Here is a 288,358-nt window from a genome sequence, read left to right on the forward strand (position 1 = left end):
TGTTTCGATTGTACCTTGTAAATCTCTTCAAAGCATTTTCTCCCGGGAGTGGGAGTCGAACCCGCACTCCTACGATAGTTGAGATGGTTACAAACGCATTCAGCTACGTCATGCCTTAGTTGTTGTAAAGTTTTTCCCAATTGCCTTTTTCGCATATATTATCTTCCACACATCCCACACTTCGTATGTAGTTATGTGTTGAGGTTATGCATATTTGTAAGGCGGTTTCATAGAAACTTTTTATTATCGCTATTTTTGTTCTATTTATAGAACTACAACGAATTAACCAAATGTCGTCTCTTTATAAGGATTAATCGGGGATTGTCCGTATTGCTTAAACATTTATTTCAAGCAATTTTTAATTTTATAATTTATTTAATAATTTGGGAAAAATATATGCGAAAGAAGGCAATTGGGAAAAACTTTACAACAACTAAGGCATGACGTAGCTTGAAATAAATTTTCATACATTTAAAGCAATTCGGGCAATCCCCGATTAATCCATATAGACAAGCAAGATTTTGTTAACTCTTGTTTTGTATTAAATTGTTACCTAAATGTAGATTGATCCGCAATTTGTTTCAAAGTTCTATCATAAACGATTCAACCGATTACTGTGTATATCTCCTGAACCAAGCCAAATCTCATAACTTTTCTTATTGCATTATGTAGGTTAGGCTGGGACGATTTGTATGAACGATTTTTCGACCAAAATTCTTCTAAATCTGCATAAAAGACATTTTTTTCAAAAAACTGCATTTACCAATTTTGCGTTTGCCAATTGACACGAAAAAAAAATACATAAAGACTGATTTGGAGCCTTGAGAATGAAAAAAAATGCATAAAAAATCGAAAAAACGATGAAATTTTGCAGTCTCGAAAATTATTTGTTTGGTTATGCGTAGTGGAACTTTTTTTCCTGAGCCCAAATCTTATCGAAAAATCGGTGGCGCGATATCGGTTAATAAATCGATTGAGGCACAATTTGGTCATGGTTCAACCGTTATTGGTTCGAGAGATATACACAAGTGCACAATTGTTATCGAAAAACCGATTGATCCACTTAGCGCTTTCGTCTTAAACGATAGAACCTTGAATAAAATTGAGTCTTGATTTAAAAGTAGGGAGCTATATAATGCAACAAGAACAGTTTTGAAATTCTGCTTGATTCAAGAGATATACACAATTGTCTGTTTAGTCTTAAGTTGTTGTTGATAAACCGGATATTTCTCGTAACGCCTGAACCGCGAATTATGGAACCTTGAACCAAATTGTACCTTAATCTACTAACATGTAACTATGTAAGGCAAAAAAAAGTTAAGTAAGTCTTCCTTGGTTCAAAAGAAAAGGCAATGTAGGTGTTGAGTCGTTTCTGTACCAATAAACTCCATTTTGGCCTTAAAGGGTTAAAGTTGGAACTTTATATCAAATTGTGGACTAATCTAGAGCTGGGTACCATATATTGCAAAAACAAAAACTTTGTCATATGTCTTAGTTCAAGAGATATACACAGATTTACAGTAGTCATATGCGTCATTTTCGCATGGAACTTCTGCCTAAAACTATGCAATTTTCGTTTGAGTTAGAGGAAGCAACAAAATTTGACACACACCCCCACACGTACTAGTGAAAATTGTCTGTTTTTATAGTTCTGCGAGCCTGGTAATTTATCAATGTGATCATTGTAGAAAAACGAAAAACGCGAATGAAAAAATAAGCCGCCAGGGATGATGATAACTTTTCTGTTCTGTGTGGAATAATTTTGGCAAATAGAGATAGTTATTCTGATACCGCTGTGGAATAGTTGGTAAAGATGCTTAGCAGAGATTCCGAGTTCAGAAGGGAGGGTCACTTTCCATAAAGGATTTAAAAAAAGCACAGAGTTGTGGAAAAGTACACATTTTCATAGTACCTCTCTTGCTGGGATCGAGCCCCTAAGGCCACCTACAGTATTTAAGGCAAAGAATGATGGTATATTGCTGGGGCTGCGGATATGAGCTCACTTGTGTGCTCAAGGTCAAAGATTACAATAAACCATTGCGTTTACTGAGGAGTGTAAGTTACGGTCTACCTATCTCTGGTAGTTGCAATTCTTAAGCTCAAGTATTACTTTTGTGGTACTTAACGCTTTTGTTGCGTTGTCATAAGATAAAAATGAAACGCCTTGCCTGTTTTTCACATTGAAGTGGCTAAAGCGTTCATGTTAAGTAGTGGCTACCAATCCCAGCACAAAACAAGTAAGGAAGGTTAAGTTCGGGTGTAACCGAACATTACATACTCAGTTGAGAGCTATGGTGACAACATAAGGGAAAAAAACCATGTAGGAAAATGAACCGAGGGAAACCCTGGAATGTGTATCAAATGAAAGGCATTAAAGAGTATTTTATGAGGGAGTGGGCAATAGTTCTATAGGTGGACGCCATTTAGGGATATAGCCATAAATGTGGATCAGGGTTGACTCTAGAATGCGTTTGTACGATATGGGTATCAAATGAAAGGTGTTAATGAGTATTTTAAAAGGGAGTAATCCTTAGTTCCATAGGTGGACGCCGTTTCCAGATATCGCCACAAAGGTGGACCAGGGGTGACCCTAGAATTTGTTTGTACAATATGGGTATCAAAAGAAAGGTGTTAATGAGTATTTTAAAAGGGAGTAATCCTTAGTTCCATAGGTGGACGCCGTTTCGAGATATCGCCATAAAGGTGGACAAGGAGTGACCCTAGAATTTGTTTGTACAATATGGGCATCAAATGAAAGGTGTTAATGAGTATTTTAAAAGGGAGTGGGCCTTAGTTCTATAGGTGGATGCCGTTTCGAAATATCGCCATAAAGGTGGACGAGGGGTGACTCTAGAATGTGTTTGTACGATATGGGTATCAAACGAAAGGTGTTAATGGGTATTTTAAAAGGGAGTAATCTTTAGTTCCATAGGTGGACGCCGTTTCGAGATATCGCCATAAAGGTGGCCCAGGAGTGACCCTAGAATTTGTTTGTACAATATGGGTATCAAACGAAAGGGGTTAATGAGTATTTTAAAAGGGAGTAATCCGTAGTTCCATAGGTGGACGCCGTTTCCAGATATCGCCATAAAGGTGGCCCAGGAGTGACCCTAGAATTTGTTTGTACAATATGGGTATCAAACGAAAGGTGTTAATGAGTATTTTAAAAGGGAGTAATCCGTAGTTCCATAGGTGGACGCCGTTTCCAGATATCGCCACAAAGGTGGACCACAGGTGACCCTAGAATTTGTTTGTACAATATGGGTATCAAACGAAAGGTGTTAATGAGTATTTTAAAAGGGAGTAATCCTTAGTTCCATAGGTGGACGCCGTTTCTAGATATCGCCATAAAGGTGGCCCAGGAGTGACCCTAGAATTTGTTTGTACAATATGGGTATCAAACGAAAGGGGTTAATGAGTATTTTAAAAGGGAGTAATCCGTAGTTCCATAGGTGGACGCCGTTTCCAGATATCGCCACAAAGGTGGACCAGGGGTGACTCTAGAATTTGTTTGTACAATATGGGTATCAAACGAAAGGTGTTAATGAGTATTTTAAAAGGGAGTTATCCTTAGTTCCATAGGTGCACGCCGTTTCGAAATAACGCCATAAAGGTGGACCAGGGGTGACCCTAGAATTTGTTTGTACAATATGGGTATCAAACGAAAGGGGTTAATGAGTATTTTAAAAGGGAGTAAGCCTTAGTTCCATAGGTGGACGCCGTTTCGAGATATCGCCATAAAGGTGGAGCAGGGGTGACCCTAGAATTTGTTTCTACAATACGGGTATCAAAAGAAAGGTGTTAATTAGTATTTTAAAAGGGAGTAATCCTTAGTTCCATAGGTGGACGCCGTTTCGAGATATCGCCATAAAGGTGGGCCAGGGTGACTCTAGAATGTGGTTGTATGATACGGGTATCAAACGAAAGGTGTTAATGAGTATTTTAAAAGGGAGTAATCCTTAGTGCCATAGGTGGACGCCGTTTCGAGATATCGCCATAAAGGTGGACCAGGGGTAACCCTAGAATTTGTTTGTACAATATGGGTATCAAAAGAAAGGTGTTAATGAGTATTTTAAAAGGGAGTAATCCTTAGTTCCATAGGTGGACGCCGTTTCGAGATATCGCCATAAAGGTGGAGCAGGGGTGACCCTAGAATTTGTTTGTACAATATGGGTATCAAAAGAAAGGTGTTAATGAGTATTTTAAAAGGGAGTAATCCTTAGTTCCATAGGTGGACGCCGTTTCGAGATATCGCCATAAAGGTGGAGCAGGGGTGACCCTAGAATTTGTTTGTACAATATGGGTATCAAAAGAAAGGTGTTAATGAGTATTTTAAAAGGGAGTAATCCTTAGTTCCATAGGTGGACGCCGTTTCGAGATATCGCCATAAAGGTGGGCCAGGGTGACTCTAGAATGTGGTTGTATGATATGGGTATCAAACGAAAGGTGTTAATGAGTATTTTAAAAGGGAGTAATACTTAGTGCCATAGGTGGACGCCTTTTCGAGGTATCGCAATAAAGGTGGACCAGGGGTGACTCTAGACTTTGTTTGTACGATATGGGTATCAAATGAAAGGTGTTAATGAGTATTTTTAAAAGGGAGTGGGCCTTCGTTCTATAGGTGTTCGCCTTTTCGAGATATCGCCATAAAGGTGAACCAGGGGTGACTTTAGAATATGTTTGTACGATATGGGTATTAAATGAAAGGTGTTAATGAGTATTTTAAAAGGGCGTTGGGTCTTAGTTCTATAGGTGGACGCCTTTTCGAGATATCGCCATAAAGTTGGACAAGGGGTGACTCTAGAATGAGTTTGTACGATATGGGTATCAAATTAAAGGTATTAATGAGTATTTTTAAAAGGGAGTGGGCCTTCGTTCTATAGGTGTTCGCCTTTTCGAGATATCGCCATAAAGGTGAACCAGGGGTGACTTTAGAATATGTTTGTACGATATGGGTATTAAATGAAAGGTGTTAATGAGTATTTTAAAAGGGCGTTGGGTCTTAGTTCTATAGGTGGACGCCTTTTCGGGATATCGCCATAAAGGTGGACCAGGGGTGACTCTAGAATGAGTTTGTACGATATGGGTATTAAATGAAAGGTGTTAATGAGTATTTTAAAAGGGAGTGGACCTTAGTTCTATAGGTGGACGCCATTTCGAAATATCGCCATAAAGGTGGACCAGGGGTGACTCTAGAATGAGTTTGTACGATATGGGTATCAAATTAAAGGTATTAATGAGAGTTTTAAAAGGGAGTGGTGTGAAGGCGTTTTCCAGATATCGACCAAAATGTGGACCAGGGTGACCCAGAACATCATCTGTTGGATACCGCTAATTTATTTATATATGTAATACCTGCCAAGATTTTAAGGGTTTTTTATTTCGCCCTGCAGAACTTTTTCATTTTCTTCTACTTAATATGGTAGGTGTCACAACCATTTTATAAAGTTTTTTTCTAAATTTATATTTCGCGTCAATAAAAAAATCCAATTACCTTACCATGTTTCATCCCTTTTTTCGTATTTGGTATAGAATTATGGCATTTTTTCATTTTTCGTAATTTTTGATATCGAAAAAGTGGGCGTGGTCATAGTCGGATTTCGTTCATTTTTCATACCAAGATAAAGTGAGTTCAAGTAAGCACGTGAACAAAGTTCATTAAAGATATGTCGATTTTTGCTCAAGTTATCGTGTTAACGGCCATGCGGAAGGACGGAAGGACAGACGGACGACTGTGTATAAAAACTGGGCGTGGCATCAACCGATTTCGCCCATTTTCACAGAAAACAGTTAACGTCATAAAATCTATGCCCCTACCAAATTTCAAAAGGATTGGTTAATTTTTGTTCGACTTATGGCGTTAAAAGTATCCTAGACAAATTAAATGAAAAAGGGCGGAGCCACGCCCATTTTGAAATTTTCTTTTACTTTTGTATTTTGTTGCACCATATCATTACTGGAGTTGAATGTTGACATAATTTACTTATATACTGTAAAGATATTAAATTTTTTGTTAAAATTTTACTTTTAAAAAATTTTTTTTTTAAAGTGGGCGTGGTCCTTCTCCGATTTTGCTAAATTTTATGAAGCATACATATAATAATAGGGGTAACGTTCCTACCAAATTTCATCATGATATCTTCAACGACTGCCAAATTACAGCTTGCAAAACTTTTAAATTACCTTCTTTTAAAAGTGGGCGGTGCCACGCCCATTGTCCAAAATTTTACTAATTTTCTATTCTGCGTCATAAGTTCAACTTATCTACCAAGTGTCGTCGCTTTAGCTGTCTTTTGTAATGAATTATCGCACTTTTTCGGTTTTTCGAAATTTTCGATATCGAAAAAGTGGGCGTGGTTATAGTCCGATATCGTTCATTTTAAATAGCTATCTGAGATAAGTGCTCAGGAACCTACATGCCAAATTTCATCAAGATACCTCAAAATTTACTCAAGTTATCGTGTTAACGGACGGACGGACGGACGGACATGGCTCAATCAAATTTTTTTCGATCCTGATTATTTTTATATATGGAAGTCTATATCTATCTCGATTCCTTTATATATGTACAACCAACCGTTATCCAATCAAACTTAATATACTATGTGAGCTCTGCTCAACTGAGTATAAAAATTGGTTTCGGAACGACTTCCAAATTTATCAAACGAGCTGCTGGCCTCCAAATTGACCAGAGCTTGCAGTTGTACCGATGTGTAGAAGCTGCATACATCAGTGAGAATTTAAAGCGAGTCACTCTGAAATACGCATACATACTGCAGCTTCGTCTCCGTACGTCTGGGAACACTAGCAGGAAGGTCGGAAGAGTAAAGATAACTTGCGGTCACACAACACGCCAGATTGCGCTACTTACCGTCACTAAATAATTCAAATCTCTAGCGGACTCAGACCGCCCAAACTTAAGTCAATTATGTGAAGATTGAAGACTCGGAGGAGATTTAGACCGATCCACACTTGTCCATTTCCCACTTTAGCTTTTATGCCGACGAGTAACGGCATAATTCTAAGTTTTTCTTTGCCGAAATCTACTCAAAGTGCTTGCAGATGAAGTTTTCAGACTGGTTACATGCCTTTACACTGGGATCAGGAACCTGATGTTCGATCCATGACACTTACTTACCTGACTTTTGAGGGCAAGAAACCTTATAGGGTACCACGTCGTAAAAGCAGATATTTTGCTCGATGGTCAGGCTTAGCCCACCGCTGGTGACACCGCAATTTTAATTGATAGATCCGGGATGTGACGGAAGGCAGGCAGCAGAATTATTTGGAAGGGTATTGTGGAATTGATAAAGCAAGATTATAATATATAATAATTATTATAAAAATTGAACCTAGAATCACCACTACGCAACTTTACGAACTATAAATACATATTTAGTTCTAAAACCCACAGATCAAAAAATGCCGTCGTCGCCGCGGACAAATTTTTCCGTTCGCGTTTTTCGTTTTTCTACATTGATGAATTAGCCGGCTCGCAGAACTATAAAAACAGACAATTTTCACTACTACGTGTGTGTGTCAAATTTTGTTGCTTTCTCTAATTTAAAACAAACTTTGCATACTTTTAGGCAGATGTTATATGTTCCAAATTACCCACGTAACTACTGTAAATTTGTATATATCTCTCCCAAGCCAAATGACAAAGTTTTTGTTTTTGCAATATATAGGTACGTACCTCTAGACTAATCCATAATTGGTTATCAAGTTTCATCATTAACATTGCAGGGGAAAATGTGAATTTATCAGTACACAAATGACACAGCGCCTACATTGCTTTATATCTTCTGAACCAAGCAAGACCTACTAAACTTTTTTGTTGCTTTATATAGCTACCTATTCGTAGGTTCAAATACAATTTGATTAGAGGTGCCATCGTTATTGGTTCAAACGCTACGAGAGGTATCCGGTTCATGTACAACTTCTGACGCCTCAATCGATTGTTGTGTATATCTCTAGAATCACGTAAAATTTAAAAAAGTGTTTTATGGCATTACATAGCTACCTACTTTTAGATTATGACTCGATTCTATTTTAGGTTCTGTCGTTGACAATAAAGGCGCCAAGTGGATTAATTGGTTTTTCGATTATTACTGTTCCTTTCGTGTATATGTATCTCTTGAACCAAGCCAAATGACAAAGCTTTTGTTTTTCAAAAATATAGTCGTAGATTAATCCACAATTTCGTATATAATTCCGTCATTAATCCTTCAGTCCAAAATCGAAACTTATCGGTACACAACTGGTCCAACACCTATATCTCTTAAACCAAGCAAGATTTTCTAAACTTGTTTCTGCATTCTATAGCCCCCAACAAATAGATTAAGACACAATTTGTCTCAGCATTCTATTCTTTCTTCAATTAAATATTTTCAAATCAGTTAAATCAAACAGATAATATATTTTTAATGTTTCCTTTTTTCCTTATCGCTTTTTTCCGCGATTTATTCAATTTTCTTATATAATAACAAATGAAATTTTAATATCGCCACATTCGTATAAACGCCACGTAATTGTCATTAAAACTAACGTATTCACATAAAAAAATAGTCTTAGCAGCAAAGGGTTGCCATTGCCATTTGTTTTGTCATTATGAATTTCATTACGAATTTTACGAAAATGCTCCGAGACATTTTGCATGCAGAGCGTGATGAGAATTTGTCGTGCGCGTTGTATGTAAATCCAACACAGCAGTGTACGCATGTTCATCAAGTCAATGATCGATTAATGGATCCCAAAACATTTTCGATATTTTTGTATCATCTTCGGTTAAGAAAAATTTACGTCCCAAATGTAGAAATTCCTTTAAGGACAATTGGCCATCGCCATTTTTGTCTATCACAGCAAATGATATTGCAGCGCCTTCATTCGAAAAACCCAAGCAAAGGAAGAACAATTTATATTGTTCGAGATCCAAATGGCCTGTGTGATCTCAGTCAACGTCCTGCAAGAAAAGGAAAAATTGACATTTGTTATAGATTTGCAAACTAACCTCAAAATTATTGCATCAAAACTCACCTTAAATAAATATGGCAAAAAACGTCCCATACGCTTTCGCAACTTTTTATCATTTAAACGATGATGTAACTCGGTAAGAACTGCTCAACAGTTATTAAATTATATGGCGCTGTTTCGCCAAATTGCTCTTCCCACGTTTGACGTATCACCTGTTCGAATTCGGCCGATTTCTCAGGTGTAAGATGACACAAGTCCGTAAAACGTTTGGCAATCAGATTGAAATCATTGAACGATATAACACCATCACGATTGACGTCGACTATACGATGGAGTATACGCATCTTGCGACGCCAGAACTCGGAATCGCCCTGGAAGGAGAAGAAAAGAAAAAATTTAATAAGTGTCTTAGTTCGATAGGTTTGACTTAATAAATACTTAATATGTATATCCTTAGACAGCCGACGTGACAGACAGGCTTCTTTTACTAATTTAAGCTTTGTTTTGACTGATTTTGCTTTGTTGATTTTCCGACAGGGTGGATGAATGATGTATATTGGAATGATTTTCCGCCATCCCTCGTTCTCCGAGTACGAAAATCGACACTGATGATGGCACAACGACGAAACCGTTTTGTCTTGAAACCAAATTTGACAAGAGATGCCGGAAAATCGTTCCAATATACATAATTTAAACTTTGTTTTAGACCGGTAAAACTACCTAATACACCGGATTGAAAGAGCTGTTAAGTGCAATACATACACGCTTCTCTAACCTACGGAGCATGACCAAGAAGGTTCGTTGTAGTCAAAAAGAGCCAATTCCGGACCACGCCTAGATCTAGCGTCCGGAAAGGGTCTGCCTACATGTAGGGTTTTTCACCTACTTCTAGCATCACTGCTGCAGTGTTCATGTTCGAGAATGCCTCGGAAGCACACTTGCCTCATCGATATAAATATTCAGCTAATCAAAGAGGAGCCACTTAACAAAATTTCAAGAAGATCACACCATTAGTTATTCTTATTTAAAAATGATCGGCCCCAGGTGCACTTACCGGAAAGGTAAGAAATGAAACGGACGAAGTTGTTAACATATAGCATCTCAAGCTCAAGCTGGTTTGAGCATACACACAAAGTGTCATCAATATCGCATCGGTCGTTTAGGAGGAATTCAGTCACAAACACACATACAAAGGAAATATATTGTGGCGAATGCTGACATCACTAGGCTGTTAGTAATTAATCACGCAACAACAAAAACATGAAGCAGCCACTCTTATATACATGTCCACATTAAAGCTAGCAACACTTATGTAGAAGGCGACGAAGATATATCACACACACACACACATGTTGTCATCAGCCGAATTAGTTACCCAAACATACACACGCATATGGCTATAAACTAAAAATATGCACGTATATAGCTGGTAACCAAGCATGAGCTACAAGAGTTCTAGAATGTGAAACGTTTAGACCTTTGGAAAAATATGCGGACGAGGCAACAGAGTATAAAAGCAGCGCAAGCTGAGTAATAAGGGATCCGTTTTGATTTAAACACGCTATCAGTTGCGAAGCGAAGTATAATTGTACTGCTCCCAACGTAGTCTAATAAAGACCATTTTGCAATACAGAATATTGGAGTGATTTATTCAACAGTTTAGCAATTCGAACATTAACAGAAGCCATAAATATCAGAAATCCGTAGAAATCGTTACAATATATATTAAGATGGTAAATTTGCCAGGGTTTTAAAGTACTTATTCTGCAATTTTCTTTTGTTCTCATGAACTATTCAAACATGTGGGAACAAGTCAAGACTTTAAGATTAACGTTTTGTATAGTTATTTTTATTTTTATTTATTGCACATCACCAAAAATTGAATGGTAACCATAAATAAGTATTTATTAATAGATAATACAAAAATGAATATTGTAATTAGGATTGCTGATTGGAATATCACCCTATCTCAGTTGACATTTCGATTACGCCCTATGAGCATAAATTCAATATGCTTTGACGTGAGGTGGTGAAGATGGGGTGATATTCCAGTTAGCAGTCGATTTATAATATCACATTTAACAACTCATAACATGTTGTATAAATTGTGGAACTTCTTCATTAGTTATATCTGTATATACACCTGGAATATCATAAGTTCCACAACCGATCCCAAATGTTACTACGGCACAAAGTTCTTCTCCCACAACGCCTGGTGCTCCAGAATCACCATAACATGTATCACTTTCACCATGTCCAGCACAAAGCATTGTTTTTGTTAAAGTTGTTTTTGTCATCTTATACATATTCGCACAATGTGGCGTCACTACTATAGGCAGTCAATAGTTCGGAGTTCAGCTATATTATTGCACCCCATCCACTAACTCGCATTGGTGTGTCTGGTGTTGATTCAGTACCGCAAATTGGAATTATGTCTACTTGAGGACTCTTGTTGAAGGGTTCACACACTTTAGTAGCACCTATATCCATATTACGTGTTTTAGTTTCATATTGAGGTGGAATAAATGTCTCTATCCCTTTTCGACTTTGTCCAGTTTCGCGTACTCTATTGGTTACACCAGCTTTAACCATGAATAATGTTGCTGGTCTGCCTTCCAGGCAATGTGCAGTTGTTATTACCTTTTCCATACTAACTAAATAAAACAGTGCAACCGTTGTGAACCTTAACTCATGAACGGCTTTAAAAATTAATTAAAATATTTAATAAAATTAATTGTATACCACATCACTGCACGTCTGCTTAATTTTGTCAAAACTCTAACCAACATATGCATATGGAATTTTAATTGCTATACAATCAATGAATGCTCACTACAAGCACTTTTATATTAAATAAATAAGCTCTTGTATAAACATAATTATGCTCAAATCGTTTTAAATGGCCAATTAACGCAACAAATGCAAATATTAAATCATTGAAAAAAAAAAAAAACAAAATAAAATAATATTAACACCATGCAATTCTCATCGTAACTTCCCGCAATTCGAAAATTCGCGCATATTCTCACGATTGACCCAACAATAAGCCGCAAGCGAACCACTCAGCTGCTCAATCGGCGCATGTAAGCTTGACGCCGCCCATATCCTACATATATTCATGCATATGTAGTAATTTGAAACGGTTTTATTTAGGTTGACTTGACAGGCTGCACGGCCGGCCGGCCAGCGCGTATTTGGTAATTAAAATTTTAGTAACTTCCCGATAAGCTACAAGCTTGAAACTTGGAATATAGTTCAGAACCCGATGACAATGCAATAATAAGGAAAAAAATCGCCGCTAGGTGGCGCATGGATCGAGATATTCACAAAAATCGTATTTGTGGTCCGATTTGGCTCATATTTGGAAATAATATTTGGCATACAGAAATAGGAACCGCTTTAGTAAAAATAATATAAATAAATAAAAAATTTTAAGATCGCGGGTTAACAAAAATTATTAAAATTTTTTAAGTTAAACGGTTTTATTGAAAACAATACTTACATTAAGTAGTAATAATACTAAAAGATAGAAAATAATTAGGTAGGTCCTAGGTACTAGTCAGCATACTCCTCACCAATCTAGGGCGTTGACCATACAATTAAGTAAAAGCGTTGGGAGCGTGAAATTTCTAAAAATGTGAGGCGTATCGTAACCTGATTAAGGTTCAGTTGGTCTTACTTATGACTATCAATAGAAATTTCAAGCGCCCAACGCTTTTATTTAATTGTCTGATCAACGCCCTAGATTGATGAGGAGTGTGATGACTAGTACCTAGGACCTACCTAATTATTTTCTATCTTTTAGTATTATTACTACTTAATGTAAGTATTGTTTTCAATAAAACCGTTTGACTTAAACATTTTTTTTTTAATTATTTTATATCCAAATAAGTTTTTGATACCTATGCGAACGATATTTAAATGATATTTTCTCATAAAATATTTGAATTGGCATGCAATGGGTAACCAAATGCAATAATAAATAAATGTCGAACTGTGAGAGGGTTATGTCGCGAGTGTTGGGTACCATTATCAGTCAATCCATGTATATCAGTGCAGTCACACTTATTAAACATTAAAATATAAAAAAAACGTGCTACAAAAATTCACATCAAAGCATAAAAAGTAATCTCCGTTGGCTCCATTGAGCGATGTTAGAGAGTAAGCCGCAAATGCTCAGTAGCAAAATAGCGATTTGCCTCAGTTGAGATTGAGGTCAACCAAGTGCAATTTGCAAACAAACGTCATGCCACGGTACAAACAATTCATAATCAAAACAAGTAAGAAAGGCTAAGTTCGGGTGTAACCGAACATTACATACTCAGCTGAGAGCTTTGGAGACAAAATAAGGGAAAATCACCATTTAGCAAAATGAACCTAGGGTAACCCTAGAATGTGTTTGTATGACATGTGTATCAAATGAAAGGTGTTAATGATTATTTAAAACGTAGTGGGCCTTAGTTCTATAGGTGCACGCGTTTTCGAGATATCGCAATAAGGGTGGGCCAGGGGTGACTCTAGAATGTGTTTGTACGATATGGGTATCAAATTAAAAGTATTAATGAGGGTTTTAAAAGGGAGTAGCCCTTAGTTGTATATGTGAAGGTGTTTTCGAGATATCGACCAAAATGTGGACCAGGGTGACCCAGAACATCTTCTGTCGGGTACCGCTAATTTATTTATATATGTCATACCTCAAACAGTATTCCTGCCATGAGTCCAAGAGCTTTTGATTTCGCCCTGCAGAACTTTTTCATTTTCTTCTACTTAATATGGTAGATGTCACACCCATTTTACAAAGTTTTTTCTAAAGTTATATTTTGCGTCGATAAACCAATCCAGTTACCATGTTTCATCTCTTTTTTCATATTTGGTGTAGAATTATGGCATTTTTTTTTTTCATTTTTCGTAATTTTCGATATCGGAAAAGTGGGCGTGGTCATAGTCGGATTTCGGCCATATTTTATACCAAGATAAAGTGACTTCAGATAAGTACGTGAACTAAGTTTAGTTAAGATATATCGTTTTTTGCGCAAGTTATCTTGTTAACGGCCGACCCCGATTTCGCCCATTTTCACAGAAAACAGTTATCGTCATAGAATCTATGTCCCTACCAAATTTCACAAGGATTGGTAAATTTTTGTTCGACTTATGGCATTAAAAGTATTCTAGACGAATTAAATGAAAAAGGGCGGCGTTACGCTCATTTGGAAATTTTCTTTTATCTTTGTATTTTGTTGCACCATATCATTACTGGAGTCGAATGTGGACATAATTTACTTATATACTGTAAAGATATTAAATTTTTTGGTAACATTTGACTTAAAAAATTTTTTTTATAAAAGTGGGCGTGTTCGTCATCCGATTTTGCTAATTTTTATTAAGCATACATATAGTGATAGAAGTAAACTTCCTGCCAAATTTCATCATGATATCTTCAACGACTGCCAAATTACTGCTTGCAAAACTTTTAAATTACCTTCTTTTAAAAGTGGGCGGTGCCACGTCCATTGTCCAAAATTTTTCCAATTTTCTATTTTGCGTCATAAGGTCAACGCACGTACCAAGTTTCATCGCTTTATCCCTCTTTGGTAATGAATTATCGCACTTTTTCGGTTTTTCGAAATTTTCGATATCGAAAAAGTGGGCGTGGTTGTAGTCCGATTTCGTTCATTTTAAATAGCGATCTGATATGAGCGCCCAGGAACCTACATACCAAATTTCATCAAGATACCTCAAAATTTACTCAAGTTATCGTGTTTACAGACGGACGGACATGGCTAAATGAATTTCTTTTTTCACCCAGATCATTTTGATATATAGAAGTCTATATCTATTTCGATTAGTTTATGCCGTTACGGATTACCGTTATGCGAACAAAGTTAATATACTCTGTGAGCTCTGCTCAGCTGGGTATAAAAATTTAAACATCAAAATGCGGACATCAATAGTCAATGCAGCATTTTAAAATCATCGTGCATGTGATTGGGGTGGTCGGATAAAAGGATGAAAAGTTGACGAAATCATGGTTGCTTTGACTTGTTTGCTGGTTGAATGGTTGGACGACCACATTTCGCTTGTTGAATTGAAAAAAAAATAAAATAGTGAGTGAGTTAAAACATAAATTAAAAATAAATCACAATGGAAAACATAACATGGATCACACTAATTTGGCACGCGCCAAAACTCAATAGCCTGGCGGCAAATACATCATTTTGATTTGAATACGAATTCAATTTTCCAGTGCAATGTAAAGTTCCAAGAATGGGTGATAGGCAGTATTTAGAGAGAGTAGGTGCAAGTATGCTTTGACGGTGGTGCTGAATAAATATTGACTTGATGCAGCTAGATATTATTTTTTATGAAGAAAATTGTAATATTGGAAAGCAAGAAAACGAGTAAGTGAAGTAGCTGACATATCGCATGAGTAAAGCTAAAGTTGACACAAAAAGGTGGGCAGTTACTTATGTAAGTTTAAAGTATACTTTTTCTCTGTCAATCATAATCTATCATCAATGTTGCACTACCTAAGCTGTGGGTCAATTTAGGTATGCGAGCTCATAGAGAAACATTACTAAAACACAAAAGTAAAAAAAAAAAAAAAACTACCATACGATTTAAAAAGAAAGAGCAAGCAAGGACGTAAATTTAAAAAGAAGAGAAAAAGTGTTGAGAAAAAAATAAAAGCAAATAAAAAGAAAAAATTCCAGTACAGCAAAGACGAAAGGAAATCACTCGCTTGAATAATTGAAAATCGCTTTACAACGACGAGATAGGAATTACTCAGCACTGCCGGATAGCTCAATGTCCAAAGAAGCAAACACTTGTCTGCAGAATACCACTCAAATCCAAAGGAAGCAATAAATGATCGCAGTTAAAGAGTCATACAATAGCAATCTGGTCATCACATCCTATATATAATGCTACCACGACGAGATATAGTAAGGGTAAGCATTTAGCAATACAATAGTGGCTGCGCAAACTTTCGCAGAAGAGTATGAAGTGGCCACCGTGGTGTGATGGTAGCGTGCTCCGCCTATCACACCGTATGCCCTGGGTTCAACTCCCGGGCAAAGCAACATCAAAATTTTAGAAATAAGATTTTTCAATTAGAAGAACATTTTTCTAAGCGGGGTCGCCCCTCGGCAGTGTCTGGCAAGCGCTCCGATTGTATTTCTGCCATGAAAAGCTCTCAGTGAAAACTCATCTGCCTTGCAGATGCCGTTCGGGGTCGGCATAAAACATGTAGGTCCCGTCCGGCCAATTTGTAAGGAAAAATCAAGAGGAGCACGACGCAAATTGGAAGAGAAGCTCGGCCTTAGATCTCTTCGGAGGTTATCGCGCCTTACATTTATTTTTATTTTTTATGAAGCGGAAATCAACACATGAATGACAAATGGCAGCATTCTAGCTTATTTTTTTTACTCAACGAAATAGCTGTGGCAACGCTTTTTTGTCAAATGCCTGAAAAAAAATTTGCTATTTGGCATTGGTACGGAATTCAATTGAAAAGCATCATTCAAGCGAAAAGTATTGAATGACGATGATGTCGTCACATACATGCATGCAAGTTAGGATCGACCACAGCAGCATGGAAGCGATGTTGGTTTGTAAAAGTGGCGGACGAGCAGTTAGAAAAGCTTGCGAATAGGAAGGAGTATGTTTTTCCAGACCGCAGGCGTTATTGAAGTTAGTTTTTTGTAATTTTTGCTTGTTTGTTTAGTGCTCATTTTTTTGCAGTAAAGCCAAGTGTTGAACTGTGTGTTGACAGTGGTGTTTGATTAGCTGTATGATTTTTTATGTGCTTTAGTGAGAAGTGAGTGTTTATAGAACGGATTTTTTGCTTTTACATTTGTGCTTGCTTTTTTGTAACAGTTCATTACAATAGTTGCTGCTTTGGTGGTATTACAAAAAAGTGGCTAGTGACAGGTGATAGCAAATATCAACTGACTGTTTAGGTAAACAAGAAAGCAAAGAACTAGAAAATTGACAAGTAGATTAAGTTAATAAACTTGAAGTCTTTGAATGCGATTTATAGAGGAACTTGTAGATATGTAAGTGCCAGATGTAAGCTAAAAAAAATTCATAAGTGGAATATGAGTGATGGTATCTTTTAAAAACATTAAGCTACAGTAAGAAGTGGTTTATAAGCTGATGATTGGAATATAAAAAAATCAGAAGTGGAATATGAGTGGCAAAACAATAGCTCGATAAGCTGATATTTTGCAGACAGTTAAATTGTGAAACTAGAAATTGGAAGATGTGTTGTTTAAGGATATAGCAATGAAAAATTATAGAATTGTGGTAGAACTTTAAAAAGCGTCAACCAAATTCAATATTCTTCTTTTCCAAAAAAGTATATCCCGTAAATTTAACAATTTTATATTGTTTTCATCAATGGTCAGTCATAAACGAGATAAACATGCTTGACTGATCAGCTATTTCAGAGCAGGGTATTTACAATTGAAAATATTTTTAATATGCACACATGTGAGAAAAAAATTTATATTTTTTCAACAAGTCAAATGGAACCCACGGCAATATCCGTTTCCGCAAAAATTAAAAAAGAAATTACATTTCAATTGTCTTTTGTCTGAGACTAGCAAGGATTAAACGTCTGACATACACATTATTCAATGTCCGAAGAATAACTGTTTGGGCGAGCGTACATATGTTTGCATGATATTTGTAACATAAAATATTTGATTTGATTATTTTAAAGGTGAAAGCGTAAATGTTCTTTGAGTGGCGCTTTTCATTTTTCATTCAAAAATATGGATCCATTGATGATGAAGAGTATAAATATAAAATCAACTTTGGCTTGTTGGCAAAAAAAACAAAATTGAAATCTGAATATATCAAAGTAATAAAAACCATCTAGTTTTTTCATGCTTGCCTTCAGCTAGGAATTGCTTATTGAAATTGAAGCGCTTTTTAAAGCGACGCGAGTTACATTTTTTAATTGCTTTGTTGAGTTTTTGAAGCATTGAAACCATGTCTTTATTGATTTGCAATGCAAATATTAAGAAAAAATGCTCTGCATATCAATTGCTTTAAGCAAGCATTAAAATGTAGATTTTAAAGGTAATTATTGACAATTTCAACAAGATTATGGAAATACTAAGAGCTCATTAGACTATTGTTTCAACATATGCATTTTGAAATGTTTATAAATATGATTTGTACATTAATTGCAAAATGTCTACTTAAAATGCCAATCTTAAGCGCCTAATTGTATGCAATATTTAATATTATACAACCATCAAATCATATATGCATATATTTATCAGCTGGATGAATTATGAAGCCCACTTGATTTTAACACTTCACGAAACGGCACCCGCAATCATACGCTTAAGTAGCTCTTACGCTGAACCGATGTTATATATTGCTTGAACTCGATTTAACATTTGAATGACTTGCGGTTACTGGCTTGCTACTACCACCAATTCTATTTCTTCTAGCAAAGGTGTCAGTCTGTTAAGTCTGCGCATCTATTTTCTCGCTGAAATGCAATCAAACGAAGCGTGCATATGTCAAGTTGTCAGCAGCAACTGGTATCGTGTAAGCACCCGCGCCGTTTGTATGTAATTTTAATATGTATAAATTTTTGAAGAGCTATCGAATAACAAATCAAGAAATAAATCTTTTTTTTTTTTTTATTGCAATTCGTCTTTGTAGTATATCTTTTCATTATCCTTACAACACTTCCCTTTGGTGTTGCATTTATTGCGTGGCTTACATGCCAACCTAATAAAACCGCACTGCGTTTTTTAAGCGCAAGCAAATAACCGGCGTTTTTTGCCCTAACCCAACTAAGCATGCGTTGCGACAATGTAAAACATGTGTGCAAACGTCAAATCTAAATGTCCGGCAGAACAAAAATTGGAAATCGAGTTAGGTTTTCACGCAGCAAATTCAAATTGGGTTGCTCTCATACAAGTTGTATGTGCATGAGACATTTTTGACAGAAAATGACTTGCGTGCGTTTTTATTAGGTTGGCATGTTACTAATAGCAAATGCAACATTGCATTGAATAGCGATTTGACAGTTGAAATTAAGTTTGTGGTTTTATATGAAGAAAAATGCACATTGATAAGTACTGTAGCACATTAATAACTTTTGGAAATTAATTGCAAATTTAATTTTCAAATTCATTTCATTCCTACATCACTAGCAATAGGAGTGCTCAAACTGATTGCTTGGTGCTGGTGACTTAATGCAAAATTTCAAAATTCTTATTATAAAAGCATCTTGAATGTGAATATTTTTTTTTTTTCAGACTACTCTCACTAGCACTTATCGATAACACATTATTTTAGTATTCATTATACCAAATTTCAATATAAAACTTTTAACAATTTTTGAGTTAGGACTTGGTATTAGTGTAGTGCAATATTACAGTGGTGTTACCCTAAGTGGGTTCATTTAAAAAACTGGGTTAAAAGACCACTCTATTGTGGTCATTCTTTACATATTGTATATACCATTTTCTTACGATATTCATTATGAAAGGTACATAAATGCCTTATCTTGTTTGGTTGATTTTCCGACAGGGTGGATAAATGATTTATATTGGAACGATTTTCCGTCATCCCTTGCCAAATTTGGTTTTGAGACAAACCGGTTTCGGCGTTGTACCATCATCAGTGTCGATTTTCGTTCTGATCTGTTGTTGTCGTTTGTCCTGTATTTATAGTTCGTAGGTATATGAGCAGGTATTGTCAAATTGATGCTTGTGTATATTTATACATAAATGCTTGAGTCATACCCTGCTGCCGGGGAATTAGTGCAATTAAGCACAGGTGTGAGCTTGAAGCGCCCTTAAAAATTGGGCGTGAGCACGACCAAATTGCCAACGTTTGCTATTTGTAAATTTGGCATGTTATTTGCAATATTTCTACGATGTTTTATTAAAATAGCTTCAGTAGATTTCGAGTTATAACGTGGTGCTACATATGTAGTGCAATGTATTTAAAAGATACTTTAGAAGATATCTAATTAAATTATAGTCATGATTTGCGCGCAGTTGCCACGGTACAGTATTTGTACAAGATTATATTTAAATAACTTGCATACATTTTGAGTTATGACTCGGTGCAAAAAGTTATGAGCAATATTTTAAAGAAGCGCTTTAAAAAGTGTGAACACAATACAGAGGGATTGGATAACTCAGGCTCCCCGTGGATTGTGTCGATATCGAGAATGAAAGAACGAAAGCGAGTTTTAGTAATATAATCGTTATAAATTTTATTAAAATTCAATTCATGTAAATGATATTAAATGCGTTATAGAAAATGAAATTTTATTATAAGTTATAGTTGGATATATATATAGGCTTACCCGGTGGTGTGGCTGCTGCTGATCCTCTGAAGGTTGACAGAAAAGTAAAAGTTAAGTTCTTCGCAAAAGACATAAAACCCTCGAGCCGCAGTCGACACAGCTAACCGCTTTGAGGGGAAATTACCTTTGCTCAAAGCGCACACAATAGGAGGAAATCCGTAAGGTATATATGCACGTATATGGATGTACATACATCGCCTTGCATTCAGGCAGATGCCTTAGCAGAGGAATGCTGGCACAAAAAAATATAAATAGTTACCGATATGTCCATCCATATACTCACATATGTGACAATAGGTTTGAGCGTGTGTTATTATGCTAAACCTAAGAACTGTACCGTACGTTCATTGCTCTAAGCAGGCATGGATATGTTCGTGCATGTTATTGGTAGGCATTTGAAAACATAACAAAACAATGGTATATTAGTTGTTCTGCTGACTACCAACCTGCTTGTGCGTTGCCGATGCGAAAAACGAACGCCTCAGTGAGGCCTTAGTATTTTTGCCTAAACGGTTTATATGAGTCTTACATCGGACTTAGAAGTTGGGTACGTTTTATAAGTTAAGGCATTAGCCTTACCAGAATAATGCACATTAGCTGTGCTTTTCTTGCGGGACTGATTTCTTTGTGGGCGCCATGGGGCTAGCGTTGGCTGACTGGCGATATGCCCAAAGGAGTGTAGGATTAGGGAGGGTCATCCGCGAAGACATGATAAAGGAATTTAGCTTGGTGGCCTAAACATGCCGGCCCCCTTGCGAAAGCAACGGCTATGCCACAAGACCTAGCCGGGATGACTTAATTCCTAACAGATGTGTGCTTAGGTGGAGATTTCACCCAACGTGTCGACTCGTCTTCGTTCGCATCCTTGGTTCTTGCGCTGGAATGAAAGAGTAAGCAAAATTACGAAAACAAGACATGGTTGATATTTCAGTTTGTTTGGCACATTCTTTTATTTTGGTTTTTTATGTACAAGTTACTAATTCATTGAAAATTCATAAATTCATTCTTCAAGGCGCTTGCCTATTTTGTGTTTGCGTATGCGTTTGCTTTTATATGCATATGCGTTCGATTCTTTGCTTTCAAAGTATAAAGTTTGCTGGTTGCTCTTTATGCGGGGCACGATCCTAACAAGAGCCACCCAAAGATGCTACTTTGAGCCAAAAAGGGGCCCATCGTTGTGGGTTGCGCTCCTGTTAGCAACACTTCAGCGTATGCGTCGGCTCCGAGGATCAGTCGAACAGGCGCGGAGGTGTGAAAATTGGGGTCCGCAAGTCTCATGACCGTGAACGTGCTGGCGATCGACGGATCGACGTTCGCGGTTGGATATATCACCGCGAAGTTTTGCTTGATAACGGCGTGCACTGTCAACCGCTTATTTACTCCTTGCGAACCTCGTATACGAAGGAGGCACCCTCGGAGAGTACCAGGGGCGTCGTCCCCGAAGTGTAGTTCTCTCGCTAGGTCGTGCGCGATGATGGAAGTTGGGGCGCAGGCGTCGACCAGCGCTCGGACCATGTGAAGTCGTCCTTGTGCCTCTATTTATACCAACGCAGTTGGAGAGATTGAAACGAACGGCCTCAGGGCGACCGTTTCTCGAATGATGAATGCCCATTTCTGAAGGATGTCGGTAGCTGCGAGGCTCGAGAGGCCGTTCTGGCTACCGTGCGGACAGGAATCATTTGGCGATGTGACGATTTCTTGTCGTTCGGCTTGCGTCGAAGTTGGTTGGATGGGCAGAAAGTCCGTGATTCCGCTCCATGCCGTTGTTGTTGTCGAGGTGGTGGACGGAAAGTCCAAGATTCCGTTCCAAATTGGCGTCGTTCTCTCGTAGGGCGGCGGGAGGATCGCGAATCCGCTCCCCGCTGGCTTTGCTCTCTTATGGGTGGACGGAAAGACCGATATTCCGTTCCACGTTGATGTTGCTTTCGTATGGGTGGGCGGAAAGTCCGAGATTCCGCTCCACGTTGATGTTGTTGTTGTTGTTGTTGTAGCAATGGGCGGAAAGACCGCGATTCCGCGCCACGGCGCTTCTCATGCACAAGAAGAGGTCGGAAAGTTCTGGCTTCCGTGTCCCTCGGGGGGGCCGGGCGCAAAGTCCGATATTCCGCTCCGACTTCTACAATCTCCCCTTCCTCCAGGTCGTCGGTTTCAATGCCAGATGCATCTAGGGTCAGCCAGTTTTCATCTTCTTCCTCGCTCTCCACTTGCACACGCCACGGTCGTGTGTCGATTTCTGGCTGGTCTTCTCCGTCGATGTGTAGGGTTGTGTGGTGTTTTCCCTGACACCTATGGCACCAGCCTTGGCTGGTACATGCGCCGGCGCTGTGCGATATTGACAAGCAGTTGCTGCAAAGCCGTTCGACGAGTACCTCCCTTAGCCTCTCTTCGGAAGTTTTCGCCCTATAGCTTGGGCATAGACGAAGGGGGTGATTGCCTTCGCATAGGTGGCATGGTGCGGGATATCGTTGTGCCATGCTCTCTCCCTTTTCACGCAATGCCGTAAAGCGAGTCATGTTGAATCTGGAAAGAAAGTTTCGCTAGATAAACCAATGCATGACCGTCGATATTTGATGATGGGTTGGGTGGCGAGCCAGTCAGAGACTGACAGGAATCGTGAGAGGTACGGGGAATTATTGGGCAGTTGGTGGTTAATTTTGCATAATAAATGATGCGACCTAGCATGCGGGCCATCAGGATATTGCTTTACGTTCTCATTGGCTATGGTCCCTGATTTCTTGTGTGCCTTCAACGATCGGGTTCGTGCAAGCTGAATGCGCCTATACGACGCGACATGTAGCGACGGGACTGTCCCGCACGTATTCTTAGAGAACCAGATCTAGCGACCGTCAGACGACGCGACACAACCACGTTGACCAACTAAGCAGAGTGCGCACCATACGACGCGACGTGTAGCAACACAATTTTCCGTGCAGTGTCGCGCCGCATAGAGTGCACACGCCCCTATTAGGCAAAAATGCCGCGAGTGCTCTGGGGCCCTATTCGTCCATTGTAGGTTTCAATAAATTGTATAAACTTTGAGTTATGATTCAGTAAAGCGAAACTATGAACCAAAAGAACTCACTGATAAGACTTCGTGAGTTTTCTTGGCAGCCAGTGTACACTATTGTGACATTCAAAAGTCATACGCTCTGTGACAGAATGACCTTTTTGTTTTCATGGCGTTTGATGAGTATTTTCTCACTGATATAAGACCTTTACTCTCAGCGAAACAATGTGCACAACAATTTACAGAATCTCATGAAAATTTAAAGTGTAAATTATGTGGGCAGATGAGTCTTCAATGACTGAACATTCTTCAGTTTTTCTCAGTTAGGGAATTGACCCCTGTAGTACGTACCGCAAAGTGTCGTGCCGCTGAGTGTCGCGCCGCTTAATGTCGCATGCACCTTTATTTCTTACTGGTGGTGAGCAAAACGACAGTATCGAAAAATCGATAACTCACGATACGGTGTTGAAACCGGAAGTCCGTCTCTATACCACATTTCATTTGGACTGAACCGTACTCTGGTGATTTGACACGAAAATACCGAACAATCTAGAATTTAACAGAAAATAAAGTCAGAAAAGTGTCGACACGAGAGTGAAACCGATTTGATTAAAAAAAAAGCGGTGCCGAAAGAATTGTGTCATTGCTGGGTCAATTACCCACAGAAAATAGCGTTGCTAAATCTAAACAGGAGCAGTTGTTCGCAATATCGGAGATTCAGGCGCAGGTGGCGGCCATTATAAGTTTGCATTTTAACGGGCCCATTGGACGTCGTCATCACTGACCCACTTGCTCATTGTCAATCTTCAACATCAAAGCAGGTGATCGTATACACTGAGGTACGTCTCTAATATGTTCATGCAAGGAATGCATGTATAGCGAATAGTATTCATATTAAAGTCACGTGTGTTCACAAGATATCTTGGAATGTTTACAAAAATGAATTGCACAGAACAGTAAAAATTCTCTACACTGAATGTGCCGAGGAATTGAAAATGCCAACTGAGGGTCTTTTCTTCTTATTGCCTTAATGGCTATCACTTGGGCTTCAATGACACGTCCGAAGATTTTGAACTTGAAATTGACCAGGGAGTGGATTTACGTTTAAAGAAGAAATAATATAAATATCATCTTAATTTTTAAATAAACAATTTGTAAGCCAGCCAGTGCGTCATAGTTGTCAATTTCTTTGTATTCAATCCCTACAAAAACTTAGTCACAGAACCTTACCACGCCCATGCAAATGTGACTATGAATATAGCCTATGACCGTAAAATGACTAGTAAAATGACGTGGAATGACGAGAGCGTTTTGCAGGGATGTTAATGTTCATGTTGCTCAGACTAAAGAGTATTTTTGGTTGCAAGTATTTTGTATAACGTTTAGTTTCATAATTTGTCGTTAGTTTCATAATAGTCGCGTTAACTAAAATGTTTGACAGCAGTGCAGCAACTCAAATACAGTACTATATTGAATATTAATGTGTAGATTTGCCAAAACCTTAACCTTCATAGCAGCGCGCTGTGTCACGCCAATCCTTCCCATTTCCTTTACTCTTACTTATGATTTTATCTTCATTATCAGTGACGTTCTTAGCTGTTACTAGATTCCCATTGAAATGCTGCAGCAGTGCCCGTTGAATAATTATGGTCAGCTTGACATAACAGCTGGCATGTCCCAAACGTGTGCCATTGTAAGCGTTGGTGTTGGTGGCCTATAATACCGTCATTGGTATGTGCGCATTGCAAGTGTACATGCATATTCCAGTGTTCTCGTGGGTTGTTGGCAAAGACGTTGGCTGCTGGACCGGTATGTGTGTACTGGCTAATACTAGAGTGAAACAATCGAAACGATTCGTAACCAAAGGCCTACAATGGTAACCTTATAACCATTTCAGGAAAAGGGTGTTCATAAATAGCTTTCCTACGTTTTTCATTCAAGATACTGTGTTTATTTCAATTGCTAATTTCCATGATATATGTATGTACCTACCTACAGGTATATATATTCAAACATAACCCTGCCAAAAATCGTGCGATTAATCCCAAAAGAGATTGGTCTCCGACTGACCTCCTTTGTCTACATTTGGACATAATTGACCCCCCTATAGTCCCTTACAGGTACAGTTGGGATTAATTAGTTTGATATCCTTTTTAAGAAATATTAAAACCAAAAAAAAAAAAATGAATGAATAAAAAGATTACAAGTGAAATAAAAGATGACAGGTGATTGAATCGAATTATTTATGAAAAATGCGGAGTCCCATAACCTGCAGTACTAGGGCTTAACGACTACACCGTAGTTGGGTTTAAATTTTGGGAGAATATTTTTTATTCCATTTAGAAAAGCCGTTCCCCGCGCTCAAAAAATTTTGTGGCTTGGCAACCCCTTCGATTGTGTTTCTGTCATGAAAAAAGCATCCGGGCCCTATTTGAGTGCTTATAGAACCGAAAGAGGACTAGTCTTCTTATAATCGCATATGGCTACAGGGAGGATTGGTTCTACCGATCCTTCTCGGATATAACTGGGTACGATTAGTCCTGAAAGCAATGGGTTTTTGGATAATGGAGAGAGCGGTTTGACGCAGTCATACTCCTCCATGTCTATACGCTTTTGAAGATGACTTGAAACTCGAAAACATGTTAACCAATAGTTTTTTTTTTTCTTTTCGTGTTTTTGTAAGTAGTTTCTATTTGCTTTCAGACTTCAATCAGTTATAAAACTTGCCGCTTTCTCAGAGACGTTAAAACTTCCTCAGCCTTGCAACAAACAATAAAAAAAATAATACATTGGTGAGTGCCTGAGGCCAAAAGAATATCTTGAAACTATTTGTAATTTACGTCCTTAATGTCCTGGGAAAGTTGATGCACCCATCATTTGGTTTTTTTTTTTTTTTGATTGTTAGGTTAAGGCAGCCTAATGATGCCAATTGATATGGATTAGTAAATATATGGTTACGACTATGTCGCCATGATATGTCAACTTTGCCAGGTGGTTTACTAATATTTTGTGCTCTGTTTAGATTGATATAGATCTAATAGTTAGTGGTTATATACGGTACGGAGCTACTGAATTGAATGGAAAGTGATCCCGACAGATCTTAGGATCACGGCGTCGCTGTAGCCCTTGCCGGTTACCGTTTTTATTGGTATCTGGATCACGTTCATGGGAAGGCAGCTTGTGTCATTCAGTGCCTTCAGGATTCACAACAGGTGGCCAACGGTTGTGGTTTCTGTCGCCGTAGTCACTAGTTTAGAGTATAGTTATTAGAATAGTATCTAGATTAGTGTAAAAGTAGTGACTGTGTTTTGTAGTATAGCAGTACATTAATTAGTAAAGTAGTTACTTTTCCTGTGTATATCGTTGATATTTCAATAATTACTTGACCACATTCTGATGTGGCCAACAGTCCCTGAAACCAATAAATGAATTCTTGTTTTTTGTTGCCGTAAGCTACCGCACTCGTACAACCCTGCAAAAATCGTTGGATCATGTGGTCCACTGGAGTACTTACCATTATACTCCACTGTAATGCAGCAATGGACCAACTCATGTTTCTACACGAACATATTGTAAGCCGATCATTGCTCGCTTTTAACGATTGTAATCACTACACGATGTTTATTGGACTGTGGGTACTCCATGGATTACTCTGATGTAATGCGGAGCTGGAGTATATGGTCCAGTCCTAGGACATCGCAATGTTAATTGAACCATATTTTTTGTATGAATTGTGGTTAATTTTGGAGCACTCGGTTGGTCCATAGCGAGTACTCCATACATGCATGCATGGAGTACTCGCGATTTTTGCAGGGAAGGTGCTGATAGTTCAGTTAAATGTAAAATATGATGTGATTTGTCCCTTATGCAATCGTTATAGCTCGTTTTTTGAAAAAATAATCCTTCATTGTTGCAAAGGCAACGATAACAAATCTGACCTGTCAAGCAAGATGTGCTGTTGTTTGGGTTTCGGAACCTTAAAATGTGTGTAGTTTTGTCCCGGTAGGATGCGTTGTTGATTCGTTTGTCTTGTGACTGTTCTGTTTGTTAGCCTCGTGGTCCATTAAGGAGTCGATGCGTTGATTGGTGAAAGGGAGTAGATGGGTATCTAGATAACCCTTGCGCTTTAACTCACTCGGGTTTCTTTTCCCTTTCCAGGGTCATGTCACGCGTGGATTTTTCCTTACTATTGGCTAAACTCCCGGGGGACTAGACAGAAAGCCAGTTTCCCGTGTCATTCAGGCAGTTTATGGAACTCACCTTTTGGCAGCGGGTAGTGCGGGCTTCCGTCACCGTATTTTCGGGATCGGTCCGGATAGTATGGGAGAGGCGAGCGTAGGGGACGTAGCCTCGTTTTCCCGCTCGCCCCTGGAATAAGATATGACCTTCCTTTTTATTCTTTTTTGTTAAACTAAGTTATATAATAAAGTACTTGGTGAAATAATCGTAAAATGTCATTCATTCTCATGTAATAAGATGGAATGCTCGTTTTCGGTTGAGGTTTGTTCAATTTATCAAATTGTTGAGCCCGACGATTCGGACTTCTTTTTTATTTCTATTTTAGTGAGCAGTGGACTGTATGAGGTTTTTTTTTTTTTGGTGGGATGTGTTGCGTGTTAAATGTTAAATTAGGAGGAGGTTGTCGGAGCCTCCTCCTGAGTGGAGGGGAGCAGAACGAGTTTCACCAGGGGTCTCGTCACTTGCCCTCGAGATGTCCGGACGTCGACCACGCGGATGCGATTGTCGGAACCGAGGTGAACATTGGTGACTCTGCCCATTCTCCACTCATTTGGTGGGAGGATGTCTTCTTTGATGACCACCAAGTCCCCGACCTTCATGTTGGTTTTCGGGAACTTCCATTTGTTTATTTTTTGCAGCTCCATTAGATACTCGCTTTTCCATCGCTTGCAAAATAAGTGGTGTAGGGCCTTTAGCCTCTGCCAGCGGTTGATGACTGAAGACGGGCTCTCACTGGCATCTGGTTCGGGAGGGGCGAGTAGATGTCCTCCTGTCAGAAAATGGCCAGGAGTAAGGGTCTCTAGATCGGTTGGATTGTTGAGGAAGGAGTGAGAGGTCGTGAATTGAGGCAAGACTCGATTCGGCACAACAAAGTGTCGAATTCCTCAAAGGTATATTTACAATGAGACGCTATCTTGTTGAAATGCCTTTTAAAGCTTTTCACTCCCGCTTCCCACAATCCGCCCATGTGGGGGGCGGCGGCGGGGATGAAGTGCCACGCGATTTCCTGATGGGAGTAGTAGGCTAGGGTTTTGTCGCGGACCTGAGTCAAAAACGCTTTGAATTCGGTTCTTAGCGACCTCGCTGCCCCAACAAAATTGGTTCCATTTTCGGAATAAACGTTTTTCGGACAACTTCGTCGTGAAATGAACTGGCGAAAGCTGCCAGAAACGACTGAGTGCTCAGATCTGTTGTAGCTTCCAAATGTATGGCCTTGGTCGAGAAGCATACAAATAAACAGACATACCCTTTGAATACCCTACAGCCTCGTCCCTGAAAATTCTTTATTTCGAATGGTCCAGCAAAGTCGATGCCAGTGTTCGTGAACGCTCGGGAGTAGGTAGTCCGCTCTTTTGGCAGGATCCCCATCAGCTGCTATTGCGAACGTTTGCGGTATATCGTGCATACTTTGCAATTATGGATTACTGACTTAATCATGTTTTTTACACGGGGAATCCAATACTGCGTTCGGATCAAACGTAACATAAGTTGGTTCTCTCCGTGTAAGGATTCCTTGTGAACAGCCTGTACGATTAATCGACAGTCGGCAGCTGTATGGCAAGATTATCGAGTGACACTCGTTATAAGACATATCGCGAGAAGCTCCTAGACGTCCGGCTGTCCTTATAAGGCTATCTGAATCTAGAAATGGGGCTAGTGGTAGTAGTTCACTCTTCGAACGTATCGACTTATCCGCAACGAGGGCCGCGTATTCTGCCTGGAAATGGCTGCGTTGGACATTGATTATAACCTGAGACATGGTTGACTTAATTTCCTTTGGCGAGATGGTAAGGGATTCTTCATGGAAGGATGCCTTTTTGCTAGGATGGGTTCGATGGTAGAAATGCCTGACATATGATAATACCTTTATCGCTCTACGTAACTCGGAAAATCTCTCTAAAATGACTTCGCCGCTGCGGCTGGTTTTTACTAGGTGTGCCTTTACCGGTTTTTCTTCTATGACGGTGTGGTAGTCCAATTCCTGAGTGGGCCATTCGATGACGTTTTGTTGTAACCAAGACGGTCCTTCCCACCACAGGGAATTGCTGATCAGTTCTTCCGCTGGCAGTCCTCTGCTTGCCAAGTCTGACGGATTGGAGGCTGAGTCCACATGCCGCCAGCCATTGGTTCCTACTCGGTCAACTATTTTTGTTATGCGGTGAGCAACCAAGGTGGACCATGAGCATGGCGGTTTTCGTATCCACGCTAAAACATTAGTTGAGTCTGTCCATAAAAAGTTTGCATGCTGGCCTAAGTTGAGGTTATTATTTACTGCCTCCATTGTTTCTGCCAGTAATACGGCGCCACATAGTTCCAATCTTGGCAGCGATATGGTTTTGACAGGCGCTACTCTTGACTTGGCTAAAAGCAAGTTTATAAAAAATTTATTATTTATTTCTATCCGAAGATAAATACAAGCTGGGTATGCTTTTTCAGAAGCATCGCAGAACCCATGAATTTCTACCTTGGCCGTTGGTGAAAAGTGCACCCAGCGAGGTATGCGAATCTGTTCAATGTGTCGGTAGCTTTCCGTAAAGTTTTGCCAACGCACCATGGAGCTTGAGGATACATCTTCATCCCACCCGGTTCCTTCTAGCCATATGCCCTGCATTAAAATTTTTGCGATTACAACAAATGGGGCTAACCAACCTAAAGGGTCGAATAATTTTGCGATAGCTGACAGTATCGACCGCTTTGTATATATTTCCTGATTTTCGATAGGCTTAGTAGTGAAGTAGAAGTTGTCTGAGTGGGCGTTCCAATGAATACCTAAAGCCTTGACCATGCTTGCATCTTCGAAGGTCAAAAAGTCTTCATTCAGAAGATGGGTTCGGGGTATCCCTTCTAAGAGCTTATCGCAGTTGGCCGTCCATTTTCGTAGAGCAAATCCCGCGGATTCCATGGCTGTGGTTATTTCTTCCCTCGCCCTGATCGTTGCCTCTATAGTGTGTTCCCCTGTCAGTACGTCATCCACATACATTGCCCTCCGTAGGATGTCGGCTGCAACCGGAAAGTTACCTTCCACATCATCGGCTAGCTGAAGTAATGTTCTGATCGCGAGGTAGGGGGCACAGTTCACTCCGAATGTGACTGTCTTCAATTCATAGAGTTGGGTAGGGTGCGAAGGATCCGTGCGAAATATTATTCGCTGATATTTTGTATCGTCGGGATTTAGTAGAATTTGGCGATACATTTTCTCAATATCACTATTAAAGACATATCTAAAGAATCGCCATCGTAAAACTAAAATGGTCAGGTCGCTTTGTAGGACCGGACCGGGGTAGAGAACGTCGTTGAGACTGATCCCATTAGTGGTGCGTGAAGATGCATTGAAAACCACTCTTACCTTTGTGGTGGTACTGTCCTCCTTTTTGACGGCATGATGTGGGAGAAAGTACATATTGCATTCTTCTCCGTGAATGCGGTCGGTGATACGCGACATATGTTCTAGGGTCTCATATTCGGCTAATACTCTATTATATTCTTTTTGTAGAGGTGGATCTTTTGATAACCTAGTTTCCATTCTAAAAAATTGTGAGCAAGCAATTTTGAGCGATGGACTCAACTGTACGTCGTTTGGGAAACTCTGCCTAAATGGAAGTGACACCATATATTTTCCCTTTTCGGTTCGTTTCGTCGTTCTCCTGTACAGCTCTTCGCAATAAGCGTCATCTTCACTGTATGGCCTCTTATTAGGGACATTTTCTAATTCCCAAAATGAACGTAGAGTTTTGTCTAGTGTTACGTTGCTAACAAATGATACACACTTTTCCGAGGGGGGTGCTATTTCAGTTTGGCCGGTCAGTATCCAGCCGAATACTGTTTCCTGGGCGATTAGAGTTCCTAATACGTTCTTCTTGATGCCCCCTAGCATCACCTGCGCGTAGATGTCGCCGCCTAATATCAGGTCGACCGGTTCGTTAATAAAGAAGCGTTTGTCTGCTAATATTAGGTTAGGGAAAGCTTGCATAGTGGTTGGATTCACCTGACAGGTTGGAACGTCCCCTGTCAATTGTGGTAAAACCAACGCAGTTGTACTAATTTGTACTAAAGGATCAACTGGTGATCGCAGTTGGAGAAGGCACGCTTCCTTCACTTGCGCAGACACCTGATTAGTGATGCCCGACACTTGGGCAGACATATTTTTAGGCGGCAAGTTAATACGGCGCTTAAGCCTTTCCGTTATAAACGTACATTCGGACCCAGAATCTATCAAGGCGCGCGCTGAAAAATTGGTATCATTGTAATAGATGTTAACGCGTGCTGTACCTAGTAAGACCCCTTTGTTGGTATTTGAGAAGCATGATGTTACGTTGTTGACGCTATTTACATGCTTGTTTGCAACATCACGTTTCTGCTGTGCCTGGGCCGAAGTGGTTGGGGGGTTGTTATGGAGGTACGACGTTGTTGCCCTACCCGCTGGTTTTGGTACAACTGCCTGGATATGGAGGAGCGTATGGTGTCGTAGGTGGTAAGTGCTGCAATTGTACGAGCTCGTGCACTTAGACACAGTATGTCTCGGGGATAGGCAGTTGACGCAACTATTATTATTTTTAATAAAATTAAGTGTTGAAGGGATAGACTTAGCAAATTTACCTTCACTTTTTTGGTGTGTGTGGTTGTTGATACGGCGGTAGCGTTTTGATGGTGGCGATATGGCGGCGGTGTAGTTGTCTGCGGTGGCGGTGGCGGCGGCAATATGCCCTTTGTGCCAATTCTGTAGCGCTTTCTGCGTAGCGGCGGTGACCTAATGTGGTCCTTGTTTCCTGTCCTTACTTGGACAGTAAATGTGACACGCTAAGTGTGATCAAAACCGCTGCAAATTAATATCACTGCCGAACGTGGAAACTATGTATTTCGACCCGAAACCGTGAACTTTCGAATTAATTAAAAAGACACTTGTAAATTCAAGAAAAACTATTTCTTGCAATTAAAGGGGTTTTATTCAATTTTTTCACGTCACACCGAGATGTTAAAAGAGTTTCGAATAAGTAAAAATAAAAAGAAATGTCAAAACAATAATATAAATGTATGTATGTACGTACATAGTCACATCTGTCAACCCATTGTTGGGGTTGCCAGAGAGGTGAAATACGCTCGCGTGTTAGCGTAAAATACAAACATTTCAAATTCTTAAATTTAATAAATATGTACGTAATATATGATATTACGTATTTGTACGTGCAAATAATTCAGAATGCATACTTATACGTAAAAGGTACATATGTAAAAAACTTCAATATAAAATTCAGCTAAATTCATTTAAATTCATGTTTAGGTTTTCTTAAGCCTAAGTTCTATTAAATAGAAGGGTTGGCTGTTGGCGACTACGACAGTCGCTCAAACATCGTCCCCGCCCTAGGCGCGTTCAGCGGCTAGAGCCTCTTGCAGCTCTTGAAGAGTCCGTAGCGCATCTCGTACGAGGAGGTCAGACACCTTTCCCCTGAAAGTGGCAGTTTGCAGCCCTTGAGCGGTGCACCGAACGGTGCGTCGAGCGGCAGTAGATGCTGGCGGTTGTGCTTCGGTAGCGGGACGAGACCGAGAGATAGCTGGGCGAGAACGGGGTCGCACCGTGGGGACCGAGGGTACCTGAGGTGGTACTACTTGGCGACCAGGCCGGGGTGCCTGGGTATGACGTGGGATGCTCGGGGTTGCATCCCGTCGATGTAGCAGAGAGTGATGTCGTAAGCCGCAAGTTCGGCAGCGATCATGTGAGCTGCATTCATCTGTGGCGTGCGATAGCGCTAAGCAATTTAGGCAGAATTTATGCGCCCTCGCGAGAATCCATCGTTGTGGCGGCTTCAGTTGCTTGAAGACTCTGCAATTGCGAAGAGCGTGGGTTTGCATACATACGCGGCATCGTCGGTAGTCGATTTGCAGCGGCGGGCTGCGCGCGACCACTGCTGACCGCAAGGAGTTTCGGGGTGCCCGTTGCTGCTCGCGATTCATGACAATCTGAAAGTATAGTTGTAAATGCCTTTTAGGTGAGAGAAATGTTAAGGCAGGGAGTTTCAGTTGGCATTATGTTGCGAAATACGACTATTGGAGACGGTGATGTGGTAAGAGTGGTCAGAGGTGGTTTGAGAGTAGCTACGAATTCTCGGGGGTTGCCCGAGAGGGTGGGCTTCCAATCTGAGGGAGGAAACAGAGCTTGACAAGTGGTCGTGTGAGGGTGCCGGTTTGAGTACGAACGTCAACAACACGTATATGGCCGTCAGGACCTGGATGTATTTTTTCAATACGTCCAAGGCGCCATTCAGTCGGGGGAAGTGAGTCGTCGTGAATGCAGACACACTCACCGACCTTGGGTTCGGGTTGTGGATTTTTCCACTTCTGCCTTTTTTGGTGATCCTTTAGGTAGTCTTCCTTCCACCTTTTGCTGAACTGATGATGTAAACTTTTTACCCTGTCCCATCGGTTTATAAGAGATAAATCCGCGTGATCCACTTCAGGGATAGCGAGGAGGGGGCTACCTCGGAGAAAGTGGCCGGGGGTCAGCGCGGTAAACTCTGTGGGATCTTGGGATAAAGGTGAGATAGGACGAGAGTTTAATACGGCTTCAATTCTTACCAAGAGGGTGGTAAATTCTTCAAATGTGAACTTGTGGGCTCCTGCAGTCCTCTTGAAGTGCAGTTTAAAACTCTTCACTGCAGACTCCCACAAGCCGCCCATGTGGGGAGCTCGGAGCGGAATGAATTTCCAATTAATGCCCTGGGGAGAGTATTTTGCGATTACTTCTTGAGAGGCAGTTTTCATGAAGTCAACGAACTCTTTTTCCGTCGCTCTTTTAGCTCCAATAAACGTTTTGCCGTTGTCACTCATCATTGTGGCAGGATATCCACGACGTCCGACGAAGCGAGCGAATGCTGCGAGAAAGGCATTTGTTGTTAGGTCCGAGCACAGCTCAAGGTGGACAGCTTTTGTCACGAAACAGACAAAAACGGCCACGTAGCCTTTCAGTAAGGTGTGAGACCTTAGCAAGGAGGCTTTTATTTGAAAAGGCCCCGCAAAGTCGACACCGGTAGTGGTGAAAGGCGGAGCATATGTGCATCGTTCCGGGGGCAAAGCCGCCATGATTTGCGATCGCATTTGCTGCTTGTGAAGGGTAAAAGTTTTGCACTGATGTATGCATCTCTTTATGAGGGGTTTAAGTCGTGGAATATAGAGATCCTGTCTGAGGCATTGCTGCATGAGACGTATTTCGGCATGGAGAAGAAGTTCATGGAGGTACTGTATATAGAGGACAGCGAATCTTGATTTTTCTGGGATAATAACGGGACGTTTTTCATTGTAAGTCAACGTCGAATGAACTAGTCTACCATGAACCCTGAGGAGCCCGTTTTCATCGAGGTATGGGTTGAGGGTTAGTAGAGAGCTTCTTTGATCAATGGGTTTTGCATTTTCCAAGCATGCTCTTTCGCGAGGAAAATATCGGGTTTGTGTTAACGTCACAAGTTTATTTTTCGCTTTGCGGAGATCTTCATGAGACAGAGAGGGAGTGTAAGCGGGTTTAATGCCTCGAATTCGGTCCTTGAGATTATTAATGAACCTGAAGGCATATGCCATGACCCTGAGGGCGCGAGGAAAAGAGGAAAATCGATCCAATACATCGGGGTCATCTTCAGCTGAGTAGAGTGCTTCGACTCGGCGCATTTCAGGCGGGTTGATGCTGCCACGCAGGGCCATTCCACAACAGCGAAGAATTTGCCAAGTCCATGGGTTTGCATCCTCTAGTGCCCATGTCTGCTGGATTGTCGCGACTGCCTACATGCTTTGCTTCCAGGAGGCGCTTCCGACGAGATCCATAATTTCAGCTGTTCGATTGGATACGAAAGTTTTCCAAGCGTGGGGAGGCTTTTCGAGCCATGCTAACACAATTTCCGAGTCAGACCACATGTAAAGATTTGTAAGAGAGAGCTCGAGATGGGATTGTACGACGGCGATTAGTCGGGCAAGGAGTAGAGCTGCACATAGTTCTAGTCTTGGAAGACTGGTAGTGCGAAGAGGGGCAACCTTGCCTTTAGCGACCAGAAGGTGGGACGATGTGGTGGCACCGTGGGTTGTTCGCAGATATATAGTGGCGCAATATGCCTTTTCTGACGCATCGCCGAAACCATGCAGTTTAACCTGCTGGTTCGGCATGTAGTCAACCCATCGAGGTATCTTTATATCTGAGATGTTGGGTAAATTTTTTGCGAACTGCGTCCATTTTAATGTTCGTCCCAGCCAGTTCCATCTATCCATAGCTCTTGGAGTAAAATCTTGGCCTGAATCATAATCGGCGTAAGCCACCCTGCGGGGTCAAAAAGTTTTGCGACCGAGGAGAGAATTTGTCGTTTTGTATTAGCGGACGAGAGGGGTATTGAGTCCACTGTATACGAAAACGTGTCGGTCAGAGCGTTCCACTGTATGCCGAGAGGTGTTGCTTGCTTTCTCGAATTCCAAAAGATTGGTATCTAGCAAGTCCTCTTCTTTGATGTTTTTTATTATACTGGGGTGATTGGCCGTTATTTTCCGTAATGGAAATCCTGCTGACGCTAACACTTGGATGACTTGGGAGGGAGATGTTTCAGCAGAGAGAATTTCATGGCTGCCAGAGAGAATGTCATCTACATATGTTTCTTTCGTCAAAACAGGGACGGCTTTGGGGAAAGTTTCCTTTACATCTTTGGCCAGTTGGTGAAGAGTACGTATGGCGAGGTAGGGGGCACAGTTCACACCAAATGTGACTGTTTTCAGATGATAGTCTTTTATGGGGTCGCTCGGAGATGAGCGAAAGACGATCCTCTGATAGTCTCTGTCGTCTTCATGCATTATGATTTGACGATACATTTTTTCTACGTCTCCGTTAAAAACAAATTGGTAGGTACGCCACTTGAGAATCAGAAGCATCAGATCGGGCTGGAGAGTAGGGCCGGTATAAAGAACGTCGTTGAGCGCATGTCCAGATGCCGACTTCTTTGAGGCGTTAAACACGACCCGCACCTTTGATGTCTTTTTCTCGGGTTTGACAACTGCGTGATGAGGAAGATAAAATTAGAGGCATTTTCCTCCGTCAAATTTTTCATAGGAGCCGGTTTCCTCCATATGATCGAGGGTGAGGTATTCTTCTAGAACACTATCATATTGAGTCTTTAAATCCCCTTTCTTCTGCAGACTTCTCTCCATTCCAAGAAACTGGCTTAGAGCTGAAGACCGAGAGTGGGATAATGAGATTGACTCTGGGAAGCTGGGTTTAAACGGCAGCCTTACGATATAACGACCGTTATCATCGCGTGAGGTTGTGGCTGCATAGAAATTTTCGCAAAACTCGTCTTCTGGGATTATTTGGGGTTTGGTGGGAACTTCCTCCAATTCCCAGAATTTACGCAATAAAGAGTTAAGATCTTCGTTGGACACTTCTGACACTTGCATGCAGAAAGCGTTTACCAACACAGGAGCTCTACCGCTCAGAATCCATCCAAAAATGGTTTTCTGCGCTAGAAGATGGGGGGAAAGTTTCTCAACGCCATTTTGGATGATCTGCGGTATTACATCACTGCCTAGGACGAGATCTATTTGCGAGGGGGAGTGAGAGTTCGAGTCTGCGAGGTTGAGGTGTGCCCATTTTGCTTGAAGCTCGCTAGTGAGCTTAAGCGAGGGGAGCATTTTAGTTAGCCGGGGTAATACTATTGCCTCTGCACTTATTCTGGTTTTGAAATCAGGGGATACCAAAGTCAGAGAGCACAATTTGTGTGAGGTCTGAACTACCTTGCCGCCCATCCCTGATATTTCAAATCTAGAGGGTTTGAATGGGAGTTTGAGTCTATCTTGGGCTCTGGTAGAGATAAAGGTTCGTTCAGATCCCTGATCCACAAGAGCTCGTAGTTTAAAAATTTCTCCTTTATGCTCTACGGGAACGATAGCCGTGGGTAAAATTATTTCACAATCGTTTTCGGAATAAAACGATTGCACTTGGCTTTTCTGTGAGCATGAAGGGCTTTCATCCAGAGCATTGGCTTGATCGGGAGTATTACCGGGTGAGACTGTGGAATTCGTGGTCGTGGCTTGTGAGGCTGTCCTTTGCAATCGTGAGGGTTGTCTTTTCGGCACTTGAGATGAGTCTTCGTGAAGAACTGAGTTGTGCCGACTACGACAGTCGCTCAAACATAAGTCTGTCGAGGGGTGTTTGATTCTTGAACCTCGGACAGTTTTGAAGCCTGTGCTCATTTGATGTGTACATCTTGCACGAACCCTTGGACACACTCGTTTGGAATGCGCCAAGCTTGCGGTGCGAAGTATCGGTAGTTTGTTTACCAGGTTGTTGTTTCGGGGCTGTGGTGCTTTTGCTACCTGTAATGCCCGAGACCGTTTCCAATGTCTGAAACCTATGGGACAAGAATTTGTCCATGTCCTCCCATTTGGAGACTTCTGTCTTATTCTCGACTGTTTGTTCCCAGAGCGCCAAGGTGCTTTCTGGTAACTTAGTCGAGCAGAGATATGTGATGATCGCATCCCAGTCGGAGATGTCGATTTTATGGGTTTTCAGAGACGCGATACAATTGTTTATTTCGCGTTGCAGCTTTTTGATCGAGGTGCCACACTCACTTTCAATTTTTTCTAAGCTAAATAAAATCTTCAATTGTGTGTTTATCAGAATGCGTTTATTTTCGTACCTATCTGTTAAATTTTTCCACGCCGTTGCGAAACCATCGTTAGTTAACTGGCATTTTTGCACGATTTCTTTTGCTTCACCCTGAGTTTTCTGATTAAGGTAGTACAATCTCTCAACATTTGAAAGGCTCTTGTTTTGAATGTATATGGCCGTGAACATATTACGGAATGTTGGCCATGAGAGATAGTCTCCCTTAAAAACTTCTGTGTCGCAAGGAGGTAAACGGATATTTCGTTCGCGCTCGGGTCGTTCCTCTCCATCAGTTTCTTTCTTATTTAATGTTGCCTGAAGCTCGGCCATATTGGACATACAGCGGAGGAAAATTGCATAAGCTGCTTTATGCTTTATTTTTACTGCCGCAATATTTTTTGCCTCCAATGTGTCTGAGTTTAAAAGGTTTTCGCACGATACCTTCGCCTTTTTTCCATATGGCTTTTAACTCTTCCTGTTGGATTGGAAGGGTGTGTTTTGTGTGGTTAGCCTCAGGCATGTCATTGCAGTCCGACTCGAATTCGATGACGGCATCAGCCAGCCTGATATATGACTCCATAATTTCGGTTGAATAAAGGACACGATTCTAATCAAGAAGAGGGATCTTACTTTTTTGTTTGTTTTTAAAAGCAAAAAAATGTGCCTTTCGGGGCTTGCTATGACGGTGTGGTATCGTTTGGCAATTAGTCTCGCCACCCAACTTCCACTAATATTCGTTTTCGTTTTTATGAGTGCTCTGATACGATGGGCTGGGAATTCGTTCCCGAATAAGCAGACAGGGGGAGGATGACGGAATTTAATTCCTTCACTTTGAGCAGTATCCGGAACCCCTTACCACTGGTGGGGGGAAGTACCGGACTGAATCAAAGTTTCGTCGACGCAGAGGTATAGAGCACTAGGGAGTCGATTCACTAACCTGACCAATAACTAATACCCCTTACCGCTGGTGGGGGGAAGTACTAGAGTTGCTCCAAGTTATTTGCGAATTGAACGGAGTGGAAGACGAAGTGTCTTGCGCAGGATCTGATACCCCTTACCGCTGGTGGGGGGAAGCAACACACCAACGCAAGGTTTTGCCTTTATTGGCCGAAACTAAAGAATGTTTTGCGCAAGTTCTGGCACCCCTTACCACTGGTGGGGGGAAGTGCTAGAAATTTACGCAAGAAAGACAAAAAAAAACACTACCGCGGGTTTTATTCCTGGCTCTGGGCCGTATTTTCGCTTATACACCGTTTATATAGCCTAAGTGCCACTGAAATATTACCACGTACCTTGTAATTATTTCGTTGCTGGAGGACTATTTGACTTGTATTAACGTGCCTTGTATTCCCCTGCAAAAATCGCGAGTACTCCATGCATGCATGTATGGAGTACTCGCAATGAACCAACTGAGTACTCCAAAATTAACCACAATTCATACAAAAAATATGGTCCAATTAACATTGCGATGTCCTAGGACTGGACCATATACTCCAGCTTCGCATTACATCAGAGTAATACATGGAGTACCCACAGTCCAATAAGCATCGTGTAGTGATTACAATCGTTAAAAGCGAGCAATGATCGGCTTACAATATGTTCGTGTAGAAACATGAGTTGGTCCATTGCTGCATTACAGTGGAGTACAATGGTAAGTACTCCAGTGGACCACATGATCCAACAATTTTTGCAGGGTCGCTTTTCCAATATCTTATGTTCGTATCCTCTGAACGCTTTTAATATATTTGTCGCTATTAACCAATTTGATGGATGGTGGATTTTGGTGCCGATCTCTATAGTTCCCGGTGAGTAAGGACCATGAAAACAATACAGAGGGATTGGATAACTCAGGCTCCCCTTGGATTGTGTCGATATCGAGAATGAAAGAACGAAAGCGAGTTTTAGTAATATAATCGTTATAAATTTTATTAAAATTCAATTCACGTAAATGATATTAAATGCGTTATAGAAAATGAAATTTTATTATAAGTTATAGTTGGATATATATATATAGGCTTACCCGGTGGTGTGGCTGCTGCTGATCCGCTGAAGGTTGACAGAAAAGTAAAAGTTAAGTTCTTCGCAAAAGACATAAAACCCTCGAGCCGCAGTCGACACAGCTAACCGTTTTGAGGGGAAATTACCTTTGCTCAAAGCGCACACAATAGGAGGAAATCCGTAAGGTATATATGCACGTATATGGATGTACATACATCGCCTTGCATTCAGGCAGATGCCTTAGCAGAGGAATGCTGGCACAAAAAAATATAAATAGTTACCGATATGTCCATCCATATACTCACATATGTGACAATAGGTTTGAGCGTGTGTTATTATGCTAAACCTAAGAACTGTACCGTACGTTCATTGCTCTAAGCAGGCATGGATATGTTCGTGCATGTTATTGGTAGGCATTTGAAAACATAACAAAACAATGGTATATTAGTTGTTCTGCTGACTACCAACCTGCTTGTGCGTTGCCGATGCGAAAAACGAACGCCTCAGTGAGGCCTTAGTATTACATTAGCTGTGCTTTTCTTGCGGGACTGATTTCTTTGTGGGTGCATGGGGCTAGCGTTGGCTGACTGGCGATATGCCCAAAGGAGTGTAGGATTAGGGAGGGTCATCCGCGAAGACATGATAAAGGAATTTAGCTTGGTGGCCTAAACAAAGTGGGTGTGGTCATCAACCGATTGCGCACTTTTTCCATATATTAATACCTTGGACTGCTGGCAATATTTATGTCAAACCGCATTACTATAGCTAGAATAATTTTTGTGTAATGACATGATGCAGCAGATTATGCAAATACAATGGCGCTCTACAGTGCTTTAAGAAGTTGCACTTCAAAACAAAAAAGCTAAAATATTTAAACAAATTTGGTGTATTTTTATCTAGTTTCTTACTTATTTTAGATTTTCGCTCAAAAACAACAAATCTACAAATGGCTTTAGCAGCAACAACAAAAACGCCCAAAATGTTCTACACAAACTTTTTCACACTTTGACATTTACATGCCGCAACTTGCCGCATGCAACACCCTTAATAGCTTTTCAATTAAAATTAGCAAAAAATTTGCGCCCCTAAGAGGCCACTATATATACATATATCTTCATTAAAAGAAATTGTGGTTTTTTGTTTTATCAAATATTTTTTTTTTTTTTTTTTTTTGCATTGCACACATGGAAATCACTTTGGCAAAACCTCATTACAGCGCAAATAAAAAGTTATTGGCGCAAAGTTTTTTGGCTTAACAGCATGCATACAAGCAAACAATTATCATAGAGACAATCGCACAAACCAAATCAGCCGCCAGCAGCGAAAACTTTGTCTTCGATATTTTCAATGATTTGTTCAGCTCATCCCTTTCCTTCCTCCACCACGACCCAGCACCCTCATAAACTGCACTCCTTTTGTTTGTTACTAATTTTTTGCGCATTCCTTTCTTGCTGCCGTGTGTTGCCAGTCAGAAAAAAAGTCACAAAACAAACGTGCACACAATCAAATAAAAAAATAAGAAAAACAAAATCACAAAAATATTTTATTTGAGCTAATTAGTTTGTAATTAAGTTCATTGTTGCGTGGTGAGGGGTATGTAGCGGTATTTAGTGCAGGTTGTAGTAAGGTGAGTAAGTGGCGCAAACAACAAGAGTGACACACGCACACATACACATACAAATGAGCATAAAAACATGTAATGACAGCGACAATGGCAATTAAAATATGTTGCGAAGCCTTCTAAGTGCGAGAGAGAGAGATAGAGGTAGCAGCTGAAAAGGGCACATGCTAGTTAGCGTATATATTACGTTTACGTGTTATTGCGACCAGAAGGTATGGCTGCCACTTTACATCAATAAATGATACTTTTTGTTTGGGTATGAGCAGTTGGTTACTATTTATACAGAACATTCATTTGAAGTTTTGATGTCTGGTTAAAACGGGTAAACCCTGTAAACTTCGAGCTTCTGAGCTCGCATGAGTTGGCCTGTGTTTATGCCCTTAATCACATTAGTTCCGAACTAGCGCAAAACTATCTCACTAAGTGACGGTACCACTAAGAGACGGTACACTTTTAACATTGTATTGTCCTAGAAAATGGCAATTGCTCGCCTTTGCAGAAATTTAGTTAAATTCATGTAGCTCAAATTCAGTAAGCGCTGTTGGTACAAGTGTGGCTACCAACAGTACCGCTTCACATCCGACTAGCACCAACCTGTAGTGCTGACCTGGTGCTTTGCGTGACTGTCTGCCATTTTCGTTGCAGGGATTCTTGACAAGAAAAGATTATTTTCAAAGGCGAATATCGATTCTATCAATTGCCAGACGCTTTATTTGATAAGTTTTAACATCAGTTTCAATTTTGCACTAGAATCAAAATTCACTAAAATAAATAAAATTGAAAAATATGGTTTCTTTTTAAGTTTTGGTCCTTTTTACAACAACTTTTAGGACCAAGAAATAATTTTGTATGGCAACCGTGCATATGTAAAAAAATTACTCATACCACGCGTTTGCTCTAACAAAAATTTAGTTTAGTTTGAACAGATCAACAGATCAAAAATATGAATAAAATCAAAAAATTTAAGGAATTTATAAAAAAATTTGCGCGTGTATAGGTGTGACTATTTTGAAAATCAATTATGTCGATGCATTTTTTGTAAACTATTTTACATGCTCTCTATTCCCTCGATCAGTACTAGTTTGCTGGCCTTACTAACCGAAGGTCCCTGACTTAAGTGAGACTAAAGAGGAGTTAGCCCTCGGCAGTGGTTTGGCATAACCTCCGGGTGTATTGCTGCCATGAAAAGCTTCTCGCTCTGTTTTGTGTTATGTTATCTTATGCTATGTTGTGTTAAGATAAGCTAATTTCGTTATTTAATATTGTAACGAATTTACTTGCAATTCCCCTTATTTGCAAATTTCTGCTAACGTTCGTATCGCTAAACTGTTGAATAAATAACTCCAATATTGAATAATGGAAAAATGGCCTTTATTAAAATACTTCACAATAACACTTATACTTTGCAACTAGCTTGCTTAATAACCACACTGACTGATAGCTTAAATGAAACTGATTTTTCGCCTCTACTATTGTCGCCTTTTTATACTGTCTGATTTCCTCGTTGCATATTTCTAGGCTTTTTTAATTCCAGAACTTACTAGTTAGGTTAGGTTAAAGTGGCTGCCTCTGCTGTCCGAGCGGAGACTCACGTAGGCCGTTGTGGCCCGTTGTGCTACCACGCGGGGCCCCTATTTTCTGTTACCCTACTTTCGAAGAAGAAGAAATTTTAAGACCCCAGTGAGGCTAAACCAGCGCGTTTGCCTAATAAAACGCAAGATGTCGTTTGGGTTTATAGATTCAAGCTCCGCAAGGCACCCAAAAGAGTGTATGTGGAGGCATTGGTACCTAGTTTTTGACAGTGCGGGACAGTGGCACAGAGAGTGCTCAACGCTTTCTATCTCCTCCTCGTCCCTACAGCTGCGGCAGAAGTAGTTTGTCTGCAGGCCCATATAGGCACAGTGAGTGCCCATGAGACAGTGACCTGTAAGAAGGCCCACTAGTGGGCTTATAGAGATACGGTTTAACAATATCACCGATTGCGATCTCTTTTCATCCAGCTTAGGCCAGATTTGCTTGGATATACTACATGTAGGTTCCTTGGCCCATCTGGCGTTTGCCTGATCCGTGAAAAGAGATCGCAGGTAGTATTTGCAAGTGTTTAGAGGAGGGCTAGCCCAACCAGCGGAGTTAATTGTTTGCAGGTTGGTGCCTTCCCTACCTAGCTCATCCATGGCGCAGTTTCCTGAGATGTCACAGTGGCAAGGAGCCCATATTACGCTTAGGTTGCAATTTTCAGCTAGCTTGTTGAGGGTTTCTCTGCACTTCAATGCCACTAGTGCGAGGTGTTACTGCATTGCAGGGATTTTATGGCAGCATGGCTGTCAGAGAAAATTGAAATAGAATTGGGCAGGTTAGCAAGATAGAGGGCTGCTTCCCAGGTAGCTATGAGTTCAGCCTGAAAAACACTGCAGTGATCGGGTAAGCGAAAGCTCTCGCTTAGGTTGAGCTTCTCCGAGAATATTCCGCTGCCGACTCTGTTGTTTAGTTTAGAGCCATCTGTAAAAACGGAGATTTCGTGTGATCCTGGCTCCACACCGTTTGCGCACTCGTTCCTCTCTGGGATTCTTGTGGAAAATTTGTTGTCCCAGCAAGGGGATGATGTTGTATGGTCCAATTTCAAGAAGGTTTCGGGGACTTTCTTCAGGATCCGGGTGTGACCAAACCTGCAGTCCCTCCATGGTTCGATAGCGTTGAGCCTTGCCGCGTTGCAGGAAGCACAGTATCTACCATATAGATCAGTTGGGAGAAGGAATAATATGGTTTCAAGAGCTTTGGTGGGAGTGGAGGGAAGAGCACCGCTGGTGAGCATTGCCGCCATCCTCTGCACTCTCGTTACTTTGCTCTTGTTAGATTCGATATCGAGTGCCGTCCACCATACGGTGACGGCGTAGAAGAGTATGGGTCTCACCACTGCCGTATAGATCCAATGGACTATGCGTGGCTGGAGACCCCACCTTTTTCCGATTGCCGACTTACAAGCGTAGGGAGCTATTGTGGCTGGTGGCGTTTGCCGGTAACTGTCAAGGCTATGTCGTCGGCATATGCAATGGCTTGGCATCCGGTGGGCTGTAGTATAGATAACAGAGCGTTCAGCGTCAGGTTCCATAGTAGAGGAGAAAGAACGCCCCCCTGGGGGGGTTCCTCTGTTGGTATACCTTATTAATGATGAGCTGCCCAGCTCAGAGATAATGATTCTCTTGTTTAGAAGGAGCTCGACGAATTCCACAAGAGGCTCTTCCACCCCTAGTGAACGTAGAGATTTTGTGACCGCTGCTGGGAGAACGTTGTTGAAGGCTTCTTCTATGTCGAGAAAGATACCCAGCGTAAATTCTTTAAAGGCAAGACCCTTCTCTATCTTAGTAGTGGTAGCATGTAGAGCTGTCTCTACGGATTTGCCTTAGAGTAGGCGTGTTGGTTGTTGGATATTATTGCCTTATTTACCGATCGTCTAATATAGGCGTCCAGCAATCGTTCTAGGACTTTTAGGAGGAAGGAGGTCAGACTTATTGGTCTGAAATCCTTTGGACTGTTACTCGATATCCTGCCTCCGTTGGGTATGAATACCACCTTTGCCTTGGTCCATTCCGTGGGGATATAGACCAGGTTGAGGCAAGCCTTGTAGATTCTAGCTAGCAGCGGGCTTATAAGATCGCTTGCAGCTTGCAATTCAGCGGGCAATATTCCATCCGTTCCCGGAGATTTGAAGGGTTTAAAGGACTTGATTGCCCATATAACTCCTATTTTGCTTACAATGTGGTCCAGGGGTCGAAACGGCCCTGGGTAGATTGCGTGTTTAAGAGGTATGGTTGAGATCTGCAGCCTGGAAAGTGAGTGCTGATCAGGGTTTCCAGAATTTCCGTACTAGAAGTGGCCCATTCTCCGCTCGTTGTGCGAATGCAACTTGGAGGTATGGGGTTTTTGGAGAGGATCTTTCGTAGGTGATTGGCCTGTAAGACTTCTTCGATGTCATTGGTGAAGTTCTTCCAGGATTCCCTTTTGGCCTTCTGGATTAACTTCTTAAAAGATTTTAAGGCTTCCTTATAATGGGACCAGATTCCAGTGCGCTTAGCCTCGTTAAAGAGTTTTCTGCTGTTTTTCCTCTGCTCGGAGATTTCTTGGTTCCACCAATAGGGTTTCTTTTTACCTCTTACCTTAATCTCCGGGCAGGCTACTGTGAAGGCAGCGTTACAAGAGATGGTGATACGATCTACTGCTTCTTCTATTTTTGACGATGAGTCTAGCTCACCGGGAGAAGCAAATGTTGTCTCTGAAGGAGGCACTTCATCAGTTGTTAGCGGTAGGCTCAGCCTACCGTGAGAAGCGTTCTTTAGGAGATTAGAGGATAGGAATTTTTTATAAAGGTTCCAGTCCGTACGTCTCCTATTCCTGTAAGCCACCCTAGGCGGTGTACGCAAGAGCAGAGTGAAAAAGATATACATATGATCAGGGTAGGAGTTTTCGTTGGAAACTCTCCAATTTTTGACAAGGTCAGAGAATGCCCCAGAAACTAGAGTAACATCTAGAACCTCCTTCCTGTTTGAGGTGATGAAAGTTGGTTTGTCTCCAGAGTTGAACTTACTAGTTAGTTATACATTTCTCAGCTACAACTACAGATGTATATTTTTTATAGCTTCTCTCATACCTCATGCGCTTGCATGTGTCAGCGACACTTCCACAATTACAATTGCATACTTTCGGGAGCATCTCATATAAGATATATGCTTGTGTTTGTGCACTGTTTCTCCCTGCGTGTACGTACATATGTGTAGACATAATTTATTGATTCGTTTGTGTAGATACATAATGATTGATTTATGGATGTGCATGCAAGTCACTGTTATGTTATACTACTTATGTTATGTTGTGTTATATTGTTATGTTATCTGTTTGTAATGTTATGTTAAGTGATGTTATTGCTATGCTATGTGTAAATTATGTTATGTTCTTATTTTAATGGTTGTTATAGTATAATATGGTATGCTATGTTGTTATTTTATGTGAAGTTATTGTTATGTTAAGTTATGCTATGTTATGTTATGTTACATTATGTAATGTAATGTTATGTTATATTATGTGATGCTGCTGTGTTAGGATAAGTATCACACGTTACTTTTGTGTTACCACATTTTATTATGTTAAGACCATTTATGTCATGTTGTGCTATTTTGAAGTGGATAATTTATTTAATCTTGCTTTCTTAAAATTTTATGCTGATATTTTGTTTTTCTTATTTTAGTAATAAATACAACAACAGAATTTTTAAAATTTATTATCTTCATTCAAAATTGCGAAGGACGATTTGACAAAAAAATTAAATATAATATAAATTATTTTCACGAAAATCTAAAATTAAATTAAATAAATTATAAATCTTTTAAAAATCGTCAATAAATCAATAAGCTCTATGAGTCAGTATACGCAAAAATTCTACAAAAACTTCAAAAGCCAACCGCACAGTTAAAATATGCATACATTGAAATATATATTTATGTATCACATAAGGGTGGTCCTTAAAAAGAAGAGCGATTTCTTTGCCCCAATCCTTCCCAAGGTAGTAAGATATATGTATGTAATATAAACGTTAAATACCATTTCAAGACGGTTAAAGACGTTCTTACCAACCGGCACTTTATCTTACACAGCTGGGAATTATATATCTGTCAAATGAGCCAGTTAGCGTTAACCCAAGATGGTGAAAACTGTCATAAGACGCGTCATTCAGGGTAGAAAAAATATAGAAAATAGTTCATTACATATTTAAGGACTCCCCTAATGCGACATATATACAAAAGTACATAAAAAATACTTTGTCACGAAAACATCAAATTAATTTATGTATATAGTGTTGATATCATTGCCGCAAAAGCCCCCAACATATTAAATAACAACAAAATGATATTGTTTAAAAGCAAAAACAACAACAACATTTATATAGAACACATTCAATTTTTTATCGAGTATTTCCAACACCTTGTCATCATTTTGTCACTAAAATGCAAAATTAATTTTTATTTTGACTCAATGATTCTTTACACATGTTGATTTCTCTACCTATGTGTGTACGGATGTATGTATGTTTGTGTGCCTGTGTAGCAAGCATGACACAAGAAGAACCAAATAAAAAAGTTGAACGACAAAAAAGTACAATTGACAAGCGCAAGATTTTATGTCTGCTGACGCCCACATATCGCATTGGCCGCAGCTTAATGTGGAATTTTAATGGCTACAGTTTGGAAAATATTTAAACAAAATTTACGAAGAGCGAAATGGAAATTATAGATGTAGAAGGGCATGTGATACTATTAACAGTGGAATAAATAATTCTTTCAAAAACTAAAGTTAAAAAACGAAATCGTCTGAATAGCATGCGGAATAGTAAGAAAAAAATAAAATACTCGAAAACAAGGAAATATCAAGACTTTTTGGTCACAATACCCATGCGGCGAATCATAAAAATGTTTTAAAAGTCATTCCCGCAATATTTACTTTGAGGTTTGCAACATTATAGTCAATTCGATATGAATTTCATGAGAGCGAAATCACGGCGAATTGGAATGTTGTTTTTAAAAACTTTCAGCATGCGTTTTTCTTCATTATTTTAGCAACATTATTAATTTGAAAGACATTTTGCTCGTACTCAATACATTGAAAATGGCGGCGAATTCAAAATTTGAGAAAAATCTTATTATAAATCATTGAAATGTGCTGAAAACACGTAAAAGCGTATGCTCTTACAACAAAATTTGTTTTACATGCTATGAACATTTTTAACTTTTTATTATAGCTGAAACTGAGAAGTAACATTATTTTTTATTTAAATAATATTCATTTCTATAGCAAACAGGCTTAGACAGCGAATAAGTTTTATCTTGTGCAATGTTTGGAAACCGTTTTATAAAGTTTTTCATAATAATTTTGTCAGTTTCTGTAAATGTTTAAAAATCTTTTATTAATTTCCGCTTATTTTTGTTGTTCAAAACGCTATACATATGTTTTATTTTACTTTTAAAATTTCGGTAAAGATTTGCTAAAAATAAATTAAAATTTTTTTATTTCACTATAGATTTTACATAAAACGGAATTAAAAATTTTCATACATAAGCCTAAAATTTGTTCAAGATAAAGAAATAGAAAGTTGTGGTTGTATTTATTTGGAGTTTTAGTCGAGATTTCGGTAAAATGTTTTCCAATATTCATATGCGGTGAGTGCAGCTAAATAATGTATAAAATTGAAGATATAACTGAGCTGCTAAATACTTAGAAATATTTTTGTATGTTTTTCAATAAAACTTCTTTGCGGCGAATTCACGTTTGATTGAAATAATTGTTAAAATTAAAGATATACCTGTCCTTTTAAGTGCTTAGAAATATTTTTGGATGCTTTACCATAATACTTGTTTAAGGCGAATACACGTTTGATTAAAAATGTTTTGAAAACCAGTTCATTTGTATAATTTGCGATATATCAAGTTGTTTGACTTCAGATAAAAAAAAAGTTATTTTTTTGAGTTTTCATTTAAATATTTTACAGTATTAATATGCAGCATTCGAAAACATCAAAATCATTTCTAAACTTTGCGGTATTTTGAGCTTCAATAATAAGCTTTAATAAAATAATTTAAAAAAATGTTTAAGTTAAACGGTTTTATTGAAAACAATACTTACATGAAGTAATAATAATACGAAAAGCTAGAAAATAATTAGGTAGGTCGTAGGTACTAGTCATCACACTCCTTATCAATCTAGGGCGTTGATCAGACAATTATATAAAAGCTTTGGGCGCGTGATATTTCTAAAAATGTGAGGCGTAGCATAACTTGATTAAGGTTCAGTTGGTCTTACTTATGACTATCAATAGAAATATGACGCTTCCAACGCTTTTATTCTGATCAACGCCCTAGATTGATAAGGAGTGTGATGACTAGTACCTACGACCTACCTAATTAGTTTCCAGCTTTTCGAATTATTATTACTTCATGTAAGTATTGTTTTCAATAAAACCGTTTAACTTAAAATTTTTTTTTAAATTATTTTATTTTCAAGTTTTTGTCTTTATTTATTTGCCTATTATTTCTCATTCCATTTAGTTCATTTAGTGACTCAATATTACAAGGACTCTTTCCTGACAATTTGCTACAACCTAAGTCCTCAATACATAATCCTTCCAAAGACTTTACTCCACTCTGCGCCACGTATGGTTGTCCCTTCTCCAACTCCAAAATATTTTGATGTCACTTCTACCGGGCTGTATGCAATATTTGTTCCAAATATGAGCCAAATCGGGCATCATAGGTCGCTTTCTATTCATGTATGTATTATGTAAAAATTTCTTTATTTATTATGGCTTTCCTAAGCCTAACTTAAATCTATTTTACATGTTTATAGTTGTCTTCTGGACTATGCAATCTAGAATAGTTACATCTATGTCCTACCTTGGAGTACTATGGATGGGAGACTTCCAGATCATGCGAACAAAGTGTTGTGCTAGTGTAGTATGTAGGCATTTTACGCATGTTAGTAAAGCGCGAAGGCAACATCGGCGATGCACTGAGTTAATGGAGTGATGCGTTTCAATATGTGCTTCGGCAACCTTTTTTGTATGCGTACAAGAGCTTGGAAGTCTTGGCGCTACAAAGCAGAATAGTTTCGCTGCACTTCTATCGATGCTATGGAAGCCCGCCTGTCCAGCACTAAATTGGTAGTGTTCTGCAATAATTGTACAATTTTTATTTAAATTTATTGGAATGACATGATTTAATATCATTCATATCATTCATAATACAGATTACATTTGTCTGCTTCAGTTTATGTGTTCCAAATATGGACCAAATCAAATAGGATTTTTGTGAATATCTCGATCCATGCGCCACCTAGCGGCGATTTTTTTCATAGGTCGATTTCTATTCATGTATGTATTCCAAATATGGACCAAATCGGACCACAAATACGAATATCTCGATCCTTGCGCCACCTAGCGGCATTTTTTTTTTATTATTGCATTGTCATCGGGTTCTGAACTATATTCCAAGTTTCAAGCTTGTAGCTTATCGGGAAGTTACTTAAATTTCAATTATAAAATTCGTTCACAACGGCCGTGCATGCGGCCATGCGGCCGTGCGGCCTGCCTGTCAAGTCAAGCTAAATAACCCCGTTTAAAAACGGATTTCTTAAGTTATCATTTTCTTAAATGTTTTGTTTATCATGAAAAATATTGTTGTCAGTTCTTGTCATTGTCATTTGCTAGATATATTGTACGCGGCGAATTTGTAATTATTTATTCCTATGAAAGTGTGTGTCGCTGGTAGTAAGTTTATGGTTTTCCCATATATATAAGTTGCTGTGTACGGCGAGTTCGTTTATGTTCATTTCAAGTTTATGATTTTATCTAGTTGTAGAATAAATCCGTGTACCCCAATTACGTATTCTTTTCAATTAGTCTGATCATATATCTATATTTATTCAGCCTGTATTAGTTTTAACAATAGGAAAAATGCATCGGCTCACACAGGCACATATAAAGCATTTGAGCATACCGGTAACATCAACGCAACTTAGTATTTTACCGCTACTTTATGTCATTGTTGTCACGCACGCATATTTAATTTGCTTTAATTTCTGTTGTAAGTATGTAATACATATTCTTCTGCATTCTTTTACACTTGTTGTTGTTGCTTTTATACTGAATGTGTCATACGTGTAGTATACATTGCCATCGCCGACAACAATATTCGATTTTTCATTTTAATGCAGTGTAAAACTAAAATCGGACCACGAAAATATCTCCTTAAAAGCATGCGTGCGTGCGTGTGTGTGTAAGTAGATGCGTTCGCTCTTGCGGATTTTAGTAGCGGTGTATTTTAGTAACATACTGACACATGCTAAACTGCTAATTTCTATATTAGCCATCTTTGTTTACGGTGCTGTTGTTGTTTTACGCAGTTCTAGATGAAAGAGAACCAAAGTAGCATATTAAGAAATAACTGATTAAAAAGTTGCGTACCACGTGCATTTTAAAATGCCCTTCGCCGCCCACATATACAAAATTTGTCACCGTCAAGTCATTTGAAGATGGATTTTCTCTGTGCACTAACCGATGACTATGCGTGCATCTCGCTTTTGATAAACATACTTGCCGAATCATTGTGTCTGTGGAGGACGGGTCAGCATTGTCTGTCACTAATGCGATCGTTAATTAATATGTCGTCGAGTCTCATTTATGTTGTTGTGTGTGCTCTTTTTCTCCTCTGCTAGTCTTTGGATTTGCGCTTATTTATTAGTGTTGATATTTAAGCAAAGCGCTTTGATTTTTTTATAACACAGCTTTTTTTAAATAATGTAATTCTTTCTTAATGCTGCAATTTTACTTTGCGGCGAATTAATCTATGCTACTTTATAGGCTAATTTAAGTCATTAGTGTAGTAAGTTATGTGAGATGAGACGACTTGAATCATTTTCAGTGAGAATAATGTATGCGGCGAATTGCGACAGTTGAACAAAAAGGCAAACGTAGATATGCTGAAAGTTGTTAAACAAATTACTCCATCGCAAAATGAACAAAAACTACAAGTCATACATTATAACTGCAATATTCTTTCATTCCCAAACTATTTGTGTAATATTTTTACGCGGTGAACTAAAATTTATGTCAATTGCGATGCAAAATTCTTTCCGAAATTACTTCCGCCTGTTTTGTTGTGATGAATGTAATACCACTCCCGGAAGAAAAGGCTTTGAAGAGATTAACAAGGTATAATCGAAAAAGCTGTCGCCTTGTCCGTCCTAATGTCACGTTGTTTAAATTTTTTCCAAAATATTAAATAAATTATAAATTGAAAATTGCTTCAAATAAATGTTTTCGTAAGTTTAAAAGCAATGAGTGCAATCCCTGCTTAATTCATATGAATCTAAAATATTTGCTGCATTTTCGAGCAGTTAAGGAGGAGAGTTTAAAGCGATAAATTAGTATAAATTTTTAATTTGGCCTATTCTGCTTATTCTGATGTTTCAGTAAAGTGTTGAAATTAAAATAGTTTGATTTTGTTCTTCTTTGCATTCAATATATACATATGCACAACTATACCCACGTCTGCTAAGAATGAACTATAACGAAACATTTGCGTACAATTTTAAATATTTTTTCTTACGGCGAATTCGAAAGAAGTATGAAAATAAATTTATATCAATTACTTCAAACTAAAAAGAATTCGCGCTTCTTTGAAATGAGCTCGCAAATAGATTTAAGAATACGGCGAATTTAGTTTGTAATGCTGAAACTTTGGGGAATGGATTTATTGTCAACATTTTGGATGTAAGAATGATTTTGAGCAAATTTAACCACATTTTTTGTCACGGCGAAATCGTGAGGCATACGGAAATAGGTACATACACAAAGTTAGCAACAATTATGCATATTTCTGTTATTAACACTTCGGGTTAATTTTTTTATGCGGCGAAATCAGTTTCTTTATATATCCACGCGGAATAATCTTTTTCTGAAATGTCGCTGTCTAATCTCTACCTCCATATGGATATTTACCTATTTCACGGCATGCCCTGATTGCAAAAAAACAAAAAAAACCAAGAACAAAATCATTAACAAAAATTTACTATGGTCCTCTTAAACGATACTAAGTACTTTCGACACTAATTGTAAGCAACACTTGCCAAATGAGTGAAGTGAAGCGAATATACAAAAGTAAACACATGTTGCAATTATCCTTTATAGACATAGACGCACAGACAACAAGACAATAGGATTGATTTTCATCCGTGATGAAACGGCATGGCTGAGGTAAGCGGCTGATGATGATTGGCTAACCTTTTTCACTTTGGCAGCGAACGTCCGAAAGAATACTTTTACATACAACTTAAGGCAAGTGTCAATATTATTAACAAATGTTGGTATTACAACAATGGAAGACAAAAGACAAACTTGATATAAAAAAGAAAAATAGGAAACAAAAGCGGCACTGGGGGAAGCTGAAGGTGTTCTCTTTAAAACGAAATTGTACAAAAACTGCGAGGTAGTGAAGAAATAGGTTTTTGGGTGGAAAAAGTAAACAAAAATCAGACAAATTCGCCTGCATTGTGAATCTTGGAGAGCAAATAATGGCATGGCAATACTTCCACATTTATAAAAGGCGTCGACTGTTTGGTGGACTAGTGGCAGTATATGAAAGAAGTACAAATCAAATAGGCGTAAAAAGGGGTTCATTACGCACACTTTAAGAGGGAGTTGAGGGGGGAATGGAAAGTGAAAGTATGCATTGCCAAAAAAAAAAGCAAAACAAAAAACAAAAAAAAAAAAAAACCGAAGAATGAACAGAATCAAGTGAAAGGACAACGTAAATAGCTCGGTTGACCAAAAGTGGTCAGTTTACGGGCGAAAGAGGAAGGAAGTACAACTTTTTCCTTTTTCCCCACTTCTCAACCAGACATACTTCCCAACCAGTCGGCATGGGCACCCTTAATCGCACACACTCGACCGCCATAGCAAAAGTCATTGCATACTTGCAGGCGCTACAGTTGAGGTAGTGGCGGCATCGTTGGCGGCTTAAATCAAAAAGAGTGTATGTGTGTGCCGACAAAGGCCAACACGACAAACGTTCCATTTTGGTATCGGACACTTGAAGTAAGCGGGTGTGTGTGTGTGCTAACGAAATTTTTCTGACCTTTTTTTTAATATTTGTTTTTTTCGTTTTTGTTTAAGGATGCAGCGCCAGCAACCCTCATATTTCGCACAGACGACTATGGAATGTGGCGAGTTAGTGGACTTGAACTTTGACAAAAATGCACGTTCCAGAAAGTGAAGTGTACGAAAAAACAAGCACATCTATTAATGATTGCCTCTATATTTGCGTATATAGCGTACATGAGAGTTTAAGAGTTAAGTGACCAACTTGCGAGACTTTTGTCCACCCATTTGGTTAAGTTGAAGCTTATAATTTGCTGTAGATTAACAGCACCAACAGCTGTGTGGGGCAGCCGATCTCTCACTCATCGCTACAATTTTAAATTTGTTGCGCACAAGATGAAAGCAAAAACTCTAATAATTTGTTAATGTTTTGTCACCAGCATAACGAGAGAGTAAGAGAATTTCGGCATGAAAATTGGAACTTCACTGTCCGATGGCAGGCATTAAATAGCACATGTGAACACTGCTGTCCATTGCATACATTTAGGCAGTATTTTGGGGGTATTAACTAAGTAAGAAAAATGTTAAAAATGATTTGCGACACAAAAGGGTTTAATTACTTAAAAGCCTAGAAAAATATGTGGAGGTGGTGAAATATGCAAGAGGGTAAGAGTGAGGAGGTACATATTTATCCATATATAGGGCTGTCAGACAAATCTGTTAATTAAGTTAACACATGCGCCCAAATGTATGCAATATTTGTAGTAGGAGCGAAGAGCGCACAGTAAAACGAAAAGACTTGAAGGCTTTAATAAGTATTGGGATTTAAATGCAGTAATTAAAGCGTTTACAGTTTTAGCCATATCTCTAATATCGCAATTGAGGAATACTGTGCTTTGCTTATACAAAAATTCTTTATGGCGAAATGGCTTACACATTTTTTTTAAACTTCCTTCTCAAATTTTTTGCTTTATTATAAGCGTCAACTCGTTTTGCCTTAATTTGTTACATAAAAGTTTTGCGGCGAATTCAAAGTTAAGTATAATTATGATTGCTTAACATTATATTGGCAGTTTGTATAATAATAATTACTTAGTTTTACTTTACGGCGAATTCATACAAATATCTAGATATGTCGTTTGCTTGCATAAAAATCTCCATAGCTTAAAATTGCTACACTGAAAGTTGTTTTATGCAAGTTCTCTGCACGAGAAATTGGTAAAAAAAATTCCAAACAGTGCTATCGAAGATAAATATCATCTAAAGTACAATGTAAGTCCTATTCTGTGTAATGAAAGTAAAAAATGTTGCGGCGAATTCAATTTGTGTCAAAGATATTTTAATATCAATTTAAGGACTGAATTATTAGCAACAACAGATCCAAAAGTTCAAGTATGAAAACTGTTTTGATATCACAACTTTGAGTTTTTAGAATTTACATTTCTTTTCGTATCGAAATGTTTATTATTAAGAAAAACAATTTATCGCGAATTCATTTTGCTTTGATTACGCCTCTTTTGCTCCTATATAAACAGTATGACATTGATTCAAGTACTTTAAAGTCTAATTTTTATAAAAAATTACCAAATCTTTATCGCGGCGAACTCAACTAATGGTTTACCCTCCCAAAAAAAGTTGTCGGAAGTGCTTAAATAGTGAAGCAACTTTTAAACAAATATTCCGAGAATTTTTTTTGCTGCGAATTAATTTTATGAGCAATATTAAATAAAAAAAAGTAATATAAACGCTAAAAAAGTGTTAGAATAGGTTTTAGAAATACTTGTGAGGCAGAAAATTATATTTAGCTAGTTGGCAGCCATTAAATATTACAATGTCCTATAAGTTATTAGAAGTTAAAGCCTGAAAAATTCATTCATGCTTTAAAATAATGCAAATTTTTAATTTGTATTTCATAAAAAGTAGCAAATTATTTCCACACCAAAGAAATCAATCATCAGCGAATTATGCTAACTTTTAACTAAGCCTCCGTCACTCATGCCTTTCGAACCGCCTCTACCTCACAACCTTTCAACTTGAACGCTTCGCAGCAGTCTAATTATTCAACTCTTTCGTTCTTACTTATATTCGTATATATTTTTTATGTTTACCCTTTGAACAACAACAATTGCAGCCTTTGAAGTTATTGTTTTTCACTGTTAGGAGAGCGTGACTTTTTCGTTGCTGTAATTGTTGTTGCGAAATGTCGTCAACATTTTAGCGTCAAATGTTTTAAGCGTCAATGATTTTTTAATTGTAATTGTTAGAAATTATAACGTTGAAAAAAAAAAGGGATAAAATAACGCAGAATACCGATGTAGTATAATTTTAGGCAGGTAAGCGCAATTTCATGCTTGGTCAACGATGATAAATAGGTGGGGAGGTATGGTAGGGAGTACGCACAGGAGTAGCGTGTAGAAAGAGAGAAAACATAAAGGCGCGGTGGTGAAGTTCGCTGCAGTATTAGTGTGCGAATTAAGTTGACGTGTTCTTTGCTTTAAAAATAAAACTGGCGACAACTGCGCCATCTGTAGTCATCTCGCAGCATCTGAGTTTCTCTATCCAGCATTTATTTTAATCAATTTTCCCGCTCTATTGAGCTACACCCATTCACTTCTGCATTTCAATTCTTTACTGCCATTTGTTATGCGCATTGCCTTCATTTGCGGCATACTTTAAGGCTTTGTTTGATTTTTTTTTCTATTTCATTTCCAATTTCGATTGCATTTGTTTGTTTAAGTGCGCATAAGCAATGACTTTTTTAATTTTTTGCTTGCCATTGAATTTTACAATACATCAAAGTTAACAACCGCCTATACAATATTGACAAAGTTCAAAGTATATAGCCGTTGCATATTTTTAGGTGCGAAAATTATTCTAATTAATTGGAGCGTGCCAAATGTTGAGTAATACACCTCATAGATTTGCAAAAGTAATTAACATGTTTTGTAAAAGCTACTTCTTAATGCTTAAATGCTTTTGAAAATTTAAGTGGATATTATTACTGATATGGATGAGCTTGCATTTGAAATGCTAATTGCGCCTATGTATATGCAATAATTTTTGTTTGTAAAGAGAAATGAATTTTTTAAATTTTCAAAATGTAGATAAATGAAACTCAAGTCCTGAAACTAGCTCTTGGATGTAATTTTTGCATAAATTCAATACTTTTTGACGTTAGATAGGGCATTTATAAAAAAAATAAACTAAAATATGGCGTTTTCAGCAAAATTTTAGGATGGGTTTTTTGAAACAAGTTCTGGCAAGGCGCTTTTTGAAAAATATTCCGAGATAGGGCGTTTTCGAATTGGCACACGCGACGGGTTAATATTCCACCCAGCCTAAAATATTTTAAATTACCTCCAAGCTTCTCATTCTTTTCCAAAAAAATTCTATACTTCGACTTACGACTTCACGTTAAAGTCTTAAATTAACTAACAATCAGTCGAATGCAACCCTTTTTTCCAAATCTTTAAATACTTCCTCCATTTTTTAACCTTTATTTCGTGCGTCGTTCACTGCCAAGCACCTATAAATCTGCCAAACTGTCAACTGTCAAACTATTAACAAATTTAAATTATTTTTCTATAAATGCGTGCTAGAGTATATTTCAATACAAATGCCGTTATATAGCAACAAATACCAATAGTATAACAATAAATAGTCGTAACAATTGACGACATTTCGAAGAGCGCTTAAACAATAGTTCGTACTTGGTAGGCATTCTAACGAAAATGTAGGAAGGAAGTTAAAGAAAGTTGAGGTTAAATTGTTGGCAGTAGACGTTGATGTTTGGCGGCTACTGAAAAATTGCACATTTCCGCTTAAAATGAAATGTGAGCAAGTAAATACGTAACGCAGTAGGTTGACTATGAAAGTCATTAAGAAAGTGGAGAAGGAGTTGTTTGTGTGGCAGATGCAGAGCGAAAGCGAAATCGAGTGATATGGCGAAACCGCAAAACAAAACACTTTGAGGAAAATGTCAACTTTTAAAGGGAATGTTAGTATGAAATATAAATGGCAGCAGTGTAATTGAGAGTGTGAGGAAAATGTGTGGTAAGCGTTTGAGTATATTGGAGAGATAAACTATTTTGAGAACTAAATATTACTACAAACTACTATATCACAGTTGCAACAATTTTTATAAAAAAAAATATCTTCCTTACTGCGGTTTTTTTCATAATTTTTTATATATACCATCTAATGGTACTTTTTCTATTTAACTTTAGCTCTATAATAACCTTCTACTACTATTCTTGTATTATAAAATTTGTTAAAAACATTATTTTATTACTTTACCGCTGTTTTATAAAAGCTAACTGTTTTTTTCTACTGCTAGTTTTTCTATCATCATTTTTTTAAACTTATTAACAGTTTTTCTATTTATCCGACTTACTGTTTTACTACCTTTTTCATCGCCTGTTTTAACGTACTCTTTTTACTACATTTTTTTTTTTAAACATTATTTTCTACTTTACCGCTGTTTTCCTACAGCTTACTGTCTTATAAACAGTTTTTCCATTTATTAGACTAACTGTTTTACTACCTTTTTATTGCCTTTTTTAACTTACTTTTTTTACTACCTTCTTTTAATACTCTGAAACAGACTTTCTTCTATATCTTTCTCACTAATTTAAATATAAATTTTTACTTTGTTTTCTATTTTTGTTATACTTCTCTAAAATTTTTTGAATTTTCTCTACTACCTTTTACACAAGAATTACTACTACGTTTCTGACTGACTTAATTATAGTTTATTTTAATTTCTCTACAACTTTTCTCAAAATTTTGAAACTTTTGTACTATACTATCTATTGGGCTGTAATTTACTTTAAACTTCGCTCTCTTTACCATTTTACTTATTTTAAAGATTTATTTTTGTTTTTTTTTTGTTACTTTTTTCACTTTTCTCATGTGCATATATTAATTTGAAATTCACTTATTTCCTACTCTACTTCTTTTCTTTACTACTTTAACATAGACCTTTCTGAACAACTTAATTATAGTTTTTCTAGGGGTTTCTTTATTTTATGCTAATTTTTTGAACTTTAATATACTTTTCTAATATCTTATCTACTGCTTTTATTTACTTTTAACCCCGCTCTCCTTGTAATATATTTGACTTATTTATTGAGAGGTTAGTTCTAATATCTTTCTCTGTAATTTAGTTTCAGCCTTAGCAAGATTTTCTCACTTTTTACTACTTTCCCAAAATGTTCAATACTTTTCTACTACATTTTTAATACCTTTCTACTACTTTCCTTTACTTTTTCACCTTTATCATATGCATATATTTATGTGCCTCTTTAAAAATCCTTTTTTACCTCTAGTGATCTCCGCTTTCACTCGTTTTTACTACTTTTCTCATATTTTTGAAAACATTTTTTCTACCTTTTCTACTACATTTAGCACCTTTCTACTACTATGTCTTATTTTTGAAACTTTTTCATATATGTTTTTTTGTCCTTCAAAAAATGTTTGTTTCTTAGGGTTCTTTAAGCTATACCTCGATGTTGTCCTACGGCTCTATTGAAACACAACACTTTACCACTTTCTGACATTCCAACCTTTTCTTTTGACAACTTCTTTGTGTGCAACATAATGTTGACAACTACTCATATTTTAAAACAGTTTGCTTACTCATGAATTATTTTCGTTTCTTCTTAAAATTGTATGCTTAGAGTAGCTAAAACTGGCAAAATATGCATGAACAACAAGCAAAAGTACAAAATTAACGATGAAGTGGCGCTGCTAAATAAAAAATTCCAACAAAAAAATTTTTAATATTTCTATGCATTTTTGAATTTGATTTTTTTTGAACGACTCAATATAGATGACGGACTATAACGTCATTAATATGAGTAATTAAATCAAGAAGGAAAAAAATTCTGCCACTTTTAGGCGTCATAATATTTTAGGAGTGAAAAAATTTTTTCAGAAGGGGTAATTAATAAGATTTTTGGCCAAATTGAAAGCAACTTTTAGAAATAAAAGCAAACATTTTTCACGCATAATTTTAATTAAAAAAAAATCTCAAATGAGTACTTTTCTCGTGCTTACCTGTTTGAATACTTATTTATCTGTACGCGTATTTGCATGACTACAAGCATGTCAACATTGGCTCTACGCCAATTATTGAGGTCAGCGTGCGAAAAATATTCCTTCTTTTACGAAAATGACAGCTTATATTCCTTTGTGGCTACATACAAACATACCTATAATGCAGTTAGGCAGTAAACACGCATACATATATAAGATAAGTGTATTTGTATGTAATTACTTCTAGTTGTTGTTTGCTTGTATGCTTTTTTGCCTTTGGTACGCTTTGACAGAAAAGATCAGCGACAAGGTGTTAAGTGTTGGTAATTAATTTAATTTGTTGACGGAGTAGCAATGGACAGAATGGGTACAAATATCAAAGAGAGTATAAAGTAAATAAATGGGTGTAGTTTCAACTTAAAAATTATGCACGTTTGTATGTATTTATTAGATCATGTTGGTATAGAAATATCAATACCCCAAAAAAATGAAATGAAATGTGAAAAGATGAGAAAGTAACAGAAATCATGTTCCAATAATTGCTGTAAATAATTAGCAAAATATGTATAATTTTTAAAGTAGTTTTGTAAAAGCATATCCTCTGCCAGAAAAGCCGTTAAAATGAAAATGGTGCTAAAAATATTTACTACCTTTTAAATTTCCTACTACTTTTTTAAATTAACTACTACTTTTTTAATTTCGCAACTTATCTTCACTTTTAATTATTTTCATCTACGCGGCTACGGCTATATACCTAGCATATTTTCTTCAATCTAAAATATCCTACTTTCTTACTAATGCTGTTTTCATACTATTTCAGATACTTTTATTTTAATATTTTGCTACACATGCGCTGTGTTAATTTTATCTTGTTAAAATGAAAATGATATGCATGCATATTTTCACTACTTTAAGTATACTACTTTTTTCATATACTTTATATGGCATTCTGTCAACCTTTTGCATTCTCGTTTTAATCATTTTCTTTTACAAACATACAATTTCTTTTAGTACTTTTTTTCAATTTCCTACTACCTTTTTTAATTTCTTATTGTTTTACATATTCGCTTATCCTCGTTTTCAATATGTTTCTCTTCTACGAAGTATATTTTTTTCACCTAAAAAGGTCCTACCTTCTTATTAATGCTGTTTTCCTACTATTTCGCATTTGGAGGTGGGTTTCTACACTCTTTGGGAACAGCTACTTTTTAATTACATCTAGCTGATATAACTTAGGTGAGCAGTGGCATGGATTTCTATTTTTATAAGCTTTCATACCTCTAGTTCGATTGGAGCTATTCCAATGATATTTCATTTATGGGCCATGTAAACCTAGACTCAATACTTATATTAGGAGAAAATGACAGTGATACTCCCCCTGGAACTGTTTTGTTAAATCGGCATAACTTTGTGTAATTCAGACGTCCAAGTATCCCACCTTTTGCATTTATAATTTAAGGAACCTTTCTCGAGGCTATTTCAAAATAGTTTAGAACTATTTCAATACTGTTTTGAGATTGTTATCCAAATTTTCTCAGGACTGTTCCGGAGCAGTGCCCTGCTTGTTTTCGTAATAATATCGGTTAGAACATTTCATGACTATTTCGTGATTATCTGCGTATAGTTCGAGACTATTTCGGACCTTTTCGGGAATATTTTCGAAGCTGCTTCGAGGCTCTTCGGAAATCATATCGGAATAATTGTTACGCGGTATTTTCGAACTTTCACCGGATCATTTCGAGATCGGTTTAGGAATTTTTTTAAAACCATTTAGAGATCATTTCATCAAAATGTATTTCAGGGAAGTTTTGAGCCGCACCGTCTTAAATGTTGAAGTACAGTCTTCTTTATATGGATCATTGCGGGTTTATCTCTGGATTATTTTGAGATTGTGCCTTATAATTTCGAGATATTTTCGAAGCTGTTTCAAAGAAAAATTTTTCGGAGCTATTTTCAGGATCATATCGGGGTGTATCGCAAGAATTTTATGTTGCATTTTCTTGGGGGTAGAGGCTGGTAGTTAATAAGTTAAAAAAATGTTAAAACTTGTATATTTAAAAAAAAAATATAATTACATGAAGTTTCAATGCTCACCGAACCTCTGTATCTTACTTTCTTGGTCTAACTTCATTACTTATCCTTCAACTTTAACATATGCGCTTTGAAGTAAGCAAACCTTATGGCAAGCAAAACTTGTTATCAATTTTCGTGCACCAGCGGTGTAAGAAAAAATTTCAGTCAAATATAAAAATAATTACTGAATCTTAATTAGTTGCTTTTAAGATATTTATTTTGTATTTGCATGCGAATTTTGCAAATGCAGTAATTAGCAGACGGAAACTTCTCAAATTTGTTTCATGTGAAATGGTAATTAAAAAATTTTGAAACGTACGAAAAAAGTTAAAAGGACGAATAAAACAAAGCGATATAAAATAAACATAAAATAAAATAAAAATTAAAAAAAAAATTATCATAACTAAATTTCGTTAATTTGCTGTCTACGTCATAGCATGACAAGCAATTTGGCCAATAAAATTTAAACAAATGAATGATTATATATAAAATCAAAGATAATTAAAAATTTCACATTTTTAATTTTTGTAGTCTGGCAGTAAGCCAATGAACAACCAATCAATGCAAGCAAACTAAAAGTGGAGCGTTTGAGAGTGTGCATGTAAAGTAGGAAAAGGGACGATAGGCGCGGTATGATGTGGTTAGGAAAAAAAATGTAAGCAATTGCGGCAGTTGCATGCAAATTAGCAAACACAAAAATATAAAAAAAAGGAACGAAAAATTTTTAACAACAAATTTGTTGATATGCGCGCGAAAATTTGGAATACCACTCATGCAAAAATATAAGAAAAAAAAAACATATTAAATAATAAACAAAAAATTTAAATGACGTTTACACTTTGTAAATATTTATCCCAATGTTTTTTATTTTTTATTTTTGTTAGACATTCGGAGGTGGTTCCCAAATATTTATATGCCCCACACGCTATTGTGCTCAATTTATTTACTGCTTATATACACCGAAAGAAATGAAGCTAGGAAAAGCAAGAATACAGTTTTGTTGTGCTTAAATTAATGGACATTTAATAAAATTGAACGTGTTATGGTTAATTTAACCAAGATTTTTCTATCAATAAAACAAATGTTTTTAGCTATTTCAACAGAACAAAAACTATTGGTTTCAAGTTAATAATATTCTGTAAAAATGAAAGCTTCTCAAACAATCTAACTGGCTTTTCTGTTAAAAGTACTGATTTCATTGATAATTTCAACAGCGCACAACTGTCAATATTACGCAAAAGCTTCGGTTTATTTTAAAGAGACACTTACGCTCACGACGCCCACTACTTCGTTGTTATGGCTTATTGTGTCACAGAAATATCTCTCATATTAACAGTCACTATTACTCCAATGTTGCCGGTAATCTGTTACTTTAAACATTTTTATTGGTATTATGGCGAATATTAGCAGTTTCGACACGTCAATATGTTGCTAGCAATACATGCTGGACAACAACAAAAGCAAGGTAAACAGATGAAATAGAAAACAGTCACACATATACATAGAAAACAACAGAGAATCTGAGATGCAGAGATGTACAGCGATATTACTCAGACATATACATTGAAGGCAACATTCTATATGAGATACAGGAACGAGCAGGATACAGGAACGAACTTTATATATGAGATACAAAAACGAGCAGTATATAAGCAACAATTCGAGAACGAAATAGGCGAACGAGAACTTGAGAGTATAAAATCAGAGCAAGATAAGGAGTAGTTAATCAGTTTTATTTTAACACGCTATAAGTGAAATACGCGAATACATTGAATTGTGAAGATCTACTACCATAGTAGTGCTATTAATAAAGTGCTTTTTGTATACATAACATTTGCGTTTATTCTTTCGCCAGTTCATAAGCTCGAACGAAGATTTCTTAAAATTTACTCGTAGTTCGGTTGATTTTATCAGCTTTTTTGTTTCAGTGTATTTAATTCATTGCGGTACGCATTGTGCTCATTAGAAAATCTATTTTCTATATAAATTACATATGTATTTACACACATATGCATGTGTGTGTAAAACCATAAATTTTTTTGTAATTATTTATGTCGAAAAATTTTGAATAGCAATAAATGCATCGCAACGGTCCACAAATACCAAATTGAAGGCGTCGCTTAGCTTTTTAGGATTGATTGTCGTTGTATAGATTGTGCGCACAAGCGCTTAAATTGCAGTACACATACATATGTTTAAATATTTTTGTTGTTTCAAATTATTTAGTTATGTAGTATGTGAAATTTTGTGCTGAATTCTATAAACTTTATTGCACAATATATTTATTTTGCACAATTTTTTTTGAGATGTTTTTTTCTATGCATTACTAATTTCGTGTTATGTTCGATTTGGATGTCACTTTGGCATAGTTTTCCTTAAGCTTGTATGTCTGTATGTTTGGATTTATGTAAGCTGACATTTGTAAGTTGTTGGCCTTCAGTGTGTGTGCATTATTTGATTTTCCGTTTGATTGCATTAGCAGCTAAATTGATTTAGTTGAATTTCTGGTAACATATCGATGTCGCTTTTTATTTTTGTATGAAAAATGTGTGAGATGCGCTTTTTTTTGTAATTTTTAAGAGATGTGCAATAAAAAAATTTTTTGCGGGAATTGTATATTGTTTTGAGTGTAGAGTTAAAAAACAAATTTTTGAAAATAAAATTTTTTCAGCCATATAAAATTAAAAAAAAAAAATAAATAATAAATAATTATATAAATAAATTTTTTAAAATTTTATTATTTTGTAATTTGTCTCTATGTATTGCCTTTTTTTGCATTCCTTTTTATATAAAGTCTCGTACATAACCATATATGTACTATATGTTTTAAATTTAAAATTGTGGGGAATGTATTTAGGTTCATTCAACAGAACTTGATCAATGACATTAGATTTTATAGCACTGCGTTTATTAGCAACTCTTCAGCTGTTCCAATTTTAACAATATTTACCACGAATCCAGCGCCACCTACCGGGGAAATTTTCTCGCGCCCCTTTTCCAAAACATGAGCTTACTTAATTCGAACGTATATACGAATTATTTGAACCCGTGAGTAATTTGCCGTTTTTTTTAACTCATACTGCATTTCCATCGCGCTCTGAATTATTTAGGGAATGTATACGAATGGTTTTCAATGATCTTTTCAAGGCAATTTCTGGACATTTTGTTTTGTATCTTTTTCGTGCAGTTTTGAAGAAGTTTCTTGTTTGCATTCGGAATAATAATGCAATCAGTTAGAGAGTATTTAGTGATCATTTCGGGATTATCGCTGAGCACTTTCGAGTTTGGTTTCGATATTATATCGGGACTACCACTGACCATTTTGGGACGTTTTTTGGCGCTATTTCTGCTTAACCGCTATTCACGATTACTTTAAAAAAGGGGATTCCACAGCACAATTATGCTCTCATTGCGTAGACGAAAGGGCAATCACTTAAAATTTTTGTAGACCTATGGTTTAAGAGCTCAATAAGGGGTTCTTTGGGGTGTTTTATTTTTACTTGTTTATCCCTATGAACTCAACTGCAGCTTTTTGAACTAAAACTAAAAAAGTACACCTGAATATCCTGCTTTGATCTTTTTCTAAATTTTTTACCACATATCATTCTTATGACAGGGTTTTGTTAAATTCAATTTTTAACACAGTAAGAAGATTAAAATGTTCTAAACCATAACGCAATAGCATTTGACAAACCCTCACCTGGTGCAGGTTATCACCAGAGCCGCACACATATGTTGCTAGCAAAAAAAAGTTTCAGAGTTTTGCTGCGCAACGTAACGCACAAATACCTGCGTGCGGTTGCAGCTGTCAGGGGCACATTATAAACATCGCCTCCCAGATGATTAAACGCTTTACTAACTGTCACAATGTGTTGCGCTGTCAAACTTTATGCTAAAGGGATAATAGTATGTAAATAAAAAACCATTTTGTACTCACCGTTCTTGAGCAGCATCACAGCGCTATCATCACAGCCCCAGGCATGCATTTTGCGATAACTGTCACGTCCTTTCTCGGTCAACTTATCCCATGGCTTCGGTTTGGACAGCAACTCCGATACGTTGCCCTGTGACAAGCCCAGTATATATTTGGCAAACAGCCGCTGACCAATATTATGCACTGATAACAGTTCACGTATACGCCGAGAGATGTCCAACGGTTGACTGGCATACTTATCCATGTTGTAGCGCAACATTTCCTGCAACTTGGCTTCCATTGGATCACTCTTCGGTATGAGCGATTCGCCGAGACGACCAGCCATGGAAGCACCTGGTGGCAGTTGCAAATCATTACCAAAGCGGAAATGACCGCGTTCCTGAAATTGGAATGGTAGGGCATATAAATAGCCAGGTCGCAAGGGTGGATGCGGTTGTGCGGACATTGCGCCAGCGGCAGCCATAGCAGCAGCGCTTGGCGTATTTACGTTCGGTGTGCCACACAATATATTGTTGTTGTCCCCGAGCAACATAGATTTGCTGTTGGCACTAGAGGAGGTAGAGGAGGGTCCATGCTTTTGTGCTACTGCATTCGCAGATTGCTGTTGCTGGTGATGTAGGTGGTGCTGGTGCATGTGATGGGACATAAGTGCTGGGTGCTTGTGGTTGATGATGCTGCTGCTGTGATGTCAGCAAACGTTGCTGCAGCTGATTGGCAAATATGTTATTGGAGTTTAATCCTTTCGCGGCGTTAGCATTATTACCACCTGTGGGCATTTTAAAACCACGCCAATACGAGTTCACTAACTCTTCGCCGAGCAGCGTACCAAAGGTGTCAACATTTTCGTCGAAACCTGCAATGCTGGTGGCAGGTGCGGTTGAATCAGTTACATGTTGCTGCAATGCTGCTAATTCGGAATTGACTAACGCTTCATAATTATCGTAATCACTCTCCTCCACATCCACATCGATTGAGTGCGGTAAAGCATTTGAAATCTCAGTTTGCTGCGCTGTCTGTGCGCTATTCATCATTGGTTCCTCGTTTTCTTGCAGTTCATGGCGGATTCAAGCTTGTTTCTTTGCTGCTCATCAGCATTATTTTCCTCACCATGAAGGATTTCTATTTTTAGTATTTTCGGAAATATTTGTTCATTTGTTACTATTGTTGTTGCATCTGACGTTTTACCAGTATCATCCACTTTAGTTTTCTCGTGCTCCTTGCTGTTGCTGACTGCAGCATCGTCGTCATCAATATTGTCATCGCTTTCTTGCTGTTGGCTGGCAGCCACTGTTGTTCCTGTGGAGCACAGAGCAAATAGACACAGCAAACAATAATGATTTTGTTGTAACAACAATTCTTCAAAATTCATATTCATAGGTTGTTAATGAACTATGGGATTTATCGGTTGGTTTTATGTAGGAATGGAGGGAGATGATTTTTTTTTTCCAATGAATATTGGTTACCAATTAATGGGAAAATATGATTTAATAAAAAAAGTAACAAAATATTTTTCTTAACTGCACTTTACAAAATGTGCAGTTTTTTGAAATTTAAACGCAATTTTCTTTATTATTTATTTAAATATTATTAACAAAATATGATTCAATGTTCGATTCTAGCTCAAGGCCAGAACAATAAACAAAATACAATTTTTTTAAATTTAGAAATATTAAAAAAATAACAATAATTATCATTAGAAAAAAATTATTGTTCTGGCCTTGAGCTCGAATCGAACCTTGAATCATTTATCAATAGGCCGATAAAAACAAAAACAATAATTAACAAAATATTTAAACAAAATTTTTGTATTTTCAACCAAACACTTTTTAATAATTTTTAATAAAAATTTAAATTAATGAAATTAATTTGGGAGCATTTTCTTTTAATAATTTACATCTATTTTGTTCAAATTGAACTATTTGTTTGAACCTTAAATTTGCACTCTCCAATGTAATTTGAAGTGTTCCAGAAATTTCATCTTTTTTACAAAAACCTTTTTTTTGGAAAAATAAAATAAAATTTTGGTTTCGAAATTTAAAATGTTCATGAGACACCCTTCTGCTGCTAGAAACAGTTTGAATTTGAAAGGGTTTCTATAATAATTTTCAGCGGAAAAAATTAGAGCTTTTGGAAGTGATTGATTTGATTTTCTTTCGATTTATTTTTTTGTTAATATTTAAAAAAAAAAATTGAATTTATAAATAACTAGAGTATATGACACACTTTGTTCTGCGCTGAAATTAATTTGCCTACAGTTCAAAAGTTAGACTCACTCTCCTTCTTTACTCTCTATCCCATTCTCTTGCAATTTATCTTATTCTTGTCCGTGCCTTATTCCACTTATCTTCCTCTCCACTCCTTCCCCCCTTCCGATTCCTACGCCCACTCCCTCTGCTACTTCCACTCCTAGTCCCACTTCCCGTACCACTCCCACTCCCTGTACCTCTCTCAACTCAATTTCCTAATATATGGACCAGCCGATTTTAATACCTTTGTCTTTAGAAACAACTACGAAGCTATATAAATCAAACGCAGGCACAATTTTTAAAATCGCATTCATCTTTACATTTAATATATAGATTTAGATAATTGAAATATTCTCTTGCCCGATAACATTCCCAACTTCGATGTATCTACCATCTCAGTAAATACAAACATTTGTCATATTGTAGCTGCTGCAAACAAAAAATGTTGTCTTTTCTTTCCTTTCCTTCTTCTCTCCATGTTTTAACCCAATTTCTCTTCCGTACCTTCCCCCTTTTCACTTTTTCGATTGTTCTCTTTTATACTTTTTTCCTCTCGCTCGACCTCTCTTTCACTTTCTCGACTTTTACTTTCTTTCCTCTTCCTCAACATCCCTCTATTTTCTTCATCACCTTCTCATATTTTGGTTCCTCTCTTTTATGTCATTCCCTCACACTCTGTGCATTTTGAACCCCATTTTATACTTCGCTTTCTATTGCCTTCTCGAAACCCTCTACTAAATTTCAAGAAAATCACACCCTAAATAGGATTTTTTCTAACCGATCGCCCACTGATCTAACCGGATAGAGATAGGCAAAGAAGTACCCCTATACCGAGTTTGAACTAATTCGCACCATCAATAAGATTTTTTGTAAGAGGTCGGTCCCTGGTCCACTTCCCGGGAAAGAAAATACTGTGCTAGTCTAGGAAAATCAAGGAAATCGCAAGATACATTATTTTTCTTAGAATAGGTCTGCGCCTGGTTAAATTCTAGGAACGAAAAGTTTCTCAAATAATTAGCTAGTCAGGGAGTACCCCTTTACCGAATTTCAAGGAAATCGCAACACAAAAAAATTTTTTTAGAGTAGGACGACGCCTTGTTCACTTTCCGGAAAGATAAGAAAGAAAATTGACAAAACTGTAAATCAAAAGCATTCTCAATTCCCCTTGAACACACACACAAAATATTATCACCTATCGGTTAGGAGGAATTCACAACACACGTGCAGAAGTAAATAATCTCGTGGTAACTTTTGAACTAAAGTAAATTTTTTGAGAATATATAAAAAAAAAAAATAAGCAAAACAATTAAAAACAAAAACTTTCTGCTTGTTTTATTTTTTTAAATTTTTGTAAATTTAGAACTTTTAAACAATTTTTAATTTTTCTTCTAGCGAACATTTTTATTAAAAATATCTAATTTTTAAAATTAATAAATATTAAATCAATGTTTTTGCAAGCTTAGGTAACCAATATTCAAAAATCTAAAAAATTTTAAGTTTTTTCATAATTTTTAATTTTTTTGCCATTGATAACCGCCAACAACCAAGCAATATCTAGCCACCAAAAATAGTTTTTGCAAGCAATTACAAATTTTGTTTTAAATTTTTGTATAATTAATACCAAAAATTTTGCCGATCTTTCAAATTTGAATATGATGTTCTATGTTTTGCTGCAGCAACATGTTTTCCAGATACATTTATGGGTAAAGCTTGATTTGCTGGCAAATATACATATACATATGTATATTTTTCTGCAATTTTTGTCTAGCTTTTCCTTTTTTTGTTTTATAGAACACATATGTATGTATGCAAATATTTATTTGAAACAACCATGCACCAACAATCAGCAATTTATTTATTTTAGTTTTATGATCTATTTGTATTGTATGTAAGTAGTTTGTAAAACTTCTATATTTTTTGTGGATGTCGAAAAGTAAGCAATAAACATGTTTATGCGTACGTTTTATTAAACAGTGAAAAAGAAAAAGAAGTAGAGCAAAGAAATAGGAGAAGATAATCGTATATGTATTTGTTTTTTTTTTTTTGTAATAATAATTGCTGTTGTTATTGTTTTTGATTTGCTGTTTTTTTAAATTTATTTGCCAATAATTGTTTCAGTTTTTATTGTTGTTATATATGTACATATATTGCGGTCGGTCGTTGCCAGCGCCATGCCAAGTCAATGAGGGTATATCATATGGCTCTTTTGTTGTTGACGCAAAGCACACAGCGACGTATCATAAAAAACTTGGCGCCACTTTTAAGTTCTTTTTAATAATGCCGCTCGCAAATCGGTGTTATGCATGCTTTAACTGTTGTAAATCGGTTCTTTAGCAGCAGCGAACGCAAATTGGTCTCGTTAAGGGTTTCTTGTAAATTTTTTTTATTTTTTTTGCAAGCGCCAGTCACCAGCACAAACGAATGCACGCAACACCTTTTGCACCAAATACATTTGCTGTACTTTTTTTGTTTTTTTTACAACTCTACTAACAAGCAAATAACAGTAAAGACCTTGTTTATATTTATTTAATATTGCCTACATATATATCTATGTATGTATGTATGTTATCCGTTGTTGTATTTGGTGACACTCAATTAATTTGTTGATTTATTAATATTGAAAACTCATAAACGTGAAGTTTTGTTGTCACATGTTTTTTTTTTTTTTTGTACATATTGGGTATTTAGCTGGAGTGCAACATTTTTAATTGGGGTGAGGTTGAACAGTGTGTTACTTTTGGGATAAAAAAACTGTTAGAAGCGTAAGCTGACATAACATACAACAAACCAAAATTTGTCGCTAGAAATAGCAACAAAACATTACATGACTTAACATAGCATAAAATAACATAACGTAACATAGTAAAGCGTGACCAAATAATATTAAATAACGTAATGCAAAAAAGTATATCAATTTAGTATAACGCAACGAACATTAATAAACATATTATAACAAAAAATAACATACATAAACACAACATTAAACAAATGCTCTTACATGGCTTATAATAATACAGCATAATATAAAGTAAATAACACATAATAACGCATATTAAAGCAAAACCGCAACATAACTAAAAACAACATAAAATAAGTTAACGTAACAATAAATATATATATATATATATATATGGGGTATTCCATCCCATTTCGACCAATTTTGAACCCGACCCCTTTAGAATTGGCTGAAAGTTTTTCTTCTTTTTCTAGCTTACGAAAGACGTTTTTAAGAAGTTTTCCAAATTTTTTCATCCATCTCAAAAAAAGTTATGAATTTTAAAAAAAACACCGTTTTTATTTTCAAAATGCTATAACTTTTTCAAAAAGTAACCGTCTGGGATCTTTTTGTTTTAAATTAGTTTTTAAATGTACATTTCGGAAAAAATCAAAAAAATTTTTAAAGTTTTTTTTTTTGTAATTTTTCAGTTTTTCGAGATTTTTCGAATTTCGCCCCTTTTTTCTCATAAAAAACTTTTCAATCAATTCTGCAATCATCCCCACTAATCCCGGAGTGGGCCGAGAATTTTTTATTTTTTATTTAATTGAAAAAAAAACTTTAAAATTCTTTTTGTATTTTTTCCGAAAAGTACATTAGAAACATATTTAAAAAAAAAAAATGATCCCAAACGGTCAATTTTTGAAAAAGTTATAGCATTTTGAAAAAACCACCGTTTTCCAACTCAAAATAAGTTTAAATATTTTGAATTCAGTGAAAATAGTGTTGAAATTAATTCAATTAGTTTTGAAAAATTAATTTATTTAATTTAATCAGTAAGTGGTTAATCAATTTTCTGGATTTAATCAACTAATTAATACTAATTTAATCAATTTTAAATGAAAAGTCGAAAAATTTGGGTAAGTCAAAGTAAAATGAATTTAATACAAACATTTAAAAAATATTTTAAGTTAATCAATTTTAATTGAACAACGACAATCAAGAATTATGGTTTTAATCACACTAAATTGAAATTAAGTAAATTAAATTTAAGAAATCCAGGAAGAAGCGGTTATTTTTGATAAAAGACTAAACTTAATTAAAAAACAAAAAAACAAACGAAATTATCTTCAGACAAATTAAAATTAACCTAATTCAAGTAAATTTAAGAAACTTAATTAATTTAATTTAATAAATTTTAATTGAAGAGCCAAATAAAATTAAGCTCAGATAAACCAAATTAACATAGACTCAACTTAATTGAATTAAATATAAGAACACCAATGAATATAATTAAGTAAATTTTAGTTGCAAGTTCAAATGAAACTAAGTTCAGCTGAACTAAATCTATCTTAATCAAATTAATTAAAGATATCCAATAAAGCTCAGTTCGTTTAGGTAAACGATTGAACACAATGTTGTAAATAAATCAAACTAAAATTTCACTTAACCAAATTAAATAATTTTACTTAAATAAAAAATAAATAAATGTAAGGCGCGATAACCTCCGAAGAGGTCTAAGGCCGAGCTTCTCTTTCGATTTGCGTCGTGCTCCACTTGATTTTCCCTACAAATTGGCCGGACGGGACCTACATGTTTTAAGCCGACTCCGAACGGCATCGGCAAGGTAGATGAGTTTTCACTGAGAGCTTTTCATGGCAGAAATACACCCGGAGCGCTTTCCAAACACTGCCGAGGGGTGACCCCGCTTAGAAACATTTTCTTCTAATTGAAAAACCTTATTTCTAAAATTTTGATGTTGCTTTGCCCGGGGTGTGAACCCAGGGCATACGGTGTGGTAGGCGGAGCACGCTACCATCACACCACGATGGCCACCGATAATTTTACTTAATCACTTTAAATTGAATAATCAAAAGAGATTAAGTCCAGTTAAATAAAATATAAGAGACTTCATTAATTTATGTATATTGGAACGATTTTCCGTCATCCCTTGTCAAATTCGGTTTCGGCGCTGTGCCATCATCAGTAGTGATTTGCGTTCGACAATGACAGTGATGACGGCACAACGCCGAAACCGGGTTGTCTCGAAACCAAAATTGACAAGGGATGACGGAAAATCGTTCCAATATACATCATTTATCCACCCTGTCGGAAAATCAATAAAGCAAAATAAGTTCATTAATTTAATTTAATCAATTTTAAATTTTCGAAGAATAGGGAGTTATATGTTAAAAAAGTTTACTTAGCCGATATTTGTATATTTATTATTATTAAATATCAAGAGTCACAGTTAGTCATACAGTCAATATATGGCAGCACCAGAACAACGCGAAGTAGGTGGGTATGACGTATGTGAGTATAATTATATAGAATTATTTAAAGCACAAATATTAACATCACCATAAATAATTATTTGTATTTTTTTTAAGAGGTAAATGTGCAACAGATATCACAGCGATAAACAAGTGTAATTGAAGAAGAACAAGAGTAGCAGAAAAGGTTCTTACCCTTAGCGGATGCATTTTTGAGTGCTTCAGCGACCGCCAACCCTTTGTGGCCTTCCAATAAAAATTCCTGGAATTTATTCGGATCGTTGGCACAAACAGCGGCAGCAGCCATAGCCGATTGCTGACTAATCACATCCAAATCGAGTGGGCTGCTAATGAAGGTGCAAGTTAGAAGAAGAAGAAGAAAAAACAAAAGAGAGAATAAGTTGAATGATAAATGTAAAAGATATTTATTGTTAAAAAAAAATTTTTTTGTTTTGCAGAAGAAAAGAACTTATATGTACAAAAAACAAAAACTCAAGGAGCACTATTTTTATACTCAGTTGAGCAGAGCTCACAGAGTATATTAAGTTTGATTGGATAACGGTTGGTTGTACATATATAAAGGAATCGAGATAGATATAGACTTCCATATATCAAAATAATCAGGATCGAAAAAAAATTTGATTGAGCCATGTCCGTCCGTCCGCCCGTCCGTTAACACGATAACTTGAGTAAATTTTGAGGTATGTATGTTCCTGAGCACTCATCTCAGATCGCTATTTAAAATGAACGATATCGGACTATAAATTTTGGACAATGGGCGTGGCACCGCCCACTTTTAAAAGAAGGTAATTTAAAATTTTTCCATGCTGTAATTTGGAGTCGTTGAAGATATCATGATGAAATTTTGCAGGAACGTTACTCTTATTACTATATGTACGCTTAATAAAAATTAGCAAAATCGGAGAAGGACCACGCCCACTTTTAAAAAAAAATTTTTTTTAAAGTAAAATTTTAACAAAAAATTTAATATCTTTACAGTATATAAGTAAATTATGTCAAGATTCAACTCCAGTAATGATATGGTGCATCAAAATACAAAAATAAAAGAAAATTTAAAAATGGGCGTGGCTCCGCCCTTTTTCATTTAATTTGTCTAGGATACTTTTAACGCCATAAGTCGAACAAAAATTAACCAATCCTTTTGAAATTTCGTAGGCGCATAGATTTTATGGCGTTAACTGTTTTCTATGAAAATGGGCGAAATCGGTTGATGTCACGCCCAGTTTTTATACACAGTCGTCCGTCTGTCCTTCCGCATGGCCGTTAACACGATAACTTGAGCAAAAATCGATATATCTTTACTAAACTCAGTTCACGTACTTATCTGAACTCACTTTATCTTGGTATGAAAAATGAACGAAATCCGACTATGACCACGCCCACTTTTTCGATATCGAAAATTACGAAAAATGAAAAAAATGCCATAATTCTATACCAAATACGAAAAACGGGATGAAATATGGTAAGGTAATTGGATTGTTTTATTGACGCGAAATATAACTTTAGAAAAAACTTTACAAAATGGTTGTGACACCTACCATATTAAGTAGAAGAAAATGAAAAAGTTCTGCAGGGCGAAATAAAAAACCCTTAAAATCTTGGCAGGTATTACATATATAAATAAATTACCGGTATCCAACAGATGATGTTCTGGGTCACCCTGGTCCACATTTTGGTCGATATCTGGAAAACGCCTTCACATATACAACTACCACCACTCCCTTTTAAAACTCTCATTAATACCTTTAATTTGATACCCATATCATTCTAGAGTCACCCCTGGTCCACCTTTATGGCGATATTTCGAAAAGGCGAACACTTATAGAACGAAGGCCCACTCCCTTTTAAAAGTACTCATTAACACCTTTCATTTGATACCCATATCGTACAAACAAAGTCTAGAGTCACCCCTGGTCCAGAAAGGCCCACTCCCTCTTAAAATACTCATTAACTCTTTCGTTTGATACCCATATTGCACAAACGGATTCTAGAGTCACCCCTGGCCCACCTTTATGGCGATATCTCGAAACGGCGTCCACCTATGGAACTAAGGATTACTCCCTTATAAAATACTCATTAACACCTTTCATTTGATACCCATATCGTACAAACGCATTCTAGAGTCACACCTGGTCCATCTTTATGGCGATATCTCGAAAAGGCGTCCACCTATAGAACTAAGGCCCACTCCCTCTTAAAATACTCATTAACTCCTTTCGTTTGATACCCATTTTGCACAAACGAATTCTAGAGTCATCCCTGGTCCACCTTTATGGCGATATCTCGAAAAGGGGTCCACGTATAGAACTAAGCCCCACGCCATTTTAAAATAATCATTAACAGCATTCATTTGATACCCATATCATACAAACAAATTCTAAAGTCACCCCTGGTCCACCTTTATGGCGATATCTCGAAAAGGCGAACACCTATAAAACGAAGGCCCACTCCCTTTTAAAAATACTCATTAACACCTTTCATTTGATACCCATATCGTACAAACAAAGTCTAGAGTCACCCCTGGTCCAGAAAGGCCCACTCCCTCTTAAAATACTCATTAACACCTTTCGTTTGATGCCCATATTGTGCAAACAAATTCTAGGGTCACCCCTGGTCCACCTTTATGGCGATATCTCGAAACGGCGTCCACCTATGGAAATAAGGATTACTCCCTTTTAAAATGCTCATTAACACCTTTCATTTGATACCCATATCGTACAAATGCATTCTAGAGTCACCCCTGGTCCATCTTTACGGCGATATCTCGAAAAGGCGTCCATCTATAGAACTTAGGTCCACGCCCTTTTAAAATACTCATTAATACCTTTCATTTGATACACATATCGTACAAACGCATTCTAGAGTCAACCCTGATCCACCTTTATGGCTATATCCCTAAATGGCGTCCACCTATAGAACTATGGCCCACTCCCTCATAAAATACTCTTTAATGCCTTTCATTTGATACACATGTCATACAAACACATTCCAGGGTTTCCCTCGGTTCATTTTCCTACATGGTGATTTTCCTTATTTTGTCACCATAGCTCTCAACTGAGTATGTAATGTTCGGTTACACCCGATCTTAACCTTCCTTACTTGTTTATCATTAAAATTTTTCCAAAAATTATGCAGTGAAATAAAATATTATACAAATTGAGTTTCAATACTTACTTTGTTTCCGTTTTGATTTTATTCTCATCAACTATTATTGTTGTTGCTTCATTTGTTGCTGCTAATGCGGTTGTGCTATTACTGCGACTATTTATTACTATAATAGCTGCTGATGCGCTTGTCTCTGCTACTTTTGTTAGCTGCCCACATTCACGATCAGCTTCCAATTCAGCATCAGCTATAATCTCAGCCTTATCATCTTCAATGCACTCAGTTGCTATTGTTTTTGTTAAATCAATTTTAGCAGCGGTTACATCATCGGCGTTGGCAGCAACTTCGCTATCAGCAACATCAACGTTTCCCTGCTCATCAGCATCATCATCATTTTTGTTATTCGTGCTGCTTCTTGAATTGCGCTGGTTGCGTCTACTGTTACAGCTGCAGCGAATGCTGCGCTTGTATGTTGTTTATCGAGCCGCGCTTCTAAACGCATGATATGCTGACGTTTCACTTCTAAGTTATCCTCAAGTCGTTGTATTTGCGTTATGTATTTGTGTTTTTCGAGTGTGCGCAGGCGTTTTACCTCTTCTATGAGTGCTTTAATCTGTAAAGAATTGAAAGTGGGTGTGAGTTGAGTGCGGGCTTTAGTGGAATTCTAAGTAGTAACTTTTTTTTTTCAAATAAGTATTAAAATACGTAAAAAATACTTCGTTTTATTCTAGATTACATATGGTGGTATTTTGTTTATTATAATAACTACATACATATGTATTTATATCTCTATGTGAACAAAGTCTTGACTAACTCCTGTGGTAGTGGAGGTATCTCATAACTTCAATTACATAACATTCAGTTCTTAGTATATCAAAACCAGCGAGTTATACAGAACTCTCTGCTACTTTAGAATTACACATGGATGAGTTTATTTGAAGTTATGCGTTATGAAGAATAAAAGCCCAAAGATAATGACCTATCATGCGAATGGACGAAGCCGCTCCGTCCAAAAGTGTAATTCAGTCGAAACCGCAGTTTGGAAGCAGAGGAAGGGGCGACCTCCACTGAGTTGAGAGAGGCAAATGGAGGAAGACTTGACCTCCATTTGTTTCCGAAATTGGAGGCAGCTAACCCGAAATCAGCATAGCTGGCGCGACTTTTTACAAAACGGCCAAAACCACTTAAGTGGTTAAGCGGCAATTAATATTGGTGAATTTGAGCACATTATTAGACACAATGAGAAAGGCTCACGGAGTGGACATAAACTAAGTACGAAGACGGATACTTACATACAAAATATGAAACCATTTATCGTTGACCATCTGCACAGTTACAGTAGCGGTTACAACTACAATAGCACGCTGCGTTTATTACTAGTTTATCTTTCGTTCGATCAAGGCCATGGTTATCGTTACGGTTACGTCTATGGTTGCGGCAACTCTTACTCTTGTGTTATACCAGTTATCAGTATAATGTTGAGAGTTGGGTAACAGTTGGGGTTATGACCTCGATAATATTTACGATTATGTTTACGGCTATGGTTATTGTTGTGGTTCAGGTTAATGTTATGGTTATGGTTATGATTATGGTTATGGTTTTGACTGTGATTATGATTTTAATTATGGTTTCGATTATGATTATGGTTATGGATGCGGTTATGGTTATGGTTATATTTATGGTTATGTTTATGATTATGGTAATGGTTATTATTATGCTTAAGTGAAGGTTATCGTTATGGTTATGGTTATGAGTATGGGTATGGTCAAGGTTACGGTTATGGTTATGGATATGGTTATGGTTATGAGTATGGGTATGGTCAAGGTTACGGTTATGGTTATGGCCATGGCTTTGTCTATGAATATTCTTATAAGTGCAATTAAAACCAATACTCCAATACTTGATTTTTCTCAGGATTAGGTATTGTAAAATATTTAAAAAAAATGCAAAGACAAAGTCGATTCTTATATATTTCCGTCCTTTGCCGCATTGAAAATTACTTCCCATTTTAAAATAAAAATACACACATACATATCTATATATGTATATTAACCAGGGTCGATTTGTATGGACGAAAGTTAACCGATATTGCGCCATCGATTTTTCGATAGGATTTGGGCTCAGGAAAAAAAGTTTCACTACGCATACCAAAAAAAAAACAGTTTTCAGCCTGCGAAATTTTTTTTTTTTGTGTTTTTTTTTTGGTTTTTGATTTTTAAGGTGTTTTTTCATGACCTACTAAAAAAATTTTCATATGTATACCCTGTCCGACCAAAAATGTCCGCCAAAACGTTATAGATAACAGTTGTCATGAAGAAAACCTTAAAAATCTAAAAAAAAAAAAATTCGCAGGCTCGAAAATTATTTTTTTGGGTATGCGTGGTGGAACTTTTTTCCTGAGCCCAAATCCTATCGAAAAATCGATGGCGCGATATCGGTTAATAAATCGTCCCAGTCTAATGTATATACAGCATATAAACAAATAGATACGTGCACATTGAACCAACTTAACGAACCGCCAATAATTTAAGCATAAAAGGTGCACTCACCGCTAAAACGCAAACCAGTCAACTATGCTCACCGTCTGCACCTTAACGTCGTCAACTGACAACCGCAATCTTTGTTCGATGTCTTTTTATGCAATTTTCACAAAAGTTTTTCATAACAACAACAAACTAACACAAACATCTTACCAAGCATATGTGTAAGCACATCATTAAATAAAAATTTTCGGTGTTTTTTGTGTTGAAGGAAATATGATAATTGGCAAATTTGACAAGGGAATTTTTCTTAAGCTTATTATTACAATAATGGCAGCAAAAACAAAATTTACCACCACCAAACCAAACCGCGTAGCACACAAGACGCAAACAGTTTATGGAAATTTTCTTACATATGTATATGAATTTCGCTGTGCTGAAAATTTTCGAAAAATAAAACAACAAAATTCACTAACTTATAAACACATATGCGGTAGCAAGCATATACACATACATACATACATACAGTTGCTGCACATTCATCTAATATCATATCGAAAAATTTTAAAATAACGTCAAAGACAAGACAAAGTTTACTACAAGAAATGTTTCTATAGGTATACATATATGTGTGTGTGTGCGCGTGTTTTGTATGTACCTATGCATATTTGTAAGTTTTTTATGACTTGCGGTAATGTGGCTACAAATATTTGTTGTTATTACTGCTTTTATTATGCATCTGCTTGCTCTTGATTTTGATTGTTGTCATTGTTGTTGTTTTTTTGTTTGGGGCGTGCATGATTTTTTAATGACAAGCACAATCGCATACCAAGGCAGACACACACACACACACACATAATCACAAGAATACACCTTGATAAACAAATGCAATCATACATACATATTTACACACAACGGTATATGATTGTTTTTGTATATTTTGTCATTATATGCTTGAAATTAATTTTATTTTGCTTTGAGGCGGTTTTTAATTGATGAACAAAAATTTGCGGTTCTGGTGTATTGTTGTTGTTGGTGCGCTTGTAACGTTTGTTGCTAAAAGCTAAGAGTAGTTGTTTTTGCAATTTTTAAGGAAATTTTGAAAGGTTCCCAACGGCTTTAAGATTGATGAAAGGAAAGCAGGTGGTATGCTGAATTTCGTGAGGGTAGTCCAAAATCGGTTGCCGTCGTATATCAGGGTTGTCTCATAAGAGCTTTGTTCGCTTATAATTTCGCACAACTTGTAATGGATCAAAAATGACTTGTGTATATTGTTGCAAGGGAAAGTTGAAAAATATGTATAATCACCTTGCATCAAACGTCGTTTATATGAATATATGAACTGCGACTCAAATGGTTGCCTGTTTTTTCGGACAAGTGGGCACTGTGGCACCTCTGCTAGTAAGACTTCGCAAAACAAATAATTCCAGAAGAACCATTATTCATCAACATTATGCGAGCTCTCTCAACCATGAAAAAAAAACAACTGAAAACATCGAATTATTGAGCCAGCGGCCCACAGATCAAATCAATAGATTCAGTTTAATTCCCAAATATCAATTAAAAATTTGTGTATTCCCGCAGAAGGTTTTGATGCTTTCAAAACCAATGTTTCTCAGGTACAACAATCGGTGTCGAATAAGGGCTTCTATAATTGGTTTTAGCTACTGAAATAGCGCCACATCGAACCAACTTATTTCAAGACTCCGGGGGAGCGCCTTCGCCGCCACTTTATTTTGTTAGATGTTTGTATGTAGATCTCGCAGTGTCATAGAGTTCTTTGTACCTATAGTTTTTTGGCGCTAATTCAGGTTCATGTCACTTTCACCTTTTCACCTTTTTTGCTGTAAGCATACAATAAACATTCATACGACTCGCAGCAAGTGGAGATTTGTGAAGTAGTTTCCAACCCGCTGTTCGGGTTTTGATATGGCAACAGTTCCAGCGTCTCCTCCGAATTCTACTTCTTCTTCTAGCCATAAGTATGCTAACCCGAAGTTTTAGGCCGTCTTTTAGAAGCTGATGTTTTTTTTTTTGGATATTGATGCGGTATGTTTTGGAAAAAAAAGCGCCATTAAGTTACTAGCCCGACGTTCGCGGAAACTAATTGACATGACCACATTGTAACTTCTTGGCCATCCTTCCGTGAGGGACTTCTGATCGCCGGAATTTCAACTGCTAAATAAACACGACTCGCCACAGAGCAGTGAGTTGGGCAATTGTGTTGGAGAAGCTATAAGAATCGGTCCCTATGCATTGAAAGGATCGCGTTACACAACCCCTTGAATCAGCCAATTCCCACTTCACCACACATTAGACTGGGTTGGTCCCCATACAAAAAAAAAAAGTTGCTAATGTCCGCCCCTAAATTTAAAGACTATGTTGAGAGGTTTTCGGAAAACATTTTTTTTTTCGTTGTGGCTTGGTTATTTGACATCTGATTTTTAAAATTGATATGTCATTATTTTGACCTTGAGAAGCTGCACATTTCCGTTTAATGTCCTTTTAAGCTATGAAGTCGTTTTCACATGATTAGGTCAGCTAACAAAGTTGTACCCCCCCTCCCCCTCCCCCTAAAGTATATTTTTTCCTAACCAAACGAAAGTACTTAAAAATTCAAGAAAATGTTGCTTTGAAACCATATTACTAAAATAATAAACAAAGAAGTTATAGCACTTTCAATATTTATTGCAACTGTTATTTTACCTGATTCTTATTATACTTAGACCTGAAACTCATGATATTTTTGGAGGAAAAATTATTATTAGGGTATGCATTGAAAAGTTAAAAAAGATATGCCACATATCATGAATAGGGGAAGTCAAAGTAAATAAGTGAGTCAAACCTGTTGTTTCGTATTTATAATGATAACACTATGCGACAAAATCAACTTTTTTTCTGGGTATTGGACAAAACCCACTTTTTTGTAGAGATTGAGGCTTAAGTAAACAAATTAATATCTCCGATTTTCCCTTTTCGGCTGTATTTCGAAGGATCAAAAAAAATAAAAAAATAAAAATTAACAACTTTTTTTCGACCCAGTCAACCACACATGGTAGCCATACCTTGGGCTTTGGATAAGTGGATGATAAGTGCGCTATCCACCCCTTAAAATGTGCGGTGTCTTTCTTTTGAGTGCTAAGAATAACTCAATTGTACCATTCCGAAAGCTATAGTTATTTTTTCATCATGCATCATTGTACTAATTAGTTTCCCCTATACAGAGGTACGCCAATCGGTGAGCATCTACTCGTCGGTGTTTTTACAATCTATTAGCGCTAAAATCAAGGACTCCTGCAACAGTTCGTCCATTTTCTCAGAAACATGAGGAGTCACAGCGTTAGATTCTTTTATAATATCGGAGTACGCTGGAATCTTCTCGTAACCTCTCTTTAGCCTACCACCTGCTTCGTCTATTTTTTATATACCACCTTTTCCCCTCCTCTTTCTGCATTGCGCTCTTGTGGCATTGCCTTTAGATGACCGCTATCTCTTCTTCCTAATTGGGACCTTTTCCTCCCTAATGCGTTTGCAAAATCAAGGACTCCTCATTAAACTGACCTCAACTTGCTTCCACTGTCTCATGGGTCCATGCCAAGCGCTCGCTCAATTCTGTCGGTCGATTGGGTCGAACACTGCACGCAACCTCTTCACAATGCAGTCTCCTTCACGTCGCACCATTAGATGCGTGTCCACGCTGAAAGACCCCCTTTTACCGAGCTAACTGGCTGCACTTACATCGTCTTCTTTTTCCCCGGCTTGCGAAGCCTCTTACTTTTGTCGTCATTCTTACTTTCTTTACTATTTTTTCATCCTGGTGGTACGTCCGACTACCTGACCGTCTCAGGGGTGTTATGTTAAATGATCGGACAAATAACTCACAGCCTTTCTTTGACAAGGCCACCGTTCCTTCCCGAGGCGGACCAGTATCGGCAAGGCATAAAAAGAGTATTTTTCCCCCAGCGGGTTAGGGGGCATAGAATATACCCGCGGTAGGTATGTCTGTCGTAAGAGGCGACTAAAATACCAAATTGATTCAAGGGGTTGTGTAGCGCAACCCTCTCAAGGGGTTGCCAGCGCAATATATACATAGCTTCTCCAACCCAATTGTCGAGTTCACCTACCCGTGGCGAATCCTGTTTAATTAACAGCCGAGGCTCTGGCGGCCCCGAACTCCTGATGGATCTAGGGGGTGGGTGGGCGTCATGGTCTAGAATGTTTCATGTGGTCATACCAAATCGTTCCCGAGATGGTCGGTCTAGTACCTTTGTGGTGCTTGTTGCCGGAACGTACCGTATCTGCATTCGGCAAACGACCATCAATCAATCGATAACACTCCCCAAGGCCTTCGGGGATTGTCCTTATTGCTACAACAACAACAACAACAATAATAATTTTCAACCAAATTTTGAGTTAGGTAATTTTTGAACTTTCAGCACTACTTTAACAGGACGTTCCTTACTTATCCAACACAAACATCCTTTCACATTTTCTTAGCTACCAATAAATGTATTGAAGCAATAATGACAATCAACTATTACAACAACAATAGCAACATACAACAAAAAGAACTATAATATGGCGAAAAGGCTTGTTAACGTAACCTCACAAACACAAGCACAGGCTGCATACAAACATACAAAAATACATGCAATATACCTAAACTCACTGCCCTGTCAAAATTTTATAGACTCATAAATTTCATATCGAATTACACCGCAAGTCGTTATTGTTTGTTCGAGCAATTTTTGTAGCACACAAACACATTTTCCCTATTTCTTATAAGAATGCCTTACATACTTGATTGTTGTTGTTGCATTCCTTTCTCACTCCCATCTAATCTTCTACCAACTGCAATATAATAACATTGTTGTTATTTACAACAATCGACTGCCGAAGTTTTATGAATATGCATGCAGCCTAACCCCTATAAGTATGCTAAGAAAATTTTTGTGCGATAACGCAACACACACACAAACATACAAATATGGTTAACAAATAAAATATATGTACGCTCCGTAGGTGGTGAAATTTCTACCTTTCACTTTAGCATATAAAAATCACGGTACAACAGAAGATGATTTGTGTGTTTAGTGTGTGGGTGAAAGTGCATGTGAGTGTGTGTGTGCATTTTGATTTCATATGAACTCAATGTCGTGATTGTATTTTATTTTATGTTTATGCGCGCGTATGTATGTATGTTCTATAACTTTTTATATATGTTTCCTAGTATGAATGTGCGCTTGTTAGCTATCAATGCTGCACCCACAACAATTTCGCCGAAAATATAAAATCATAAATTCGCTATATAAATAAATATGTGTGTATGCATGTATGCAGCGGTATTAACTTGTCGATGTTGCTTTTGTGTGCCTTTTGTGAAATGTGAGGATGTCTAATCAATTAATTTATTATGCCTGGCGGTTGCTTTTCTCTTATTTGCTCTTACTTTCATATAAATATATTTATGTATATACCGTGGCATTGTATTTGTAGCACGCATTGTCTTTCGTATTTGTTGTTTTAAGTAGCCCGCGTATTTAGTTCTTGTTTGCGGGAGTGTGTGCGTGTGTTTGATTGTTTTTCGAAATATAATATTTTTCAATTAAAACTTTTTTGGCCCATTATAAATGCGTACGCATCCCCTTTACTTAATATATCCTTTTTTATTGTATTTATTAACCATATCAGTGGAATTGATGTATGGAATTTATTGTTGATTGTATAACGATTGTATTTGACGGTTATGGGTAAAGCTTAATGAATTTATTTAAATTTGACCCTTTGGAGAAATATATTCACGAAATTAGAGAAAAAATTTGAATTTTATTAAATTCCTAAAAAGTTTTCACAACAAAAAAAAAAAACACATGCTTGCTGGATAGGAGCGGCTTCGGCCGATAGATTAATAAAGAAAAAACCAAAAGTTTTCACTTTTTCCTCTATGCATTTTGGCGCTTTCGCGTCATCATCAGGAAGGTCTACATTTATTTTAAAAACAGAAACATGAAAACACAAAATGAAATGTGAGAATACAGCACAATCAATAGACATAAGAATTAACATTTAGAACTTTACTCACATTAATTTGATAATTTTTTTAACTACAAAAACATCACATATTAACATTAAACATATTGTGTTTTATATTGTTATATGTTTCATCACAGCTGTGTAAGCGCTATTTGTGTTGTCAACGTCTTCTTTAAAACTCATTACGTTTGTGAGTTGCTGTTGAATCCGGAGACTTTCCAGTGTCATCCGTCTTTTTCCTCTTCTCTCAACATCCAAAATCCTAGCGTTCGCAAAATCAGCTGTGTGTTCGTTTTCGATCAGGTGTTGAAAAAGCGCTGTTGTTGTTTTGTTGTTTTTCACGTCCATTTGATGTTCGTATAGTCTCGATAATAATGTCCTTTTTGTTGTGCCTATGTAACACTTATTGCAGCTATTGTTGTTGTTGCCTTTGCATTGGATTTCGTAGACTACGTTGCTTTGCTGTTCCTTGTCTTCCCTGTCTTTTGTTTTTGTAGAGATTCTCCTTAGTGTATTGTGCGGTTTATGGGCAAAATTTATGTCGTCATTTTTCATTATTTTTCTTAAATGCCTGCAAATAAATAATGAACTCGAAAACACCATATCTACGATTTCAAAAGTACACCAATATTTAAAAAATGGAATCGAAAGCCTTCTATATCAACATTGAATTATAAAAAATACTTTTAGCTATGCAAATTTGACCCTTTTGTGTACTTAAAAGTACACCAACGTCTCATCAACGGTGCTGGTGTCGTACAAAAATATTACCAAGCGTTCTTGGATTTATTAAATAATATAAAAAGGTGTAGATATTGTTATACATTTATAAACATTTTGCAAATTTTTGGTTTATAAATTACACTAATGTTTCACCAATGGTATAGATAGCCCTTTATATCAACATTAAATGACTGAAAGTGCTTTTAGTTATACAAATTTAATCCGTCTGTGTGCTTGAAAGTACACCAAAGCTTCACCAACGGTGCCGAAATCGTTTTAAAATATAACAAAGGGAGATAGAGCTCACAGAATATTAAAAGATATAGTAAAATTGTAGAAATTGATTAACAGATAACAGTTTATCCCTTTTGTGAGCGTATCAAAGTACACCAACGGTTCACCAATGGTATAGAAAACCTTTTATATCAACACTAAATGGGTGAAAATACTTTGATACAGTTTATACACTTCAAAGAACACCAACGTTTCACCAATTATGTTGAAAACATTTGAAAATACCACGAAGTGATTTTTAGCTTATAAAATATTATAAAGATATATTGCATAGTTGTTGAAAGATGGCATGGCTTGGGTATAAGCACATAATCAAGTACTTAAAAGTACACCAACGTGTCACCAATGTCGTAAAAACTATCTACATCCGCTTTTAGCTAGAAAGTAGACACAAAGCGACGCTCATTACCACTTAAAAATCAATTGGCGGGCCGCTTGTATGCTACGCGTCCCTGATATGGTCGCCAAGACTGGAAGAAAATACAGGCCTGCCAAAACACTGCTTTCAGAACCGCTACGGGCTGTCTTCTTATGTCCCCAGAACACCACCTTAACAATGAGGCAAGAGTTCTCCCCATTACGGAGAGAAATGAAATGCCCAGAAATCTGGGCATCCCAACAGACATCTGATTGAGGGAGGGGGCCACACCTTCTAGGGGCTTAAGAAGAAATCTCCGCAAGCATTATGAGCAAATACCGGCACCTAAGAACACATCTGTATGATGACAAAAACACAGTTAGGTACTCAGTGATACACCAACGTTTCACCAACGCTTCAGAAAATAAAATAATGTAAACAAAATAGTACAGGTATTATGAGGTGCAGTAAAAAATGATGAAAATTCGATTTAAAAACCTCAAAGATTTCACCAATGTTTCAACAACGTTTCAACAAAGCTCTAAAAAGTAAAATAATGTAATAAATTTATGCGTTTAAATTTCGTAAATTCTCACTTAACACACCCTAACTTGCACACCCTAAATGCCCCACCGCTGCTTATCCTTTATTAATAAAATTGCTTAATTTGGTTTGTAAACTTCTTAAGTCAAATTAATGTACGCGCTAGAACAAACTCAGCGTTGTCTACCAACATATGGCGCTCTAATTTCGTTGTTTTCCAATGCTGTCAAAATCCATTCCTTTCATTTGTTTTTTATTATACCTTTCATGAACATGAAATGGTATACTGACTTTGGTCTTTGTAACGTTGAGAAATATAGAAGATAGGCTCACCATTAAGTATACCGGATTGATCGGGGCGACGAACTGAGTTGATATAGCCATGTCCGTCTGTCCGTCTGTCTGTTTGAACGCAAACTAGTCCCTCAAATTTTGAGATATCTCAATGAAATTTGGCAAAAGGATGTATTTTTGTATTATATTAAACATTTGTCGGATCCGGTAGGATCGGACCACTACAACATATATCGCCCATACAACCGAGCTTTCAGATAAGACGATTTTGGTCATCCCTACCGCAATTTAAAAAGTATAAACTTGAAACTCGGTGATATATATTCTAATATTTCATAGAAGATTTCATGAAAAAATCATTTCGATCGGAGCTATATATATAATATATATACCATACAACCGATCGTTCAGATAAGGGGGTTTTTTGCCATTTTTTTATATTTAACTTAAAATCGTTTAGGTATGTATGTACATCTGTTCACTAGATATTTCTTATCTTATACAATGCATTATTTGGAGATTACGAATGGGATAAGATTATTGACCAGCCCCATTCATGAAAGGTATGAAGTTTTCGGCACAGCCGAAGACAGTCCCGTCCTTACTTGTTATACTCAGTTGAGCAGAGCTCACAGAGTATATTAAGTTTGATTGGATAACGGTTGGTTGTACATATATAAAGGAATCGAGATAGATATAGACTTCCATATATCAAAATAATCAGGATCGAAAAAAAATTTGATTGAGCCATGTCCGTCCGTCCGTCCGTCCGCCCGTTAACACGATAACTTGAGTAAATTTTGAGGTATCTTGATGAAATTTGGTATGTAGGTTCGCACTCATCTCAGATCGCTATTTAAAATGAACGATATCGGACTATAACCACGCCCACTTTTTCGATATCGAAAATTTCGAAAAACCGAAAAAGTGCGATAATTCATTACAAAAGACAGCTAAAGCGACGAAACTCGGTAGGTGAGTTGAACTTATAACGCAGAATAGAAAATTAGTAAAATTTTGAACAATGGGCGTGGCACCGCCCACTTTTAAAAGAATTTAATTTAAAATTTTGCAAGCTGTAATTTGGCAATCGTTGAAGATATCATGATGAAATTTGGCAGACACGTTACTCCTATTACTATATGTACGCTTAATAAAAATTAGCAAAATCGGAGAAGGACCACGCCCACTTTAAAAAAAAAAAAATTTTTAAAGTAAAATTTTAACAAAAAATTTAATATCTTTACAGTATATAAGTAAATTATGTCAACATTCAACTCCAGTAATGATATGGTGCAACAAAATACAAAAATAACAGAAAATTTCAAAATGGGCGTGGCTCCGCCCTTTTTCATTTAATTTGTCTAGGATACTTTTAACGCCATAAGTCGAACAAAAATTAACCAATCCGTTTGAAATTTGGTAGGGGCATAGATTTTATGACGTTAACTGTTTTCTGTGAAAATGGGCGAAATCGGTTAATGCCACGCCCAGTTTTTATACACAGTCGTCCGTCTGTCCTTCCGCATGGCCTTTAACACGATAACTTGAGCAAAAATCGACATATTTTTACTGAACTTAGTTCGCATGCTTACTTGAACTCACTTTATCTTGGTATGAAAAATGAACGAAATCCGACCACGCCCACTTTTTCGATATCGAAAATTACGAAAAATGAAAAAATGCCATAATTCTCTACCAAATACGAAAGAAAGGATGAAACATGGTAAGGTAATTGGATTGTTTTATTGACGCGAAATATAACTTTAGAAAAAACTTTATAAAATGGTTGTGACACCTATCATATTAAGTAGAAGAAAATGAAAAAGTTCTGCAGGGCGAAATAAAAAACCCTTAAAATCTGGGCAGGTATTACATATATAAATAAAGTAGCGGTATCCAACATATGATGTTCTGGGTCACCCTGGCCCACATTTTGGTCGATATCTGGAAAACGCCTTCACACCACTCCCTTTTAAAACTCTCACTAATACCTTTAATTTGATACCCATATCGTACAAACTCATTCTAGAGTCACCCCTGGTCCTCTTTTATGGCGATATCTCGAAAACGCGAACACCTATAGAACGAAGGCCCACTCCCTTTTAAAAATACTCATTAACACCTTTCATTTGATACCCATATCTTACAAACAATGTCTAGAGTCACCCCTGGTCCACCTTTATTACGATACCTCGAAAAGGCGTCCACCTATAGAACTAAGGGCCAATTCCTTTTAAGATACTCATTAACTCCTTTTGTTTGATACCCATATCGTACAAACAAAGTCTAGGGTCACCCCTGGTCCACCTTTATGGCGATATCTCGAAAATGCGACCACCTATACAACAACCACCACTCCCTTTTAAAACCCACATTAATACTTTTAATTTGAAACCCATATCGTACAAACAAAGTCTAGAGTCACCCCTGGTCCACCTTTATTGCGATACCTCGAAAAGGCGTCCACCTATAGAACTAAGGGCCACTCCCTTTTAAGATACTCATTAACTCCTTTTGTTTGATACCCATATTGTACAAACAAATTCTAGGGTCACCCCTGGTCCACCTTTATGGCGATATCTCGAAACGGCGTTCACCTATGGAACTAAGGATTACTCTCTTTTAAATACTTATTAACACCTTTCGTTTGATACCCATATCGTACAAACGCATTCTAGAGTCACCCCTGGTCCACCTTTATGGCGATATCTCGAAAAGGTGACCACCCATACAACAACCACCACTCCCTTTTAAAACCCTCATTAATACCTTTAATTTGATACCCATATCGTACAAACACATTCTAGAGTCACCCCTGGTCCACCTTTATGGCGATATTTCGAAACGGCATCCACCTATAGAACTAAGGCCCACTCCCTTTTAAAATACTCATTAACACCATTCGTTTGATGCCCATATTGTACAAACAAATTCTAGAGTCACCCCTGGTCCACCTTTGTGGCGATATCTCAAAACGGTGTCCACCTATGGAACTAAGGATTACTCCCTTTTAAAATACTCATTAACACCTTTCATTTGATACCCATATTGTACAAACAAATTCTAGGGTCACCCCTGGTCCACCTTTATGGCGATATCTCGAAACGGCGTTCACCTATGGAACTAAGGATTACTCTCTTTTAAATACTTATTAACACCTTTCATTTGATACCCATATCGTACAAACGAATTCTAGAGTCACCCCTGGCCCACCTTTATGGCGATATCTCGAAAAGGCGACCACCCATACAACAACCACCACTCCCTTTTAAAACCCTCATTAATACCTTTAATTTGATACCCATATCGTACAAACACATTCTAGAGTCACCCCTGGTCCACCTTTATGGCGATATTTCGAAACGGCATCCACCTATAGAACTAAGGCCCACTCCCTTTTAAAATACTCATTAACACCATTCGTTTGATGCCCATATTGTACAAACAAATTCTAGGGTCACCCCTGGTCCACCTTTGTGGCGATATCTCAAAACGGCGTCCACCTATGGAACTAAGGATTACTCCCTTTTAAAATACTCATTGACACCTTTCATTTGATACCCATATCGTAGAAACGCATTCTAGAGTCAACCCTGATCCACCTTTATGGCTATATCCCTAAATGGCGTCCACCTATAGAACTATGGCCCACTCCCTCATAAAATACTCTTTAATGCCTTTCATTTGATACGCATTCCAGGGTTTCTCTCGTTTCATTTTCCTACATGGTTATTTTCCCTTGTGTTGTCACCATAGCTCTCAACTGAGTATGTAATGTTCGGTTACACCCGAACTTAACCTTCCTTACTTGTTTTTATTTATTTTTTGTTTTTGTAACTTTTAATTCTACACGCATGTCATATTACAAACAATTTTCTGATGGCTTGTAAAACTTTAAATTCTTAAGTCTTGCCAGTCAGTGTGTGTATGTGTGTATGCGTGTATGTATGACCGAGGCGTAGGTGTTTGAAGCTGTAAAGGATTTCTCAGCGCCGATGACACAAATTATCTTTACACACACACACACGCACACACGCATAAGACATATATATAATACAAATGAGTCTCAAATAAGAGCAAATATATTGGTTTTGTATTTAAGTAGTATGCATGTATAGGTTGAGTCTGTCTGTTTGCGATTTTTATTCAATTAATTAAAGCCTTTTCACAATGCCAAGGCACAACTCTCTCAAAGGCCTGGATGTTTGCGTAGTCCTTTTTTACTGTTTACAATTTTTATTTCTCAGTCTTATTGGTAGATTTATGTGCCTGCAGCTTCTTCAAATCGAACCCTTTACCTATGGCATACACTTTGACAAACTGTCAAAATCGTGACAGCCAAAGCTACTTTAGATTACTGACTCCTGGTGGGAGTAGGGGTAGCAGCTTCGAACAGCGACTGTTTTGTCTTTCTAAAGGTACTGCAGTTATGCGCTCATTACACATACAAACAAATATGACAGTTGATATATATATATATACTTTCTACTTTCCATTCTCTCTTCCCTTCTTCACACAATTTTCCTCTCACCTATGCTAATGAGTTCATTTGGCGGTTGCATGTCGCTTGGCTATGTATTGATCGTATGGAATGTGTATTAGTATGCGGGTTTGTGTGTTCGAAGTTGCTTACATCGCCTTGAAGTATGCTACATATATATACTTTCTCTGTAGCAAAAAAGACGTTTTTATAGCATGTTACCGCCTCCTTAACCCTCTAACTGCCAGCGTACCCCATTTGTTACCTCGATTTTTCAAAATTTTTAAACAAATCATGTCGTTGTTGTCTACTCAAATACTTGAGACTTTGACGCTGCCGCCTACTGCCGTTACGCACACAACTTTTTAACCCTTTTTTTTACATACAAACTAAGTACAGTTAACAGATAAAATTTTATCGCATAAATATGTTGTGTTTTCGTTCATTAGGGAGTGGTATGAGCGTATTTGTCGCGGGAATTTTGATAAATTGCGTGCCCTTACATACGAGTTTGAAACTTTTTGATATTTACTTCCTTCTACACATACAAAGATACATTATAAGTCTGTCAACTTGATTGCTGTTGTGCGTGAATTTTCATATTTTATTTTACATTAATTATTTTATTTTATCATTTATTGCTATATTTATAACTTTCATATTTCTAAAACTTACATGGCAATCACGTTTGAAAGTGGCGGAGTGAGAAGGGAGTGATGGAGTTTTTTTTTTTATTATTTTCAAATTTTTTTGTGCATGAGCCTCAATAGTTAAATAATCAAGTATTGGTTCAGACAAAAATTATTCTAGACACACGAAAACTTATACCAAAATAGATTTTTGCGGAAAAGTCAACACATGCATTAGAAGAAGTTTTAGAAATAGTAAGGACACGCATTTTTAAACTTTATACATATTTTCAAAGATCGTTTAACTTTTTTTTCCAAAAAAAAAATTACTTTGAATTTCAATTTGATTTTAAAACCGCGTGAAACTTTTTTCAATGGTTATTATCGAAATTTCGATGTAATTTTGAGATGAATTATTTGAGATGAATATTTTACAAATTTTGTGCATACGACCCTTGATGTTGGAAAAAACTGCATGCAAGCCTGAACGTATGCAACACTAGTTTTTTATTTTTATTAATATTAATCGATATTTCAAATGAAAACTGTTTGATAATTAGGTCGAATAATACCAACAAAAATGTATGTCATGCTTTTGCTTTCCCAACCTGCACAAATCCGATTATATGTAACAAACTAAATAGCAAAAAAAGGCACCATCTTGCCGCAATGGCTTTAACATGCTTATCATATGTATAAATAAGTTTAGCCTTGCTTACTAGGTAAGCCTTCGTAATTCGTGCCATTCATTGACGTAAAACATTTGTTGTTTATTATGAGTTTTTAATGTCAACGAATAACATTTTATAGCGTTGGTAACATTTTGATTGTTTATTGGTAATAATAGCATTGACGCTAATAAATGCGACTAAATGACATTTACACGTATTTATTTAATAGGCAAGAATGTAGAAATATATGTACATGCAAAACTTATATACAGCCCCAAGTAGAGAATGCTGTAGTTGGTCAGCAAAGTAATAGATTTTTAACAGACTTTTTTACAGCTAGTTTGTAGTTGGTTACAAAATGATGTGTATATAAACCAAAACAGAGCATATAATGAGAAAGTAAAAGAAAAGAGCTAAGAGCACGAGAGAGAAGTTCATGTGGACTTCACATAGACTTTATGAGTCCATAATGTAGAGTAGCAGAGTGAGTTAAAGAAAAGAAAAAGGAAAAGAAGATGGATGATGATGGTAGTGTTAGTGACTGAAGGAATACGCAAGTGGAAACGAAGTTGTAGTTGTTAGCTAGGACTTGAAACAGGAACAGACATGGCTATGTTAACGGTTGTGGTTAATTACGGGTTCGTAACTTTAATACTGATGGTTACTGTCACGGCTACTGTCTGGACTAAGGTTCATGTGACGTATTCTCTGACAGTCACGGTTACTCTGTCAAATCCTGTTACCAGTGTTTGAACAACTGTCAGCATAGCAGCAAACGAAAATCGAAGAATGCACTGATAGGGTAACCAAGTTTCTATGGACCAAACGCAATGATTGTGAAAACTTAAGGACAGGTTGAAATAGAGCAGCCTTCCTCTATGCTCAGCAACGTTTACATGTAGTCTGGTAAGGCATTCTAGAGATGAGTCATGAAATTGATTTTCTCATCATTGATATTCCGATTACGAATCTGCACGAATTTACTCTAGACATTGCAAGGGTGATCATGGCCCCTTCGGCACTTATTCCTCACCACTGGGCTTGACAAAAGTCATAATAAATGGTAGGAAGGTACAGGGTATATAGGAGTCAATGGCATTTTTTCTACGATATCCTATTGGAACTCTGGGTTATTAAGCATATGGAGCTTTTCGAATATTTAAACCTAACGAAATTTCTTATGTTGGATGAGATTTACACATTGCATTTTTAATATTTATCATTAGTTTGAAGTCATCTTCAATTGGTTAGTTGACGAGTTATGCCACCAAAACGGCACTTCAGGGCTACTGGTAGTTAATTGCGACTCGCCAAACCTACGAAACAATGGTATCTACATTAGGGTCAGTCGATTTGTATGGACGAAAGTTAACCGATATCGCGCCATCGATGATTCGATAGGATTTGGGCTCAGGAAAAAAAGTTCCACTACGCATATCCAAAAAAATAATTTTCGAGCCTGAGAAATTAAACTTTTTTTATTTTTTTCGACTTTGATTTTAAGGGTTTTTTTCATGATGTATACAAAATTTTACAATCAAATGAAAATTTTTTAGTAGGTCATGAAAAAGTCCTTAAAAATCAAAGCCGAAAAAAGTAAGAAAAAAAAAATTAAATTTCGCAGGCTCGAAAATTATTTTTTTAGGTATGCGTAGTGGAACTTTTTTTTTCCTGAGCCCAAATCCTATCGAAAAATCGATGGCGCGATATCGGTTAATAAATCGACCCAGGCTAATCTACATACTCATCGAAGCTTAAAATATGGCGTACCTGAAATCACCCGATGCTCAAGCTGCGAGAGTGAGAAAGAAGAGGAGTAGCTTTGTCCCTTCCTTTGTCGAGAAGTGAGATTTCGCTGCTATTCAAATGGTACGGTTTTACCCAGGCATTGGCACACTTCAAAAATCAATAATAAATGGATACGCTGGCTAAGCCATGATGTGTAAATGGTCGAATATGCTCCGGTTCAGAACATAGTATGCAAGCAAAGGAAGGGAAGGTAGTTAATGATCCTAAATGCCGTGCAATCTACTATTTGGGACAGCTGTCAAATACCGAAGTGGCTATCGCAACTTTTTAGACAGTTCAAATAGTCGTGGCCCAAATTAATAAGTAGGTAGGACATACCAAGATGGACGGAAAGTATGGCGTGCATGTGCATTTAAATACCTCCGAGTGCAATCATGGAAATTCTCTTGGACGCCCCGACCGCAAATCCTAAGCTAGTCTTATAACTCGCGCACGTTGTTGAAATTTTGGCCAATATCGCATTGCTCATAGTGATGGTTACGCTTGCAGCTATGCTTAAGGGCCGTTTAAACTTGACGTATCCATATCTATATAAAACAGCTGATCCAGCCAACATCAATGTAATTGGTCAATGGTGCCATACCATAATGCCAACCAATTGGTTTTTGGTTTTTCGCCATATCCATAACCTAAAAATATTTGAGTTGGAGAATTTATTAACTTTTTGTAGATTTTATTTATTGGTTTGGATACGTTTTGACTAAGAGACTTATTTTTTGTAGTATATATTTGCAATTTTTTCCGTTTTCTTCATTTTTATGAAAATTTTCGGATTTTAAGGTTAAGGCACCAATAACTGATGCCAATTGATATGGATAAGTAAACTATGGTTATAACTATGGCATTACGACTATGTCAACTTTGCCAGACCCTTTACGGTTATAGGTACGGTGACTTTTGTGGTTACAGTTATGGTAATGGCTACGGTTTCAGCTAAGCTTAAGTTGACTTTTAGAGTTAAGGGTATTGTTAGGGTTATGTGAAGGTGTTATGGTGGTTATGGAGACACTTTCGGTTACGGTTACGATTAGGGTTATGGTGAAAGTTTCGGTTATTGTTATGGCTACGGTTACAACTAAGCTTGTGGTGATTTTTAGAGTTAAGGGTATTGTTCAGTTTAGGTGAAGGTTTCGATCATGGTTACGGAGACATTTTCGGTTACGGGTACGATTAGGGTTAGGGTTGAGGTTTCGGTTATGGTTACGGCTACGCTACGTTATGGAATTGGGTACTATTGTTCATAAATACATCGAAATTTACGAGTACTTGGTACTCGAGCTTTTAAAGTAATTAGTTTATAGCTAGTTGTAAAGAAACTAGTTGTAAAGAAGCTATTTAGCTACAAGCATTTATAGTATAAATCTAATACATGTGTAAGTAAATTAATACAAAACGTTTATTTTAGTATGTGATTTTTGGCATACATTAGCATTTGGAGACGTCAATACAATGAAATATTTTTACAAAAACAAAATACAAACACTCCACACCACTCCTTCCACACAATCGCTTTTATGCATATTTGCAATCCATTCACTTTAATAAATATTTATTTTTCTAGTTCGCTTGCTAGTTAAGTACTATGTACATATGTATGTGCACATACATATGTAAACAGTTGCTGCACATGCGTGATTATTGGTTTTTTTCAGTGTGGCGACGTCTAACTAACGCGAAAATCGCATACGCGCATATATTAATACTTGGTACTTTAGCGACTACTAACTGCTGTTGTTGTTGTTGTTGTTGTGTTTATTGATATTTTGCTATTTTTGCCAAAGTTTACTGTTGCATGCATGCAAAAAGGCAACAACAACACACATGAATGGCTTATTATACTCAGGTGAGCAGAGCTCACAGAGTATACTAACTTTGTTCGCATAACGGTAATCCGTAACAGCATAAACTAATCGAGATAGATATAGACTTCTATATATCAAAATGATCTGGGCGAAAAAGAAATTTATTTAGCCATGTCCGTCTGTCCGTCCGTCCGTAAACACGATAACTTGAGTAAATTTTGAGGTATATTCATGAAATTTGGTATGTAGGTTCCTGGGAACTCATCTCAGATCGCTATTTAAAATTAGCGAAATCGGACTTTAACCACGCTCACTTTTTCGATATCGAAAATTTCGAAAAACCGAAAAAGTGCGATAATTCATTACCAAAGACGGATAAAGCGATGAAGCTTGGTAGGCGGGTTGGCCATATGACGTATAATAGAAAATTAGTAAAATTTTGAACAATGGGCGTGGCACCGCCCACTTTTGAAAGAAGGTAATTTGAAAGTTTTGCAAGCCGTAATTTGGGAGCAGTTGAAGGTATCATGATGAAATTTGGCAAGAGCGTTATCCTATTCCTATATGTGTGCTAAATAAAAATTGGCAAAATCAGATGATGAACACGCCCACTTTTTAAAAAAAATCAAATTTTTTAAGTCAAATTATAACAAAAGATTGAATATCTTTACAGTATATAAGTAAATTATGTCAACATTCAACTCCAGTAATTATATGGTGCAACAAAATACAAAAAAAAAGAAAATTTCAAAATGGGCGTGGCTCCGCCTTTTTTCATTTAATTTGTCTACGATACTTTTAATGCCATAAGTCGAACAAAAATTTACCAATACTTGTGAAATTTGGCAGGGGCTTAGATTCTAGGAAGATAACTGTTTTCTGTGAAAAAGGGCGAAATCGGTTGAAGCCACACCCAGTTTTTATACACAGTCGACAGTCTGTCCTTCCGCTCGGCCGTTAACACGATAACTGGAGCAAAAATCGATATATCTTCACTAAACTCAGTTCACGTACTTATCTGAAATCACTTTGTATTGATGTTAAAAATCGCCGAAATCCCACTATGACCACGCCCACTTTTTGGATATCGAAAATTACGAAAATTTTAAAAAATTCCATAATTCTATACCAAATACGAAAAAAGGGATGAAACATGGTAACTGGATCGGTTTATTGCCGTAAAATATAACTTTAGAAAAAACTTTGCAAAATGGGTGTGACATCTGCCATATTAAGCAGAAGAAAATGAAAAAGTTCTGCAGGGCGAAGTCAAAAGCCCTTGGAATCTTGGCAGGAATACTGTTCATGGTATTATATATATAAATAAATTAGCGGTACCCGACAGATGGTGTTCGGGGGTCTCACTGTTCCACATTTTGGTCAATATCTCGAAAACGCCTTCACATATACAACAACCACCACTCCCTTTTAAAATATTCATTAACACTTTTCATTTGATACCCATATCATACAAACAAATTCTAGAGTCACCCCTGGTCCACCTTTATGGCGATATCTCGAAAAGGCATCCGCCTATAGAACTAAGGCCCACTCCCATTTAAAATGCTCATTAGCGCCTTTCATTTGATTCCCATTTCGAACAAGCACATTCTAGAGTCACCTCTGGTTCACCTTTATGGCAATATCTCGAAAAGGCATCCACCTATAGAACTGAGGCCCACTGTCATTTAAAATACTCATTAACACCTTTCGTTTGATACCCATATCGTACAAACACATTCTAAAGTCACCCCTGGTCCATCTTTATGGCGATATCTCGAAAAGACGTCCACCTATAGACCTAAGGTCCACTCCCTTTTAAAATACTCATTAACGCCTTCCATTTGATACCCATGTCATACAAACACATTCCAGGGTTCGTTTTCCTACATGGTGATTTTCCCTTTTTTTGTCTCCAAAGCTCTCAGCTGAGTATGTAGTGTTCGGTTACACCCGAACTTAGCCTTCCTTACTTGTTTTTACGCTGGTTGTGGTCTGTTATTTACTTTGTTTTAATAGATTTGGCATTTGTCTATAAATGCTATGTTTATAGAATTTGTTGTTGTTTTCAACTTTGTTGTTGTGATTGTATCGAAAGTTGGTAGTAACTTTAGCAGTGCTGATTTATTTATTTATTTTGTAAATAAGCATATTTGACATGCAACAAAATTACAGTTTTTAGACCTTGTCAACAGCATTGGTGTAACGTCGGTATACACAGAAGTCATTTGTGAATATAAAAAAAAAAGAAAATTAGTACTTGGTAAAAGCTGCAAAGCCAACGTATCACCAATATTTTTACGACATTAGATTAAGCAAAAATGATAAATCTATGAGTGTTGTTTTCAAATTCACTGCCATTAAAAGATTTTTTTTCTTCAAAAGCTGAAACAAATTTTGAAAAATATGAATCTTCATTACACCAACGTTTCACCAACGAAGCTCACTCCATTGTTTCTTATATATACAATTTGTGCACGTTTTCATCCAACAATGTTTCACCAACGTTTTACAAACCTCAATTGAATTGCAAAATATTTGGAAATATTTTTATGAATTGACTTTCATTCAACATTTGTATTGGCAAAACATTATTTTATTGCCAAAAATGATTTCCGGTACATCAAAGTTACACCAATGATGAGTCAACTGCTTTGAAATTGTTATAATTTCCTAAAATTTTCATTATCTACCGCTACATTAACGCGTCTTTAAAATATTTGCTTATTTTTCATACACCAATGCTTCGCCGACATTTGTTTTTATATATTGTACAAACATGTTAAAATTTCAATGTTACTTGTCACAGTATATTAGATATCTAACTTTATATTAACTTTTATTTTACTTAAAATCCATTTTGTGCGTATAAAAGCAGCATATTTGGCTACACCAACGTAACACCAACATTATTCTCGTGAAAAATTTTGCTTTTTTTAAGCAAACCGCGCTTATTAAACTTATTGAAATAGTTGAAATTAGCGCAGTTTTATGTATGTACAAATTTATTCACCAATGTACCAAAAAATAAAAGTCCCTTTAAATTGACACTGGTAACATTTTTTTACACACCTACACCTTGCAACTGCTGTGAAGAGCTGAATTTAATAAACCAACGTTTCACCAATGGTGTGCTTACTCAAAAGATCAGTTTCAAATGCATATTGTTTGCAATTGTTAATTTTACCGCAATCTAAAACTTCCTTCAAGTGCAAAATTTTTGTTCTCAAAATACACCAACGTTCCACCAACGATGCTCCAAGCTACAGTATCTAACTAGCACACAATCTTATTTCACATTACTTAAAATTTTTAGTTATTGATATTAGAAAAAAAATTTTAGTTTTAAAACGCCTTTGAAAATCGGAAAGTTATATTATAAAGTACACCAACGTCTAATAAATAATGTCTACTACACGAAAAATCAGTAGAAATTTATTTTAATTACAATTCAAAAAAAATTTCAGCTTTCTGATTCTCAAGTGCACCAGTGCTAAATAAAATTTTGTATTTCAAATTACACCAACACTTCGCTTTTGGTGTCGCAAAAACATTAAACCAGCCTAAAAATTCTCAAGTCACTATTCTTATATTAATTATATTATTATAGTTATTTGTAATGGTTTTATCAATGAATGTACACATATGTTTATTTTCCAAGTACACCAACGTTTTAAAAACGACGTCTTAAGATGAAAGTTCAATACATTTCAGCTCTGCTAGCGCTCGTTACTAATTTCCAACCTGTTCAGCTTTAAATTTGGAATTTTCAAGTACACCAATGGTACATCAACGTTTCACCAACGGTGCCACAACTTCCGCCAATCACTCAAAATTGAAACAAGCTTAAATCCTTGTTTTTCTAACTCTTTAAAATTGCCTTTTAAAAGTGTACAGCACGCGTTTCAAATTCATCAAAAAACGCCAATAAATCTTCTAAATACAACATCTTCATTGTCTCCACCAATTCATTGCAGCATCGATTTATTTGCACCCCCAAAAGTATGCTATGTATGTATAAGTAATACTCAATACATTTCGAACGTGCATTAATTAATGAAATGATTCAAAGTAAAATTTATTCTTTTATTGAGCTACTGCGAAGACAATACTACAATAAGCCAAGTGTTGTGGCACATTTTCATATACAATGAGATATTGCTGCCAATGCCATCTCTCTCTTTCTCTCTCTCTACTTCCATGTGAAGTCATCCTCGCGCATCACTCATTCCACTATAAGCCAATTTTAAGCGCTACTACCACCCTTTATGGTGGTTGTGCCCGCATAACTCAATCCATTTGTCTTCACTTCATTACGCGCTGCAAGGACTACGACGACGACGACTGCCAACCACCCATGTAGCGACCCACACATGTCGGCTGTCGCCGCTTTAGCCGCAAATTTCCTTTTTCCATTTTATCAACAGTCAAAGCAACGCGCTAAGCATCCCAAAAAATAGTACTCACTTCACTTTACTCTCATTTAACTCTTCTTTTCCATTTCGTATTTTTCTGCATTGCAAGTCTTCATTCATTTTTGCTTTAGTTACTCAAGAGATATACATACGATTCAGCCACAAGAGGCCCCCATCTCATTCTCTCTGCTACCAATCCATTAGAAATCAAAATAATACAAAATTAACAAGTAAGGAAGGCTAAGTTCGGGTGTAACCGAACATTACATACTCAGTTGAGAGCTATGGAGACAAAATAAGGAAAATCACCATGTAGGAAAATGAACCTAGGGTAACCCTGGAATGTGGTTGTATGACATGTGTATCAAATGGAAGGTATTAAAGAGTATTTTAAGAGAGAGTAGGCCATAGTTCTATGGATGGACGCCATTTAGGGATATCCCCATAAAGGTGGACCAGGGGTGACTCTAGAATATGTTTGTACGATATGGGTATCAAATGAAAGCTGTTAATGAGTATTTTGAAAAGGAGTGATCCTTAGTTCCCTAGGTGGACGCCGTTTCGAGATATCGCGATAAAGGTGGACCAGGGGTGTCTCTAGTTGTACGATATGGGAATCAAATGAAAGGTGTTACTGAGCGTTTTAAGAGGGAGTGGGCATTAGGTCTATAGGTGGACGCCTTTTCGAAATGTCGCCATTAGGGTGGGCCAGGGGTGACTCTAGAATGTGTTTGTACGATATGGGTATCAAACGAAAGGTGTTACTGAGCATTTTAAGAGGGAGTGGGCATTAGGTCCATAGGTGGACGCCTTTTCGAGATATCGCCATTAGGGTGGGCCAGGGTGACTCTGGAATGTGTTTGTACGATATGGGTATCAAATGAAAGGTGGTAATGAGTATTTTAAAAGGGAGTGGGCATTAGGTCTATAGGTGGACCCCTTTTCGAGATATCGCCATTAGGGTGGGCCAGGGGTGACTCTAGAATGTTTGTACGATATGGGTATCAAAAGAAAGGTGTTACTGAGCATTTTAAGAGGGAGTGGGCATTAGGTCTATAGGTGGACGCCTTTTCGAAAAGTCGCCATTAGGGTGGGCCAGGGGTGACTCTAGAATGTGTTTGTACGATATGGGTATCAAACGAAAGGTGTTACTGAGCATTTTAAGATGGAGTGGGCACTAGGTCTATAGGTGGACGCCTTTTCGAGATATCGCCATTAGGGTGGGCCAGGGGTGACTCTAGAATGTTTGTACGATATGGGTATCAAACGAAGGGTGTTACTGAGCATTTTAAGAGAAAGTGGGCATTAGGTCTATAGGTGGGCGCCTTTTCGAGATATCGCCATTAGGGTGGGCCAGGGTGACTCTAGAATGTGTTTGTACGATATGGGTATCAAATGAAAGGTGGTAATGAGTATTTTAAAAGGGAGTAATCCTCAGTTCTATAGGTGGACGCCTTTTCGAGATATCGCCATTAGGGTGGGTCAGGGGTGACTCTAGAATGTTTGTACGATATGGGTATCAAAAGAAAGGTGTTACTGAGCATTTTAAGAGGGAGTGGACAATAGGTCTATAGGTGGAAGCCTTTTCGAGATATGGCCATTAGGGTGGGCCAGGGGTGACTCTAGAATGTTTTTACGATATGGGTATCAAACGAAAGGTGTTACTGAGTATTTTAAGAGGGAGTGGGCATTAGGTCTATAGGTGCACGCCTTTTCGAGATATCGCCATTAGGGTGGGCCAGGGTTGACTCTAGAATGTGATATCAAATTAAAGATATTAATGAGGGTTTTAAAAAGCGAGTGGCCCTTAGATGTATATGTGAAGGCGTTCTCGCGATATCGACCAAATGTGGATCAGGTGATCCAGAAAATCATCTGTCGGGTACTGCTAATTTATTTATATATTCAATAACACTAACAGTATTTCTGCTAAGGTTCCAAGGGCTGTTGATTTCGCCTTGTAGAACTTTTTCATTTTCTTCTACTTAATATGGTAGGTGTCACACCCATTTTACAAAGTTTTTTCCAAAGTTATATTTTGCGTCAATAAACCAATCCAGTTACCATGTTTCATCCCTTTTTTCGTATTTGGTATAGAATTATGGCATTTTTTTAATTTTTCGTAATTTTCGATATCGATAAAGTGGGCGTGGTTATGGTCGGATTTCGGCCATTTTTTATACCAAGATAAAGTGAGTTTAGATAAGTACGTGGGCTAAGTTTAGTAAAGATATATCGGTTTTTGCTCAAGTTATTGTGTTAACGGCCGAGCGGAAGGACAGACGGTGGACGGTGTATAAAAACTGGGCGTGGCTTCCACCGATTTCGCCCATTTTCACAGAGAATAGTTAGCGTCATAGAGTCTATGCTCCTACCAAATTTCAAAAGGATTGGTAAATTTTTGTTCGACTTATGGCATTAAAAGTATTCTAGACACACTAAATGAAAATGGGCGGAGCCTCGCCCATTTTGAAATTTTCTTTTATTTTTGTATTTTGTTGCATCATATCATTACTGGAGTTGAATTTTGACTTAATATACTTATATACAGTAAAGATATTAAATTTTTTGTTAAAATTTGGATTTAAAAAAAATTTTTTTTAAAAAGTGGGCGTGTTCTTCATCCAATTTTGCTAATTTTTATTTAGCACATATATAGTAATAGTAGTAACGTTCCTGCCAAATTTCATCATGATATCTTCAACGACTGCCAAATTACAGCTTGCAAAACTTTTAAATTACCTTCTTGTAAAAGTGGGCGGTGCCACGCCCATTGTCCAAAATCTTACTAATTTTCTATTCTGCGTCATAACGTCAACCCATCTACCAAGTTTCATCGCTCTAACCGCCTTTGGCAATGAATTATCGCATTTTTTCGGTTTTTCAAAATTTTCGATATCGAAAAAGTGGGCGTGGTTATAGTCCGATATCGTTCATTTTAAATAGCGATCTGAGATGAGTGCTCAGGAACCTACATACCAAATTTCATCAAGATACCTCAAAATTTACTCAAGTTATCGTGTTAACGGACGGACGGACGGACGGACGGACGGACGGACGGACATGGCTCAATAAAATTTTTTTTGGATCCTGATTATTTTGATATATGGAAGTCTATATCTATCTCGATTCCTTTATATATGTACAACCAACCGTTATCCAATCAAACTTAATATACTCTGTGAGCTCAGCTCAACTGAGCATAAAAAGGGTTTGTCGAATTTCGTATTGTGAATTTTTGCTCATCGATTTTGCTTTGCTAAGTTCTTCTTCTCGAATCATGGGTTGTACGAAGAGCATTGTATTGCTTTTTGATTTCGAAATTACCAATTTAGTAAGCATTCAAATTTATTAAATACAGTGGTGTTGTCAGAATTCAGTCAAGGGAGGTTTGAGGAAATATGTGGGTAAAAAATTGTCAATCGAAAGTGAAACCAAGTAATCACCGATCTTTATCGAAAGCACTTTACGGCAGGGAGTAGAAGTGCCCTTTAAGGTGGGTCAATAGCCCCACTTGTCCTCCTCTGTACACGCCCATTCACAAGTGCTTTCAACCTGAATTGATCAACTGTCGTCTGAGAATAAAGAAGATATATATGTATGTAGCATTCATTGTTGTTCACTCATCGAACTTTACATTATACAACAATTGTTGCTAATATGACAAAATTATATAAAATGTTGATTTTCACTGACTAAGTATTGTGTTTGTTGGTATTTTTGTACGTCAAAGAACACAAAAGGAGTTGTTTTGGCAATGCGAAAATCCATTGATTGTTACTCGCTAATAATATTTGTACTTTATCTTTTTGTTGTTGTTATTGTTAGTCATATTTAACTTGTTGTCAATTTATAATTTCTTTAGCTAGTTGTTTTTGTTATTGCCAACAGTTGGATTAAAAGTTTTGTTAAGGGTGGTTGATATTCGATTTTTGGCCAATGTTGCTATTGTCAATACGAAGACATAACAGAGGGCGAAATCGCCAACTTGTGGTAGAGCTTGAGTGATGAGTAGAAGTCTTTACTGCTGCATCTGAAGCCTTTGCACACGCAAAGGGTTGACTTTGATTTGTAAACGAAATTAAGGCAAACAATTGGACTATTTAGTTAGCATTCAGCAGCAAACAGTCAAACTTTGTCCACAGCTATTGATTTTTGAATTTAAAAAGTTTTTTATTCCTCCCATTGTTGATTATGCGATTGTTGAGATTATGCGTTGCATGTGTTGTAAGTCGTTGGATAGCGCTGTTTTACGTGTAACAGCGCTTAAATTGTTTAACATTGCCAAATAAGAGCTAGTAATTTCTTAGATCGTTTTTGACGCATTTTAAGTACTCCAATATTTCATCAACGTTGTGTACACAAATTGTCGAAGAAACATCAATGTTACAGTTTTGTTGTCTGAGGTTGGTAAAAATGCTATACGCAAAATTTTTTGGTGTAAATACCGTTTTTAATACACCAATGCTTCACCAACACCTACAGAAATTGCCTGGAACCCAATATTTTTCCCTGCACTAAGCTTTTTACTCTACAACACGCTAAAAACTAGGTTTAAATTAAGTTTCAAGTACACCAATGTTTCACCAACGTTCTGCTAGAATGTTTTTTTTTTTTTTTTTCAAATAAATATTTCATCATCCAGGGTTAAAGGTACACCAATGTTTCAGTTATGTTGTCTAAAGTTGATGAAAATTCGGTATGCGTAATTTTTTCATACTAAATACTCTTTATAATTCACCAACGTTTCACCAGCAGTTGCAGAAATTGGCTTAAATCCAATAAATTTTCCTCTTAACATTAATTTTTATATGCAAAGTGAAAACGGGCATTAAATCGAGTTTTAAATACACCAATGTTTCACCAAAGTTGTGTAGGAATGTTTTTTTAAAATCGATTGAAGTTGTAAAAGTGACTTAATTTCCAACCTGTCTGAAGTTTCTCAAAATACAATGCGTAAAATCTTTAACTTTAAACACCATCTGTTTTGCACTAACGCTTGCAGAAATAGCTTTAAATTAAATAATTTGCCTTGTGCAAAGCTTGTTCTTTATATTCATGTTAAACTCTGGAATTTAAGTATTTGCCACAGTTTGAAGTACACAAACGTTTCAACAACGCTTCGCCAACACTGAAAAATAGTGCCTATGTCTCCGTAATCAACAACTTTTTTGGATTAAGCGAGAAATATGACGTTTAATTCAGTTTAAACTACACCAATGTTTCACCAACACTTGAAAATAGTACTCCGAATCTACAATTTAATGAGTTTTTAACAAATTTGTTAGTATGAGCAAGAATTTTGGTGTTGACTACAGTTTAAAGTACACCAACGTTTCACCAACGCTAGAAAATAGTGTTTCAGTGTTTCTATGTTTCCCAAATGTAAGCAACTTTATTTTATTAAACGAGAATCATCGCTTTAACGACATCAAAGTTTCAGCAATGTTTCATAACGCGGTTTGCAAAAGCTAAGGATTTAAAATTTGTATTTGTTCTACGAAATTCTGTCATATTTACCAAGAATAATTGAGTACTTGACAATGTGAAGTTTCATACACGCTCTCTAAAATGTATTATAAGCTTTACCTTACAAAAAAAAAACAATAGAATAACTAAATGAAATATGATTTTCCTGGCACTCATATATGCAAGAAATTGCCAATATTTGCCTGCTTGTCTTATATCAACTTGCACCAAACATCACTAACATCCGCTTCAATTTATTCCTTATCAATCTAACTACATATAAAAGAAACTCTGTTTGTTTTATTAGTACACACTATCATATAAACTCGCTACATTCATCTATCACCTTTCCACGGAACGTTTTCTGTCTGATAGTATTTCACATTTTTGTAATATTAAAACAATAAATCAACTTGGATTGAATTTACAACCCTTTTTAATAGACGCTGAGCGCAGAGGGGATTATTTTATTAACGAACATCGACACTCAAGACGATTCGTTGATATGTATGTTTGTATATATATACCTACATACATAGATGTGAAGCTGCCAAAAATATTATAACTCGAACTTGTTGCACACATACATACAAATCGAAAGCTCAAAAGGATAAACATTCATAAAATAATTCCAGTAACAACAACATCAAGAGAAACTACAGCTGCCACTGCTTCTCAATATAATATCGCATATGAATATGTAGTGGAGTTGTAGCAGCCTTTCAGGCGCTAAGCTGAATACTTTTATTACAAATATACAAATGTAAGTTTATGTGATTTTCGGTGTGGTGTCGAATATTTGCCAAAAATTAGAAAAGTGTTTTGTTAGAAATTTTCATATTCAACAGCACTTTGTATTTGTCAATTTAAAACAGCTCGCTATAAGGACAGCATTTTCCAGCATGCTTATGTATGGATGTGTGGATATGTGTGTATATGTGGTACTACAAATGTACCTTTATAATTATATTTCATCAAACAAAGTTTGACTTTGTGTAGTTTCAACTTTAACTGATTGGCTGGCTAGTGTCGCTGTATGTTCGTATGAAAGATATGTGTTGTTTTCTTTTCAAGGCATTATAGTTGCTTCATAAACGAAGTCTGTGCAGTTATGCATAGTTTGTGAACTATTCGTTTATTTTTTTAAAGCTAAGTACAGCTTCTTTTGCTTTCCCTGGCTACAAGCTGAGTCCATCGTTTTGATGTTGCATACTTTAAGGCGTATTTGGATTTAAGCAGGTTAAGACTGTATAAAAAGCAAGGGATTTAACTATTTTGCATAGGAGGCAGTTGCCACGGCTAGATTTGATAGTTTGATGATATTTTATATCAATGAATAAGTTGTATTTGATATGCCGCGTACTTTTGTGCTGTTCAAATAATCAGCTGATTTCAGCAAAAATTTGTGCAAAATTCTTCAAAGTTAAAATTAATACAGTATACACAAACGATTTGGGTTTTATCAAACAAAATTTACTTTGCTTTTCGCTCAATACTCAGATGTCATATGAGCAACACATTTCGAATTAACTTGCATAATTTTAGGCATATAAAATACGGTATTTCGGTCTGAATTTTCATATTTCAAATTAGTCCCTTTTCCACACCCAATGAATTTAATGTATATTTAATTTATATTAGTGATTAAAGACGAATACAAAATTTCTAATTTCATTGCCTACTTTTAGGCATTGGAAGTGAACTTATTAAAAGTTGTTGCATACTTCCACTGCCAGTCATATTCTACTTATCACTCTAACTAATCACACATTTATTTGCTATATCATTTTCGAAAAGCTTCCATTTTCATTGCCTACTTTGGGGCGTTTATACACACACTTTACGCTTGCATTAAGTGTGTACGCATCCACAATCGACATTTCGTAATCAATGATAACAAAATAAATAACAAATGAGTGCACAGAGCAATTGAGAAGCGGGGGACGTTGGCAATAACTGAGAAAGAGTTAATGACAATTGCTTTGGATTTTGTATGAAGGATGACGGCATAGAAGTTGTATATGCATAAGAATAGACCTTCATTAAAATTTATGTAATAATTATCAATTCTATAGACAATTAAACGCACACATGTTTAGAAACCAGTGTGTGTGTGATAGCGTGTATTAGTTAAACAAAGCACTCCTGGCGGCATAAACAAAAATTTATCTCTAACTTCAGGCCACATATTCCTGCGCCATTCAAAATATCTTTTTTTATGTGCATGTTGCCATCAATAACTGAGTGCTTGTGTAGTACATTACAACAAAATACTTTTACACATATTTTAATTAAACAGCAGCTTCTACATAAGGCTTCTCAACATGCTTTACTTCGCATAAATTTTTGCTCTGCTAAATCATGTTACGGTCACGCGCACCCAAGGCAATTGTATTAGGAAAAAAGAACACCCATAATGCATTACACAGTATGAGTTTGTGCATATGTATGTGTTAGTAGCAAGGACAACAAATAACAAAGGGCGACAACATGCACACATATACATTTACACAATCTTTATATGCTACATTTTCTTGCATATGTAAATATATGTTGCCTGCTTTTAGGCTTAATCACTAAAAATCATACATGCGTGTACACAAACAAAAATCAATGGCATTGTGACGACGACTTTTGTCTTCGAAAAAACCCTTTTTTTGTTAGAGCATTGCTTGTTTGTTGTTGTTTGGGCGCAGTATAGCCGCACATTAACTCATCAACATGCCACCAACAAGTATGCAACCGTCTTTTTGTCAGCCAGTCAGTCAACCAGTCAGCAGATATATTTTAAAATTTTTGTGCTCCAATGAATTTTAATTCCTTTGACGTTTGCTCGTTGTACGCTGTTTTATTTGATTTTTTAGTATTCAAGTAAATATGAACGACACATGTGGCTGCTACTGCTGACGCCTAAAGCGCCGCTAGGAATTTTCACGCAAAAGCTTGGCAGTAAGTTAGGCGCCTTTGTTTTTTCTTGTTGTGCATTAATATTGTAGAATTTTAAATAGCGCTCTTTGCTTCTTGTGTGCGCTTTTACTTGCTTACTTGAATGACTTCCTGCGCCTTAAGATATGCAATGCTTATCTACATTATGCGGCTTTGGTTTAGCGTCTTAGGCAATCATCAATTGTTGCAACAGCACAGTGTTTAAGTGGTTGGCTGCTGTGCTTCTTCTCAGACTCACATACAGCTATTCATTCTACGCTATAGGAAGCTGTTACTTTGCGCTGGTGGTTGCTTGTGACTTGTGAGTCCTTGCACGATTACTTTTACAATCTATATGTGTTCTTCGCTGTTGTTTGGTGAGTTCGACTGGCTGCTTGACAATTTTGTTAATTACTAATCGTTTGCGTTTCAAGTTGCCCGCATGAGCGCATATCCTTTTTCAATCAAATGCACACAAACTCATAAACATGCGTGCAAGTGTATATTTTTTTTTTCTCGGACGTTGTGGCAGCACACTGCCCTCAAGTATATGTACATATGTATGTGTGTATGGGTGTGTGAATTTTTGAAGGGTATATCACATATTATTTGTATTTGCATAGACATAAATTTGCGTTTTGCGTTGGCTCATATCGGTCTGTCCAGCCACATTATAGAGGTTCTGCGACTCATTTATAAAGATACATCAAGTCAGGTATGGTTTGATGGAGTGCTTTCTGAGCCGTTTACTGTCAATCAAGGTGTTCGACAAGGTTGCTTGCTGAGTCCAACTCTTTTCTCGATATATATAAATGACCAAAGTGACAGTCTCACCGGCGGCGTACAGGTTGCGGACACAACAGTAAAAGCTCTTATGTACGCCAACGATATCGTGCTTTTAGCCGAATCGGCACAAGTTTTACAGAAAATGATAAATGAGGTTTACGAGTACAGTATGCAGTGGGGCTTGAGAGCTAACCTCGCCAAATCTAAAATAATAGTTTTCAGGGAATGTAACAGGTCTCCTACTTTTCAATGGAATTATGGGAGCGAAATCATTGAAATTGTTAATGAGTACAAGTACTTGGGAGTTCTATTGAACTACAAATTATCGTACATAAAGCACCTTGAGGAGAAACTGGCAGAGGTTAAGACAGCTATAAATGCTACGTGGTTAAAATACATAAATAACCCTCGCATTTGTATCTCAAAAAAAATGAAAATGTTTGACGCCGCATGTAGGTCCATCATGTTTTACGGCGCGCAAATAAGGGGTGTTGATAACTTTGAATGCGTAGAGCAACTTCTGCGATTCTTTGCAAAAAAGTTAATCTTTCTGCCATCTAACACACCAATTTATATGATACACCTAGAATCAGGTTTATGCTCCCTATTCATACATACTTTGCGTACACACATGCTTTATATTTCACGCTGTTTAAGTATGACTCCAAACAGACTCCCCCGCGTTGTAGCAGAGGAATCAGTAAGGCAAAGTTCCTACTGGGTCAAAAAGTGGAAAAATATATACAAAAGTGTTAACATGATTTCCCAGTCAGACTTCTCCCACGCATCGCTCAAGCTTAGTATTCCAATAGTACTAGAAACATTGATTCAAAAAGAGTTTGATAACTACACCGAAAGTGCACGCCAGTCTAGGTCACATGACCTCTACTCCGGCTTGATTCCTACGGACTCCACCTATTTAGTGATACGTATTCTGCGTATGTCATAAGTCTGATCTTCCGAGCAAGGAGTGGCTTGCTAAATCTTAATGCTAGAACTTTCAAAAACGTTGCTTCCGTAAACTGCTCTATTTGCAATCTAAATGCTGTTGAAGACACATACCATTTCATTGGTATATGTCCCTTATATTGTAACAAATTTACTTGCAAATCCTCTTATTTGCCCTTTTGCTAAGTTCGTATCACTAAACTGTTGAATAAATAACTCTAATATTGAATAATGGAAAAATGGCCTTTATTAAAGTACTTCACAATAACACTTATACTTTGAAACTAGCTGGCTTAATAACCAAACTGATAGCTTAAATAAAACTGACTTTCAAAATAATACTGCTATTGCTCGCTAGATAGCGTCTTAATCGAAACTGCCCATAGCGCCTCTACCGCTGATGCTTTTATACTCTGTGATTTCCTCGTGGCATCTTCTAGGCGCTTCCAGAATTTTACTTAGTTAGTTGTAAATTTCTCAGCTACAACTACAGATGTATAATTTCTCATTTGAATAATACTTGCACAAATTATTGCCCTCTCTTGTGACATCTCAAATAAGATATATGCATGTGTTTGTGCATTGCTTCTCCGCTGCTCGTATACGTACATATGTGTAGACGCAATTATTGATTCGTTTATGTAGATACATAATGATTGAATTATTGATGTGAATTCACGTCACTGCTTAGCATCGGCCTAGAGATGGCAGCACCCCTTAGTTTTGCTAATATTCGTAACAATATAAATATATTCGGTATAATTGTTTTGGTGAGAAAATTTTAGATCTGCAGATGGTGATAAATATCCTTAAAGGTTGTAACTATCATTCGCTTTACGTTTATATAAATAACTGTCTTAAATATAGAAGTCTTATTACGAACGAATTTTCCTAAATGTTTGTTTAGATATAAGTGATATTAAGACGCACAACATTTATTGTTATTGTCGAAAAATTTTTTATTTATTTTATATCTAGTTCAGGTTAATTTTGCTTTTACTTTTGTAATTCCATTTTTAAAAGAAAATAAATAAACTAATACTACTAATACTACTTAAATTTGCGTTTTACATATACTCTTTTTGGAAAATTTCATACTCATACTCATTTGCGTATCAAAAAATTGGACGCAGAAAAAGCTAAAAACCAAAAATAAATGCAAAAAAAGTTATAATAAATAAATGTATCGCTCATCCTACCTCTCCAACCCACAGCAACTTTGTATGCTTCCTAAAGGATGTTTACAACAACAACAAAGGAAAGGGTTATCGCTGTCGTGGCAATAAATGAATTGCAGGTCGAGTCTGAGGCAAATCGAAGTATGTCGCAACGTTTGTTTCATATTAAAAAATTGGTTTGGTTACTCATACGCCGTGTAGCACCCGAAAAGCGCTAAAGCATAGGTAGATAGGTAGAGGTAAGCAATTGAATGTTTGTTACTGTTTCTTTTTGATTTCTAAAATTTTTATACATCTTTGATAGCGTGAAATTCATATACAAAATTTCTGTATATCTTTTACCAACATACAATTAGATATATGTGGATATATATTTCTTTGTACATATATCACATGCGTATCAAAAATGTGGTCAGCATGCAAAATTGTTACCCATAAACGCACACAAAAAAATCTCACACAGCACCTTCTCTTTTTCACCCAACCATTCATTGTCGCATTATATCAGTTGTAATGTCAGTCCGAGAGAAGAAAAAAGGGTTCGATTCATAATATATTTTATACAATAAAAAAGTAGCTACATAAGTATCGTTGTTTCCGCTTTATCTGTTTTTATACTCAGTTGAGCAGAGCTCACAGAGTATATTAACTTTGATTGAATAACGGTTAGTTGTACAGGTATAAAGGAATCGAGATAGATATAGACTTCCATATATCAAAATCATCAGTATCGAAAAAAAATTTGATTGAGCCATGTCTGTCCGTCCGTCCGTCTACCCGTTAACACGATAACTTGAGTAAATGTTGAGGTATCTTGATGAAATTTGGTATGTAGGTACCTGGGCACTCATCTCAGATCGCTATTTAAAATAAACGATATCGGGCTATAACCACGCCCACTTTTTCGATATCGAAAATTTCGAAAAACAGAAAAAGTGCGGTAATTCATTACCAGAGACCGATAAAGCGATGAAACTTGGTAGGTGAGTTGAACTTATGACGCAGAATACAAAATTAGTAAAATTTTGGACAATGGGCATGGCACAGCCCACTTTTAAAAGAAGGTAATTTAAAAGTTTTGCAAGCTGTAATTTGGCAGTCGTTGAGGATATCATGATGAAATTTGGCAGGAACGTTACTCCTATTACTGTATGTATGCTTATTCAAAATTAGCAAAATCGGAGAACGACCACTTAAAAAAAACACGTTTTTAAGTCAAATTTTAACAAAAAATTTAATATCTTTACAGTATATAAGTAAATTATGTCAACATTTAACTCCAGTATTGATATGGTGCAATAAAATACAAAAAAAAAAGAAAATTTCAAAATGGGCGTGCCTCCGCCCTTTTTCATTTAATTTGTCTAGGTTAGTTTTAATGCCATAAGTTGAACAAAAATTTACCAATTCTTGTGAAATTCAGTAGGGGCTTAGATTCTAGGACGATAACTGTTTTCTGTGAAAAAGGGCGAAATCGGTTGAAGCCACGCCCAGTTTTAATACACAGTCGACCTTCTGTCCATCCGCTCGGCCGTTAACACGATAACTTGAGCAAAAATTGATATATCTTTACTAAACTCAGTTCACGTACTTATCTGAACTCACTTTATATTGGTGTAAAAAATGGAAATCCGACTATGACCACGCCCAATTTTTCGATATCGAAAGTTACGAAAAATGAAAAAATGCCATAATTCCATACCAAATCCGAAAAAGGGATTAAACATGGTAATTGGATAGGTTTATTGACGCAAAATATAACTTTAGAAAAAAAATTTGTAAAATGGGTGTGAAACCTACCATATTAAGGAGAAGAAAATGAAAAAGTTCTGCAGGGCGAAATCAAAAGCCCTTGGAATCTTGGCAGGAATACTGTTCGTTGTATTACATATATAAATAAATTGGCGGTACCCGACAGATCATGTTCTGGGTCACCCTGGTCCACATTTTGGTCAATATTTCGAAATCGCCTTCACATATACAACTACCACCACTCCCTTTTAAAATAATTATTAACACCTTTCATTTGATACCCATATCGCACAAACAAATTCTAGAGTCGCCCCTGGTCCACTTTTATGGCGATATCTCGAAAAGGCGTCCGCCTATAGAACTAAGGCCCACTCCCTTTTAAAATACTCATTAACACCTTTCATTTGATACCCATATCGTAAAAACAAATTCTAGAGTCGCCCCTGGTCCACCTTTATGGCGATATCTCGAAAAGGCGTCCACCTATAGAACTAAGGCCCACGCCCTTTTAAAATACTCATTAGCACCTTTCATTTGATACCCATATCGTACAAACAAATTCTAGAGTCGCCCCTGGTCCACCTTTATGGCGATATCTCGAAAAGCGTCCACCTATAAAACTAAGGCCCACACCCTTTTAAAATACACATTAACACCTTTCATTTGATACCCATATCGCACAAACAAATTCTAGAGTCACCCCTGGTCCACCTTTCTGGCGATATCTCGAAAAGGCGTCCACCTATAGAACTAAGGCCCACTCCCTTTAAAATACTCATTAACGCGTTTCGTTTGATACATATATAGTCAAACAAATTCTAGAGTCACTCCTGGTCCACCTTTACGGCGATATCCCTAAATGGCGTCCACCCATAGAAATGTGACCCACTCCCTCTTAAAATACTCTTTAATACCTTCCATTTGATACAATGTCATACAAACATATTCCAGGGTTACCCTAGGTTCATTTTCCTACATGGTGATTTTCCCTTATTTTGTCTCCATAGCTCTCATCTGAGTATGTAATGTTCGGTTGTACCCGATCTTAGCCTTCCTTACTTGTTTTTTTTTTTTATTAATAATTTTATTTTTGTTTATTACTTGAGTCACTCTGATGTGGTTACCTTGTCTATTTTGGGTATAAATAGCGAATGTATGAGTTAAGAAGGTGTAGCCACAATCTTGGCATGGGTTGCATCCTTTTTCCATAAAAGATAAAAGCAAAATTGCAAATAAATCAATGATTTGCGCTTTTGTGACTGTAAAATTTCAAAAAGTAGCCAGTCGCAAAATTAATATTTAAAAAAAATATTTTGTATTTAATTTTTTTTTTTTGTATTATAAATATTTTTATATTCAATGCGCACGTTTGTAATTATTGCTTACACTCGAGGTCACCATAGACATTTGAGTGGTGAGCACGATGTTTGAAAAAAAAAGGTAACTTGACTAATGAAAGTGCCATCCTTGTTTTTTTTGGTAAAGAGCAAACGCTGCATCAAAGGATTGGTGCGTTATGAAAGGTGGATTTGAACGATTTCACATATAGAAAAAAAGTTGTGTATGTGCTACTATGAACAAAGAGTTTTAAATGCTTTGGTAAAAATTTAAGTTGATGATCGCTGACAGTTCCATTTTCCTTAAACTTTGCTAAAAAGAAAAACAGTAACAGCGTCAAAAACTTATCTCAAATTAAAAAACGAAAGAAAATATCTACAGACAAAAAAAAAGTAACTCAAAGTTGAAAAAGGTATCTCAAATCAAAAAAAAAAAAAAAAAAAAAATTACTTAAAGATGAAAAAGTATCTTAAGTTTTCAATGTATTCAAATTTAAAGTTTCAGAGATGAAAACTGTATCTCAAAGATGAAAAGCTATCAGAAAGATAAAAAAAGTATCTCAAATGAAAAAAAAATAACTTATAGACCAAAAAGTATTTCAAGTTTTCAACGTATTCAATTTTAAAGATTCAGGGTTCACCCCAGCAGTACCCAATAGATAAAAAGTATCTCAAACATACAGATTATCTAAAAGATAAAAAAGCATCTCAAATCAGAGAAAATAACGTTAAGATGAAAAAGCGTATTCAACTTTCAAAATATTCGAATTTATTGTTTGAGGGTTAGAAACAGTATCTCAAAGATAAAAAAGTATCTCAACTCATAAAAAAAAATGTTTAGATAAAAAAATATCTCAAATTTTCTAAGTATTCGAATTTAAAATTTCAGGTATGAAAACTGTATATCAGATATAGGAAATGTATATAAAAACCAAAAATTATCTCGAAAATAAACATGTATCTCAAAGATGAAAAAATCAACCCAAAGAAAGAAAGTATCTCGAAAAGAATAAAGGTGGAAAAGCGCCCAAAATTAAAAAGTATTAAAATTTAAAGTTTCAGGGATCAGACTGGTATTTCACAGATAAAAGTATCTCATATCAAAAAAATAAAAAACAATAATAGTAATTTGATGTAATTCCTGAAACTTTAGATTTTAATACTTTTTAATTTTGGGTGATTTTTCATCTTGTTTTCATCTTTGAGATACATGATTACCTTTCAGATAATTTTGTATCTTTTAGATGCTTTTAATATTTGATATACTGATGAAAAAGCATTTCAAATTGTCAAAGTATTCAAATTTAAAATTACAAGGATGAAAACAGTATATCAAATATTAAAAGTATCTCAAAGATAAAAAATTATCTGAAAGATAAACATGTTTTTCAAAGGTGAAAAATTCAACCAAATGAAGAGAAAGTATATCAAAAATATCTGAAAGATAGAAAAGTTCCATAAATATAAAAAAACATCTACAAGATAAAAAGAAGTATGATGAGGATGTATCCTTAAGATTAACTAGTATATAATAAAGCTATCCGTAGGGTGAAAAAGTAACAGAAGAAAGTATGTACAATATAATATAGAGATGCCATATGTGCTTGGCGGTGCAGTGGGAGTGAGAGTCTGGAAGTGAGAGTTGTAGTAGAAGCGAGGGTTGAAGTGGGAGTGGGATTAAGAGTGCGATTGAAAACGGGAATAGGAGTGTGAGTTGTAATAGGAGTTGGAGAGGGAATGGCAGTGACAGCGGGAGTGAGAATTGGAGCGGGAGTGGGAGCGAGAGTTGGAGTACGTGTGGGAGTAAGAGTTGAAGTAGAAGTGGGAGTGGGGGGGAAGATAAATGTACTAAGGAATATACAAGAATTAGAAGAAAAATGGAACAAAGTAGGCGAGAGCAGTATAGAGAGAGAGAGAGAGAGAAGGGGAAGCGAGGTTCATTACTCAATGTATGCAAACCAATTTTCTACAAAAGACAAAGAGGTAAATTCAACATTTTTTATTTATTTAAATGTATTCTTACTTTGAATTGAAAAATAAATGAACAATAAATATTAAAAAAACGCACTCCCAAGAATCTACGAGATTTTTGAAGTCCTTTAAAAAAACAGAAGTACTCTATGTGATACTCAATGCATTCGACTTTTGCCCGCATCAAGTGCACCCTTGAGAAAAATGTATACAGAATAGGAAAAGCAAATACAAAAAAATACAAATACAAATACTGATACAATTTGCAATAGTAACAAATGATGGTAAGAACAACAATAGCAATAAATAATAAAAAATTTATAGAAATAATGTATACACAATGTACAAATACCCCAGATGACAATTGGCTATTAGAAAAGGAAATATATACTGAAGTAGGATTGTAAAAGCTTAATATGTTTGTATGTATGTGTGTGAATGCCAGGTGGAATTCCTACAAGTTAGGTATGTGTATAGGCAAAGAGACACAACAAGATTGACAAGCTGACTTTTTTGTACCGCATATCGCCCTTTTTTTTATTATTTATGCGAATTTGAGTAGAAAGGGAGCATACTCTTCTGTATTTGATAAGAGTTGAGGAATAAAAGGAGCATATTTGCTTATTATTTTATTATTTTACAGCAAATAATTCCGCAGAGATATTGCACAAGTATATAAGTTCGAAGTTTATGCTCACAGCTCGATATAGTATGTTGCAGCCCATATATGTATGTATGTGACTAACGCTTGTGGGACAACGGTAGATGGCGGGAGCGGTTGAAACAGGAAGGCGAGTAAGCCAGCAACTTTAGTCGCATTTGCATTCCAAAGGTAACACAGCGCGCAGGCAATGAATGTCTGAATGTCCTTTCATTATCTTGCGAGCAGCGCCTGACGACAACGACAACTGACTTGACATGACATTTTCGATATGGGCAAGGGAATGTATAAGAAAAAAATAAACAAACAAATATATGTCAGCTTTCAGCTCTGAAAAGAATGAACCGTATGAATGTTTAAATTGTTGCATGAAAAGAATGATAGCGCGCTTATTAGTGATGCGGGTGTGTGTGTTTGTAATATAGAGATAAAGTACGCGAAAAAAAGAGTGTGTGGAGTGAGTGAAGTAATCGAGTAGCTACAAGACGTACATTTTGTTTTAGATAAAAAATGCACTTTTATGTGTAGGAGGGAGAGGGAAGCTGTAAAAAATTGAAAGCGAATATGTGGAATGTTTGTTTTGGAAATATTTTGCAGAAAAATGAAAATCGACAAATACAATGCATAGTTTGTTTTAAAAATATTGGTTTGTTTCTGTCTAAGAGCTTGGAATGTAATATAATACGTAATGGTTCAAATGAGTATTTATACTTTTGGATTGTTTGAACTGTTGCTCGTTTCCGGATCGAATATATCTTAAATATAAAAATGAATTGCTGTGCGTTAGTCTCGCTAACTCGCAAAAACGGCTTGACCGATTTCGAATTTTTTTTTTCGTTTCATTCGTTATGGTTCAAGCATGGTTTAAAGAAGAAAAAAAATGTTTGGAAAATTGGTCGCACCCCAAGGCAATATAAATTTCATATTGCCAAAAATCCGAGTTTGTTTTGCTAAAACTATTGATATTTGAGGAGCAAGCCGTGTTACCAGAATTGGTTTGACTTCCAAACGGAAAAACCCTTATGAGGCACCAGTACCTATGTTATAGAATAACTCCCTTCTCTTCTCTTCTCTTGGTCAATACTAGAAGTTTTCTGTACTTTGTTTTAAATGCTTTCTCGTGATCGCGCAACTCTGCCACCCGAAAGGTGCTCAGCCGTTTCTTTCTGCAGCTCGCACTTCTCACATCTGCTGTTACTGGCGAGGTCTTACTTATAAGCATGTATCGCTAGAAGGCCAGGAGTGCAGTTAGTATGCCCATCGTAAGCCTTAAATCTTCTCTCTTTAGAGACCTGAGCAATTTTGTGTCTAACGTCGTACGATTTATACATGATCTTAGAAATTTTGTAGCCCCGCACTTCTCTGGATCATATGCAACACCTGTCCCCTTTTGATCTCCCGCAAATGGACTGGGACCTATACCATTGATTCATCGAGTGCTGCACCCCCTTTGCCAACTTATCGGGTTTTTCGTTTCCTTCGGTGCCTTTATGAACGGTAACTCAGTATAGATATATGGTCTGCCTTGAACGAAGTCTTCCCAACGCTTCTTTGCATTGCAGGACACTTCTTGATGATGAAGCTGTGAATGTAATACATCCTCATTATTAAGTTGAAGGATGTAGTGCTTGAATTTATTATTTGCCTACATTTTCGCATAAAAAACTACCAAGTCAATCGCATTATTTACTCATTCAATCTACTTCAATAGCTTACAATATTTCTCCCTTCCCTTCTACGCAGTTCAACTAGCATTATTAGAAATATAAATATTTTTAATAATTTTCCAACCCCATATCTCAAAGTTCCTTATCCCTCTTCTGCTCGCATTTCAACCAACGCAAAAACTTAGTTGTAGTCAAAGTTGTTTGAGATAATATGAAAATTGTATCCCACCACAAATGTCTGCATATTTTATTCTATATATTTATATATCTTTGCATATGTACTTAGTTATGCGTATGTATGTGTATGTATGTGTGTGTGTGTTTGCGAGTATTGGATTTAATTTAGGCATTTTATGAATCACTTTTTGATTGCAATGCACAACAACTCTTTACGTAAAAAGAGGAATGCACGCACACATATAAACCTGCTTACACACAAGCCCATACATACATTTAAATAAAATATATTCTACTTATAAGTATATATATAAATTGTATTTGTTGCTTATATATCATTATATTGTTTTTTTTTATGCTCATTAGTTTTTGTTGTTGTCGATTTGTTGCTTCTTGTTGGCTGTTCATTTTTGGTTTGTTTCAGTTTTTTTGGCTTGTTTGCACAAAAATTTTGCATTAGTCATTTTATAAATCAAAAAGTAAGCAGACAGTTCGACAGTTTTTGCGTATGATCCACAAGGACTAATTGGTGTAGGAGGGCGGGTAAATATTTTGAATGACTTATGTCTGTATGTAGTTGTGTACTTGAAGGACATTCGTTGTGGAAGTGGGGCATGTCAGTCACCTTTATTTGTACTAGTCTGAGTGTATGTGTGTAAATCAGAAAGCTAAACCGCATTTAAATAGTTTAAGGTTGAAGGTTTTATATGTAGTGGAAAATTGAATATTGAATGTCGTAGTTAATGTGAACTTTTCATGATAATAAACTTGAAAAAATGAATATGTATCATCATGATGAAAATGCGCAAATTTTTATGCTAAACTACGTTATATAATATTTACTATGTTATCATCAAAAAAAAAAAAAGTAAATCTCTCGAACAATAGAGGTGTATAGCTCTCGTTGGTGAAAATCATTGATGTACTGAAAAATCAATGCTTAGAGCAGTTAAAAATAATTGATAACGCTTATGAAGTTGAAAGTTTTATATACAAAAGTTAAACTCCTTCGTTGGTGATAATCGTTGGTGTACTCAAAATCAATAAAATCGCGTTAAACACGTTTGAGGTAATTAATAGCGCTAACAAAGATACGATTTTTATACATAAACGTTAAAATCCTTCGTTGGTGAAAAACATTGGTGTACCCGAAAATGCTCAAAATCAATTTTGCTAGCTCGAAAATAGGTAAATAACAAAAATTAAATGCATTTACATATGTTCAGGCCTTCGGAAATTGCTTTTGTTGTGATATTGACTTTTGAAACTTGATATGCCATACGTAAAATATTGGCATTGCTAAATTTTTATAAATTAGATTTTGAGCGAAAAAAGATGATATACTAAAACCGAGTATTAAACGTCTGCTGAAGTATTTGAAATCCTGTTCTGTGCATAAATTTTTTGAACAATGGTGCAATTTAAAAAACTAAAATTCTCTCAAACCCTAAATTTAGCGTATAGTAGCTCAAAACAAATAATATTTGTATGTACTAAAACCAACATTGGTGTAATTTAAACGGTTTATAATTAGCACTAGGCTATACAAGCTCGCTTAAGATATTTGAAGTAAAAGAAATTAGGCGATTCTGTGATATTTTAAACACCATTAGTGAAACGTTGGTGTAAGGCAAAATGTGTAAGGCAAAATATTACCACAAACCAATTGACCGTGCTTTAGAAACTGAATATAAAACAATTGTGGTTATAAGTGTAGTTAAAGACACCATTGGTGAAACCTAGGTGTATTTAAAAAAATTATAATTTATAAGAAATTATTAAAAAGGCCTTAAAACTTTAACTGATACAATTTTGTTTTTAAAATCTAGTATGAAACCTTTGGTGAAGCGTTGGTGTAGTTAAAGTAATTGAATTCTACTTAAAAGCCTATTCAAATGCATGAGTGGCTTAATATCAGATTTTTGCAATGTTTGAAGTGAAGAAATTTGGATTATTTTGGACCTAAACGTTGGTGTATTTAAAAACATTTAAATTTTACAGAAAATTTCGTAATTCTACTTTTTGAAATGTATTGAGACACACCATAGGTGAAATATTAGTATAACTATGTTGGTATTGTAGCGTTTTATGTACGCCTGACTTCACTTTATTCATCTACTTCACTACCTCAATTACAGCGCGTTTTTAATCCTTTTTTTCATTCAACTTACCCCAACCATAATAAAAAACAACAGCGAAGTGCGAGGAGGCAAATAAATAAAAATCATATAACCATAAGATAGAATAAAAATGACAGCCATACATGCATATGTGTAACATTTTGTGTTTTAAGGAAGAGGACATTCAAATGGCAATGGCCAAAATATTTTCAACAATCATAATCAAAAAACGTTAAAATCATAGTCTAGACAATAATTTATGAGTGAAGGATATCGCATATGAGTTAAGGATGTGCTTTGTTGATGATGAGCCAAGCAAATACTAAGAACGATACAAGAGTTTGGGAGGTTGAATGTTCACCAAGCTTTGTTACACTCAAAGCTGTGATGATGATTGTGTTGTTGTGTTATTCCTTTTTTTGGTTGTGATTGTCATTTTTTTTTGGTTTGATCAACGCTGAGAGGTGAAAATTTATTAAGGTATGAGCCTTTAAAATAAATATGAATATTACGCTATCATACCAGTTATAACACCAACACATACACGCTCATACACACACTTACACAGACATATTTCTGCAAACGAGCGCCTCGAAAAGCTACTCAGCGGTTTACAACGCTGCCAAGAGCAAGGTCTTTTTATAGCAAAAGTCATTTCGATAAAAAAAAAACAAAAAACAGCAAATAACGTACAGTTCAAAATAGAAACCACTTGTCGAAATGCCACTACATACAATGTTCGCAAAGTTACACCATCCCATACACACACACGTCACTCATATGCACGCTCATATTTGGCTACTCAGCTACAAACTTACATTCTTAACCGTGTGCGTCCTTTTTTTGGTCGTTGACTGTTTTTTTTTTTCGTTGCAACACGTCTTGTCGTAGATATGTTTATTTGCAAACTTCAATCCGTTCTTTTGGGATTAGGCAAGCCAAATGTAGAGTAATTAGTATGTCTGTCTTCGTGTTGGTTAAAGTAACAGAAAAAACAGACACAATACGACAGTCAGTCACAGAAATCGTATTTATTGCTGCAACATTTTTAAATAAGCCCTTGCTTTCTCGCTCTTCTTTAACTACCATATAAGCAGTCACTTATACTTTTCTCGAATTTCAATATTAAAAATATGAATACTCGTTCCTTTCAAGCGTTTTGATATTATGGTGTGAACTAAAAGGGTCTCTCAAAAGGCACTATCGCTGGTAAACTATCTTAAAAGAAGAAAATGTGTTTAAAGAGGAGCTCCATAGAGACAACGATCTAGGCTCTACCGTGAGCGCTGAGTTGGTTTGAACAAAAGCCCAACTGAATGGTTTTTCAAGTATGCCTTCACTTTTGCCTCCTGCTCGTTCGACAGTTAAAGGAATTGAGTTCTTTTCGCGAAAGGATAATGCAATTGTTTTTGAAATATACTTTAACTTCGCTTAGCGCTTTAATAGTCAAATTGAATAATTGTTTAAACATACCTTCTATTTCGGCCCCTGCTCGGGCGCCAGTGAAGGGGTTTGAGTTCTTGTCGCGAAAGCCCTGAGCAATTATTTTTCAAATATCATTTTTTTTCTGGCAGAGTTTTCGAAACCCAACCGAATGATTTCTCAAATATGCCTTCACCTTTGGTTTCTGCTCGGGCGCCAATAAAGGAGGTTATTGTTTTAAAAGTCCAACTGAATTATTTCTCAAAAATTGGCCTTCCCGTCTGTTTCCTCCTCAGGCGCCAGCTAGATGACAGCGGCAAGCATTAAATTTTGAATGTCCTAACTACTCTGGCTGCGTCTGGCTAGTACTTATGTCCTAGTCCTTATGGCTCACCCCGTATAATTTGGCATGAATAAATATTTCCTCAATATATTTTAGGTCATTCTCAGCAAATCTCATACTCCACAAATCATATCACAACTTTTATAGTCGTTGTTTCTGCCATCGGAAGCCAGTTTAGATCTACTTGCTTGCTATTATCCTTCAGTTGGCCCCTTTTTTCTAATGGATATTCTTGTTTCCTCTTTTTGATGATACCAATGTACGGTGTTGATTATTCTTTTGTGTTGTTGTATATGAGGCTCATTGACTTTTCTCGTTAGATGTGGCTTGAGCAACAAAGATATTGCAAAGTGTATGCATACTCGTACTTACCCTCATATGAGTGGTATTTTGAAGCAAATACAAAAATATATATTTGGTTGATTTTCACAAAATATAATCAAATTGAATAGGAATAATAAATAATAAAAACAATGATTGGCAAAATATTTTAAAGAGCCAAAAAAAAAAAGAAGTTGGATATAAAATGATGTAAAAACTGAGGAAAGTGTATTGAAGAAGCATTTGTTTGAAAGGATTTCGGAAGAGAGAGAGAATTAAAGTATGTTTTGATGTGTTGAAAGTAGAGTTGCATTTTTGGGGTTTTAGGGAAATACATATGTATTAATGCTGGCATAAAGAAATCGTAGGGCGCTGAATAGACGTGGGCGTATATGGTCAATATTCTATATGTATGCGCGCCTTAAAGTATGTCATAAGTTGGAATCCAAACAACATTTAAGTTGGCTCCTAAAGATATGCATTTAATTTGAGCTTCAATTTCGATATTTTTTCTTATAATTTATTAACTAACTAAAACTTCCAAACCTACATTACTCTCACAAAAATATTTCCTTATTGTGCCTCAAAATTTATTATACTTCAAGATTCCTTATATATTCGTAGGCTTACAGGTTTAGCGGACAACTAATTATGAGTGCCTGAAAATATGCATAATTCTAAATAGTGCTATAGAGTGGTGGCCGCCGTGGTGTTCATTTCGTCATTAGATCGACGCTTGATAACACAATGAACGAGCTGACCCTGAGGTGCACCTTTGCTATGTTGAAAGACAGTAGCATCACTGGTTCTAACTTTCACTCTGTTGATTACGATAAATTCGTAATGAGCAAAGCACGCCTAAAGGTATACAAAGGCTTGTAGTTGCTTATGCTGAACGACGTAATCTTGTGAGTTCTTGGGGAAGTTATTTTCTTCCAATCGGTTCAATCTCAAGTACATTACAATAAATGGATAAAGGCCTGTCAAAGAAAAGTTCGTAAATATCCAGCAGTACGAGGCACATCAAAGCCACTACATTTCATATTAAAATTTCCATATGCGGCCTAAAGGTATGCAACGATCATATGTTATTGCATTATTAACTTGAATCTGCAGGCTGAGATCCTTAAAATTTGATTAGCTAGAAAATTATAGCACAAAACAATTTCGCCTGTATTCTTTATTGAAATATCGAAGTTAGGGAAAAATAAATGCAGCATTGCATACTTCACGGCGCGGTATTAACTTCCCTTTGCTTACTACAATTTTACGACTCTTACTTCTTTCTAAACAGTCATAAGTGGTTTTTCTTGCTTACGAACTAATCATACTTGGACCAATGCACACTTGCTAAGGTAAAAAAAGAAGATGTAAAATCACGTATAAATCATATTTTGCCAAATGTCAGCAATAAGTAGAGCTGAGTTGCTTCATGTGCAGTACCAAGTAAATATAAGATTTTGACAGTCAATGATTTTTGTCTCACGGCTAACAATATCAAATATGCTTTGTAGCTTACTCTACCTCAAAAAGCACAAAAACACACCAATCAAAATATGAAAGGAGTTTTCAAAACACACTCTTATAATCCCCGCCCGACTACGCGCTCTTCTAACTTTAGCGCGTCCATCTTTAATGGCAAATTATGAGTTATAGTCACGCTGGCTACATATAAATTTTTGTTGTTTCCATCTCAAGTTTTTCTGCCCCTTTTTTGTGCTCCTCATTTTGCTTTATGGGCATGTTTTTTGGTTATTTATTTCTTAGGTTTTTTCTTATTTTTTTGCTCTTCTTGCTTTCATGCCTAATGAAGTGGCACAACTAAGAGTTCGTTGTAAGTGGCATTAAGGCAAATTTATGACAAAACTAAAAAAACTATAAAATAACTATTATGTTTGATGTGCGTTCCAAAAGGGTAGCATATGTTGTATTTGAAAAGAAACGTGTGGAAACGTGAGTATATATTTGTCTTGAATTATAGAATGTGTCATATAATTAAGCAGTTTATTTAAAGGCTATAAAGTAAAATTAGGAATTTAAAACGCTCTGCCACGCAGCCAGTAGATAGAGAGATGAAGATAGTGCAGTGAATAAAACCTAAAAGTTTGCGGGCTAGGTTATGTTATGCGGATGCACGAAGACGCGCCGGCCAAGAAAGTATTTCTATCGAAAACAGAGTAAGTATGAGACTTCCACTGAGTTAGGAATGGCTGGTGGAAGAATACTTGACGTCACTTGATGCTCCCAATCGGCGTCAGTTATGGCAAAGCAGGCAGCATAGCTTGCGCGACTTCTTACAAAACGGCCAACATCGATTGGGCGGTTAAGCGCCAACTAATGATGATGATGATAGAGGAGAGATACTTATCAAGTCGAGAAGTAAATTAGGAAAGCTCTGCAAGCATATGTTTTTTATTACCGAATATGTAACTAAGGACAGACGTGCCTAAGATTAAGCAGATTTGTTCTATTTATGTCGCACATATATAGTGTTGCATACTTTTAGGCTTTAATAGAATTGTATTCCGGTATAAAAAGTGGCCACTTTGCTCAAAAACTGTGATTAATTTCTCCATCCGACTGTACAGATCTTTATCTTAATTTCAATATACATATATACTTTGTCTCAATATACTTACAATTTATTGATCTTTTAAATTAAATATTATTGCAATTTTTAACATACCTGCAAAGAAAAAAGAAAAAATTCTGGTCAGTTTTATTGAAATATATTTTAAGGAAACTTTTCAACAATTTGCTAATAAATTTAGCCTTACCATCACATGTCTTTAAATTAGGCTTGGTCAGTGATAGCAGACGTAGTAAGTACGGGTTGGAGGAGGAAACGATCGAGCACTTTCTGTGCTCGTGCCCTGCGCTTGCCAGGCTAAGACTCCAGCTATTAGGAGTGATGCAGCTGTCAGATCTAGAAGCAGCAAGTGGCTTAAGTCCTAGGAAGCTTCTAGTATTTGCCAAGAGGACGGAGTTAGGTCCCGGTTTTTGAGAGGGGTTTTCAGTTTGGTCGTTAAAACAAACTTCTTGTAACACTAAAGACTCATTAAGTCTATGTGAGGTCTTCATGGACCGGCCAGTTCAACCTAACCTAGCCTTATCGTGATGAATTTTGGTACAGAATTTAAGTTTTATAAGTAACCCTTAAAAGTTGAGTGAAAGAACGTTTCATCTTATTAAGGAGTTCAGTTCTTTTAAATTATTTCGAAAAACACAGAATTTTTCTAAAATTGCTCAACTTAGTGAGTAACTCTTTTTTCGAAAATATTATAAATCAATAGCAGTTAATGGGAAATATATCGTGCATTATAGCATTAAATTATTTATTTATGTTGCAGAAGGCTTTCCAAAAATACTCAAGTCAATGAGCTTTCAAGAAATTATGCTTAAAACTTCCTAAAAGCTGTACAAATATATACGGTCATGCCTGAATATTTAAAAATATTCATTCAAAAAGAGAATACGCAACGTTTTATGTTCTTTGACGAAGTTTCTGAAACTACGCGCTTTATTGAGTGAGTTTTTTTTAATTATGAGGTTTCAAATAAAGTAAAAAAAAAATGTAGAAACGTGTTTTATAGCACGAAAAGTATCAGTTTTGTGCAAAGCTTTAAAAAATACGCGATTGATTGAGTGAGTTTTCAAAGAAATTTTTGTGAGTGAGTTCTTTTTTTTTTTAATTATGAAAATTCAATGGAAAATAGCGCATAATATGCATTATTGCATAAAAAGTATCAACTATTTTGTGCAAAAGCACTCAATTCATTGAGTGAGTTTCCAAAGATTTTTTTAAATTGCTAAAATTTGCAAAAAAAGTGTTATGGTCACGCATAGAAATTCTCAAATTGTTTTTTCAAAAAGCGAGTACGCAGTATTTTATGTTGTTTACAGAATTTATTAAAACCACTCATTTTATTAAATGACTAAATTTTTTGAGTGAGTTTCCAAAGCGCTTTTTATTTAGAAATTGCTAAAAGTTGGCAAAAACGTTTACGGCCACGTATAAAAACTTTCAAATTTTCCATTTAAATCAGTGTTTTGTGTTTATGAAAGTTTTTAAAATCACTCTTTTTATTGAGTGATTTTTTTATTATTCACGAAAATGTGCTACTGCAGCGAAATAATTTTTAATTAAGGTTTGGAACAAGTAAAAAAATCGAGTTCGACGGTAAACTGGAAAATTTAAGTTGCTTTCGACTTTTCTAACAAAGAAATATCAAAATATGTCAATATCTAATCTAAAAAAAAAGTAAACAAAAAATTTTGAAGCATTCAAACTTTGTTATACGAATACAAATTTTTTGAATATTTGACCAGCTGATTCTTGCTTTTTTTGATTAAACAAAAATGTTTTGAGCTAATCAAACCCAGTTCCTAGAAATTCTCTTATCAATAACACGAATGTACCAATCAATGCTAATATTGACTATAGTCGATACCAGCCTTTATTTAACCATACATACATACATACAAATGTATATATGTATGTTTTATGTGCCACTGCTTCTTTTATATGGAAATAATATAACTAACAATTTGCATGTTCAAAAGCATTTCATTACATTTCGTTCTGTTGTCTTGTTTTTCAAATCAAATGAACATAAATGCAATTTTTAACAATTCTGTACTAAACTCATATAAATAACTACAACAACAAATATAACATTCTTAGTGAAAAAAAACCATAAGAATTAAAGTTGCGATTGCAAATCATAAAAATAATCGAAATAAATTAATACAAAAACAAGAAAAGCAATAAAGCACGACAATTCGAACGCATAAACTTATTCATATTTATTATAAAAAGCCACACACATGCAAGCACATATATGTTGGCAGCATGTGTTTGTTTCTACCTATATGAATGATGTATGGTTCCGCGTGAACAGGTAGCCTGATTTTAGTTTTTTGTTTTTGTATCGCACACGCAAGCATATCAAGGGGGGAGCTTAGAAACTTGTAAATTAGTATGAGTGAAAGAGTAGGCAATCGTTTAGTTTTTTTAGAATGTTTACTGTGACTCCTGTCTATCAGCGACTCATGCCAAACAACACTTAATATTATATTTAATAATAAAGCAAAAAAAAAACATGCGATGCCGATTCATGAACATAACTAAATGCGACTACCTGCATATATATGCGAAGCAATAACGCTGCCCATTAACATATACAATATATGGATCGGCAACTTCACACAATTTTGTTTACAGCAAATGTCACACATCATGTAGAAATCAATAAAATTAAGCAAAATGAAGCGTTTAGTTTGTAAAGCAATAAGCGAATGTATACAAAGTTGAGGAAAGGTAGGAAGTCGAAGATAATTGAATTACGGCGTGAATTCTAACAACCCTGAGCCATCAAACAAACAAATTTTGCAAAAATTAGCAAACACAAATCATGTAAAAAAAATTAACTAAAACTCTGATGATAGGAAGATAATAATTAAAAAATATCAAAGCGTCCTACGAACGCAAACTAATTTGCGATACCCGCAAGCGGCTACTTTGAAACACTATGGCGAATATTAGCGATCTCAACAAATCACCATACCGCTAGTAAATGATAAAACAATGAGACTACAAACAGCTACCTAAAAATGTATACTGTAGCAAAGAGAGCAGATGACATTACTCATACGTATACATAGCAAGAAAGAGCGCATATGGCATTAGAATCTAATCGGCGCGTCATAGCTCAATTGAGCCAGACTTGCTTCACACATACTCTTACTCTCCATCGTTTCGTCGTTAGCGAGATAGTAAGCAATAAACCCTGCGCACGGCTGTCGCACACATATCAAGATTCTCTGTAAGAAATATTATGATAGGAAAAGCAACTGTTAAGACAGCCTTTCCGTCAAGAACTCATGGTTTAAACATGTTTAGGGTAGATTTTTAACTCCTTTGATTTATTATAGGTAATCAATATGAATTTTTTTTCATTAGTTTTACAAAAGTTTTAGCGACTCACTTTTTTCTGAGCCAAAAAAAAATTAACTTCTGCTCTGCAAAAAAAAAACTGTAAAATGTTTATAGAAAATTAACAAAATAGTAAAAAAAATTAACATGGATACATATTTATGTTTTTTTTTTTGTAAGTTAGACACATATTTTTTAAACATTCAGGGCTTCTCTGCTTGCCGCCATATGAATTTTTATTATATACTAGAAGACCTGGCAGACGTTGTCCTGCCCTAAATTTGGCCTATCTGCATACATTTTAATAAGCTTTTTCCATCTGACTCTAATAAAATAATATTGCGACTATAAACCTATCCTATCTCTCAAGTTAGACCAAACTACACACGGGGTGCAAAAAAAAATTCAAAATCGGTTCAGTAGTTTAGGAGTCCATCGCGGCCAAAAATTTGGTGACACGTGTTTTTTATATATTAAGGTTTATATTTTTGCGCTATTTGCTTGCAAAGCTGCTTTGTCAAACCAAGTTTCTTGTGCATTTACATGTAAAAAATATCGGTTGCCCTTCAAAGCAACTACAACTTAATGAGTTAATGGACTTGGGCATAACTCAAACTATTTCTGAATCAAAAATCAAATTTTCCTAAAAGTTTGAAAAAAACTGTCTTATATAAATTCACTTTGCTATTTTAACTTTAATTTCTTGTTAGGATGCTCATGCTCTAGCTCTCACTAATACACTTACATTTAAATAAATAAAACAGCGAAGATGAGATACAGAGAGTTGAAAGAAGTAAATAAGCATCGAATCGACTATTCGTGAAAAGTCTAGACCAGGCATCGGCAAAATCAAAATGCAGATATGTTAGTGAGAGCGCGATAATCGCGCACATCATTTGATGCATCGGTTTGCGTAGTTCATTCGCTTATTAGCAAGCAATCATTTCTTATTATATTTTTAATGCACACAATGGCAAGACAAAGATTTATACAATAAAATACATTGTATGTGCGCAAAAGGGTTGGTCAACATTAAATATTTTTCGCTTGTGCGCATTGAAAAAACTAACAAACGCTCTTTGCGACGAACACGATCGATGTTACTGCGCCAAATGCTCAGCGACAACTAAACTAAAGAGAATAAGAATACGTGTGAATTGAGTATGCAGAATTGTGCCATTATTTGCCGATGTCTGGTCTAGACCATGGCGCAACGATACAAGGTGGCAGCATGGGACAGCTGATTATACACTTTTTATACTCAGTTGAGCAGAGCTCACAGAGTATATTAAGTTTGATTGGATAACGGTTGGTTGTACATATATAAAGGAATCGAGATAGATATAGACTTCCATATATCAAAATAATCAGGATCCAAAAAAAATTTTATTGAGCCATGTCCGTCCGTCCGTCCGTCCGTCCCTTAACACGATAACTTGAGTAAATTTTGAGGTATCTTGATGAAATTTGGTATGTAGGTTCCTGAGCGCTCATCTCAGATCGCTATTTAAAATGAACGATATCGGACTATAACCACGCCCACTTTTTCGATATCGAAAATTTTAAAAACCGAAAAAATGCGATAATTCATTGCCAAAGGCGGTTAAAGCGATGAAACTTGGTAGATGGGTTGACGTTATGACGCAGAATATAAAATTAGTAAGATTTTGGACAATGGGCGTGGCACCGCCCACTTTTACAAGAAGGTAATTTAAAAGTTTTGCAAGCTGTAATTTGGCAGTCGTTGAAGATATCATTATGAAATTTGGCAGGAACGTTACTACTATTACTATATATGTGCTAAATAAAAATTAGCAAAATTGGATAAAGAACACGCCCACTTTTTAAAAAAAATTTTTTTTTAATCCAAATTTTAACAAAAAATTTAATATCTTTACTGTATATAAGTAAATTAAGTCAAAATTTAACTCCAGTAATGATATGATGCAACAAAATACAAAAATAAAAGAAAATTTCAAAATGGGCGTGGCTCCGCCCATTTTCATTTAGTGTGTCTAGAATACTTTTAATGCCATAAGTCGAACAAAAATTTACCAATCCTTTTGAAATTTGGTAGGAGCATAGATTCTATGACGCTAACTGTTCTCTGTGAAAATGGGTGAAATCGGTGGAAGCCACGCCCAGTTTTTATACACCGTCCACCGTCTGTCCTTCCGCTCGGCCGTTAACACAATAACTTGAGCAAAAACCGATATATCTTTACTAAACTTAGCCCACGTACTTATCTGAACTCACTTTATCTTGGTATAAAAAATGGCCGAAATCCGACCATAACCACGCCCACTTTATCGATATCGAAAATTACGAAAAATTAAAAAAATGCCATAATTCTATACCAAATACGAAAAAAGGGATGAAACATGGTAACTGGATTGGTTTATTGACGCAAAATATAACTTTGGAAAAAACTTTGTAAAATGGGTGTGACACCTACCATATTAAGTAGAAGAAAATGAAAAAGTTCTACAAGGCGAAATCAACAGCCCTTGGAACCTTAGCAGAAATACTGTTAGTGTTATTGAATATATAAATAAATTAGCAGTACCCGACAGATGATTTTCTGGATCACCTGATCCACATTTGGTCGATATCGCGAGAACGCCTTCACATATACATCTAAGGGCCACTCGCTTTTAAAACCCTCATTAATATCTTTAATTTGATATCCATATCGTACAAACACATTCTAGAGTCAACCCTGGCCCACCCTAATGGCGATATCTCGAAAAGGCGTGCACCTATAGACCTAATGCCCACTCCCTCTTAAAATGCTCAGTAACACCTTTCGTTTGATACCCATATCGTAAAAACATTCTAGAGTCACCCCTGGCCCACCCTAATGGCCATATCTCGAAAAGGCGTCCACCTATAGACCTAATGTCCACTCCCTCTTAAAATGCTCAGTAACACCTTTCTTTTGATACCCATATCGTACAAACATTCTAGAGTCACCCCTGACCCACCCTAATGGCGATATCTCGAAAAGGCGTCCACCTATAGAACTGAGGATTACTCCCTTTTAAAATACTCATTACCACCTTTCATTTGATACCCATATCGTACAAACACATTCTAGAGTCACCCTGGCCCACCCTAATGGCGATATCTCGAAAAGGCGCCCACCTATAGACCTAATGCCCACTTTCTCTTATAATGCTCAGTAACACCTTTCGTTTGATACCCATATCGTACAAACATTCTAGAGTCACCCCTGGCCCACCCTAATGGCGATATCTCGAAAAGGCGTCCACCTATAGACCTAGTGCCCACTCCATCTTAAAATGCTCAGTAACACCTTTCGTTTGATACCCATATCGTACAAACACATTCTAGAGTCACCCCTGGCCCACCCTAATGGCGACTTTTCGAAAAGGCGTCCACCTATAGACCTAATGCCCACTCCCTCTTAAAACGCTCAGTAACACCTTTCTTTTGATACCCATATCGTACAAACATTCTAGAGTCACCCCTGGCCCACCCTAATGGCGATATCTCTAAAAGGGGTCCACCTATAGACCTAATGCCCACTCCCTTTTAAAATACTCATTACCACCTTTCATTTGATACCCATATCGTACAAACACATTCCAGAGTCACCCTGGCCCACCCTAATGGCGATATCTCGAAAAGGCGTCCACCTATGGACCTAATGCCCACTCCCTCTTAAAATGCTCAGTAACACCTTTCGTTTGATACCCATATCGTACAAACACATTCTAGAGTCACCCCTGGCCCACCCTAATGGCGACATTTCGAAAAGGCGTCCACCTATAGACCTAATGCCCACTCCCTCTTAAAACGCTCAGTAACACCTTTCATTTGATTCCCATATCGTACAACTAGAGACACCCCTGGTCCACCTTTATCGCGATATCTCGAAACGGCGTCCACCTAGGGAACTAAGGATCACTCCTTTTCAAAATACTCATTAACAGCTTTCATTTGATACCCATATCGTACAAACATATTCTAGAGTCACCCCTGGTCCACCTTTATGGGGATTTCTCGAAAAGGCGTTCACCTATAGAACTAAAGCCCATTCCCTTTTAAAATACTCATTATCACCTTTCATTTGATACCCATATCGTATAAACACATTCTAGAGTCAGCCCTGGTCCACCTTTATGGCGATATCCCTAAATGGCGTCCATCCATAGAACTATGGCCTACTCTCTCTTAAAATACTCTTTAATACCTTCCATTTGATACACATGTCATACAACCACATTCCAGGGTTACCCTAGGTTCATTTTCCTACATGGTGATTTTCCTTATTTTGTCTCCATAGCTCTCAACTGAGTATGTAATGTTCGGTTACACCCGAACTTAGCCTTCCTTACTTGTTTTTATTTGATTTGATACACCAACTTCCAGTGCAGTACGATTTTGACATTTGTCCATCGAATTTACAAAAACAAAGTATATGAAATTTTTATTTATGTTTGTAGGTATGTCACCATGCTGCCACCTTGTATCGTTCCGCCATGGTCTAGGCGAACGAGGCAACTGAGTGTATATAAAAGCGGCACAGTGATGGCCATCCAGTTTGATTTTAGCATGTTGTGAGTGAAGTACGCGATTAATTCAATTGTGAATTTCTACTACTATGATAGTAGTGCTGTACATAAAGAAAATTTTGATATACTGAATATTTGAGTTTTTTATTCAACAGTTCGATTATTTTCGGGGCTATTTCAGCTTTATTATAAAATAATTGTTTTCAAAATCATTTCGGGGTTGTCTTCGTAATAATTTTGGAGTAATTTCGAAAATTTTCTTGAACATTTCCTATTGGTTTTCGGGACTATTTTGCAAACATTTCGATTTCATTTCGGCATTTTTTCGAGGATAGAGTCGGGACTCTTAGGGTTCACTTTATCTACGAAACATTTCTAAACTGCTTTCGTGACTATTTCATCTTCACATTCGAATAACTTCAGGATAGTTTTCAAAAAAGTTCTTTTGGATATATCTTCATATGCTTTCGGCGCGGTTTCAAGATAATTTTTGAATAATTTCGCTTTTATTTTGTGCTTAGCTTCGGGACTCTTTCGGGATCATTTCCAATTTTTATCTAGATTAAGATCATTTTTGAACAGATTTGGATTGCTTTAGTATGATTTCGTGATAGTTTGGATATTATTTTGAGATTATTTTTAGGAATTTTTAGGTGATCATTTCGGGATTGCCCTAGCGACTATTTCAATACTTCGTGATTTTATCGCTATCAATCCTTCTTCGAATAAGTTTCGCAATAGCTTTCGAGAACATTTGGCAATTGTTTTCATTATTATTTTGCGACTATTTCGGTATAATTATTTGCTCGACTGCCGTTTTCGGTTTAAGCAACAGCTTCACAACTACCCAACATTGTATTATTGTTTATATCGGAAATGTGTTAAGGTAGGCTAAAGTGCCGAAAATATAAACTCAAAGGAAACTGAGCTGAACCCAAAGCGGTAAACGCATACAGAGGTTGAGTTTGAAACTTCTACCGAAATCAATTGCCAGCAGTCAGCAACAGTTTAGCTAACTTGCAACTTACAGTACAGTGTTTCCTTGTTTGTAAACCCTAGGTAAAAAGTATTTTTGGAAAATCGTCTAATTTCATTTCTGACTGGCGACTAAAAAAAACAACACACTTTTCAGCGTGTGCCAAAGCCCAACATGAATCGTATTTCAGAGGAAAGCTATTTAGATCTAAGTATGTGTGTAGATAAATGTATCTACATTATTGCTTGTATAGTTTTGTGTCTATTGCCGTCATCCAGGGAGTTTTACAGCTCCGGCTCACGCTCAATTCTCACGGTTCATTGAGAGACTGGAGAAGCAGATGTCGTGATATTTTCGCACACGTGAAATGTGATGGGCAGATGTCGCCGCTGTTTTTCATTTAACCCATACGGCAAAAGGCTAAGCAGCGACATCTATTTTTGAAAAAGTAGATTTATCAAAGGCAGCGTTGCCAAACTAAAGATAAGAAACTAACAAATTATCTGGCTCACAAATTGAATCAGACTTATATCTGGATTTATTTGGCTCAAATCGTTGTTGTTGCATTTACATGCAAAATTATTTATCTGGCTCAGGACCTTTGCCACCGGAAGATGGCTTATGTGTGTTTGTAATTGCAAGTTGTTACTCCGTTAAAGATAATTGCAAAAGAACTAATTGGATTGTCGTTTATTGCCACACAAGCGAAGCAAGAAATTAACGAATGCTTGAGGGCGCAACCGAAAGAAATTGGACTTTATCGATTTTGGATAGAAGATTAAATTGGGTAAAGTAACAACTGGACAGTTGGTTGGGAAAAGTGGGACAGTGGGATACAAACTGAATAAGGAGAGAGCAAGCGGATGTGCGAGTGCAAATGTTGCAAGTAAGATGGCACGGCAAAGAGAGAAATTAGTGAAGCAAATTCTGAGTGGAAGTTTGAGTTAGAATTTAGCATTGAGTTTGAGAAATAATTAGATTGGTAGAAGTAAAAAAAAAATTACTAAAAACATTAGCGAAAAGCTTAGTTAATTTTTCGACACTATATTGTTATGAAGAGGTGAGAAAAAGTGTGAGTTAAAAGTTTCGGTTTATGACAGAAGTTTGAGTGAAGTTATTGTTGTGGAATTGAATGAGAAAGTAGGAAAGATATAAGGCGCAATTATGTGACGAAGAAGGTGAGTGAGGGTGCAGTGGAGGGTGTTATGAGCAAAGGCTACAAGTACATTCACAAGTGCTACCATTTTAGCATCATAACACTCACAACTAGTCCCTGACTCAAAATATTTCACACATTTTATTGTAATGGTCCGTTGGAAGGACCAGGTGGAAAACGATTTAACCTCCCTTGGTGTGACCAATTGGCGCCGGTTGGCGGAGCGAAGGAGCGACTGGCGCGACTTGTTGGACGGCCATTACCGTTTAGAAGGTTAAGCGCCAATTAAGTAAGTAAGTAAGCAAGGGAGTGATTTAGTCAAAGAAATGTAAGTAAATGTAAGATAAAATTTCTTGCTAGTTAATGCAGGTAAAAATAAAATGATTGGAAAATAATTTAGGTCTGAGAACTAGTTCGTAGAAGAAGGTCTTAACTAAAATTTTGAGCGAAATAGAAAGTCGGAAAATCTGAAAAATATCTGAGAAAGGTGTTTAAAAAACTTTTAAATTTTGACTAGAAGAAACATATTAGGAAAAATGTTAAAAAAAGAAAAATTTAACTAAATTGAGAAAAGAAGATGCAACTTTGAGTTTGAGTGATATAATGAGTGGGAATTCAGAAATAAGTGAGGATAAAACGAAAATTTAACTAGAAGTTTGAGAAAACTGAATATGAGAACTAAAATGAAAAATGCGAACAAAATTTTTGAAAAAATATAAAAAAGAATTTGTTGTGTAAACTTACAACTAGAAGTTTGAGTGCAACAGTGAGTGTTTCTACAAATAAGGCTGTTGTAATTGAAAATGTGAGGATGGGTATGAGTAAAATGTACAAGAAAAGATATGAGAAAGGCGAACGATAAAAGAAGAAGAAGAATTTCCTTTGTTAAAATATAACTAAAAGTTCGAGTGTAATAATGAGTAGAAATTGAATAGTGAGTAAATACTCGAGCATATGAGACAGAATTTAAGAAAACATCGACTGAGAGTACAAGAGTATAAAAAACAATGCTAATTTAAGGAAACCTTGAGTGAACCGTTGAGTGCACATTTGAGTGACAGTTATAAAGTGGAGTTATTGCAAATGTGAGCAGAATTTATAGGTGAATGAAGTTTGATAAATGATGCACAAAAGGAATTGACAAAGTGAGAGTGAATATTAGCAAGTTTGCGAACAGTTTAGCGAAGGATAAATTTTGAGTAAAATGCAACTAAACTAAAAATTTGAGTGATGAAAGTTGAGAATATAAATTGAGTAAAAAAGTAATAATTCTAAGAGAAAGCGAGAGAAACCTAAGAAACTGAAAAAATCAATACATCCATGCTATAATTCACATTTAATCAATGTCACCCCAATTAGTTGTTTATATACACTTAAGTAACGCTAATGAATTACTCATTTAAACTTTAGTACACTCACCAAATTTAACTATAAAAATTTAAAGCTACTTAAAAATCTTAGTAACAAATTAACCGCAAGTGAAAGAAGAAATCATTACATGACACCAAGTAGGGGGAATAGTTCAAGGAGAGAAGCAAAAGGAGCTAAGAAGTCATAAAAATCAACAGCAGCAGATTATGTTAATTGCTACGCAGCAATTATTGTTCAACGGCGACGGTGGTGGGGGAAAGTAGCATCAGTGACGGCAAAGGAAGTTTGTCGCAAACAAGTGCGGAATTGCAACAGGAGGGCAGCTAAATCAGATGCTAATGCTTGAGCAGCTGCTAGACTATTGCTGGATTGTCAATTTATACTCACATCACAATTGCGTCATTTCGTAATTAATTAATTGGTTCGGTTTTCAACATGACATTTCATGGTGAGCTTAGGCGTATCCATTTTTGACACTCGACTGGACAGCCGACAGCCTTGCCTCTATTTGTTATTTGTCTGCAAATTGAACATTATAGCCAACTAATAAAGGCCGCTATGCGTGTATATGGGTAAAGCGACTATGTAAGTTAATAGAAATTTTGTATGCCTCAAAAAAATATATATATTTCGTCATTTTATTGCATTCAAATGGCTAACGCTTCGTTGCGCGTCTTTAGCCAGAAATATTCTTTTAATTCATTTTTTTCCTGCTCAACTACCTCAAATCTCCTTCCCTTCTACTATTTCCTGTACTCTTTGCTTCAAACTCAACGGCGTCTCAGGATTTCCGCGTCATTTTCTTTATTTTCATCATTTTCCTAATCAATTTCGTTGTAATGGGTCAAATAGGGAGGGGGTTAGCGGCGGTTATATCGCATTTTTACGTTATCCTTTTTAATTACGGTCTATTAAACTGGTTGCGGTTGATGACTTACAGATTAAATGCAGTATAGCCAGCCACAAACCTACCTACAGATATCCGTCTCCAGCGCTTAGCTCTATCTCTCTCGTAGCAAACAACAATGTTGCTAGGACACTTACTTTCTTGTAATATAGATTGTTGCATAGAGTTATGTACTATTCTTTGTTTTTGTTGTAGCAGTTGTTGTTATTTACTATTTCAGATTTTATTACTCTTTTACTATGATGGGGGATTAGTACAAATTTTTCGATGATTTAATTAGACTTTGCTTCGATTTTTGTATGAATTTTTTTTAGCAGTTTTACTGAGAAAATGGTGATAAAATGAATAGATTTTGATGAAGCGCAGAAAAGATTACAGCGTTGAAGGAGCGAATTTAAAATTTTTTAATAATCTAAAATTGGTAATTATTTTAAGGAAAGCTGTAAGAGATAGAAAAATAATATGATGAAGAAATGCAAAGAGATTTCAATTATCTCAATTTATTATCCCAAAAGTTCCTGTAACTTAAGGTCTTTACAGTTTAGGGCAAGTAAAATATCTCCGAATCAGACAAGTTCTAAGTAGTCATGCTAAAAACGAATGCAAATACTGTCCTTTCAAAACAAAATTTGAAATGGTTGGTTTCTTGCTGTGCTGCACGGTCAGCGAGAGAGGACCCAAGTAGCGCTCTTGCGACTCATTTTGTTAGCTCAATAAACCTGTTGTCATTTATGACACCTCTCTTAGATCGAACAGCACGACAACTCCTAGATTTCGATACCTGTTATATACCAGGGCTGGATATTCGCAGAGGAAAAGGATGACCGTTTTCTTACACCCTACTTGGTTGCAGCTCCTGCACATTTACTTGAAGGGGATTCCCATTATTTGTGCATGTGGGCCAAATGGCGAGTATCCTTTACTTTTGGTTCTCATCCTAAATATATCATTCCTCGACAATTTTATTAAATGCTCTGCTTTTTTATTTTTTTGGTTGTAGTCCGGCCAAATTCTTTTAGTGCTCCTACATAAGTCCATAGACTACAAATTTTCAATAGCGATTTTCTATTAACAGATATGACTCACTTTTTGTTCATGTAAGCAGCCGATGCACCGCTTTACCTCAGTGATGTCTAATGATGCAACGGCATTTGCGAGTTCAATAGCTTTTTCATGTCCGTTTATATTCCTGTGACCTGATACCCATGTGGTGGTAATTGTTGCTGAGTTTGCTGCGTTGCGCAGCACCCTCTTACAGTTATCGGTAGCCTTGGAAGCCGCATGTAGGGAATCTAACGCCATGAGTGCTGCTTGATTGTCTGAGAATATTCATACCTCTCGAACGTTTGCAAAGTACTTCAACAGGAAGCAACAGCCCTTCTCTCTTCCTAGTAGCTCAGTTTAAAAAAAATACTAGCTGAGTTTTGAAGGCGCATTGAGAATGCTGTTCGGGGAAGACCCCTTCACCAATACTGCGGTCAATTTTGGACCCGTCAGTGAATAGAGAGGTGACACCCTACTTTAATACAATGTCGGCTGACCAATCTTTTCTCTAGGGTATCCTCACCTTGACAAGCAAACTTCAACGTAGGCGAAAGATAATCTGTTGTCGAATCTACATCGGGTAGTTTACCTACGATACCGCTATGGCCATACTGATTTTCGTTCCAGCATCTAGTCTCCCTTAGTCTGATGGTAGTAGCTGTAGTGGGCGTATATGTAGTTTTAGTGTCAGCTGTTTAAAGATAACATTTTTCGTCTGCTGGACACGACCTATGTGCTCCTTTGTCATGGTTGAAGTCACTTAAACAAATAGCTTCGTACGATAGGATGGGCTTTATGACTACTGTATAAAGCCAAATCGTGGTCTTAGGCACAGTTTCTGCTAACTATTCTCTTACACGGTTGGTAAGCGATGTACGCCTTCTCTACTCTTTTTCAATATTGAATTTCCAGTTTAGCTTGTTGTCGATTGTTTCGATTACTTAGCTCTGGTTGAGAGCGAAATCTCTCTGTGCCATTCAGTGAAGGCAGGCGAAATTGAAGTACTTTTGTTTTGTTGCGCAACATTTCTGTCTTGCTGGAATTAACATTAAGGCCCTCGATGTCGTTCAGCTATGTAGCTTGCAAAGCGCACCCTGTAGAACTTCGTTAACGTTGTCGTAATGTGATATTATCTATTGAAAACTAGACTCCTCTCGATCCTTTATCCTACTCAAAGAAATATTTTGTAATATTTCTTAAGCTCATTCATCGCATTTGTTTTTGTCAGAGAAAGTGCAGCATTATGCGTCATGCCCACCTATGCAATACATTTGCGGCCTTACGCATCATGAACTTCTATGCCAATACATTTTAATAATAGCATAATCATATTACAATATCATAAGACATAAATTACCTTGACCCCACGCAGCGGTTAGCTAACATCAATGGAATGCCGAATATGAATCCCTTGTCAGTTCACACATAACAAATTATGCTTATCGGCAATGTTAGTTTGTCACCAAAATATTTACATACAACCAATAATATGAATTAACCAAATATTCACATTTCACATGAATATCGATCTGCTGACTTTGCATACAAATCTACATGTAAGCATAGTAATACAAATATACATATTTTTAGTTGTTAGTATTAGGATATTTATAAATGTGTAGGTTAAGTAATTAGCTATAAAAGAGAAAGAATTTCTGTAATAAAGGGAATCTTGATCAGACTACCAAAGTCTATACATTCTTCTTATTTTAACGTTTCATGGCGATCCTTCCAGCTTGATCTTTATAAGCATAAAAATTTGCTGAACAAGCAAATATTGCTAAGACGATCTCAACAGAGATCCTGCCAAGTTTTTTGTTTGAAAAAAAAAAACGGAAAAAGTATCACTTTTAACGCGCGTTGTAACATTGTAGTGTTGTAACGTTTTTACACCTAACGCGTACAGCAAGTAGAACTAGGATACAGCATTGCTCTCACCAATTCAGCAACTTCAAAAAGGATGAATCAGGATACAGACAATGATTTAATTGAGGACAAGAAACAAATGTAGACATTGTAGGACAGGCAAATAACATTGAAAACCAAACTTAAGCAGCAGCAGTGGTCAAGGATGAGCGAAGCATAATCAAGTGGAATATTACCAAGGATGAATAAAGCATAATCAAGTGGAATATTACCAAGGAATGGCAAAACTAGCAAACCATGGATGATCAGGCAACAGAAAAACAACATTATGACGGACAGCACTTAATATAAATATATATAAAACAAAATTTAGAAACAAATTGGGCGGCCTTTACTTTTTTTTTAAATATGGTAGGATAAACAATTTTTTTTTTCAAAAGTTTGATGTCAGCTTTGAAAATGACACAAACTAAACCGAAAATAAGAAAAAAGAAGCATAAAATCTAATTTTAGACAACACTCTGTAAAAACGTCAAAAATATTAAATTTAAAAATAATTTTTTTTGTAAATGCCCTATTGAAAAAAAAAAATTTAAAAAACAAAAAGGATATTAACGCTATCGACGAAAATGGCATAAAAATTAAAAATATTTTGTAAATCAAAGAAAAAATAAATTATATTAAAATGCCCAAATTTTTTTATTTTAAAACAAATTTTTCCGTTAAGAAAAAAAAATTTTTTCTTAGACTTTAATAATGTCAACTAAACAAACAAGTAAAATTAAAAATTGGTTTTTAAGAAAAAAAATTTTTCATAAATGAAAAAATTCTATAGTAACACAAAAACTACAATTTTAGAAATAAATTGTTAAAATAGCTATTAATTAAACAAGGTAAATTTATTAAAAATCAATGAAGGTCAAGAGTAAAATGGAATGAATAGGATAAAAGAATAAAATCGAAAAATTTTATTAAAAATTAAATTTAGTTCATTACTCATAGAAGCAAGAAGATAATTATATTTCAAAATGTCTTGGTGGACAAAAATAGCCCAAGGCATTATGACAGACATAGCTGGCTACGAAGTAGGTAAAGGAAACTCTGAAACACCAGAGAATAGAATTGTAAAATATGAACCACCAGCTGAACCAGAAACAAAACGTGCTCCAAACATTCCAGATGTTTGGCTAGCAGTTTTAATCTTCATTATCGTGCTACTGACCATTGCCATAGCCACGATACTTAAAAACTATATAAAAATCAAATATAGGTAGTTGAAAAATGCTAAGCACGCATTTAATATTCAAAGTACCCTAAACCCCTTTAAAAACAAACCCAAAGCCGAGGAAGAGTAACAAATAAGTATAATAAGAACTCTTAAAATTTCCCAATCAACATTACGGGCAGACTCATTAACCCTGCCAAAATTTAATAGCAAATCAAAATTTTTTGCATAATTCTTTTGTATGCTCCTGACAAAGATAGTCACGAAGCAATAGAAAATTCTAGGACAGTGGAAATAGGCAAAAACTAAGAACAAGAAAATTTTAAAACCAGCCCATAACACCAAAAAAAAAAAATAAGGAATGAAGAAAAGTCACAGAGAAAACGTATAAAAATATAAGTGAAGCGCTATATAAATTTGCAGCAAGAAGACATGTCGCGTTCCTAAAAAGGTAGCGTAAGAAATACAAGCAACCTGATTGTATATAATAAAATTGACTTAGGACAATTACTTATCAGGCTATACACACGATGTACAAATGCCGCCAATAGAGGACTTGGTATTTATAAGGAAAACGCAGTTGTCCTGAGGGACAAATTGGTGGAAAATTATTGATTATTTACTGGAGTAGGCAAATGTAAAATAATAATTGATAGTTCTCTAAGATCAGTAGATGCATTAACCAAAGAGGTTTTGCATGTGACAAATCCCGGTATAAAAATAAAAATTAATTCTTCATAAAAGTCATGACGATTCTGTCTTGGTGGCCGCCGCAGAAATCGCATGACAAATAAGATCAAAATTATATTGCTGGAAAATATGAAAAGATCATTTAAAGACCCTCCGTTGGAGGACCAGGTCGAAAACGATTTAAACTCCCTTGGTGTGACCAATTGGCGCCGGTTATATATTGTTTAAACGTTTAAACGGTTAAGCGCGAATTAAGTAAGCAAGTAAGGTTACGCTTACACAGCCACCGATAAACCGAAAAATTGCAATCAGCTGATGAAATAGGCAGGGCTGGTGTTAAAATTGCAACCGATTATCAGACGGCAGCTTTTTTTCTTACATTTTACTTGTTTGAAAAAATATGCTTGCGTTAATGCTTTTATGTGCTTATCCCATTAGGGGCGCCTGTTTTGTACACACTTAATTAATTTTCCCGTCCATCGCACAAATAATTAATTTTTCACAGGAAATGCACGAAATTTAATGAACAGAATCGGGCGATAAAATTGAACACTCGCGAATTTATCGGCAGTGAAAAACGACAACGGCCGACAACAATTCGGTGATCGGTTGAAATGTACCCACGCTCATCTAGATACATGTGTTTATTTTTATCGGACGATTACAATCGGCATAGGACGATCAAAATCGGTGGCTGTGTAATGCGGCAGTTACCCACCGACGTGTGCCGTACGTACGGACGTTTGTCGTACGAAGCACGTTTGACCGAACTCTCAAGCCCGTAGGAATCAATTTGTACGTCTGTGTACATCTACATAACATATTTGTGTGTGTATTGTTTACAACAAAGAACTGTTGCCATTGGCCAGTTTGCATGCATGCTTATGGAAGCATCAACTTCTTCCAATTTAATTTTTGATATTGTAAAAGCCGGAATACATATTAAATAAGTATAAATAGATTACATATTTATAATCAGCACTTTTACATAATTATTTCGAATTATTTTCACAATTTTTCAAATTTTAATTAGGTCTTTTTTCATAAAATTGCAAACGGTCAAAAATTAGCGCACAAAAGTTTACTAGGCAACTCTGTCTAGTGAGAGAGCGATCAGCTGACACGTTCTTACGGAAAAAATCAAAATTGTTTTGATTTCTACGTTCCGGGCTACGTACGTACGGGCGTTGCACGTCGGTCAGTTTTCGTTTATATTGCACACTCATAAGATAGGTCGTGTCAGCTGACACGTTTTTGGTTCGTACGTTCGTGAGTAACTGCCGCATAAGCGTATTCTAACTCCCTAGCTCCGTACATTTGTACCAGGCTAGTTTGAAAACAAGTGTGTGATATTTGTTGAATATACATAAATGCACAAGCTGCAAACAAAAAATTTAATGACTTGCGAGAAGACTATATTTTCACTCGAAAAAACTCAGTTGTTTTTCTAATGATATAAAAATAAAATTTATTTTATGGAAATATTTAATTATAAAATGGAGCAATAAACAGCGTGTCTTGCGGTAAATGATATAATATTTGCCAAGAAAGAATTGGTGCATTGGCAAGGTCACTGTTGAAGCAGCATTAACAGCAAAAAGAATTTCGGCTGAGCACCCAAATGGAGAATAACTCTAGCCAGCAAGTGCTACTTTGCACTGAGTAGGCAATTAAAAAGCAAATTTCTCTCTCGGCGAACAAAAATCACGCTCTACAAGTCGCTCATCATGTCACTCATCATTTGTGCTGATGTATGGCTCGGAATCATAGACGGTGTCGAGAGAAGATGAGATGGCTGTTGGAGTGCTTGAAAGAGGCGGCGAGTATCGAAAGAGGTATAATGATGAGCTGTATGAGCTTTACGCAGATATGACGACAGTGCAGCGAATAAAAACACAAAGGCTTTGCTGGCTAGATCATGTTATGCGAATGGACGAAGACGCTACGGCCAAAAAAGTAGGAAGGAAGCAGAGAAAGGGGGAGACCGCCACTGAGTTGGAAGTGACAGGTGGAGGAAGACTTGACCTCCCTTGGTGCTCCCATTTGGCATCAGTTATCGCCAGAAAGGCAAAACGTGTTAGGAAACGGCCAAAATCGCTTAGGCGTTTGGCGCCAATTAATGATGATAAAGAACACAATTTTCAGAGATATGACGTTTTTATTATATAGAAACATAAAATGTTGAGCACCAAATGTTTATATACAAAAAACGTATTAAGATATCTTTTTGACATACGATAATACTCTTAATTGTACCAGCTACTTGAATTTTTAGCAACATTTTGCTTTAATGATAGTGAGGAAGCCACACAATACCAAAATCGGCTTGCCTTTAAGCCAAATTTGACAAGGGATGTAGAAAAATCGTTGTAATATACATCAATTATCGGAGAATCGAGAAAACAAAATGATTCGTAAAATGTTTATAAAGGTAAACTCGTTGGCAACATACCAAATTTAAAATGTGAAATACTTAACAAAATAAAACATAACATAATATTTAGCAATATAAAATGTTTAGCAACAATTATTTTTGGAACATAAGATGTATAGCAACACAAAATGTTTATCATCATAAAATGTTTTGAAACATAAAATGATTAGCAACATAAAATGTTTAGAAACATGTTGCCCACCAAAAAAATTTTGGAAATATGTGCCACATTCTTCGAATTTGCAACATATACGCATTTGCACAGATTTTATTTTAAGCAAACGCATTTTTAGTTGCAAATTAATCACAGAACATTTAAAAATATACTAAAACATATACTAAATAATGAACATATGTTACATATTTTTATGTATGCGACACTTTCGTTTGCTCTATAACAAGTGCTACATTGCTATTTTTGTTGTTAGTTGTATTTTTATTGATTGTTGCTCTATTTAGCTGCCAAAGATTTGTAAGAAAAACGATATATTTTTTTTTTTATTCAAGATTCCTCATTAATTCAAACATGACAAATAACACGATTTAAAACAAAAAAAAAAAAATATAGAAAACAAAAAATAACTTATGCTTTACTATATGCTTTGCTGCAACTTTATTAGATTAAATTAAACTATAAACAAAACATAAGCCACAGTAATGTAAACAAATAGAATTTGAGATATGTAAAATATATATACGCAGGTATGCGCTCCAGAAAAATCGTATAATAGATAAATTTAATTTCGATATTTTAGTAAAAAGAAAAAATATTATGCTGTATAATCTTTGTTTGCATTGATATATGAAGTGTAGTAGATATGTGTTAGCGCATACAAAGTTGGTGAAAACATGATGGAACTATTTAACAAAATCATAAACATAAATGTTGAGAAGCAAAAATATGACAATAAATAAATAACTTAATTATGTTGGTGCTGAATAAATTATGAAAATTTAGGTGATATATAGGATGTATAGATGATATTATTAGAACTGGACGGAATTTGTTTAGTTGAGAGACAAATCGAGGAAATTCACTGGAGATTGGGTCTAAATTGAGGTCCGGGTAAATTATAATAATGGATTCGTACTTTGCGCCACGAAATTTATGGCAATACAAGAGTGGCGTTGCCTATCTGATAGTTCTTATCAAATGTTCCGACTAGCAGTTTCTATAATAGCATTATCAAAAAGTAATAGCATGCATAAATTAACAAAAATATGACAATTTTATACAAAATGAAGCTAGACACTGAGTGTTACTCGGAGGATTGGAAGCTAGGCTTTTCCTACTGCCAAGTAAAGCTTATGTCCACAGCAGAATCAGCAAGTCACTGCTTATAATAACAAATTCTGTACATACATATTTTAAGGCTTATACCCAAGACTGATAATTGTGTGAAATTGAATGTTACTATTTTTTTAACACTTATTTACAAATTTTATAATGTTGTGGCGAATGTTAGCATCACTAGGTTGTTAGTGAATAAATGCACAATATAACAATAAAGCAAGCAGCCACACTTGTGTACATGAACACATCAAAGTAGGCAATTTATACACTTACATACAAGGCGACGAAGAATGTTCCACTCACATAACCAGCAGCTTAAAGCAAAGAGATTGTCTCACATACACATAGGTAGTCATTAGCTAAGAGCAGAAGTTGTTACTCACACATATACACGCTTATAGCTAAATCTCCAAGTATGCGATACAATTATTCTATGTTCGTGAAAAGTATAGACCTTAGGAGAAATATGCGAACGAGGCAACAGAGATTATAAAAGCAGCGCAAGCTGAGGAATAACTAATCAGTTTGATTTAAAAACGCTATTAGTTTTGAAGTATAATTGTGAAGTAATACTCCCGAGGTAGTCTAAATAAAGACCATTTTGCAATACTGAATATTGGAGTTATTTATTCGTCAGTTCAGCTATTCAAACGTTAGTAGAAGGTGCATAATTATAAGGAATACCCCAACATTCGTTACAATATATTTACATTTAATTTAAAGTAAACATCCGTTCGTTATAAAAGTATTTAGACCGTATGAAAAACAGTTTGCTCCTGTTTCATTTAGTTACGATTTTTCGATCGCGGGTTCGAATCGAGCTCAAGGCCTAACAATAATTTTTTATCATTATTATTGTTATGATAAATTTTTTCTTAATTGAAAAAATTTTTTAAATTAGAATAGGAGAAAGAAAAAATTTTTCTAGACAACTGCCAAAGCTCGTTGTATAGATCCATTTCGGGAACTGCTAAATTCCTTCATCGGCAACGTTTAGGCGCCGCTGCTATAACCATTCAGCCATCACAGCGGTTTTTTGTTTGTCTTCATTTATCCTACTTCTATTCTGGTTCGTGCCAATTGATATTCACAACACTGCGACATCTGTTGCAGAATGACTGTGAAAATTGGACTTGTTTGTTGGCAATGCTGCCATAGTGTCATATTTTATTGACACTTTTCCCGTGCTCTGGGATGTATTAACAATTTTTGTTGTTATATCGGCCTACTGATTTTAAGATCGCGGGTTCGAATCGAGCTCAAGGCCTAACAATAATTTTTTATCATTATTATTGTTATGATAAATTTTTTCTTAATTGAAAAAATTTTTAAATTAGAATAGAAGAAAGAAAAAATTTAGACAACTGCCAAAGCTCGTTGTATAGATCCATTTCGGGAACTGCTAAATTCCTTCATCGGCAACGTTTAGGCGCCGCTGCTATAACCATTCAGCCATCACAGCGGTTTTTGTTTGTCTTCATTTATCCTACTTCTATTCTGGTTCGTGCCAATTGATATTCACAACACTGCGACATCTGTTGCAGAATGACTGTGAAAATTGGACTTGTTTGTTGGCAATGCTGCCATAGTGTCATATTTTATTGACACTTTTCCCCGTGCTCTGGGATGTATTAACAATTTTTGTTGTTATATCGGCCTACTGATTTTAAGATCGCGGGTTCGAATCGAGCTCAAGGCCTAACAATAATTTTTTATCATTATTATTGTTATGATAAATTTTTTCTTAATTGAAAAAATTTTTAAATTAGAATAGAAGAAAGAAAAAATTTAGACAACTGCCAAAGCTCGTTGTATAGATCCATTTCGGGAACTGCTAAATTCCTTCATCGGCAACGTTTAGGCGCCGCTGCTATAACCATTCAGCCATCACAGCGGTTTTTTGTTTGTCTTCATTTATCCTACTTCTATTCTGGTTCGTGCCAATTGATATTCACAACACTGCGACATCTGTTGCAGAATGACTGTGAAAATTGGACTTGTTTGTTGGCAATGCTGCCATAGTGTCATATTTTATTGACACTTTTCCCCGTGCTCTGGGATGTATTAACAATTTTTGTTGTTATATCGGCCTACTGATTTTAAGATCGCGGGTTCGAATCGAGCTCAAGGCCTAACAATAATTTTTTATCATTATTATTGTTATGATAAATTTTTTCTTAATTGAAAAAATTTTTAAATTAGAATAGAAGAAAGAAAAAATTTTTTTAGACAACTGCCAAAGCTCGTTGTATAGATCCATTCGGGAACTGCTAAATTCCTTCATCGGCAACGTTTAGGCGCCGCTGCTATAACCATTCAGCCATCACAGCGGTTTTTTGTTTGTCTTCATTTATCCTACTTCTATTCTGGTTCGTGCCAATTGATATTCACAACACTGCGACATCTGTTGCAGAATGACTGTGAAAATTGGACTTGTTTGTTGGCAATGCTGCCATAGTGTCATATTTTATTGACACTTTTCCCCGTGCTCTGGGATGTATTAACAATTTTTGTTGTTATATCGGCCTACTGATTTTAAGATCGCGGGTTCGAATCGAGCTCAAGGCCTAACAATAATTTTTTATCATTATTATTGTTATGATAAATTTTTTCTTAATTGAAAAAATTTTTAAATTAGAATAGAAGAAAGAAAAAATTTAGACAACTGCCAAAGCTCGTTGTATAGATCCATTTCGGGAACTGCTAAATTCCTTCATCGGCAACGTTTAGGCGCCGCTGCTATAACCATTCAGCCATCACAGCGGTTTTTTGTTTGTCTTCATTTATCCTACTTCTATTCTGGTTCGTGCCAATTGATATTCACAACACTGCGACATCTGTTGCAGAATGACTGTGAAAATTGGACTTGTTTGTTGGCAATGCTGCCATAGTGTCCATTTTGCCGATGAAGGAATTTAGCAGTTCCCGAAATGGATCTATACAACGAGCTTTGGCAGTTGTCTAAATTTTTTCTTTCTTCTATTCTAATTTAAAAATTTTTTCAATTAAGAAAAAATTTATCATAACAATAATAATGATAAAAAATTATTGTTAGGCCTTGAGCTCGATTCAAACCCGCGATCTTAAAATCAGTAGGCCGATATAACAACAAAAATTGTTAATACATCCCAGAGCACGGGGAAAAGTGTCAATAAAATATGACACTATGGCAGCATTGCCAACAAACAAGTCCAATTTTCACAGTCATTCTGCAACAGATGTCGCAGTGTTGTGAATATCAATTGGCACGAACCAGAATAGAAGTAGGATAAATGAAGACAAACAAAAAACCGCTGTGATGGCTGAATGGTTATAGCAGCGGCGCCTAAACGTTGCCGATGAAGGAATTTAGCAGTTCCCGAAATGGATCTATACAACGAGCTTTGGCAATTGTCTAAATTTTTTCTTTCTTCTATTCTAATTTAAAAATTTTTTCAATTAAGAAAAAATGTATCATAACAATAATAATGATAAAAAATTATTGTTAGGCCTTGAGCTCGATTCGAACCCGCGATCTTAAAATCAGTAGGCCGATATAACAACAAAAATTGTTAATACATCCCAGAGCACGGGGAAAAGTGTCAATAAAATATGACACTATGGCAGCATTGCCAACAAACAAGTCCAATTTTCACAGTCATTCTGCAACAGATGTCGCAGTGTTGTGAATATCAATTGGCACGAACCAGAATAGAAGTAGGATAAATGAAGACAAACAAAAAACCGCTGTGATGGCTGAATGGTTATAGCAGCGGCGCCTAAACGTTGCCGATGAAGGAATTTAGCAGTTCCCGAAATGGATCTATACAACGAGCTTTGGCAGTTGTCTAAATTTTTTCTTTCTTCTATTCTAATTTAAAAATTTTTTCAATTAAGAAAAAATTTATCATAACAATAATAATGATAAAAAATTATTGTTAGGCCTTGAGCTCGATTCGAACCCGCGATCTTAAAATCAGTAGGCCGATATAACAACAAAAATTGTTAATACATCCCAGAGCACGGGGAAAAGTGTCAATAAAATATGACACTATGGCAGCATTGTCAACAAACAAGTCCAATTTTCACAGTCATTCTGCAACAGATGTCGCAGTGTTGTGAATATCAATTGGCACGAACCACAATAGAAGTAGGATAAATGAAGACAAACAAAAAACCGCTGTGATGGTTGAATGGTTATAGCAGCGGCGCCTAAACGTTGCCGATGAAGGAATTTAGCAGTTCCCGAAATGGATCTATACAACGAGCTTTGGCAGTTGTCTAAATTTTTTCTTTCTTCTATTCTAATTTAAAAATTTTTTCAATTAAGAAAAAATTTATCATAACAATAATAATGATAAAAAATTATTGTTAGGCCTTGAGCTCGATTCGAACCCGCGATCTTAAAATCAGTAGGCCGATATAACAACAAAAATTGTTACGATTTTTCGTCAGAATTCTTTCAGATTTATTGTGCATGCCTCCGTATATCTGTACCCGCATGATTTCTAATGGAAAGAAGTAGTGGGTCAAATATTCGAATATTTGTTGAAAAAACAAAAATCGACAAGCAGCAAATAAACAATCTAAATTGTTTCAGAAAGAACTTTATTTTAACTGTTTTGCATTATCGGGTTCAAGCAGTTGCTATACGCAATACAATACAGTTATTGGGAATCCGATTTGCGTCGTGCTCCGTTTAATTCTTCCTAAACATTTCCGGGACGGCACCTACTTGTTTTTATGCCGACTCCGAACGGCAGATGAATTTTCACAGAAAGAAGAAGTGCGAGATGAACAAGAACGAGAAGATAATAAAAGATGAAGCAGAAAATGTTAAGAACAATAATAGGAGACGAAGTAGGAAAAGCAAATTGGGATAGGGAAAGAGATAGGGATAAACGTAAATGGAAAGGTAAAGGTTAAAATAAAACTAAAGGTAAAGTTAAAGGCAGAAGTAAAGGTCAAGGTGAAAGTAAATGCAAAGGAGGAAGAAGTCGAAAAAGAAGGTTTAAAAGAAGAACGATAAAATGAAGGAGAATGAAGATAAAGATAAAAGGAACAAGAAGAAGAAAATATGAAAATGAAAAATATACAAAATTTCAGTTTCACGTTTAATGCGAATCATATTTCATTCAACAAAAGTATTGGCACAAGAGCTTTTTGCAGTTTTCATTCAATTTTGCTTAAGCTAATAAATTTTCGCATTACAAATTTATGTACAAGATCTTACGCGAAATTCGCTAAAAATCGAAATCGAAACACGAATCTTAGTAGAACTTTGAAAATTTTAATAGGAGTTTGTAAAATTTTTTGGAGTATGCAGTGTGGTAGATCCTTGAATTCTAATATCACAAAGTGTCATTCTTAAGCACTTAAAAAATATCTGATTTTTGGCAATTGTTTTTTTTTTTGTCAGCTGAATTGTCTAAAAGTTTGCATGGAAGAAAACGCTCAACTCAGCTGTCAAAAAAAATTGCTTAAATTCTAGAATTTTTTTTTTTTTTTATGTTAATATTAACGTTTTATAAGACTAAAATTAAGTGATCTACAAACCTGCATACTCAGAAAATTTCTAAAAAATTTTAGCGAAAATTTGGATATGTTCACAGAAGATACGTGTTTTTTATACGAATTTTCGCGTAAGATCTTGAACTTAGATTCATACTAAATATTTTAAGAAAAAAAGAGCGAAAATTATTTGCTTTAGCCGAACTAGGTGAAAGCGGCAAATATGTGCTTTTATTAATGCTTCTTTACGTGGGTGTATATATACGAGGTGTGTTCAGAAAATACCGGGATTTTTTTTTAATTTCAGGGATTTGGAGTATCCAATTGTCAAAAAAAAATTGTATAAAGTTGATACGCATGTCCCTGAATTCATTGTTTACTTTTTCAGTGACAGCAGCTAAGGTTAGAGGTGCTTTTATGAGGTCGGCGATTTTCCTTTATAAGGAAATAAAAAATAAAGTGTAACAAATTGATGTATATTGGAACGATTCTCTATCATCCAAATCAAATTTGGTTTCGAGACAAACCGGTTTCGGCGTTGTGCCATCATCCGTGTCGATTTTCGTTTTGATCTGCTGTTGGCGTTTGTCCTGTATTTATAGTTCGTAGGTACATGAACAGGTATTGTCAAAATTGATGCTTGTGTATATTAGGTATGTGTATGTGCTGTTTTTTTTTTTTTTTGTTTTACGAGGAGGAAGCATCGAAAGCCTCATAGTCAGTGTGGGACTTTAACCGCACTAAACCTCCTACCGTCTGAGTACCATTTACCCCCCGGTACTACCGTCAAGTATTCCGTCGGGAGGTAGGTTGAGCACTAAGCTCTACGTCTGTCGGGGTCACGTTGCTGTACTTAGATAGTGCCGCGGTATGGTTAACGCTGGGACTGACACGCCCTGCTTACTACCTGAATGTGCTTGACGCATACCACTTCTACGAATATTTGCAAGCCTACCTTAAACACTGTGCATATAGTGCTTGTGGCATGCTTGTGCGTTCGACTACTTGTATTGAAGGGTTTTTTTTTTTTTTTTTTTATATATGTGTAAATAAATTATATGGACCGAGCACGGAGCCTTGAGGAACACCGCCTGTGACGTGAAGCTTTTCTACTCCAGCAGCCGTTTCATATTCCAGCACTCTACCTTCAAAGTAGCTGCGTATGATCCTACGCAGGTAAAGGGATATGCCTATCTGCTCCAGCGTGTCTAGAATTTTTGCCCAATTGGCAGTGTTGAAGGCATTTTTTACATCTAAAGTAACGATGAGGCAATATTCCTTAGAGCCTTCGAGCCATCGGGTGCCACTTATGGCTTCTTGGGCCACTTCCTTCGCCATGTTCACAGCTTGGATGGTGGATCTTCCTTTCCTAAACCCAAACTGGTTATCGGAAATACCACCCACATCTTCAATTTCTTTTTCGAGTCGATTATAGAGGACTCGCTCAAGAACCTTACCGGCGGAGTCGAGCAGGCAAATGGGCCTGTAGCTAGATGGTTCCGCCGTATTTTTACCAAACTTTGGCAGCAGGACCAGCTTTTGTCGTTTCCATATTGTAGGAAATGTCCCCTCAGCCAAGCATGCATTAAATAGTTCCGCAAATGTTGGCGTGTTATAAGTGAGAGCTAGTTTGAGTGCTCTGTTTGGTACCCCGTCTGGGCCAGGAGACTTGCGGTCTTGCAGTCTATTCACCGCTTGAAGGACCTCGACGACGGTAACCTCGTCAAATGAGTATAGTACGGCGCCTGATGTGGGAGACACTAGCTCCCTTTGCGTGGGAAATAAGGTATCTACCACGTTTCTGAGAAAAGAGGGGCATGTTGGCATCGCCTCTCCTTTGTGTTTCAATTTCTTAAAAACCAATTTATAAGCTGTGCCCCAAGGGTCATTCTCGACGTCATCGCAAAGCTTGAGAAAGCATTCGCGCTTACTATCTTTTATTGCTCTCTTAAGTGCGAGTCGCGCTCTTTTGTAGGTAGCTCTGCACTCTAGAAATTCCGGTCTCCCTCTGGCTCGTTGATAGCGCCTCCTAGCCTGAATACACTCTCTCCTTAGGGAGTGTATGCGGTCGTTCCACCAAAATGTGGAACAATGTTGTTTGCGCTTGGTCTTTCTAGCCATTGACGCATCGCATGCTGCTCTAATATCCGCCATTAATTTATTCGCCATGTCGTTAGCACTGCCTCTATATTCGACTGTTGTCAACATTAGCTTGAATATGTCGGGGTCGAAAGTATTGATATTCCAACCTCTGTTTTTTAGGGGTGGCTGTATAGTGGGCCCTCCCCCCTCGAGGTTGATGTCCACCACAATCGCTGAGTGATCGCTTTGGGTATAGCAATCACTGATTTTCTACTCAGCCAACCTGTAGAGATTGGCGCTGACAAACGTTATGTCGATTACGGAGCCGAAACCATTTCTTAAGAAGGTGTTTTGCCCACCCACGTTAAGGAGCGCTACATCAAGGCATGCAAATGCTTCGAACAGAGCCCTCCCTTTGGGAGATGTTCTCTGTGAGCCCCACTCTATAGCCCATGCATTAAAGTCTCCCGCGATGACGAAACGCTCCCGCAACGTGGCATCCATGGCTATTTTCCCGACGATTTCTTCGAACGCGTCCAGCGGCGTACTAGGTGGTATATAGCAACTGTAAACGTAAATGCCATCAATCTTACCGCATACGAATCCTCGTTCCTTAAGTATTAATTCCGCATATAAGGGATTATGTCTGCAGGACCAAATAGCAGTCTTTCTCAATTCGTCTTGTATCCAATTCGCAGTCTTCGCTCTGTAGGGCTCACTAAGAAGTGCTAAGTCAATCTTCAACTCCAAAACTGTTTGTGCCAGAAGGTCCTGGGCTGCTTCACAATGGTTACGATTAAGGTGCAATAATCTCATAAAGGTCTTTGTTTCTGGACCGCTTCTTTATACACTGGGCACTTATAGCCACCAGTGTCATGGTCTGTGCAGCTGAACCCTCTTCTAGCGCACAACAAGCACTTAAGCGCGTTAGTGCATGATTTCGCCTCGCGCCCTTGGCCCCCGCACTTAAAGCAAACGCCTTTGAGATTGGATTCGGTGCCGCAGTTTCTTGCTATGTGTCCGAACTCGAGACAGTTAAAGCATCGTTTCGGCGGAACTTTTGCTCGGACTCGGCATATGACCCATCCGATTCGGACTTTACCACTTCTCGTAAGTTCCCGAACTAACTCGGTGGGTAAAGACATAGTCGCAGTCTGCGTACCGCCGTACGCTTTGCGCAAGGATCGCACACAAGACGGCTTAGCATTGAAACATGCAAGCTGTGTGTTCAGCGCCTGGCAGACCTCTTCAACCGTCGTTACTTCGTCTATATCGCGTATTTCGCACAGAGACTCCTCCTTGAGGGACTTGACATCGGCTTTCCCTGAGAGAGCTTGTCCTACAGCTGCTTCAAGTTTTGCAGTGTCATTGTCCGACTGCCTACTGAGTTGCAAGAGGAGTTCTCCTTTAGCAGTCTTGCGGATCTTACGAACCATTGTGTTCATTTCTCTCAGTGACTCTTCATTTTTAACTGCTTTAAGGATATCCGCGTATGAGCAATCACCTGAGCTTTTGATCAGGATTGCGTCGGGGCGGGCTGGTCTCTGCTTCGGGCGCTTTTGCTTTTTAACCGTCGCCCAAGCTCCTCCCTTTTCTGCTTCTTTCACTAACTCTGTTACTTCCTTCGTTGGTGCGTTCACGATTTCTGAGGTCTTTTGCGCGTTCTTCTTCTTCTTTGGTCGCACCTGCGGCGATGGCGTACCCCCGGATGCGCACTCACGGCCACGTTTTGTAGACTTCTGTTGCACGCTTTGTGCCAGAGATGGGGTAGTCTGTGACTGCTTCACTTCCCAGCAAGAATTACTCGTCTTCTTGAGCGCATCCGTGGCTTGCTCGTAGGAGATCGCAATAGCCTTGACCAAATCCCGAAGGTTTTGGTTAATGGTGCGTTTTCCACTTCCTACAAACTCCTTCATCTCCTTAATGAGCTTTCCGAGGCACTGGAAAGCATTTTCGTCGTCTGATCCGCCCTCCGCCACTGGCTCTGATTCGCTCAGTCTCTGCGAAGAAGCACTAATAGGTGGAGCGGAACGCGGAGGCGACTGCGCAAGTCTTGACCTCCTGGCGAATGGGTTCATACTGCTGTCTTCGTTTATTTCAACAGGGACAATTGGTGGTGTTCTCATATTGCCCTTCTTCTTATTCTTTTCAGTTATATTATTATTATGTTATATTTGTACTTATTTTCCATTATATTTATGATTTTAATTTATTTAGTTATATTTTTGGTTATTTGTTTCTTTATTTATTTACTTATTATTATTATTATTTTTTTTTTTTTTTTTTTTTTTTACCGAATTTTAGTTGATTTGACTTTATTTTATTTTATTTTATTAATTTACTTTAATTTTTAGGTAATATTAGGTGTTTATCATATTATGGTATGTTATATATGCCTCATTTACCCTATAGCTAGAGGCTTTGTTTAATTTAAAAGAGCTTATTTGAAAAGCTCACTTGTGGTGAGAAGCTTCGCGAAGTCAAAAGCTTGCATCGATTTTGATGCAAGCTTCTACGCATATATCTTCGTCTCGCTTGTGGGGTGAAGGATTGGATACAAAGAGAAGAGAAGGCTCGCTAAACCCACCACACACAGCTGATTATGTGGGTCACAGTTTCGCGCTCTTTTCTTTGTGTTATATAGGAAAATATAAGATTTTTAAAATGTAAATCGATTCGCTTACCAGCGCAGGTTTGGTCTTTTACCGGGCTGTATACAAAGATACAGCCTATACCAACTTACGTTGCACCGATGGAATTTTTTTCCTCGCGTGTTTACCACTTTTATTTGGGCTTTTTTGCCGAGCAAAATTTTCGCGTTCACTTCACTTCACTTCTTGCTAGCCTGTGCTGTATGCGCTGTATGTGCTGTGTGCTCATCCACAACCGATGGTGGGATTTACTGATCGATTTGTGTGGCTGACCGAGGCAGGTAAAAGTCCTTGATTTTAGTCGTTTGACCTTCTTTGTGGGTTTGTTGTTTTGGAGCGTTAAATATTTTGTCTTTATTTGTTGTTGTGTGTTTGTGTGTTCTGTCACCTGTGTGATTACTTTGTTTCTTGCAAACAAGTTTTAAAGGATCGAATATTGTGTCAGAAATTGTGTTTATCTGTTCGTTTATTATTCTACCATAGAATGTTTTCTGTTTGTAGATTTCCATGTTTTCGAGTACGTTGAGACGTCGGCCTTTTGCTTGTATGTGAAGTACCCTAACTGTTTTATTGATGTTTGCTGGGGACCATTCATTTTCGACCATGTAATTCGCGAAGTTAGACCCTGGTATAATGTTTGGATTCCGTATTTTTTTGTTGTAATCTCTAATTTGCTCGGTTCAGAGAGCAAGCTTACCTGCGGATGCCAACATAGTTACATAGGACAAACAGGACGGCAAATAAGAATCGTTCCAAATCCCTGAAATTAAAAAAAAATCCCGCTATTTTCTGAACACACCTCGTATATATGTATACACTCACGTAAAGAAGCATTAATAAAAGCACATATTTGCCGCTTTCACCTAGTTCGGCTAAAGCAAATAATTTTCGCTCTTTTTTTTTTAAAATATTTAGAAAATTAGTATAAATCTAAGTTCAAGATCTTACGCGAAAATTCGTATACAAAACACGTATCTTCAGTGAACATATCCAAATTTTCGCTAGAAATTTTTAGAAATTTTCTGAGTATGCAGGTTTGTAGATCACTTAATTTTAGTCTTATAAAATGTTAATCTGAACCTCAAAAAAAAAAAAAAATGTCTAGAATTTTAGCAATTTCTTTTGTCAGCTGAGTTGAGCGTTTTCTTCCATGCAAACTTTTAGACAATTCAGCTGACAAAAAAAAAAAAAACAATTGCCAAAAATCAGATATTTTTTAAGTGCTTAAGAATGACACTTTGTGATATTAGAATTCAAGGATCTACCGCACTGCATACTCCAAAAAATTTTACAAACTCTTAGTAAAGTTTTCAAAGTTCTACTAAGATTCGTGTTTCGAATTCGATTTTTAGCGAATTTCGCGTAAGATCTTGTACATAAATTTGTAATGCGAAAATTTATTAGCTTAAGCAAAATTGAATGAAAACTGCAAAAAGCTCTTGTGCCAATACTTTTGTTGAATGAAATATGATTCGCATTAAACGTAAAACTGAAATTTTGTATATTTTTCATTTTCATATTTTCTTCTTCTTGTTCCCTTTATCTTTATCTTCATTCTCCTTCATTTTATCGTTCTTCATTTAAACCTTCTTTTTCGACTTCTTCCTCCTTTGCGTTTACTTTCACCTTGACCTTTACTTCTGCCTTTAACTTTACCTTTAGTTTTATTTTAACCTTTACCTTTCCATTTACGTTTATCCTTATCTCTTTCCCTATCCCAATTTGCTTTTCCTACTTCGTCTCCTATTATTGTTCTTAACATTTTTTGCTTCATCTTTTATTATCTTCTCGTTCTTGTTCATCTCGCACTTCTTCTTTCTGTGAAAATTCATCTGCCGTTCGGAGTCGGCATAAAAACAAGTAGGTGCCGTCCCGGAAATGTTTAGGAAGAATTAAACGGAGCACGACGCAAATCGGATTCCCAATAACTGTATTGTATTGCGTAAGGCAACTGCTTGAACCCGATAATGCAAAACAGTTAAAATAAAGTTCTTTCTGAAACAATTTAGATTGTTTATTTGCTGCTTGTCGATTTTTGTTTTTTCAACAAATATTCGAATATTTGACCCACTACTTTCTTCGTTGAGAAATCATGCGGGTACAGATATACGGAGGCAAGCACAATAAATCTGAAAGAATTCTGACGGAAAATCGTAACTAAATGAAACAGGAGCGAACTATTTTTCATACGGTCTAAATACTTTTATAACGAACGGATGTTTACTTTAAATTAAATGTAAATATATTGTAACGAATGTTAGGGAATTCCTGATAATTATGCACCTTATACTAACGTTTGAATAGCTGAACTGACGAATAAATACCTCCAATATTCAGTATTGCAAAATGGTCTTTATTTAGACTACCTCGGGAGTATTACTTCACAATTATACTTCACAACTAATAGCGTGTTTAAATCAAACTGATTAGTTATCCCTCAACTTGCGCTGCTTTTATACTCTCTGTTGCCTCGTTCGCATATTTCTCCTAAGGTCTATACTTTTCACGAACATAGAATAATTGTTCAGAGAGCAAGCTTACCTGCGGATGCCAATATGTTGGCATCCGCAGGTAAGCTTGTATACGCCGTGGCTGCTAAACGGATACTCTGAGTTAGTGTTAGTTCTTAGTTTCCGCCCCAGATTGTTCGATATTTTGAACGCTGTATTAATGCTGTATTTTTTAAATAAGTTTTCCAATTTATATGTTGCTTTTCCAGTATATGTCATAGTCGTCCAGGTGTTATTATTTTCCTTTTCATTATTTCTTTTTGGTTCACCATGCTTCCATCTGAGCTTATCTACTAGTGCTTTTTTATATCCGTTGTTTGCAGCAATGTTATATATGACTTGAAGCTCTCTCTTATATGCCTCTTGTGTAAGAGGTGTTCTTTCAAGCCTATGTACCAAAGGCCTTAATGCTGCATTTTTATGCTGTTGGGTGTGATTTGAGGTATTATGTATTATTGTGTCGGTGGCCGTTGACTTTCTATATATGTCATAGTTGAATCTTTTGGCAACTTTATCAATATTTATCGTGAAGTCTAGATAGTTGATTCCTCCGTCTTTTTCGGTTTACATTGTAAATTTTATATTTACCTGCTGCTTGTTGAGGTGCTCCAGTACAAGCTCTTCGTTATTAGTAGTTAAAACGCATATTATGTCAACCACGTATCTAGCATAAAATGACACGCCTAATACTAGGTACAAACACACGCCATATTGGCAATTTATACCATTTGGGCAATTTATTACGCAATTTATCATATAATAAATTGTAATAACAAATTGCCAATTTAAAAAAAATTTTGTAATAAATTGTTTCAAACTGTAAATACAACCTTGTAAAGTGTGTTTATTGAGTAGATTTAAACGTCAGCTGCGCATGGCTCAACTATATGGTTGGCTCATATCATCAGCTGATATTATTTTTTTCATTTCACTGGAGTAGGAATTGTCAACAGAGGATGGCAAACTCAAAATGAAACCAAAACATTGAACACATTATCTTACAACACACAAAAATTTTAAAGTTTTATGTTTTCATTCCATTCCATTCACCTAATTCCAACACGCATATTTTGACATTCTGAACACAGGTATGTTGTTGCTGTAGAGATGAGCCAACCGGCCATCAAATTACTATTGTGTAAGCTAAATTGAGTTGTATGAACACCACTCAATTTGAATTGATATTGCCTCAATTTATTTTTCTGTTTGAACATAGCATAATTTAGACTTCAGCTCCTGTATGTACTTTTCTTCCAGATTTTGCATGAACACTTCCACAAGAATGGCTGATGTGGGGCTTCCCATTCCAAGACCGTTTGTTTGTGTATACATATATTTTATTGTTGAGTTGAAATTAGTTCTGACGTAAAGTGGTTCTTAGCTTTGTTTTTTGTATTATGAACTATATGTCCAAAGACTCCAATAGTGGTATTGATGGGTATAAATCGTTTATGTCAAAAGATACCAATTTGCTGTACTTTGTTAGCTCTACGGTCTCAAGTTTCTCTATTAGTTCTATTGTGTTACCTATTTCATATTCGTTCCTTAGCTCCAGAGTATCTTTCAATATTTTTTTTAAATATTTGGACATTTTATAACATGGTGCCGATTTAAAATTAATGATGGGCCTCATTCGCGTGTCCGGCTTGTGGATTTTTGGCAGCGCAATCAGTGGAGGAGCCGAAGGGTTCATTTGTACCAATCTATGTGCCATGTTAGAATCTACTATATTTGTTGCATTTTTTATAGCAACTTTGATTTGTTTTTGGTATTCATCCGTTGGATCCTCTCTTATTCTCCGACATTTCCGACGGCTTCTGGACCACAATAATGCACCTGCTCACACTTCATTGCTTGTTCGTGAATTTTTGGGCAAAAACAATACTGCAACGATGCCCCAGCCTCCATATTCGCCAGACATGGCTCCGTGTGACTTTTTTTATTTCCAAAAATAAAGAGGACCTTGATGGGCCGTCGTTTTACAAGCATAGATGAAATGAAAAGCGCATCGCTGAAAGAGCTGAAGGCTATCCCAAAGATCGAGTTTGAGAAGTGTTTCGAGGATTGGAAGAAGCGCTGGCGCAAGTGCATAATATCTAATGGGGACTATTTTGAAGGCGACAACATTAATATAGATGAATAAATATATCACTTATTCAAAAAACGAAAATACCCGTTATTTTCTGAACACACCTTTTGTAAAATTAAGATATTAAAAAAAAAATATGTCAACATCAATTTTGTAGCAATCATATTTCTAATAATTCAATATTTCATAACGTGAAATACATGAAATCATATAAAGTTGCAGAAATACACACACATCTGTATATGCATGCATGCGCGCTTTATATCGAATTTATAGTTAAATGCACTTACGCAGTCTCATACGCTGCTGCCTTCTAATTGATTTAAGAAAATTATGCATGCTTCATAGCAAATGTTGTTAGTCATTTGCATATGTAGCTACAACAGATTCTATTGCATATCAGATATATTATAACTTTATACATATATGTATGAGAAAAACCGATTTGTATGCATATAGATACACTTGTGTGTAGTTGCAACTTCAGCAAAATGTTATTGCTTTATTGCTTTGCTCGCTGTGTGTTGTTGCTCAGCGCGTCTGTAGGCAATTAATCAAAGATTTTCGCAATATGCATTGTATTATAGACAGACATACATGTATATAAATTAATTATTTATCTGTTTTTGTATACGTTTTTTGGCTTACATGCCAGTAATGAAAGCGCAAAATCGCATGAGATCAATAAATATTTTGCGCGCAACTGTGCAATCGCTACTTTGGCACTCTACAGCATATTTGGTATAAAGCTGCTTGCAAATATATATTTATTAACGCTTTTAAACATATAAATTTTCAACTATGACCGCGTTTGCTGTCATATCACGCCAGCGTTGTTTTCTTAAAATACTGTGCAGCATCCCAACATCAGCAAGTAGCCACCACAAGCGCGCGAGCTTTTCTGCTTTAAATGAAGTAGCATCAACATATGCATGTATGTATATATAAGTATGTATGCTTGCATGTTTTGTCAATTAAATTCGGATATATTCAATTAAGTGCTGTCAAAATCGTAATGAAACGGCAACCACATGAATAAAATATAAAAGGTTAAATATGATTGAATCGAATTATTTAAGAAAAATGCGGAGCTCTATACCAAACCTAAATTACTAGGACTTAACGACTACGCCGGAGTTAGGGTCTTTTTTGGAGAATATTTTTTATTCCTTTTTGAAAAGCGGGCAACAATTCACATTAAATAGATTTTGTGGCTTGGCAAACCCTTCGATTGTGTTGCTACCAGGAAAAATGCGACTGGTCTCTATTTGAGTCCATATTGAACCGAAAATGCACTAGTCTTCCCATGTGATTACTAAAGGGATTGGTCCTATCGATCCGTTTCGGGTATAAATGGATACAATTAGTCTCTCCATAGAACATACTCAAACAAAAGGGAACAGTTTAACTCATACAAAGAGATCAAAACTGGCAATGGTCGCATACTCCTTTGCGACTCATCCCGGATTCACCCTAGACTAATCGCATTTTTTGTAGGGTATTTATAGAATATCCGGTGCTGCGCTCAAACGAAATACAGGCAAACTTCGATTTGTTTTTCGAAGCTCTACAAAGCTCTCGAGTGCACCATTGTTCTACTCTCTTTTACACTATACATTTTTCTTACAGGGTATGAGCTTAAATTTGAATCTTGCTTATATGTACAAGATAAATACGCATAGTTTTATGAGACTACGCATGTTACATACAAAAATTGTTACTGCGTTTGTTCTTGTTAACTTCAAAATGCATACAAAACGCATTATTTGTTTTAATGGACATTTTATTTATTTGTTTTTGCTACTAAATATGAAGTCAGTCATATTGAGTTCAACCATTTAGTTTCGGTCAATCATTGAATATACGAGAGGTCAGTGGCAGCAATAAATGTAGCAGTAACAACAACAATGAGAACAGCAACAGCAATAACAACAACAAAAACAGCATTATTTACATCAACAAAAACAACACTAATACAACTCTAGCAGTAGAAGAATCATCACTTTCACTTCGACTTTGTTGCCTATGGCTCCTTTGCTTTCCTGCAAATTTTTGAAGTTCAATTAATTTTGCTGTTCCCAGCGTTCTGTAATGCCATATCAATAAGCAAAGCTATGTTTGTATGAATATGTAGTACTTATGTATGTATGTTTACATGCAAGTGCATAAGCATTTATTTCCATAGCACAGCCTTCACCCGGAAATAATGTCTCTATCAATTTAAAATAATTAGAATTTTTTTGAACTCATGCTGCTGAAAACATTAAAAACTTCTACAACAACAAATATTCATATTGTTGCGAATATTAGCAACACTAAGGGGTACTGTCATCTCTAAGCTGATGATAAGCAGTCACTGTATGCACATCAATAATTCAATCATTATGTCTACACATATGTACGTACACGCAGCGGAGAAGCAACGCACAAACACATGCAGATATCTTATCTGAGATATGCAATTATAATTGTGGAAGTTTCGCTCACAAATACACGCGCATGTGAGAGAAGCTATAAAAATTGTGCATCTGTAGTTATAGCTCAGAAACTTATATCAGATAACCAACTAGTAGATTCTAGAACAGAACCGCCTAGAAATGTCAACGAGAAAACCAAACACTATAAAAGGCAGCAACAGTAGAGGCGCGAGAATCAGTTGTATTTAAGACACTATCTAGCGAGCAATAGCAGTATTATCAGTTTCATTTAAGCAAGCTATTGGTTGTGAAGTATCAGTGTTATTGTGAAGTACTTTAATAAAGGCCATTTTGCATTATTAAATATTGGAGTTATTTATTCAACAGTTTAGCGATACGAACGTTAGCAGAAGGTTGCAAATAAGAGGATATGCAGTAAATTCGTTACAATATCATAGTTTTAGTAATGATTCATACAGCAGATTTGTCACATTGAAGTGTTCAATTAAAGTGAAGTTGAAATGTCTTGATAAATAAGAAATAAAAAAATTAAAACATGCCCAAAATTAGTCATCAAAAACGTTTGAAAGAGCCAAATAGATTTAAATGATTATTATATTAGTTATTATATTTAAACAATTTTTTTTCTTTTGTAACTAAATCTTTTTAAACATGAAATTTTTTTTTATTAGAATTTTTTTGGCCGAATCTTAAAAATATCGCGCTTTTTAAGTAGAGGAAAAAACTTAATTTTTTTTAAATTAAAAAACTTTTTTCATAAATTTAAAAACTTTAAAAATATTAAAAATTCAAACTTTTTTTGCCAGTATATTATTTTGTATTATAAATTTAAAATTATATTGACTTAAAAAAATATATTATAGTTAAGTTATAGAACTTTAATATTTTCAAAATACAAAAAAAAACTGAAATATTCGAAATGTTTGAATAATGATAAATTAAAAAAAAATATTTTTCTTAAAATTACATATTTTTATTTTTTTTATAAAATTTTGAGTCTTTTAGTTTTGTATGCAAAAAATATATTTTTTTAAACGGCAATTGTTTTGATTATCTACCTATATGATACAATTTAAAATTATATTGACTTCAAAACATTAAAAAAAATTATAGTTAAGTTATACAACTATAATGTTTTCAAAATATAACAATTTTAAAGTAATAATAAAAAGTATGTGCTTTTTCATGATTTTTGATTTATTGGAGTTTTTTCTGAAGGTTCGATGCGAAATATTTTTCGGAAAACTTGAACATTCGAAATGTTTCAATAGTGAAAAATTTTAAAAAATTTCTTTTAAAATTAAATATATATTTTTTTTTGTAAAATTTTGAGTTTTTTAGTTTTGTATGCAAAAAATGCAAAAAAAAAGTTTAATAATCGAAAACAAACTTTTTCTTAAAGCGAATTTTCCAAATCCTTGCTCTTTAAAAATATAAAAAAAACGATATTTTTTTTTTTTCAAATTTCAGACTTAAACGTTCATGTAAAATTTGGAAATGTGTTTTTTTGGAATTCAAATTTTTTCGCAAATTACAAATTTCAAGCTATACACGTTTAAGATTTCTATTTTTATATATATAATAATTTTAAATAAATAAAATTTTATTATGCGAAAATAAACTGTTTCTTAAGAATATTTCAAAGAGAAGTTCAAAATGTTTACTCTTTTGATCGTTCACCAAATAACAAATATGCAAAATATTTTTTAATTTCGGTTTGAATTTGGGAATCATTTTTTTGGTAAGAAAAATATTTTATTTCGAAATTTGAATTTTTTTGATTAATAACAAACTATTTATTTGTTTTAATTCGCTTGGAGCTCATTAATTAGCATTCTTGATTTTTATTTGTTTCGATATAAACAAAGTTTTTTTCTCAAATTTCTTTTCATTTTCAATCTTTTCAAAATTAAAAAAATTTAACATTTTCTTCTCAACTAAAAAAATAAAGCTTAAATCATTGGAAAAAAATAATAATGCTTTTCCATACAAATAGTACGAAATCACTAGAAAACAGAGCTGGTACTTGATTCCCATATTTGTTACTGCTTCTAATTTTGTTCCTCGACAAAATGAAAATGCAGTCTGAAAAAACACGTGTTGTTTATATTTTCACTTTTTTTTTCAAATTTTGTACCCTTCGCTTACCAACCTTAGTGCTTTGCAAATAATTTGACATTTCCGCTTAGAGCAGCACATCAAAACCACATACCAACTGCAGTTTTAAAGAACCAAATAGATAGTTTGTGAATTTCAATCTATGCTCGTATGTATGTACATATTAATGCATGTATGCATAGCAATAAGCACAAATAGTTTATATCAATTATTGAACTATAACAAAAAAATCAACGTAACTAAACAACCACTGACAATGGTCAACAAACCGCAGATGTATGTCTAATGTGTGTGTGTGTATTAGCAATAGAAAATAATGTTTGACTAGAACTAGAAAAGAAAATCACCAGAAAAGTAGTGAGGGGGAATAAAAGTGCAGCACTTCATTAAAGGCAGGCAGCTAACAGTGAATAGGCAATGCAATGAGAAAAGTCAATAGTTGTGTGCCACAGGAAGGCCACTCACTCTGAGAGACAGGGGGTCATCCATCCTCTTATGTCTGTTATAATGTTTGTAAGTTTATGCGTGTGAGTAAAATATGCGGTTAATCAACATAATCATCACTGTCAATAATACAAATGGCAAAAGAGGTTGGAGAGCGCTACTTTCATATAAGAAACAGAAATTATTATTAATAATAATAATAAAACAGCAACAACAAAAAGGAAAATAGGAAAGGAATAAATAATGTGCATATGTATGTATGTGTGTTATGATAAAGGTAAAGTTGTATAACAAGCGCGAAACCAACAGAGCTCCACAATAACATTCAGTCAAGTAAAAAATTCTCATAATCACAGTTATCATAAGAGAAACACAAAAAAGGAGTGATTACGAAGTAATCGTGAGTTCGATGTGTAAACATGCAGGTGCACGTCTAGAAAACTAATGTTTTTAAATTGACTAAAGCTCTCACAGGGAATGAAGTTTACCATAAACAAAGAATTTCGTTAAAAACCGATATATAAAAGTTATCCTTTTATTATCGACATATTATAAATTGTGAATCATTATCGTTGAGTTAATAGTTTTTTATTAGCTTATTATCGCCCAGACATCGGCTTCTTATTGGTTTCATAACGGATTGTTATCTACGGCATACAGGAGTGAAGTTTTATCGGTATTTGTTTATGAAGTTTTATCGTTATCAGTTTCAAACAGACCGACAAGTCATTGTTAATAAATCGATAGCACACCGAAAACAATTTGGTGGCACTGCGATAAGAATTCGAAAATTTTCGATTAAAAATTTTTAAAGTTTTTGATAAAAGATCGGTAACTTGTCGACTACAAATTGGTAACATTCCTTTAACAAATCAATAACTTTTCGATAACAAATCGTAATTTTGTTAATAAATCGACAAAATTTTGGTAATAAATCGATGTCTTTTCGATAACACACCAACAACCGTTTTAAGAAGAAATTTATAACTTTTCGATTACAAATGGATAAAAAAATGATAACACGCCGATAACAGATCAATAAGATTTCGATAAGAATCGATACACGCCGACAACAAATTGGTAATACATCATTGAAAGATCAAGAACTTTTCGATAACTTTTGGATCAAAATCGACAAATTTTTGATAACATATCGATGGCTTTTCGAAGATGCCCGGTAACTTTTCGATAATAAAACGATAAAATGTTGATAACAAATCGATAACTTTTTTGTTTGTATAACATGGGCGATTACTTTTTCATAGCATATTGATAACCGATAAAATTTTGATAAAAAATCGATAATTTTTTTGAAAACATCTGGATATGTTGTATGGCGATTACTTTTTGATAATATATCGATAACCTATTTATAAATAATCGATAATTTTTTTGATGATACATCGATAACTCAAAGACAATGTTTGTGAAAACAAATCGATAACTTTTTAATAATGCGTCGATAACACATTCTGAACAAACATCTCCCTTCATTTCCTTGCATTGTTCTCACATTATGCTATAGTGTTGTGACTACACTTACGCTGACTTACACTGCTCCCCCATACAACAAAGCAATCCCACAAACTACGCCTGCACTTACATTCTACATCTATTTCCCATATAACATACCATCTCCAAAGACTACCATTTTACTTTATATCTAACGCTTACATTCAGGATTCCCCGATACCATGAAAAAAATGTTAACACTTCAAAAATTTCTGACAAGGTGTAAGAAAATCTCAGGGTGAAATCTTTGCTGATGAAACCAAATGGAGCTCTTATCTTGGAGCTTTGCTCATATACTCTAGCTGTAAAAGAAAAAATGCGGGTGCGCAGCTTTCCATCTCACTATACATATACGTATGTATGTATGTATATAGGTCTGGCATACGGCGAGGGATCGTATATGTCTATTAATCTAATAAATAATAATGACAATGACAATGCGATTGCCATACTGTTGTTGTTATTATATTTTTTTTCTCATACGCCAAGCTTCACTGACCACTTCATAATCAGGAATGAGTTGCTTACATGCAAGCAAAAAACAAAATAGTACTCATGTGAATGGGAGGATGTTGGAATGTATCTACATACATATACATGCAAGCATTTTTTTAGTTTTTTGTAATTTTCTTTTTTTCTAGCTGTCAACGATTGACTCTGCACTCCATCAAACACTCATCAACAAATTGCGTTCAAACGATTGACAATTCATTGTTGGACATGGAAATACTAATGAAAATAGCATATACATGTGTTTTTATGTGTGAGCATTGAAGTATTCTTTTGATATGTTGTTTTTGTAAATGTCCATGGTTTCTATTTTTTGCAAAAAAATTGTGTATTGTTAATCTACTGATTCTTTGTTTGCTTGATTAAATAATGTATAAGTTTGTCTTTTTTGCTTGTATGACGAACGAATTGCTTTGGTACTTGAGCTTAATTGTTTTAGGTAATTTGGAGCAATTTTTAGTATTTAGTATTTTTGTAGTTTTTAAAAAAGCTTCAGAAATCAAACACAAAATCATGCAAATTTGAAAGCCTTCTCATAGGTTTTTCGGAAGCAAGGCTTCAAACTCGAAAAATATAGTCATTAAAGTCATTCCTATCAAGAGCTTTTTGAAAGCTCTTTGAACTGAACAAATTTGACATTTCGATCTTTTTTATTATAAAACTTACGAACATATATCCATATATATGAGTTTTTCAAATTTTATTCTTAACTGACCGCTCAAGTAAAAATCTGACTTCAGTTTAAAAACTAGGCTCTTCAATTGAAGCTTTTAAAAGTATATGTACCGTATGTCTCCTAAATTAGAAGCAAAGCAACGCTTGAATCTCATCTGTAAAGTATTAATAGCAAATTTTAAAAATAGAGCCCATGAAGCTACTTGTCTTAAGTTTTTGAAAGCTCCTTCAACTGATCTTACGCGCCAGCGCGCCATCACTGTACTGAACCTGTTTCTAATGTAAAGCTTACTCAAAACTTTCTCACACGCGATTCATTAATAACAATTTCTAAAAATAGAGTTCATATAGCTAATTATCATGACCGTTTTAAAAGCTCCTTCAATCGATCTTATGCACTAGTGACCCATTACAGAATTATATTAAAATGAAACACTTTCTGATTCAAAGCTTAATCAAAAGCGTTCTCATAACCGATTAATTAATAACAATTTCTAACAAGTAAAGGTGTCTAAGTTCGGGTCTAGCCGAACATTATATACTCAGCGTGAGCTTCAGTTGTACATTTCATTTCAGATAAATTACTTTTCTACATAACAAGTGGCACCGCCCGTTTAAAAAAAATGTTTCACCATTTCCTCTTACAATAAAACTTGATAATTGAATATCATTGATTCAAAACTATTTTTTGCTAAGTTATAGCTTATTATTCTAGTCTACGATCCTTTTAAACTTGTTTTATATCTAAGTTGCCGTGGTCTTTAACCGATCCCGTCCATTTTTAACAGAAATATTTTCTGCTATAAGGAAAATATGTGTACACAATTTAATTACATGTTAATTTTTCTTCGAGTTATGGCTCCCGAAACATAGAAAATTGCTTAGTCATAAAAGGGGCGGTGCCACACCCATTTTCAAAAATTTTAATGTTTTCCAATTTAATGTTATAATTCAATTTAGAAAGTAAAATTCTATTGACACAAAGCTCTTTTTCGCTAAGATATAGCTTTTTATTTTCGTCTACGACCCTTTCAAAAATCTTTTTTATGAAAGTGGGCGTGGTCTTTAACCGATCTCGTCCATTTTTCCTAGAAATATTTCCTGCTATAGGGAAAATTTGTGTACCCAATTTTATTACGATCCGTTAGTGTTTCTTCGAGTTATGGCTCCCGAAACATGGAAAATTGCTTAGTCATAAAAAGGGCGGTGCCACGGCCTCTTTTAAATTGGAGGTTTTTCCTATTTATTGTTATAAATCCACTTGGAAAATGAAATACCATTGATATAAGGCTATTTTTTGCAAAGATATAGCTTATTTTATTCGTCCACGACCCTTCTAAAAATGTTTTATATAAAAGTGGGTGTGGTCTTTAACCGATTTCGTAAATTTTTCTCAAATCATTTCTTATAGTAAGGGCAACCTCTCTGCCGAATTTTGTTACGATAGGTTTAACGAGATTTGATTTATGATTAATAATATTGGTAAAATTGATTTTATCATAAGTGGGCGGTGCCACGCCCATTTTGAAAAATTGTAATCAACAGTCTCAATATCAGTCCACATGTCAAATTTCAACATTCTAGGTGTATTATTTACTAAATTATCAGGTTTTTTGTGTTTTCCAAAATTTTATATATATAAAAAGTGGGCGTGGTTATCATCCGATTTCGCTCATTTTCAACACCAACCTATAATGGGTCCGGATAAGCTAGTGTACCAAATTTGGTGAACATATCTCAATATTTACTCAAGTTGTCGTGCTAACGGACGGACGGACAGACATGGCTCAATCTAATTTTTTTTCGATACTGATGATTTTGATATATGGAAGTCTATATCTATCTCTATATCTATCTCGATTCGTGCAAAGCACGCTGAGTATAAAAATAGAGTTCATACAGCCAATTATCATGAGCTGTTTGAAAGCTCACTCAATTGAACTTATGCGCCAGTGAGCCATCACAGAACTCTAAAGCTTTATACGATTGTTTGAAACTATTACTGCTTCTAAAAAGCTTTTTCGTTTTTAAAAGCTGTGTGAAAGCTCCCAAAACTAACCATGAAAAATGCATAACAATAGTGCCAATAAAAAAAGTACAAACCAAAAAATATATATAAAAGCTTTTCAAAATTTGATATAAACTTTGAAAGCTTTAACCTTGAAACTTAAAAGAAAAGTCGTTGCTTATCAAATATGTCAAAGAGTATTAAAAAAATCAGTACTAAAAGCAAAAGGAAAAAGATTAAATTTTCTAAATGCTTTTAAGTGAAGCTTTTGGCGCTGGTACGGATATCTTTCGAAGCTTTTAACAATTTATTCATTTCATATCTAGAAAAAAATTTCAGGCCTTTAAAATTGAAGCTTCTGACGCTCATACGGATAGCTTTCAAAGTTTTTAGGCAATAATTTATTTCATATCTTTAAAAAAAATTCCGGACCTTTAAAACAAAGCTCGGGCAGATTTTCTAAAGAGCTGTAAGAGCTTTTAAAAGCTAATCATGTTTATACGGCTTAGAGCATAAAACTTTATTTATATACATACATATGCAGGCAGCTAAAAATGAATCAATCATGCATTAATCGTATTAACCGCCTACACACCGCCCAACCAAAGTGAAAAAAATTTAATTTATAACAAATTGCACCCAATATCACATTGAACCAATGGCATAAACACACTTGTCATCGAATGTAAATTATGTATAAAATTGATGCATACACCCACACCAAGACAATCTGTATACAGTATCAGACATTTAACATAGCAATAACAAAATACATTAAACTTAAAATTGGAAGAATAAAAAACATAAAGTAAATACAAATATATTTCTAAGTTTTGCTAATTGAAATGTTAAATTTCCGTTCAAGCTTATAATTGACTTGGCATATATACAAGTAAATATGTAAGTATGTATGCAGAGAAATTAGTGGCGGGTGGGTGCTTGTATGGGAGGTTGACAGCAGAGCGCGTGAAAAAGTGAAAAATTGACAAATTGACAAATATAGACAAGCAGGGCTAAAGGCACTCTAATAAGAACGCATATGTGTATATGTGTGTACAAGTGTTTGTGTCCCATATTGCAACACTAACAAATTGATTAAGACATTTTCACGCCTTGCCGAAAATCACCAAGCAAGCAAAATATATACCAGTGCACAATCACCAGCACCAGCAAGGGCATACAAGCATTTGAGTAGAAGAAGAAGTCAACTTGAAATTTGTTCCTTAAAAGATTTGCTAACGACACGCTATCTATAAAACGAGTCAAGTAATATGAGTTTGTAAGCGTGTTGTGGCAGATAAGTGAGCTGGTGCATACATGTGTGAGTGAGTGTGAGTATCGGCAGTCAACACTTTTGTATGCTTTCCACAAGCCACACTTGCTTTTCCAATTGCTTAGGAATTTAAATGTTAGAGTAGCTTCATTGCTTCTCGTGCTTCTTCTTCTACAGCTTCTAATCTTCTCAAGCAATATGTTTATCTGTGTATGTACATATGTATATATTTTGTTTTCGTAACACAAATGTTCTATATATGTTCACATGATTCACTGGATATCAGCTTTGACTGTTGTTAGCTGCTGCTGGTACACTGATTTTCTTTACTTTTGCACACACACACACATAAATGCATGCATACACCCACAATAACAAATCTTCACAAGATATCATGTGTATATGATTTTAAGTTCCCACCAACCCCTTTTAGAGGTCACCCATTTCTTGCAAACATATGTATGTAACAGCACCTTCACTTTTGATTATTTAGCACAACTGGCAGCACTTCATCTTCATCAATTGGTTTTCTTAGCAGCAGCGTCAGCAGTCGACTGTAGTACTCAGCTGTATTACTATCTGTAGCAATTTTAGTTGTTTGATATATTACATTTGTAAATGTTCAACCCAACTTTGTACAGTGGCGTTTGCACAAATGGCACCAAAAATCTAATTCGAAAATTATTTTATCATCACTTATTAATTTTGATTTACTCTCATTTACAGACAAGTTCGAGGAATATCAAGAAATTAGTCAACTTTGACAAAAATTTTCTCAGAATTGTGAGAGCTTTTCTGAGAACGCAGTAAAATAGCCCATCTTATTGTCTAATAACAAAGTTTAAGTTTGTAATTATGGTTTATGCTAGGTTAGGTAAGGAGGTTAGGTTAGGTTGAATTGAGGTTAGGTGAGGAGGGCGTGCGTGGTAGTTTCCTACACTTCCACTCGGAAGCATTTTTTATACATGGTGAGTTTCCTCAGTGAGTGCCGGGTGGTGGCACATCTACCCAATTAGATTACTTCCTAGTGGTCCTCAACAAACCACTTGCTTTCTTTGATGAGCTAGAGTAGGAGCGAAAGATCCACCTTCCCAACATCTGGTAGACTGTCGAAAAACCGTACGCCCAGAAATCTGAGTCGTTTTATTTGCAGTCCTGGATATCGGCATAGAAAGTGATAGAATATACCCCTCTCCCCAGCGGGCTAGGGGGCTTATAATATACCGGGGTAGGTATGCCCGTCGTAAGAGGCGACTAAAATACCAAATTGATTCAAGGGGTTGTGTAGCGCAATAAATAGCTTCTCCAACCCAATTGCCAACCTCACCTACCCGTGGCGAATCCTGTTACATTAACAGCCGAGGATCTGGCGACCCCGAACTTCTGATGGATCTAGGGGGTGGGAGGGCGGTATGGCCTAGAAGGTTGCATGTTGTCATATCACGGGCTAGTACCTTTATGGTGCTTGTTACCGGAACGTACCGGATCAGCATCCGGCAAAGGACCATCATAGATAATACTCCCCAAGGCCGGAGAGTGTACTTATCGCAACAACAACAACAACAATCGACCCCTCTCCCTCAATTCCTGAGAGCTTCTGCAGATGGCGCCTGTTGATAAGCACCACCGTCGGAGCATTATTGCCATAGCGCAATGATTCAATTACTAGTACAGAGGTGCACAACGGTTAACAGAGCTTCGTGAGAAATGTCAGCACAAATTGTGCTTATGCGATGTTTATTTCTTGAGATGTAGGTGAAGGCCGAATTTATTGCCGACGCTCTATGAAGCTTCTCTGATTCAATCATGATGAGTTCAATACATGATGATGGCATCGCATCAGCTGAATGCATGCTCTTGCGATATACCTGGCAAAATATTGTACAGCAAGATCTCAGTAAAACAAATCAATGCTAACTTTCTTTTTGTTTTAAAGCCCCGACACATAAGTAGATTTTCATATAGATGCGTTCTCTTCAATCTTATACATTATCAGTAGATCGCACGTATTTTTATGGAGAACGGTAGATTGGGCGACACTGGCGCCATCTGACATGGAAAAGTAGCCAACTCGCAAATTTTGTTACAAGCAAAGCATAAGAAGAAGAATTTGACATTTGCTTTGGCTAAGGGTGTTGGCACACTTTGCAAGTGAAATTATTTTTCCCACTCGTTGGTAACTTATAACATTTTTCGTAAGTGAAAACCTCACAATATGACAAATGAATACGAAACAAAATATGTTAGGAAGTATTTTTGGGAGAATGGGTATACTAGTGCTTCGCGAAATTTTGTATGTGAATAAATAAATAAATAATAATACTAATCTACATAGTAGTTTCTTATCACAAAACGGATTTTTACTAATTTTTAATTTTTATTGCTTTTTAACGTTCCAGGGGAGCAGGGAACATTTTTTTTTTAAATATATATAATATTAACGTAAAAAAGCAAGAAAAATTAAAAATTAGTAAAAATCCGTTGTGTGATAAGAAACTACTATGTAGATTAATAGTATATACTTCATTACAGTCAATACAAATCAAACCCCCCCCCCCCCCCTGGAATCGCGCATGTTTACGATGACGTTTGAAATAAGGAAATAATCAATTTAAAAAATCAAAATTTGCCAATTACGATTAGTTGCATGTGTTGAGGTATGTGTAAGCGGCACAAATTTATTAACAACGACAACAAACTAACAAAACAAATACACACATGCATAAATTTGTTTTATGGCAATGTAAGCAATGATATAAATCAATATAAACAAGTAAAGTCTAAGTTCGGGTGTAACCGAACATTATATACCCAGCGTGAGCTTCAGTTACACATTTCATTTCAGATAAATTACTTTTCTACGTAACACGTGGCACCGCCCGTTTAAAAAAATTTCTCCCCATTTCCTCTTACAACAAAACTTGATAAGTGAAATATCATTGATTCAAAACAATTTTTTTCTAAGTTATAGCTTACTATTCTAGTCTACGACCCTTTTAAACTTGTTTTATATCTAAGTTGCCGTGGTCTTTAACCGATCCCGTCCATTTTTACTAGAAATATTTTCTGCTATAAGGAAAATATGTGTACACAATTTCATTACGATATGTTAATTTTTCTTCGAGTTATGGCCCCCGAACCACAGAAAAGGGGCAGTGCCACACCCATTTTCAAAATTTTTGTCTTTTCCAATTTAATGTTATAATTCAATTTAAAAACTACAATTCTATTGATACAAAGCTCTTTTTCGCTAAGATATAGTTTACTATTTTCGTCCACGACCCTTTTAAAAATCTTTTATATAAAAGTGGGCGTGGTCCTTCACCGATTTCGTTAATTTTTCTTCAAAGCATTCCTTTTAGTAAAGGCAACTTCTCTGCCGAATTTACGTTACGATAAATTTTACGATTTTTAAAATAATATTTGTAAAATTGATTTTATCACAAGGGGAGGTGCCACGCCCATTAAAAAATTGTTTATCAAATATTTATAAAGAGTCTACATATCAGCCCACATGTCTAATTTCAACATTCTAGGTGTATAATTTACTAAATAATAAGGTTTTTTCTGTTTTCCAAAATGTTATATATATATATAAAAAGTGGGCGTGATTATCATCCGATTTCGCTCATTTTCAATACCAATCTATTCTGGGTCCAGATAAGCTCGTGTACCAAATTTGGTGATAATATCTCAATATTTACTCTAGTTATCGTGTTAACGGACAGACGGACGGACGGTTATGGCTCAATCAAATTTTTTTCGATGCTGATGATTTTGATATATGGAAGTCTATATCTATCTCGATTCCTTTATATATGTACAACCAACCGTTATCCAATCAAAGTTAATATACTCTGTGTGCAAAGCACGCTGAGTATAAAACAAGGAAGGAATGAGTATTTTAAAAGGGCGTGAGCTTAGTTCTATAGGTGGACGCCTTTTCCAGATATGGCCATAAAGGTGGACAGGGGTGACTCTAGAAAGCGTTTGTACGATATGAGTATCAAAGGAAAGGTGTTAATGAGTATTTTAAAAGGGCGCGGGCTTAGTTCTATAGGTGAACGCCTTTTCGGAATATCGTTATAAAAGTGGACCAGGGTTGACTCTAGAATGCGTTTGTACGATATGGGTGTCAAACAAAAGGTGTTAACGAGTATTTTAAAAGGGGGTGGGCCTTAGTTTTATGGGTAGACGCCTTTTCGAGATATCGCCATAAAGGTGGACCAGGGGTGACACTAGGCTTTGTTTGTACGATATGGGTATCAAAGGAAAGGTGTTAATGAGTATTTTAAAAGGGCGTGGGCTTAGTTCTATAGGTGGACGCCTTTTCGATATATCGCCATAAAGGTGGACCAGGGGTGACTCTAGAATATGTTTGTACGATATGGGTATCAAATGAAAGGTGCTTATGAGTATTTTAAAAGGACGTGGGCTTAGTTCAATAGGTGATCGCCTTTTCGAGATATCGCCATAAAGTTGGACCAGGGGTGACTCTATAATATGTTTGGGTATCAAATTAAAGGTATAAATGGGGATTTTAAAAGGGAGTGGTGGTAGTTGTATGTGTGAAGGCGTTTTTGAGATATCGACCAAAATGTGGACCAGGGTGACCCAGAACATCATCTGTCGGGTTCCGCTAATTTATTTATATATGTAGTACCACGAACAGTATTCCTGCCAAGATTCCAAGGGCTTTTTATTTCGCCCTACAGAACTTTTTCATTTTCTTCTACTTAATATGGTAGGTGTCACACCTGTTTTACAAAGTTTTTTTCTAAAGTTATATTTTGCGTCAATAAAAAAATCCAATTACCATGTTTCATCCCTTTTTTCGTATTTGATATAGAATTATGGCATTTTTTAATTTTCTTAATTTTTTATATCGAAAAAGTGGGCGTGGTCATAATCGGAATTCGGCCATTTTTTATACCAATACAAAGCGAGTTCAGATAAGTACGTGAACTGAGTTTAGTAAAGATATATCTATTTTTGCTCAAGTTATCGTGTTAACGGTCGAGCGGAAGGACAGACGGTCGACTGTGTATAAAAACTGGGCGTGGCTTCAACCGATTTCGCCCTTTTTCACGGAAAACAGTTATCTTCCTATAACCTAAGCCCCTACCAAATTTCACAAGGATTGGTAAATTTTTGTTCGACTTATGGCATTAAAAGTATCATAGACAAATTAAATGAAAAAGGGCGGAGCCACCCCCATTTTGAAATTTTCTTTTATTTTTGTATTTTGTTGCACCATATCATTACTGGAGTACATTAAAAATATTAAATTTCTTGTTAAAATTTGACTTAAAAAAATTTTGTTTTAAGTGGGCGTGGTCGTTCTCCGATTTTGCTAATTTTTATTAAAAATATATACAGTAATAGGAGTAACGTTCCTGCCAAATTTCATCATGATATCTTCAACGACTCCAAATTACAGCTTGCAAAACTTTTAAACTACCTTATTTTAAAAGTGGGCGGTGCCACGCCCATTGTACAAAATTTTACTAATTTTCTATTCTGCGTTATCAGTTCAACTCACCTACCAAGTTTCATCGCTTTATCTGTCTTTGGTAATAAATTATCGCATATTTTCGGTTTTTCGAAATTTTCGATATCGAAAAAGTGGGCGTGGTTATAGTCCGATATCGTTCATTTTAAATAGCAATCTGAAATGAGTGCCCAGAAACCCACATACCGTATTTCATCAGGATACCTAAAAATTTGCTCAAGTTATAGTGTTAACGGACGGACGGACGGACATAGTTTTATAAAATCGCGTTTTTTCCATAGTTTATCTGTTGTGAGACCAACACTTTGCTGGCGAGAGAATCCGCTTGTAAATTCTTACGTTTTCATTTTGGGCAGTATCGTTGCTCCCGTGTGTGACAATACCTATTCTGATACATAAGAGGTCAGTGGCAAAGCTCTGTGCGCGCTAACAATTGAACTGCTACATAACTTGTTGTGCATATTTGTTTGATAATTTCCGAACATTTGTATGCCCCCTTAACTTGGTGCCTTTACTTAAATAAACGTGTGAATCAAATTGTATTAAGCGCATTGTGTTTGGTCTACTAAATTGATTGGCCCAGAGTTCCTTTTGTACGGGTATATATTGCTAGGTATTACAGCAACCACAGTGTTAAGTAATAAAGCAACCAACCTTACATCGAGATAGGCGGTAAATAACAGGAGCAGGTGAAAACGACACGGATCGAGCATTACACCATCACCGCAAGAGATCGAAGCAGAAGCTTGTGTTGCCGGCAGCGCCACAAGAACACCGCCATAATCATTACATCTTCACCATCCACACCACATCATCGTCATCTCCGCATTCGTAGCAGAAGTATCAGGTGAGTGGTGTACTATTCATATCCGATTAGCTAATGGTCCTTCGTCGCCATTGACGGAACCAGCGTTTTTCAATAATATAAAAAACACGTACATACATTACGTATATCCCCCGACTAAAATTTGGTGGCTCCCGCCAAATCCAAATTTCTCCCGCCAGAATTATAATTTCCCGCCAAAAATACATCTATATATATATACATACAGTATCACCCCCATATACACCTGTACGTAAAAGCGGTGCATTAAAAAATTTCGAGGCAAATCCCACACACACTTGCACAAAGTTAGCTCATTGCCCTTTAATACTTGAGTCCCTTGCGGTATAAATTAAATACATATCTCCACATTTACATTGGTGACGATACCCAGCAAAAAATTCGGCCACTTTCACATAGTCTGAAATACTCAGCAGCAAATTCTGCAGGTCATCCCAACTGGTCTCAGACTACTCCCAATTACTCTAACTGGTCCTAACCTACCCACTCTTGACCGATAGGAAAGCTTCTGCCTTTGGTATTCCCTCATAAATAAACACCAGGCAGTCCCAAAAAATTCCCAAAATAGCTAAAGTAAAACTAAGCAAGTCCCTCTTCAGAATGGCTACCGTGGTCGAAAATAAATTTATATCCGAAACGGATCTCTTTTCGGATTACTGCGCTCGGTTCGGCACAACCGAGATCCAAGATAACACCGAGGCATCCCTAAAGATAAAAGACAAAAATATTGATGTGTTCTGGGAAAGGCTACAGAGCGCATATGACGCTGTCGTGGAATCTGATGACAACGATCTTCCCGTCGACTTTAAGGCCTCAGCCTTCAATAAATACCGCGACTGCCTTATAGCATATGAAGACACAAAGGCAAGAATAGGCGATCAGCTCCAGCTAAGGTTACTAAGCAATCCCGTCCCCGCTACAACTACCACTCCCCAAGAAAATTCCGGGATGCACCTCAAAGTACCCGCCTGTGACACCGAAGTATTTTACGGGAGTTATGATCAATGGCCGTCCTTCCGTGACATGTTCACGGCGGTCTATATCAACCACCCCAAACTCTCGAGCGCCCAAAAACTGTACCACCTCAGGTACAAAACCCAAGGGAAAGCCGGCCAGATAGTAAAGCAATTTCCACTGAGTGATGACAACTTTGCTCTGGCTTGGGAAGCTCTTAAATCCCGTTATGAAAATAAAAGAGTCCTGGTCGACAATCAAATAAAAGTCCTCATGAACCTCAAGGCCATTCCGACTGAAAACAGCGAAGACATTCAGCGACTGCAATCTTCCGTTAATAACTGTCTCCAGATATTAGCAACCCAACAAGTCTCGACAGACAGTTGGGACCCCATATTAATATATCTGGTAACCTCAAAACTGCCGGAAAATACAGTTGCGCTTTGGGAGCAATCTTTAAGCTCCAGAAGAGACCTACCGAACTGGTCCCAAATGGATCAGTTTTTGACTACTCGCTACGAGATAGTGGAAAGGGTGGATCAATGGCGACCAGCCAAAACCCGATATAACCCACCCTCCACTAATTTCTCAAAGCCTCCCACAAGTCAAAACAATCCCCAGTTCAGGCAGGCTCAAACCCCTAACCAAAGCCGCAACCCCCCGCAGAACAACAACTACTCTCAAACTCGCACAAATGCTCATGTGGCCGAGCATCAAAAAGTATACGCCTGCAGAAAGTGCAAGCAGAACTCCCACAAGCTACAAAGCTGCTTGCATTATAAAAAGCTGGCAATCCCCGAAAGGAAAAAATTCGTGAGAGAAAGCAATCTCTGCGAAAACTGCCTGTCACAAACCCACCTCGTAAAAGATTGCACAAGCACAGGAACGTGTCTATACTGCCAAGGTCGCCACAACTCCACCCTCCACGATACCGGAATATCACACCAAACCAATGGCCCTCGAAGAACGGCAGCCCAAGTAGCAACTACTCAGGACGTTACCAACCCAGATCCCAACGAGGAACTTCCCACCACCTCAAACGCTGCCCGCATTCAATCTTTGTATGCGGAAAATGATAGCAAGATCATTCTCCCCACAGCGATAGTGTCCATAGAACACCGAGGGGACTGCTTCAGGCTCAGAGCCTTAGTGGATCAAGGGTCAGAGCGTAGCTTCATCTCGTCGAAAGCTCAAACCAAGCTAGGCCTCCCATATACCCACTCCTATTTGAAATATCGGGAATGGGAGGCGGAGTAGTACAAACCTCCAACAAGCTATGCTCACTGACCCTAGTCTCAAATGACCACAAGGTAAAAATAAAGGCCCAGGCAATCGTGCTACCTCGGCTCACTAGGCAACTCCCAACACTCACGCTAAATAACGACCAAATGCGTAAATGGTCCCATCTCAAGCTAGCAGACCAGAACACTCAGAACCCCTCCCAAATTGATCTGGTACTAGGCAGTGATCTTATCCCACAAATAATGCTAAATGGCATAGAAAAGATCTCGCCCACACTGCTAGCACAAAACACGATATTTGGCTGGATAATAAGTGGCCAAACCACCGAAAAGGTCGGATCACACTCCTCTCAAGCGTGGGAAGTGACGAATGTCCAGCTGAATGAACAGCTAAGGCAATTCTGGGAAATCGAAGAAATACCCAGAGTGCGAGTGGAAACCCCAGAAGATAAAATGTGCGAAGACTTTTATCAAAGCACAACCACTCGCATGGATGACGGTCGATATATGGTTCGGCTCCCCTTTAAACCAACATTCCTGAAGGATATCGACCTAGGTCAATCCCGTACTGCAGCCCTACGACAGTTCCACGGCATGGAACGTTCCCTCTCAAAAAAGGGCGATCTCAAGCAGCAATACGACCAGGTACTCGAAGAATATCTGTCCCTAGGCCACATGGAAGAATGCAGTCCCAATGAAATAAAATCCCTGGGTAAATACTGCTCATTCTATCTCCCTCACCATGCAGTCGTAAGGCCAGACAAAAAGACAACAAAAGTCAGAGTTGTGTTCAACGCCTCCAAAAAGTCGGGTTCCGGTCACTCCCTCAACGATGTTTTATGTACTGGACCAACCCTCCAACCCGATCTCCGACTTATGTTGCTGAAATGGCGAACATATAAATATGTGTTTAATGGCGATGTCGAGAAAATGTACCGCCAAATTCTCTTGCACCCCGATGACCGAGACTACCAACGGATAATATTCCGAAACCCCCAACACAGTCCAATAAAGGACTACAAGTTAAAAACGGTCACCTTCGGGGTTAACTGCGCGCCTTTCCTGGCTATTCGCACTCTACACGAGCTAGCGAAAGACATAGCCGATTCCCATCCACGCGCAGCCCCAATACTAAAATCCGAGACGTATGTTGACGATATTTTATCTGGCAGTCATGATCTTCAATCAGCCGAGCAATCCCTAACAGAGACTATAGACGCTCTCAATTCAGCCGGCTTTCCCCTAAAAAAGATCACGGCAAACCATCCCAACATCCTCCAAAAAATATCGAAAACTGATCTGCTGGAAACAAATTTTCCCGAGTTCGAAAAGACTAGCACCGCCAAGACCCTGGGCATCCAGTGGAACGCCCTAACGGATACATTCTCGTATACCGTCGACTCAATTCCGGCATCCACTGCAGCCACGAAGCGGCAAATCCTCTCCTCTATTGCGAAACTTTTCGATCCCGCAGGGTGGCTGACGCCCATAATGATCCAAGCGAAGATGCTCATGCAAGAATTGTGGTTAGATGGGACCGAATGGGACGAGAAGGTTAAACCCATCCGTCTAGCCAAATGGGCGCAGTTCTCTCAAAACCTTCCCTCTATCTCAGCCATCCAGATACCCCGATAGATGAATTTTACGCCCGATCAATACGTTGAGCTCCACGGATTCTGCGACGCCTCAGAAAAGGCTTATTGCGCAACCCTGTACCTAAGAAGTACCGTCGGTACTCAGGTCCACTCTCACCTTATAGTGTGCAAAGGCAAAGTGGCTCCTCTCAAAACTATTAGTCTGCCACGCCTGGAGCTATGCGGAGCGCTCTTATTAGCAAAATTAGTCGCAGTAGTCCAACCCCATCTCGGCCTAAGTCAACAAAAATTAATCATGTGGTCCGACTCGGAAATCGTGCTAGCCTGGCTGGAAAAGCCACCCCACTCGTGGAAAACTTACGTCTCTAACCGAACAGCGCAGATCATAGACCTCGTTGGAAACGTCCCTTGGCGACATGTGCGAAGCAAAGACAACCCCGCGGATCTTGGAACCAGAGGATGCAGCCCCGACGATCTCTCTAACTCGTCGCTATGGTGGAATGGTCCAGAGTGGCTTTCCCGACCCCCCGAGGACTGGCCAACACCAACGGCCAGAAATATTGTACCCCCCGAACTTCGCCGAGTCGAATCACTGCATGCAGCGGAAGAGTCAGAAGACTTCTTGGAACGGTTCTCCTCCTATCCCCGCGCCCTACGCGTAACAGCGTACGTGTTAAAATTTGTAACTCGGCTTAGAAATGCTGTAGGAGGCAATCGTACCCCTAACGATCCCGCCCTCTCTTACGCCGACGTCATGCGCGCGAAAATCCGTCTGCTGAGCTTGACTCAGTCGAAATTCTTCGCTTCCGAAAGAGCCTCCCTCGAAAATGCAAAACCAATCGGAAAGCGAAGTCCCCTACTGGCACTTGACCCCTTCCTGGATACAAACGGGATTCTCCGGGCCAACGGAAGATTACTAAACGCCGACATGACCTACAATGAGTGTCATCCTATCATTCTCCCCGAAAAGGCTAGATTTACTACCCTTTATATAAGGTTTCTACACTAGAGCTTCCTCCATGCGGACCTCCGCCTCCTGCAACAAGCTATGAGGCAGGAATTCTATACCCCCCGACTCAAACCTCAGCTGAAAAAATGTATATTCCAATGTAAAGTCTGCACCATTCATAAGCGACAAACGCAATCCCAAATAATGGCAGCTTTACCCCCCCAACGATGCACTTTCGCGCCCCCCTTCACTACTACTGGCGTAGACTTCGCCGGCCCGTTTCACATCAAAGCTTCGATGCTCCGATCTCCAACCCTCGTAAAAGGTTATGTGGCCGTTTTCGTTTGCTTCACTACCAAGGCGATCCACCTGGAATTGTGTTCGGATCTCACGAGTAAGGCTTTTCTCGCTGCCTTCGCCCGGTTTGTAGGGCGTCGAGGTTACCCGAAGCAAATGATGAGCGACAACGGCACAACATTCATTGGTGCTAAGCGAGCTACCGAAGTAGAGTTCGTCACCTTCCTCAACGAAGTCTCGACAGATATTGTCCAAAAGTATGCGCCACAAGGCATCGATTGGAAATTTATACCCCCCGGCGCACCCCACATGGGCGGATTATGGGAATCCGCCGTCAAAAGCTTTAAAACCCATTTTAAAAAGATTGCCGGAACACACAGCTTCACCTTTGAAGAATTCTCGACTCTATTAATTCGTATCGAGGCCGTTCTCAATTCTCGCCCTATCTCCCCGCTTTCCCAGGACCCAGCGGATCTCACCGCCCTCACACCTGGCCACTTTCTCCGAGGCGCACCCCTCCTGGCCATCCCCGAGCCGAACTATGAACACCTCTCTATGATCAACCGGTGGGACCGGTTGAAAGTTTTACATCACCAATTCAGCAAACGCTGGAAGAATGACTATCTCATGGAGTTACAAAAGCGTTATCGATGGCAAACCGCTCAACCTCCCCCTAAAATCGGCGATCTAGTCGTCATTAAGGAAGACAACCTACCCCCCACCGAATGGCGCCTAGGACGCGTGGAAGACACCCATATAGGAAGAGACGGCCATATCCGAGTAGTCGACGTACGCACGCAAAATGGGGTGCTCACCAGGCCTATCACAAAATTGTGTTTCCTGCCACCAGCGGAATTCGACTCAGAACCCCACGGTTCCCTACCATCTCCCCAACCAACTACAGTCCACTAAGCTTAACTATCGATACCATCTTAGAACAAACTGAATCATACCGTAGCTCTCACAGGCAGTCCCTACCTTGATGTTCTCCTCAATATACAACACACATTCATATACTCCTTTTTTCAACAGATGAATCGTCAACGTGCCCCGGTTCCTACACCGCGTCGCTCCTTGGCGTCCCAAGTGACAGTGCCAGCGACTCCATCACGAATTGACGACGCCGTGTCCGATTATCGACGCTGCCGTCTGTGTATGCGAAATCATGCGTTATCGACGTGCCCATTGTTTACGGCCATGCCACCACAACAACGTGCCGTGATTGCCAGGGCGCATAAATATTGCACTAATTGCTTGGCCTTGTCACACCACACACGTGTGTGTACCTCCCGCGAGCGCTGTCACGTATGTGGGCTCCCTCACCACACACTCTTACACCGCGACACCGTGAGTCGCCAACCCCCGCATGCAGCATCACAGCCGGTGCGCCACCGTCGTCAGTCACGCCGCCGTGAACCACCAAATCGCAGCACTGCTGAAACATACCAGTACACAACGGCAGCAGGAGTGTCCGGCACCGCATCCAGTTCACGGCGCATCCCGCGCCCATCGACCGTATCAAATCGCACCATCCGATGCACCGCCACCGGCTTGCGCACCGCCACCTATAAAGGCAAAATCGGGAAGCTCCTCATCGAGGAAGCCCAACGAGCTCTCCGAGAGCTAAGACACACGTTAGGCGCTTAGTACGCCTAGGCGGGCCAGGATGTTTACGCGGCGTAGGCTACCACTCGCCCCATCTCCCCCTTGTACATACGTATATCGATGAATTTATATATATTCCGTATCTTGTACTGTATTTTATTATGGCATTGTATTATAGTGAATTACCCGCATAATCCATGAATTGTATTTACCCTTTAAATTCCCTATTGGGAACACTAATGGACGTGTGGCAGCCTCCACCGCGAAAATCCACCAAATTTAATTCGCCGCAAATGCAGGATGGCGATATGGCATGATCGGCAACCTGTCAAAAAACCACCACCTTTGTATCATTGTAAAAATAGGAATTGTCATTGTTATAAACACAAACCTAAAGTTCGTATCTTGTGATTTCGGCTTTTATAGTTTTATAAAATCGCGTTTTTTCCATAGTTTATCTGTTGTGAGACCAACACTTTGCTGGCGAGAGAATCCGCTTGTAAATTCTTACGTTTTCATTTTGGGCAGTATCGTTGCTCCCGTGTGTGACAATACCTATTCTGATACATAAGAGGTCAGTGGCAAAGCTCTGTGCGCGCTAACAATTGAACTGCTACATAACTTGTTGTGCATATTTGTTTGATAATTTCCGAACATTTGTATGCCCCCTTAACTTGGTGCCTTTACTTAAATAAACGTGTGAATCAAATTGTATTAAGCGCATTGTGTTTGGTCTACTAAATTGATTGGCCCAGAGTTCCTTTTGTACGGTTATATATTGCTAGGCATTACAGCAACCACAGTGTTAAGTAATAAAGCAACCAACCTTACATCGAGATAGGCGGTAAATAACAGGAGCAGGTGAAAACGACACGGATCGAGCATAACACCATCACCGCACGAGATCGAAGCAGAAGCTTGTGTTGCCGGCAGCGCCACAAGAACACCGCCATAATCATTACATCTTCACCATCCACACCACATCATCGTCATCTCCGAATTCGTAGCAGAAGTATCAGGTGAGTGGTGTACTATTCATATCCGATTAGCTAATATTGATGATTTTGATATATGGAAGTCTATATCTATCTCGATTCCTTTATACCTGTACAACCACCCCTTATCCAATCAGAATTATTATACTCTGTGAGCTCTGCTCAACTGAGTATAAAAAACGCTACAGCGGAGAGACGAACAAGGGAGCGCACGCAATCGGAAGCAATCATTGGTATAACTAGAATTTTTTTGTAGAAATTATAAATGAAAAACAGTTGAAAATTGAACGAAAAATGTATCGAACCGAAACACTGGTGGTAATGAGCCTTCTTGATCACATACGATCACTTGTGTTAATAGGTAGTAGACAAAAAACCAAGAGAAGCATTGTAGACCTAATAAAAACCAACAAAAATTACTTGCAAATAATAACACGTCAGCAACAGGCCAATAATCATTAGTTTCAGTAGCAACGATCACTAACACCATCGGTTGGTATGAAGCTCAAATTCAAATTATTGTATTTAATAATAAAATGACAGCTAATTTATGTTGGTATGTAACATAAGTATGAGATGCCTAAGATTGAGCTGAATCAGTCTTATATAGATGCTCCTCTATTTCAGTGGAAAAAAAATGTTTCTGAGCCACTCGTGCGCTTGAAGTGATCAGCCATAAAAAGTTGTTGGCTTACATTTTTTTTTCAAGAAGACTCTTGACTCTTTTCAAGCTTGTAATACAAGCCTATATCATCAGTATATTAGACGCCACTAAACCGGTGATTTCATGTTTACTAAAATTCGACAGCTACAGATGTACGAACAGCGTGTTACACGAACAAGTTTTTTCTTAGGGTGCTGCGATCGATCAGTAGCAGCTCAAATATGAGTTGGTGGTTAAGGTTGATGCGTACGTTATTCAGGTCAAATTATTGATTTGTTGTAACGATATTTTTAAGCGCCAACGTTCTTGTATGCTGATCACACTTTGACGTTTTTTCATAGAAGTTCTTAATATTTATTGCTTTATATGGCACGCTTCTGCTTATTATTTTCTGTTGTTGTATCTTTCAAACTACATCTATTGGCGCCCACTACTTTAAATATTAATAATATTATTTTACTCTACACTCTTCGTTTCCTCTTTGACTATTAATTGAGTGCGCGCGTATATGACAGTTAATTAAAAATTATGACAATGATCGAGATGAAAATTGTTTCGTTGAAATAATGAAGATACGAACTGACAATTCGATAAACCAACAAATGACCGTTATCTTTACATATAAACGATTTTATGTTGTTGTAATTCAATTAAATTCAATTCGTTTCAAACAAATTTCATGAAGAGCGATATTTCGATGATCAGTCATGCAATGTTTGACACTTGATCGTAGCAGTAAATTTGGTTGCATAGAGGCCAATGCCTAGTACCAGATATGTATATTAAAAACAAAAATAGATATAATTATATTTGAATGGTATTTAAATTAATGCCTGCTTGTAGATATAATACATATCTGCTGTATGTATTCATGTGATCAAGTAGTGATCACCTATATGATCATATCATGCTTGAAGGCTGTTTTAAGTATAGATGAATTGAGTGTGAAATTTAATCGTGTCAATGATATATTTTGGTAATCATTAATAAGCTATGTTGTTGTATATTTTTTTTAATTTTTGTATCCTTTGGCATGTGCAGGATGGAGGCTTAATTAAAAAAAAATTTCCGAAAATCGATTACTAAAATTGCAAACAATATTTTGATGGTTCCAGTGCAGATTTATGAATAAGAAAGTTGAACTGAGTGACACACGAGCGTTAATTGAATGCTAAAATAAGTGTCGAAGCAGCGCAACTGTATCTTGGAAAGAGGCGAAGAAAGTTAATCATATTTTTATTGTTACTATTGTCATCTTCATGTATTATATTTTTATTTCGATACGGCACTATGCCGCTAGCAAAAAAATTAAGTAAGTAGAGAACAAATAGCTACCCACACATGAACACAGCTGCTAAGAGCATAGACGACATTACACGCACATTTACACGGCAGCGAAGAGCGCAGACGAGATTTCTTACATTCCTCATACATATATGTGGAAGACAACATCGATCATGAGGTGTGGCAGGCGAGAGAAGTAAATAAGCAAACTAATCGAGAAGGCTGTTTGCGGCAAGTCTGCATTCCATAGCACAATCGTGATCTCATTGCGTATGCGACGGGGCAATCGCGGTACAGTCCAAGTTATGGTTAGTCGGTTTGGTTTTAAAACGGTGTACGTGAAGTACCATAGCGGTAGAAAAAACGTTGAAGAGAATTACAAAGTATAATCGAAATAACTGCGGCCTAGTCCGTCACATTGTTTTAATTTTCCCAAATTATTAACTACATAAATTGAAAATTGATAAATTCTGAGAGAGTCGATAATAATAATAGGTATTGCCAAACTCGTAATTTGAAGACAAACCGTTTTCACAGTAGTGCTATCTTCAGTGTAAACTTTCGTTATCCACAATAAAGCTCAAACACAAGAAGGTACAGATGGAACTTCAGAAAGTATAACCTTTACCCCTCCCAATTCGTCTAGAAAATTCATTACATTTTTTTATTTCTTTATTTCATATTTTTCTCCATTATTATTCGTTCTGGCCGATGCAAGAAAAAACATCTTTTTCCGGACGAATAGTGACTTATAAAATGTGATGCCCAATACTTTTCCTTAAATTTTAAATCCTAAGCTTTTACCGCTTATCTTTCTTTCAACTATTCCCCGAAATCCTGGAAAGTAATCAACCCAATGAGCTGCTCATTGATATTGCTACCGCAGTGTGCAAGTTACACGAAAGGGAAACCACAGAAAAAGATAAAGAAAAATACAGAAAGTAAGTGCAAATTTATCAGCTCAAATACCTCGTAAAATTACGCTTACAACAAAAGGCAACACATTAGGCATAGAAATAAAAATGAAAAAAAAAAAAAACAAAGAGTAAGAGACTTAGTGCGAGCGAAAACAGATGGAGAGATGAAATAAAAGAGCAGAGTCAACTGGGGCTTTATCAGAGGATTATACATATGTACATACAGTAGCGTACAGAAAACTAGCAGTGAAAATGTTTTTAATATTTCGACTATGAGATTCCTTTATTTTTTATTTTCGATATTTTAAGTAAAAACCTTGTTACTGAAACTATGCAATCCAAACTCAAAAACGTTGAATACTCGACAAAATCGCAAACTTTTTATTTGGAGTTTCCTGAATTTTTTCGAATATGCAGTTTTCTAAGCCCAATCAATTTTAGGCTAACAAAGTACACGTAATGTGTTTTGCATCGGTTTTTTATAATTGGTTTGCAGAATTTCCGTAATGAAAAGTGTAATTTTTTTATTTTTTATTTTATTATTTTTTTTTTTTTAATTTGAGATTGTTTTGTACTTATAGAATTTTTTTTTAATATGGAAGAAAAGAAAAAACAAATATTAAACTGATGAACTGCAACTGATTTTTTGTTGTACTAAGTACGCATCTGGTTTTTAGGAACAGTAACCACTCTACAGGAAGAAATTATCCATTGCTAAAAAAATTTCGCTAATAGTTGACTATTTTAGGGAATTCCGGAAAGTATCTCACATCTACACCACTTCTCTCTAAATGAGAAAGCTTTAAATGAAATTTCTAAAGCATCAATTTTAATTGAGGACAGTCAATTGTAAGTAAGAATAGTCACTTTTAAATGAGAAAGCATCAAATGAAAATGCGAAACGTCAATTATAATTGCGAACAGTCAGTTGTAAATGATATTAGTCACTTGTAAATGAAAAACTGTCTTATGAAAATGAGAATAGCGATTTGTAAATGCCAAATCGTTTTATGGAAATGAGAACAGTCATATGTAAATGAGAAAGCATGACGCGTTGTAGCACACCAAAACTAAGTCGTTTTATGTAATGTAGAATTAACCACCCATGTCATACAATTGTTCTTGTTTTTTTAAGAAAATAAACAGTTAATAGTGCACGCTACTTTACTGGTAACCCACTTATAGTTAGCTTAGTTTCCTACTGGGCATAAATAAGACTTCTTGTTTTCTGTCTAACATTTGTTTTTTAATAATACAATATTTGTCATTTTCTAAAAATTTTGTAATTTGTTTGACTCACTCATTAAATTGTATAGTGTTGTGGTTTTTAGGATGTTTTCAACATACCTGCAATGAAAAAATAAAAATAATTTATAGTAAAGTACCAACTAAACGAAATGCAAATTAATCAGAATTTCTTTTATGCCCATCCACCATTTTTTTACGCTCCACCACTGATTCACTGCTCATTTCATTGTTACCAATCGAATGCAAAATACTCTAAAATTCATGAAATTGAACAGCGACTAATGCATACAAAAACAAGTAAAGGTGGGCGTGGTCTTTAATCGATCTCGTTCATTTTTTCTAGAAATATTTCCTGCTATAGGGAAAATCTGTGTACCCAATTTTATTGCGATCCGTTAATTTTTCTTCGAGTTACGTCTCCCGAAACATAGAAAATTTCTTAGTCATAAAAGGGGCTGTGCCACGCCCATTTTTTTAAATGTGAAGTTTTTCCTATTTATTGTTATAAATCCACTTGGGAAATGAAATACCATTGATATAAAGCTCTCTTTTGAAAAGATACAGCTTATTTTATTCGTCCACGACCCTTTTAAAAATCTTTTATATAAAAGTGGGCGTGGTCCTTAACCGATTTTGTAAATTTTTCTTCAAAGCATTCCTTGTAGTAAAGGCAACCTCTCTGCCGAATTTTGTTACGATAGGTTTAACAATTTTTGATTTATGATTTATTAATAATATTTGTAAAATTGATTTTATCACAAGTGGGCGATGCCACGCCCATTTAAAAATTTTTATTCAAATTTTTATCAAGAGTCCCAATATCAGATCACACGTCAAATTTCAACATTATAGGTGTATTATTTACTAAATAATCAGGTTTTTTGTGTTTTCCAAAATGTTATATATATAAAAAGTGGGCGTGGTTATCATCCGATTTCGCTCATTTTCATTACCCATCGATTCTGGGTCAAGATAAGCTCGTGTTCCAAATTTGTTGAAAATATCTCAATATTTACTCAAGTTATCGTGTTAACGGGCAGACGGACGGACGGACCGACATGGCTCAATCAAATTTTTTTTCGATACTGATGATTTTGATATATGGAATTCTATATCTATCTCGATTCCTTTATCCCTGTACAACCAACCGTTATCCAATCAAAGTTAATATACTCTGTGCAAAGCACCCTGAGTATAAAAAAAAAAACATAAATAATGTAGACAATAATTTCAAAGCATAAATATTGCACGTTGAAAAAATATGAAGCGAAAAAAATATGTAAAAAATGTCCCATTTCAAACCCCACCAAAATGCATAAATATCAATGAAATACGGCAATGAATGAACATTTTCATTGTTATAATTTAGTCGAATTCATTTTTCCAATGGAACAATTTGTCAGTTAGCGAATGGGAATGTTTGGGATTGGGATTGAGTTTCGTATAATAAATAAACGAATATTGGAGTACTTGTAGGTACTTAGCTAAATGAGGCTGAAAGTGGTGAGAAAAATAGTAAAAAAAAATATATATAAGGGTGCATAGTGTATTTGTTGACAGTAAACTGGGAGCTGGCATCTACAAACTGCAAGAAACCGTAATTAATGGGATACTACCCCACTAGTTTCCAGGCAGAAATCTATGTAACAGAAGTTTGTGGTGGAGATTGGAGAAGGGGCTTTTCTTCGAGGGGTATCCTCATTATGTCAGACAGACAGCCTTAAGTACTGTGCAGTCTTACACAAATCCCTCTAGGCTAGCGGATGAATGCATTAGTGTCCTAAATGAACTGGAAGCCAAAAACAAGGTTACGTTGTGATTAGCTCCTGGATATGACGAATATTAAGGTAATAAACAGGCAGAAAACATATTCAAGCAGATCTATTGTGCTTGACATTTTAGCTTATTACTGCACGTGGAGGCTTTTAGTGTCCATATCACGAAGTGATTAACAGTTACGCCATCTAGATGAAAGAGTTACTGCTTTACCAATGCCACGCATTCGCAGAGAATGTGTACCAACGTTTCATCCTCGAGCTCACAAAAGCGACAAATTTGTGTATCGAATAGATTCAACTTCCCGAGCTGATATCGTAGCCTACAGTGCTCCGTATAGTACTAAGGGAGTATTAGTAGGTTCTCTACTTAGATTAATAAGTTTAACTGATACTATCGTTGCTTGCGGTATATACAACATGGCCTGTTTTTTTGTCTGTATTTCTTGCTTTCTCAATTACTTATGGTTTCCGTAGTGTGTGCCTTTTTGAGTTCAAAGAAGGGCTGAAGGCCATAGCAGCCATCTTGGCTAGGAAGTCTGCCTGTGTATTACCTTCATGTCCGTGTTACCCAGGAACCCATCCTAACTTCAAAAGTACAATGGACAAGCCGTCAGGCTCGACAAGCCCTTGGTTTTGCTGTTGATACCTTGCCATAATAAGATGAAAGAATATTGATTATATTACCTGCAATTCCGGTCTTGGCCTCATCATCTTCTATCCCCCTTGTTTATGTGCTCCCCATTCAAGACAGTGGATACGTGCCTTCCCGTAATATATGTAGCTTCTGGACATCAATTGTGCCGGACTTCAAAAGTTTATTTGTTTTGGGCAATTGTCCTTTTGTTCAGTAGACTAAGTCACGTATTTTTTACTCTATATTCTCACTCTTGCTGTGCCTTATTCTGACATTAGTTGAGTGAAACTGGATTTATTTTAATTTAATTTATTCAAAAAAATGTTGGTTTAATATTATTTTTCAATTTGTTTATTTCAATTCAATTAACCCCTAAAGTGTCAAACCCCTATTTGCTTTCCTTATTTTCTTTACAAGAATATCCCCTTACAAGCTGGATTGGCATTCTGCTCCTCCATTAACGATACAGAAAGAGATAGAAATCAAATAGGAAGATTGAGGAAACGATTTGGCTATTAACAACTGATGCAAGCAACCGAAAATTTCCAGCCGATTCGAACCATCAATTGGAGCACATATACATACATAAGTGTGTGCGCGTATGTGTGCGCTTACCACTCGTATCATATTCATTACGAATATAATTGTAAAAATAGCATTTAATGGATTTTCAAATGCATTCAAAAGCACCCATATGTGGTAAATCTGCTGCGGTGGGTGGGTGGCGCAACTCTACACCTACAAACTTGTAAAGGCACACGAACGGACTGCTTCAACAGCTCGCATTTGAATTTAGAGTTGATATGAGAGTAGCTGGTAGAGGATATGATGATATGCTAAATGATTTTTTAAAGCATACATATGTGTGTGTATTTACCTGTAATATGTTTTTTTTGTTTTTACATTAACTGCCGTTATTAAGGTGTAAGCAGTTGAGGGAGAGCGTGATGAGGTGGCGAGAAAGCGTTTGTATGCTGGCCTTCGTAGTTCAGATTTGCAGTGCTTTATTTTTATGTTTATTGAATGTCTGGTGTGAAAGAAATCGCACTCAAACATAAGCGTTATTGCTTAGATGAAAATGCAAACGCAAACTTAACTGGCCAACTGTCTGTTGCTTGAATGTGAACATAATACACTTTGGCTTGGTGTGGGTTTGAGAGTAAGTAAAAAAACAATCTATAAGTGTTAAGCATAAAAAGTAAAATTAAGAGTCCCTTCCCATACTGCATTGATAGAGAGAAAAAGTACACGAAGTGCAAGATATTGAGCCATTCATATCATCTACACTACCATCTACAGGTGCTCTTCCCTCTCTCCCGAAGTCTCTAAACTAAATACACACATATGCTTAAGTACCTCTATCATTGCGTCCCTTTCACATATTTTACAATACAAAGCCTTGCATCGTTCTATTTGGTCCTGCAATAAGCAATCATTCAATGAAACTCTACTATTATGTGCTTATGTATCTACAAATATAGGCTTTGTGTACTACGGAGTGTGCATGTGTTTGCATTTTTAAGAAAATTTTATGCATTATAAAAATGAAAATTTTCAAATGCTATTTACTACAAGGATTAGCAACACAATGGTGTCTTTGATATTTGCAGCCTAAAAATTCCGTATAGCTTATTTCGAAATTTCGAGCTTTAAGCTTCTAGTAATCTCGATTTCGTGAGGAGTTATTAGCATAACGACACATATTATATTTTTACCTGAGAAGTAAACTTAGAAATTCATCAAACTGATTTCGAGCTTTGCAGCTTTTATGCTTTTCGATTTCCTGACGAATTAGTTACGCCCGGGAAACGACTTTGAAATGAAATTTTATGATTTAATATCCTCTGATTTCGTGACGAAATATTTGCACCCGGAAAACAACTTTAAAGGGAAATCGAACCGCTTGCGGGCTTTGAAGCTTTAAAGCACCAGAATGCCAATGAAATATTTTCTTAATATCAAGTTTACAAGTATACTCTATAAACTTATCTTAGACAATTTCGCTTTTTTCAATTAGAAGACAATTTTTCTAACGGGGTCGCCACTCGGCAGTGTTTGGCGAGCACTCCGGGTGTACTTCTGCCATGAAAAGCTCAGTGAAAACTCATCTGCCTTGCAGATGACGTTCGGATTCGGCATAAAACAAGTAGGTCCCGTCACGCCAATTTTTAAGAAAAATCAAAAGGAGCACGACGCAAATTGGAAGAGAAGCTCGACCTAAAACCTCTTCGGAGGTTATCGTGCTTTATATTTATTTATTTTAAGGTTAGTTAAGCTTCTACTTAAGTAGATTAAGATGTAAGAAAAATCTACAACGTTAATGCATTAAGAAGAGCTAATGAAGATTAAGGTACAAACAGGAGGTACAGGAAGCAATTTAAAAATGAGGTTAGAAGATTTTGGGATGCCCGGGTAAGAAAGATGAGTAAAGTGAATGGGAAGGATAATATTAAACAAAGATAATCAGCGAGTGGGGCATAACAAATGAAACAAGGTGTTAAAGAACGGATAGATAGAAAAGAAGGGTAGAGAAGTAGGGAAGGATGAAATGGCAGAAAGAGAAGAATAAAAAGATGAATATACGAAGAAGTAAACGAAAATCATGAGAAAAGGAAATAAAAATGAGAGGTAAACAGGAATAGGTCAAACGAGTAGAATCATGAGAAGAAAAAGCGTGACAAAATAAATATAAAAACACGACTGGAAAATATGGAAGAAATGAAAGGAAAATAGACTTGGATAGTAAAATAAAAATTAAGAAAGAAATTGTAAGAGAAGAGAAATCACGATAAGACAATCGTGATGATAAAGAGGATAACGATAGAAAGTTAAAAGTTGACTTTTAAACATAATATAAAGAAAAAGAAAAAGAATATGAATCCAGAAGAACATATAGATCATAAAGAAACTACAAAATTGGATTAAGAAAATAAGAGAAGCAACTGAAATAACGTTATGTAAACGAGATAGATGGCGATAAATATGAAAAGGAAAGGGAAAAAGTTATAAAAATAAAAAAGGAGGAAACCGATTTAAAACAGAGATGCTCTCAAAAGCTTCGTAGAGCGTGGGAAACGCTTCATGTCGTATGAGCAAATCAACGGAAATTCAACAGAGCAAGCAATGAATCAGTGTCTGCTTTTACTTCAAGCAGTAAACATCTCATGCGTTAAACCTATGCCAAATATGTTTCATAATTCTCCTTATACACACATACTTCTACAAAAAGCTCTCGAAGATCTGCTGACCTTGTGCACCACTGGTCTAAACGATAACATGATAAACAAAGCGTGAAAGAAACACAACAACAGCAAAATAAAACTAGCGACTAACTAAAAAAAGACAAATATAGAAGCACAGCAACAAATGAGACAATGACAAAAACAAAAGGATAATAAAGACTGATTTTTATATTCTTCCAATATTTAAGAACAGCTTTTAAAAAAATCGACAAGCTGTTAAAATAAAATATAAATTTTTCCACTTCGCTTATGCGCTTATCAGACACAAATAATCAAAACAACAACATCACATATATCAAAAGCCAATTGCAAACGTACTACATCACATTAAAAAAAATATTAAAAAAAAATTTTTTATTTCTAAATCATTCAAAATTATCAAAATTCAACAGAAATTTTTTGTTTTAATTTAAATAGAAGTTAACAAATGTTTATCGAATTAACAATTATGTACGCTTAATTCGTATAACTAAGGCATACAAATGTATGTACACATGTACATACATACGTATGTAGTTATTCAAATGAAAATATAGAAACAAAAGTCACTAAGTAAAGACTACAAAAAAAAAACAAAACTATCACAAACAAAAATATTCAAGCCACATTAAATAAATTTGTGGTTGATAAAACGCAAAAAAAAATTGTTTTGAAAATGCTAAATAAATATGTATATATTTTTTCACATTATAACAATTTATACGAATTTTGTATTTATGCTCTGTATTTCAGTATTTATCTGATTTTAATATGCTTGACTAAATTCGTGTTAACACTTCAAAACACATTAGGGTAAAGTGAAAGGTTCAGCAAATTGTTATATCGCACTGACTGATGAGCGGAACTTTGTTGTGGTTATGTTAACAGTGCTTCACCCCATTGAATAGGTGCGTCCACTCATAAATTATCATCAAAGTCTTCTAGCGGGAGTTCAAGGAAACTTGCAGTTTCAACAGAGTTGAACCAAAGGGATACCACTGTTTGAGGCTTAGGTTCCATTTTACAATTAAAAAGGTGGTTGGTATCATGTGTGGACAAATCGCATGGAGGACATACATCACATATGTCGGAGTTAAGTCTGGACAAGTAAGAGTTTAAACTGTTACAGTATTCAGAACGTCATCTGCTCCTTACACATGTTAGACAGAGTGGCCGTGAATTTGATCGGTGATAATAACAGGTCGCGCGTGGTTAAGAAACCATAAAGACTGGGGAGATAGCTATTTATTTTAAATACTTATGCGTCTTTTGAAGGGACAGGTTTCTGTTGCCATTATCGAGCAGTCGTCGGCACAGGAAATGATAGTAACCTAATTTGGTGGAGAAGGCAGCTTTGATATATCAATATTAAACATAAGCGGGGATAGGACATCACCCTGTGGCACCCCTTATCAAAAAACTCCTAGGTTTTGAACCAACGCTTTTCCATCATTTAAATAAGTTGCGGTACACCTTTTTAGACAAGGAGGAAGGGATGAACCTTCAATGTCTTGGAGTAATGCGCCGTGGCTCAGTGTGTCAAAAGCTTTTGACAGCTCCAGTGCTACGAGCATCGTCCTATGAAAGGATTTTTGCTGCTTTGGTTCTTAATTTAATTAGTGCTAGGCATTTGGCGAAATATTCGCAGTGAAATGAGGGCGCACGACGGTTTCCAACGTCTTCGCTACTGTTGATAAACTCACCTTCGTTAGGTGGGTTTCCAGGCTTAAGTGATGCAATTATTCTTGTTATTTTCCATTGTTCAGGAATGACAAAGGCCTTCAACAACAAGTTGAAAACTTGCGGCAGGTAGCTTACACCTTCATCAACAAGGATTTTCAGCATTTATTATCTATATATATTTGAGTGAAATAAGACCCTATATTGACTGTTGTTTCTTTTATAAATTTTTTTTTTTTTTTTTAATATATCGAACAATCGTAATACTTCCGATATTAAAGCCCACTCCAGTGTTATTAACAGATGAACTAGGCATTATAAGTACCTCCCTAATGTACATCAATATATATATCAAAGCATACAACACAAAATAATTGCGGTACCACAAATGATGACCGCAATAATGTTAAATGCTTGTTTTGCTTAATTTTTCTATATTGATCAAAGCAAAATGGGGGAATGCAAAAATTTAATCTAAAAAACAACCAATAAACAAAAAAAAGCTATAAATTGAAATAAAGCAGTTGGCATGATTGGTAAACTCTATTTCGCATTTATGGATATTTAAAACAACAAAACTTGAGAAATACAGAGAACTGAAAAAATATTTTCTATAAGCAGTAGCAACCCTGTAACAAAATTAAAGCTGTAGGGTCTAACTGAAAGTAGTTCAATCGGTTCGAAATCTTCACCAGCTCCCAAACGGCTCCCCAGTTTACGGTTTGTGAGGTGAAGGTTTAGTTACGATTGAACTAGTTTCACTTAGAGAGACTAGACTCCTTGAAGATGATGCGAGGCATCGAAACGCATAGGAAGAAAAATGAAAATTAAAATATTTCCTTGTTATTACTGGTCTTAAAGCTCCAAATCAGTATACAAAAACTGACATTCTGACCCATCTTTATCACATATATGTATCTATCGTTAACTGAATCCTGAGCTACGACGTTCTTCAAAAGTATGATAAGGTAAGTTCAGTATGTGGAATTGTGCCTGTGCTGACAAATACAGAAATATCAGCGACAAAGGAACTGAAATTCAGAAGTGATATAGAACTTAAAAACAGTTCTAAACAAAGTCACTGGATCAGTTGAAATTTTTACAGTCTATAACATCGTATGTGAAAAAAAGAAGAAGAAGAAAATTTAGTATGGGTTTCATAGGCGTTAAGAGTGCATCAGAACTAGAGATTTTCCCTACTGGGTACATTCATAAGTACGTTCATATTAATGTTATTCAATTTGCTGTTGATTTATTGTACAATTTTTAGATCACTCATTTTTGATTTGATTTTTTTTTATTGTTGTTCCTTTATATCTGAAGCCGAAAAAACAGTTTGTACCGGAAATCAAATTGAATATGTACCGGATGTCATTCATATATGTCCGCACTAAACACTGAAATTATGCTTGATTGTTAACTGGTACTACTTTTAAGTAGTTCAATTTATTTTTCCACTCAAACAGTGATTTTAATGGGGTATTGAATTGAGTGTTGTTGTTGTTGAAAAAAATATTGAAGAGAAAAAAACCTAAAGTTAACTTTTCTTGGGTATTTTCTTGTTGGTGTAGTTTTTTATATTGTTTTTGGTTTCAATTTCTTAAAAGCTCTGCTAAATGTATCTTCATGTAAAGCTTAGTATCATCAAGAATTCCAAACCTGGCGCATAACAAACTAAGAGTAATTTCGATAACCGATCTTTTCTCATCAAAAGAGCTGTTGACTTACCGGTGATTCAAAAACACGGTTTTGAGATCGCGTTACTGTGGAAAACGGAGCTGTATACGAGCTCTTAGTACGAAATATGTTCAGAGGTTATGTCTTCATAGGTATCCACATTAAAAATCGATCGGAATGTTTGCAGCGCAACCCACAACTTGTTTTGGTGGTTAATGACCACTTGGATGGAATGGAATTTCGAAGGCCGATGATCTGCAGGTTTTTCGGAACACCGGGTAATAAAACGATTGAGAATTATGTATGCGATTGCCTACCAATCACTCGCTATATGAAATTGACTGTAGTAGTATCTATCGTGGCTGTGTACAAATTTGTGTTGGTGTTGGTAATATTCGGCCTTTTGCTAAATCATCATGCTGCTTTGACTGACTCTTTGAAAGCATTCATCTTCTTTGCCACTCCTATGTTTGTTTACTGGTGTGGGTATCTAAATCTGCTTCCGGGCCAATGGTGTATTAAACTTGGTAGCGCTTTTCTTAAGGAGTAAGATTTGAACCTTATTTCCTGCATTTATATCGTGTGGATGCGGGAAGTTTCAACCGTTTTAACTGCTAATACTTAAACTCTTATTGTTGTTTTCATCGATGTACTCGAAGGTATTTTGTTGTTGTTTTCTTTTAAATTGCTACTTTTGTAAGGGAAATTTTTGTAGAAAAGTGACGGCAGCATTTCCATATACATCGAAGGTTCTAAGCTAAACAGCAGATTTGGAGTTGGAGTCTATTCAAGGCACCTAGACCTCCAACTCTCCTTCAGAGTACCCGATCAGTGTAGTGTCTTGTTGGCAGAATTTAAGATAGAGACATACAATATCGACAACTAAATCTTTATTCAGCGACAGCCAGGCTGCTTTCATATCCCTAACTTTTACTCGCTGCTGTAGTGCCATAGTAAATTGCATTAAAATAAATGGTAGATGGCAACCCTCTTTAGAAATGTGCAAGATGCAACCATACATCAGATGCACTTGGCATCACTAAAATTGTTAGAGTCGAGCAACTCGGAGAGTTTCTGATTGGCTGAAACTGCCGTTGCTCGACGCCATGATTTATTTCGACGCCATAATTAATTTCGTTGCTAAGTAACTTAAGGAAAATATGCCAAGCCGCAGAGTTGCGTTAGCGGCAGTTTTTAGTTTGAAGTGAACCGGCAAATTGACTACACGAGTTAGTCTTACAAATAAAAAAACAAAAAAAAATCTAAGTGACTTAACAGGAAGAAAGAAGAAAGTGTAACGAATTGTAAGTTGAATAAAAACTATATTGTAAAAATTAAATAAACCTCTCATTATTAAAACTAAACGGAAAGAAAGGAAACTTTTAAATAAAATAAAACTAGTGGCAGTGTGTGTGCGGAACGTTCCCGCAGGAGCCCAAATATAGATCCTTTATACTGCGTTCTGAATCAACACTAAACGCCAATCTATTCAACAGATGGCCCAACAGAACCGTGTCCACTTCACATGGGTTCCGGGCGCAGGTACATCGCTAAAAACTGCATTGCAAACGCAGGGTACAACAGGCAGATGCTTCCAGACCAAGAACGCTTAGGTATGCTCCTTGCCACATGCAAGCCAAAGCTCAAGAGCACATCCACAGTCAAGCCGACGAAATTTGGCTATAAACCTGGGGTGTCGGACACCGAAGGAAACCTAGTCAAAATGGGATCCTAAAAGATTGCGTCACGAACCGGTGCTTTTCCTCATCTGCAATTAAGTGGCGCAGGGCTGCGCTTTCTGGGTGCTTCCCTTCCGGATTATCTGCACCAGGTCGTGGAGCGTGACACTAAGGATTTGATGGTCTTTATCAGGTTCTCAAAATGGTTCGAAGAGGAAAGGTAAATTGTGTATTTTCATGGTATCACAACGGGACTAATGTCACTAGCCTAGGTGTGTTCACGGTCAGCCACTGTTACCTAACCTAACCTTAGAAGAGTTTTGGCTGCGTAACGATAATATTGATTTCAATTTCAGTATTTAATGTATCCAAAAAACTCCTTCAGTCAGCCAAATACGGCTCGCAAGCACCGAAAACAAATGTCTTGGTTCATTTTTAACAATATTTTTGTATAATAAACACTAATGCCTCCTCCAACTTTCCCAATTGGCATACACATAACTAAACATGCCGCTTAGAAAAATCAGTGCAACACTCAAAGGAGCGCAGCTCATAAATCATTTAAAGTGTCAGCGGATACAGAATACTTTACAACAACCAAATACTTTGGTATAAAAACAAACAACATTAAACAAACAGACTAAGTAGAACGCCCCATTCTACTTCTAAACCAACACAAGTCCGAAGACATTGCGGAATACTGCAGGAGGAATTATTACTCTTATTAGGCCGCGATGAACTGTCTCTTGTGCTTGAACCTTCGGCCAATTACTGTATATGGGGATTTTAATGTATTTAAGTACCTCTTCAGGATTTTTTTTCCATATCACGGGAGGATTAGAAGTCACGCCACCTAGACGGGAGAATCTGTGCTTTGCTAGAGCGATTAAAAGCGAGAGATTTGTATATCGCTTAGATTTAACTTACTTAGATGATGGGCGACAATGTCCCGTATAGCACCCAGTGAGAAATCGCAGGTCCTCTCTGCTTAATGAGTGTGGCTTTCGTTCTTGGGAGTATAACCAATTTGTTCTGTCTCTGCCCTGGGCATTCAATCCAGTGTTTTATGAGTTTCTTTGTTTCCCTGTTGCTTATGATTTCCCTAATGTGCGCCTTTGTGAGTCCACAGAAGGGCTCTTCCTGTTCATTATCTTCATAACCCTGATGCGCCCAGGAACTCATCTCAACGAAATCTCGATTTTGACACCCAGATCCTTCAGGACTGCAATGCATTCATCCACTAGCTTGGAAGTTATTGTGAGAGAACGCAAGGCACGTATGGCTGCCTGACTGCCTGTTATAATGTGGATACTTCAAGAGGATCAGCCTCGTCGTGTACATTCTCTACCGCAAACTTCTATTACTTGGATTTCTGCTTGAAAAAAGCCGAGTAGAATGGAGGGCCGTTGCCATACATCGTAGTGCCACGGATGAACGATAAGGAAAATATTAAAAAAAAGAATTGTGCGTGTAACAGGAGGAACGTTTTTTTCGGATAGACCTGATAAATGTGCTGCTTTCGTAAACTAAGAAACGTAATTGTGACCATGTGAAATTTGGTTACTAAAAATATCGAACCCCGTGGAATACAATATTTGGGTTTAAGAACTAAAAATTTAATGTCTGGGGCAACGGACCTCGGTCTCAAAAAATTAAATTTCGAAAAAGGCCTAATCGGGATTGGAGTTTAATCTCGTATCCATCCCAAATGCAATCGCCTTAGCGCGTGTGTTTGTATTTTTGTTGTAGCTCCAGCACAATTATATTGCAAAAATGTTGATGTTGTTGTGCATATTTCCATGAAAATGCTTTGGAGCAAAAACAGCGTGAAAAAATAATTTTTAGTGTGGCGCACATTAAAAGCGCGGTTGACAACAACAATACCAAAAGACAACGAACACATTGGCACTAAAACAACATAGCAGTAAAACGTTAAATAATAAACAACAGTTGGAGAAAGAAGGCAGATTTTAAAGATTGTACGCAAAATAGTACAACAAAAAGGCGCATTGAGGATGAGTTGTTGGTGTTAAGATTGTGGCGTCTGTATGCGCCAACACACATTTATTAGCTGCCGGCAGGATCGACTCTGGCTGAGGCATTGAAGCTCGGCGCAAAGGCATGCGGGTGTTTGGGTATGATTTTCAATATTTCCCCCTTTTTTTGGTTTCCTTGTTGCTGTGCTGCAATATGCGAATTGTTGTCGCAAATTTTATGAACATGTGTAACAAATAAATTTCTGACTAAACAAATAAACAAACTTATATCGCATTTGTATGTATGTTTATCTGTTTGTACATATGGCAAACTGTCTTATAATGTCTGTCGCAAAATGTGACAAATATCGTATCGAATGCACTAAAATTCAGCGCCAAATGATTTGCAACGTATACATATATAAACTTTGCGAACATTGACAGTGGTGAGCATAAAAGTTAACACACTTGTTTTACAGAATACAAATTTTATTAATAAATTTCACTGCGTTTTAGTACTGGTTTATATTTAATACGTAGTTCAAATTGCAGTTTCAGTAAAGCAGTTTTAGAACTTGTAATAAAACGGAGTACTAAACTTTTAGTACTAAGTTATTAGTACTGAGTTTTGTTCTAAATCTTGGAAGTTAAAATCTAAAGAAGATATATATAAATTAATATTTTTAATTTGTACTAAATTTTAGCACAATGCATCCTTGCAAAAGTTTCAAAACAAAACAAAAACATTAAAAAAGAAAATTATTGGTACTAATTTCATATACATATGTTAGTTATTTCCGGATCCTAACTTGCAGTTGGATTTCAGTACATACTATCTTTCCATTTTGTACGTTTGAATTTTTTGTACTTGCTCTGCTATAAAAGCGGCTTATCTCAAGCGTCTAAGTAGGTCTAAGTACTATTTGCATTTTATAAGATATCATCATATGGTGGTGTAGTACAATATTTGAGAGCATAAATTATTTCATTATGTTGTTTTATGGTTGCCGTATTGTTGTTTTTTTTTTGTACTTTGTATAAAAGCGTATTTCTTTGCAGAGCATGTTTAGATTTTAACTGCAAGTTTTAGCACTTTTTATGAAACTCAACACTAATGCTTAGTTTTAGAACTAATTAGTTCGTTCTCTGCTAACTTTTTAGCACATACTTGAATATACTTAAATTTAGGATAATGACTTTAGTACTTTAATTGAAGTACACTTTACTTATAAACGCCTTCATTCTTGAGATTTTTTTGGGGCGCACGTTTCCAAAGTTGGCAAGCAAACTTTATATTTCTGTACTAATTTTTTAGCACAATATATTTGCTTATGGTTTGAGTACTTCGCTAAGTTTAAACTTTTTGTATAGTTTTTTTTTTGTACTAAATTATGAGGACGGCGTCATTTTATAACATAGGACCTGGTTTTTGATAAGGGTTTTCATTTAACAAACTTCTGATAAAACTATCGACTCATTCAGTCAAGGTGATGTCCTCACGGACCGACCAGTTCAACCTTGTACTAAATTAGTACCCTTTTACTTTGTACTATGCTCTACGATATTTTGTTACTGTATTTCAAACATTTTGTACTAAATATTTTGTGCTATTTTTCGTACCAAATATTTAACATTGCTTTTATTACTAAATATTTAGCACTACTTTTAGGAATACTTTTTGCACTAAATATTTAGTACTTTTCCTGGCAGAATATATTTGGTACTAATTTTTGCTATAAATATTTGGTAATTAATGAAATTTTAACTAGAGCTTAAGTTAAATAGCTGAAATTTGCTACTAGTATTTAGCACTAAATTCATTTTCAAAACTACATTAAATCATTACTATAGTACCACTCTTTTCTACCCTTACTGTAGATATGCATATAAAATACTCGTTAAACTAAACGCCAAACAATTTCAAAAGCTTGTGAGCTTACTAAATTTAACATTTTTTTAAAAGGCCAGCATGGAGTGCGGCGAGGCGGTATGTCACAATGCGGGGAGGGGGGTAAATAAGTGGTCGCAAGCAAAGCAATAGCAGACACATGCTCACACACTTATCTGCAATGTTCAATAGCTATCTAAAACCAAAGCAAATGAGCGACAGACTAATGTTCAAATCGTTATCTTCTGCTTTTAATAGCTCAACGTTTTCTTCTACTTCATCATCATCATCTACAACACCATCAACTAAGACCGCATATGTTGCAGACTTGTTATTGCCCACATGCGACAATATTGTCTGATCACTCGTATGCATGGCAAAACGCAACTAATAGATTATTAGAAATTTGTTATAAAAAGACGTTGCAAATGCATTTAAGTTGTGGCGGCTGTGTTCGATTTTGCGTTGATGCCACTAAATTGGTGTGGCTAAAAAAAAAATTTAAAATAGGAAATTTTTTTTATACGGCGGCAAGCAGACAGGTCTACTTTATTTGCGGCACCAAATGTATAGCAAATGCCAATCCTACAGAACGTCTGCTGCGGCTCATAAAGTCAACTACATACCACCAAATGTGCTATGCAGTCGCCCTAATGATTTCGCACTTATTTTTGGCAAATCATTTTTCAATTTGTTCACAACTTTTTTTTTTCAACAATACTTTACGATTTTGTTGTCTACAATTTAATATTTTTTTCGAAATCTGAAAAATTGCAGACAAAATTAACACAAATTAACATAAAGTTGTAAGTTATTAATAATGATATTTTTTCCTACACTTTTTTTTTTGCTTTTTCTTAAGCTCTGAAAAATTACTTTGCTTTAGGCATATCATAGTTTAATAGAAAATTATTGCTTGTATGCGGTGAAAAATTTGTCGGTTAAAAATATTTGCGTTTTGGTGCATTTATTTATTTTTCGAAGCATCACGAAGTATGCGAGCTTTCGCTGTGAAATGAGGTGTATAGTTGAATTTGTTAAGGCGCAGCAAATTTTTGAGTCGGAGAAAAAATGTGTTTATTGTATATTCGCAGGTTAGCGTTATATGGAATGAGCGGTTGATTTTATACTAAAGTTTTTAAAAGAAAATTTTTGTACTAAATTTAATACAACGTTTTGAGTACTAAATGTCTTTTTAACAATTTCGAGTACTTAATGTATTTAGAAAATTTTATAAATAAAACTTTTAAAGTGAAAAAAGTGAAAATTTCTTCAGTTACCTTTTTAATGAGCTACCATATTAAATAGTTTGTGTACTAAATTTTTAATATTTTTTTAAAAAGCTTTGTTTTTGCACTCAATTTTCAATGGGTTTTTAAAAAGCTAAGTCTTTTTACTAAATTTTTAATATTATTTTAAAAAGCAAAATTTTTCTACTAAATTTTTAAAGTATTTTTTGTAAGTAAATTATTTTATTGCGTTTATTTTATTACCTTTCTAGTACTAAATTTTTTGTGCATAACTGTTGAGTTTAAATAAAAGTTTTAGAATGAAAATTTTTAAGAATTTGTTAAATTAGTTTTTTAATGTATTAAAATACTTAGTAGTTTTGTACTAAACTTTAAAAAATTATTTTTTAAAGCAAAGTTTTTAAAAGCAAATATTTTGTATTAAATTTTAGTACAACACTTTTAGTACTAAATTTCGTGTAGACAATTTTGAGTACTAAATTTATTTAAAAGTTTTATAAGGAAAAATTTCAGAGTGAAAATTTTTCTACAAAAATTTTTAGTAACTTCTGAACTAAATTTTTAATATCTTTTTTAAAGCAAAGCTATTGCCCTAAATTGCTTATAATATTTTTTTAAAAGTGAAATTTTTTAAGAAAATTCTTGATACTAAATCGAAGTAAAAATTTCGATAACTAAATTGCTTAAACTCAATTTCGAGTATAAAATTTATTTACAAAATTTTATAAATAAAAATTTTAGAGTGAAAGTTTTTCTGCAAAACTTCTTCAATTAGTTTTTTAATAAACTAAAATGCTTAACTTTGTTTTTAATAATATTTCCCTTTCAATTCAATATGTTTTAGTAAAAAATTTTCATGCATTTTTATAAAAATGTCCATTACATGCGTTACTATTCAAAATTTAGGCATTTAAATATAAGAATTTTTAATGTGAATTTTTGTACTGAATTTCTGGTGTAGCATTTTCGTACTAAAAGCTTTAAGTACAACTACGCTTATTATGTAATGAATTCCAAATACTAAAGAGACATAGCATGCGCAAGGTCTTCCAAGCGAATGTGCTGGACTCAATGAAGGACTCGTTGAGGGGCGCGAGGTGACACATTCTCCTGGAACCAATTGCTACTATTTAAGTATTTCTAGTCGCTAGCTACTTCCTGCAATTCTGGCAGAGTTTATAACTGCTCATAGTTATAAACTTATTTTGAGCTAGAACTGGTGGATCCTGAGCCCCTGCAAATCTTGTTGAATGGGATCCCTACTCTCTCAGCGTGCGGGTCGTGTGTCCATTGTGCCGTGATTAAAACAATAATCCTAAGAATGTCTTTCTTTAACCTGTTTAGCAGGTCCTCTGTTCTCCTACGATCGTAATTCGGCCACGTTTAAAATAAAAATAAATAATAAATAAATGTAAGGCGCGACAAACTCCGAACAGATTTTAGGCCGAGCTTCTCTTCCAATTTGCGTCGTGCTCCTTTTTAATTTTTCTTCCTACAAATTGGCGGGACGGGACCTACTTGTTTTATGCCGACTCCGAGCGGCATCTGCGAGGCATATGAGTTTTCACTGAGAGCTTTTCATGGCAGAAATACACTCGGTGTGCTTGCCAAACACTGCCAAGGGGCGACCCCGCTTAGAAAAAATTTCTTCTAATTGAAAAACCTGATTTGTAAAATTTTTGATGTTGCTTTGCTCGGGGTGTGAACCCAGGGCATTCGGTGTCGTAGGCGAAGCACGCTACCATCACACCACGGTGGCCGCCGGCCACGTTTGCCTGGTTTAATCTGGGGGTTAATCACCATGAGCGTTGTTTGCTGTTTGGCTATCTAATGGCGTTTTCATAAGTTTTTATTTGCCGGCTTGAGGTCTGATTATTTGGAAAATAAAACACAGATGTTTTAAATTTTTACCAATATATTTCGGTTATGCACGATAACCGTCCTCAGGGTGAAATTTTTGACAAATACGACAAATACCCTTTCTACATGGAGTTGTTAACATCTGTGTTTTATTTTCCAAATAATCAGACCTCAAGCCGGCAAATAAAAACTTATGAAATAAAAAGGTCGCCAAACTAATATTTAATGGCGTTTTCTTTTCTGAAAATAATGTCGCCGGTTGATTCTCCTGTTCTCTCTCGTGAGTTCTTTCAACAAAATATTTTCAACTAAGTAAGAATATGGCTGTCATTACCTACAAAAAGAGCCGCTTTGCATATCTCAAGGTGGCTTGGCTCAAAATTTAGAATCTAAGAGGGCAGTACGAGGGAAACATTTTATTCAGAAAAGGAAACGCCAATGGTAGTTTTATTTATGGGATTCAATGAAGCAATAATTTTAGTTCGAGTTTGATCTATCAAATTTTTAGAACTCGCATAAAACACGCCTTATATTCAATGCTGTGCACATTTTTATGTTTAAAATATGTTTAGTTTAATACACATAATTATAAATAATAATAATATGAGTTCCCTTCTTTTTTTGGAGTGTAAGCAATTATTTAGTTGGCGGTGGTAGTTGAATTCTTTTTTTACTCCCTTTAACCCTTAATTTTTCATTATTGTTTACTGTCAATGCAGCTGCTGCTTCTTCCCATAAGATTGTTTTTGTTTCTGTACTTTAACGTCATTAATGAAAAAAAAAAAACATTTGTAATTAACACGATGCCTAAGCAATAAAAAAGATGAACTTTAACCTCCCCCTCACATGCAACAACAAAAGCCAGATATCTTTACTGCAGTACCTTGAACTGGCTTGCCTTAACTTTTTCTTTGAGTTTTTGTATCTGTACTGCAAAAATGTTCCCTTTAGCTGTTTTTTTTTTTTCACTATTACTCCCCTCCGCGTTCAGCAGTGGAAATATATGCATTTCTTTTCCAGGCCAAGTGACAAAAGCGCACTCGAGCTATTAAAAAAATTTAATTTTCTTGTGGATACTGTATGAACATATGGAAGCTCATAGCTCATAGTAAGCATCCATTATTGTCAAGTTTAGTTTTGCGATAAAAATTAATAGAAACGGGAGTAAAGAGAAACATTTACCATATTTACTGGCTGGAGTCGCAAAGCAGTATGCAACCAATACCAGCTTTGATCTCTTTGTATGAGTTGAACTGTTCCCTTTTGTTTGAGCATGTTCTATGAAGAGACTAATTGTACCCTTTTATACCTGAACGATACGACCAATCCCCTTTGTATCAATATGGGTTATGTACATTTTAAGCGCAATATTAAAACTTTCAACATTTCAAGAGATATGGTACCAGTGGTTAGGTTCGGTATAGGGCTCCGCATTTTTCTTAAATAATTCGAAGCAATCGCCTATAATTTTTTGTATTGAACTCATTTCGTTACGTTTTTATGTTTCTAAAAATGGGCTACATAGACTTCAACCTGACTAATCCCAACTGTATCAAAATGCGCCTAGAGGTGATCAATTATGCCACAATGTAGACAAAAGAGAACAATCGTCACCGCTCCCTTTAGTGATTAGTCGCACTATTTTTTGCAGGGTAGCTCTTCACTCACTCACATCCTGTGGGTTGGTCTGCCTCTTTAGTAATCTCTCAAGATCAATGGCATACTTGACATTTCAAACAAATCAGAAGGTTACAAATGCCAACAATGGTACGACGGCGCTGATGTGTGGATCATGTGGGTTAGGGAACATATGTATGCATACATCTACATATATATAAATGAAATATCAAAGGTAGACTCAAAATTGGTGGAAAACGAGCTGGTTGTATTATAAACTTGATAATATTAAATTGAATTTATGAATATCGGTGTTGGAGTTTTGGAATGAGTGGAGAATCGAGGACTTACGATGAACAATGGTAGGTATGGAGAGCGGTGAAACACTTGAAACTGTATCTCGTAGAATCCATTAACTAATATCTTGGTTGAATTGGGAAGCGCTAACCCCATTTTTAACAATAGCACATACGAAACACCGCGGCGACCGTGGTGTGATGGTAGCGTGCTCCGCCTACCACACCGTAAGCCCTGGGTTCACACCCCGGACAAAGCAACAACAAAATTTTAGAAATAAGGTTTTTCAATTAGAAAAAAATTTTTTCTAAGCGGGGTCGCCCCTCGGCAGTGTTTGGCAAGCGGTCCGGTTGTATTTCTGCCATGAAAAGCTCTCAGTGAAAATTCATCTGCCTTGCAGATGCCGCTCGGAGTCGGCATAAAACATGTAGGTCCCGTCCGGTCAATTTGTAGGGAAAATCAAGAGGAGCACGACGCAAATTGGAAGAGAAGCTCGGCCTTAAATCTCTTCGGAGGTTATCGCGCCTTACATTTATTTTTTTTTTACATACGAAACACCGAAGTGAAACTTTGTTTGAAAGACCTTGACACGTAAAGCACATCGTCGGCTTAGTGGAAAATCGCTCGCGCTTGTATACCGTTCTGAAGACGTTCTATCTCAACATAAATTTAGTTCTTTTTGGCATTTATACATAGATTACTTGTAAACCTATGCTGAGGTCAGATGTTTTCGCGAAAACAAAACATATAGATACGCCGACAAAAGGCGATCTACTGCTCAGCCGAAGATATGTTGCTCGTAAAGAAACTATTTCCAGAAAGTCGTAGTCTATCCTCACATTCGAGGCTTCCATCATACCATGGTCTATAATAAAGTTCCATCAGTCAAATTGTAAATATAGCTTAACTATCATAGCACAGTTACAATGCTTGTTTCCTCATATTTTTCTGCGTTCCCAGGAACGTTTCAGCTTGCCATTCACAGATAGTCGACTTGTGACAAGTAATATTTCTGGCTTTCATTTAAACTCAACAAAAGTCTTAAGTCTCTCTAAGGGGCTTTTGGTTCCTAATTAATTATGTATAATCTAGTGTTTCTTAAGGTCGCTGTTATAGACTGTCCCAAGAACTATAAGAAAGATTTACTTTGTAGTCTTCAAAGTTAGATGTCGGACGATTCAAATTATGCAAACTCTACGCAGAGTTTAAAGGCAGATTTTCTGTACAAAAATGAGTAGGATATCCACTGCTTTAACCACCAAAGGGGTGCTCATTAGTACCACCGTCATCAGCATTTTTAAAGTTCAGCTTACGAAGTTACTCTCTTTAGTATTGATAGGATCACATTGATATCTGACAAAACTGGTGCTTCAAATCAAACGTGTAAAATACGAAAATTGACGGGACGGCATGCTCTCTTCAATGACATGCCACTAATTTCAATTGAACTAGAAACATTTTCAAAAAACTCAAAGTCGTAAGCCTCTCAAATCAAACAATACCCACTAAAGTTGCATAAAGCGTTAAAAACAATAAACACTTGCCCTTAGTCAATGTGCCTGCACAACCCAAGTGGAGGCAATAATATTATGTAAAATCATCTTGACTTACGCAAACAAACTGTAATTGATATGCTATCAATGCAAACACTGGAGCACAAAAAAAAACTGTGAAGTCCTTTAGTCACACCTTAAAAGCGCACTTAACCCCCCAGCTGCCAGCTGTACGCGCGTAAAGGAAAGTCAACTGAAAACAAGGAAAAATAAAAAAAATACAAAAATGGGGAAAAACTGTGCAAATGAAAACATCTTTCAGCGCATTATTTGCATACACACACAACCAAACACCCACATATAGAGACGCACGTCTTGGGAACGCCTGCCTTTTGACGTTCATTGAAATGTTAAGCGTTAAGTAAAACCGCATAGCTCAAGAAGCGCTGCTGCAAAGTGTGAGGGATAAATATGAACAAACTGTTACGCACAATTGGAAAACGATTTTTTTTTCATAGTAAAATGTTGAGCCGCAACTTTTATTGAGCTGCTATGTACAAGCGTATATTGAAAGTGTCTGTTTGAAAAAAAAAATGGTGGTTTGTTTGTGCGCGCACGACCTTTTTGGTGTTTTCCTAATTTTGTGTTGCGCTATTTGGTTTTTCATTTTATTTCTTTATATATTTTTGTTTACTTTTGACTTGTACAAGCGCTTAATTTTTCCGCACAACAAAACAAAAAAAAATGCAGAAAAAAGTCAAAAGGTATTTACTTGCGTGGTTTTCTCACAAGGAAATAGTAGCCATGCCTTCTGGGTTTTCTTGTACCCGAGCGCTTTCATCTTTGTCGGCACCGTTTTCTTGCTACAACATTCCGCTATTATTACTGCTTGTTTACCAAATGAAAAGTGTTTACCGTTATAGTTGGGTAGCTTTGAAGAAGAAGAAAAAAAGCGGTAACATAGGAAAAAGTAGCTAGGCACGTTTTCAAAAAGGTCATATATTTATGATACTGACAACACAATTTTTACGCCTTCAATTGTTTAAAAGTTTGGCAATTTGGTATATTATTTGTTTGCTTGTCAATGCCTTTAGGACGGTGGAAGAGGTCAAGGGTTTCTTCACTTTTTTTTTTGTGCAGTATTTTTTATTTGACTTGTTTTCGTTGAAAAATGGCATTTCAACCGCGGGCTCAAAGGGTTAAGATGACTGTATAATACCTTGTAAATTGTTTAACTTTGATTGAATTAGAGATTTTATGAGATATTTAGAATGTAAAAAAAATTTAAGGTTTTCGAAAAGGCTATTTAATTTCAATTGATTTAGCAATGTCAAAATGTTATGGGTTAAATTTAAACGAAGAAAATTGAGGTCGTACATTTTCACGTTTGCTAAGAGCGTCGTTAATTGTGCAACTCTCAAGCTAGTTAAACTTAAGATATCCATCAAGGGAGAAATGGGAGGGGAGGGGGAGGGGGGAGCCTAGACAGTGGTAGGGGAATTGCAATCTATATAAGCGGCTGTAAAATGGAAAAGGAAACTGGAGCTGGAATGTACTCAAAGCATCTGCTGGTAAATCAATTGTACTCACTCCTTGATTCGTGCAGTGGCTACGCTTTAGAGGTCAATACCATAGAGGAATTCACTAAGGGCTCTCGCAATAGACAAAAATGTGTCCGAGTGGAAGTGTGGAAAAGTCCCACACATGTTGTTTTTGTTGTAGCGATAAGGACACTCCTCGAAGGTCTTGGGGAGTGTTATCGATGTTTATGGTCCTTTTCCGGATGCATCGGGTACGTTCCGGTAACAAGCACCATAAAGGTACCAGCCCGGCCATCTTGGGAACGATTTGGTATGACCACATGAAACCTTCTAGGCCTTCCCGCCCTCCCACCTCCTAGATCCATCAGGAGTTCGGGGCGCCAGAGCCTCGGCTGTTAATGAAACATGATTCGCCGCGGGTAGGTGAGGTTGACAATTGGGTTGGAGAAGCTATATATTGCGCTGGCAACTCCTTGAGAGAGTTGCGCTACACAACCCCTTGAATTAATTTGGTATTTTAGTCGCCTCTTACGACAGGCATACCTACCGCGGGTATATTCTAGGCCCCCTAACCCTCTGGGGGTCCCACACACGCCCTCTTAACCTAAAATATAATGAGTTCAGTAATACATACGTTTTTGAAATATGTATCACTTGTTGACTTCTTTGCTCTAACCATTTTCAGTATCCAGTAATATACTGATTTCATACAGTCGTCAAATAATACTCGGCTGTTTTTAAAGGTGTTAGTTGTAAAAAAACTACAAAAGATTACATGTACTGAGATATCTTTAAGCTTTTTGACTGCGTATGGAATATTTCCAAGTAGCATAGGATTTCTTTCTAAACAAAAAAATGAGCTGCCGAGCTTCAACGTAATATTTACAATTAGCTTTCTGTTACGGGCTTCGATTTGAGGATAAGATCTAGAAATATATTCATGTTGAGAACTCTAGATAGATACTGACTGACCCAAGTAGAAAATACTATTTACGGAACTTCCTAAACATTAGGTCAAAGATTTTGGTAGCTAGAGTTACCCATTGTCTATGTGATCCGTGTTGACACTATTATGCGAAAATACCGTTTTTCTTTGTTTGAGTGATTCTTATAGGAAATTTAACGCTCTTTCCAAATGGAACAAATTGCATTTAAAGTACAAGTGAAAAGCTAAGTTAAGTACAAGTGAAAATCTTAAAATGCGTTTTTCTCGAAACTTGTTTTCGCACAATAGGGTCGCTTGATGATTCCAGGTCACATATATACATAAATCTTGATAAGATAATTTTCCGTATTCAGATTACAGACTGTCTAAGTAAGATTTAGTGTTGAATGTTGAAAATGTCCCAGAAGAAAACGCAAGATAATTTTTTCTCTCCTAGTAACTTCTGTTCAATTTGCTTCACAAACTTCAGAGCATACTTTTTGCACACATATCAATATTTCGATAATGATTTCTAGATAATCTTATAAGTAACATTAGTAAGTGATATATCGTTGTAAAGCTGCTTATTTGCAGTATTTTTAAAACCCAAGCAGTTACTAGTACGACAAACTGTTCGCAAATTACACCACATAATATAAGAAAGTACACCATTTGGTTGCACACATACAAATTTTTTTTTTTATTTCAACAAGTTCACTTACCTCTTTATCTTTGGCAGCTAATAGTTCAGCATGATTTTTTCCTACCGCATTTTGTTTTATTGTTGCACTTGCACTAAATTACCAATTGTAGCATCGATTTTCCCACTCTCACCACTTTCACCGCCATCAATTTCCATACGCTTGACTTCCGTTGCCTTCAATGACATCGCATTTCCATTGGTGTCGTCATTATTATCAACTTCATCATAATTATCAATGCAATCATCAGCAATTTTGGTTACACTCTCAACATTACCTTCTGTTTTGGCGTTTGTTGCTCTGTTTGATTTTCTTGCACAATTACTTTTGTTTATATTACAACTAGTTTTTTTATTCCTATCGCTTTTATTGCTATCGCTAGTATTATCATCGTCATCATCATTATCAGTTCTTTGACCACACACACATTCGCATCATTTGCATTATCCTGAGCATTTACACGCTGCTCATGCGAGTCTTCCTGATTTGCCTCATTAGCGCTGCGTTTGCGCGCATTCGCATTTTCATCAGCAGCTACGTCATCGCCATCGTCCTCCTCTTCCTCCTCTTCCTCCTCCTGTCCTTCAGCATTACGCTTGCCCAACTTCATTTCGGCTGTTAGGCTGGTCATCAATTTGCTAGCATCTACAGTTGTCGCACCACCTCCCTCTTCATCCATTTCGTCGTCATCCGCTGTGTGCTGTGGTGTGGCATGCAGTGGCGAATTTAATGGCGATTGTTGCTGTTGTACTGCAGCTGCTGCTGCAGCAGCGGCGGCAGAAGCCGCAGCTTCCATCGTCATTTTGTTGTGCGTGATTGAAGAAGAGCTATGGATTGATGCAACCGTTGACACCGTTTAGTGCGGCGCTCAACGGTGAAACGCTGCTATTGCCACAGCAGCAGCAATGCTGCAGCCGTCCGCTGACAGGGGCGGTGATGGGGAGGGTGTATTCGTGGTGGTGGCCGCTAGCAAATTGCCACCGTTCTGGTGTAATGTTATTGCTGCAGCGACGCTGTTTAACAATTTTGTGTTGTTGTTATTATTTAGCACGCTATTCGGGCTGTTGAAGCCAGCAGCGGTGGCAACGCTGTTAAATGTGACGCTGGTGGGTGAAAGCAGTTTGCTGCTTGGTGGGAATGTGGTGGTGGTGGTGGGTATGTTACTATCTATTGTAGCTGTGGATATGAAGCTGTTGGCGGCGAGCGCAGCAGCAGCTACGGCGTTCAAGTTTTGAAAGTCGGCTGGTGTGTCGCTATTGGCAGCGCTGGCCGTTAATGTGTTTGTGGTGGTGTCGGTGTTGCTGGTTAATTGAACCTTTAGAGGATTCTCGTCTTTATCATCCAAATTAGGGCGCTGCAAATAAAATTAAGAAAAGGAAAAATGTTTATAGGTGAAAAGGTCTTTAAATCTGTGTTTTTTAAAATACTAAAAAAAGGTTCCATTTCTTGCTCTCTATATCGAATATTGCTATGACAAAGTTAGATTATAGGTTACAGAGAAAAGGTCGACAAAGAAACAAGTTTTATGATTAAAATATCTGGTAGCAGGGGTCAACAGCGTTGAAAAACAACATCACCGGCATTCACCTCGTCAAAATATTTCGACGAAACAGTTCTACATCTTCACAGTAATAGTTTGGAGTGTTTCTCCTAATTTCACTCTTGTTTGAAACTGCTTTGAAGCGAAGATCTTATAACAAACTCTAGACATAATTTTTTAGTGGTCGAGCAATGTCACTCAGCTCGAAACAGGGAAAAATATAGATGTAAAAAATACTACAAAAATATCCAACTTGCTTGCTCTTTGTAATGGATAATGCAATAACTAAGTTAGATTAGAGGTGAAAGAGAAAATATCGACGTAGGAATAAATTGTCTGTTTACAGTATTGGGTGGCAAAGGTCAGCAGCGTTTGAAAACATATTTAACAGCATTCACTGGGACTAACAGCCTCGTTCTCTATAACGAAACTAACGTTCGTGTCGCCTTACGAACAAATCATTCGTATATTTGCATTATGTTAAACGATGACAGCATATTATTTGATAATTGCTTTCCTCTTCTTGGTAGGCATCACATGAGGAACTTAAAGGCCGAAGGAAATTGGTAGAAGATAACTATTTCTTGAAGAAATCGCTAGGAAATGACTCGTTTGTCTGGACCTATCCGTTCGCATTGCAGTAGGATATCCTAAATCTTTCGCAGAAATCGATTTCACAACTTCGCTGTTGTAACTTTTGGGAGTTTACTTTCATTTTTAAATTTTTTCCTATCAGAATTTTTTTCTTGGTTAAAACTGTTTTACAAAATTCCTTGCACCATCCGAACTTTATTTTTGGTTAAAACTATTTTGAAGAACCATTGCATATCTTCAAAACATATTCTTTAAACAAAACCACAATGCACTGAAATTTTCTACACTATTTGCGCTTACTAATATTTGAAAAAAACATACAATTTCCATTAGAAACAACAGAGAAAAAGCCAACAAACTTATTGATTTTTGCTACAAAATTGGCAGTAAATACTGCCAACAGCGTCTCAACTTCACCCCAACAATTAGTTTTGCATTTGTTTTCTAAATGTTTTTATTACTTTTTGATTCTAATGCATTTTACCCATTTTATTTGGGTGCTGATACAATCGAAAGCTTATTGCTTCCGGTAAACAAACGTCAGCTAAGTTTAACTTACACCAAAAGTTAGCCAAAAATACCCAAAAAAATAACAAGAAACATACAAAAAAGTAGTAAGACTAAAACAGCAAATAAATCTTGCTTAGCTCATAGTAAGTATTATTTACAAATGAGTATGCCAATAACAACACTTTACAGACAAGTCTCAACTTTTGGGCTAATTCACCAAGCATTTAAGCAGCATTGTTAAGAGCGTTTAAGGGTTGCATCAGCAGCAGCAGTGCTGCCCATACCACAATGCGAGTGGAGGCACAAATAGTTTTCCGTAGTTTTTGGTTTTTCGGCAATTTGGCCAGGCACATTAATGGGTATGACGCTATTTTATATTTAAAAGCTTATCGATACAAACGATAAACTATAAATTTTTGTAGTCGCACAAAGTGTGGAAGGAGAAATCTTTGTGGGCTGGCTTTCTTACGGGCGTGATATAGCACAGTTTGGTAGTAAGCTCTCCTGCCCCATTGCTTGGCTGCTGGCTTTCCTTTTTTTCAAGAGCAAAAGTTGTAACGTATTAATTTGGCCAAATATAGCCCGTAATGACTCTAAAAGTAAAATTAATGAGGGTCGCCTATGTTGGGTGTAACATTTTGTTGAGGTAGAGTTGTGTAAGGGTTCTGGTCGCTATAAGGGGTAATAACTTGAAAGTATTGAAATAAATTGACGTTAAAGGCGCAAATATGCAGTGTAAAAGCAGTTTATTTGGTAGAAATATTTAGTATGTCTGCAAAGGGGTAAGACGCTTAACAGTTTAAGTATAAAGTATTGTTTTGCGGCTAGGCAAATTGAGCGCAAATAGCAATAAAATAATTGGTGAGAGATTGGGAAGACTTTGCTAAATTCAAATTCTAAAACTAGGCAACACATATGCTATGAAATTTATATGTCTAATTTCGGTTACTTTTCCTATCGTCCAACTCTCTCAGATTTATGTCGTTTTCAATATTGAAAAAATTTTATTTCTACTATTTTGTTGTTGTTAATGGCATTTTGTTTCACTATTTTAGTGACTAACGGAAGTGGCCAAACAACAAAAGTCATTACGAATTGTTTGTTTTTAGCACAATAAATATGTAATGACGGGGAGGTAGGTGGATATAAGCAGTGTGGTAGCAAAAGGACGTCAGTTTTTACCTAATCGTACTATTGGATACAACAATGCAGCGTATTTAGCTCTTGTTTATCCCTTTTTATTGTGTTAGACTGTCTGACTGGTGGTTTTTGCAAAATTTTTGTTTGTACGAAGTTATTTGTAATTTTGGCGCAATTTGTCGAAATAGTTTTGGAAACATTTTTTTTTTTTTAATTTTTTTTCGACCCCAAACGGTCAAAATGTTAGAATATTTTATGAGGGTTAATTGTAGTGCTGGGTTTTGCGAGATAATTGAAGGCAAAGTTTTATTTGGAAAGGAAAAGGGATGGCATTTGATGATATAAAAACTAAATAGTAAATTTAAAAATAAAAAAATAAAAATATAGAAAATTTGTTTCTTCCACAGAATGGTGAAATTTGTTAATACAATCCGACTTTTGGGCAAGCTTTACTGAATGCTCAAAAAAGAGCTTAAAGATTTATGCGAAAAGGCAGCGGAAATTGGAAGTCGTGAATGCTTTGTGAAAGCTTTTTTCAAGCTTATCAAAATAGAAACAAGCTTTGAAAAGCGTTGAATGTTTTGTGAAAGTTTTTTATAAGCTTATTAGTATAATACCAAGATTTTTGTGTTGCGTTGTTCGAAAAAATAGCGAAAATTTAAAACTTTGAATGTTTTGTGAAAGCTTTTTACAAACTTATGGAAATAGGGTAGGATATCTTTTTAGAAATTGAGAAAAAAGCTCACGTTATTTGCTTATAAGAGTCGAAAAAGCTATTTCCTGACTAGAGCTCTCTTCAATCTTTTTACATAGTTTAAGCTTAACACCTTTTTGTAAAAAACAAGCAGGAATCGCTTTCATTTATGCAACACTTTATACATGCCTGAATTTGAAGAGATAAAAACAAAGAAGTAAAGCTATAAATAAGCAAACGAAAGTGTAGAAATTTTTTTCTTCCAAAAAAAAGGTGAATTTTGCTAACACAATCTGACTATTGCGAAAGCTTTAGTCCATGCGTGAAAAATTGCTTTAAGCTGTGTGTGAAAAGAGTAAGGAAATTGAAAGCTTCGAATGTTTTGTGAAAGCTATGTATAAGCCTATTTAAATTGGGCCTATGTTTTTTTGTGTTTTGTCTGAAAAGAGAGCAAAAATTGAAAGGTTTGAATGTTTTTGAATGTTTTTTTTTACAAACTTATTGGAATTGGACCAAGATCTTTTTAGAAAATTATTGCAAAATGAAGCTATCAGAAAGGTTTTTTTACACAAATGAGAAAGAAGCTCAATTATTTACTTATAAGAGTCTAAAAAAGCTATATGTTGACTGTAGCCCGCTTCAAACTGTTTATTCAAGCTTGAACTTTACAAAATCTCGATGCAACACTTTCGATAGATTTTGCATATGTCTGAATTTTTTGAAATAAAAACCAAGAAGAATAATCAAACAAAAATGAATAATATCTTTTTCTTCCTAATGTTACTTTTGCGAAAGCTTTAGTGCGTGTCTAAAAATGAGCTTAAAGCTTTGTGCGAAGAGAAAACGAAAATTGAGAGCTTTGCATTTATTGCGAAAGTTTTTCACAAGCTTATTGAAATGGGAAGACGATTTTTTTTAGAAAAGTAAATACAAGAAATTAGTTCTAAAATTGAGCAAAAACCTCATGCTGACTTCAGCTCCCTCCATACTGTTAAACCAAGCTTGAGCTTAACACATTTTTGTTACGAAACGAAAAAGCAGTAATAGCTTTCATCGATACAACATTTGCGTTAGCTTTGTACATGCCTGAAGACGAACTTGAATATTTCAATAAGTTCGAAAGCTATCCGCATTGTTCAAATAGTCGTATAGATTTTAAAAAAGTAAAGAATTGATCAGTGGTCACACAGGGGTTTGGTACAGTTTTAGTGGAGATGGGCACACAGGCTATACAGTTTTTCTTGAAGAAACAAGGATAATTTTGCAAAGAGAACGAACATTTTTGCAAGCGAAAGTTTTTGCTATAAAAAAAACTAAATGTAATGCGCGATAATCTCCGAAGAGATTTAAAGCCGAGCTTCTCTTCCAATTGGCGTCGTGCTCCTTTTTAATTTTTCCTACAAATTGGCGGGACAGGACCTACTTATTTTGTGCCGACCCCGAACGGCATCTGCAAGGCAAATGAGTTTTCACTGAGAGCTTTCCATCGCAGAAATACACTCGGAGCGCTTGCCAAACAATTCCGAGGGGCGACCCCGCTTAGAAAAATTTTCCTCTAATTGAAAAAACTTGTTTCTAAAATTTTGATGTTGCTTTGCACGGGGCGTGAACCCAGGATCCAGGATGAGTTTTCACTGAGAGCTTTCCATCGCAGAAATACAATCGGAGCGCTTGCCAAACAATTCCGAGGGGCGACCCCGCTTAGAAAAATTTTCCTCTAATTGAAAAACTTGTTTCTAAAATTTTGATGTTGCTTTGCACGGGGCGTGAACCCAGGATCCTCGGTGTGCTAGGCGGAGCACGCTACCATCACACCACGATGGCCGGTGGTTGCTAAAGCTATTGCATATTCAATTTGATCGTCAAGCAAATTCCAGTAATACTATGGAAGCATTCAGCTTATGGTCTTAATTGACCGTCCAATTCAACCTAACCTAACCTTAGTTTAATTTAAGCAAGTGACACAGTTGCCAAGATTACTTAATTTTAAACGCCTTCTGCTTTTCATTTTAAAAATTTCTACAACCAATGAGTTCTTTTTTAATGCTTTTTAATGGATATTCATTTTTTTTTTCAAAATTCTTTCCCAACTAACCCAACTCAAGCAACCCGCATCATTTATTTCGTGGTCGAATTTGTAATCTGCTGATTAAACATTATCGACTTTGAGCAATGACAACGAGACAGCAATAGCGACAGACAAACAGAAAAAAGCCAACAACAAAAGCAAAAACGACGTGTACAACAAAGTACTCAAGTCAAAGCGTTGGCACAAGTTGTAGCGTGTGGGAAAGGATTTTAATAGCACATTTCTTTGCTATCCTGTCGCAGCATCGCTATGAGAATGTCCTGCAGGCTATTTTCCACAGAAACGTGATGAACAAACAGAAGAAAACCACGTTGTCTTTGAAAACGCAAAACGGAGATGAGGAACGAAAGTCTGGTTTGTGGGTGATATGTAAAGTTGGGTATGCAAGAAATAGCTGAAGGGATCTAAAAGGAATATAGACTGTTGCATATCACGGATATGGCATGCGAAAAATTATGGAGAGTGATGATGAAATGAAGTACTGGAATAGTTTTCAGTAAACGAAAATATGTAGTGCAAGTAGATGTGCTGCATATATCCACATACTATGTATGAGAAACTAGTTCAGAGTTGAGGTGGAAGGGATTGCTGAAAAGCATGAGTACTTGTATAAGCTAAGGATTATAATAGTTTGGATACGAGCAGCAGAATATTGTGAAGGCTGAGACTAAGATGAGAACCCGCATGATTGCTAAAGATTTTAATATGTTAAGTTTCCAATATGTTTTCCTATCGAAAAACATGTACGAGCATCAGCATCCTGCACTTGTTTCAGGCTGAGAGTACCCTTAAGCAAAAATACGTCGCGGTATATTGCCAAATAGTGAGCAGTTGTCGTTCTATAGAATTTTGGTATTAAAAATCCATTTGTAAGTATGACAACAATCACAGCCAAAACGAAGGAAGCCGTTAACGGCTAAAGAGATTGTGCAAACGAAAGTGTGTAGGCAAAAATAACAACGACATTTGGCTGTGAAACCGATGTTGCTGCTGCTGCATTGCAGTTGCTGTGGCAGCAATATATAGTCACTGTCAACTATTGATGTTGATGACTGACGAAACGTTGACGATGGCTACGACAGTTAGACAGGATATGGAATGATTTTATGTGTTTGGTTATAATGCCACCTAACTACGCTCTGCGCGTTTGTTTGCTGATGATTTTGATAATGCCTTGTCTTTGCATTTCAGTGCCTGCCTCTTGAATTTTGTCAACAAATAACGGATTTGATGCTTTTAAGTTGCTAGCTTGTTGCTGCGGTTGCAGGACATGCAGGAGTAAGTACGTGTGTGCGTGGCTGTTGTAGGGGGTATTTTTATACTCAGTTGAGCAGAGCTCACAGAGTATATTAAGTTTGATTGGATAACGGTTGGTTGTACATATATAAAGGAATCGAGATAGATATACACTTCCATATATCAAAATAATCAGGATCCAAAAAAAATTTGATTGAGCCATGTCCGTCCGTCCGTCCGTCCGTCCGTCCGTTAACACGATAACTTGAGTAAATTTTGAGGTATCTTGATGAAATTTGGCATGTAGGTTCCTGAGCACTCATCTCAGATCGCTATTTAAAATGAACGATATCGGACTATAACCACGCCCACTTTTTCGATATCGAAAATTTCGAAAAACCGAAAAAATGCGATAATTCATTGCCAAAGGCGGTTAAAGCGATGAAACTTGGTAGATGGGTTGACGTTATGACGCAGAATAGAAAATTAGTAAGATTTTGGACAATGGGCGTGGCACCGCCCACTTTTACAAGAAGGTAATTTAAAAGTTTTGCAAGCTGTAATTTGGCAGTCGTTGAAGATATCATGATGAAATTTGGCAGGAACATTACTACTATTACTATATATGTGCTAAATAAAAATTAGCAAAATTGGATGAAGAACACGCTCACTTTTTAAAAAAAAAATTTTTTTAATTCAAATTTTAACAAAAAATTTAATATCTTTACTGTATATAAGTAAATTACGTCAAAATTCAACTCCAGTAATGATATGATGCAACAAAATACAAAAATAAAAGAAGATTTCAAAATGGGCGTGGCTCCGCCCATTTTCATTTAGTGTGTCTAGAATACTTTTAATGCCATAAGTCGAACAAAAATTTACCAATCCTTTTGAAATTTGGTAGGAGCATAGATTCTATGACGTTAACTGTTCTCTGTGAAAATGGGCGAAATCGGTGGAAGCCACGCCCAGTTTTTATACACAGTCCACCGTCTGTCCTTCCGCTCGGCCGTTAACACAATAACTTGAGCAAAAACCGATATATCTTTACTAAACTTAGCCCACGTACTTATCTGAACTCACTTTATCTTGGTATAAAAAATGGCCGAAATCCGACCATAACCACGCCCACTTTATCGATATCGAAAATTACGAAAAATTAAAAAAATGCCATAATTCTATACCAAATACGAAAAAAGGGATGAAACATGGTAACTGGATTAGTTTATTGACGCAAAATATAACTTTGGAAAAAACTTTGTAAAATGGGTGTGACACCTACCATATTAAGTAGAAGAAAGTGAAAAAATTCTACAAGGCGAAATCAACAGCCCTTGGAATCTTGGCAGGTATACTGTTAGTGTTATTGAATATATAAATAAATTAGCAGTATCCGACAGATGATTTTCTGGATCACCTGATCCACATTTGGTCGATATCGCGAGAACGCCTTCACATATACATATAAGGGCCACTCGCTTTTAAAACCCTCATTACTTACTTACTTACTTAATTGGCGCTTAACCGTCTAAACGGTTATGGCCGTCCAACAAGGCGCGCCAGTCGCTCCTTCGCTCCGCCAACCGGCGCCAATTGGTCACACCAAGGGAGTTTAAATCGTTTTCCACCTGGTCCTTCCAACGGAGTGGGGGCCGCCTTCTACCTCTGCTTCCATAGGCGGGTTCCGATAGAAACACTTTCTTGGCCGGAGCATCATCTTTCATTCGCATAACATGGCCTAGCCAGCGCAGCCGCTGCGTTTTAATTCGCTGGACTATGTTGATGTCTGCGTATAGCTCGTACAGCTCATCATTAAATCTTCTTCGGTACTCGCCATCGCCAACGCGTAGAGGTCCATAAATCTTTCGAAGAACCTTTCTCTCGAACACTCCCAAAGCCGCTTCATCTGCTGTTGTCATGGTCCATGCTTCTGCCCCCCCGCTGAGCGGGTTGTGCGCTGGGCTTGGGACCCGCCACGTAAAACCATACTCCAATGAAATATAACAACACGCCTCGGATAAAAAACCCTCATTAATACCTTTAATTTGATATCCATATCGTACAAACACATTCTAGAGTCAACCCTGGCCCACCCTAATGGCGATATCTCGAAAAGGCGTGCACCTATAGACCTAATGCCCACTCCCTCTTAAAATGCTCAGTAACACCTTTCGTTTGATACCCATATCGTAAAAACATTCTAGAGTCACCCCTGGCCCACCCTAATGGCGATATCTCGAAAAGGCGTCCACCTATAGACCTAATGTCCACTCCCTCTTAAAATGCTCAGTAACACCTTTCCTTTGATACCCATATCGTACAAACATTCTAGAGTCACCCCTGGCCCACCCTAATGGCGATATCTCGAAAAGGCGTCCACCTATAGACCTTATGCCCACTCCCTCTTAAAATGCTCAGTAACACCTTTCGTTTGATACCCATATCGTACAAACATTCTAGAGTCACCCCTGGCCCACCCTAATGGCGATATCTCGAAAAGGCGTCCACCTATAGACCTAATGCCCACTCCCTCTTAAAATGCTCAGTAACACCTTTCGTTTGATACCCATATCGTAAAAACATTCTAGAGTCACCCTTGGTCAACCTTTATGGCGATATCTCGAAAAGGCGTCCACCTATAGAACTGAGGATTACTCCCTTTTAAAATACTCATTACCACCTTTCATTTGATACCCATGTCGTACAAACACATTCTAGAGTCAGCCTGGCCCACCCTAATGGCGATATCTCGAAAAGGAGCCCACCTATAGACCTAATGCCCACTTTCTCTTAAAATGCTCAGTAACACCTTTCGTTTGATACCCATATCGTACAAACATTCTAGAGTCACCCCTGGCCCACCCTAATGGCGATATCTCGAAAAGGCGTCCACCTATAGACCTAGCGCCCACTCCCTCTTAAAATGCTCAGTAACACCTTTCGTTTGATACCCATATCGTACAAACATTCTAGAATCACCCTTGGTCCACCTTTATGGCGATATCTCGAAAAGGCGTCCACCTATAGAACTAAGGATTGCTCCCTTTTAAAATACTCATTACCACCTTTCATTTGATACCCATATCGTACAAAGACATTCCAGAGTCACCCCTGGCCCACCCTAATGGCGATATCTCGAAAAGGCGTCCACCTATGGACCTAATGCCCACTCCCTCTTAAAATGCTCAGTAGCACCTTTCGTTTGATACCCATATCGTACAAACACATTCTAGATTCACCCCTGGCCCACCCTAATGGCGACATTTCGAAAAGGCGTCCACCTATAGACCTAATGCCCACTTCCTCTTAAAACGCTCAGTAACACCTTTCGTTTGATACCCATATCGTACAAACACATTCTAGAGTCACCCCTGGCCCACCCTAATGGCGATATCTCGAAAAGGCGTCCACCTATAGACCTAATGCCCACTCCCTCTTAAAATGCTCAGTAACACCTTTCGTTTGATACCCATATCGTACAAACATTCTAGAGTCACCCTTGGTCCACCTTTATGGCGATATCTCGAAAAGGCGTCCACCTATAGAACTGAGGATTACTCCCTTTTAAAATACTCATTACCACCTTTCATTTGATACCCATATCGTACAAACACATTCTAGAGTCACCCTGGCCCACCCTAATGGCGATATCTCGAAAAGGCGCCCACCTATAGACCTAATGCCCACTTTCTCTTAAAATGCTCAGTAACACCTTTCGTTTGATACCCATATCGTACAAACATTCTAGAGTCACCCCTGGCCCACCCTAATGGCGATATCTCGAAAAGGCGTCCACCTATAGACCTAGTGCCCACTCCCTCTTAAAATGCTCAGTAACACCTTTCGTTTGATACCCATATCGTACAAACATTCTAGAGTCACCCTTGGTCCACCTTTATGGCGATATCTCGAAAAGGCGTCCACCTATATAACTAAGGATTGCTCCCTTTTAAAATACTCATTACCACCTTTCATTTGATACCCATATCGTACAAACACATTCCAGAGTTACCCCTGGCACACCCTAATGGCGATATCTCGAAAAGGCGTCCACCTATGGACCTAATGCCCACTCCCTCTTAAAATGCTCAGTAACACCTTTCACTTGATTCCCATATCGTACAACTAGAGACACCCCTGGTCCACCTTTATGGCGATATCTCGAAACGGCGTCCACCTAGGGAACTAAGGATCACTCCTTTTCAAAATACTCATTAACAGCTTTCATTTGATACCCATATCGTACAAACATATTCTAGAGTCACCCCTGGTCCACCTTTATGGGGATTTCTCGAAAAGGCGTTCACCTATAGAACTAAAGCCCATTCCCTTTTAAAATACTCATTATCACCTTTCATTTGATACCCATATCGTACAAACACATTCTAGAGTCAGCCCTGGTCCACCTTTATGGCGATATCCCTAAATGGCGTCCAGCCATAGAACTATGGCCTACTCTCTCTTAAAATACTCTTTAATACCTTCCATTTGATACACATGTCATACAATCACATTCCAGGGTTACCCTAGGTTCATTTTCCTACATGGTGATTTTCCTTATTTTGTCTCCATAGCTCTCAACTGAGTATGTAATGTTCGGTTACACCCGAACTTAGCCTTCCTTACTTGTTGCATTTGTTTTTGTTTATACGACGTTTATTTGTAGCAGAGACGACGAGAGTAGCCTTTGGCAATATTTGTCATCATAAATACTTTTCGCTTACATTTATTTATAATATTTAAAGGATACTTAACGAATGCGCGAAAAGCGGTGTTTGTGTGCAGTAGAAACATGAAACATTGTAAAATCACAAAAACAGCAACAACTACAAAGATAATAATAAAAACAAAAACATATTAGAAATGCTACAAGTTAAATGCCAGACAGCTACAAAAACAAATTGTATGTAATAATGTTAGTACATTTGTAAACAACCAGACAGGACTAGTTTCGTCTCGCCGCACTTGAGTTTATTAACACTCTCAACGTTGTTACATATTTAATGGCTTAAGCACGCAAATTATTAAAAAATTAAAAATCTGAAAATCTAAGCTGATTCTCATGCAAAAAGAAGGGCTGTAGCGGAGCGTTGAACAAACACTTGAAAATCGATTATTATTATATTTAATAATTCATAAGTTCTAATGAGTGCGGTAATATGGCAATTGTTGGTGTGGCGCAGGTTTTAAGATTTTAAAAGATATAATAAAACGTGGAAAGTTGAAGTTAAAAAAGCTATGAAGAGTTAAATGTAGTAAAAGGTAGACGTGAATTAAATGGACTCATGGAGTTGGTTATTTTATAAAAAAAATCTTTTTTAGTTTATATTTTATATTTTAAGTCCAGTTTCCTCAGAAAGATACCACAACAAATCTAATAACAAGGGAATTACGTACGTATGTATGTATCATGGAAAATGGACAAATTTTACATCAGCCTCTGAAGAAATGCTGCATTTTATAAACACAACAAGAGCAAATGTATTAGTTTTTTTAACCTCTCATTAGAGCATTTTACCACGCATATGGAAAGGTCAAAAGCCATTTTTGACAACATATCTCAAAATCTACTTTCTTAAGTTCAATGTTCCTTGGTCCACAGTTTAGATAATATCATGAACAGCTTACGAAAAGAAATTGGGCTCTGAGTTACGTAAATTACAGACAGCTTACGAAAACAAATTGTATGTTTCTTGGCCCTAACTTAAAATAACATCATGAACAGCTTACTAAAACAAATTGTATGTTCCTTGGCTCTGAGTTACGATAACATTACGGACAGCTTACGAAAACATATTGTATGTTTCTTGGCCCTGAGTTTAGAGAACAGCTTACAAAAACACTGTATGTTCCTTGGTGCTGAGTTAAGATTGCATTACGGACAGATTAAGGAAACACATTTTATATATTGCTAGGCCCTGAGTTAAGATCAAATTACGGAGAGATTACGAAAACACTCTGTATATTTCTTGGCCCTGAGTTAAGATAACATTATGGACATATTACGAAAACTCATTATATATTGCTTGGCCCTGAGTTGAGATTACATTACGGACAGATTACGAAAACACTCTGTATATTTCTTGGCCCTGAATTTAGATAACATTAGGGACTAATAAGGAAAACGCAATGTATTTTCCTTGGCCCAGAGTTTAGATATGATTATGGAAAGATTACGAAATCAAGCATTATGTTTCTTGGCCCTGAGTTTAGAAAACATCACCCCTTCTCCTCCACCTACAAATTAAATAAATATTTCATAATCAACTGCCAACTATCTAAGATTTCAATCCGACACAAATCAAAAGTTGGCTGCAAATTTTTTTTTTTGTTCCTTTTTCTCGAATATTGTTTTTCTTAATTTGTCCAACATCCTTGCTTTTTGTCTATCTTGCACTAAATCTCTGGACTGAGTCAGCTCATAGCGTGTCTCGTCCACTTTCGTCTCGTCACTTCTTTGACATTCGTTTTACTTTGCTTTGGTTTAGTCTGCTTTAATTTACCTTTGCTGCTTTGTTATTGTGTGTAGCCTTGGTTAGCACTTGTTGAAATTCAATCCTCGTGAGAATGCAGGCACTTGTTCCGTACAAGAGTTTGCTTTAGTTAGGCACACGCTGGGAGCATTTATAAAGCACTTGGACATTAGCAAAAAAATAAAAAAATCACGTTGGAGTATGCAAGGTGCTTGAAAGAGCTTTGTGTGTGTGTGTGTATGTGTGTGTGTTTAGAAGGAAAAGAAAAGGTTGCTTTTTTTTGAGAAGTTTTGATTGCCAAACAATAGAAATAATGCAGGTGAGAATTTAGAAAACAGTTAAAGCAGCTTTGCACGAAGAAAAATCTGCCAAAAAGGTTAATAAATTTTTATGTGTTGATCGAAATGATGAACTTTTTTGGGGTTTAAAGACAAGCAAATAATTATTTTTGTTGAGTGGAAAACATATTAATTGTAGGTGTTTGATTAATCCTCCTTGGATATTAATATTGCTTATGTCATTTATTGTAGCTACGTTGGTTATTACTAAAAATTTATTATCAACAGCGCATTGAACTTTAGTGTAGTTCAGAGGATACTTACCTATGCGTTTTTTTCTAAAGTTCTTTAACCGTTTTGATTTGACGTTTCAAAGATGTTAAGGAACCCTAGAGAGTCTTTTAACGCATCTGTGGAGGTTGATTTAATGTTCAAAGTTCATTCATAGCTATTTAGGTCGAGATTACCTTAAATGTTTTTTGTGCCCACAAAACAATCACACAGACTAACCAACCAATAAGTTTTTAACTGAATATTATATGGAGAAATGTGTGTCATTCCATGAAGTGACACTTAAGTCAGTATATTTGGTCTAAATGGGCAGGAGAAACAAGAGGACTTAGTATAGAAACAAAATAATTAAGTCTACAAAGTCTTAAATATGTTTTAATTTGTTTCTAAAATGCTCCAAGAGCAGTTTAAGGCAAACATGGTGCCCATAGCAGTTCTTCATCTTGAGGTTTTCTTTTCACGATAGCGTTTAGACTTGGTTTGAAGTTCCAAGCCACAGTAATTTTAAATCTTACTCAAACGTAAGTAAATATATTTGTGGAGCTGTTTTAAAGCAAAACTGAAAAAAATATCCAAAGAAGCAGGCAAAGAAATAATTTAAGAAAAGATTATAAGGGATTTGATTGGAAGAATTTGAAAAATGAAAAAATAGCAAGATTTGTAGCAACAAAAACATCACAAGGAACTGAAAGCGCTATGATCCTACATAATTCTGATGAGCTGGCACGTAGGGGCTCAGCGGAAGAAGTTGAGGTATACCCCTGAGGGTAGCCAAGGGCAAATTCCGAATTTTTATGTGAACAAAGATCAGCAAAACCCGAAGAGCACGACGAGCTTAGAAATTTAAGAGCAACATGACCAGACTACAAAGAAAAGAGGGCAAGTAGTCTACTGGGTAGATCTAAGGTTGACACCCATAAACTTATAGCGATCTGCACCGCATATTCGCATAATGAACACTGCAGAAGTTGAAAGGACGTAACAGCAAAAAAGAATTTTAAATATTTTCTTTGTAGATACCCGGCACTAGCTAGAACACGTAAGATTTCAGCATTGATACATTGCTGCCCAGTCTCTGATGATGAGTTAAGCTCTTACTACAAAGCGAGCTAACCACAAAACGAAAAGGAGTGACCAAAGCGAAGTATTCATCAAACATTTTTCAACAAATCAATTAATGTATAGAGAAATATACAGATGCTAAAAAAGTTTCAGTAAGCTATTTGCACCCTCATTAGATGTGAGTTCTTTTGCCTTTTTTTATCTCTTTACACACAAACTACTACTTGGTAGATTTTGTTTCTGCTCAGTACGCTTTTCGTTTTTCTCGTATTTTTGTTTTGGTTTTTTGTTTTGTTTTTTGCTCGGGTTACATTTGAAAAGCGTAGTGAATCCAAATGAGTTAATTAACTAAAATGCGGGTGGATTTTAAACTTTTTCTGTATATATGTAAACATATGTACGGGTATGTCTTTATAAAGAAGATTTTGTATAACTGTTGAATTAATGTATGTTTGTATATTTGTAAAAAAAAAATCTGTATTTAAGCTCATACTGCCGCGCTGCTCCTATTTGGCCACATATTTACAGTCAAATAAAGGATTGAAAATTTCTGAATGAGAAAAAAGGTTCTTAAAAAATTAAAAAAAAAAACCATATTTTCGGCGCACATTAAAAGTAAATATGAGTACTCAATGCATTCAATGGAGCTAAAATAAAGCGCAAATACAAACATTGCTGTTTTACTTTGGAGTTTTATTTTCGTTTGTAAGAGTTTTAAATACGCAAACAAAACGCAAAGGATCATACAGCATATGGGAAGCATCCTCGCTTGCGCGGTACTTGATTATGCCTACTTACATATGTGTATGTGAAATATAATATACGTATATAAAGCATTTACTCAAACCTCAATTTCAGTAAGCGCACTCAATTAAAGGGTGGCCCATACTATGACAAACTTTTTTTTAATCTTTTTATAAGTAGGCAAGTTGAATTTTTTTCCCTTTTGAGGCAAAACTATAATTATAAGCTATATAAATTATAAATGTATCGAAAAGCCTCGTCAAGGATCAGTGTAGACCATTAAAACTAGGAGACTATGTTGACACGCACACTCCATATACAACGCATGTTTGCTTAGCTTATTATCATGTTGTTGTGTCATGTAAATAAACTGAGTGCCTACTCAGACTTGATCTCGTGAGCAAATGGTAACCACACTTTAACCAAATAATCGTTTCACAGCAAGTGCTCACGAAAAGTATGTTCATAGTTTTTTTTTTTTTTTTTTTGGTTTGAAGTATAGCACGAGAATCAGCAAATATGAGTAAAGTGTAATTGTCATTACTGATAAAGTGTTTACAAACACAAACAAAATTATTCAAGTTGGAGTTACGTGTATATATTTTTGTGGGTTTTTTGTTGATCATAAAATAAAACGAACTAAAATAAAATAATAATAATAATAAATAAAAAATATAAAACAATAATATTAAAAAATAGTAAATTTAAAATAAAGTAAAATAAATAAAACAAGTAAGGAAGGTTAAGTTCGGGTGTAACCGAACATTACATACTCAGTTGAGAGCTATGGTGACAACATAAGGGAAAATAACCATGTAGGAAAATGAACCGAGGGAAACCGTGGAATGTGTATCAAATGAAAGGCATTAAAGAGAATTTTATGAGGGAGTGGGCCGTAGTTCTATAGGTGGACGCCATTTAGGGATATAGCCATAAAGGTGGATCAGGGTTGACTCTAGAATGCGTTTGTACGATATGGGTATCAAATGAAAGGTGTTAATGAGTATTTTAAAAGGGAGTAATCCTTAGTTCCATAGGTGGACGCCGTTTCGAGATATCGCCATAAAGGTGGGCCAAGGGTGACCCTAGAATTTGTTTGTACAGTATGGGCATCAAACGAAAGGTGCTAATGAGCATTTTAAAAGGGCGTGGGCCTTAGTTCTATAGGTGGACGCCGTTTCGAAATATCGCCATAAAGGTGGACCAAGGGTGACTCTAGAATGTGTTTGTACGATATGGGTATCAAATTAAAGGTATTAATGTGGGTTTTAAAATGGAATGGTGGTTGTTGTATAGGTGGTCACATTTTCGAGATATCGCCATAAAGGTGGACTAGGGGTGACCCTAGAATTGGTTTGTACAATATGGGTATCAAAAGAAAGGTGTTAATGAGCATTTTAAAAGGGAGTAATCCTTAGTTCGGTGGCGGCCACCGTGGTGTGATGGTAGCGTGCTCCGCCTATCACACCGTATGCCCTGGGTTCAACTCACGGGCAAAGCAACATCAAAATTTTAGAAATAAGGTTTTTCAATTAGAAGAAAATTTTTCTAAGCGGGGTCGCCCTTCGGCAGTGTTTGGCAAGCGCTCCGGGTGTATTTCTGCCATGAAAAGCTCTCAGTGAAAACTCATCTGCCTTGCAGATGCCGTTCGGAGTCGGCATAAAACATGTAGGTCCCGTCCGGCCAATTTGTAGGGAAAATCAAGAGGAGCACGACGCAAATTGGAAGAGAAGCTCGGCCTTAGATCTCTTCGGAGGTTATCGCGCCATACATTTATTTATTTTTTTTTTAATCCTTAGTTCCATAGGTGGACGCCGTTTCGGGATATCGCCATAAAGGTGGGCCAGGGGTGACTCTAGAATTTGTTTGTACAATATGGGTATCAAATGAAAGTTGTTAATGATTATTTTAAAAGGGGGTAATCCTTAGTTCCATAGGTGGACGCCGTTTCGAGATATCGCCATTAAGGTGGAGTGGAGGTGACCCTAGAATTTGTTTGTACATTATGGGTATCAAAAGAAATGTGTTAATGAGTATTTTAAAAGGGAGTAATCCTTAGTTCCATAGGTGGACGCCGTTTCGAAATATCGCCATAAAGGTGGAGCAGGGGTGACCCTAGAATTTGTTTGTACAATATGGGTATCAAAAGAAAGGTGTTAATGAGCATTTTAAAAGGGAGTAATCCTTAGTTCGGTGGCGGCCACCGTGGTGTGATGGTAGCGTGCTCCGCCTATCACACCGTATGCCCTGGGTTCAACTCACGGGCAAAGCAACATCAAAATTTTAGAAATAAGGTTTTTCAATTAGAAGAAAATTTTTCTAAGCGGGGTCGCCCTTCGGCAGTGTTTGGCAAGCGCTCCGGGTGTATTTCTGCCATGAAAAGCTCTCAGTGAAAACTCATCTGCCTTGCAGATGCCGTTCGGAGTCGGCATAAAACATGTAGGTCCCGTCCGGCCAATTTGTAGGGAAAATCAAGAGGAGCACGACGCAAATTGGAAGAGAAGCTCGGCCTTAGATCTCTTCGGAGGTTATCGCGCCATACATTTATTTATTTTTTTTTTAATCCTTAGTTCCATAGGTGGACGCCGTTTCGGGATATCGCCATAAAGGTGGGCCAGGGGTGACTCTAGAATTTGTTTGTACAATATGGGTATCAAATGAAAGTTGTTAATGTTTATTTTAAAAGGGGGTAATCCTTAGTTCCATAGGTGGACGCCGTTTCGAGATATCGCCATTAAGGTGGAGCGGAGGTGACCCTAGAATTTGTTTGTACATTATGGGTATCAAAAGAAATGTGTTAATGAGTATTTTAAAAGGGAGTAATCCTTAGTTCCATAGGTGGTCGCATTTTCGAGATATCGCCATAAAGGTGGACCAGGGGTGACCCTAGAATTTGTTTGTACAATATGGGTATCAAAAGAAAGATGTTAATGAGTATTTTAAAAGGGAGTAATCCCTAGTTGCATAGGTGGACGCCGTTTCGAGATATTGCCATAAAGGTGGAGCAGGGGTGACCCTAGAATTTGTTTGTACAATATGGGTATCAAAAGAAAGGTGTTAATGAGTATTTTAAAAGGGAGTAATCCTTAGTGCCGTAGGTGGACGTCGTTTCGAGATATCGCCATAAAGGTGGAGCAGGGGTGACCCTAGAATTTTTTTGTACAATATGGGTATCAAACGAAAGGAGTTAATGAGTATTTTAAAAGGGAGTGGGCCTTAGTTCTATAGGTGTTCGCCTTTTCGAGATATCGCCATAAAGGTGGACCAGGGGTGACTTTAGAATATGTTTGTACGATATGGGTATCAAATGAAAGGTATTGATGAGTATTTAAAAAGGGCGTGGCGCTTAGTTCTATAGGTGGAGCCTTTTCGAGATATCGCCATAAAGGTGGACCAGGGGTGACTCTAGAATGAGTTTGTACGATATGGGTATCAAATTAAAGGTATTAATGAGAGTTTTAAAAGGGAGTGGTGTGAAGGCGTTTTCCAGATATAGACCAAAATGTGGACCAGGGTGACCGACAACATCATCTGTTGGATACCGCTAATTTATTTATATATGTAATACCTGCCAAGCTTTTAAGGGTTTTTTATTTCGCCCTGCAGAACTTTTTCATTTTCTTCTACTTAATATGGTAGGTGTCACAACCATTTTATAAAGTTTTTTCAAAAATTATATTTCGCGTCAATAAAACAATCCTATCACCTTACCATGTTCCATCCCTTTTTTCGTATTTGGTATAGAATTATGGCATTTTTTCATTTTTCATAATTTTCGATATCGAAAAAGTGGGCGTGGTCATAGTCGGATTTCGTTAATTTTTCATACCAAGATAAAGTGAGTTCAAGTAAGCACGTGAACTAATTTCATTAAAGATATGTCGATTTTTGCTCAAGTTATCGTGTTAACGGCCATGCGGAAGGACAAACGGACGACCGTGTATAAAAACTGGGCGCGGCATCAACCGATTTCGCCCATTTTCACAGAAAACAGTTAACGTCATAAAATCTATGCCCCTACCTGGCGTTAAAAGTATCCTAGACAAATTAAATGAAAAAGGGCGGAGCCACGCCCATTGTGAAATTTTCTTTTATTTTTGTATTTTGTTCCACCATATCATTACTGGAGTTGAATGTTGACATAATTTACTTATATACTGTAAAGATATTAAATTTTTTGTTAAAATTTTACTTTAAAAAATTTTTTTTTAAAGTGGTCGTGGTCCTTCTCCGATTTTGTTATTTTTATTAAGCGTACATATAGTAATAGGAGTAACGTTCCTGCCAAATTTCATCATGATATCTTCAACGACTGCCAAATTACAGCTTGCAAAATTGTTAAATTACCTTCTTTTAAAAGTGGGCGGTGCCAAGCCCATTGTCCAAAATTTTACTAATTTTCTATTCTGCGTCATAAGTTCAACTCATCTACCAAGCTTCGTCGCTTTAGCTGTCTTTTGTAATGAATTATCGCACTTTTTCAGTTTTTCGAAATTTTCGATATCGAAAAAGTGGGCGTGGTTATAGTCCGATATCGTACTGAGATGAGTACTCAGGAACCTACACACCAAATTTCATCAAGATACCTCAAAATTTACTCAAGTTATCGTGTTAACGGACGGACGGACGGACATGGCTCAATCAAATTTTTTTTCGATCCTGATTATTTTGATATATGGAAGTCTATATCTATCTCGATTCCTTTATATATGTACAACCAACCGTTATCCAATCAAACTTAATATACTCTGTGAGCTCTGCTCAACTGAGTATAAAAAGAAAAAACGTAATGGTAGGGAGAAGAACGAAAAAAGGAAAAGAAATAAATAAAATAAAGCAAAGGTACTGTGACGTTAGAAGCGGTGGTATATATATTATATACCCCATATAAACTGTAATTTTTGCCCCTTTTTTACGGCTAGAACCTTAAAATTTCATCAAATTTCATCAAATAATTACGTTTACGTCATATATGGATACGTGATTCATAGTCATAGTTTTTACATGCAGACCACAAAAAACGTGAAACTTTTCATCCTCACACAAAGTACCATCCTATTTTTATACTCAGTTGAGCAGAGCTCACAGAGTATATTAAGTTTGATTGGATAACGGTTGGTTGTACATATATAAAGGAATCGAGATAGATATAGACTTCCATATATCAAAATAATCAGGATCCAAAAAAAATTTGATTGAGCCATGTCCGTCCGTCCGTCCGTCCGTCCGTCCGTCCGTTAACACGATAACTTGAGTAAATTTTGAGGTATCTTGATGAAATTTGGCATGTATATTCCTGAGCACTCATCTCAGATCGCTGTTTAAAATGAACGATATCGGGCTATAACCACGCCCACTTTTTCGATATCGAAAATTTCGAAAAACCGAAAAAATGCGATAATTCATTGCCAAAGGCGGTTAAAGCGATGAAACTTGGTAGATGGGTTGACGTTATGACGCAGAATAGAAAATTAGTAAGATTTTGGACAATGGGCATGGCACCGCCCACTTTTACAAGAAGGTAATTTAAAAGTTTTGCAAGCTGTAATTTGGCAGTCGTTGAAGATATCATGATGAAATTTGGCAGGAACGTTACTACTATTACTATATATGTGCTAAATAAAAATTAGCAAAATTGGATGAAGAACACGCTCACTTTTTAAAAAAAAATTTTTTTTAATTCAAATTTTAACAAAAAATTTAATATCTTTACTGGATATAAGTAAATTACGTCAAAATTCAACTCCAGTAATGATATGATGCAACAAAATACAAAAATAAAAGAAAATTTCAAACTTGGCGTGGCTCCGCCCATTTTCATTTAGTGTGTCTAGAATCTAGTCTAGTCGAACAAAAATTTACCAATCCTTTTGAAATTTGGTAGGAGCATAGATTCTAAGACGTTAACTGTTCTCTGTGAAAATGGGCGAAATCGGTGGAAGCCACGCCCAGTTTTTATACACAGTCCACCGTCTGTCCTTCCGCTCGGCCGTTAACACAATAACTTGAGCAAAAACCGATATATCTTTACTAACCTGAGCCCACGTACTTATCTGAACTCACCTTATCTTGGTATAAAAAGTGGCCAAAATCCGACCATAACCACGCCCACTTTATCGATATCGAAAATTACGAAAAATTAAAAAAATGCCATAATTCTATACCAAATACGAAAAAAGGGATGAAACATGGTAACTGGATTAGTTTATTGACGCAAAATATAACTTTGGAAAAAACTTTGTAAAATGGGTGTGACACCTACCATATTAAGTAGAAGAAAGTGAAAAAGTTCTACAAGGCGAAATCAACAGCCCTTGGAATCTTGGCAGGAATACTGTTAGTGTTATTGAATATATAAATAAATTAGCAGTATCCGACAGATGATTTTCTGAATCACCTGATCCACATTTGGTCGATATCGCGAGAACGCCTTCACATATACATATAAGGGCCACTCGCTTTTAAAACCCTCATTACTTACTTACTTACTTAATTGGCGCTTAACCGTCTAAACGGTTATGGCCGTCAAACAAGGCGCGCCAGTCGCTCCTTCGCTCCGCCAACCGGCGCCAATTGGTCACACCAAGGGAGTTTAAATCGTTTTCCACCTGGTCCTTCCAACGGAGTGGGGGCCGCCCTCTACCTCTGCTTCCATAGGCGGGTTCCGATAGAAACACTTTCTTGGCCGGAGCATCATCTTTCATTCGCATAATATGGCCTAGCCAGCGCAGCCGCTGCGTTTTAATTCGCTGGACTATGTTGATGTCTGCGTATAGCTCGTACAGCTCATCATTAAATCTTCTTCGGTACTCGCCATCGCCAACGCGTAGAGGTCCATAAATCTTTCGAAGAACTTTTCTCTCGAACACTCCCAAAGCCGCTTCATCTGCTGTTATCATGGTCCATGTTCTGCCCCCCCGCTGAGCGGGTTGTGCGCTGGGCTTGGGACCCGCCACGTAAAACCATACTCCAATGAAATATAACAACAAGCCTCGGATAAAAAACCCTCATTAATACCTTTAATTTGATATCCATATCGTACAAACACATTCTAGAGTCAACCCTGGCCCACCCTAATGGCGATATCTCGAAAAGGCGTGCACCTATAGACCTAATGCACACTCCCTCTTAAAATGCTCAGTAACACCTTTCGTTTGATACCCATATCGTAAAAACATTCTAGAGTCACCCCTGGCCCACCCTAATGGCGATATCTCGAAAAGGCGTCCACCTATAGACCTAATGTCCACTCCCTCTTAAAATGCTCAGTAACACCTTTCCTTTGATACCCATATCGTACAAACATTCTAGAGTCACCCCTGGCCCACCCTAATGGCGATATCTCGAAAAGGCGTCCACCTATAGACCTAATGTCCACTCCCTCTTAAAATGCTCAGTAACACCTTTCCTTTGATACCCATATCGTACAAACATTCTAGAGTCACCCCTGGCCCACCCTAATGGCGATATCTCGAAAAGGCGTCCACCTATAGACCTTATGCCCACTCCCTCTTAAAATGCTCAGTAACACCTTTCATTTGATTTCCATATCGTACAAATAGAGACACCCCTGGTCCACCTTTATGGCGATATCTCGAAACGGCGTCCACCTAGGGAACTAAGGATCACTCCTTTTTAAAATACTCATTAACACCTTTCATTTGATACCCATATCGTACAAACACATTCTAGAGTCACCCTGGCCCACCCTAATGGCGATATCTCGAAAAGGCGTCCACCTATAGACCTAATGTCCACTCCCTCTTAAAATGCTCAGTAACACCTTTCCTTTGATACCCATATCGTACAAACATTCTAGAGTCACCCCTGGCCCACCCTAATGGCGATATCTCGAAAAGGCGTCCACCTATAGACCTTATGCCCACTCCCTCTTAAAATGCTCAGTAACACCTTTCGTTTGATACCCATATCGTACAAACATTCTAGAGTCACCCCTGGCCCACCCTAATGGCGATATCTCGAAAAGGCGTCCACCTATAGACCTAGTGCCCACTCCCTCTTAAAATGCTCAGTAACACCTTTCGTTTGATACCCATATCGTACAAACATTCTAGAATCACCCTTGGTCCACCTTTATGGCGATATCTCGAAAAGGCGTCCACCTATAGAACTAAGGATTGCTCCCTTTTAAAATACTCATTACCACCTTTCATTTGATACCCATATCGTACAAACACATTCCAGAGTCACCCCTGGCCCACCCTAATGGCGATATCTCGAAAAGGCGTCCACCTATGGACCTAATGCCCACTCCCTCTTAAAATGCTCAGTAGCACCTTTCGTTTGATACCCATATCGTACAAACAGCCCACCCTAATGGCGACATTTCGAAAAGGCGTCCACCTATAGACCTAATGCCCACTCCCTCTTAAAACGCTCAGTAACACCTTTCGTTTGATACCCATATCGTACAAACACATTCTAGAGTCACCCCTGGCACACCCTAATGGCGATATCTCGAAAAGGCGTCCACCTATAGACCTAATGCCCACTCCCTCTTAAAATGCTCAGTAACACCTTTCGTTTGATACCCATATCGTAAAAACATTCTAGAGTCACCCCTGGCCCACCCTAATGGCGATATCTCGAAAAGGCGTCCACCTATAGACCTAATGTCCACTCCCTCTTAAAATGCTCAGTAACACCTTTCCTTTGATACCCATATCGTACAAACATTCTAGAGTCACCCCTGGCCCACCCTAATGGCGATATCTCGAAAAGGCGTCCACCTATAGACCTTATGCCCACTCCGTCTTAAAATGCTCAGTAACACCTTTCGTTTGATACCCATATCGTACAAACATTCTAGAGTCACCCCTGGCCCACCCTAATGGCGATATCTCGAAAAGGCGTCCACCTATAGACCTAGTGCCCACTCCCTCTTAAAATGCTCAGTAACACCTTTCGTTTGATACCCATATCGTACAAACATGCTAGAGTCACCCTTGGTCCACCTTTATGGCGATATCTCGAAAAGGCGTCCACCTATAGAACTAAGGATTGCTCCCTTTTAAAATACTCATTACCACCTTTCATTTGATACCCATATCGTACAAACACATTCCAGAGTCACCCCTGGCCCACCCTAATGGCGATATCTCGAAAAGGCGTCCACCATGGACCTAATGCCCACTCTCTCTTAAAATGCTCAGTAGCACCTTTCGTTTGATACCCATATCGTACAAACACATTCTAGATTCACCCCTGGCCCACCCTAATGGCGACATTTCGAAAAGGCGCCCACCTATAGACCTAATGCCCACTCCCTCTTAAAACGCTCAGTAACACCTTTCATTTGATACCCATATCGTACAAACACATTCTAGAGTCAACCCTGGCCCACCCTAATGGCGATATCTCGAAAAGGCGTCCACCTATAGACCTAATGCCCACTCCCTCTTAAAATGTTCAATAACACCTTTCGTTTGATACCCATATCGTACAAACACATTCTAGAGTCACCCCTGGCCCACCCTAATGGCGATATCTCGAAAAGGCGTCCACCTATAGACCTAATGCCCACTCCCTCTTAAAATGCTCAGTAACACCTTTCGTTTGATACCCATATCGTACAAACATTCTAGAGTCACCCCTGGCCCACCCTAATGGCGATATCTCGAAAAGGCGTCCACCTATAGACCTAGTGCCCACTCCCTCTTAAAATGCTCAGTAACACCTTTCGTTTGATACCCATATCGTACAAACATTCTAGAGTCACCCTTGGTCCACCTTTATGGCGATATCTCGAAAAGGCGTCCACCTATAGAACTGAGGATTACTCCCTTTTAAAATACTCATTACCACCTTTCATTTGATACCCATATCGTACAAACACATTCTAGAGTCACCCTGGCCCACCCTAATGGCGATATCTCGAAAAGGCGCCCACCTATAGACCTAATGCCAACTTTCTCTTAAAATGCTCAGTAACACCTTTCGTTTGATACCCATATCGTACAAACATTCTAGAGTCACCCCTGGCCCACCCTAATGGCGATATCTCGAAAAGGCGTCCACCTATAGACCTAGTGCCCACTCCCTCTTAAAATGCTCAGTAACACCTTTCGTTTGATACCCATATCGTACAAACATTCTAGAGTCACCCTTGGTCCACCTTTATGGCGATATCTCGAAAAGGCGTCCACCTATATAACTAAGGATTTCTCCCTTTTAAAATACTCATTACCACCTTTCATTTGATACCCATATCGTACAAACACATTCCATAGTCACCCCTGGCCCACCCTAATGGCGATATCTCGAAAAGGCGTCCACCTATGGACCTAATGCCCACTCCCTCTTAAAATGCTCAGTAACACCTTTCATTTGATTTCCATATCGTACAAATAGAGACACCCCTGGTCCACCTTTATGGCGATATCTCGAAACGGCGTCCACCTAGGGAACTAAGGATCACTCCTTTTCAAAATACTCATTAACAGCTTTCATTTGATACCCATATCGTACAAACATATTCTAGAGTCACCCCTGGTCCACCTTTATGGGGATTTCTCGAAAAGATGTTCACCTATAGAACCAAAGCCCATTCCCTTTTAAAATACTCATTATCACCTTTCATTTGATACCCATATCGTACAAACACATTCTAGAGTCAGCCCTGGTCCACCTTTATGGCGATATCCCTAAATGGCGTCCATCCATAGAACTATGGCCTACTCTCTCTTAAAATACTCTTTAATACCTTCCATTTGATACACATGTCATACAACCACATTCCAGGGTTACCCTAGGTTCATTTTCCTACATGGTGATTTTCCTTATTTTGTCTCCATAGCTCTCAACTGAGTATGTAATGTTCGGTTACACCCGAACTTAGCCTTCCTTACTTGTTTATTTTATATTTATCTTAAAAATCGTTTAGGTATATACATCTGTTCACTATATGTTTCTTATCTTATACAGCCGATTATTTGGAGATTACGAATGGGATAAGATTATTGTTCAGCCCCATTCATGAAAGGTATGAAGTCTTCGACACAGCCGAAGACAGTCCCGTCCTTATTTGTTTTAATAAGGCAACACACTCAAATTCGCGATTGCCTTGTAACCATAGCAACCTCGCAAAGGAAACAATTTTCTTGTGTTAATATTTGGGTTTATCAAACATACGCTGTTCCCTCTTTTTGTTTTAAGGCCCTGAATTGAGGGAATGTGTGGAATAACGGTATAACTCAAGAATCAACCTTTTGAGAAAAGTGAAAAAACTTAACAATGCAGGTAAAAATAAATTTATAATAATCCTACTTGGTAGGATTTTAGATAGTATGATTCTTTGATAAGAAAAAGTAACAAATTTTATATATTCATAATTTTACTAGAAAATGGATGATTTCGTTTTTTTTTTTTTTGAGTTATACCGTTATTCCATTGATCGAATATCAACTATTTTGATTGAGATACTTTGTTAAACAAAATATTAGATACATTAATAACCATTATAAAATAGATTATATTATATTATTTAGATGTGCTTATAACTATTTGTTATTTCCGTTTGTTATTTTTAGCAATTTTTTTTTTTACTACTTTTATCATTTTTAAACTTTTTCTATTTTTAACAATGGAGTTCTCTATCTGCATAGTCGTTTTTGAAACCATTTCAATTCTTTTATTGTTCAGTTCTTTCTAGTCTACGACATTGAATATATTTTCATACCATTTCGATGCTTCACTACTGCAAAATTTTATTAGAGAGTTTTACCGTTTTTCCATAAATGAAGCTAATATCTTTGTTAAATATCACTATTATTTTCTAAGATTAATATGGTATGTGTATGTAATCGTGCTCTTTTTATTTAGTTGATTTATGGAAAAACGGTGTAGCTCGACTTATACCATCATTCCACACATCCCCTCAATTGTACACGTGACAAGGAAGCTTTACATAACCAAAAAATTTCTGGTAGCATATTTAAAGATAAATATAGCATCCGCTTTTACTCTGCATACATAACAAACTGCGCTAATTTTCTACGCTATTAATGAAACCAGTCAGTGTTTCTTGGGACCGACAATTTTAGAGTTTTTATGGTATAATTTTTGAAACAAAACTGTCTTTTTAAGGCGATATATATATTTTTTTTTCGATAACTTCTAAGTTGCTTTAAGGTCTTAACTCAGAGTTTGCAAATGTCGCATTCGACTCTTAAGAGCGTTCTCTACCGCACTCTAACCTGCTGCAGCCATACTGTCTTTGTTGCAACGTACGAAGACTGAGATTGCGGTTACACGAACTTTTAGGAATTATTTTCTTACATAAATTTCGGTGAAGATATATTATACCTGCTTGGTTCAATGCATACACTTACAAATTGTCATCAAAGTCCGCTAACGGGAGTCCCAGGAAACTAGCAGTTTCGAACTAAGCAGTCACTTATATTTTCATAAACAAATCAATCATTATGTATACACTAGGCCGGGTCGATTTGTGGAGAGGCAAAAAAATCGCCCATTGCTCTGTGAAAATCATATTCTAGGGATCAAAATAAGAAACTTTGCCGAAGGAACCATACCTCTAAAACGAACTCTGGTGTCCCCCAATTTGGGTCGAACTTTTGGATAGGGGCAAATTTTGAAAAATCCCACTTTGACCCATTTAGAGTGCTCTAATCGAGTCCAAATGTATGACCGACCCCCACTAACTTTGGAGGCCCGACCCACCGATGCTAGTGGCACACCCTCTGGAACCCCCCTGGGGTTCACCATACAAACATTTCAAAAAATCGCCGGTTTTGCACTTTACATGAAAAAATTAGCTAAATGGCTATATTTTTTCTTTATTTTTATTTATTTATTTATAATAATATTCATTATTTATTTATAATAATATCTATTTTTTCTCTTAAGAAATTTATTTAGTCAGAACATATGTAAATGAAAAAATTAATTTAAGTGAGTTATAGAAAATAAACTAAAAAAAATTATTGTTTGAAGTCTTTTTTACTTTCAAGTCTGGGCAATTTCGCACGGCTCTCTAATGGTGTCGCCATAACAGCCTCTACATTTTCCGGTATAACCCGTTTGGAAACGCTAGCTAGCAGTTGAACATGTCGTTTCGTTCCTTGTATGTGTAATGGAATTTTTGGATCATTAAACGGTGAATCATCTTGGTTTAAATATTCTTTCAATGTATCGTACGGAATGCTTCGCGTGAATAGGGGTTCAAATACGATATTTATATCAGTCAAATTTATCATTTCCGTATAACTTGTGCAATTAAAGTTTATATCTGGTTTTTTATAAACTCTAAGTTCCATTGGCTCGTCAACATCGGTTCGATAGCGTAAAATTTTCTTGATGGCACAGTCACGCTTTTCTTTGCTATCATCAAACAACATTGATAACAAGATATTTACCGAATGCGCATAATATGAATTATCTTTAGTTACTTGATTGACAATTTTGCGTAAACGAGGTTCTAGAAATCGTGACCAACCAATGAACTTGAAAAATAATGCACTGCCGTACACGACAGAGTTGTAATACTTGATATTGAAGTACATTGGCACATAACATTTAATTATAAATTCAACCAGAATTCTTAAATTTGCATCTGGATTTTCCGTTGTCACATATAATCGCAATAATCTAGTGGCCTTGGTGAGCCACCGAGAATGTACAATTTTCCAGATCCACCGGAACCACGCCGCTAGAAATTGCATGGGCCATGTCGTATAAGTACTTCGAATCGGTGGAAAATTCAATTTTTTCTGGAGCAGGGGCATATTTTCCAACTCAATTTTCTGGAAGCCGTCCACCACCTGAAAATATATAATAATAAAATAATTAAAAATGGTTGACAATTATAATAAATGAGTGATAGCAATAACTTACCGGAAGAGTTTCACAAGTTTCGATTTGATGGCTCAGTTTTCCGGGTGCCGATCTTGGTCCAGTGCTGGTTGATTTATCCAAAGCTTCAAACAAATGCCGAAACGGAAGTTCGTTGAAGTGTAGAAGGCAAACGAACCAATGCAATGGTCTTTTTAACAGCAATTCGAATCGTCGTATAATTCCACCGTGTGGGCCAGTGTTTGTTGGCTCACCGTCAGTGCATATTCCAATTAATGCATCCAGTGATATATTTTTATCGTTGAAAAAACCATTTAATTTGGTTGTTTTTTATTCAGCGGTTTCATGTTCCAGTCTTACGTAACCAATCAATTCAGAATTGGGTTGTCTCAAAATAACAAGATGAGGTTCTTTTACCATCCTAGTATGATACTTTTCATCAATTTTATCTATCGTTAAAGTATCATCTTTTCTGCCATCGAATGAAAACGCTAACAAATTGGTAACATCTAACCGTTTGCGAAGCACTTCTTGTCCCCCAGGGGGGTTCCAGAGGGTGTGCCACTGGCATCGGTGGGTCGGGCCTCCAAAGTTAGTGGTGGTCGGTCATACATTTGGTCTCGATTGGAGCACTCTAAATGGGTCAAAGTGGAATTTTTCAAAATTTGCCCCTACCCAAAAGTTCGACCCAAATTGGGGGACACCAGAATTCCTTTTAGAGGTATGGTTCCTTCGGCAAAGTTTCTTATTTTGATCCCTAGAATACGATTTTCACAGAGCAATGAACGATTTTCAAATCGACCCGCCCTAAAAGACCATTTTGTATTATTGAATATTGGAGTTATTTATTCAACGGTTTAGCGATACGAACGATAGTAGAAGGTTGCAAATAAGTGGAATTTCTCTAAATTCGTTACAATATTATATGAGTTACTGAATATGCAACGTTACAGCGAGTTTTACTCAGAACGTTGTTGGTCGAAATCGTTCAGTTGGTCCAAAATAAGAAAAATATAAATAAATAACTATACCGAGCACCCTATTTACGTATGTTTTTTACTGCTACATATGTTCTTAGTTGGCTTTTATTAGATACTCCAACATGAATATTTTGCGCTATTGAATCGTAAATTTGTATGTAAATAAGTACACACAAAGTAAGTGCTTTGTGTGCTTTTTTGCAATGTTTTTTGATACTTTTTTTCGCATACTTGAATTTTAAATTTTTTCAATGCGATATTGGTATTTTTTGAAGGCTGTTTTCAGCATTCATATATTTAATTTTTATTTTTTATTTTTTGCTTCAAATAAGACTCATTAATGCTCCTTACACATTTCAATGTGATACATTTGCTTAAAATATACGTAAAACAAAAACAAAATATATGTGTGTATTTATTTTGTTGCTTGTGTAAAAGTCAAAAGTTAAGTGCATATGCACGGAAGTATTCATACTTCGGCATACATACTCACACATCCGCTATTTATAAAACTTTTTTGTTTGAAGGCATATTCGGGTTTTGAAGGAGTAGTGTTGGTTGTTATCCTTGTAAAAGCTTTGGAGAAGTAAGGGAACCGCGCGTAATAAAAAGTTGAAATCACGCTTGAAAGATTTTTTCTGGTGTGTATAAGACTTTCTGGAAATTATCAGGCAATGACCCTGCAAACCTCTACTAAAAGTTCATCCAAAGATACCGTTAGGATCAAAAGTCATTGTTTGAACAACCAAACCAATACATTAAGAAAAATTTCAATAACCTTCCCTTCAAATCAGAGCCATAGCTAGGGTTACATAACTACACCGAACTCTTTCAGTAGTTAAGAGGAGTTAACTCGACGCGAATAGGCTGATCTTTAAAACTTTTGGCAACATTGATTTTTTAGCCCCCTACAACATTTCGTGCATTGCGGCTAAGTCTTCTTTTTGCTAAGGGTACAACATATACTCCGCCTCCTTTTTTATTTGGAAAACGAGTACATGCAAAGCCTCTTCCAATCCAATGTCGATATATTACGCTGCTGATGCTGCATTAGGTTAGTTAAGCGCGTCCTCCGACTTCACAACACATGAGATTCAGCTCTTGCCATTGGAAAATTGAAAAAAACATCCTTTATGGTATTAATATTGTTCAGCTTTATTAACTTATTATTATACCTACTGGATCGCTACCACGGTTTATTTGGTTTGTCGCCCAACTTTCTCCATTTTTTCATAGCCCCAAGTTTCTAAAGTTATCTGCCCTTAGGAATACCTGTGATCTATTATTGCTGCATTCAGGATTTGATTAGCTACTTTCCTACTTCTTTCAACTTTTAAGTGATAACAGAGTCGCAGCGTGTGCTCCTTTTAGAATGTATTAGTATGCCGGAGCCTCTTTGTTAGCTCCCTTTAACTTATCAATCTTTTTGTGGCAGCAGCGCCCCTTGCTGTGCCAAGATTACTTCGAATGATGGCGCAGTGAGGAGAAGGCTCTGTTCAAATACAGTGCAATGCACGTCTCAGACCGCTCCGCTACATAGTAAGGCGATGTAGAATTCGGCTGAGCCTCACAGCAGTAACAAGCTGCCTGTTATTTGAATCGTATAGGTATATATTCCTGGACTAGTGTTGGTTCAATATCTGCCCGGAACAGCTTGTTGAAGGCCAAAAAATATACCAAAAACTCGGTTCGTTCAAAGAGGATCTAAGCCTTACGAAGTATCCTTTCCTATTCGTAGTTCAGCTAGATAAATTTACCTGCATTTGCGTGTTCAAAGGTGATAATTTTATAGACATAGTCTGCAATAAAGCACTTTTTGACAAAACATATCTGAAAAATAGCTTGAAAGCTCTAGTAAAAAATAAATGAATATTGTCGCATTCTGCAACCAAAATTAAATTTTAATACAAAAAGGAGTAACGAAGAAATTCTACATGCAAGAAACAAAAAATCTCACAAAGTACACTTCATCAGTGCTGCACGCTTCTTTTACAAGCTACTTGTGACAAAGTACTTCAAATACTTGAAAAGCAAACACATCAGTGTTTTTTTTCTACGCATTTTCAATTAAAAACCACAAACATAACTATGCTGATTTAGCGGGAAATGAGAAATCAATGAGAAATACTTTACATTGTGGTTTGAGGGAAAAATAAAAGACGACTCATCTAAAACAAAGCAATTTCAATGAAAACGGTCAAACTGTCACAACTGTCACTTAAATGCATATTTGACAAATGCAAAACAAGAGCAAGGAACGTGAAGTAAAATTAAAACAAACTCAAGAGGTGACAAAATAGAAAAAATATCTAAAAAATATAAAATTTATAATAAGAACAAAATAAAATCGCTTGCAAGCGCACACTTCATCATATTGATTCGCTTTGATTTATTGTGTGCTTAAAAACTCCCCTATGCAATGCTCAAATTTGCCCGCAAAAAGTAAAGGAAATGCAAATATATTATACGCCTACATATACACATAACACTCCCAAGTGATTTTCCATGTATTTGTGTAATTATTATTGTCGCTCTATCCATATATAAATTTTTGTTTAGCCTTCAAGTCCAGCCACAATCGAAATAATAATTTCCATACTCATTACAATGGATAAAAAGCGCACAATGAACTCGAAAGTGTCATACCAATATAGCTGCACGTACATGGATGAGCAGGGGTGTAGTCTTATAAAGGTACTCTTTCATAAGCAAATTGTGTTTTGAGAGCTCTACGGGTGCTGATGACAGAACTTTGTCAAGATGACGTATTAGCGCAGCGTTTCTTGATAAAGAACTTGCTCCTTCTTTTTAAAATAAACTTAGTGCAAGTGTTCTCTGACTCGAATTTCAAAAGCTTATACCGTTTCAGAGGTTCGGAGCAAAATCTGTCAGTTACTTACTTCTTTGGAACACACCGAATAGTAACAGATCGCTTTCATTGCGCTGGGCCCTCGAATAGGGCGCGTTTGTTATTTCGTCGCTGACTTAAACTTCGTTCATTCACTCTGAACAGAGTTACAGCAACCCCTTTTCAACTCCTCTGCTTATACCCTTGTGCAAAATATATTTCCATGCCTAACAGCATGTTGCATGATGTCATACAAAATACTGCAGCCGACTGTGGTTTTTGCGAGTGTGTGAAGCGCGCGTTCGCTGCATACCACAGGCTAATGCGGCAGTTACTCACGAACGTACGTACCAAAAACGTGTCAGCTGACACGACCTATTTTATGAGTGTGCAATGTAAACGAAAACTCACCGACGTGCAACGCCCGTACGTACGCAGCCCGGAACGTAGAAATCAAAACAATTTTGATTTTTTCCGTAAGAACGTGTCAGCTGATCGCTCTCTCACTAGACAGAGTTGCCTAGTAAACTTTTGTGCACTAATTTTTGACCGTTTGCAATTTTATGCAAAAACACCTAATTAAAGTTTGAAAAATTGTGAAAATAATTCGAAATAATTATGTAAAAGTGCAGATTATAAATATGTAATCTATTTATATGTATTAAATATTAATTCCAGCTTTTTACAACACCAAAAATTAAATTGGAAAAAGTTGATGTTTCCATAAGCATGCATGCAAAATGGTCAATGGCAACAGTGCTTATCTGTAAACAATACACACACAAATATCTTATGTACATGTACACAGACGCACACATTGATTCCTACGGGCTTGAGAGTTCGGTCAAACGTGCTTCGTACGACAAACGTCCTTACGTACGGCACACGTCGGTGGGTAACTGCCGCATAAGGCGATTGTTGTTGCCTTATGCGGCAGTTACCCACCGACGTGTGCCGTACGTACGGACGTTTGTCGTACGAAGCACGTTTGACCGAACTCTCAAGCCCGTAGGAATCAATGTGTGCGTCTGTGTACATGTACATAACATATTTGTGTGTGTATTGTTTAGAGCAAAGCACTGTTGCCATTGACCAGTTTGCATGTATGCTTATGGAAACATCAACTTTTTCCAATTTAATTTTTGATATTGTAAAAGGCCGGAATACATATTAAATAAGTATAAATAGATTACATATTTATAATCAGCACTTTTACATAATTATTTCGAATTATTTTCACAATTTTTCAAACTTTAATTAGGTGTTTTTGCATAAAATTGCAAACGGTCAAAAATTAGTGCACAAAAGTTTACTAGGCAACTATGTCTAGTGAGAGAGCGATCAGCTGACACGTTCTTACGGAAAAAATCAAAATTGTTTTGATTTCTACGTTCCGGGCTACGTACGTACGGGCGTTGCACGTCGGTGAGTTTTCGTTTACATTGCGGACTCATAAGATAGATCGTGTCAGCTGACACGTTTTTTCTACGTACGTTCGTGAGTTACCACGGCTTTACACTCTGAAGTACATACAACACACACTTCATATGTGCTGCAAACACACACACATATACAGCCTCACACAAAATCTTGCAAAAATTTTTGCGCAAAAAAATAAAAGGAAAAACCAAGTCGATTGTGTATTGAAAAGATAAACAATTGGAAACACCGCAGCAACAATAAACACACAAAGAAAATTGCAGTAACATTAGGGTGTGAGGCGAATGTATTCTTTGTACGTCTGCTAGTGCTTTGTATATGCGTGCTTGTGGCAAAAATACCTTTTCCATTGTCTTTAGACGCTACATGCTGCTCTCAAAGCCGCTTCAGTTGCTTGCATTCGTTATGTTGCCCCTTTTTTGTGCCTTTTTTGCTATTGTTTTAATCAAAATATCGAAATAAGGGCACTTCAAAGTATTGTTTATTGGTGACATGTGGGTGGCACGAGACTGGAAGCAATATGGCAAGCTGTCACTATGGTTTTGTATAGCGAAATTTTGTGCGCGCAGAGCTTTTGAATTTTTTGGCGCGCTTAATATTTGGCAAATATTTTGCATATGACGAAAATTAACTGAAACTAAAATTAAATGATTACAAGCATGTTGTGGTAAATTAAAAAAAGGTTGTATCACAAATGCATACTTCTTACATTTCTATTTGAGTTATGATGTTTCAAGAACGAGGACCAGAACTGCCGCTCTTTTCCATGTGTATCTAGCATTAAAATCTGTGCCAACTAGATACTTGCTCTTCGAGTTTTCTTGTCAATTCATTTGTTTTTCTGGGCACATCAAAACAAGATATCGAACAGTCCACTAAACTTTCGGTTTAGAGTTGTTGAGTTAGGTACTTTGTGTTTTTTATATATATATACCTTCCAAATATTCGCTGACGTCGAGGAATTTAACTTCATTCGGTTTAATGGTACGACTTTTTGACGAAAGGTATTTGGAGCTATAGAGATTGCAGATCTTAGTGATCTTAATCTCATGTCATTTCCTGGTACAATTTAGGTCTAAAAACGTTTTACAGCAAACTGCGCCATATATAATTGAATTTGTTCGATAATTCTTTTATAAATCCTTTTTTAAAAAATTTGGATTGCTGTAGGAAATATATCTCTATCTCGGCTGCTGGCACGAAAATTCTATATCTCACAAAACTATTAAGAAACGATCTATTTCAGAAATTGTTTTTAGAACAACCAACCTTTCAAAAACACCTCAACTCTGAACGCTCTATCTTTTCTGAGCTTTCTGAGCATGAATTCAATATATGTATTTTTGATGTTAGATAGGACGTTTTCGATACAAGTTCTGAAATGCGGCATTATTAGGCATAATTAGCTAATAGCGCGTTTTTGAAAAATATCCTGACATATGGTATTTTTTAACTGATAGCCGTGATGGGGTAATGGTATATAAAAATATTTTATGTATTTCGCGGATGGGATCTAATAGGATTTAGTGCATAAATAATCTTGTAAGAATAGAAACTGTTGCGTGCTGTTTGGGACTTTAAATACTTATATTATTATATTATTAAACTTAGAGTCCACATTACGTTAGATTTGGTTGATCTGGTCTGGTCGATATGCGAGTACCCCACATAGACTGAATGAGTCCATAGTGTCACCTAAAGTTTGTTAAACGACCAATCTGAAAACCCCTATCATAAACTAGAGCCATTGTTATAAAGTAATCCACCGTCTTTGCAAATACAAGAAACTTTCTAGGACCTATGCCTGTTGCTGCATCTATATCTGAAAGCTGTATTGCTCCATACTTTTTCAGGATAGTTCTAATTTTTGTATTATGAAATTTTGGTGCATACATATGAACTGAAACTCTTGAACTAAAACAACATCAACTTCGCTGGTCATAGCTTGAGTTGCTTTTGAAACAGCTTTATATATTTCAAAGAAATATAGAATCACTAGGGAATAGAGACATTTTTGGATTATGTATATTAATAATTGCTTTATATGTTTTGTTGAGAGTAGCTGTGAGGTAGGCTATAAATTCTGGTTAAAATGGACTGATGTTGGTGCTGAATCTTTGTGAGAAAATATTAAACTTAAATGTGCAAATTTTGGTTTATACTTAGTATATCATTAGATCATTGTCTTTCGTAAGTTTAATTTTCAAATATATTTTTGTAAATAAGAATCAGAACAACGATTTTTTTTTACTTTCACAAATTGAGTTTCTTTCACAAGCGGCTTAGAAAGCAACATATTTTCGCCTTTACTCCATTCGGCAACGAAATCGAAACCATTAAGTGGCTTATTTTAAAGCAGGGCGAAGTTTTTTTGCAAGCAGCACATATTTTATACATATTTGCCAAATATACAAACATTTAACAAAAACATATCAACAAAGTAGGAGTTTAAACTTCTCCTACCAATAACTCGAAGCGATTAAAAGTTTCTTGAAAGACAAATGAATGATATGAAATAGTGTGGGAGCAGGCGGCGTGTGTGAAATTAGCGGACATAGAAATGTGAGGAAATGGGTGTGAGGGAGTTTAAGGAGAAGGGGGTGTGATAGAACTGGGTATAACGTATGGGACATTTGAAGCTTTGAAAAAGCAGCAACTGAAGACAGTCAAAGAAATAAGGGCCGGCTGTCAATTCAAGGAATAAAAGGTTTTAGCTTGAATGCGAAAGCGACAGATTCTCAAAGAAGACGAACAGAGGCAGAGGTATATATCTAATTTTTATAATATAGATGTACGTGCGTGTATTTGTAGAATTTAGTGTAAGTTACTGTGCGAGCTATTCACAAACAAAAAATAAAAATAAGTAGCAAATGATAGGAGCGCTGCTTTTTGGCATTTTCAAAGCTCACAAAAAAGGAGTGGAATCGGAAAATGGTGTGAGAGGACAGCCGTTTAAGCTTATTTATAAAATACTATATATGTGTGTATGTATGGACACATATATATATCACACAACCTTGGCAGCGTTGTCTTTGAATTTTTATTCATACTTTTTTTCGCTCTTGCTTCACTTGGCAAATAGCTCATCAGCGTGCAGCAGTTGCACGGCAGCCTCCTATTCATATGTGTTATATGGCAACTGAGTTCTGATGGCTGATTGGTAGCAGACATAGCAACCCTTTCATATTGGTGTTGTTTTAAAATTTATACATTTTTGTATGACACGTTTTTTTTTTTTTTTTTGTGTTAATTTTGTAGGCACTCCACCCACTACGCTTATCTGCTCATCGAAGGAGTGAAGCTAAGTAATCAAACGATCAAATGTAAAGAAAAAGAAGAAGAAGCAAACAAATAATGCTAAGATACACTTGCTTGTAAGATGAAGTAAAACGCTTTGTTAGCTGAGTTTTTATTGTATGAGTGCATGTATATGTGCGTGTGTGTTTACTCATCATTAAACGCAATTTTCTTCATATGGCAATTAGAAGAAATTGTCTTATTTTATATTTGTTACGATTGCAAGCAAAAGAGGAACACAGCTGTTATAGTAGAGGTAAAGGGAAGGCAGAAGAAAGGGATTTAACTAAAACACAGCAGCATTTATGTATGTAAGTAAAATTTGGGTATGGGAAAAGCAGCTGGATTTCTGCGCTGCTATGCTGTCACTCAAGCCTTTCTAAAATCGAATACTTTTATTTGTATGTAGGCATATAAATAAAAAGTACAGTTGGAGACAAAAAGTGTAGGCATATGAATTAAAAATACTGCTGCTTATACTGCTAGCTATGAATGTACATATTTATATATTTTTTGCATAACTAAACAATCAGAGATATCAAGCGCACACCTACACAAAAAAAGTGTACGGGTAGTAGCATTCCCTTACACACTTTACTATGCTGCTTTAATTTTGTTTGACTCCATTTCTCAGTTGCTTGCCACTTCTACCCGCTCAACATCCAATCACATTTACAAAACAGACAAAAGCTAATTTATTTGTAGCATATATTTCGGCGCTTTGACTTTTGCTACTGCTATGTGTAAAAGTGTACACTCTTACTGCAAATATATGTTAAATATTTCTCTTTATATGCTTATTTTTGTTAGAAATCATAAATTCAAAAACGTGCATATAAATATTTGCATATTTTCAAGCGCTTATGTGTAGCTTTAAGTTACATATTTATCAGCACTGTATACATCAATATTTATAAAAACCTTCAAACTGTTAAAACTCTGGAACTGTTCGCAAAGGTGCATATATGTGTCGCGTTAAAACAAAATGTAAATTTATAATTTACCAAAATTAGCAAATATATATTTAAGCAGCACCCAAAGGTAGGCAGCATAACCTCATACTTTTTGTTCAAAAAAATTTAAGTTCACATAAAGCAAAAAAGCGGTGCGTTACTTTTATCGCAAACCATCAAGCCGAATTTCTTTTAAGCCAACTTATATATTTGTAAGAGTAATGTAAATTTAAGGCGCTATAACCTCCGAAGAGATCTAAGGCCGAGCTTCTCTTCCAATTTGCGTCGTGCTCCTCTTGATTTTCCCTACAAATTGCCCGGACGGGACCTACATGATATTATGCCGACTCCGAACGGCATCTGCAAGGCAGATGACTTTTCACTGAGAGCTTTTCATGGAAGATATACACCCGGAGCGCTTGCCAAACACTGCCGAGGGGCGACCCCGCTTAGAAAGATTTTCTTCTAATTGAAAAAAAAACTTATTTCTAAAATTCTGATGTTGCTTTGCCCGAGGTGCGTACCCAGGGCATACGGTGTGGCAGGCGGAGCACGCTACCATCACACCACCGTGGCCGCCGTTTGTAAGAGTATCCTTGAGCATAATGCAAACACGCACACATACACAGTCAAGCACATATATGTGCAGACTTACAAATCTGTATCCTTTTTTTCATTCTTCATTCACTCCAATCATTACGTTTTGCAAAAGCATTTTGTTTACTATCTAAATAAATAGTTAGTACAACAAAAAAGGATGTAATGAGTATAAGTAAAGAAAAATGCGTATTTTTTTCACTTCGATAGCTTGCCCGTTCGTTTGAGTTTTAAGCTTACAACCACCACCACGGTACACACCAACCCAATAACCGATTTGAAAGCATACGTCTGCACTTATACGACTGACTGACTGTGGCATATATGCGTGCACATATTAATTACTTTTTTCTATAATAGAAATATTTGCCAAGTATAAATGTGTTTATGCAAAGAAATGTTAATGATGTTTGAAATTCAAAACGTTATAAAAAGAACGAATTAAAAAAACTTTGTATAGATAGAAATGGTACATTAAATGTGTAGGAGAGACGGGAAGCACTTATAAGAATTATACCGACATTTCGAGCTACAATCGAAAAAGGTGTAAGTGGTTGAGAAAATTGTTGAAAGTTAGAAAGAGATGAAAAAATATTCAGTAAATTCAAAGGAAAGCGTGTTGCTTACATTTGTGGGTTGCTTACATTTGAAAAACTTTTGAGGGGGGGGGGGGGGGGGGGGGAGTCAATGGTTTCTCGAAAATCCCATTTGGAAGCAAAAACATTTAAAAATGTTTGGAAATCTACTTTTACCAAGATCGCGTTCGTACGTATAACGTGGCGTTCTCAAGTTAAAAGGCAATAAATAGATTGGAGCCAGACCCGTGTGCATCTTGCGCAACAAATATAAAAGTCTCTTATCAAATATCAACAGAAATCAGCTGTACTATCAATCAAACATCTATTAACTTACGTGCGATTGCACTGCCATATGGCGAATGTTAGCAACTGTCGGTTATCAATCAAACATCTATAAACTTACATGCGCTTTCGCTTCCATCTGGTAAATGTTAGCAACTGCCCGTAATGCAGTGTTAGTTCTAATTAAATATTCACTATAGTGCCACAGTACAAATAGATTTCTTTGTGTTCTAATAATAGTTAATTTTTAACAAATTATTTTAATAAAATATAGCTAAACAAAAGCATTAGTTAGTTTAGAGATGTATTGTACGCTTGTGTTAGCTCTGCATTAAATTTAATAACTCGTATGCGCTGTGCCTATAATTATGTAACGTAGATGGGTTTTCATCAAGCAATAGGCCAATGTTAGCTACGAAAGCTATAATTTCAGAGCTTTTAAGGGTATTTTTTTGAAAGCTTAAATCGGATTTCATCAAAACCAGAATTGAAGGGTATTTCTAAAAGCTTAAGTAGTAGAAGTCAAACTTGAATTCAATTGCTTTTGGAAAATATTTATGAAAAGTGGGTTCCGAAAAGCTGTGTCGAGCATGGAATACTTTTTTGATGCTTCTTGCGCCTCTTTATGACAGTATATGGAAAACAATACCTTAAGTTTGTGTTTCAAAACCGAAATTATCGTTCATCGTCGTAAAAATTAGTGTATACATTCCTTGAAAGCTATGAACAGCTGCAAAGGACGCCCAAAGTTTGGCACATTCCCACATTTAATTGGAGGCAAAGCTTTTAAAAGCTTCATCTCTGCAATTAATTTACTGTTCGAAAAGCCCGACTGAAAGCAGTATGTTTGTGCGCGCAATTTCTTTGTTGTTATACTCAGTTGAGCAGAGCTCACAGAGTATATTAACTTTGATTGGATAACGGTTGGTTGTACAGGTATAAAGGAATCGAGATAGATATAGACTTCCATATATCAAAATCATCAGTATCGAAAAAAAATTCGATTGAGCCATGTCCGTCCGTCCGTCCGTCCGTCCGTCTGTCCGTTAAGACGATAACTTGAGTAAATTTTGAGTTATCTTGATGAAATTTGGTACGTAGGTTCCTGGGCACTCATCTCCGATCGCTGTTTAAAATGAACGATATCGGACAATAACCACGCCCACTTTTTCGATATCGAAAATTTCGAAAAATCGAAAAAGTCCGATAATTCATTACCAAATACAGCTTAAGCGATGAAACTTGGTAGGTGAGTTGAACTTATGACGCAGAATAGAAAACTAGTACAATTTTGGACAATGGGCGTGGCACCGCCCACTTTTAAAAGAAGGTAATTTAGAAGTTTTGCAAGCTGTAATTTCGCAGTCGTTAAAGATATCATGATGAAATTTGGCAGGAACATTACTCTTATTACTATATGTCTGCTTAATAAAAATTAGCAAAATCGGAGAACGACCACGCCCACTTTTTAAAAAAAAAATTTTTTAATTCAAATTTTAAAAGAAAAGTTAATATCTTTACAGTATATAAGTAAATTATGTCAACATTCAACTCCAGTAATGATATGTTGCAACAAAATACAAAAAAAAAAAATTTCAAAATGGGCGTGGCTCCGCCCTTTTTCATTTAATTTGTCTAGGATACTTTTAATGCCATAAGTCGAACAAAAATTTACCAATCCTTGTGAAATTTGGTAGAGGCTTAGATTCTAGGACGATAACTATTTTCTGTGAAAAAGGGCGAAATCGGTTGAAGCCACGCCCAGTTTTTATACACAGTCTACCGTCTGTCCTTCCGCTCGGCCGTTAACACGATAACTTGAGCAAAAATCGATATATCTTTACTAAACTCAGTTCACGTACTTATATGAACTCACTTTGTATTGGTGTAAAAAATGGCCGAAATCCGACTATGACCACGCCCACTTTTTCGATATCGAAAATTACGAAAAATGAAAAAAATGCCATAATTATATACCAAATACGAAAAAGGGATGAAACATGGTAATTGTATTGGTCTATTGACGCAAAATATAACTTTAGAAAAAAATTTGGTAAAATGAGTGTGACACCTACCATATTAAGTAGAAGAAAATGAAAAAGTTTTGCAGGGCGAAATCAAAAGCCCTTGGAATCTTGGAAGGAATACTGTTCGTGATATTACATATATAAATAAATTAGCGTTACCCGACAGATGATGTTCTGGATCACCCTGGTCCACATTTTGGTCGATATCGCGAAAACGCCTTCATATATACAACTAAGGGCCACTCCCTTTTAAAACCCTCATTAATACCTTTAATCTGATACCCATATCGTACAAAAAAATTCTAGAGTCACCCCTGGCCCACCTTTATGGCGATATCTCGAAAAGGCATCCACCTATAGAACTAAGGCCCACTCCCTTTTAAAATACTCATTAACACCTTTCATTTGATACCCATATCGTACAAACAAATTCTAGAGTCACCCTGGTCCATCTTTATGGCGATATCTTGAAAAGGCGTTCACCTATAAAACTAAGACACACGCCCTTTTAAAATACTCATTAACACCTTTCATTTGATACCCATATTGTACAAACGCATTCTAGAGTCACCCCTGGTCCACGTTTATGGCGATATCGCGAAAACGCCTTCACATATACAACTAAGGGCCACTCCCTTTTAAAACCCTCATTAACACCTTTCATTTGATACCCATATTGTACAAACAAATTCTAGAGTCACCCCTGGTCCACCTTTATGGCGATATCTCGAAAAGGCGTCCACCTATAGAACTAAGGCCCACGCCCTTTTAAAATACTCATTAACACCTTTCATTTGATACCCATATTGTACAAATGCATTCTAGAGTCACCCCTGGTCTACGTTTATGGCGATATCCCGAAAAGGCGTCCAACCATAGAACTAAGGCCCACTCCCTTTTAAAACACTTATTAACACCTTTCGTTTGATACCCATATTGTACAAACGCATTCTAGAGTCAAACCTGGTCCACTTTTATAACGATATACCGAAAAGGCGTCCACCTATAGAACTAAGGCCCACTCCCTTTTAAAATACTCATTAACACCTTTCATTTGATACTCATATCGTACAAACAAATTCTAGAGTCACCCCTGGTCCACCTTTATGGTGATATCTCGAAAAGGCGTCCACCTATAGAACTAAGGCCCACGCCCTTTTAAAATACTCATTAACACCTTTCATTTGATACCCATATTGTACAAACGCATTCTAGAGTCACCCCTGGTCCACGTTTATGGCGATATCCCGCAAAGGCGTCCACCCATAGAACTAAGGCCCACTCCCTTTTAAAACACTTATTAACACCTTTCGTTTGATACCCATATTGTACAAACGCATTCTAGAGTCAAACCTGGTCCACTTTTATAACGATATACCGAAAAGGCGTCCACCTATAGAACTAAGGCCCACTCCCTTTTAAAATACTCATTAACACCTTTCATTTGATACCCATATTGTACAAACGCATTCTAGAGTCACCCCTGGTCCACGTTTATGGCGATATCCCGCAAAGGCGTCCACCCATAGAACTAAGGCCCACTCCCTTTTAAAACACTCATTAACACCTTTCATTTGATACCCATATTGTACAAACGCATTCTAGAGTCAAACCTGGTCCACTTTTATAACGACATACCGAAAAGGCGTCCACCTATAGAACTAAGGCCCACTCCCTTTTAAAATACTCATTAACACCTTTCATTTGATACTCATATCGTACAAACAAATTCTAGAGTCACCACTGGTCCACCTTTATGGCGATATCTCGAAAAGGCGTCCAGCTATAGAACTAAGGCCCACGCTCTTTTAAAATACTCATTAACACCTTTCATTTGATACCCATATTGTACAAACGCATTCTAGAGTCACCCCTGGTCCACGTTTATGGCGATATCCCGCAAAGGCGTCCACCCATAGAACTAAGGCCAACTCCCTTTTAAAACACTTATTAACGCCTTTCGCTTGATACCCATATTGTACAAACGCATTCTAGAGTCAAACCTGGTCCACTTTTATAACGATATACCGAAAAGGCCCACTCCCTTTTAAAATACTCATTAACACCTTTCATTTGATACTCATATCTTACAAACAAATTCTAGAGTCACCCCTGGTCCACCTTTATGGCGATATCTCGAAAAGGCGTCCACACATAGAACTAAGGCCAACGCCCTCTTAAAATACTCATTAACACCTTTCAATTGATACTCATATCGTACAAACAAATTCTAGAGTCACCCCTGGTCCATCTTTATGACGATATCTCGAAAAGGCCTCCATCTATAGAACTTAGGCCCACGCCCTTTTAAAATACTCATTAATACCTTTCATTTGATACCCATATCGTACAAAATAAATTCTAGAGTCACCCATGGTCCACCTTTATGGCGATATCTCGAAAAGGCGTCCACCTATAGAACTTAGGCCCACTCCCTTTTAAAATTATCATTAACACATTTCATTTGATACCCATATCGTACAAACAAATTCTAGAGTCAGGCCTGGTCCACCCTTAATGGCGTCCACCTATAGAACTATGGCCCACTCCCTCTTAAAATACTCTTTAAAACCTTTCATTGGATACACATGTCATACAAACACATTCCAGGGTTACCCTAGGTTCTTTTTACAACATGGTGATTTTCCCTTACTTTGTCTCCACAGCTCTCAGCTGAGTATGTAATGTTCGGTTACACCCGAACTTAGCCTTCCTTACTTATTTTTTTTTTTTTTTGTTGTAGCGTTAGGCACACTACCGTAAAGTTTTGGGGAGTGCTATAGATGTTGATAGTCCTTTGCCGATATAGATCTGCTACATTTAAGTAACAAGCATCATTAAATATAAGCCCAATCATCTCGGGATCGATTAATATGACCACATTGGATATCATTTGCCATGACGTCCCACAGCCTTTAGTTCCAGGATGAGCTTGGAATCGCCAGAGCATCTCCTGCTAAATATTTGTATGATACATTCATTTTACGCGTAGGTGAGTTTGACGTTTGGATAGTGGAAGCCGTAAACCTACAAAGCTTTCAATTGCGCTTACCAGCCCCTTGAATCCCTCGATTGCTTTTATAGCACTAAGCAGCTTGAAATTTTCAAAGCAAAATTTTTCCTCGTTAAACTGGATAAATATGCATATATTTTCTTTTTCTATTTATTATTTCGCATGTTTTGTAAGCACAGCTAAGTATTTTAAAGCTCTTGTGGGAACATTTCGCCTAAAAATAGGCATCTTCAAGCTTTTGAAACACATGCCTGTTCCATGATTTACAGTACCTGTTAGTTTTTCATTACTTGTTTTTTGTAAGCTTCGCTTCCCGATGAAAGTAAAAGCTCATATAAGCTTTTAAAATAAAACATTTTCCTGTCACCTAAAAGTATGCAATGACTTTAAATATTATCACTGCTGTGATTGAACGCTTCTGGAAAGCTTGTCATCTCATGTGTTGCTGTCCCTTTTCCTCTTTTTGTCGCATGTATGGCTTTAAGTATATTGTACATTATACCTTCTACCTTTTCATTGCTATAAAAGGTTGCTTTTATTAACACGCTTTTATTAGCTTGGCCTGTATCTATCTATGTATCCATGTATGTATGTAACGGAATCTTTGAGCTTAATTTTCACAAGTTTCTAGAAGTCTGATTAATTTGAAACTTTGCATACGTATCAAGGACTGATGACAATGCAATTATTTGAGAACAGATTCCCATTATCCTTATTAACACGCTTATATTAGCCTCACTCGTATGACGCTTGTTTGTAACTCTCTTGCCTAGACGCGCAAAGGAGAGTTACGGCTGAATTCTGTAATTCAGTCTCATCTCAAGTCTCTAAATTTGAGATTTTCCTTTAGAGACTATTTTTGTGACTTGAGATGATTTTGGTATTCAGTAAACGAAAATCACAAAAACAATTCACCATATCAACGAAATTCACCAAAATGACAATTTACTCATACATTGAACAAATAATATAGCATTGCATTTTGTCAACGCAATCTTGAGTGGTGTTTTGGCTGAGCTCGCTAAGACGCCGTTCACAAATTTTATAGAAAAACCCAAAGTGTGAATGTTCGAATCTCAGCGGCGCCACATAGAGTTCGATGTTTTTTTAAGTATTTTCTGTTTTTTAATTTTTTCTATGCTTATTTTAATTTGAGGAATAAAAAAAAATATATTTAAAGCGTTTTTCGCAAATAATTTTCATACTTTTTCTGAAATTTTCACGTTTGTGATCTGCCCCGGCCCAGCTCACAAATTAGTGATTGCTTTTGTGAGGCTGGAGACGCGAGACAGCTTACAGAATGGCAAATTGTCTCAAAAGTGATTTTCACCCCAAATAGTCTCTAATAGTGACTAGAGACGGCTTACTGAATTCAGCTATTAGACCCATCTAGCGGCAATTAGCGGCAAAACGAGTTGTGCTTAATAGACACGAACCTCTGTGCTTGCTATCAACAGCAAATATCTAAGTGGAATGTAGATACTAAAATAGCATGATATTTGCGCGTTTTTTAGTTTTTTTAAACTACATTTATATTATTTTGTATTTCTATTAAATTTGTAAATAGTTTTAGCTTAGCATTAATACCTCTGCCTTTTCACTTTTTTGTTTACCATAGCTAAGCTTGTGAAAACTCATCTGCGCCTAGTTGTTTTTTACGCATAATATTAGGCAATATAAATGATTTTAATTTTTTATAATGCTTTCAGATACATCAATTTTTCCACTCCATTCTCTCTACCGCTACTTTTTATCTTCCTCTTCTTTTTATCAACCAACCATTCTCTCTACCGCTACTTTTTATCTTCCTCTTCTTTTTATCAACCAACCACATTCGCGTGTATCTGTGCGACGCTTTGTTGTCTCAAAACAAAGGTTTCATTTTCGTTTATTAGCTGATATTTTTGATTTTACCTCTTCCAAAAAAAAATATATATATGTAAAAATCACAATGAGAAAGGGTAACACGTCCCTTTTATTCTTAAGCAAAACCGAGATAACCCCAACTTCTGGACAAATGTATACACTACACACACTTTTAAATTTTCAAATACGTGAAACGTTATATTTCGACCATTTCTTTTCTAAGCCCTCTCCTTCACTCTACACTTGCAAACATTTATAAATTTTATTTTAGAAAAGCCAAAGTTATTTCTTGTTTAATGTTGTTGTTGCCTGTGAATACATCAAAAATTAACTCGTGCACACATGTGAACCTTTTTTCATTCATTTGAAAGGCAATAAAAGGTCTTTAGCAGAAGGGGTGAATTAGAACTCACCCACTCAGCGCACATCCCCATCACATTTGCACTCCTACACTCACACATATGTACACATGATGATAAGTTTTTATGAATATGTGGTCAAGCAAAAATGTTTAACAAATATTTTTTGGACAGTTCAGAGTACATATTTACATTTTAAAATTTTTGTTATGCGTATAGCTTTTATTAGAATATTTCAAATGTATAGAATACAAAAAAACAGGAAAAGAACATTAAAATGTACATCATGTTGATAAAGGTAAACAAAAATGGAACAAATGATTACTGCTACTCATTCGTATTATGCGTAAAGAGAAAGATAGAATAATGCGTGGGTAGGAGAAGTCATATGAATGTTTTTGAAATATAATTCAAATACTTATAACTATGCCAATGATTTGGGTAAATTGGTCACTTTTCGCGTTTATTGGTATGAGAACTGGGCTAACACGGCGTATGAGTAACATTTCAAATTATTAAGCGTTATTTTTTTTTTTATAAGTACAAGTTGATCTGTATAAGCTTTTTACAAATGTCTATGTGGTTAAATCTTGCAATTAGGTGGAAAAAAATGTGTGTATAATATTATATAAATATATGTATTATGGGGGCTACTTAAAACCGCTTGCGTCATTAATTAAGATAAGAAATCCAAAAAGGCCCATTGAGTTCAAATGAGTTTCAGCTTGAATATAGGACTTATATGATATTGTCAAAACTTCGTAGTTTAATGGCTTCGCCACATACACAAAACAAGCTTATTTCTTCAAGCTAATGCACAGTGCAGGAATTTTTGCTGTTTGGAAAGCACAAATAAAATTAGTATCAACGAAGTAAATGGTTTCTGGAATACTAGATGCTGAAACTGTTTGCTTATAAGTCAAAACAATATTTTATAAAGCTTTTTTTCAAAAGAAAGCGACTCTTAAACTCAACAAAGAAATATTAAGAAAGTGATGCACTGTGTTTTGCATATAGTGCCCGACAGCAAAGACAGTTCCGTGAGAGTAAATGGGGGTAATATCAATAATTTTAAAGTTTGACAAAAATTTAAACAAGAAAAGAAGCATATTCTTAATGGAACTGAAATTGCCGATTACAAACTTGCGAAAATATGTTAAGGTTCTCGTTTTTGACAACAAAGTCAGTTCTCTGAAAGAAGTTGAGGGTAGTCTTAATAATTTACACGTTTCGACAAAAATTTTAGCCAGAAGTGAAGCTTATTCTAAAATCAAATAAAAGTGTCAATTATAAACTAGCAGAAACTATTTTTTTACATTCATTTAAACGAAACTAGAGACGCTGAATTCCAGACCCAGTTATCACAATACTTATATTAAGATCTTTGGCTTTCTAAATCTGAATATCGATTGGTTGTGGTTTCCGAAATATTCTTACATAAACATACGAAAAAGAAGCTATTCGGCTGCATTTTATATGCAGCATCTCTACTAAAACACAAAAAAATAGACTTAAGTTTGCAAACAAATTTTGTATGGACAAATTCTTGCAAGGCTAATACACTCTAAAAGCCAGTATATCGACGACTGAGTAAAAAATCACCCTTATGGCTCTATTTGAGAATATTTTTCAAAAAAAACCTATCTCAGATAATTTGTTTCAAAATCGCCCTAGTTTAGAATTCGGTTAAAGAACGTCAGAATTTTTTCATAAACTAGCCACTAACGTCAAAATATATTGAATTTAATCTCAGAAAAGGCGTTTTTGAAACAAATTCTGAGATAGAGCGTTTTCAAGACAATTTCTGTTCAAAACTATTCTGGGGCCCTCGAAAAGGCAGCCCAGATAGGTTGATATTACAATCAGCAGTCTGTTTGAAGTTTCAAAGGCGTCTGTAAAATACTAAAACAATATTCTGAAGGGAAAGAGACTCTCTTTCAAATAACATGTATGGTATCCTAATGAAACGAAGTTTTCGTAACGAAAAGAAGTAGTAATCTAGCCGAGAAATGCGTTTCTAGTACTTTCAAATATAGGTAGCTCAAAAAGCCAGAGCAAAATCATCATTTCTGGGTCTAAAATTCGTCGGCCTGTGTAATACATTTTGGCTTCTCTGGGAGAAGGTTTCAAAAGCTCTTATATTTTGCCCACATATTTTAGTATTGAAAATTTTCATATCTTTATGGTACGTTTACCTAACTTAGAAGCTTGAGCGCAAAATCTTTCCTTCTGCTTTCATGATTTTTAAAATATTTGTTCATTTAACAATTCTTTTTAAGGTTCACTCTTGTTAGGTTCCAGTGATACTACGTCGATGACTTTTTCGTTAAATACCTTTCCTTAACAAACAAATTTTTGCACCTTTAACTGAATTACCTAGTTCCATTTTCCTAGAACTTTCAATGCGTTGGTTGAACATATTTTCGAAATTTTACATCTGGAGTCAACCACACATTAAAAGCATATTCTCTAGTTATTTTAGACAAAAATTCTGCTTTTCCATTAATTTTAATTTTATAGAATTGCTTTATTTCGCACCAGCGCTCTCTTATTGTATTGTTTTTTGCTGTTATGCACCCATTTAGCATCTATTTCATGCTCCAAACAGCCAATACTACCCTTTTCATTTGTCATTCATTTGACATAGCAAATTGATGTGACAATCTTTTACATTTCGATTTTCATACCACAAACACATAAACGCCAAATCGAAAATGTCAACCACCCCCAATCTATATTATAGGCATGAGCGGAGCGTAGAGAAAAGGCGATAGCAAATGTCATTTGCCACTTGTTATGAGTACAAAATGAGTTTGCCTTCTATTCGCACACAAAATCATTGAACATTGAAACATACAAACGCACAAACGTGAGTATTCTAGAGTTTTTGTCTACGAAATTGGAAATTTGTTGCTTTACAATCAAATTATCCTTAAGGAACATTTGCTGGCATCAACTCAAACTCTTAGCTAATGAGTATTCTCAGGCAGGGCGGTTGAGTGTGTATGAAGTTAAGGTGTGTTTCGGCTGTAAGAGGCGGTGAAGGTTTGTAAGTTTGACAAGAATTTTGCCGCAACGTTTTGTTAATAACAAATCAGGCATTTATAAATGATGTGCGCATAACATTTGAACACACACACACACACAAACAAAATATATGCTTGCTACTTAAGTAAATTTGATGAAAAAGTCGTACGTTCAATAACTCTTTAACGTGTTACGTAAGTAATTTTTGTTGGCAGCTTGGGTTTTGGAAAGTTATTACAAATCATATATATACAACAATGCACACATACTTCAAACGCCAACGCAACAAATCGAAGGCGACATCTTTCAATCTAATAAGACATGATTGTAATTAATTAAATTAATTCATTTCGGTTTTAATGCACGAAATGTTTTACGTTTTGCCTTTCAAGGTTGAATATATGTACATACATATACTGAAACATTCTACTTCCCTTCGAACACTAACTATCTTGAATGATAGTGTGCGGTGAGCGAACCGTAAAGGACTTAACAAACACGCTATTCATTTATGTATGTATACTTTTAGGCGCATAAACGTTTTACGCTCATATACCACTCTAAGATACTTGCTAGAGTTTACTAATACACGCGCACGTTAACTGTAAGTGTTTGTTTGAGATTTGAGACATGCCGATTTTGATTACCGTTTAAGGTTTATATTTGAATTAAGGGGTGTGCTGACAAATTTCTTGCGTTTTACCAGGGCTGCTAGTAAGCAAAACGGCCTTGGCGCTATTCCTCAGTGCTGTGTAATGAATTGACATTGATTGGAAATTTTTGATTAGGTTTGGAATTTTTTTAAGCTATGTGATGCCCTTGTTGAATTCATGATGGAAGTGGAAACGGAAGAAAGTAGGTAAAGCAAAGGCAATTTAAAATGAAAACTGAGCAGAGTAGAAGAGTATAAGAAGAGACAATAAATTAATTTGAGTGACTATGAGAAGACCATAAATTAATTTGACTGATTTAAAACTTGGAACAATTTGAATGCGTGCAGGTGTGATTTGGAGTAAGAAATTTCGCTACTTTCAAGCATTTTCAGTTGGGAACAACAATAGATGAGATATCTTGGAGTCTATAGGTGAAGACTAGCGAATGCTTGAATTTATAAAGGGAAAAGATTGGGTTCAAAGTGAATGAATTTTACCAATTTAAAGTCTTCAGTGATGTGATTTGCTAAATCAAATTTGCATATGAGTGATGTTTAGTCTTCTTCTCGCGTCGGCAACGCATACGAGAAAGATCTGTTCTGCAGTCTCATCCTCGCTGTTGCAAAATCGACAGAGCTTATTAGACCATATGGTTATTATACTCAGTTGAGCAGAGCTCTCAGAGTATATTAACTTTGATTGGATAACGATTGGTTGTACAGGTATAAAGGAATCGAGATAGATATAGACTTCCATATATCAAAATCATCAGTATCGAAAAAAATTCGATTGAGCCATGTCCGTCCGTCCATCCGTCGTTCCGTCTGTCCGTTAACACGATAACTTGAGTAAATTTGGAGGTATCTTGATGAAATTTGGTATGTAGGTTCCTGGGCACTCATCTCAGATCGCCATTTAAAATGAACGATATCGGACAATAACCACGCCCACTTTTTCGATATCGAAAATTTCGAAAAATCGATAAAGTGCGATAATTCATTACCAAATACGGATTAAGCGATGAAACTTGGTAGATGAGTTGAACTTGTGACGCAGAATAGAAGACTAGTAAAATTTTGGACAATGGGCGTGGCACCGCCCACTTTTAAAAGAAGGTAATTTAGAAGTTTTGCAAGCTGTAATTTGGCAGTCGTTGAAGATATCATGATGAAATTTGGCAGGAGCGTTACCCTTATTACTATATGTCCGCTTAATAAAAATTAGCAAAATCGGAGAACGACCACGCCCACTTTTTAAAAAAAATTTTTTTTTAATTCAAATTTTAAAATAAAAGTTAATATCTTACAGTATATAATTAAATTATATCAACATTCAACTCCAGTAATGATATGTTGCAACAAAATACAAAAATAAAAGAAAATTTCAAAATGGGCGTGGCTCCGCCCTTTTTCATTTAATTTGTCTAGGATACTTTTAATGCCATAAGTTGTACAAAAATTTACCAATCCTTGTGAATTTTGGTAGAGGCTTAGATTCTAGGACGACAACTGTTTTCTGTGAAAAAAGGGCGAAATCGGTTGAAGCCACGCCCAGTTTTTATACACAGTCGACCGTCTGTCCTTCCGCTCGGCCGTTAACACGATAACTTGAGCAAAAATCGATATATCTTTACTAAACTCAGTTCACGTACTTATCTGAACACACTTTGTATTGGTGTAAAAAATGGCCGAAATCCGACTATGACCACGCCCACTTTTTCGATATCGAAAATTACGAAAACTAAAAAAAATGCCATAATTATATACCAAATACGAAAAAAGGGATGAAACATGGTAATTGTATCGGTCTATTGACGCAAAATATAACTTTAGAAAAAAACTTGGTAAAATGGGTGTGACACCTATCATATTAAGCAGAAGAAAATGAAAAAGTTTTGCAGGGCGAAATCAAAAGCCCTTGGAATCTTGGAAGGAATACTGTTCGTGATATTACATATATAAATAAATTAGCGGTACCCGACAGATGATGTTCTGGATCACCCTGGTCCACATTTTGGTCGATATTTCGAAAACGCCTTCACATATACAACTAAGGGCCACTCCATTTTAAAACCCTCATTAATACCTTTAATTTGATACCCATATTGTACAAACAAATTCTAGAGTCACCCCTGGTCCATCTTTATGGCGATATCTCGAAAAGGCGTCCATCTATAGAACTTAAGCACAAGCCCTTTTAAAATACTCATTAATACCTTTCATTTGATACCAATATCGTACAAAATAAATTCTAGAGTCACCCCTGGTCCACCTTTATGGCGATATCTCGAAAAGGCGTCCACCTATAGAACTTAGGCCCACTCCCTTTTAAAATTATCATTAACACATTTCATTTGAAACCCATATCGTACAAATAAATTCTAGAGGCAGGCCTGGTCCACCTTTATGGCGATATCCCTAAATGGCGTCCATCTATAGAACCATGGCCCATTTCCCCTTAAAATACTCTTTAATACCTTCCATTTGATACAAATGTCATACAAACACATTCCAGGGTTACCCTAGGTTCTTTTTACAACATGGTGATTTTCCCTTACTTTGTCTCCACAACTCTCAACTGAGTATGTAATGTTCGGCTACACCCGAACTTAGCCTTCCTTACTTGTTTGGTCTGCAATGATCTGTGAGTACGCGTGGTAACGGAATGCTATTGCAGCTCTTAGAGAGTTTAATCGCGGCTTTATATCGCTTGGTATTATATCCTCCTACCAGTGCCCATGACTATTGGAGTCCCGGTATTACACGCCAGCAGAGCTCACAGAGTATATTAATTTTGATTGGATAACGGTTGGTTGTACATATATAAAGGAATCGAGATAGATATAGACTTCCATATATCAAAAAAATCAGGATCGAAAAAAAATTTGATTGAGCCATGTCCGTCCGTCCGTCCGTCCGTTAACACGATAACTTGAGTAAATTTTGAGGTATCTTGATGAAATTTGGTATGTAGGTTCCTGAGCACTCATCTCAGATCGCTATTTAAAATGAAGGAAATCCGACTATGACCACGCCCACTTTTTCGATATCGAAAATTACGAAAAATGAAAAAAATGCCATAATTCTATACCAAATACGAAACAAGGGATGAAACATGGTAAGGTAATTGGATTGTTTTATTGACGCGTAATATAACTTTAGAAAAAACTTTATAAAATGGTTGTGACACCTACCATATTAAGTAGAAGAAAATGAAAAAGTTCTGCAGGCGAAATAAAAAACCCTTAAAATCTTGGCAGGTATTACATATATAAATGAATTAGCGGTATCCAACAGATGATGTTCTGGGTCACCCTGGTCCACATTTTGGTCGATATCTTGAAAACGCCTTCACACCGCTCCCTTTTAAAACTCTCATTAATACCTTTAATTTGATACCCATAGCGTACAAACTCATTCTAGAGTCACCCCTAGTCCACCTTTATGGCGATATCTCGAAAAGGCGTCCACCTATAGAACTAAGCCCCACGCCCTTTTAAAACACTCATTAACACCTTTCATTTGATACCCATATCGTACAAACATATTTTAAAGTCACCCCTGGTCCGCCTTTATGGCGATATCTCGAAAAGGAGAACACCTATAGAACGAAGGCCCACTCCCTTTTAAAAATACTCATTAGCACCTTTCATTTGATACCCATATCGTACAAACAAAGTCTAGAGTCACCTCTGGTCCACCTTTATTGCGATACCTCGAAAATGCGTCCACCTATAGAACTAAGGCCCACTCCCTTTTAAAATACTCATTAACTCCTTTCGTTTGATACCCATATTGCACAAACGAATTCTAGAGTCACCCCTGGCCCACCTTTATGGCGATATCTCGAAACGGCGTCCACCTATGGAACTAAGGATTACTCCCTTTTAAAATACTCATTAACACCTTTTTTTTCATACCCATATTGTACAAACAAATTCTAGGGTCACCCCTGGTCCACCTTTATGGCGATATCTCGAAAATGCGACCACCTATACAATAACCACCAATCCCTTTTAAAACCCTCATTAATACCTTTAATTTGATACCCCTATCGTACAAACACATTCTAGAGTCACCCCTGGTCCACCTTTATGGCGATATTTCGAAACGGCGTCCACCTATAGAACTAAGGCCCACTCCCTTTTAAAATACTCGTTAACACCTTTCGTTTGATGCCCATATTGTACAAACAAATTCTAGGTTCACCCCTGGTCCACCTATATGGCGATATCTCGAAACGGCGTCCACCTATGGAACTAAGGATTACTCACTTTTAAAATACTCATTAACACCTTTCTTTTGATACCCATATTGTACAAACAAATTCTAGGGTCACCCCTGGTCCACCTTTATGGCGATGTCTCGAAACGGCGTCCACCTATGGAACTAAGGATTACTCCCTTTTAAAATACTCATTAGCACCTTTCATTTGATACCCATATCGTACAAACGCATTCTAGAGTCACCACTGGCCCACCTTTATGGCGATATCTCGAAAAGGCGACCACCTATACAACAACCACCACTCCCTTTTACAACCCTCATTAATAACTTTAATTTGATACCCATATCGTACAAACACATTCTAGAGTCACCACTGGTCCACCTTTATGGCGATATTTCGAAACGGCATCCACATATAGAACTAAGGCCCACTCCCTTTTAAAATACCCATTAACACCATTCGTGCGATGCCCATATTGTACAAACAAATTCTAGGGTCACCCCTGGTCCACCTTTGTGGCGATATCTCGAAACGGCGTCCACCTATGGAACTAAGGATTACTCCCTTTTAAAATACTTATTAACACCTTTCATTTGATACCCATATCGTACAAACGCATTCTACAGTCAACCCTGATCCACCTTTATGGCTATATCCCTAAATGGCGTCCACCTATAGAACTATGGCCCACTCCCTCATAAAATACTCTTTAATGCCTTTCATTTGATACACATTTCATACAAACACATTCCAGGTTTCCCTCGATTCATTTTCGTACATGGTTATTTTCCCTTATGTTGTCACCATAGCTCTCAACTGAGTATGTAATGTTCGGTTACACCCGAACTTAACCTTCCTTACTTGTTCCTTATTATGTGAGTCCCTATCGCGATGATGGGCTCAGGCCGTTGAAGTCTTTCGGCCCGCTACTTTCCTGGCTAGCCCGTCCGCTTTCTTGTTTCCTTCGACCTCTCTGATTTTGGATTTTAACTTCATACGGCTGTGTTCTCAGGTGCATTTTTTGGTAGTCTTAAAAAAAAAACAATGCTCTTTAAAAATGTTCGGGAACTCTAAGTACATTTCGTGAAATAATCATCTATACAAAGAAAACTGGTACACTTGATATTGTCCAACTCTTCTACTGCTTATGAGATAAAAAAAACATATTATTTGAAATTTAACAAAGCTCATAAATGGTGACGATAAGAACGATATAGTGTACTGGCTCAGAACTCAAACAATTCTGAGTAGCATAACAATAGAACATTCGCACGAAATTTACGCCAACTTAACTATAAATTGCACTAACGGTTTGAGTTCACTTAATCAAAAAGAAAACCTGCGCTATTAAAAGAATTTTACATGAAAAATTCAGTAAACCTAGTTGATCAGCGTACTTATAACTAGTTTGCTATTGAAATACTTAGCGAACATAATACATAAACACAGAAATTTCACGCAATTTTATAAAAACTATAAAAAAAATTAATGATTAAAATTTGCAAAAATATGCAACAATTACAAAAATATGCGAGCAATTAAAAATGTATTGCAAAATATATTTTTATCACATTTAGGAACAATTCATATAATTTGTGTGCCACTTAAAATACAAACATGCATTGGGTACAAAATTGTACAAAATATATAAGGAAATAAAGAAAAACTCCAATAACTATAAACGCAGCAAATAAAAGATAAGTAAAAATCGAAAATTAAAAATAGAAAAAAAAAAAAATATAAAAGCAATCATTGATGCCAAAATAAGAAAGGTGCAACGAAAAACAATTGAAACGCAATCAACGTTGACAGAACAACTGCAACATGTAACAAGCGCAGCAAGTATGAGATAATAAAAACTGCATATGAATAGAGGAAAAATCAAAACCTAAGTATATAACTGAAATTAGTACAAAGCAGCAGGAGCGTAAAATCAAAGATTTAGAAATTTTTTTATTGCATAGACTAAAAATCAACACGACGAGCATACTAAAGCAAAAGTATTTTGTAGAGATACTTGCGACGCGAAGAGTTGACGCCATATTATGTGCGCTTTAAAAGATTTGGCAGCGTATAATGCAAAGAATACTGCCAAGTAATCAAGAAATTGTTAAATAATTATTTGCCTATTTTTATTAGTAGCCAGACAAACAGTACAATAAACAATAAAAATTGTTGGAGCGAGTTACAAGCAAAATTAAATATGTTACATTATGTAGATTGATTTTAAGGATACTCAGATATGCATGATATGTAATGCTCCATACGCATAGATGAGGCACGCAAAGTCGGCTCTACTAAAGTTGCAGCTAGTAAGCATTAGGGGCCACTCGTATTCAAGGCGTGCTAATTTATGCGCATAGGACCACTGTTACGCAGACGGTCAACTGTGTGCCTGAATGCGGGCCGCTGTTTATAATTTAATTCATATTACAATTGTTGACTACTGGGCTGCTTGTTTAAAATGTAGTGTGCGCGTATGATTCTTTGAGGCAGTTTGAAATACTTTTGGAAGCAATAAGAAGTTTGATGCTTGAAAACTTTGTTCGATAGGCCAGTGTCAATATAGGTATTATCAATGTGTTTCTATTCACACTCAGAGCAAAAAAGCGGAACCTCGAGGTAGCAGCAATAAAGAGGCGCTTAAAAAACGAGAAACGCCATCCTGAGTTATGCGAAACGGGTTCGTGGCGCGCCACGGTTCCAAATGGGAAGGTTATCGAGGCATATTTGAAAGCTGTGTTTTCTCAACTTTGGGTCTTATTCCAGCCTATGCTGCTAGTTTCCTATATCGATATGAGGTCAACATTATTATGTATATATTTAAAATGATATCAATCTGATAAGACCTGCTGCCAAAATCTTAGGTTTTCTGCGTGCAGGGATGAGAGATATCAGTGGTTGATTTTACCTACTTCATTCAGGTTGTTCAAAACTTAGGCAGTGTGCGGTTTGTCAAATGCTTCTCAGTAAAGAGGGGAACAATATCGATATTATATAGCTGTTCTGTGTCGTTAGTCATAGGGAAGCCATAGTAGAAAGTCTGTTTAATAAACGGCTATCGAACTTGTCTTCGGTGATTGAAAGCGTTCGATATATATAAATACACTTTAGGCACCTGTGCGAAAGTCGAACAAAGTTCAGTGCCTGGACAATGGAATATCTGCCTTTGGCTTATAACAACGGTTCAATTCACATTTCTAAGTACTTGATCCAGAAAAAGTGCTTGATCGTCTGTGTAACAGCGCCTTAATAAAGAAAATGTCAATGGTCGGCACGAGAGTTGATGCACGGGTGTGAGAGCACGCAAACAGCAGACAACAAAGATTTTTATGTGAATTGTTTAGAGAAGCAGCAACAACAACAACAACAGCTGGCAGCAAAATCGACTGCGTGTAATAATATTTTTATTTATTTATTTATTTATTTATTTATTTATATAGTAAAGAATGGCTGTATCGTTAAGACATAGTCTTTTACTTTTTATAGTACATCAACTTATAGGTAAATACAGGAATTATAAAAAATAATAACTTAAAAATATTTATATATAACTAATTGCGTATGTTTATATTAGAATATATGAGAATTAAATATGGTATTTGTTGGAGAAAATAAGATTTTACGTCAAAGAAGTAAGGACTTATATGCACAAAATTAATTAATGAACTGTATATAGCCAAAGCAAGCGGCTGCACCGACAATGGATGTACCTACCGGCCATAGATGCTAATACAAAAGAAACAAATCAAATAACATAACGGCTAGAAGAGCAAGAACGGCGTAGCAAGCGATACGAGTGGAGTTTAGGAGTATTTATATAAGCAAGATAATAAGTTACATTGTATTGCACTTTATTAGCGCGTAAGATAAAATAATATATTTTTAAATTTTTGAGCTGAAGGCCAATTTAAATAAAAACACAACTTTTTGTATTATAGTTGTATAATTTATTCTTGTCGATATTTCGGATTTATTCTAAAGCCATCTTCAGGATCATAGTCGATCGAACATATTTATATGATCCCGAAGATGGCTTTAGAATAAATCCGAAATATCGACAAGAATAAATTATACAACTATAATACAAAAAGTTGTGTTTTTATTTAAATTGGCCTTCAGCTCAAAAATTTAAAAATATATTATTTAATATAAAGGCTATTAATTCTTATCAAAATGTAAGATAAAAATATTTTTTACTTACAGCAAATTACTTTCTGGCCAGCGATGTAGAAGGGAGCGCGAGATCCCCTCTCGCAAGAAGACGACTAGGGTAGTCGCACACAACGCCGACAGAGAATGTTTGAGCACAGAATTCACTCATGCGATGTTTAGGTAGGTGGACGAAGAATAGTTTTCCGAAGCTCACGAGTGCATCACTGTACTAAGAGCACTTACAGTCAAGAGTAAAGAAGACTAACCAATAGCAGAGGAATCAAAGAGTCTAAAAACAAAGAAAAGTATGAATAAAATTACACATTTTTAGTTATTGTTCGGGCGATGCATATTGCAGCAGCTGAAGTGTGGCTAAATACAAAAACGCTAAATTGCTGTTGTTTTAATGTGCGACTAGTGTGAAATTTACAGTCTTTTAAGATAGAGCAAGAGTGGGAAGAGGAGTATGCAGCAGTAGAGCACAGTACACGTAAAATCACTAACAAACAGCAGCCTCACTGGGCCAATAAATTGCCAATGACAAATGCAATGCGATGCATAATAAAATCTACGAAACTAAAATTCTAAGTAAGAAAGGAAACCCAAAAAGAAATTTGGAAGCAAAAATTACAAAGCAAATACTAAGAGTTCAAAAACAGACAAAAACAAAAAAAACAAAGAGCGAAAAATACAAAAGGCGGCAGACGAAATACCTTAGTCACCAAAACGCACTACAAGTTGTAGTCTATAACTAATGTTAGCCTACTAAAATATTGTGTAGGGCAACATACATACACACTCATACATATGTATGTACGTACATGAATGATGCTGCCTCCCCAACTAAAGGATTGAACAATTTTAGTATAAATTAAAAATTAACTGTGTCTACACTTTGTATACAAAATTGATAGTGCGGGAAAATAAAGAAAATAAAAACAAGTAAGTACGGGACTGTCCTCGGCTGAGCCGAAGACGTCATACCTTTCATGAATGGGGCTGAACAATAATAATAAAGTGATTTTTTTTTTTCTGAAAATATTCTATGATATATTAAAATATATATCACCGAGTTTCACGTTTATACTTTCTAAATTAAGGAAGAAATGGCCAAAAAATAGTTCTATCTGAACGATCGGTTGTATGGGATATAACTACATATAGCTCCGATCAAAGTGATTTTTTTCAGGATATCTTCTATGATATATTAGAATATATATCACAGAGTTTCACGTTTGTAGTTTCTAAATTACGGCAGTAATGACCAAAATCGTCTTATCTGAACGATCGATTGTATGGGAGATATATGTTATAGTGGTCCGGAACCGAAAAATGTCTAATATAATACAAAAATACATCCTTGTACCAAATTTCATTGAGATATCTAAAAATTTGAGGGACTAGTTTGCGTTCAAACAGACAGACGGACGGATGGACAGACGGAGATGGCTATATCAACTCAGTTCGTCGCCCTGATCAATTCGGTATACTTAATCGTGAGTCTATCTTCTATATTTCTCAACGTTACAAACATCGGACCAAAGTTAATATACCATTTCATGTTCATGAAAGGTATAAAAAAATTCATTTTAGTGGCAACTTTAATGTGCGCAATGTAATGTAGAGCCAGATTGTTGCAATCATACAGCCGCGCTTGTCAATCAAAAATTGACAATAGTTTCGAAATGTTTGTGTGATACTTTCATGTTGCATATGTATTTTGTATATGAAATATCGGTTCTATGGTGTGTGTGAGCCGCCGATAGGCGTGTGGTGTTGCGTTGAGTGCGAAAGTTTATTAAAATTTTGTGGTTACAGTAAATGATTAGTTGTTGTTATGTGATATATGTTTTTATAGAATTGTATAGACCAAAACAACATTGTCGAATTCGAGGAATAAATTATTTAAAGAACCCAGAAGAAAGCAATCAGATCAAGTGCGTTCTAGGGTGTATTCGCGGTGAGGAGAGAAGATACATTTTAAACAAGTCAAACATCAAGTAAGCAGAACAGTGGTTTTTTTTTATTTCTCAACGCTTCCCCTTGAAATTAAATGCTTTCTTGCATGCACATTACCACATCGGTATTCAATTATAATCAGATGAGGCGGCGCTGGAAGTGTTCGAGAAAAAAAATCTTCGAAAGATTTATGGGCCGCTATGCGTCAGCTGCCGCGACTACCGAAGAAAACCTTATAATGAGTTACACGAGCTTTATCTAGACACCAACATAGTCCAGCGAATGAAAATATAGCGGCTACGCTGGCTAGGCCATTTTCTGTGAATGAAATATGTTGCTCCGGCCAAAAAAGTTTGCTACTCGGAGTCCGGCTATGGAAGCAGAGGAAGAGAACAACGGCACTCTGAGGGAAGGACAAGGTGGAAAACGATTTTTATTTATGTATATTAGCGATGAGGAAATCTTGACTCAGTAAAATCTACTTGAAAAAGTGGTTTAAATTATTCAAAGTTGTCTGCAATAATAAATGGACATCGTACCAAAGAGGAAAACTAGTGGAATGAAACAAATGAGAAGCATAAATTATTATTTTTAAATATTTTTTAACATGCATTTTTTATTTCAATATAAGAAAGAAATTGTTGAACCCACACAAAAAGCCATCCCGACGAGTGCAAACAGCAAACGAAGTAAGTGGGTCCGAAGTCTAGTGAGATAAGCAAGTATGGAATTATTATAAACTAATTATTAGCATGTGGTCGCACAACCAGGATGAACAACTCAAAATCTTAATAAAGAGGAGAGATAGAGAGAGAGAACTAAGTCGCAAGCCAAAAAATGCAAAGGCGCTATAACTAGAGAGTCAACGAGCTCCGTGGTGGAATGTCAGGTAAATCCAAATGCAGAAGTAGAGCGGAGAAGGGTATGGAGCAGAGGGAACAAGAGAGCTCTCTCGTAGTAGCGTGTAGCATCAAGAGTCGATCCAACAGACATGGATAATGAGCACTTGGAATAGGCCCGTGAGACGGGTGAAAATAGGTCGAAGGCTGTTTAAGAATTTGGCTGCAAGAAACCGGCTCAAAAAGGAGGAAGAAGCGAACAGCGGAATGCGAATTCACACTAATCGGAAGTTGAATAAGTACCAATGTAAAAGTTTACATTTTTTTGGATAAGAGTAAAAGAAATTGACGAACAAAATTAATAAAGTTACAAACGCGAAAAGAAAATTTAAGATTCTCGTGACTTAAAAGTAGAACCGTAGTCCCTAAATATGGCCCATGTTTTTCTGGAGCAAACTATTGAACATATTCTGAGTTAAGACTACTATAAGTTGTGGTAATGTTTTCTAACAAAAACCTGCCTCCAAATTCCAACATTCGCTAATGCTAAAAGTCCATCGCTAAAACACCCTAAAACAGTATGAAGTGCTCAGAAAAGTATACAACAGTAAGCACCATTTTTGGAATTCTGGTGGTGGTCCTTAATTTGATTCTTAAGTTTGATATTTTGTGCTCGTCAGATTACGACTCCAGCTATTAAGAATGATACAGCTATCATATCTAGAAGCAGCAAATGGAATAGGTCTAAGAAAGCTTCTAGTATTTGCCAAGATAACGGAGCTAAATTAAAACATAGGCACTGGCTTTTGATAGGGTTTTTGAGACTGGTCGTTAAAGAAACTTTTGTTAACACTTTGAACTTATTCAGTCTATGGGAGGTCCCCACAGACCAGCCAGTTCAAACTAACCTTGGCAGTGAAACAAATCCTGGTAACAATATCCTCACATTCAGACTTTTAATTTCTTCATTTACACTCCAGTTAAACCCGATATAAAACAGACCTGATGCACGAAAAACTAAGGAATAAACCTCTGAATGTCAGTTATTTGACAAAATTGTTACAGCTTTATCTGGATCCTAAATTCAAGGGATACTTAAGTTGAGTAGCTTTTTGCTGGAAAAATAGCCCCTTTTTATCTTCTCAATATGTGTCCTATCTATATATACAATAAGGTTTATATATATGTAAATACCGTTATTTGTTTAAGCTCTTGCGGTTTATTTGCAAGATTATTTAGTTGCTTATTTTTTTTTGTTTGTTCGCATACGAATTTCAACTGACTGCCTATTTTTCTACAAACAAACCCAGATATGCACATAAATACAATTCTAGTAAAAAAGCCCCCCTCGCCACCTTTAAACCTACATACAACACACAAACGCAGGGAGTTTTTTAAAATGCTAAAACCTAACCACATGTAGATATATGTATCTATGCAGCTGTCATTAACTTTAGTAGCAAGGACAACAAACTGTTGTAAATGTGGCAAATTGTTTTTGTTAAAGTGCTATGTTGTTTAGCGTGTGATAAAGGGTGTTCCGTTGTTGATGACTATTGTCCATATGTAGGAGTTGCGTTGCTTTGTGATGAGTAAATTCATGTGTGCCATTATGTAATAATATTGTTGTTGTTGATTTCAAAATCGCATTATTTATGCCACATACAACATATGCTACTTACATGCATGCAAAAACATTTAAATTGCTGTTGTTTTGTTGTTGCTGCTATTAACGCTTGCTTTGCTCGACTGTCCGCTTCATATCAATTGCAGGTTTCAGCAACAACTTTCTAACTCCAATTCGCACATGCGTTAGCACCATTTGCTCTCTTACCCCAATGCACGCACACTCTCTTTGTCTACTTATGCCATCAGTTTGTATAATGGTCCAAAGGTCATTTTTTTGGCATACATTTAAAAAAAAAATTGTAATAAGAAGTCATAGAAAATCGCATATTGAACCCTTTGGGAGACAGGGATTCCATTTTTCAGGCAGAAATCCCTGCAATAGATAGAAGTTTGCGATAGAGAATGTCTACGAAGTGGCTTAACCTCGAGGCATATCTTCATTACGGCTGTAAGCTTTACGTACCTGGCTGTCTTAAACAATCGCTTGCAAGCTAGTATCTGAATGCATTGGAGTCCTAAATAAACTGGGAGCCAAAACAAGCTCTTGTTAGGATTAGTTCCCGAGCATCAGAGACATGAAGTTGCTATAGCAGCATTTTATGATGCAGAGCCCTTCTTTGGACTCACAAAGGCTCACACTAGTGAACTATGAGCAATTTGGAACCAAAGCAGTTCAGATAATACTGAATCGAATGTCCAGGGCAAAGCAGAGAGGGCTTATGAGCTCGCACTGGGTCCCATACGCCACACTGTAGTCAACGATATCAGCTAAGTAAGTATAATCTATCGGATACACAAATCTCTAGCTTTTGCGAGCTGAAGGATGAAACGCCGGTTCACATTCCCTATGAAAGCGTCATTCTGGCTTGTGAATTGCTATAATTTTTCAATCGACCACACAAAAAAATACACAACGAGCCCTTAGTGCATCGACAAAACTGCGTTACGCGTTATCTGGACGCGCTTACGTTTTGTGGCGTTGTTACAGTTACGCTTGGACATTTGCCTTTTAGCGGCTGCAACGATTTCAACTGACTGAATGTTTGCCTACTTTTGGTGGGGTTGGTGTGGCATAAGTTGGGGGTATTTGGCGCCTTTGTTTGCTTTCACACACACACACAACCCCACACATATGTGCGTTATTGTTTTTGTTGTGAAATTTCGCGGTCATTGATACAATTTGTGGCTTTGTTGTGTGGCATGACTTTTGAGGCATGCTATCATCTAGTTGAAACTCCATCAAGAAGGTGGGTTAAGGTGGCACCAAAACTGAATTGTGTCAATTGCATACAACACGCCTGCTGTGTGCTGTGTGCTGGTGCGCTGAGTAGGCGTGTGTGGTGTCGGTGGGCGGCATATGGTATTTGCACGCATTTACGCCGATTTCAATATCAAATTTTTCGTATGCCAATGTGGACTTTTGTCAGAGCGATTCCTGTTGCCAGCAAGTCAGCCTTGCTATGATTTACTGGCTGGCGTGGATTTTGCAGCGGTGAGGGCGCTTAAGTTCACATTTGGTGTTTGTGTGTGTGTGTGTTGTTTTGACTATTTCGCCAAAGGCAATATACACATGTTTGTATTTCATTTAAAATTGCATTTACCAGAGCGCATTTAATTGAATTTATAGACTTAACACGCCAAATGATTATTAATGTGGGAAAATTTTCGTAGTTCGTTTGTACACTTCATAGACAAAACAATTGGAAGGGTAATGATTTGTACATAATGAATTTGAGAAGGGCTATTAAATTTGCATTATTTTGCGAAAAGTGAAAGTAAGTACTCGTATATGTTGTATTTGTTGTGGGGATTACAATGCAATTTGTATGTAATTAATATCTATTGAGTAATAGCGCTTAATGCTTAAGCGAAAAGAAATCGAGTCTGAGAGGAGAGTGTTGAAAGGTAATGATGGCTGAGGCTGAGAGTGTGATGTAAAGTAGATTAACTTTCTACAGTGTTTTAAGACCAGCGAGCCAACCCTTTTGACACCTACCGCATTCATCGTTAACGCTTTAGAAATTAACTATGACGATTATTTTGCAAAGAGTCCTCTCCTTGGCATATCGGATGAAATGATTATGTCCCCTGCTGACTTCTGTGTGCAGAACTTAAAAAAATCGATACCAATTGGATGCTACCCTCTATTTTCCGAGCAGAAATGCATGCAAAAGAAGTTTGTGGTAGAGAATGTCTAAAAGAGGCTCATCACCGAGAAGTATCCTCATCTTGTCAGACATCCAAGTGACATTACGTTCCTTGCTATATTCCACAATTACTTCTAAGCTAGTGGACAAATGCATTAGAGTTCTAAATGATCTATGAGCCAAAAATAAGGTTTTTTAGAATAGGTTCCCGAGCATCAGCGACATGAAGGTAATGAAAAGGCAGACTTCCTAGCCAAGCAAGGTGCTGAAGCAGCAATATAGGTAAACCATAAGTAACTAGGAAACAACGCAGTTCAGACAACACTGAGTCAAATAAGGCGTACCAAGGTCACATTTTTTGTTACAAATTAAAAACAAATACTCACCGGATTGCTTGCGATGTACACAGATTATCTGGAAATATCTTTGAAAATTCCAATTAAGGCTTAAGGAATAACGAACATGATAGCCGCAAAATTTGTGAGGTTTGTAAGAAAAGCTTAAGTTAGTATAGGTAGTTATGGCAGGCCACTTTTCGGAGAACAAAAATTCTAGGCCCATACATCCACCAACATATTACATATGCCTTGGAGGGCAATTCCAGTTTGCTCACCTAAATTGTCAGAAAAGTCTGTAGTTGCAGTAAAAGTAAAATACAATATGAGAATAGATGTTGATGAAAAACCGTAGCGAACGCTAGCATCCTGACGATACCGAGCAAATTTTTGTATAAGTAAGTAGAAAAACTAAAATATTGCTACGAAAGTATTGGTTCTAGCGCAGTCGGCTTCAGTTACTAAGACTTAAATAATAGCAAAAGGATTTTGAATTCCATGGAGGTAAACTCGAGTTCGTATAGGTCAGTACGGGAAGAACAATAGAAATAAGTAAAATCATTATGTTTTCTGACACAAAAATGATTTCATAATGGCATGTTGAAGATTCTTGAGTAAATGTGTAAATTTTTATGTATATTTGCAAATGCGTATATAGATAAATGTATGTAGACCTTTAATCAAAAACAAATCGCATCCTTTGGCTAAGCAAATATGCGCGTACCGCTTCTTAGTAAAAGCTTTCCAACAGCCCACATACTGCTCTGACATACGTGCATCTGTCACGCAACAACAACAGCAATGCTATACATAGTTTTTTATTTTTTCATTGTTGAAGGGATGCATTTTACTGAGTTACTGAGGGTTATATGTATATGTAGCTGAGTTATTGCCGTTTACATTAATAGGATGCTGTATGCAACAAAAATTTATTACAGCGAGTCAATTTTGTTGTCTGGTCGGTTGACATATGCAGCACCGCAGTGGGAAGAACAATAATAGCTTAAAGCTTTTGCAAAAAAACCAACAGCAAAACAGTTTCGAGAGAAAAGTCAAAGTCAAATATAAAAACACAAAGAGATTGTTGTTGTTGTGCTCCACATTCAATATAAACGACCGAACACTCACATATTATTTTCAAAGTCATCTAACGGGAGTCCAAGGGACAATAGGGGTACTAGAGTAAGGTTATAAAGCAAAGTGAACATTGCAGAGGCAGCAAATCAAACGGAGGCCACAAGAGATAATAGAATAATAGCAAGACTTGCGAGCTAGAAAATTTGTACTCATATTCTACACATACAATTATATGACCTGCACATGCTTCGAGCACAGTTTCTTTTGTCTTTTCGCGCCATCAGCACATACCTGTCATCACTAATATGCTGTAAGGCCTATTCCTGTTGGATCAAATCTTAAGCCCAAAATAAGCGTAGCTGTTAGAGTTGGACCATTAACAGGTCCCGAAATGCCGAAATGTGTGAAAAGGTTTTACATTTCTCTTACCAACCCTAAGGTTAATGCTACTTGAGTTTGCCTAACAATCCTTTTATATATTTTCCACTAACCAAACGCATTTGTTGTTGCTATTTTTATACTCAGTTGAGCAGAGCTCACAGAGTATATTAAGTTTGATTGGATAACGGTTGGCTGTACATATATAAAGGAGTCGAGATAGATATAGACTTCCATATATCAAAATAATCAGGATCGAAAAAAAATTTGATTGAGCCATGTCCGTCCGTCCGTCCGTCCGTCCGTCCGTTAACACGATAACTTGAGCAAATTTTGAGGTATCTTGATGAAAGTTGTTATGCAGGTTCCTGAGTACACATCTCAGATCGCTATTTAAAATGAACGATATCGGACTATAACCACGCCTACTTTTTCGATATCGAAAATTTCGAAAAACCGAAAAAGTGCGATAATTCATTACAAAAGACAGCTAAAGCGACGAAACTTGGTAGATGAGTTGAACTTATGACGCAGAATAGAAAATTAGTAAAATTTTGGACAATGGGCGTGGCACCGCCCACTTTTAAAAGAAGGTAATTTAAAAGTTTTGCAAGCTGTAATTTGGCAGTCGTTGAAGATATCTTGATGAAATTTGGCAGGAACGTTACTTCTATTACTATATGTACGCCTAATAAAAATTAGCAAAATCGGAGAAGGACCACGCCCACTTTTAAAAAAAAAATTTTTTTAAAGTAAAATTTTAACAAAAAATTTAATATCTTTACAGTATATAAGTAAATTATGTCAACATTCAACTCCAGTAATGATATGGTGCAACAAAATACAAAAATAAAAGAAAATTTCAAAATGGGCGTGGCCCCGCCCTTTTTCATTTAATTTGTCTAGGATACTTTTAACGCCATAAGTCGAACAAAAATTAACCAATCCTTTTGAAATTTGATAGGGGCATAGATTTTATGACATTAACTGTTTTCTGTGAAAATGGGCGAAATCGGTTGATGCCACGCCCAGTTTTTATACACAGGCGTCCGTCTGTCCTTCCGCATGGCCGTTAACACGATAACTTGGGCAAAAATCGACATATCTTTAATGAACTTAGTTCACGTGCTTACTTGAACTCACTTTATCTTGGTATGAAAAATGAACGAAATCCGACTATGACCACGCCCACTTTTTCGATATCGAAAATTACGAAAAATGAAAAAATACCATAATTCTATACCAAATACGAAAAAAAGCATGAAACATGGTAAGGTAATTGGATTGTTTTATTGACGCGAAATATAACTTTAGAAAAAAAATTAAAAAATGGTTGTGAGACCTACCATATTAAGTAGAAGAAAATGAAAAAGTTCTACAGGGCGAAATAAAAAACCCTTAAAATCTTGGCAGGTATTACATATATAAATAAATTAGCTGTATCCAACAGATGATGTTATGGGTCACCCTGGTCCACATTTTGGTCGATATCTGGAAAACGCCTTCACACCACTCCCTTTTAAAACTCTCATTAATACCTTTAATTTGATACCTATATCGTACAAACTCATTCTAGAGTCACCCCTGGTCCACCTTTATGGCGATATCTCGAAAAGGCGTCCACCTATAGAACTAAGCCCCACGCCCTTTTAAAATACTCATTAACACCTTTCATTTGATACCCATATAGTAAAAACATATTCTAAAGTCACCCCTGGTCCACCTTTATGGCGATATCTCGAAAAGGCGAACACCTATAGAACGAAGGCCCACTCCCTTTTAAAATACTCATTAACACCTTTCTTTTGATACCCATATTGTACAAACAAATTCTAGGGTCACCCCTGCTCCACTTTTATGGCGATATCTCGAAACGGCGTCCACATATGGAACTAAGGATTACTCCCTTTTAAAATACTCATTAGCACCTTTCATTTGATACCCATATCGTGCAAACGCGTTCTATAGTCACCCCTGGTCCACCTTTATGGCGATATCTCGAAAAGGCGACCACCTATACAACAACCACCACTCCCTTTTAAAACCCTTATTAATACCTTTAATTTGATACCCATATCGTACAAACATATTCTAGAGTCACCCCTGGTCCACCTTTAGGGCGATATTTCGAAACGGCGTCCACCTATAGAACTAAGGCCCACTCCCTTTTAAAATACGCATTAACACCTTTCGTTTGATGCCCATATTATACAAACATATTCTAGGGTCACCCCTGGTCCACCTTATGGCGATATCTCGAAACGGCGTCCACCTATGGAACTAAGGATTACTCCCTTTTAAAATACTCATTAACACCTTTTTTTTTGATACCCATATTGTACAAACAAATTCTAGGGTCACCCCTGGTCCACCTTTGTGGTGATATCTCGAAATGGCGTCCACCTATGGAACTAAGGATTACTCCCTTTTAAAATACTCATTAACACCTTTCATTTGAAACCCATATCGTACAAACGCATTCTAGAGTCAACCCTGATCCACCTTTATGGCTATATCCCTAAATGGCATCCACCTATAGAACTATGGCCCACTACCTCATAAAATACTCTTTAACGCCTTTCATTTGATACACATTCCAGGGTTTCCCTCATTTCATTTTCCTACATGGTTATTTTCCCTTATGTTGTCACCATAGCTCTTAACTGAGTATGTAATGTTCGGTTACACCCGAACTTAACCTTCCTTACTTGTTTTTATATCTATCCAAGCATCAGCCATTAAACTAGTTGCTGTTGAACTTTTGTCGTCACAACAAAACCGCAAATGACAATAGAGACCAGAGAGAAGATGAGAGCGGAGCGTAGTGACAACAGAGACTATGGATTGCATGATTGGTGGGAATGCCAATCGACGGTTGTATATATGATATAAATATATAAAACAAAACAATAGTTGCAACAGCTGAGATGAAATATCACTGTATATTACTGTATTAATGGTTGTGCAACG

At 36.6% G+C, this 288,358-nt stretch overlaps 3 protein-coding genes across 7 annotated transcripts; all 3 read right to left on the bottom strand.

The window, feature by feature from the left end:
- Positions 1–8,429: 8,429 nt before the first annotated feature.
- Positions 8,430–67,514, bottom strand: LOC137235656 (homeobox protein cut-like). The gene is made up of 4 exons (XM_067758548.1): positions 67,294–67,514; positions 66,490–67,166; positions 9,037–9,344; positions 8,430–8,962 (listed from the first exon to the last, which is right to left on the bottom strand). Exons 1-3 carry the CDS (start codon positions 67,512–67,514, stop codon positions 9,280–9,282), a joined length of 963 nt encoding a protein of 320 aa, XP_067614649.1. The 3' UTR covers positions 8,430–8,962; positions 9,037–9,279.
- On the bottom strand, positions 67,513–78,391 carry LOC137235657 (homeobox protein cut-like). Its single transcript, XM_067758549.1, has 4 exons — positions 78,359–78,391; positions 77,136–77,530; positions 74,136–74,287; positions 67,513–67,782 (listed from the first exon to the last, which is right to left on the bottom strand). Exons 1-4 carry the CDS (start codon positions 78,389–78,391, stop codon positions 67,514–67,516), a joined length of 849 nt encoding a protein of 282 aa, XP_067614650.1. The 3' UTR covers position 67,513.
- Positions 77,391–217,586, bottom strand: LOC137235655 (homeobox protein cut-like). 5 transcript variants are annotated; one of them, XM_067758545.1, is made up of 3 exons: positions 216,257–217,586; positions 159,034–159,096; positions 77,391–77,679 (listed from the first exon to the last, which is right to left on the bottom strand). In XM_067758545.1, exon 1 carries the CDS (start codon positions 217,035–217,037, stop codon positions 216,567–216,569), a length of 471 nt encoding a protein of 156 aa, XP_067614646.1. In that variant the 5' UTR covers positions 217,038–217,586; the 3' UTR covers positions 77,391–77,679; positions 159,034–159,096; positions 216,257–216,566. The 5 variants fall into 5 exon arrangements, with proteins under 5 accessions (XP_067614646.1, XP_067614645.1, XP_067614647.1 ...); XM_067758546.1 differs by lacking the exon at positions 77,391–77,679 and adding an exon at positions 127,347–127,363; XM_067758543.1 differs by lacking the exon at positions 77,391–77,679 and adding an exon at positions 156,078–158,961.
- Between the last annotated feature and the right edge of the window lie 70,772 nt (positions 217,587–288,358).

This window comes from Eurosta solidaginis, unplaced genomic scaffold, assembly GCF_040869045.1.
Source record: "Eurosta solidaginis isolate ZX-2024a unplaced genomic scaffold, ASM4086904v1 ctg00001039.1, whole genome shotgun sequence".
Taxonomy (NCBI): domain Eukaryota; kingdom Metazoa; phylum Arthropoda; class Insecta; order Diptera; family Tephritidae; genus Eurosta; species Eurosta solidaginis.

Coding starts and splice junctions, on each gene's coding strand:
- LOC137235656 (XM_067758548.1), bottom strand. CDS start 67,514: ATGAATAGCGCACAGACAGCGCAGCAAACTGAGATTTCAAATGCTTTA. Junction 67,167..67,293: donor GGTACGCTGCTCGGCGAAGA/GTTAGTGAACTC, acceptor CTGACATCACAG/CAGCAGCATCATCAACCACA. Junction 9,345..66,489: donor TGTGATGCTGCTCAAGAACG/GTGAGTACAAAA, acceptor TTCTCCTTCCAG/GGCGATTCCGAGTTCTGGCG.
- LOC137235655 (XM_067758543.1), bottom strand. CDS start 157,811: ATGAGAACACCACCAATTGTCCCTGTTGAAATAAACGAAGACAGCAGT.
- LOC137235657 (XM_067758549.1), bottom strand. CDS start 78,391: ATGGTCAACGATAAATGGTTTCATATTTTGTAT. Junction 77,531..78,358: donor AATGGTTTCATATTTTGTAT/GTAAGTATCCGT, acceptor ACAACATACAAG/CGCAGCATTCGCTGCAGCTG. Junction 67,783..74,135: donor CAAAAATGCATCCGCTAAGG/GTAAGAACCTTT, acceptor TGTGCTCCACAG/GAACAACAGTGGCTGCCAGC.